The sequence below is a fragment of the Scardinius erythrophthalmus genome, assembly GCF_964197995.2.
Source record: "Scardinius erythrophthalmus genome assembly, chromosome: 16".
NCBI classification, from domain to species: Eukaryota; Metazoa; Chordata; class Actinopteri; order Cypriniformes; family Leuciscidae; genus Scardinius; species Scardinius erythrophthalmus.
The window spans coordinates 34498275-34786632 of record NC_138236.1 but is presented as its reverse complement, the minus strand read 5'-3'; the positions used below and the strand labels follow the sequence as shown (position 1 = coordinate 34786632).

At 39.4% G+C, this 288358-nt stretch overlaps 4 protein-coding genes across 7 annotated transcripts; all 4 read right to left on the bottom strand.

The window, feature by feature from the left end:
* Positions 1-2159: 2159 nt before the first annotated feature.
* Positions 2160-71630, bottom strand: adamtsl4 (ADAMTS-like 4). 2 transcript variants are annotated; one of them, XM_081389165.1, is made up of 17 exons: positions 71257-71630; positions 68000-68069; positions 64651-65156; positions 62963-63608; positions 48527-48629; positions 24136-24275; positions 23259-23463; positions 16523-16710; positions 14895-15021; positions 12737-12997; positions 10515-10644; positions 9545-9749; positions 8000-8173; positions 7694-7873; positions 6332-6511; positions 6099-6243; positions 2160-5061 (listed from the first exon to the last, which is right to left on the bottom strand). In XM_081389165.1, exons 1-17 carry the CDS (start codon positions 71277-71279, stop codon positions 4931-4933), a joined length of 3414 nt encoding a protein of 1137 aa, XP_081245291.1. In that variant the 5' UTR covers positions 71280-71630; the 3' UTR covers positions 2160-4930. The 2 variants fall into 2 exon arrangements, with proteins under 2 accessions (XP_081245291.1, XP_081245290.1); XM_081389164.1 differs by having other exon boundaries at positions 64612-65156; positions 71257-71467.
* An 18143-nt stretch (positions 71631-89773) lies between these two features.
* tars2 (threonyl-tRNA synthetase 2, mitochondrial) lies at positions 89774-115821 on the bottom strand. Of its 3 annotated transcripts, none has more exons than XM_081389360.1 (18): positions 115683-115821; positions 111232-111410; positions 109620-109734; positions 108926-109047; positions 108716-108824; positions 105614-105678; positions 105455-105533; positions 104206-104352; positions 102014-102112; positions 99186-99352; positions 98359-98521; positions 96052-96189; positions 93958-94035; positions 93027-93127; positions 91628-91729; positions 91480-91552; positions 91271-91385; positions 89774-90067 (listed from the first exon to the last, which is right to left on the bottom strand). In XM_081389360.1, exons 1-18 carry the CDS (start codon positions 115689-115691, stop codon positions 89925-89927), a joined length of 2004 nt encoding a protein of 667 aa, XP_081245486.1. In that variant the 5' UTR covers positions 115692-115821; the 3' UTR covers positions 89774-89924. The 3 variants fall into 3 exon arrangements, with proteins under 3 accessions (XP_081245486.1, XP_081245485.1, XP_081245487.1); XM_081389359.1 differs by lacking the exon at positions 115683-115821 and adding an exon at positions 112392-112565; XM_081389361.1 differs by lacking the exons at positions 93958-94035; positions 115683-115821 and adding an exon at positions 112392-112581.
* rprd2b (regulation of nuclear pre-mRNA domain containing 2b) lies at positions 115114-151626 on the bottom strand. Its single transcript, XM_081389358.1, has 10 exons — positions 151411-151626; positions 125195-125324; positions 124933-125114; positions 121599-121651; positions 121370-121496; positions 121115-121290; positions 118721-119003; positions 118321-118620; positions 117994-118197; positions 115114-117874 (listed from the first exon to the last, which is right to left on the bottom strand). Exons 1-10 carry the CDS (start codon positions 151610-151612, stop codon positions 115914-115916), a joined length of 3618 nt encoding a protein of 1205 aa, XP_081245484.1. The 5' UTR covers positions 151613-151626; the 3' UTR covers positions 115114-115913.
* A 16206-nt stretch (positions 151627-167832) lies between these two features.
* adamts16 (ADAM metallopeptidase with thrombospondin type 1 motif, 16) lies at positions 167833-260741 on the bottom strand. The gene is made up of 23 exons (XM_081388156.1): positions 260440-260741; positions 260263-260353; positions 257798-258126; positions 246418-246766; positions 245722-245924; positions 244586-244669; positions 241033-241192; positions 237555-237660; positions 237329-237466; positions 232506-232659; positions 225692-225787; positions 218958-219106; positions 215619-215791; positions 213008-213138; positions 192808-192931; positions 191510-191754; positions 190119-190257; positions 188251-188377; positions 177093-177297; positions 173097-173291; positions 171777-171986; positions 171538-171685; positions 167833-169510 (listed from the first exon to the last, which is right to left on the bottom strand). The coding sequence occupies exons 1-23, from the start codon at positions 260533-260535 to the stop codon at positions 169395-169397; spliced, it is 3768 nt and encodes a 1255-aa protein (XP_081244282.1). The 5' UTR covers positions 260536-260741; the 3' UTR covers positions 167833-169394.
* Positions 260742-288358: the final 27617 nt, after the last annotated feature.

Sequence of the window (288358 nt, the reverse complement as noted above, 5' to 3'; positions counted from 1 at the left end):
AAAAAAAAAAAAAAAAAAAGGTGGCTTTAGAAGTCAATGTTGTATGTGTTAATTCTATTCATATCACTTGTCATAAGCCTCAGTCATCAATCCATTTTAAGCAATTTAGCTTACAGTCTTTCAGAGGCAGATTTGGGGGTTGTTAACTCAACACACATTCTGTATTCTGTCTGGAATACATGTACCCTCTGCATCAGATCTCACTGTTTAATTAAAGTGTTTTTGTGTTCCAATGTGCTGCTTTTTAATTGTTGTTCTATATACATACAAATGTATTTACATTCCTTCCTCATCAATCCATACAATTTGCACAGAGAAAATGAGATTCAAAATAAACAAAGAAACTTCAGTCATTTTTATTTTTGCTAAATTACTTCTAGTTTTTTAATACTTAAGTCCAATTTAAAATTGTACCTTTTACTTTCACTCAAGTATATTTTTTACTAGATACTTGGAAAATCTTTACTCAGTATCAATACTGCAAGGCCTTCAGAAGGCCTTCATTAACCCCCTGGAGCCGTATGGATTACTTTTATGATAGATGGATGTGCTTTTTTTGGGCTTCAAAATCTCATTGTTCACTCCCATAAAGCTTGGAAGAGAAGGATTTAAAACAATATATATTACTCAGACTGTGTTTAGCTGAAAGAAGAAAGTCATATACCTTGAGGGTGAGTAAATCATGGGATCATTTTCATTTTTGGTGAACTATCCCTTTAAGGTGGATGAATTGTTTGTTCTTAATATTATTAACAACAAATCAAACAATGTAATAATTAGTTTTTCACATTGCTTTTACTGCAGAAACAGGACATTTTAACCCTTGAGTCTCGCTTGGAGCCCCGTGACCTACATGTGCTGGGTGGGATGAGACAGGTTTCAGAGTGATTTACTGTGAAAAGGTCACCATCTGCCTCTAGTGCCCCCAGATCCAGATCCCCGACCCCTCCTCTTCACACATGCTGTATAGGCATAAAGCCTACATTATCTCAGACAGGACTGTGATTTAGATGGTCTTGGGAAAGATTTACCTTAATAATACTTGATAATAAGTTGTTGTTGCTCACACGTATGAGCAGAGAACGGCATCACTGAACCCTGCTGGTGAGACTGGATCATTGCTGTCGAGTATAAAGGTTCTTAAAATCCCCCTGGTCAATAATTGTATCCCTTAAAACTCATCTTTAATCACCAAAATGAAAAATCCTTGAAAAAAAAAAAACGTTCTTCATGCCTTAAAATAGCTTGAATGTAACTCTACACCCTTTAGTATACGCGGTTCTATGAATATGCCAATGAGCCCCGCCTCCACTCACTCACTCAGCTCAGAAATCCACTCGTTGACGATCACACGTTGATCTGATTGGTTACAAGGTAGTTTGTGACGTCAGAAACACCAGCGATTTCAAAGCGTGTTTTTGAAACTGTCTTTGGTTCACTGCAGTTTTAAGGAGAAAATACTCAGCAATGGTGTCGACTTATGAATTTACACATGGTTTGTCTTAAAGTCGCCATGAAAATAAATGAAGTGCACAGATAAATCATTTATAATAAACACTACAATATTACATATACAAGTACGAATTGTAAAATTGACTTTAAAGTACTGTATATTAAAAACACAACATTATAACAACATTAAAAACTTAATTTTAATTGGGATCTATGTTTCCATGAAGAACCTTCAGATAATCTTTCCATTGCAAGGTTCCTTATATATTTCTTTAAAATGTTCTTCTTGCCATTGAAGAACCATTTTGGTTCCCAATGAACCATTCAGTAAACAGTTCTTAAAAGACGTGACTATAGAAAAGGTTTTTGTCTAATGGGCTCTATAAGTAATAACTTTCAATAACATTGATTTACATTACGTATATCACCATATAGTATTCTATTAGTTAATCTACATGAACGTTTTATTCATATATATTTTTTTTTTCACATACAAGTGACCACAAAAGCTATTTGATGTGTGATTTTTCACTGCATTAGACACAAAATATTAAACCACGTCATCGGCAAAGCAATTATGCTTGACTTTTTCCTCAGGAGTAACTTTACTTATTGTGCAACCTGTATGTAATTAAAATATTTATATTAACATTTATTTCTATGAGATCAGCATAGTTTCAGCACTGATGAGAAAACAGTAGTACGGTTTTAGGTTTGTTTATTATGAATAATAATTGTGGTAAAATCTGCACACACTGTTTATTCCATATCAAAGCAACATAAATGTATAACAATGACAAGTTGATCTTGAATTTCCAAAGACAGTAAGTGATCCATTTAAGAAAAAAATAAATTATATGTATTTTATCATAGATAAATAACTATGTCTCCTGTTTCGTATATAAAAGCATATTTTTATTCATCTAAAGAGTCTCTGCTACCAGTCTAAACGCATGTGATAATATACATACAAAATATGTACATAAACTCACACACACACACACACACACACACACACACACACACACACACACACACACACACACACACACACAAACACGCGCACACACACGATGGGTTTCCATGTTTTATGGGGACTTTCCATAGACATAATGATTTTTATACTGTACAAACTGTATATTCTCTCCCCTTACACTAACTCTACCCCTAAACCTACTCACTCACACAGACTCGCTCACTCACTCACTCACTCACTCACTCACTCACTCACTCACTCACACAGACTCGCTCACTCACTCACTCACTCACTCACTCACTCACTCACTCACTCAGACTCACTCACTCACTCACTCACTCACTCACTCAGACTCGCTCACTCGCTCACTCGCTCACTCACTCACTCACTCACTCACTCAGACTCACTCTCGCTCGCTCACTCACTCACTCAGACTCACTCACTCACTCACTCACTCACTCACTCACTCACTCACTCACTCACTCACTCACTCAGACTCACTCACTCCCTCACTCACTCACTCACTCACTCACTCACTCACTCAGACTCACTCTCGCTCGCTCACTCAGACTCACTCAGACTCACTCACTCACTCACTCACTCACTCACTCACTCACTCAGACTCACTCACTCCCTCACTCCCTCACTCACTCACTCACTCACTCTCACTCACTCACTCAGACTCCCATGCTCACTCACTCACTCAGACTCGCCTACTCACTCGCTCGCTCACACACTCAGACTCACTCGCTCACAGACTCGCTCACTTGTAGACTCGCTCACTCGTAGACTCGCTCACTCGTAGACTCGCTCACTCGTTCACTCGCTCACACACTCACTCGCTCACACACTCATTTGCTCACTCACTCACTCACTCACTCAGACTCACTCACTCACTCTCACTCACTCTCACTCAGACTCACTCACACTCACTCGCACTCACTCGCACTCGCACTCACTCAGACTCACTCACACTCACTCACACTCACTCACTCAGACTCACTCAGACTTACTCACTCACTCTCACTCACTCACTCACTCACACACACACTCACTCACACACACACTCACTCACACACTCCCTCACACACTCACTCAGACTCACTCACTCACTCACTCACTCACTCACTGACTGACTGTATTTTTACACTAAATTAGAGGGATTATTTGCAATCAGTGAGGTTATGTCAGCCTTGTAGTTATAGCTATGGGCTGGTAACAGAAAGTTCACATTTGATCTCTGATACTAGAAACCCTTGAGTATTTTAACCACAGGGCAATGGTCTTACATTGTACATCGCTTTGGCTAAATGACTATACTATTTGCATATTTAATACTTATGCAATGAATAAACTGCACAAGCGATGCTGTCCTAAATGTATTCTGCATGTACACATATCTATAGCAACCATTAATCAGAGGCCTTATATTACACAAAATGAAAAGCACAAAATGATTTGTGCTTTATAATTATGATGTTAAAACTGGTAGTGCTTCTGAAATCTATGTTGATTCTGTAATGGCCATATTTTAATTTATATTGTGGGCAACCAATAAAAACAACCAGACATAAACAAACAAACCAACAAATAAAAAACAAAAACATGTCACAAAAAAATGAAATCACTAAAACATGGAACACTGAACGACAAAACTGACCTAAAGAATGAAGACTAAATCAAATACCGCTCATCTTCTATTTGTATCCCAGAAATGATTCATAGTAGATTTCTGTTCACACTGCAATCAATTCTGTTCAGCTATCTTACAATTTAGGGGACTGACACAAAGCCAGAGGGGAGAATTGATGCTTGTATAATAATCTATTGCTGCTTCTGTCATTTTTAGGCAATAATTACAGGTATGCAATCATGTGCATGAAAACAAATGGATGCATTCTGTCTCTCCTTTTTTCACTTTCTTACAAAAACCTCAATGAGGAGTGAAGGATGCACATTATGTGTGTAACTGATGTTTTATCTGTGTTTTGTCACAGTTTGGTCACACAACTCTGTCTCCTCATAAAGCGGCTAAATAAGACGTGGTTAAAATACTAGTGATTCTGATTGACTTGCAATTAAAAGAAACAGCCATGAAACACTTCATGTGTGACAAAAGCACAAAAGCAACTTATAGAATTGTTCTCACTTAACAATATCTTCATATATATGTCCATAACGAGGACTTGTGACATCAGTGCACTTGTTTAAGGAATGGTTAAGTATTTGACAGTATAGTGTACTGAACAGTCCAAGCACTGCCGCCGACTCTTCAACAATAGGGAAAGAGCTACTGTCAATCATTTGAGCCCATATGTGGCAACATTTTAAAACTTTCACTTTAAAGGGATCCTGATCTCAGCTCAGTTCAAGGTGGAATTCCATTTGAACGTGTCTGGCCTCTGATTGGCTGTCTCCGGTGATAGAACTATAATGCGATCACTGATTGGCTGAGTTTTGGCTCTGGTTGGCTCGTAGCGAATCTCTGTGACTTGTCTAGGGTTAATGTCTCTTGGCCCGCTGAGCACTCTGGGTACAGGACGCACAGCAGGCGGTCTTGTAATAGGAGTAGACGCAGAGTCGAGCCTGGACCACCATTACACAGTTATGTCGTCTGTCTTTACAGTTCTCATCTACAAAGAGAGAGATAGGAAGAGAGAGGGATTATAATCTAAACCAGGGCTTTTCAATCTGTTAGATGCCATGGACCCCCAAATATGATCATCCTCATACGAGGGACCCCCATCCTAAAATTTAAAGGCAAAGAAAGAAAAAGATCCAATTAATACTGTGACAAAATAAATGTTTAAATAGTTTCTATTACATTACATCATTGCGTTTTTTTTTCTACTCAATATACTGTATTTTGTAAGTTAGATATATTTGATTTATTTCTTTTATCAAATTATTTTAATCAAATGTTTTTATTTAGTCACTTAGTTTAATATTATTAATATTTTACATTTTTACACTATATTTTTATTTAAATACATTTTTATTTAATTATGTAGTATTCTGAAATTCATTATTTTAATCAAATTGTATTTATTTGAATTATTTTATTTATTTATTTTAATCAAATGTTTTTATTTATGTACTGTGGTTATTTATTTTTTATTTAAATCAAATGTTATTTATTATTTTATTTTAATACAATGTATTACTTTATATATATTTATATTTACAAATAAATATATTTATTTGTATCTAATGTGTTAATGTATTATATATTTATTTAAATACAATTTATAATTGTTTTCATTTTAATAAAATGTATTTATTTATTTAGCTAGTTTAATTTTCTTTTACATTTTTACACTATCTTTTTATTTAAGTTAAGTTTTATTTATTTATTTACTTTTATTAAATGTATAATTTTAATCAAATTATATTTATTTGAATTATATATTATTTATTTATTTTAATTAAATGTTTTTATTTATGTACCTATTTATTTTTTATTTAAATCAAATGTATCAACATATTATTTTTAAACAAATGTTTATTTATTTACAATAATATTTTTTTTGTCTAATGTATACATTTATTATTTATTTATTTAAATAACATCTTATTTTAATCAAATTTATATATCGCTGCTTTTCTCTAAACTTTTCCCGGACCCCGGTTTGAAAATCCTGGCACGATACATGAACACACTGACACACACCTTCAAAGGGGCTGCAGGGAATGGTGTTGCAGGACTGCTCATGCGCAGGTTTGGTGTCGAGCTGGCAGGCTGCACTGTACTGTTTGTCTGCTGTGAGACACCGGACCTCCCGCGTCTGCACCCCTTCGCCACAGGAGCGAGAGCACTACACCGGGACAGAGGAACACTTAATAACAGCAGAATAAGGAAAGACCCTGAAGGACAGATTGATTGACAGATGATGTCATCCTCACCGTGCTCCATTCGGTGGTGAACCACTGTGGTTTACAGGGCTCCAGTTCACACGACTGTACTGGGAACGGTTTCTCCAGGTGGGAGCACTCACTGGTGCCGCTCACGGTGAAGTCACTTCCTGTCTTCCTCACACAGATGATGTCCCTGCGCTGGGTGCCGTTCCCACACACTGCGTTACACTGTTGACAGAGAGTGAACATACACTCAAAGACAGTTCACTAATCTGTTCTATTCTATTCTATTCTATTCTATTCTATTCTATTCTATTCTATTCTATTCTATTCTATTCTATTCTGTTTAATTTTGTTATATTCTACAGTTCTACATTTAACTTTGTTCTACTCCTTTCATCTTTATTCTATGCAGCTTTATTCTATTCTACATGGTTTTATTCTATTTTAGTTTTTAATTTGTAATTTAATGAGGCTTCTTTTATGTAATTCTACATTATTCTTTTTAATTTTTAGAATGCTCTAATTGATTTATTTTAACTTTATTGTAATTGAATTGTATTCTGTTATTGTGTTCTACATTGTTCTACATTTATTCTATTTTTCCAACTTTATTCTATGCAATTTCATTCTGTTCTATTCTTCATGGTTCTATAATATTTTATTTTGTTCCATTTAATTGTATTAAGTTTCTTTAGTGTTATTCTATTCTACATTATTTGATTTTATTTTAGAATGTTCTAATTATAATTATTTTAACTAGTCTTATTGGCTAGTTCTGTTCAACATTTAACTTTGTTCAATTCTATCCATCTTTATTCTATGCAACTTTATTCTGCTCTAATGAACAATATTCCATTCTATTTTTTTTGTTCCATTTCCTTTTATTAGGTTTCTTTGACGTCATTCTGTTCTACATTATTCTATTCTTTTTTAAAATGATCTAATTGAATTATTTTTACTTTATTGTTATTCTATTCTATAATATTTTATTTTGTTCAATTTAATTTTATTGGCTTTTCTTTGATGTTGTTCTACTCTACATTCTATTCTATTTCTGAATTGAAATATTTTAACTTTATTCTAATTGGCTTCTAATTGTTCTGTACAAGTCTGTTACTCCATTCCACATTGTTTTTAACTTTATTCTATGCATATTCATTCTGTTCTATTCATTGTTCTTCTATTTTACATTGATCTATTATATTTTGTTCTATTTCATTGTATTCATATTATTTATTTAGTTTTCTTTGATGTTGTTCTTTTATTCATATTTCTATTTTATTCTATTCTATTATTCCACTTCATTCAATGACGTGTTCTTCTATTCTATAATATATTCTATTCTTACATAGACCTTGACATTGGAACATAATTGATCGATTTTTGCAGTAGACACACGGGCCTCACCTGTCCCCAGGGTCCAGTGTACCACAGGTGTGTGGGTGTACAGGGACCCCCGTTACAGGCCTTCATATCAGCCGGTTTCTCTGCCACACATTCCACTCCACCGTCTCCTTCTCTCCTGCCTCCACCGGTCAAACACACCACCTCTCTCCGCTGGACACCCGGCCCGCACGTCGCAGAACACTGAGAGAGAAAGAGAGAGAAACAATAGCCCATTTGATTAAATATCTCTATATGAATATATACATTTACAAAATGACCTTTTTTGCAAATCAAGTGCAAGCATGAGTCTCACGGGTCAATACTCACAGTGTTTGTCCAATCCGTGAAGTACCAATTAGTGACACAAGGACCCATGTGACAGTCCTCGGTGCGCTGTGGGCGGAGCCTGTCATTGCACTCCCTGTCACTCATAGTGCTACCATGGTTACTGACACAGCGCACACTCCTGGTTCTCTTTCCCACTCCACAATCCACTGAACACTGTGGGAAAAGATGCATCATCACACATGCAGACAGCTCAAACACGTCTGTGTCTCTGGAGATAAACAGAAGACTAGAGCAAAACAACAGATTTTCCAAATCAACTAGTCAGTTGGTTGCCTGAACATGTTTCATTAGCACAAGACACATTTTTGCCTATAAAAACAGCTAGACAGAAAGCAATATGGAACAATACAGGGGTCTCAGTTCACAAGACACAAATTTAAAAGACTTAAAAATGCAATGCTTGTGGCGGGACAAGAAACAGCACAAGATGCAGTGACCAAAAATATCCATCTGCATATGTGTAGCTGCACGGGAGGCTTAAAGGAAAGGAATTTAAAGGCACCTATTATATGCCCCTCTGTAAGATGTAATATTAGCCGCTAGTGTCCACAGTATGTGTATGTGAAGAGTCAGCTCAAAGTACCCCACATATCACTTATTAGCCTATAATTAGTCAAATTTGCCCCTATTTGAGTTTGAGCAAAAACAAGCCATTTTTGTGTGTGTCCCTTTAAATGCAAATGAGCTTTCCAGAAGAGGGCGGAGTCTTTACAGCTCGTGCTTCAGATACTCCAGCAACAACAATACTGGAGAGTGTCACGCAGCCAAAATGTCAGAAATTGTCAGTAGCCTTACATGTTAGTACCGGAGTCGGACAATGATGGAGAGACTCTACTTTTAGAATGCAACAGGACGTTTCTGAATGATTGTATGGATAAATGTATGTAGTTGTTGTGGAGTTAAGTTGATTCAACTCATCGACTAGCATGTACCATCATGTTAATCTAAAAATCTTTCAGAAACAACTTTTGTGCAAATCCAGCATTGAACTGACCCTTGTTTGTAAAGCAGTCCAGCATAAAAGGATATGTAACACTTTAACGACTTTCTTCGGCACATTTCCTTCATAAATGAAATTCAACTACGGTGTCCTTAGTGGCTCAGATGCTGGGAGTCTATGGATACTCTTATGTTTATGGTACATCCAATAACAGAACATTTTTAATGTTTTTTTTGGCGCAGACGTTGGCCGATCGTCACCAGTCACGGGCGGGGCTTACACAAGAGTAGGGGGAAATCTGGAACCGCTCGTTTGGAGAAACTGTTTCTGATTTATGGGGATTCTAAAAAAGGAGTGGGTGGATTTTTACCATTATAGGCTAGTTGTTTACACACATCTGTGTTCAAACACCTTATAAAAGAGAATTTAGCATAATAGGTCCCCTTTAAAGATGCAACAAGAACAGAAAAAACACAGGTGCTGAAAATATGCAAAAACATTTTACTACACATACTATTTACAAAATATACTGAATAATGCTAAAAGAAAAAATAGCAAGTCCACCTGACGCACACATGTCTTACCGTGCTCCAGTTGGTGCTGATCTCCCAGTGGGAGCACACGCGCGGGTGGCAGGGCTGAGTGGCATTGGGGCGCGAGAGACTGGAGCAGCGCTGAGGGTGAACCATCGTTGAACGGTTCCCAAAACTCTGCCTGCACTGTATGTGACGCTGCTGCACACCCCGACCGCAGGAAACACTGCACTCCGACCACACCCCTGTATCCCAGCTGCACACACACACAAGTTAACTGAGATATACATATTAACCCAAAACAACAATCTATATTCATTTAATGTAATGCCTGCCACAGTCTGTGCAATTTCAGCAATCATATAAGATCAGTGCAAAATAACACTGTACAATATGGATCTAATAAACTTGGGTCTACAAGTTGGGTCTTCTCTAGACTGTACGATAATGACACCTATTGAATCATAGGCTACGACCAAGTTAGTATAGAAGAATAAAGCGTCATCGGTATACGCTAGTGGTGAACAAATAGAGCAAGATGAATCGACCTTTGGCAATTGTGTTTTTTATGTGCGCTAAAAAGTGAGCAAAAGAGGAGAATATGGACGCGGTCATGGCTTGGGAAAAGAGGCCAACTTGGCATGCCAATCTTGCAAATGAAGCTCAGGGTGAGTATTCATGATGCACTTTTATTGGCTAGTCAGTAGAAGTAGGTCATCAGACTGGCATTGATCTTGATTCATGTAGTCAAATTAAATTACACTCATTAATGATATCCGCAATACATTTATGTTGGTTCTGTTCTGTTTACCCTAAGGGGATTTATCACTGCGCTCCCTGCTCTTATAGGGAGATGAATAGATTAATAGAAAGTTCAAAATAGAAATATTTTGCAACATTATAAATGTCTTTACCATCACTTTGATCAATCAAATGCATCCTTTCTCATTAAAAATGAAATTTCTTTCTGAACCCACATTTTTGAACAGTATTGTATGTACTGTACATGCACAATACTCACAATGGTGGACAAGGATGAACATTACAGGGTTCCTCCTCTGCCACGGGTTTGGTTGCAGAGTCGCACCTCCTCTCATGGACTTCCTGTTCTGTGTGTCTATTCACACACACAATCTCTCTGTAGTGAGAGCCTGAATATACACAAACACATACATACACGTCAAATAACAAATATACACACATAACACGCCATTTTTTAGTGGTGAGTGGTGTAAAATTTGATGGCAAGGTGTTCTGGGTGGTTGTCTACACCCTCAAATCTCTGTGATCTTCTGATCTCTAGACATTGCTTTGGTTCTTTTCTGTTTAAAATCACTAAATAATGAGTGATGTTTCGCCACTCGCTCTTTAAACATACCAGAAGGAGGCAGCAGATAGCAAACTAACACTGGGTAAATCAGCTTAATAAAAAACAGTGGCAAGCGAGCTGAGAAACCCCCTCGAACACACTCATAGCCCTATAGAGAAACTCCCTAACAGTTTGGCACATGTGCGTTCTGTTCCACAATGCTTGGCTTTCTTCATATGTCAGTAGGCAGTGGGTTCATGTTCTCTGAGTGTTTCCAGCTCGCCTATTACAAATAAACACAACATTAATCCACCGCGTCCGCTCTGGATCACAGGTTATAGAAGAGCCACTCAAAAGCAATAGTGTGCGGTGTCAACCGGTGCAAAGTCGTAAGAGGAGATTCATGTAAATGTCATGTGACTGATCACTCAATAGCAGAAGTGCTTGTAAAAGATGGGGAAAATATACACTGTAAAAAATTTGCTGTAGTTTTGCAGCTGTTTGCCAGTAACTTACTGTAGATTTAAATTTATGTTATTTACTGGCAACAGTTTGTTCAAAGTTAAATGAACATTAAACATTAACAAGTCTTTGTCTTTAAAGAATAAAATTATAAAATAACAATCTAATGCAAAGCATTCTGGGAACCAGAAATCTTCATCAACCTTTTTCTGTTTTTTTCCTTCAGATTTTGGTTCCCAGAATGCTTTGCATGAGGATGTTATTTTAGTTTTATTCTATAAAGATAAAGACTTGTTAATGTTTAATGTTCATTTAATTTTGAACAAATTGTTGCCAGTAAATAACATAAATTTAAATCTACAGTAAGTTACTGGCAAGTAGCTGCCAGTAATACTGTAATTTCTACAGATTTTTCTAACAGTGTAGGCATATGCAAACACTACAGTTAAAAAATGTGGGGTCAGTAAAATAGTATTTTTTTAATAAATGAATGCTTTTTTTTTACAGGATAATTGCTGTTGTTTTGAATGGTCTATTCATCAAAAAATATGAAGCAGCACAACTGTTTTCAACATTTATAATAAGAAGAAATAGTGACATCATGTGACACTGAAGACTGGAGTAATGATGCTGAAAATTTAGCAAAACAATATATATTTTTGCCTAGCTAATGTATGTTCATAAAAAAAACTCCACTGTAACAACCTCATTTTTATAGGGTAAATAGTATTTGAATCATGTTAACCACAGGTACAGCCATGCATTGCACTTCACTACCATGGTAAAAAACAACTATAGTTTTTTTTTTTAGCCTAAAAACATTTAGTATGATATAAATGCACAAAAAATGCTATAGCTTAACAAAAAATACTGTAATTATATTTCATTACTCCTTGCACAAATCTACATTAATAATTTAATAAAATTCGATTCTGCCACAATCCGATGGTTTCAGTAAGTGTTTGATTTGTGTTTTGTATGCACCAAACTCGGAAGCATTTCACTCAAGACGGTCAGCAAGTAAACACCTCCGCTCTAGGCTCTCGCTGTGCTGCTGTGTTTTGAGCCGAGCTGATAAATGTGTAGTGCGTGGTTCAAACGAGCAGCCCTGTCTCGTTCCGCTTTTGGCCAGTTTGCTGTTTAATGTTTATCATAGGCACCAGAAATAGCAGTGCTTATCAGTCATTGGCACCAGTGTGTCTGCAACAGACATGTGCAGCATAATTTGCATAATGCATAAACATTATATTGAACACTTATCGAGTGTTCTTAACGTTTTATCGCCCAGCCATAATTCATATGCTGCAATCATTTAATTTAGTCTGAATAGTTACTTTTGAATGGTCGTCCATTGAGAAACATGTATTTTCATTGCATAAAGGTGTAATTATGGCATCTACCAGAAAATGCATACCGGCAAAACATTGACCCCTTGATTACAACTCATTTACATAGCTATGGTGACCTCTGACCTTTGCCGCAGGTAGCAGTGCATTCTGTCAGCGCGCCTCTTTGCCACATGAATGCAGGCTGATTGTCCAGTGGGAGGTCCGTTCTTGGAGGGATCCGAGCGTTACGATTGGGTCCCAAGCCCTGTGGGCGGGGCCTCTCTAGTGGCCGTCGATCAGATGCAGAGGAAGATGCGGAGGAAGGGAAGGAAAATGGAGGCGAGGAGGCAGAAGACAAAACAGGAGGAGGAGGAACAGGGTTCTCGACTGCCATTGAGACAGAACCTGAAACACAGAGATAAGCATGATGAGTCCTAGTGTGCTGCCTACCTAGAGCTAAACACTAAACAAATAAGATTGGCTGAAATACTTACTAAGGAGTACTTGTTAAGGAAATAATAAACAATATTATATATGGTGCAATGCGGCACCAGGCGCGACGCAAGTGTTTTTAGCTAGTTTCAGCCCGACGCAGTTATCATTACCATGTCCTGCACCACGTTGTTTAAATAGCAAATGCATTTGCGCCCATCTGTGCACCCAAGGGCATGCTGGTCTGAAAATGAGGTGTGTTCAGGCGCATTGTTGGCGTGTTGCTATTTTGAGGCAACTGAAATAGACTGAGCTATTGACCAACTGAAACCTGGTCTAAAGTCAATGGCGCAATATTTATTTTGTTATTTAAAGAGTGCATTAGTAATATGCACCTATAGGCGGGTCCACGACACACGTACACTCTGCTTATTACACACACAGGGACGCGCAGCAGCACACAAACATGCCAAATATTTACAATTAAAGGATTACAATGTAAAATATTATTATTGTATACATAAAGATACGGTGGAATCCGGCTTGTCCCTTAGCTGCTTTAACCTCGTGCACGAGCAAATCCGTTTCCTCACTAGAGAAGCGTTCAGTTTTTCCGCTTGCAAATTCCAGCATGTAAATATTGCATCCGCTACGGCGCGAGCGCAACTGGCTTTTAAAGGGAATGGGAGATGAGACTCTGATTGTTTTTTTGCACGTTACGCCCAAAACACACCCATTACTCATTAAGAGAATAGGGACAACCCTTTTAGACCATGCGCCGGGAGCGCCGACCATTTTTCCCGTCGTTAAACTAGCAAAAGTGGATTCGGACACGCCCTCAGTGCACTTGCGCCCTGCTCTTTAGACCATGCGCTTAGATCGTTAAAATAGGGCCCAAAGTGTGACTGACTGTAATGCTTTTGAACACTTAATTTTATTTTTTACTTCATTAATATTATCTGCAAAGTAGAGTTTTTAAAAATATACTTTTAGGATTTGAAGTAAACTACTGCACATTCAATACAATTAAATACACTTCTTTTGCACAAGGGAAAGTTGCAACTAACTGAAAAGGCATCTGTGCAAATTTGAAAAGGTAGTTAAGAACAGTATTTGCTTTACACCTGTTCATTTGCTTTGCAACAGTTCCTGTTTCTCTTGTTATCAGAAATCATCAAACTCTTATTAAAAGTCTTGCTGCAAGTTGCATGTGTGATCATCCTTTAGAATATTCTGTAGTTAGCTTAGCACCATGCAACGCCAGACTGCTCAAATTATGGGTAGAGTAAAACCAGTCAGGAAGCCGTCTCAGAAGGTAGACGGCAAGGCAGCTCACCAGGTTTTAATTCCCAGCTGAAAAGACCAGCTTAAACCAGCCTGTGGTGTGCTGGTATTAGCTGGTTTAAGCTGATTTAAATGGTCTAGTCTGTTCCCAACTTGCCAAAATAGATTTTAGCAGAGTGTTGGCACAGAACTAAAGCCTGATTCATGCTTTTTGGTTCATGTCACACACTCTCACAGTGACCCCATTCTCATAAAAACTCTGTTTAACATCACCTGATGTTACACACACACAATCATAGGCCCATTCTCCTATAATGACCTTAAAAGGTTTCAACAGTGGCCAATAAGTGATGAGAGAAAAAAGAGAAGACTACTCAAGTGAAATATATCTGTGTGGCACAGACATATAAACACTATAAATTTAGACTGACATAGCAGATCATCAGGAGAGAAAAATAGAAACTGAGATGGAGAGAGAGAGAGAGAGAGAGAGAGAGAGAGAGAGAGAGAGAGAGAGAGAGAGAGAGAGAGAGAGAGAGAGAGAGAGAGAGACTCTGTGTGACAAGAAGACTGTAGGAAAACTCACTGATTTCTCGGAGTGCTGCCCGTCCTCGTTCCCTCTCTCTGTGTACTTCTCTCTCTCCGTCCCTCTGTTTCTCCACTGGGATGTAATATTCATAGTCTATGCCTGGATTCTGCCTGTGGAAAATAATCTACAGCGAGAGAGAGAGAAAGTAAAAACAGGTTCATAAACTCCAGCATATGGTAACGTCTCACTCCATGACTGCATTCCAGTTAGTAACGGCCGTATATCACTGATGAAAACACACTCGAACACACTCCTACACACTCAGAACTAAGTGGACGCTCTTTCAAAGCTAAAGCATATGAATATGAACTATTATTCATTACATTCTTCCAAGACCAAATGATCAGAGCTGTGCTATTCATGATACGCTGTCACTGTATGTCAACAAGAGACTCTTACTGACACCTAAACTAAACCAATACTGATACTTAAACTAGTATCACTACTTAAAATACGGATAATTAAAGTAGTGTGCTACCCCAGACAGCAACATAGTGTCGGCCCAGATCCGGCCCACATCTGGTACATGTGGATTCCACGCATACCAGATGTAGACCGGATCTGGGCCGACGCTGTTAATGTCTGGGACCAAAACTACTGAAACCTAAACCAGACCAATATTAATACTTGAACTAGTAAAATTAAACTACTCATACCTAAACTAGACCAATACTGACAAATATACCAGTATACTTAGTATACTTACTATAAAATAAATGTATTTGTATTAGACAAACACTGATATATATGACTACCAAAATTACTGACAACTAAACCAGACCAATTTTGATACTTAAACTAGTATCATTAAACTAGTAATACATAAACTAGTTCAATACTGATATTTATAACTAACCAAACACTGATAACTTAACCACCCAAAGATTTAGACTACCTAACTACTGACACCCAAACTAGACAAATACCGATACTTAAACCTGTATCACTACTTAAATACTGATAATTAAACTAGTCAAACAATGATAACTACAGTATGACTACCAAAACTACTGACAACTATACTCCAATACTGATTCTTAAACTAGTATCATTAAACTAGTGATACCCAATCTAGACAACTACAGATACCTAAACTAAACAAACTACTGACACTGAAACCAATACTGGTACTTAAACTAGTATCAGTACTTAAATACTGATATTGTGTGTATTTTTATAATGTTAAAATACTTTCTTGTATGCCAGTCTAATATGCAGAGAATCTATAAGTAAGACATTACGATTCTCCAGTGACTCTGTGATGAAAAAAAAACTACAGCATTTTCATTTTTGGTTCTACTTTCAATCTAAATGAAGGCTTGTGTTTGATAGCAAATATATTTTTTAGTGGCTAGTTGTAATTATAACAACCCTAGAGCAAGAAAAATCCTGTTTCCTGAGCCCTTTGAGGAGAACAATAGAGCTCCTAACATGAGTTCAGAAGTGTTATGCTCATTTAATATCATCATTAATAAACACAATAGAGCTACAGCTCATTCCTTCCATCCACTCCTGCAGCAAAACCTCCCAGATTCGAGTTTGTGCTCCGTCACACTCCAGCCAGACCTGTCTGCCTCTTTCCACATTACTGTAATATACTACATGAACACATGTGTGTGCATTACGTATAGCTGCAGCTGGGCAGTGGTGGGTCCAGGCGCTGTGAGGGTCTCTCCTCTCTCCTCTCCCTGCTCCTGTGGTCCAGCTTTGGGTCGGCTGTAGAGGAAGGTGGTTCCCCCTGCCTGATACTCTCCCGGCGGGTCGACCGCCCAGCGTCCGTTCACCACAGACTGACCTGTCCCACTGCGCAGGGCTGCACACACAAACACAGCAGGACACAAGCTGCGGTCACACATTTACACATGCAGTAATGATATACAGCATGAGGTACTCACATTCACTCAAAAAAATGATTCTAGCTGTTCGCTCAGTTTATTTAAATAAAATAAGCTGAAACAACACACATCTTTAGGTTTTTACTAAATTGTCATTTGCACTAAATTTTATTACGTTAAATGAAATGAAATTTGTAAAATGTTAAGTTAACTTAAACCATTTGTGTTGGGACTACATGAATCATTTGTGTTGCATTGACTGAAACTGGACAGTGGATTTCTAGTTCCCAGCATGCTTTGCATAGGGATAGATCAGGAGAGTAAATGTTGAAATTAAGTGCTTTTCAATGTGTTTTTTTTCAGTAAAGTGAAAGACCTGTTAAAGTTTGATGTTCAGGTAAATTTGAAATTTAAAAAAGTTGATGTTATTTCGATTTTTGAGGTTACCATTTTGCTTTTTGCATTTTGCATAAAGCATTGTTGTTCTCAATGAGCTGTAACTGTGCTAATGCCAGTGATGAGAAACATTTTACTTGATCATAACTTGCATGTTACAAAAGTTACACTTAGCATATGAACAAAATAAACGATCAAGCCCATCATTTACATCAGTTCTACCCCTCTCTATTAAACAATCATGAACATGTATGTGTGCATGACAGATACTCACAACCTCCTAAGCACAAGCTCACCTCTTCACCACAATGGTAATTTTTTATTACTATTTCATGTTCTATAAAATCTTTTAAATGTTCAGAATAACTAAACATAAACACTTAAACTCTTAACAAGTCTTTCCATTTTCTTAAAAACAGAAAACTCATGCAACTCTGCACAAGGGCACAAGTCTGGGGTGCGTTTCCCGAACAACGTCGTAACTTGCTGCTTCACTACCATAGTACGATGCATCGTTGAAGAAATCAACTAGCTAGTCATGACTGTTTCCCAAAACTGTATCGCAACTTCTTTTAATGAATCTGTTTGAGATCTAATTAATGCTAGATGTTTTGCTATAAATTAGGACATGTCATCTCAGGACTATCTCATATTTTTCTCAGTTATTTTGCTTTATTTCCAGATTCAATCATAGGCTCATTCTTATGCACTAGAGCACATTTGCACATGCGCACTCTTCAAAAACGGTGCTTTAAAGGTAGGATTTTTATAAAAAACTTTTTTTCAAATTTGTTTAAACTGTCTTTATATACCAATACATAATTAAAATGTAAGTGCTCTGAAAAAGAGAGTATAAAAATCGAGTGACTGTAGACCTTTTAATCTGCAATAAACACAGCTCATTATTTCCATTCGGGACGAAACAATTGATTGGTTTGGGCGACTGTCACTCACTCTCGCAACCATGGCTACCACCCCTGTTGCTAGATCTGCCCATATGCGCGCGCACCCGTTTGATTTGAGAGGCGCGGAACCTACGAAGAGTAAAATTATGGCAGAGAAAGAGCATTCAAAATTCAAAGCACCTGCATATTCAGTCAGCGAAGGCAAACAAGGCAAAAACTACTTCCTCGGACCCTGGTTGCCCGCACTCTTGAATGACCTCCTCTGCTTCACCCTCGACCCCGGATCTGTCCTCGAACCGACGATGCGGTACTTGTCTCCGGAGTGTAGTCCGTCCTCATTAAAGTCAACAATGTTTTCATCATGGAAACTCTTACATGCAAAACACCGTATATGTTATGAATCTTACACGAAATTCATCTTCATCACAGTGTAACTGATGGTAATGGAAAAACGTGTATCAATGCAACCTGTTTTTAGCTTTGCCTTATAAATATAGCTCGTTACTGAATCAAACAAAGTATATTTTAAACTTTACCAGTATCGATATGCTAGCTTGATAGTGAGTACTAAAAGAAATCTTATGTTTATATTTATAGTGATAAAGTTAGGTATTTTATTACATGTGATTCTGACATGATGTCACTGCCTGCACTGCGCTCCTTCCTCTCCGCTCGTCTCAGGTAAATAAATGTGTCTTCCAGCTGAGCCTGAGCGTTTGGCGTCGCGCGTTTATGTGTTTTGGGGGCGTGGCTTTGGAAGGAGCCCAGAAGGGAGGGGGTGGAGTGAATGGAAATAATGAGCTGTGTTTACAACAGTCGTGAGAGGTCTACAGACACTCGATTTTTATACTCTCTTTTACAGAGTACTTACATTTTAATTATGTATTGGTATATAAAGACAGTTTATAACAAATTTGGAATGTTTTTTTTTTAGAAAAATCCTACCAACCCTGCCTTTAAATCTGTTGAAAAAACAAAAAGACGTAAAGGACATTTATATGCCTTCTAAATAAAATATACTGATTGTACTGAATGTCAGCTTGCTTATTTTGCTCAAGATAAGGATTTATTAAGCCCACATGTTTTAAAAACAAGAAACTCTGCTTCTAAACACAGGTCGTGAGCTGTCATTCCAACCACACAACTTTGCGATGCTGTTTGCGAATGTTCGTTATGGTTTCGGGAAACACTGACTCGTTGAACTATGCTGATAACGACAGAACTTGTGAACATAGTTGACTAACGATGCTTTTGGGAAACGCACCCCTGGTTGGCTCAACAAGAGTGAATTATGTTCATGAAACATTCACAGAATACATCAAATGAAATTGCTGTGATCTCATTCACTTAGGATGAATTTTACTCATAAGTGCAATTAACCTAGTTTAAGTTCAAATAAATGAGTTCAACTGTGTGGAAATAGGTGTCATAAATTAATTGTATTAAGTTAGACCAACGAGCTATTGTTTTTGAGTGCTGCTTCATTTTCTTTATTTTATTTTCAATTTTGTTTTTGTACATGTTCTTGGATGTTTTTTTAAAAGATTCATCTGACAGTCATTATTTGTTTGTGAAGCGTGTGGAAGTCTGTTTTTAGCGGTGTGTAATTACAGATCTGCAGATCTGCTTGTGATGATCGTTTTATGGGTTTCCTACCATAATCACACATCACATGCAACTAGGAATTCTCCTCCATGAGAAGTTCATAGCAAAAGTGTCAAAGACAGAGGAATGAAAAGGAGAGGATGTAGCACAGATATCAGAAAACTAAAATTACTAAGCAAATGTGTATGGCACCCATGAGACATATATCTAATAATGAGTTATCTTTCATGTCTTTTGCTTTGCGAGTAAAAGTCGATCTACAGTCTCAAAATGTGCACAATATTGCCAAGAAACTGCCCATGGCATCACATAAACTCCTCATTATTCATCAAAATCTTTCAAGACCAAATAATTAGAGCTGTGCTATCCATGATACACTGTTACTGTGGGTCAACAATTGATTACTATTGACACCTAAACTAGACAAATACTGATACTTAATGTAGTATGACTACTCAAACCACTCTAAACTTGACCAATACTGATCCTTAAACTAGTACCACTAGTTAATAATGATAATTAAAGCATTATGACTACCAAAACTAATGACACCTAAACTAGACCAATACTGATACTTAATAAACTATTATCACTACTTTTACTGAACATTAAACCAGACAAAGACGTATAAGTTGTATGGCTACCTAAAATGCAACATTTAAACCAGTCCAAAACTGCTTAAACTAGTTTCATTAAACTACTGACACCAAAACTAGATAGAGTGAAACTTAAAGCAAATAATCAGAGCTGTGCTATCCATGATACGCTGTTACTGTGTGTCAACAATTGACTCCTATTGACACCTAAACAAGACTGATACCGATACTTAAACTAGTATGAGTTTAAAACCAAACCAGATCTTAAAATACTAACCAGACAAACACTGATAAAGTAGTTAGAAAACAAAAATATTGACACCTAAACTAGACAAATACTGATACTTAAACTAGTATGACTACTCAAACCACTCTAAACTTGACCAATACTGATCCTTAAACTAGTAACACTAGTTAAAATACTGATTATTAAACCAGACTAGCACTGATAACTAAAGCGTTATGACTACCAAAACTATTGACACCTAAACTAGACCAATACTGATACTTAAACTAGGATCATTAAACTAGAGATAGCTAAACTAGACAAATGCTAATACTTAAACTATGGCTACTCAAAACTAATGACACCTAAACTAGACCAATACTGTGCCTTAATAAACTATTTCCACTACTTATACTGAAAATTAAACCAGACTACAGCCTCTAAACCAGTCCAATACTAATGCTTAAACTAGTTTCACCAAAACTAGACAAATAGTGAAACTTAAAGTAGTCTAACTGGTTAAAATACTGGTAATTAAACCAGACAAACACTCAGAACGAAAGTAGTCTGACAAAACTACTGACACCTAAACAAGTCTCTGCAGTGATGCTGGAGAGTAGGAGGTGGTTTCCAGGGAATTGCTGAACACATGTCTGGATCACAAACACTATAGGACAACCCACACACTGAACTTTAATACACAGTGTTAGAGGAAATATAAACAATAATAACCGTGATAGTTAACACCTCCTCAACCTCTAAACAATAAAACTGGGGCAGACGGAATCACAGACAGACACAGGAGAAAGAAAAGCAAAAGCCAAAAAAAAGGATGTCAGCAAGAGAGAAAAAAGATGATTTCTCACGTAACCCTGTAAGTGTTTTGTCTACTACAGAAGTCTGCCTTCAGGGCACAGTCACAGAAGCCAAACAAACACAGACATGTCCATGACTGTGACTCAGGGTCATATTCTTTTAAGAAAACATGCCTGTATTACCTAACACATCCCAGAGAGATCCCGCACATTAAAAAAACCCATAATCTGTGAATCCAGGCATTCCTGAGTCATGTCCCGGCTAATATTAAGATGAACAGCATATCAGCATCCCTCTCAGGACAATGACTCATTTCTGCCCCAAAACGCACCACGTGCTAAAACAATGGGACATTATCATTCCACTGAATTTAGACTTACACGCTCTAGTCTAGATCTCTAAAGCGATCAACTGCAGCTGTATCTCTCTGCTAATGATCTGTTGTTTAGAAGCCGAACGTTTGGCTGGAGGTCTGAGCTTAGCTTGGGTCACTAAACCAAGGAACAAAGATCAATTCATGCTAATCTCACACCAGCAGGTGGAAACATACACTGACATGTTATGTGTAAGCAAGCACATGCATTCACAGTCACACACACATGCACACGCTCATGAATGTGATGTTTTATGTCAGGACGAACTCCCATCATACTACAAAAAATGCTTTTCTTACTTAGTATTTTTGTCTTGTTTCCAGTCCAAATATATATTAAAAAATCTTAAGTCAAGATGCATTTACTAAAGTAGTAAAATGGCTGAAGATATTATGTCTTGTCTTTTGAAAAAAAAAAAAAAAAATCTACATGCAAAATGATCTGCCAATGGGGTAAGAAAAATAATCTTGTTTCTGTTTAAATTAAGATTATTTTTAAGTAAGAAAAGCATTCTGGGTGAACTATTCTGCCCTGCAAATGCAAAATGCAGTAACTACAAATCATGACACATGCGTTTGGTTTAGCTCTACTCAGAACGGATTCTAAAATTCAAATCAAATCAGTCCAAACTCTTTAAAATCAGTTCCTGCATTTTTCTTTGTAGGGGAATATTTCATAACATTTCATAACAAGTTATTTCCTTTATGAAGCTGTTTTCCACTACGTAGGTTCGCACAATGAAAGTTTTTCAGGTTTTATTATTGTAGGGTCATTCGGTCACCATAAGGAAAGACAAACAGAATATAAATGCCCACACACACACACACACACACACACGCACATGACACGCACACACGCTTGTATTATGGTAGGGACTTTCCATTTTATAAGGAGCTAATGGCATTTTCTGACCCATAAACCTGAACCCTCACACGATGCATTATGTAGTTTTACATTTATGTTTCATCAAAGGGGACCTATTATGCCCATTTACAAAGACTTGATTTCATTTTTGGGCTCTACTAGAATAGATTTTAGAATAGGCTTGAATGTTCAAACTATTATACATTATTTTTCACATATTTGACATTGTTGCAGCACCTCTCTTCCCAGTCTGCCAGTAACACTCTGTTTAGTTCCTGTCTCTATGAAGCCCCTCCTTCAAAACAGGGCAATGTGATTGGTCAGCTGGACCAGTGTGTTGTGATTGGTCAACCACTCAGAGCATGTTTGGGATATGTCCCGCCCCTTATCATAACCACGAGTGTCACACACTACTAACTCAACTCAACCAGGCCCGGCCCAATTTTTTTGTATGCCTTAAATGAGGAATATTGTGATGTTTCAGGGAGTTCAGAAACAGTGACACTGAAATAGAGAAAATCACCCTTTGGAGAGCTTCATGCTCAAACAGCAACATTACACACTAAAGAAAGCTGAAAATATAAAAAAGCATAAAAGTAACCCTTTAAGACATTATAAGCAACTTCCTCATGGGGATTTTTCAGGGTCTGTTTCCCACAGTTTAGCTGATTTTAGGTTTTTACTATCCTTAGAGCAGATATTTGGTCCAAACTTGACCCACACACAGAGTTAGATAGTTCGTACCCAGATAGTTTGGACTGGCTCGTCTCTCCGTGATGTTGATAGCTGTGGCTCCGGGAGGGATGTCCAGGATTTTGTGGTAACCCAGAGGAAAGCTCGTGTTCAGGAAACTTCCTGTGATTCTCTCGCAGGTGCCGTCTTCACCGCCACACACACCACAGCGATCCCGAACCAAGCCTGAGCCCAACACACCGTCACAGCCCTCACTCTGACAGAGGAAAGAGGCTTTTCATTAATAATAACGTAAGATATGAATACATGAAGATGACAAGATCAGACAACATCAGATTTTATCCTTGCGAAAAAGAAGGATAGAATTAAGGATGTGCTTTATTGTACTGAATGTGCACTTGTATTGTCCTTCAAATCTTAAAAATATAGTTTAAAAAAAAATTAATTACAGAAAATTATTATAACTTCACCATTATAAATGTGTAATTGTAAATATAGGCAAATAATTAAATACATGAAATACAAGCTCCAATAGAAATGACAAACTGTATTTTAGTTGATCATAAATGCTTGTCAGTGTATTCAGCAGTACACGTTAACCATATTTCAAAATAAATATGATATAACATATAAAGATGTACTTAAATGGGACAAAAAAGCACTATAAATTTAAGCTATAACACATTTTCATGTAATTGTAAATTACATGCAATTAAGTTTCCGAAAATATTACATTCAACATGCTTTCTTTTAAAGTATACTGTTTCTTTTTAAAACTATGCTAAAGTGTAATTCTTTTTCACAAGGTTAGATCTACATATCTCACAATTCCAAGATTTGGCAGATTTAGACTTTGAATTGAATCTCTGAGGAGACTGATCTCTGACCGGTGATGATGTTACTATCATTTCTGTGCATGTTTTCTCACCAGACAGCGTCCTCCCACACACACATCATTGGGTGTGTTGTTTGCGCACGGCGTTCCATCTCGTACCCTCTCCGCCTGCCGCACGTAGAAGCGGTACCCGACCGGCCGACAGGTCAACTCGCACTGCTGCTCGAGACCCACTACAGAGGAAAACACAGACAAAAACGTTACTTCACATTAGATTTATTACGTTATAACAGTTTTTCCTTATACTTCACATAGCTATTGTACTTTATTAGGTGTCAGTCTTTGTATAAGACAATGATGTTTATGACATTAATATTTATGACATTAATAACTCACAGCTCCAAAGCCAAAACAATCCATTTATTGAACATAAGCTGCAAAAATAAGCCATTCAGCCACAGTATTGGAGCCACAACCACAAGCTTATTTACATATGAATGTGTACATACAGTGCTATGCATAAGTTTAGACACCCATGCTAAAGTTGACTAAAAAGAGGAATAAAAAATAATCTTTTGGAAATTGAACTTAATGCCTTAATTAAAAAAATTAGGAAAAATCCAACCTTTAAGGACACCAATTTTCTTTGTGAATGAATAATGTATAGTAAATAAATAAATGTTCTTCCTTGAAATACAGGGTGCATAAGTTTGGACACCCCTATGTTAAATTCCCATAGAGGCAGGCAGATTTTTATTTTTAAAGGCCAGTTACTTCATGGATCCAGGATACTATGCATCCTGATAAAGTTCTCTTGGCCTTTGGAATTAAAATAGCCCCACATCATCACATAGCCTTCACCATACCTAGAGATTGGCATGGGGTACTTTCCATAAGATCATCTCTCAATGCAAATCAAACCAGCTATTAGGCTAACTGAAATAAAACCATGCCAATCTCTAGGTATGGTGAAGGCTATGTGATGATGTGGGGCTATTTTAATTCCAAAGGCCAAGAGAACTTTATCAGGATGCATAGTATCCTGGATCCATGAAGTAACTGGCCTTTAAAAATAAAAATCTGCCTGTCTCTATGGGAATTTAACATAGTGGTGTCCAAACTTATGCACCCTGTATTTTAAGGAAGAACATTTATTTATTTTACGATACATTATTCATTCACAAAGAAAATTGGTGTCCTTAAAGGTTGGATTTTTCCTAATTTTTTAAATGAAGGCATTAAGTTCAATTTCCAAAAGATGATTTTTTATTGCTCTTTTTAGTCAACTTTAGCATGGGTGTATAAACTTATGCATTTAGACACATGAGTCACATGAGTGGATGTCAGTGTTGTAATTGTTAACTAAAACTATTAAAAATGGTTAATTATTTAATTGAAATTAAGCTGAAATAAAACAAAAAAACAAATATTCGATTAACAAACTTCAACAGAAATTAGAAATGTTGCATATGTTGAAGTCCTAAAATTACTATAAATAACACTGAACTAAACAGAAATATATATATATATATAAAAGTGAGAAAAGCACATAACTGCTATTTCAAAATATGAATAACCGACTATAATCATATAAATGATATAAAAATAACGCTGATGGACGTAAACAGTTAATAAACCGTTCCATGAAAAAGTACAATATGGCTACTTTCATAAATGCTTAATCATCATGGATCCTTCTGCCCTCATGAATGAAACCCTTTCTGAAAACTGCTTGTTTTTTTCCGTTGTATCTGTCCTCTTTATGAACCTAGTTAAATCCCTCGGGTGCGGATGCAAGATGCTTCAGTCTCTCTCTTTCACAAACACAACGCAGTCCTGAACTATTAATTACAGCCAATCAATGCCATGATCAAAACCTCCATCACAAACACAGGAAACAGTCATTATTACTGGTGTTTACTAACACAAATATAACACATACTTGAAACTTGACAATTAAGGATTGTATCTGTTTATCACAATTATAACATGTCCTGATACCTCCTGGCTTTGTGACTGTGGGAACCCTGTGAATATCATACAGACTTCAGCTCCATTGATTTGGACAAGTAACCACCAAGTAAAACGCCAGTGCATGCAAGCATAGTTAGAAACTACAACTTCAGCATCAGCTGAACAAAACAGGCACAAGCTTATCAGTCCATCCTTAAAGGTCATTGATCTGTTTTTTGCCCTCAAATCTCCTTTTCTATTTTCCGTCTCAGCTGGCTGACGGTCCGTTCACTTGATGCACACAAAGAGCACTTTCATTATCTGGCTAAATCAAATCAGATTGGCTGATGTTTGCCAGTAATAACACACAGGGTTTTTGTCAATCTGCACCGTAATAAAGATAAATAAATAAAATCAGTAAAAGAAAAATGTACTAGAAGTATTCTGCCAGGACATTATTCGTTAAACAAAATCAAGTCCCACCCTACATTTATACCAGAACAGCCGTTTTACTCAGATATACATTACAATAGGAAAAAAAAAAAAGAATATCGCAACTTTCAACCTAAAACACAATACAATTCAATGTGTCATTCAAAATATATGGGGGAAACACCTGTGAAAAATGCATATGGAAAATTCCTCCGTATTAACACAGACTTTTCCTATAACAAAGTTGTGTTTACTTGGCTGGAGTTGATTCAATGAATAACTATAGACTTGACAAAGTTTAGTAAGTTACATCAAGGGCCAGATTAACTAACAGCTTGCTCTTTTGGCATTAAAAACTATTTCAGGTTATGACTATAACCATTGCTTCCTATCAAGGGAACTCATGCTGAAGTGGAAGTAGTGATGCTATGTCAGGGCAAAGCAGCGTCTCGTTCCCTCGAAAGGGGACGTCTCAGGTTACGACTGTGACCATTGTTCCCTGAGAAGGGAATGAGACGCTGCGTAGCCCTGACATAGCGTCACTACTTCCAACGCAGCGCAAGTTCCCTTGAAAGTGAACCAGTGGCGATTCTAGGGGGTGGCCTGGGGTGGCCGGGGCCACCCCTGAAAGCTCATTGGCCACCCCTGTGGCCACCCCAGATCTGATAGGTAGTTGGTCAAGTTCGTCAACACAAGAAATGAGAAATGTTGTCAATCAATGATGACAGCTGATCAACTGATTTAGGGCCAGTTTACATTTTTTAACTAACACAGTAACGGTCAAACTGAGACTTTGAGAGCTGATTTCTGCTCAGCAGACGTTTGGCCATGCAGGTCAGGTGACTTATGAGATGAAAGTACGTGCGCTGCACGGTGCACCTGCTGCTGCTAGTCCGTGAAACAAGAGGACGGTGACGGTCACACAGTTGCAACAATACAACAACAATAAAATCGCTGGAATCAGTCGATTGAGAGGTATGGTCGGGACCCAACGCAGCAGAGTGCGGCTCGGGAATATAGATCTGATGGCCGAGTGCGGGCACGGGCGGTAATGCACTCGTGTGTGTGCTGGTTGCGGGAGAGTAAAACGATTCGCGGGACTCCCGCAAAATAGAATTATCTATAAATTGAACATCTAAAAACAAATAAATTGTCATTCATCTGTTGCACAAAAGCAACAAGAACAACTAAAACAAAATAGAAACGATTTACAGGCCAGAGTCTCTATGTATAACATGTTTGCATTTGCAACAATGTAGCCAATCACAGACATATGTGTTGATTTCTTGAACGCAGTGGCCAATCAGAGACATTTAAGATAGAATCCCCTCACCGCTCAAAATGGACTTTTTGTTCAGTGCTGATTTCTGCATAGGCTACTGGCAAATCATCTGATTATAGCAAACAAAGTGTATATATTATGAAAGATTCATTATGCAGCCAGTTTCATTGATAATAACAGAGATTTGTGAGATCACGATGAACTGAGATGTCAGCTTTTTAGGAATTATTAAGGGAGAAATCCGTCCTGCGCAGGTCTCTAATGTAGACTTTAAAAAGTAAGTAAGAATCTAAGTAAGAATCTTTATTGTCAATGTATATCAAGTATACAATGAAATTGCAATGCTCTACGGCCAGTGCATAATACATATAAAAATTGTTAAAACAATAAATAAATATATAAAAAATATAAGACAGAATTTAAGAATATATAAGACAGAGACTACAGCTCACTCCATATTGTCCACATGTGTTATGAATTGAAAAACAAACGACTAACATTATATTTACATTAAAAGTAGCCTAGGCTGCAATCTAGTGTATGTGAACCTTTTTGCAGATAAACACAAGTGCATTTTCAGACAAGTTAATGGACAAGTTAATTGAGTAGCCTAAATCCTATTCCCACTACGGTAATTAATAACAGACTATAGTAAACACATTTCCTAAATAGGCCTGTGACTATATCTTACATTTTATGAAATAGTACCATTATTTAAAAATAAAGTTTGCACTTTGTTACTATTATTAAAATCCTCTATTGTTCATAAGAGTTTGAAGGTTTACATAACATTACTTTATAGTAGGCTATATATGGCCACCCCACTCTAGTTTTGTGTCCCATCTTGGCCACCCCAGTAAAAATGTCCTGGATACGCCACTGAAGTGAACTACTGTCAGGATTTACTAAAGACAAGTTGCTCTTGGTAGACTGTTTAGGTCATAATGGAAATCATCTGGCTGCGTCAGTTATTTAATTTGCCCATTATCAATAGATCCATCTGCACTTTTATGAACTGCCCAAGCAAACGCTCAACTCATGTACCGCTCACACTCACTGGGAAAACAAAGTCGCTCAAATCCCACTCCAACATGAAATTTATCTTTCTGTTTGTTATAACATCTAGAATAAGTGTCTCCGGAGGAAATATTACAGCTTCTCTCCCACTCTCACGCCTTTTTTAGTAAATCTGGCTCCAAATCTACGAAAGCGTTTTGCATGCAAATAAACTTCTTCAAAAAAAATCTTCACAAGCAGAATCATATATTTCACGGCATTTTCTCTGAGGAAGTTATTTTTGGTCGTTACACATTTTCTGCTCATAAAGATGTGACATTATTGAAATACATTTATGCCGGTCTATTATTGTGCCATGATCTGATTTCAGATAACCCTGCCCCTAAACAGCACGTAAACACAAAACAAACTGTGGTTGGTTCCTTTACATGTCTGTCAGATTAGTCCTCTTCCAGTCTAAGTGGGAGGTTCTTATCCATAAAAGACTGGAATGTGGACCAGACTTTATGCTGATAGTCAAAGGTCGGGTTACGTGAGACTCTCGCTGTCTGTCTGTCTATCTGAATCAGCTGACACTGACAAAAGAGCGAGAGATTCCAAGCCCGTCTTTTCCCATTCCGTCACAGTTATCTTTGAGAGATTATGGTGGAGACAATGGGAGAGAGAGAGAAACAGAGACAGACAGAGAGAAAAATGCACAAGAAATAAAAGTAAAAAAAAAAAGCTATAAAAAGTGGACAAAAAGGTAAATTTTAAAGAGGGGCAAAAGCTAAAGTGTAGAAGATTTATCTTCATCTCACTCTTTTTCTTGCTCTGTCTCTCTCTCACTCTCTCTCTCTCTCTCTCTCTGGTGTGCAGACAGTGGAGTCTATTCAGACTAAATATACTTCCCCACTATCTCTGTCTCTAAACAAACTCAGAGAGAGAACCAGTGCACGAGACAGGAAGACAAGAGAAAGAAAGAACAGCACAGGATGAGAGAGGAATCTGTTCAGGGAAAGAGGGATATACAGAAAGACCAAAAGAAAGAAATGGAATGCCAGAAGAAGAGTGTGTGCGCGAGACACAGTGACCCTGAAAACGGGACATTTAAGCCTCACTCACACTGAAAAAAATAGCAACATCTAAATTAACAAGCTTTATTCAAGTCAAAAATATTATTTAACATCACAGAATCAACCTAAATACATTAATTTATGCAAACAAAATTAATTTTATTGGTTTAAATCAGGTAGAAATGGGTAGAAGGTAGAATTTATGTCAACTAACTCTGATTCATTTGCAACTACATGTCACACGTCGTGGCCTAATGGTTGCAGAGTCGGACTTGTAATCCAAAGGTAATGGGTTCGATTCTCAACACCAGCAGGAAACGACTGAGGTGCAATTGAGCAATGCAGCTAATCCCCCAATCACTCTCCGGGCGCCGCAGTTAATGGCTGCTCTGGGTGTGTGTGTACTTGTAGTGTGTGTGTGTGTGTGTTCACTACTCACTGCTCCTAATGTGTGTGGACTAACTTAAATACAGAGGACAAATTCTGAGTATGGGTTGCCATGCTTGGCCTTCACTTCACTTAAAGTAGGGTAGGGTTCAGGTTAGTAGAATAAGTTTATATGTACTTGCAAAGTTACTGATAGTCAGAAATGTCTGTTGAAAAAGAAGAAAAATGTCTGTTGACATTTTCTAGAATATCTGTTGTGGAGCATCAAAATAAAGAGTTAGCAGATATTAAGCAGAGAGTCTACTAATACTCTATTACTGACAAGTTGACGTAGTTGCAAAATTACTTCTAGTTAATAGAATGTCTAAAGTGGACTATCGAAATAAAGGGCCCTATCATACACCCGGCGCAATGCGGTGCAATGCAAATGCGTTTGCATTTTGTTCCTTTTGTTCGCACATGGGCTGCTGGTCTGAAAACGAGATGTGTTCAGGCGGATTGTTGCTATTTTAAGGCAACTGAAATAGACTGAGCCATTGAACAAACAAAAACCTGGTCTAAAGTCAATGGTGCAATATTTTTTTTGTTATTTAAAGAGCATGTTATTAATATGCGCCTATAGGCGGGTCCACAACGTGCATACACTTTGTCCCGTAGATGTTCTGCTTGTGCTTTAACCTCGCGCACGAGCAGATCTGTTTCCTCGCTAGAGAAGCGTTCAGTTTTTCTGCTTGCAAATTCCAGCATGTAAATAGCGAATGCGCCATGGCGCGACGCAACTGGCTTTTAAGGGGAATGGGAGATGAGACTCTGATTGGTTTATTGCACGTTACGCCCAAAACACACCTATTACTCATTAAGAGAATAGGGACAACCCTTTTAGACCATGCGCCGGGAGCGCCGACCATTTTTCCCGTTGTTAAACCAGCAAAAGTGGATTCAGACACGCCCTCAGTGCACTTGTGCTGTGCGCTTTAGACCATGTGCTTTGATCGTTAAAATAGGGCCCATAGTGTTACCAAAACAATAAAATGCTACATTGAAATTGAAGAAAAAAACGTATTGTGCAATTGTAACGGAGGCCAGCTAGTAAGAGGTGTGCGAGTAAACCTCACTCCCCTGGCCTCAAGAGACGCACTGACGCTAGAGGCAGTGGTCTTCAGCGTCCTTGTTAGCGTACCTGCTTCCCATGTCAGAAACGCTAGTTTTGAATCCTGCTCGGAGCAGTGTAAGTAGAACCGAAGGGATGACGTTGGTGCCGTGACCCGGATGGGAGTGAGGTTTAGGGAGGTGAGTGTAATCCTGGGAGGAGGCCAGCTGGTAAGAGCTGTGCGAGTAAACCTCACTTCCCTAGCCTCAAGAGGTACACTAGAGTCTGTGGTCTTCAGTGGCATTGTTAGCGCACCCGTCTCCCATGCCTGAAACTTTGCTTCCGGTTGGAGCATTATGAGTAGAACGGAGTGGTTACACAATGTTGTGTTTGTGAATGAATTATAGATGTAAAACTTAGAAGTGCAATGTTTAGAAGTCCTAATAAACATTTAACAATTTATTTACTTTTCACTTAAAGTATGACAATTTGTACTGTATCAATTCTGAGATTTTATAAATCTCTGTACAAGTATTTATTGTTGTTAATACAGATATTTTACCAACAACTGCACATGTTTAGACAGTAAGAGTATGTTAACTGTGTTTAGGCATATTCATGTAAAATGTCTTTCTAATATTTTGCAAGCTTGTTTTTGCTCAAATAAAGGTAAATTAAAATAAAGTAAATGTAAGAATGTGTTGCGATTGGCTAAGCAAGAGTTGGTGGTGTGTGTTATACAATGAACCCTGGCCTATTCCTTACTGAAAAACCAAAAGAGACACATTTTCAGACATTTTGGATGTAAAAGCCGACAGAGTGGGCAGAGGTTATGCAAAGACGAGCCCAGATTTACTGATCAAAGGCAATTTGATCAAAAACACACACTCCTCATCCTACACAGACTTCTTGCGGTACGCAGCTATTAAAGGTTGTGTGCTCTTTACAGAAGGAAGACTCAGAGAGTCAGCATTAAGATTTCAGATAGATGACAGACTCCAGTGCAGTTCAGAATGAAATACTAGCTTACTACTTACAGAAAACTGACAAAGCACTAATTGAACCCATAGACATTTGCAAACTTTTCAAACAGTAGTATTCACTTGTGAAAAAGAAGCACACTTCGGCACACTAAAAAAGAGTAAAGCACTAACACATTTTTTGCTGTGCTTAAAACAAGCTGTTTTTCATAATATGTTAATCCAACAAGGGATCTGTGCCTCCAAATACAGAAAAAGAAAACTAATGGGACACAAAAGTGCACTATATTCCTGGCAAGCATCTACTGCAAATGTTTTATGTTATTGTATGCATACAGACATTTGCGTATATAAACTATGTGCTGTAAAAAGTAGTGAGTGTAGGAGGACCTTCAGGTGTAAGTGTGGTCGCAGAGAAAGAGCGTGTTAGTATGTTATTCTGATCATAGCCCACATGTCTCTCTCACTAACACAGCTGTTTCGCCATCTCCGTCTCTGCCATCCCTTCCTCGCTCTCTCTCTCTCTCTGGCCAGTCAAATGGCTGTCCTTCTCAACTCCCCTAAAACCTTGTTTACAATTTTCTCTCTGTGTCCCCACCCCCTGTCCCCTATCACACAGTTGTCACTTCTCACTAAACTCGTTTATTCAACACATCCAGCTCTCTAATAATCTCTGAGTTGGGTGGAGAGATTTTGGCAGCGGACAAATAAGACAGTGAGGGATTTGGAACAACGCAAGGAAAACGAAAGGAGGGAATGTTTAGTGAGAACTAAACGAGCGAGAGAACGAGAGAGTTTGGTTTCATGCACGCTCTCTTTCTCCTCGTTCACTTGGATCTTCCTCCATCTCTCCTTCAAGCTCTTACAGGGATAGGTCATCCAACATTTTCACCTTCCATCTTTCCAAACCCACATAACTTGTTTTCTTTCATAACAAAAACGAAGAAATTCTGAAGACTTTTACTGGTCATTTTTTTTACCTGGTGACATTATAACCCCACATTATATAACACATCTGATTGATATTTTATAAATTTTTTGGCAAATAAAAAGTATTTTAGTATAATTGTAAAAACGCCCAACTTCAGGTCGTGGTTCACGTGACTTTTTACTGTGAACGTAAGAATAACTTTTATATTCTTAGTAGTATTTCAAAATGAAGACTTAATGGACTGAAACAACTTAGGTTTGCATGATAATTTTTAGTAAAATCATATAAAATGTGAGTATCAAATATGATCCATCAGCCTTTTGAGGAATGTTTATTTGTTCATATCTCAATCATCATTGTATTGCATTGCATTATATGTTTTAAAACTGCAGAGTTTTTATCATAAAACGAAGCATTTAAATAACATCTTACTAAGACATACGTATTACTGGGAGATATAGAGTGACGACGATTGATATTTGTATGATTTTATCTAAGTACTGTATCTGCTATACTGTTATAAAGATTTAATTGATTTACATTACAATATATCAGAATTTCATCTTACTTTTTGGCCATATAAATATCAGCAAATGCAACAAATTGCATATTTTATAATAAAATTAATGTTTTTTTCTTTCTTGAGTATGAGCTCCATATTCTCATTATATCATACTATATATGAACCAATATTGTATTTTGTCTAATGATCAAAGAAACGGATCCATTTATTAAAGAAAACTTTTTTTTTCATATGTCAGGCTTTACAGCAGGGTTTCTCAAACTCGGTCCTGGGGGGCCACTGTCCTGCACAGTTTAGCTCCAACCCTGATCAAACACACCTGAGCAAGCTATTCAATGTCTTCAGGATCACTAGAAACTCACAGCTAGGTGTGCTTGATCAGGGTTGGAGCTAAACTGTGCAGGACAGTGGCCCTCCAGGACCGAGTTTGAGAAACCCTGCTTTACAGGGTTAAATTAAATAATAAATAATTAGAAGTTCCCTATCAGTCGGTCACTCTCTACGTACGTCATGACCGACGAATAGAAATCTCACTAGAGAGGCCAATCTACTTCGAGTGAAACTAAATGAGCCAATGCACATTGGCGTGCAATCATTTGCATCAGCTGTTCAGTGATGCAGCACGGGTATATAATGAGCAGCAGGTGTGATTGATTGCACTTCTGCTTTTTTGCGTCGGAGCTGAACACAATGCTGTTTTCTCTACTAAGAATGTTACGAGCATGCTTTCAACAGGACCTCTCCAGTCTGGTGCGGGCGATACAGCGCGGCAGTGTGGGCGATCTCTCTCTCTCTCTCTCTCTCTCTCTCTCTCTCTCTCTCTCTCTCTCTCTCTCTCTCTCTCTCTCTTTCTGTCTTTTTTGTTTTCAAATTTGAGCAAAACAAAAAAGCTGTTTTTACAGCTGGTAAGGTGCACCGTGAGAGCGCTGAAAGGCTGTTCTTCCGGCTGGTAAGATCGCCAGCGAGAGAGACAGCGCATGACAGGTGCACATTCCTGTCTGTGTTTGCTGTGATCGTTCCCCTGCGTGCTTCAGCACCAAGGAGAGCAGTCCCTAAAAGAGCTTACACGGGAAGATCGCGTCTTTTTAAAGATGTCACTCTACCTGTGTGTTTCTGGATGCAGTCGTTACCTGGGATCACAGGATGGTCACAAGCGCTGTATCGCGTGTCTGGGCCTCGAACATGCTGAGGCAGCGTTCGTGGATGAGTCACCCATTGTGGGAAGATGATCATCTCGGAGATTCAGTCAAGACTCTCATTCCTGCAAAGGGGTGGAGTCCCTGCTCCACTGCCGCGATCTAACCCTCCACAGAGGGTTACTTCAGGCAGTGGTGCAGGTCACCTGAGGGTTACGGTGAGTGCGCTTCCTTCGGGGAACCAACCCCCAGGAACCCTGCTGGACCATCCACGAGGTGTGTACCAGTCGTTTCCTTCTGTGCTCCCCATGATGAACAGATGTCAATCGCTGCATCGGAGGGTGGGTCAGACTTCTCTGAAAATGACGATTCGGCGCCACTGCCCCCTTTGGGAGTGACAGCGGTGCCCGAGTCGGACTCGGAGATGATGGCCATGCTTTCCCGGGCCGCCAACAGGATCGGGCTTGTGTGGAACCCTCTACCGTGTCCCGAGCCCTCGAGGCTGGACGATTGGTATCTCGGGGTGGCACACGCTGGTTCTCAGAAACCCACTCCGGTGCCTTTCTTCCCGGAGGTGCATGAGGAGCTTACTGGAGCATGGACGGCACCTTCTACTGCCAGAAGCCGTCCCGGTGGCTCCTTCTCCCTCACCACCCTCGATGCCGGGGCGGCTAAGGGTTACATGCGTATCCCACCAGTGGAGCGGGCCATTGCTAAGCAACTGTGCCCTAACTCCACTTGGCGCGGAGAACCGTGTCTCCCTTCCCGGGCCTGTAAGTACTCGTCAGACTTAACCGGCAAGGTTATGCATCCTCATGTTCGCATCCTCAACTATCTCGACGACTAGCTCATTACTGGCTCACACTCTCGAGATCAGTTATGCGAACACAGGGACCTCGTGCTCAGGCACCTCAGCCAGTTGGGTCTGCAGGTCAACTGGGAAAAGAGCAAACTCTCCCCCGTACAGAGGATCTCTTTTCTCGGTATGGAGTTAGATTCGGTCGCACAGACAGCGCGCCTCACAGAGTCGGTGCTGAACTGCTTAAATACGTTCAAAGGCTGAAATATTTTCAGAGGCTCCTGGGGCATATGGCAGCAGCGGTAACTCAGCTCAGGCTGCTACATATGAGACCGCTTCAGCACTGGCTGGAGTCCTGCGATCGGCGTGGCATCACGGCACTCATCGGGTGACAATCACACCGCCGTGCCGCCAGACCTTCAGCTCGTGGTCAGACCCCTCATTGCTGCGGACAGGAATGCCCTTGGAACAGGTGTCCAGGCATGCTGTGGTGTTCACAGATGCCTCTGCCACCGGCTGGGGTGCCACGTACAACGGGCATGCAATGTCAGGGGTGTGGACGGCCCCCAACTGCATTGGCACATCAACTGCCTCGAGTTGCTAGCAGTACGTCTCGCTCTGAGCCGCTTAAAAAGGCCGCTACAAGGCAGGGATGTGCTGGTCTGTACGGACAACACTGCGACCGTTGCGTACATCAACCGACAAGGTGGTCTACGCTGCCGTTGCACGTCGCAAGGGCCTTACCCCCTTGCCTTACCCCCGTGCTTTGATAGGGAACGTCTCGGTTACTTATGGTAACCCTCGTTCCCTGAAGGAGGGAAGGAAAATCGTACGTCCCGCTGCCACATCTGCCAGCAGCCATATCACCCTGTAGCCCAAGACTGGTTGCCCACTGAAGCTAAGCAGGGCTGAGCCTGGTTAGTACCTGGATGGGAGACCTCCTGAGAAAAATCAGGTTGCTGCTGGAAGAGGTGTTAGTGAGGCCAGCAGGGGGGGCTCACCCTGTGGTCTGTGTGGGTTCTAACGCCCCAGTGTAGTGACGGGAACACTATAATGTCAAAGAGCACCGTCCTTCGGATGAGACGTTAAACTGAGGTCCTGACTCTCTGTGGTCATTAAAAATCCCAGGATGTCCTTCGAAAAAGAGTAGGGGTGTAACCCCGGCATCCTGGCCAAATTTGCCCATTGGCCCCTGTCCATCATGGCCTCCTAATCATCCCCATATACTGATTGGCTTCATCACTGTCTCCTCTCTACCGATAAGCTGGTGTCCAAGTGGATGCATTACATTGGTGGTGGTTGAGCAGACTCCCCCCTTCCATATGTGAAGTGCTTTGAGGACCCAGAAAAGCGCTACATAAAGTAACGAATTATCATTATTATTATCTGCTGCGACCCACCGGGGCAGCCAGCTCATTGGTTCAGCTCCTCAGCAAAAAACTAAAGTGCAATCGCACCTTCTGCTCATTATATACCCGCACTCCGTGGCTGAACAGCTGATGCAAATCATTGCAAGCCAATGTGCATTGGCTCGTTTAGTTTCACTCGAAGGAGATTCACCTCTCTACTGAGATTCCTATTAGTCGGTCACAACGTACGTCTCCATTCCCTCCTTCAGGGAAAGAGAGTTACCATACGTAACCGAGACGTTTCAGAAAGTCACTGAGCCTCAATCATGAAACTTCTGTAAATATATCAGTAATTTGTATTCTGAGTATTCTGAGTAAGTATAGTCATTTGCAAGTAAAAGGGACCTTCCCGAAAACTCTCCCTCGGATTCACAAATGCTTTGTAAACATCAGATTTGTTAGTTAAATGTGTATGTTAATGAATTCCAATCATTCATAAATAGGTCTTATGACATGCAACCTCAATAGTTTAAGATCGCCTAGGTATACAAACAAACTCATGAAATATTATTATGTTGCATAGCGTTATCAAAATGCAGTCATCAGTTTGCCTAAAAGAACTTTCGGAGGTTTTATGCACCATTTACGTGTGGAAGGGGAACAGGGTTCGTGAAAATACGAAGACTTTCATAAATCCGAAAATTTACATCACACGGCTTTATGAACGATAAACACAGAATTTGTTCTGTTCGTGTTTCATGAATGAGGCCAAATAAGTCTGTACCATAAACAGTTGTAATTTGCATGCTTTTTGTGAGGAACAAACCAAAACGCAAGTAATTATTCACTAAAAATCTTCCCCTCCCGTGAAGCAGATCAGTCCGATTTGTTAAAAGACTAATTTCAAATGGATTTGTGAACTGATTAATAGAAAATATCCAACTATAGAGGAAAATTTGTTCCTGTATGGGACATTGCTGTTTCTCTCATGAATGCACCAAGGAAAACTAGAATGAGTGCCAATATTTTAAGTAAATTACTTTTTGTAATGACAGAATTACATTTTTCAATGAATATTTTTCTTAAGAATGTCCCTTAAAAACCCTGGGCACACTGAGAACAAGCCAAATCATACGCAGAACTGAACAGCAGCACCATGCAGTAACAATTACTGCACACACACACACACACACACACACACACACACACACACACACACACACACACACACACACACACACACACACACACACACACACACACACACACACACACACACACACACACACACACACACACACACACACACACACACACACACACACACACACACAATATCACAATCACATAATGATCTTTAGAGTTGAGCTGGCCAAAAAAATGATCTCCAAGGGACAACAAAACAAAAGCATGTGCACGCACACACACACCATACAGCCAAACCCCCAATGTCCTGTCCAACAATAGCTCACATAACTGCTGGAACCTACAAGAGTTTTACTTCTAATAAATCGGAGCACATTCTTGTACCTCCTAACCCACAGCACACATACACACACACACACACACACACACACACACACACACACACACACACACACACACACACACACACACAGTCCCAGTGTCGCCTCTTTCACAACAGCTCATGGCCTGAATACCCCTGAGTGCGTTTGTTTTGATTTCATTTCTACATAAAAGCAGTTTCAGAACACATTATAAACAGAGGGGTTGATGTCTGTCATTTCAGTGTAACTGAATTCTTACACAGAACTCTTCCTGATACCGAACCCTGTGGGATAATCAGCACTGTCTCGACTGGACTCAACTTTGTCCAGTATTGAACCATGTCTGATGCTGAGCTCTGCATGCTGCTTAGCCCTGTCCCATACTGAACTGTGTCTGATACTGGACCCTGTTCAATAGTGAACTTTCTACAATACTGAACTCTGTCTGATAAAGATTTTGTAGAAATCTCATCATCATAAAAATTCAAATCTGTGCTTTCACCTTCCTTTAATCCCTCCCTATTCTAGATTATGATACTCTAAGCAATGTCTGAAACCTTGTATTTTAAGCACTTGTGGTTTTTTGCCTCTTCACGATGAATCGCTTGCTGTATTCCTCATTTGTAAGTCGCTTTGGATAAAAGCGTCTGCAAAATGAATAAATGTAAATGTAAGTGTAGAAAAGTGAACTACATCTGATACTGAATTCCATCCATACGTCCTACGTCTGCTCTGTGCTGCCACACTTTTCAATCTTAAGCTTCCAGCTCTATCTTCGGCTATGTCTACACTAAGCCAGATACATTTGCAAACGCATCCTTTTATCTATGTTTTGGTCTTCCATCCACACTGAGACAATGTTTTTGCTCTGCTATTTCCAATCGCTGTCCAATTGCGTTTTGTGGGCCGTTTCCACAACACTGTTTTCAACTATGCAAACTTTTGAAAGTCTCTGTGTAAACTACAAAACGTGAATTTATGAAAACGGTGACGTAATGTGCATATTTTTTCTTGAAGTTGAAAATCAAGTTTTTAATGTTGTTTATATGTCTATGTGGTGTTTTTAATATGCTTTAAGACATAAGTCAACACCATTGCTGAGTATTTTCTCCTTAAAACTGCAGTTTGAAATCGCTGGTGTTTCTGACGTCACAAACTACCTTGTAACCAATCAGATCAACGTGCCGGCAGGCTTTAGCAGGGCTGGATTTCCCGAAACCTTCTTAAGGCTACGTCATTTTTAAGTTGTACCTTAAGCTGTGCCTTATCGTTAATACATGTTTCCCGAAACGTTCTTAGTTAAGTATACCTTCTGTAAGTCAAACCTTCGGAAGGTTGGTCTGGACTACTCTTAGCTTTACCTTATCACTGTTGACCGTCTATACGAATATAATTCTGAAGTTGTAATACACCCAGTGTTCAATTACACAAATTCAAGTGTTTTCATGCAAAGAATAAAATTGTCATTGCACTGATATGGAAGTAAAATAATGTCAAATGTTTTTGAAACAAAAAGCCTGTTGAATTGCACTACTTGAAAAAAATAGGCATTGCATTAACCATGCTTGCATTTTAATGCATTGTATTTTTAGGGCTTGCATTTTTATGGGCTGAAATTCAACATGGTTGAATATTTAAGCTGTGAATATTTCAATTAAAAACATTTCAAACACATTTTCATTATTAAAAATTCAATAATCCATATTCACCTTTCATATTTCACTTCCAAAATATTCAAACTGTTTAAAAATACAACCTATAATATTCAACAGGCAATTTTCGGTCCATTTTATTTCGCTTTGCAAAATTCGCTTCCACAAATTCAGTGGTTCAAATTCGACAGTAAATTCAACGGAACTGCAGGAAAAGCAATAGATTACCGAAATACTCTCCATCTGCTGTTAGTCAACCTCACCAGCAGGGGGTGCAAAAGCGCTTGTTGTTGACGAAGACAGAGCAACTATATATATATATATATATACTGTAGAGAGAGAGAGAGAGAAAAGAGAAGAGAAAGTGTTAGTATTGATCAAGTGTTGATTTTATGCCAGTATATCACGAAATGCTCAGCATGAAACTTTGCGCATTACGTTCATATTATTAGTCCATCTAGCCTATATAGTAGCCTACAGCCTACATCCCCAATAAGGTGCGAGTTTGGTCTTTTATATCACTGTATTAGTCCATAAACTACGTTAAGCGTTTTGTCCCGACAGAAGGGGAATCCTCGAGTGTGAGGTATTGAGGGAAACCGATTATAATCCTGTTCATGTAGAGAAAGCTGATGACATGTAGGCTACACAGGGAAAGTAACAATGAAGTTATTGAATGAAACATAAACACAGCTTTTGTGTCTTTATCATCTTTTCCGCATATATACTGACACAGCTCATTTTCATTTTATGAATGAATGGCTTGCTCTAACTGTTGCTCTGTCTTCGTCAACAACAAGCGCTTTTGCACCCCCTGCTGGTGAGGTTGACTAACAGCAGATGGAGAGTATCTCGGTAATCTATTGCTTTTCCTGCAGTTCCGTTGAATTTACTGTCGAATTTGAACCACTGAATTTGTGGAAGCGAATTTTGCAAAGCGAAATAAAATGGACCGAAAATTGCCTGTTGAATATTATAGGTTGTATTTTTAAACAGTTTGAATATTTTGGAAGTGAAATATGAAAGGTGAATATGGATTATTGAATTTTTAATAATGAAAATGTGTTTGAAATGTTTTTAATTGAAATATTCACAGCTTAAATATTCAACCATGTTGAATTTCAGCCCATAAAAATGCAAGCCCTAAAAATACAATGCATTAAAATGCAAGCATGGTTAATGCAATGCCTATTTTTTTTCAAGTAGTGCAATTCAACAGGCTTTTTGTTTCAAAAACATTTGACATTATTTTACTTCCATACACTGATTGCTGTTAGCTTTTTAATTATATTATCCAAAGGTACATCAGCTGGCAAACCATTAGGCAGTAAAGGCTTAGGAGTCTATTTAAAAGGAATGATTGAGGTGGGGAGTTTGCTCAAACTATAGCAGCGATACAGCGATTAGTTGTGCTAAAAGACGCCGCCGTCCACGGACTCCTTTCAAAGGCCAGTGAAAGCGTACGCAGTTAAGCCCTATTCGGATGGTAATTGTTTCTCATGGGGTCGTACGGTATTTTCAACATTTAGGTTAGTCTGTGATTTTATTGCCGTACGAATCCAGAATGTCAGTGTTTTTCTTCCACCACCCGCGTAAAAATCCCCGGCCAAATTACCTACTGTTTTTTGACAAACACCATGGTCGTGTAATTTAATTGTCATCCGAATCCACATCTCTAAGTGTACAAGAAGAGATCGCTTCAATTTCACTGTTTAAATCTTTTTTGGTCACTGCCGAGCACCTTACATGTCATAACTGTTGCGCTTCACTGTAATTTGCATGCATTTTAAAGATGAACACTTTTATTACTGAAATGCTGGAAAGTTTTTACAAGAACAATATTTCATCACAGCTCCACCTCAGTATACAAAAAATAGAAAGAAAAAATAACATAAACAGTTGTAATGGGCCGTTATTGTGGCAGCAATATATGATACAATTTTTAAATATGTGCTAGGCTATTATAGTTTGAAATATTTTTTATAATATCACATTAATCCTAATAAATGCAATTTCCACTATTTCTGAAGTGCTTCATTTATAAAGTTCTCACATAACGCAGTGAAGCAGCCCCTGCATGAGTGAATAATTGATTCTCGAGCCATCGATATCAACAAATTCACCACCATCACCCCGGACAGCACCTGGTAACGTCGCAAGTAAGAAGGTATATCTTAAGCAGCTTCCTAAGGTATGGTTCGGGGAACACACCTAGAAATGGTATACCTTTAGTTAAGTCGTCGTAGCGCGGTGAGAGACAATGTTATCGGAAAATCCAGCCCTCTTAGCATGCTACGAAGACGCTCCCCGGACGGCACCGTCTTTTAGAACAACTATTCGCTGTATCGCTGCCATAGTTTGAGCAAACTCCCCACCACAATCATTCCCTTTAAATAGACTATTAAGCCTTTCATGGTTCGGCAGCTGATGTACCTTTGAATAATATAATTAAAGATCTAACAACAATCCGTATAATGACCATTTTATCCTTTGCATGAAAACACTTGAATTAGCCTAATTGAACACTGTCTGGATGTATTAAAACTTCAGAATTATATTCGTATAGACCTGCAACAGTGATAAGGTAAAGCTAAGAGTTTGACTTACAGAAGAACGTTTCGGGAAACACGTATTAACGATAAGGCACAGCTTAAGGTGTAACTTAAGAACGACGTAGCGCTAAGAAGGTTTCGGGAAACCCAGCCCAGATCATTAACAGCGAACTAGCAGGGGTGTCTCGAGAGAAGCCAGGTTATCCCGGTATATTTTTCTGTTGATATGAAAAATCGGGTCGATTTAGCAATATAGCGGGTGTATGGTGTATATTACGATGCTATGAGGAACTCTATGCCTTTCTCCACTGATGATTGTTAGAAGGCAGCTGCCTGATTCTGAGATGGCAAACGGGAACATGGTTTGTGTAACATTAGCAACACACCATTAGCTGTTTGATAATGTAGTCAAGAAAAGGCTAATCATATTAATTACCATTCTGCAGCGTTTACCTCAGTGAGTTGGCCGAGTGAATCTCTGAGCTGGTGTGAGTGAGTGGAGGCGGGGCTTATTAGCATATGTTACATGTGCATGTATTCTTGATTGATTTGTTTTATTTGTGTAATGATTTGTCTGTCCTCTAGGGGGCGGAAGTGTTCTTGTTATGTGTGTTCTTGTTTTATTAGGAACTGATTTCCTGCACATGTGAACCGTGTGAGTGAGGGATATAAGAAGCCTCGTTGCCATGTCTGGGCGGCGGGATTTTGGCGGCAGTCCTGCTCTCTTTTGTTGTTGTTTTGTTATTGCTAATTGTTTTTCCTATTTTATGTCATGGCTGTGGCGGTAACAGCATATTCACGGATCCACGTATACTAAATGAGGAAGGGGTGTAGAGTTACATTCAAAATATTTTAAGGCATGTAGAATTTATTTTTCACAGGAAAAAAACATTTAAATATGTCATTTTAGTGATCAAAGATGAGTTTTAAGAGATACAATTATTGACAACAGGGGGACTTTAACAAAGTGACTTTGCCAACTACTGGTCTGACAGCAGAATACAGTTTTTTAATCATTTTAGCGGATCTGTTTGAACGGGGATCGTTTTGACAACACTAGCGTCTGTAAGCGAAAACGCAAAGGAAAAACGTTTCAGTTTTTAGTACATCGTTGTCGTGTAAACGTACCCTGGAAATCGAGAGTTATCGCGAGAGCACAAGTTGAATTTGCTCAGCGAGTTACTCTGGCGTCGACTAATGATGCTCATTAAATATGCCCTTGTATCCGAGCTGCACCAATCACATCGGGTTATCTGATATAGGCGGGCAGATGACAACAGCGCTGTGACGTCGAAGTCATTAGTAAACATTGCAAGATGGCTATGGATGAACACCAGTTGTTTGAAAAGACTTTGGCCGCTACAATGAACAAATTAGACTTGGCTTTTTATCTAAAAGAGGAACAGAAGACGGCGCTCGAATCCTTCCTTTGCAAGAACGTTTTTGCTCTAATCTACCAGTTAGCTCTGCTGGTAGCTAAGCGTATGGGGCTATATTGTTGTGATTGGTCGTCGTGTTATCCAATTGCGTGCAGTGAGATTTTCAAATGCATGCTTGGTGCCGCCCCTCGAGCTGGCCGATTTTCATTACTCGATGCCAGACCATTAATCTTTCAGATTTGGGTCTGGATTTCCAGGCTAGTGTAAACGTACCCTTTCCATACAATAAATGGTAATGGAACCTGTATGTATTGTGCCAGGAGAATAGTGTAAGCACTTCACTATTTCTGGTCTCTCAGTATCATCATGAGCTTTTATTACATTTTACACTTGCATATGATTTTAGTGTTTTACTGATGTTTCAGTGTGGACAAGAAACTTCGGGAAAATGTGCGTGTGTGAAAATGCTAATGTAGAGGCAGAGCGTTTTTGAAACATATCCAGATTAATGTAGCATTCAAGAAATGCATTTGACTCACCCTTACCCTTAAACCACAAAGCACTATTTTACAGTGTCACACCTACATCTCTGTTCTAGCTTGTACTTTTCCAAGTCATTTAGGAAGTGTGTATTGGCCCAATTCATGTTACATAATCTCCTCGGGATGAATCACTTGTTCTGAGGCAATCCTTTTATAAGTCACTTTGGATAAAAGCATTTGCTAGACGAATACATCAATATCAGTTGAATTACCCTTAAACAAACATTAGACTGAATTGATCTGTAGTTCAAAGCAAACAATCTACAGCAATCTATCCAAAAATAAAATGTGCCAAACATCATATCTGCATTGTATTGTATATGATTTAAATTAGTTGATTATTTATTGTAATAGGATTAAAGCTGGCGCCCTACTTAGGTTTGGAGTAAATATCATGTAATCTCCTTTCTCCTTGTATAAAACTATTCCTTTAATGTCACACAAGCTTTTCCTCATCTATAAATGATTTACTGAATATGACTGAAAGCAGCTGCGAGATAAAGACTCTCCGAATCACGATAAGAAAAAGCTCAGTCATAAAAGATTCACAGATACAAACAAAACAGCAGCTGCAACAATTCATTAGCAGCACTTCATCAACAAATAACTTCAATGTTCAATGATCTAAATACAAGACTCAAGTTTCCAACTGAAGAATCTACCCGAACACAAAATTAAGGGTTCTTATCTCAAGATTTAACATTCTAAACTCAAGATTCAATACTTTAACTCAAGACTGTAAGATAGAAGTATCTAAACTCAGAATTCACAATTCTAAATTCAAGGCTCTTGAGGTTCTAAACTCAAGTTTGCAGGTAATAAACGAAAGATTCTAACTGAAGGTTTGGCCACACTTTAGTTTAGGGTCCAATTTTCACTATTAACTATTGCCTCAATAAACTCCTAATTGCTGCTTATTAATAGTTAGTAGGGTTGTTAAGTTTGGTTTTGGGTGGGATGTACAGGGTGGGCCATTTATATGGATACACCGTAATAACATGGGAATGGTTGGTGATATTAAAGTCCTGTTTGTGGCACATTAGTATATGTCATGGTCACCACCCATCTTGAGGAGTTCGCCCCCTCACATATACTAATGTGCCACAAACAGGACTTTAATATCACCAACCATTCCCATGTTATTACGGTGTATCCATATAAATGGCCCACCCTGTAGAATATGGTCATGCAGAATAAGGCATTAATATGTGCTTTATAAGTACTAATAAACAGCCAATATCCTAGTAATATGCAATATGTAATATGCATGCTAATAAGCAACTAGCTAATAGTGAGAATCGGACCCCAATCTAAAGTGTTGACCAAGATCTTAAGATCAAAAGTATAAATTCAAGATTCTAAACAATATTCAGGGTTCTAAACTCATTATTAAAGATTCTATATTCCGTATTTAAGATTCTAAATTCAAGGCTCTAAACTCAAGAATCAAGATTCTAAACTCAAGATTTAGTATTCTACACTCTGTATTCAAAATGGAAGATTCTAAACTCAAGATGAAGATTCTAAACTCATGATTGTAATTCAAAATTCTAGTATCTACACTCAAGATTGCAAACTCAAGTTTCAAAGTTATAAACTCAAGACTAGAGATTCTATCTGTAGATTCTAAACTCAGTAGTACGCATGATTCTAAAGTCAATTTCAAGGTTCTACACTAAAGATTCAAGATTCTAAACTCAAGATAATAGATTCTAAACTGAAGATTCAGGGTTCTAAACTCAAGAATCAAGATTCTATACTCAATATTTAAGACTGCACGGATCTAAACTGAAGATTTAAGGTTCAGTCCTAAATATTTGTGGTCATCTGTCAGAGAGGGCGTCCCGCACACCATAGTGGGCCAGACGGCTCTCTCTCCTCAGCAGTAGATTGAATGTCACTTCAGTAATGTCTGTCCTCACTTCCCCCTTTTTCAAGCCTCTCACTTACTATTCAGGCCTTTCTTCCTCCATTCAGGTCTTTCTCCTCTCATTCACAGACCCTTTCATCCCATCCATCCATCCATCCCGAACAGCAGCATTTTTCATTCGGTTGCTATGACTCCCTAACCTCTGTCCTCTCTGACTCCTCCTCCCTCATCCGATTTCCCCACTATAAGTCCCTCTTTTTCTTTCTCTCCTCTTTCTGTATTGTTGATTTATAGTCGTGGTCCGGTACGTGCACTCTGTCTCGGTGACTTTTATAAGGGTCCGTCACACATTCCTCTGTTTTTAACTCTGTGTTTCTCTTTAACTTCTCTTTCTCTATCCTTCTCTCTCACAAAGAAGCTTTGCTTGTACAGTAATACCCATGACCCCTGTGGTCACACCCCTCCTCCTTCCTTCATTCATTCTACATCTACTTTGTCTTCTTAAGGCTCAGGTCATTTACAGCCTCTCAAAAACGCCTTTATTCTTGCTTATCTGCTAGTTCTGAGCTTTCTGAGAATCACTGACTGTTTAAGGCCATGCCAGTCTAAACTGAATCTGTGCACATTTTTCACATTTTCTACGCTGATTGTGAAGAAAAATCGGCAGAATTAGTTTAGAAATGGCAAAACTTGTTGAACAGAACCGAAAATACTCCACCATGTTGATTTGGTAGATAAAACAGAAGTGTAATCAAAAACCAAAATTTTCTTTTTTCTTTTTTTGTAATTTGCAATCAGAATTTAGTTAATATTTTCAGTATAGAGTTATCAACATTTTTTCTCAACTTCTAAGCCATCTTCAAAAAACTTTCAAAAAAAATTAATTGCAAGATTGCCTTTGTGAAGCATTCATTGGTGCTTTATATTTTGGCAAAAAGGCTTAAGAAGGCAGCATTTGGGAACACGTTTTGTGTCTAAAGTGCAGCTAAATTGCCGTTCAATAGTTCAGTACTTTTTTTTTTTTGTTGAAAGAAATTGATACTTTTATTCAGCCAGGACACATCAAATTGCTGAAAAGTAACAGTAAAGTAATTTATAATGTTACAAAAGATGTCAGTAACATTTTATAATAAGTATACATTAATAAAGTATTTACAAATAATTTGCAAACTAAATAGTTTATAAACTGTAGTTAATACATTAATAGACTATATACTATATTCAGTTCATTCATTGTCGCTGTAATTAACAAATTAGTATTGTTTAATTAGCTCATAGAAAGAGTTAGATAATCTTTTGTTAAAAACTTATTAACTAAATAATTAAATAAATGCAGCCTTGATGAACATATGACCCTTCTTTGACAAAAAAAAAAAAAACGTAATGACCCCAAACTTTTGAACGGTAGTGCCTTAAAATCTTTTCTATGTAGCCAGCACACTAGGTTTTGGAACAGAGCTCATTTGTGACCCTAGGCTGAATAAATAAGCTTTCGATTGATGTATGGTTTGTTAGGATAGGACAACATTTGGCCGAGATACAACTATTAGAAAATCTGGAATCTGAGGGTGCAAGAAAATCTAAATATTGAGAAAATCGCCTTTAAAATTGTCCATTTCTGTTGGCGATTTTGCAGCATCCACTCACAAAAATGCATTTTTGATATATTTAAGGTAGGAAATTTACAACATATCTTCATGGATCATAATCTTTACTTATATCCTAATGATTTTTGGCATAAAAGAAAAATCCATCATTTTGACCCATACAATGTATTGTTGGCTATTGCCACAAATATACCCGTGAGACTTGTGACTGGTTTTGTGGTCCATGGTCACATTTGTACCTAACAACTTAACAGCAGAAGAACATGGTCTGATAGTGAGGTAAATGGAAAATGTGGTGTGAGTAGATGTCCAGTAAACTTGATAATTAAACAATAAACTCCAAATGCTGCTCCACAAGGTACGAAGCAGGGTAATATTCCACCACACCTCTGTTATTGCTTCTTTTTTCCCTTTATACCCCTTCAATTTCCGTTTCTAACCTTCTGTGAAAGGCTCCCAGTCATACACGCGTCCCATAAACTCTTGACTGTTGAACGCTGCACACTGCTCAGCCCTGGAGTTTACTGGAGCACCTGGACATGCCTGGAGGGAGAGAGAGAGACTTAAGTTATAGTGTCTCACTTCGACAAGCATGACAATGTGTGTGTGTGTGTGTGTGTGTGTGTGTGCATGCTTTGGGTAAAACTGTGACAGAGAGTGATACATTGGCTACCATATGGAAATAATGGTGAACCTGGAAACATTCCCATAAATCTCTAGAGAGGGAGAGACAGACGGAGGCCAATGTTTATGGAGTCAGAGAAAGCCAAGAGCCCTGAAGAAGACAACGCGAAATGACACACATTTTAAGGAATGAAAAACTGACAAAACTAATTGAGAATTAAAAAAACCTTTTTGAAAAATAAAGTTTGTCAAAACAAGAATTAAAAACTTTGTCTGAAAGATTAAAAATAAGCACTGAATTCCAATCTTCCAAATTATTAACAGAACCATTAACCCTATAAAGCCCATTGTATCATTTTTGATACACTAATTTCTAAGGCCTCAGCCAAAACTTTGCTGAAAAACCTGTTGCACACAATCTACTACATGCCTTCTGTCGTCTGATTGATAGTTTATACTTTTTTTTTGAAGTAAAAGGCTTTTTTGTATAATTGTAAAAACGCCCACCTTTAGGTCGTGATTTTTGCTGTGAAATCTTTACTGTTTTTATAAAGTAAACATAAGGAATCGGATAACCTTAAGTAACTTAGGTTTACTTGATTATCCATAAATATTTTTTTTATTTTAGAAAAATCATGTTAAAATTTCAATTCTTCTTAATTTGTATTAAATATTATCATCTTACTTTTTGGCCACATAATTATCACCATCTGCAACAAATTGTATATTTTGCTTTGGACAAAATTGAGGTGTTTTTTCCTCCTTGACTATGAGAGTCGTATATATTAGGCCCTGTTTTAACGATTTATGCGCATGGTCTAGTTTAACGACGGGAAAAATGGTCGGCGCTCCCGGCGCATGGTCTAAAAGGGTTGTCCCTATTCTCTTAATGAGTAATGGGTGTGTTTTAGACGTAACGTGCAATAAACCAATCAGAGTTTCATCTCCCATTCTCTTTAAAAGCCAGTTGGGCTCGCTCCATGGCAGATTCGCTATTTACATGCTGGAAGTTGCAAACAGAAAAACTGAACGCTTCTCTAGCGTGGAAACGGATCAGCGCGTGCGCGAGGCTAAAGCGCAAGCAGAACATCTACGGGACAAAGTGTACGCGCGTTGTGGACCTGCAGGCGCATATTACTAACGCACTCTTTAAATGACAAAAATAAATAAATACTGCACCATTGACTTTAGACCAGGTTCTTGTTGGTCAATGGCTCAGTCTATTTCAGCAACGCACCAACAATGCGCCTGAACACACCTCGTTTTCAGACCAGCAGCCCATGGGCGAACAGATGGGCACAAATGTATTTGCTATTTAAACAATGTGGCGCAGGACATGAAAATGATAACCGCGTCAGGCTGAAACCAGCAAACAACACTTGCGTCGCGCATGACTTTGCATTGCACTGGGTACAGGGGCCTATATCAAACTATTTGAGCCATAAAAGCTTGATGTATCAAATATGGTAATAAAAAAATAAAAATAAAAAATATTTTAGAGTTTGCATGAAGGATTAATAAAGCGTTCCATTTAAAAAATGAATTTATTTTTTTTGTTTTACAATTTACAAGGTTAAGGAACTAGAATTGTTAAGTGGAAACTGACCCAGAATCGATAAATTCCTTGCAATTCCCAAACCACAACCATCAGGATAAAAACATATGGCATCATAAATCAAACCCATATCAGCATTGAGAGTGCTAGAGCACAGTCTGGTTTGGACCAGATGCTCCTCTCAAGATCCACGTGTTCGTTCACGATGCCAATGACATCAGGAAACACAGCTTATTTTCTGTTGCCTTTTTCCTCTTCCTGTCTTTCCCTGTCCCTCTTGAACACGACAGGAACCACCCACAGTGGGAGAGATTAAGAGGAGGGATGTTGCAGGACACTAAAGCAGGAGGCGGGACAGGCAGAGGCAGCTGCGCGCCGAAACAAGGGTGAAATTAAGCAGTCGCAGGGTCACTGAGGTGTCAGACCACAGCAAACATGGCCATTAATGACCGAACACTGTCCCATTAATGCACACCAAACACACTGCGGCTATCCACAAACCTTCCCTAAATATTTACAACACGTCTGCAACATCTGAGTGTGTTTGCTCTGGAAAACTTGAGCTCCGTTTATTCAAGGGGTTTAGTGCTCATAGTCTTGAATGTTGATTTACTTTAATTAATCTGTGGTTTGGGTGCTTGCGGCATAATTTACAACATGCATATGTACATACATACATACATTTAATTAGGCTACACCAATGCTGACGAATATTTATAAACATTCAGAATATTGGGTAAGGTATGAAGTGTTTGAAACCCCAGAACACATGATTGTTATGAAAAAAGATATACAATGACAAATAATAAAAATTCATTTATTTACCCTCATTTTGCTCTAAACCCAACTTTCATGTTTTCCTTAGTTTCCTAGTTAATCTCCTTGGTTTATTAAATAAGTTTCCTAATTCCACACACCTGTTCAGTTTCCTAATCCACACAACCCCACTCGACGAATAAGTGTCTTCCCTAGCGAAAGTTTTTCCTCCAAAAGCTTTATTTCTATTCTGCTGAAGAAAGAAAGTCATATATATAGCCTAGGGGTGAGTAAATAATCAGGAAATTTTGGGGTGAAATAAGTTAAAGTATATTTTTTAGTAAGAATACTAAAATCTATGCAAGCTTGTTTCCGCCATGGAATAAAAAATCAAAAAGGTAATTGCGACTTTTTATCTCACAATTGCGGGTTGACATCTCGCAATTCTGTGAGTTTATGGGCCCTATCATACACCCGGTACAATGCGGCACCAGGCACTAAGCAAGTGTTGTTTGCTGGTTTCAGCCTGACGCGGTTATCATTTTCACGCCCTGCGCCACATTGTTAAAATAGCAAATACATTTGCGCCCATCTGTGCACCCATGGGCTGCTGGTCTGAAAATGAGGTGTGTTCTGGCACATTGTTGGCGTGTTGCTATTTTGAGGCAACTGAAATAGACTGAGCCATTGACCAACTGAAACCTGGTCTAAAATCAATGGTGAATTATTTTATTTTGTTATTTAAAGAGTGCATTAGTAATGTGCGCCTATAGGCGAGTCCACAACGCACATACACTCTTCTTATTACACACACAGGGACGCGCAGCAGCACACAAACATTTTTAAATATTAAAAATAAAAGGATAACAATGTAAAAGATTATTATTGTGTACATAAAGATATGGTGAATCCGGCTTGTCCCGTAGATGGTCTGCTTGCGCGCGGGTATTAATATTACTGGGATATTGGCTGTTTATTAGTACTTATAAAGCACATATGAATGCCTTATTCTGCATGACCATATTCTACATCCCTTAATCCCACCCAATACCTAAACTTACAACTACCTTACTAACTATTAATGAGCAGTAAATTAGGAGTTTATTGAGACAAACGTCGTAGTTAATAGAGAATTGTGTTCTTCAAACTAAAGTGTGGCCAGTGGTTTTATATCCTTTTAAAGAATTATACAAGAAAACACAAAGCTAAGCATGCCAAATGAAAACAGGCAAAGCATTTGTGAGAACCGACCCAAAGGACACGTTTACTTGCTAAGAGTGCAGAAGGACGACACAGAGCTGATATATAGAGGATATTTACCAGTCAGAGAGTTCAGAGGAGCTCCTGTAATGAAGCAAAACTAAAACTCAAGCTGAGAGAAAGAGAGAGAGAGAGAGAGAGAGAGAGAGAGCTAATGCTTTACTGCCTTTCCTTAGGCCACATTCACTTCCTCGTTAATAGGGCCACTGTCAAACAGGGGCACACACGGGTCAGACTGCATCTGCGCGCGCACACACACACACACACACACACACACACACACACACACACACACACACACACACAAAATAGCAGCTCAATCGGATCTTATTACCAGGGGAAGCCAAGCGCTTACAAGCTCAGTGGGAAATCATGGTGTAGCGTTCACACACACACACACACACACACACACACACACACACACACACACACACACACACACACACACACACACACACACACACACACACACACACACACACACACACACACACACACACACACACACACACACACACACACACTGAATGTATGGCTGGCTCAGATGCATCCATGGCGGATAAATGTGGTGGGAGCTCAAGATTTTTCTCACACATGTTGTGAACACTAATGACACAACAGCTGTCACTCACTCACACACACACTTTCTCCACACACATCTTTCCTCTTTGTCCCTGAATACCTCATTCTTTTGTTTTTCTCAGTGTCCAGCTGACAAAAGCAGTTGGTCAGTGTAAACACACTTAACAAAGCAGAATGCTGAAACATGCACAAACACACTTCAAGAAAACAAGAAACTAAAAACACCTGAATAGACACAAATGAAATGATGTTTCTACGTGCTGTTCCATGTGCACATATTCTATGTGCCAAAACTTGCTGATATTGCAGATGCTGATATTTATGTGGTCAGAAAGTAAGATTAAATTCTGGTAGCTTGTAATGTAAATCAATGAGATCTTTTTAACAGTATAGCGGACTGATGGCCAAAAGTGATGCCCAGAGTATTTGGTTTTAATGATGTGGCATTGTGGTTGGCAGGACGTTTCTGTGTGGTTGCTGAGGTGTTCTGAGTGATCGCTCAATGGTTACTTACTGGCCCAAGTCAAAAGAGTCCACCCACTAAATCTGATGTACAAACGGAGCAGGATGAGTTACTCAAAGTTGAATTCTTAGAGCAAGAGCCTTGAGCGAGAGTAGAAATAAGAGTAATATAAATAGTAATAGTGATGCTTGACTAATCAAACGCCACAAACTAGATTACATAGAAGCTCTCAGTGTATGTGAGAGTGTGTGAACATGTGGGGCTCATTTGTGCAGCACATAAAGAATGTGGGCTATACACTTCTTTCTTTGTGTCCACGTGTGTGTGTATGTCTGTGATGAAGTAACATACACGTGTTTTTAATATGTGGGTAATGACATACGTCTGTAAGTTTGTGTCTGTTTGTTTAAAACTAATGCAGAGTAAATCCAGCACGGATATGTATGTGTGTTAAACAAGGTTAGTCCTAAAAAGTGCAAAAATGATTTTGTGCTTCCTCTGTATTTTAGTCTTGATTTCCAATACAAATATCTATAATATAGCAAGTCGTGTTTTCTGAAAAATGTGTCAAAATTAAGTGACTTTTCACTTATTACAAAAAATATCTGCCAGTGGGGTGCAAACAATAAACTTGTTTTCCCTTTGAAATAAGTTTACTTTTCTTAACCCAATGGCAAATGTTCTTGTTTTAAGCATGAAGAATTCATTTGGATCAATTTTCAAGTCTTGATTTTTTTTTTCTAGTTTTTTTCTAGACGAGGTCTAGTAAAATAGGTTTTAATGCTTGAATGTTTTTTTTTTTCCCACATATTTCACATTGTTGCAGCACCTCTCTTCCCAGTCTGTCAGTAACTCTTCCCAAAGCCAACTATGGTCGCAAGTTCTGTCGTTACCAACACAATTCATCAGAACTTGCGACCATAGTTGGCTAACAGTGCTTTTTGGAAACGCACCCCGGTTTAGCTCCTTTATCTATGAGGAACATTGTGCTCTGATTGGTCGACTGGACCAGTGTGTTGTGATTGGTCGACTGCTTTGAGGGTGTTTGGGAAATGTCACGCCCCTTACCAGTTTCACACACTACTAACTAACTCAACCAGGCCACGCCCCTTTAATTTGCGTATGACTTGGGGAGGAATTATTCAAATGAGGAATATTGTGACGTGTTCGTTCCCACAAGTAAACTCAAGACTACAGTGGAGGATATTTAGATATTTTTACTGGAAAACAAGACAAAAACTTTTTTTTTTTGCAGTGTAAAAAAAAGAGAGAAGAATCAGAAAAAGAAAAGAGAAGATGAGGGAAGGTCAGGGGAGGAGAACAGCTGTAAAACAGTGGGCCTTTACAAACCCAACCTGAAGACAATAAACATGAACGTTTTAGGCCTCCCACGAGAACAACTGAAGAAAAAGGCAGAAGGAGAAAGAGAATATCAAAGGGAAACTAAATAAACTTATTCTGAAACACAAGTTTAGCTAATTTAATATTAAAGTAAATAATTTGGATAAACTGTTTGTGAAATACAATGCAAACAAAAGATTACAAAACCCCACATGAGTCATTTGTGACGACGGGTCGTTTGCACAGGTGACGGACAGCTGTCCGAACAAGTCCCAGCTGAGATTTGAGCTCATTTCCTGACAAATTCCTGATATATTGTCCCATATCAGCATTATGGCCTAAATTCTTTAAATCCCCACAAAGGAAACTCTCTCCAACTCTTTAAAGCACAGGAATTCAGCAGCATCTGTAAAGTATTTAAATTTGAAAACATCCCTTCAGCATGAGGACAATGATTGGACAGGGACACGTCACATGATGTGCATTTGATAAAACGGACCCTCTGGTCATATTTAAAACGTTGTTAAAGGACTAGTTCTCCCAAAAATGTGAATTCTGTCATCATTTACTCATCCTCATGTCATGTCACTTCAAACCTGTATGACTGTATGAAAGAGACTTTTAGCAGAATGTTGATGTTGCTCTTTTCCAGTTAATTTATTTTGGAAAATCGATTTTTCCCCCTCACACAATGAATATAGTGGAATATAGTGTTATGATGCTTTTCAGTGGATCGTTTTTAGAGCATTACAGCCCCAGTATCCATTGAAATTAATAAATGGTGAGTAAATGATGACAGAATTAGCATTTTTGCACAAACTACTGCTTTAGTTTAACATCGGAATAATGACATTGATATGTCCAAGTTTTTGTTTTTGCAGGATAACCATCACATATTTTCAGATCACGTCTTCAAATCCCTGAGTTTTCTCAGACAGCATTTGAATCATATGGTAAATTTGAGATGAGTTCTCTCTTTTGTTTCTGAAAAGCCATTGTGAAGAGATTTAGCCTTTGACACAGCAATGTAAATGTTTATTTAGCAAGTGCTGAGCCCACCCTTAGCTCAGTGACTTCACACTGAAAGACCTTTCTCTTTCTTTCTTTACATCTTCTTTCTCTTTTACACATTCCATTCCTCTTTTCTCTTTTTCTTTCCTTTCCCTCTTTCAGAAAAACTCATCTTTTTTTCCTCATTTCTGCTTCACTCCAGGCTCTCTTTCCCTCTATCTGTTTTTCTGCCCACTCTATTTCTGGAGAGAGTGTGTGTGTGTGTGTGTTTTAAACAGTGCCGTCTTTCACTGCGTTACAGTGTAACTGTGTCACACCCCCCAAAAGCCCCTTCGCTCCACTCCTCTATTTCACTTCCTCTCCTCCTCTACTCTCAGTTCCCCACTGCTCACACACACAAAGTACACACACATGGATGATAAAGTACATATAATTATAATTTAGTATTCCTCCAAATAGAATGTAGTACACCCAATAACATTCCTGAGATATCTAACCCATAATAAAAACACACAGACACACACACACACACACACACACACACACACACACACACACACACACACACGCACACACACACACACACACACACAGAGAGAGAGAGAGAGAACAAGCTATTGCACAGTGTAGCACTAATTACGAAGAAAATTTCAGATTCAGATTCAGATACTGAAATATAAATATTGACTAATATATCATTCACATTTGATTAATGAAGGAATTCAGCATTCAGGATGGAGCCAAATTGACCTTATATTGAAGAAAATCTTGAGGTTGACAAAATATAAGATTTTAAATAGCTTTTCTGGTATTGCTCTGTAGCTAAAATACCTACTTGAGGGAAATGACCAAAAACCTTAAACAATATCTTTAGATTTTGTATGACAGTATTAAAATATCATAGTTATGACATAAATATAAGTGAAATAACCTAAACAACAACAATAACAACAAAATTATTGAACACCAAATAGTTTTTTTTACATAGCATGGAAAGACCTTGAAGATGAAGACTGACTTTAATTTGGCATGATTTTAATATTTTTTTCATAAATATCAGACTGTGCTGTCAAAAAACACAGCCGTCAAACCAGATAATAGAGGTTTGTATTTTTAAAACAAACCTATTCCTTCTTTCAGGACATAACTTAAATATGTATTTAATATAATATTAAGGAAAGTAAAGTGAGAGTGTGATAGATAGATAGATAGATAGATAGAGAGAGAGAGAGAGAGAGAGAGAGAGAGAGAGAGAGAGAGAGAGAGAGAGAGAGAGAGAGAGAGAGAGAGAGAGAGAGAGAGAGAGAGAGAGAGAGAGAGAGAGAGAGAGAGAGAGCACAGATGGTCATCAAGTTCTCTTAAGTGTTCAGAAGCTCCACATCCAGTCAAAGCATGTGAGTTTGTCTTTCTATGACCAGTAATCTTACAGTTCCTTCAACACACTTCAGACTGAGATAAACACACACACACACACACACACACTGCTATGTATAGCCAAACAGCCCTCAGAGCGGCCAATAGAGAACTTTTCCTGGGTTCCACCTCCATGTGGAGTTCCAGTGCCCAGTTACAACCCAAGTGTTCAGTTGTTAAAAAGTTCTTAGCAACCATTTCACTGAAAAAAAAAATTAAGAGGCCTCACTGCTGACAGAATGGGCTTTCAATAGAACTTGGCTGCCGATGCAGTAGAAAGGTGAAAACTTTTTTTTTAAATCGGTGCTACCTGACTAGAGAAAACAGAGAAAAAAGGCTGTTGTCTTCCCTTTTGTCAAATAGGTAGAAAACTTCAACACCCATAATGCACTGGGCATGTTGCCGTCCATGGCATCCAAACACCACACTCCGTACATGTACAACAAGGGTTGCCAGGTTTGTGTAACAAAACCAGCCCATTTGCAATTGCCAAAACTAGCCCAGTCGTGTTCCGGGGGTTACCCAGTAACAATCTCATTCTGGGGGATAAAAGTCGAGTTCCAGGGCAGGGGGCAGTGTTCGCTTTAACAACACACGGAAACAGTGTAAAACTAGCCCAATTCCTCAGAAAAACCACAGACTTGGCAACACTGCAAACGTATCACGCAGACAAAAGCGCGTACGGCCCGAGCGAACTCGGAACAGCAAGCTCACAACGACAAGACTGTGCTGTTACCAAACAAGAACAAACTAGAGCGAAGTGACAGAACCCTGACAACGTGTTGTAGGCAGTAGCTAAAGGCCGCAAAGAATCGTAAATATGGAAATCTGAAAAACATCCTTGTTTGTAGTCAACTTTTAGAACTGGATGACAACGAACAGAGGGAGAAAAAATGGAAAGAAAGTGCCGGCCCGTCAGTTCTGCCCAACTCCCTGAAGCAAAACGCCCTCGCGAACAGGAAAGAAAGCTGTTGCCATAGTGTTCCGTTTTTACCATAAAGCTGTTTAATGAGCAGACAAAGTACGATACAGTTTTCAGAGATAAACATGAATAATACATTTTGTTAATAACCTTCTGTCGATCTGTGGGCGGAAATATAAAAATGAGGAAGCTATCTGTAGTTTTCACGAAAGCCTTGGAGCTGTCAAAAGACTTTTGCTGACAAATAAATGTGAATTTCTCTGTCAAGATAACACAGAGAAAGAGTAAACAACATTGTTCATTAACATTTACTACCGACATTGTAACAATACAAAGCGGGTTGAAAATCTGAGAAGGAATTAGTACAATTCTAAGAAAATGGCTGACTGAGCAGCACTGTAGATCCTTATGACTGATCACATGTGATTTATACTGCTGGCAAAAAAAACCCAAAAAAACATAGCTACCTAAACCCTGACCCTGCAGGCACAACTCTTCAAATCTAGTTTTATGGAGTTGCATTGCAGTGAACACAAGGAGTGGGAGATGTTGTAACTATTACAATAACAAATATCTAATTCTGTGCTGTGACAGAAACTATTGTGAAATATTTCGCATAAACGCTTAGGTAAGTGCAATAGATAAGATGTTGTAATGTCTCTGAAGGAATCCCTTGCCTCAGGAATTTTAGGCCCTCACGTCCAACTACTTAAAGACATGAATCCCTTGTGAAATTAAATGCATGTTGATTGCAATTAATTAAAAATATCCTATAATTTATGTTATATGCAATTAGGTGAACTTTAGAGTGCTATTTTGATCACCTGAAGTAGGACTTATGTACATCTTTATATGTAGTAAAAAAAGAGTACTTATTTGAAGCACGACAAATGATTGTTGAAACATACTGATTTAAAATGTACTTTAAAGTATATTTTTTTACTTTTACATTTTTAAAAAAGGACACTTAAATGTGTTAAGAAACAGTCATGAAAGTGTACTCTCTTTAAGTACACTTAAATGTGCTTTTATTTCAATAATATTATATTATCTGCAAGTTCAGTTCATACTTTTAAGATTTGAAGTACACTAAAAGTGCACGTTAAAAACAATTAAGAAATTTTCTTTCCTCCAGTCTGTCTTTCCTCCATGAAACACAAGAGAAGATGCTGAGCAGAATGTCAGAGCTGCTCTTTTCCATACAGTGAAAGTGAGGAATAGTAATTTATACTGAAAGCAGCTCATATGACTTATGCGCATTTGAAAATAATAGTGGCTGACATGAGGGTGAGAAAATGACGACAAAGATGTCATATCTGGGTGAATTCAAACATGACAAACACGCAAAACAATGCAGCTGAAGCAAACCTGCTCCCAGAGATCTTGTTCAGATTTCAGCCCAAAAGAGAGACGTGTCCCGGTAACACAAACATTGTTTGGATGTATCTGAAGTAATCCTTCTAAAAGTGTGTCACTCATGTTTGGTGTGTGTATCATGCCACCAACAGCAGGAAACTGCTTTACCACATCAACTTGACTACAGTTCAAAAATGACTAACTCTGGTTTTGAGAGCTGACATGCTGCCCTGGGCCGCTGGAATGGCTCAGAGATGTATAATATAACCACCACCCAGGCTGATCCTGGAAAGTTGGATTAAAGGGAACTGGGTGATTTATGATTTGCAAAAGAATCTGGCTCAAGTGAGTGTTCGACAGGGGAGTGAGAACGAGACTCAGCTCAAATGAACCAGGTCAATCTGGAAGGAAAGTTGAAGAAAAAGGTTCTGAGAGATGAAGAGATAGATGGAGAAGCGGCTCCTGGAAGAGGGGAAACCCAACCCTTTGACGTGATGAACGCACTTTGGGTTAAAAGTGTTTGATGAAATCTTTCAGAAAAACAGCGGTAATTACTAGTGGCTTCATTTATGTCAGATGACGAACTTTCACCAAACTGTGGTTAAATCAGGGAGGTTGATGTCGAGCAAAACGGCGTTTTGAGTGATAGCATGGGACTTTCCAATGGGAACATTTTAATTGCACATTAGTGCAAGTGAAACAGTGTCACACTAGACCAACCAGCATATTTAAAGCTGTTATATAACCAAACAGAATGGCAAAGATCAAGAGTCTCCTCAACTACCACTGGTCAGTTAGCTCTGCTCCAATATAACACCATTGGTTGAGCCAACGTTGCTGGCTGAGCGGATAGTCTGACATCATTCATAAACACATGCAAACTCCATTTCAGCAGATGAAGTCATTATATGAATGGTAAATATTTGGTATTAGAAAGCCTGAACCATATTAAACTCAGATTAGCCCATTTATAAAGCCAGTTAAATGACCCATACTTTTGTAGGATTTCATTTTTTGCCATTAGCAATATTATTTGGAGTTTCCTGCACCAAAACAGACACAATTTATTTATTTATTTTTAAATTCGAGAACTTCCCAAGCTCCTTCTGACCCATAAAATTAATCATGCTGTTTTTGTTGCATTTGACAAATGACCGCTCTTACGACTGGCTAACGTCCGTGTCCCAATAAAGTTCCAACGTCAGCCAAGAGAGCCAAGTGTATAAATAAATAAATACTGAATAGACACTTATTTGTAATTATGACTGTCATATGTTAATCAGGACATTGCAATCATAATGAGCCATTTTTGTAGCTTATAGTTTCAACAGAGTTTGTGGGAGCTTTGAGTTCTGAAAGTTAGGGTTAGGTTTTTTTATATATATATATATATATATATATATATTTTTTTTTTTACATCAAACAGTTTTTTCCTTATGGAAAAGAAGTGCACTTAATTATAATGATGGTCCACTTGTAGTGTGTATGTACTGTATATATACACATACAGTTGAAAAGTTGAAATCATGTTTTTATAATCATCTGTAGTGTTTTGAAGAAGTACTTGCTTATATTTTTAACTGTAGTGTGTAGTTCGATATTACATGTAAAGTTAATATAAAGTTAATATTGCAACTTCATTACAACTGTGTAATCAAAAGTTTCAAGAGAAATGTTAATAATGTTCATTTTAGTTAAAAAAAATGCTTGTCAGTATTCGGCAATACACTTTTCATATTTCAATGACAATAGAAGTAATCATGAAATTACAAGTAAAGATGTACTTAAGTCCTACTCAAAACAATCACCATAAATTTCAGTTAATTGCATTTAAAGGTAGATTACTATAGGCAATATACTGGTTAAAACTCTTTTTCACATCCTGATAGCAATCAATAAGAAGAGTCTAAATATTAAATAATGTACATATACTGTATCTGTCATGTTTATGGACTTTCAGTTTGTTTTCATCAGTTTTTAGTTTGTAGTCTTGACCTAGTTTCTCAGTTTGTTTGATTAGTCATTTCGCACGCCTGTTGTTATTTAATTAGCTAATTTCCCTGGTGTATGCATATTTAATATTTCTTAATCTTAATATTTAAGTAATAAGTACTCTTTTTAAAAGTATGCTAAAGTGTACTTCTTTTTCACAAGTGTTCAAAAGAGAACATTTTCCATGATCTGGTCCCTTTAAAGTCCAACTGAAATCAAAATTGACCCTATTTACTTTGTTAGTGCATATTACTAGTCTTGTGGTGAAAAATTAATCCGTGCAAGTTAATACACAGAAAAAAATTGTTTGCCGTCGTAATCTTTAATCAAAGTCTGAAAAGTTACTTTATGAATTACTTTACTTTAAGAATGGCGTTCCTTCTCTGATGATGTAAGTTTGACGGCTTGGGTTGGGAAACGCTTAACCACTCCCCTCAAACCGTTAGTCTGTTATGAGCGAGAGATGGAGAGGAGGAGCGCTAGAGTAAAACCCTGCCCTCTGTCAGAGAATGTCTAATAAGGGGAGAACTTCCACTCTCAGTAAACTTCTGGCTTCTGAACTGGTTGCAGTTCCACTCTGATTCCAAATGAGGGCGCTCACAGGACGAGTGCAGAATGAATGGAGGTCTATGGCGCTATACACATCAAAATCCACTTTTCAAAGGATATCATTTTTTGTCTAGTAATTTGAATGTTGTATTCGAAAGGAGATGCAAAGAAATTACACATTGCGGGGTATTAGATTTTTTAGAGTCACTTATTTGCTTTAAAGGGTCTTTTAAAGTGTCAATGACGTCATACACATCGTACAACCAGAGATACTGCTTAACGGCAATCCTTCACTCACTCTGGTGCGTTCGCGCTCTGCACTTTCTTTTCTCTCGAGGCATCGACAACACAGCTGACACAGGTAAATACACGTGCTAGAAGAGTTTTTGTTTTGTTTGTTTCTGGTCCCGCTTCGGATGCCACGATGCCATCAAGCGGCATCTCTGGTCGTAATCAGTCCTTCACTGACCAATCAGCATTCATTAGCAGAATGCTAGCGTGTTATGGGCAACAACAACTCAACCTGTAAGAAATCGAAAGGACATAAGTACTCGTTCATTCAACTTTCGACCTATAACCCATGTTGAACTTGCAAAACCTACAATCAAATCTGAGATTTCTCAACGGCAATCGGGTGAAAGAGACAGATTTAGCCGTCTAGCCCCATAGACTCCCATTCATTTTGCACTCATGGGCGATCGCCCCCAGTGGAACTCTGGTGGAACTACAACCAAAATTCGGTACAATAGGACAATAGGGAGTGGCCAGGCTCTCCGTAGACAGGCTCTGCCTCTGTTCAATATTCCTTTCCACTGGGAAATACGTCACAACACTGGAGAAAAGCTGTTTGCAACTTCCGGTTCACGTGGACTTTAAAGTTTTTAAATCTAAAAAAGAAACACCTACCCTGGTAATCCAGAGTTCTCGCGAGAGCACAAGTTGAATTTAATTGAAATCTTTTAGATTTAGGTCTGGATTTCCAGGCTAAGAAACACCAACAACAGAAATCAAAATCCCATGTATTACATATGTCCAGTTTGTGGCGGTCTCACCTGTAGACTGCACCTGCGATACTCTCTGTCCCCGCCAGAGCATCTGTAGTTGCGGGCCGATGCTGGAGGCCTCCAGTCCCTCTCGGCTTCGTTTCTGGAGGGCTGGGCAGCGTTCTGCAGGAGCCAGGGCTCAGGGTTTGGGTTTGCGGGTGTCTGGACGCCGTAGGGAGGAGGGTCTCTGGGAGTGTGCGCTCGGTGGATAGTGTGCGTGTAGGAGTGTGGGACTTGGCGAGAAGCGCGGCCGTCGATGCGTCTGTCACGGGCAGCGTGCCTCTGTGACAGGGGACGTGGATGTGCGATTCGATCACGTTCCCGCACTCTCTCGGCTCGTCTGTGCGGCTCTCCATCGGCTGCAGCTTCACTCTCCACTTCTACTGTTGTGGAAACCGCCTCCGTCTTCTTTTCAGCCTGGTCTTTCTCTTTTCGTTCTCTGTTAACATTGGTCACATCTGTAATAGCTTTTTCTACTTCTCCCTGTGTTTTGTCCACATGTGAGCTGGAGTTCACACCGAGAGCATCGAGACTTTCTGCGGTGGTGGTGTTGTGGTGATGCGTGTGGCGCGCATGCCGATTTTGTCTATGTAGAGGAAGAGAGAATGGCACTCTGCCGTACCCAAACTGTCCAGGGCGAATAGAAGAACTAGACCTGGTGTGACAGGGACAGACAAAACATGCCGTGAGTATGCTAGAAACAGGTCTGCATGACAAATATAGCATTAAGGATTTTAAATGGGCTAAGAAAAACATGTTAGACATGAAGAGATCAAAGCTAAAAGAATAAAATGTCATGTGACACTGAAAACTGGAGTAACAATGCTGAAAATTCAGCTTTGTATAACAGGAATACATTTTATTATTTATTATCTTATTTCTATACATTTTCTAATAGGAAACAGTTATTTTTAATTGTAATAATCTTTCCCAATTTCACAAATTGGAATTGTGTGAATTTGAACTGGCCACTGAAAGCCCTGTATCATGAGCTTCACATGCACTTGAGTATAGGTGTAGTAAACGACAAAGCTTCGTCCATTCCTTGACTCAAAAGCATGCAGCAGATTCAGCCTATGGACCAGATTTACTAAATGGCAAATTAGCGTGAGAGCGTAAAATCCACAAAATTGCAGACGGGAGTGGAAAGTTCTGTGCTTGATCTACTGACGACGCGCAAATGAAAGAACACAGACGCAGCCGGATCATTTCCATAATGACCAACACAATCTAGAGAAGAGAAGCGCAAGTTAGCATATGGTTTAAGCTTTTTTTGGGGGCGGTAAATAATGGTGCAAAGACCAGTTAATTGACTAGCGCAAAACTTAGTAAATCACCTAGCAAGAATAATTTAAATAAATTTCTCTCATTCATTTTGCATCTTAAAGCAAAACTCCTAAAAATGCTTGTGCAATAATGTCAGCCGCAAAAATAACTGTGCCGCGCCTTTTTAACGCAATTTTTTTTTAACGCCAAAAAAGAGTTTGCGCTGGCACAAGCTGTTAGTAAATCTGGCCCTATATTTTTTATTTAAATCACAACCTTTGGTTGGTCACATAGCAATTTTTATTTTATTTTAATTGTGGAGCCCTATCTAGGAATGAGCTATGTTCATGTAAACAGGAAGGTCCCCACTAATGACGACCAAACCTGCTCACCTTCTTACAGACGCTGGATCCCTATTGGTGGAAACTGACCTCCTGCTCCCACTGCCTACAGCTCTTCCGTGACTGGACGACCGTCCGGGAACTCTCCCGTAGAGAAGAGAAGAGGATGAGGAAGGCGATCGGTAGACTGAAACCGGCTCCTGATTGGGAGGGCCGAACTGCACTGGCCCAGCGCCGCCGGCTTCATTTCGGTAGAGCGGTATCCCAGGATTCTGATTGGCTGGGAGAGGTGGGGAAAAGAACGGAGGCCTCTCAGCGCCCCCTGCTCCATATGGAGGTGGCTCGTTGATGGGATACAAGGAGTTGTAGTAGGGTCTGACTGCAGAGATCACAGGAGTGTTATTCGGGACACCCGGTGGAAGATAAGCTGGTCTGTTCCACACAAGAGGCGGGGTTTGGGGTGGCGGCATGCACTGTCTCCTCCTCTCAGACACACCCACTCCACAGCTCTGAGAACACTCCTCCCACTTACTCCATGGGCCCCACACCCCTTCAAGCCCCTCCTCCTCTGCCTGACGAGACTGTCGTCCTGGCGCCTGTCAAAAGAAGGACTCATAATTATATAAGCTGTTGATCTGTGCAAAATATGCAACATGCAGGATATGCAAAATATACAGTAGGGTACAAATGTCTGAAACCACACAGGGCCCTATCATACACCTGGCGCAATGCCATTGCAATGCAATGTTTTTTGCTAGTTTCAGCCCGACGCAGTTATCATTTTCACGTCCTGTGCCACGTTGTTTAAATAGCAAATGCATTCACGCCCATTTGTGCGCCCATGGGCTGCTGGTCTGAAAACGAGGTGTGTTCAGGCGCATTGTTTGTGCGTTGCTATTTTGAGGCAACTGAAATAGACTGAGCCATTGACCAACTGAAACCTGGTCTAAAGTCAATGGCGCAGTATTTTTTTTGTTATTTAAAAAGCGCATTAGTAATGTGCGCCTATAGGCGGTTCCACAACGTGTACGCATAATAAACATGCGTACACTCTGCTTATTAAACACACAGGGCAGCAGCACACAAACATGCCAAATATGAACAATAAAAGGATTACAATGTAAAAATACATAAAGATGTACATAAAGATATGGTGGAATCCGGCTTGTCCTGTAGATGGTCTGCTGCTTTAACCTCGCGCACAAGCAGATCTATTTCCTCTCTAGAGAATCGTTCAGTCTTTCTGCTTGCAAATTCCACCATGTAAATAGCGAATCTGCCATGGAGCGAGCCCAACTGGCTTTTAAAGGGAATGAGAGATGAGACTCTGATTGGTTTATTGCACGTTCCGCCCAAAACACACCCATTACTCATTAAGAGAATAGGGACAACCCTTTTAGACCATGTGTCGGGAGCACCGACCATTTTTCCAGTCGTTACACTAGCAAAAGTGGATTCGGATATGCCCTAAGTGCACTTGCGCCCTGCTCTTTAGACCATGCGCTTAGATCATTAAAATAGGGCCCACTGAATGCAAAATCTCATTTCATTTGAAACTTAAGCTTTTTGGAGATTCTCTCTCAAATCATGCTGAAAAACATGATCATCGGGTTTTGTTAATGTAGCTCCAGTGCTTCTGTCATTACAATAAAATAATTAAAAAATTGTATCCAATAATAAAAAAAAATATTTTCATGTGTGGTATCAGACCCTATTGTGCACATACGTATATACACACACACATTACATTACACCCTGGGAGCTAGAAATGAAATCTAATAACCAGCTGTAATTAGAATAATTTAAGGAGTCTGATCAATATCAAATTACATAGTGTAATTCAATTCAAACACAAGATTTAACAAGAAAGGCATGAACACTTGAAAAAGACATAATAATTCCCACAAACCACACCCAAACAAAAAGCAAGTTGAAGCATATGTCCTGTTCCATAGCACTCAGTCATGACATTATGACTAAGAAAAGAGGCATAATTAAACTAGTGGCGTGTGCTGCATGAAGAAAGAGGCTGGACTCTGGAGTTCAGCCCAGTGCAGTGACATTCTTTACAATGCTGGACGCAGATTCGATCTAATTCCAGTTACTTACATAACCTTGTTTCATCAATCAGGAGCGAAGAATTTGAGCGTCTGCAGGGCAGGCAGAGGTAGAAGGGAAGAGTCCAACAAACAAAAGAATCCATTGAGTTCACAAAAATAGGGGGGAAAACAAGCGAACAAGGCCTGTAATGCACCTCTGATCCTGTTCAAACTGCAATCAAGGGCACACAACGCCAAGCCTGTATCTGCATTCGTGTGTGTGTGTGTGTGTGTGTGTTTGTAGTAGACTAACAGACAAACATGTAGATAGATAGATAGATAGATAGATAGATAGATAGATAGATAGATAGATAGATAGATAGATAGATAGATAGATAGATAGATAGATAGATAGATACTATAGATAGATAGATAGATAGATAGATAGATAGATAGATAGATAGATAGATAGATAGATAGATAGATAGATAGATAGATAGATAGATAGATAGATAGATAGATAGATAGATAGATAGATAGATAGATAGATAGATAGATAGATAGATAGATAGATAGTTAGTTAGTTTTTGGAGCTGTATTTCTCTGCAGTAGCCAGTGTAATCTGTGTGTGTGTGTGTGATTTCCTGCCTGTTATAACATCTAGCATGCAGCGCTGTTTGAAATGCAAGGAAAAACAACAAACTCATTTCTAGTTTTCTATGGCATTTGTCTTTCTGCAATAAACCGTTGTTGTTCTAACTGAAATAGAGCATAACAGTGTGCTGTACAAACAACACACACACATCAACTCCCAGCGGGAGTCTGCCACTGCATCACTGCTGTAACTCTGGTGGGCCTTATCCTGTGTGTATGTGTGTGTGTGTGTGTGTGTGTGTGTGTGTGTGTACCTGAACACGTGCATTAATGCTCACTTGTTTACATGTGAGTGTGATTTTGTCACACCAACGCCCATCTCACATGTTCCCAAAGGACAATCCCACATCAAGGCCAGATGACCAAACAATGGAAAGATCATCTCATAATTTAATGGGCAGATGCAGCACTGACCGCAGGGGCAGATAGAGTTTATCTGCGCTTCTCTCAGAGCCACAGAAGACTCATTCAGCTTCAGCTGGACAGATGAGAGACCTCCACAAACATATTGTGCAAATCTTTTCCCCTCTACCAACGACAGAAGAAAAAAAAACAGACTTGCACTAAAGGACACCAAAATAAAACTGGACTCAGTAAACCCTAGTAACACCTTAACAACTGTATAGCAACACCCTGTCAACCACTTCTCTGTAAAAGCCAAGCATGCAAATGATGCAAAATTTCTTTAGACATGTTCTCTCAGTTCTCCTGTCAAATATAAAATCATCATCATCTTCATCACTCACCGGCTTTTCTGCTTCATCAGCTGTTGTTAAGGGCAGCAGAGTCAGTACACAACACCAAAATGCACACAATCTGTGAGGAAGAGGAGACGTGTTACACATATGAAAATTAGTATTTAGAAGTAGAAGAGTAATAATATTTCACTTAATTCATGTTGTGATGTTAAATGAAACTGTGATAAGACACTATAATAACACATGATTAGCACAGAATATGAAAGTGTTTAGGGTTAACAAGAAGCTGATTAATCGCTGGACAATTAAGAAAATGTGTAAACAAGCCGATGAGTTCCAATACTTCTCAAAGGCTTTCCCAGAATTCCTTCTGACAGACATTTCTCCACCCTGTTTGGCTCCTATTGGCAGTCTCCTCTGGATATTACTTATCCTCAAAACATTCTCACATCAACCACATTCATGCTGCCGTTTCATAACAACACGCCTTCAGCTCACATGCAAAAGGTTCTGGTTGGGGTTCTGGTTAAAATACTTTGATACCAAAAACTTGATTTATTTGACTAATTTTATGAAAACTGATTATAAACAAAATTGCAAGTGGTTTCAAAAATAACAATGACTGTTTCGAATGTCCTTCAAGAAAAACGATAACTGAAAATGATAGATTACTTCTTTTCGAGACCCCTGTTATAAAACCCAGTGTTTTTAACCCTGCGGGCACAAGTAATCGTAAGGGTTTTTCACACTTGAAACCCTGTAAATGGAATCCTGGGTAATATTGCTTAATGTTTCACATTGCTCATAATTTACAAGAGTTAACAATTAATCCTGGGTATTCATAAGATGCCGTTTCACACTGCACATTCCAAAATTCCTAGAGTGGGTTAACGTCCATATTTGCATATTAGCGGTGTCAGTGTCTGATTGGATGAATGCAGCACACGACTTGTTTACATTACGCATCCTCATATTATACACTGCTGACTGTACTATCAATTTTATCCTGAATGGACTTTTCGGACTATAAAGGTAAGAATGAAATGGCCTCTTTTTCACTCCAGTTGTTGCATTGTGAGTCACCATTTGACGTTGACAGCAAAAGCAGTGCTAACCCTGCTTCCATAACCCCGGGTAAAAAGCAGTGCTAACCCTCCTTCTAAATTACAAGACAAAACATTCCTTTACCTGGGGTTAAAAGAGGGGTTTTGAATGACGATAGCCCAGGGTTAAACCCTGTAGATTATCTTCTTTGCCCTGTATTAGCAATTAATCCTGAGTAGGTTTCAAGATTTCACGTTGTATATTCTAGAAACTTTACTTAATTTGGGGTATGGACCACTTTTCACACTAAAAGTGCAGCTTTTAACCCTGGTTAATGAAGCAAGGTGAAGCAGTGGTAACCCTGAATTGTGGTGCCAAAGATATACAGTGTGAAACAATGTGGTGTCAGTATGTTACAGCGAGCTCTTGCAAGACGACTAATTATAAATACCCCGTTAGTGGATAGGATCAACATACGAGGGATGCTCGAACAGTGACAGCAAACGCATTGATCATGGTTTATGACAAGACAATGTTATTTATTATGGGATTAATGTGATGACATTGGACAAGCAGTTAATGGCCTTTTTCAAATGCACATCATTTTCCAATTATTCTGTTTAAAATTTGATTGGACATGTGCAGATATAAATGAATGTTCACTTATGGATACTTAACTACATATTGCAGCTGTTTTATTAAGATTTCCATCAAATCAGAATATTGGTTCAATCTGATTATAGCAACTATGACATTTAGGTACACAGTCAGAATATTTAAATACAAAATATCAAGTGTGTTTGTATTTTTCTTGTGATGAAATCAACCCAGAAACCATGTTACTCTCTTAATAGCAATCAAGTCTGAAAGTGCATGAGAACTTGTGGTACAACAGTGGCTAAAAGCTTAAAGCTATAGCTATCCGCCTGTATAGGCTATAGGAATTAGATAGGAGGGAAATTGTTTAGGCTAATAGATTAATTTCAAGAATTCCTGCTATTACACTCTAAAAAAATGCTGAGTTGTTTCAATCCATGTTTGGGTCAAATATGGACAAACCCAACCATTGGATTCCATTTTTAACCATTGGATTCCATTTTTAACCATTGGATTCAATTTTTAACCATTGGATTCAATTTTTAAACCCAAGCTACGATTGAGTTTGTCCATATTTGACCCAAACATGGGTTGAAACAACATTTTTTAGAACACACAGTAGCCTACAGCACAGCGTCTGGGACACAAATCACTTGGCAATTTGTCTCAAGAGAACATGAGGGTTGTTTTTGTACCAATAATGTTTATCTGCTTAATACATTTTCACATAATCTGAGGTTTACTATTAGTATTTCAGAACAGTGTAAAATGATGCATGACATCTTGAGTGCAGCCGCAGACCCGTAATCATAGATGTGGGTTAAAGCGGCGCACCACGGAAACCTCAGGGACCATCGGGCCAGAACTACAGAGACCCAGCGCGCGGAACAGGGTCACTCAAGCCGCAGTAACGACCCCCCGCCTCCGGCCACGTTTCTCACCACACCGCTGGAGTCTATGTATAGGAGAAACCCGCCACAATGCCTGCGTACTTAGAACTACACAAGTGCACTGCTTCAACTAGCTCTTTAAACGCGCCAAATAATCCGAAAGGAATGTTTGTGGATCAGACTGCATCCTTCTTAAACTGAAAGAGTTTAATTGATTCTTCTTTAAGCCCATTAGGATCTGTTCCATTCTTTAAAAAGGTTCTTTATTGGCATCTGGTTCCATAAAGAACCTTCAACATCCATTCCACAAAATGTTCTTTATAGTGAAACAAAAAGTTCATTGGATTTTTAAAAATGTTCTCCACGTTAAGACAAATGGTTCTGTTAAGAACTGTTAATTGAAAGATTCTTTGGGAAACAAAAAAAATAATTTATTTTATAGCATCGCTGCGAAACGATTCAGTTATTTATTTGTAGGCTATTTATGAAATGCCGTCCATGCAACCTACTATTACATTTATATAGGCTACAGTGCCGCCCAGTCCAGTCGTCTGATCTGGCCGAGAACAGTCGTAATTCTTGCGGTTGTGATCGAGCCCGACTCGAACCCTGGACAGAATTCCTCCCCCGTCCCCTTGCGCCTGGAGCCAGTGGACACTTGACTGTCTCTCCATCTGATACTAAAGTCCCAAACCCGCGCGTCAGTGTGGCGTGCTGTCATTCCGCGTGATGTTGAGTGCATGTGTGTGTGTGTGTGTGTGTGTGTTAGCCTACCTGTTCACAGATCCAGTCCTCATGCTCTCCTCCTGCGCGTGAACTCCTCACACTGGCGTCCGTCGCGCGTACTGATCCGTTCTGCGTCAAGTTTGAGAAAGGGCGACAGGGACAAACACAAGATCCACGAAGTTGCTTGGCGAACTTTGCCTCGTTTCTTCAGACTCGTTCTCTATTCTGTTACACACTCTCTCACACACTCCCCTCGGGTAAGAGAGGGAGGGGTGTAGTTTTTTCTTTTTTCTTTCTGTCGTTCACCCTACAACTTTTTTTTGTCCTTGTGTAAAGCTGGTGTGACGCTGGACAGCTCGGGGGCCTGTAGGGGCCACACTGACAATATGCCTCTCTCTCTCTCTCTCTCTCTCTCTCTCTCTCTCTCTCTCTCTCTCTCTCTCTCTCTCTCTCTCTCTCTCTCTCTCTCTCTCTCTCTCTCTCTCTCTCTCTCTCTCTCTCTCTCTCTCTCTCTCTCTCTCTCTCTCTCTCATCTGTTTTTCTCTTTCCCTCTCATAGAACATTCCTCTCACTGGTTTCTCTTTATTTCATTTGTTCACTCCGACACACCTGTACCCGTGTCATCACTTTTCACATCAGTATCACACAGATAACACAGCACAATTAATAGAGCATAATGTTTACTTTTAATATCACCACATAGCGGATACTAGGGTTAGATGTTGCCCTTTTTTTTTACCCTATTTCTCAGGCTGGGTTTATTACTGAAAATCCATTTTTGTACACACACTGACTTTTGACCAATAATGGGGCATGCTGTCACTCCATATGATGGAATAGTGGAAACATGGAAACATTTAAACAGTAAAATAATAACAGGAACAAATATTAATATTTAAAGTAATGTTAATGAAACTAGTGAAATATGAAATAATTAATAAACAATATAAAACAATTATGATAAAATAAACAAAAATATATAGCCTATTTTATATGTTAATTAACATAAAATTTTTGAATTGTTTCAGAATTGTTTACTATTTAAATTTAGCCGAAATTCTATAATAGACTTTTTAATGGCAGGCTCCATTGTGACAACTTCCCCTTGCCGCACTGTTTATAACTGTTATTACTAAATGATGATGATATTGTGATTGTAGTTTAAACCCTGCTGCTGCTTTCCATTATTGCTTCTGCTGCAGAGCAAGTATGGACTTTCTAATGCTAATAGTTACACAGACACACTGCTGTGAGTGAGCATGATATGCTGCATAAATATACATAAATCCCATAGCAGATCTAGGCAGGTGGAGCTGGGGGAGGTGGAGGAGTCCAGAGGAACTCTGATATGAGGACTATAGCTTACAGCAAACACTGAACCAGACTACACTGAGCAAGAAATCTCAGAGGCCAATCAGCTTCTGCCATGTAAAGGACCTATATCGGCCTATTTCATGACTGAAATATAGTGGATTTTACTCAAAATCTTGCAGTTACTGAGAACATATTTGCATTATTAAAAGCGTTCTTGTCTATAATAGTGAAAGAAACAGTGGTGTGGAAACATTCCACAATACTTGTTTTAATATTTGCTAAATCTTTATATCCAGATTTTCTATGTGGTTTTATACTTTTCACCCTACTTTATAGAAATGAAAGTTTGAGACCACATTAATATTTTAAGACTGAAAATCAAATCTATACTAATGTCAATGAATGCTTAAAACAACACTCTCAATAAAGCTCAAGAAAGATCAACATAATGATTCCTAATGACTGGATATTTTTATTCAGACCTCAAAATGATCAGATATTTATCAACGTGATTCCAATGAGAATGAAAGTTGTAAGAAAAAAGACTTGGTCAGGCTGAGTGGTCTCTGCTGCACAGAAGTCTTTAAAAGAGGATAAAAATCTTGGTGGCATGAAACTGACAGCGTTTGTTTATTGTTAAGGGAGGGGTGGACAGATCCTAAAACACTGAGAACAGGGCCAGTCAAGCCTGTCATGCATGAGTGCCACATGAGATCAGAGGAAAACTATAGATGTTTATAAGTCACTGAATGCATGATCCCGTCTGTGAGGACGTACTGTATGTGAGAGGCGAAAGGAAACTACATAAGAACCGTTCAAAGCCTGTAATTATACCAATATAGCAGAGCAAAGATAACTTGTGTATCTAACAAACAAGATACGGTAATCGGGCTGAGAGAAATGTTGGGTGACCGCTGCGCTTCAGTGCTTGTACACTGGATAAAGTTCATGTCTGTTTCTGTGGGTGTATTCTGACCTAAGATTAAATCATATCCTCGAGATATAATGGCAAATCTGAGGAAAGCAGAGAGGAAAGTAGCTAAAGGCACAAAAAGGATTAATGAGAAGAATAAAAGCTGAAAAGAAAGACACAATTCATGTTAAAACTTTATGCAAAGGATCTAAAAACTCTTCCTATCGGCAAAAACGTTTTTGAATCTCTTCTGCTAACTAAGGCTGCATTAATTTAATCAAAATACATTAAACACAGTAATAGTATGAAATATTATTATCACTATTTAAAATATCATCAATTTGTATATGTTAAAATGTAATTTATTCCTGTGAGCAAAGCTGCATTTTCAGCATCATTACTCCAATCTTCAGTGTCACATGATCCTTCAGAAATCATTCAAATATGATGATTTGCTGCTCAATAAAAATGTCTTATTATTACTCATCTTAATAAAAACAGTTGTGCTGCTTCATATTTTTACAGAAACGGTGATCATTTTTTCCATGATTGTTTAATAAATCTTTTAAACATTATACATGTATTTTATTGTCACTTCAATTTAATACATCCTTTCTAAAAAAAAAATAAAAACAGTAATGTACTTATAAAGAAATAATGTTTTTGTGTGTGATTGAGAGCCTTAATAGTCAAATGTATTGACTTTAATGCTGTGGGCTGTTATGTTTCAACATGCATTATTGACGAACATGCATACTTGTGTGTTAGTATCTGTAACTTAATCTTAAATTAGTGTTATCTCACCCTAGCACAGCGAGACCCGACACCATGTTCTAAATGACCCATCCGCCAGAGGGTTTAACTACTGACATTAACCCCGTCTCATGTTACAGCAGACAAAACATTTGAAATATTTGCTTTTTAAAAGCCCATGAGATCAGAATTAAAGTGTTATCCACATTGAACGCACAAGTGCTAGTGCAATCCTGAATGTTGACAAAATTAACTAGCTAAAGGTGTAACGTGTATGTATTGTTTCATTGGCATGGTGTTTTGATTTCCCTGTTGTCTGCCTGCCTGTGTAGTTCCCTTAGTTACTATTAACATTCGCCTGTCGGTCATTTCTTCCCGTATTATTCCCTGTGTTTTGAAGCCCTTAGTTTCCTCAGTTCTATGTTCAGTCTCGTCAAAGTTGTATGGTTATATGGTGTTCTTCTGCATATTCTCCATTGTTATAATTATTAAATTCAGTTTCTTTCACAGAATATCTTGTGTCCCTGCAGCCTAACGAGACAAAAGGTTTGTGAAAAAGCACACTTTAGCATAAGAGTAAACTTTAAAAAGAGTACTTATTACAGGAAAACATACTTTAAAAGAATATGCTTACAGAACTGCCTTGAAATGGTCCAATTTATTTAATGTGTTGACGTAATTTCCACTGAAACAGGAAGATGGGGGGGGGGGGGGCATATTGAACAGCTCCTCCCCTTTTTTAAAATAGCCATTTCTCCTCTTAATCTCCTCCATATCACTTTAAAATATTTTTTTTGTATGCTCCGACTCTGCACACGACTCAGGCAGTTCGTGTGACGCTAACATGAAACTAGACTTACTTCGCCCCAATGGAAAGCATTTACACTGCCTGAATCGTTCCCTTTCCCCTATATAGTGCACTATGTGCCATTAACCATGTAGAAAATATTAAATGTGTGAACAAGTGACCGATTTCAGCCGCAGCTTCAGCGTTTATAATGTAGGGGGCGGAGCTTCGGATTCTAGAGAGCATTTGATTGGACAGAAAATCTGATGAGAAGCTGAAGTGCAGAGTGATGTCATCAAAATCGTTGATCCATATTGGTGGAAGATTTGAATGCTTATGTCTTCTAGATGTGAATTTTGGCATTGTTTTAGAGCACACTAGCTTTTAACAATAAGACTAAAATATTCATTATAAAATCCAAAAAACGCTTTTGATTTCATGGGGACTTTAAGTGTGAACCAAAGGTAGGTTTTCGGGCACTGAAATACATGTTAATGAATAATGAAAATGTTTAATGAAAACATATTATAGTTCATGCCTTTTATTTAATTAAGATTATATTATCTGCAGTTTTTTATTTAAATATACTTTTAAGAAAAGTTTAAGAAAGTGCACTACAAGTGCACATTCAGTTAATTATGCACTTTTTAAAAAAGAAGGGCAACCACACTGATATGTCATACCTGAGTTATGTGATTCACATCTCTAACACTAAGCATGCTGTTCCTAATACTAATAGCTTAATAATAATAATAATAGCTCTAAACCACTGATAAGCGGAGGGGATAAAATGTGTTTGGTTTGGGACACTGGCTAAAAAAGACTCAAGGGAGGAAAGAAGGCAAAGAGAGAGAAGAAAAGACACATGCCTACTAAGAAAACACTTTTCAGAAGCTAAGAAAACCTTTGCAGTAAAAATAATCTACATTCAGCAAACAGAAAAAGTAAGCGAGAGGGAGAGACTGAGACAGGGATGATTGGTTTGGGTCAGTTGGAGTCAATATTTGCCTCATTCCAGTGATATTATGGCCTTGGAGATCAAAGAAAAGACTGTGTGCTCTTGTAAAAAGAGAGAAAGAAAGAAGGAAACAGCCAGTCCACTAATTTATATCCTTGAAGCAAGGAGACAAGATGCACAAGGGGCCTGTTAAGGGGACACCCACCGGGACGGGCGGTCACTGAGGCCAGGAGGAATGGGCGACTTCGAATGGATGTTAATTGGCTGACAAAGACGTCCAGTGATGTTATTCCAATTATCAGCACAAAAAGAGGGTCACCGTCTGCTATTCAGCTGCACATGGACACATTAAAACAACAAACAGACGGGACAGAACATGTCTGACCACACAGCATAAAGCGGATCAAATCTAGAGCAAAGACCCGATTCTGCTGTTGACCATTGAGTCCCATAATTGAGTTAGCATGTGAGTGTCATTCTGAAATCTCTTTTTTTTCTCCATCTGATGCCAGTATTTTGCTTGAAAGACTAGTGAACTCTGACGGAGCAAAGAATTTATAATGCGTAAGAATCATTTAAATGATGTGGATAGAAATGTGAACAGGAATGGAGTTGGAACTCAAATCTTTAGTATATATTTAAAAACAAACTGTACTTGCAGATAACATAATAATAATGAAATAAATAAAAGACCACTTAAGTCACACACTTATACAGTATGACCGTTTCTTAATACAATTTAGTCTGCACTTTGTAATGTCAAATTAAAAGTTACATTTTAAATCCTTGTATTTTTTATGCTTTAAATAAGTGCACTTATTTTGATGTACTGTGTTATTCAATATTACATTTAAAGTTCATATCTTTCAAATGTTCTAAATTGCAACTTCATCATTACAAACATATTTAAATATATGACATACAAGTTTCAATAGAAGTGCAATTAAAGTTTACCCTGCTTGTCAGTTTCAGCACCATATTTCAAAGACAACAGAAGTTATTATAACATTATATGTAAAGATGAACTCAAATCCTATTTAAGTGGGCCAAAAAAGCTCTCTAAAGTTCAGATAACTGCATTTAATGTTAATACTCGAAACTATAATACATTTTCATTCAGTTGCAATTAGCATTCAATTAAGTTTCTGAAATCATTACATTTAATTCACACTTATATTTAGTCCGTAAGTATATTATCCCCATAATAAGTATTTCCAACTCTTTTTAAAAGAGTGCTACAACATAATTCTTTTTCACAAGGGTCAGGGGTGAAATATCCTTAACTTTAGTTTGTATTTTCAGAAACCTTTGCTTTTTCCTTCAACATTCTTGCACATGCCCCATTGTAATAGTGTGTAGTCACACTCTAAAAAATGGGCCAAACTCTAACTTTGGGCCAAATATGGACAAACCCAGCCGCTGGGTTAATTTTTTTAATTACATTTTTAACCCAACGTTTGGGTTTGTCCATATTTTACCAAAAGTTGGGTTAAAACAACCCAACATTTTTTTAGAGTGCACCTTAAAACAGACTTCACATGGACTCAACAGATATGGCACATTTCCAGATCCATTATTTCATACAGTACCTCTACTGATCTTAATCTCTTGGTCTTAAAACACTGATACATGCTTTGCGTTGTGGAAACAACAGTGAAGTGTGACAGTGCTCGACAGTGTGCGCAAACATGACACTCATCAAGGCGGGTCACGTCAGTTCATGACAGATGGTTTTATACTGCCAGTCCAAATGCCTCATGCTGGTGTAATGGGTTTAACAGGATGCTCAGAGTCTTCATTCATCCTGACGGCGATTGGGTCTGCAACAGGAAATGCTTAGCACACATCCATACACCAAAATATTTCTGGGAAAGGTTTAAGACAGAAACTAACAGCAATTGAAATGGCAATAAAGACCTCATAAGAGCTTCAGTGCATAATCGTAAGACAGAAAGCGCTCCATCACCCATGACAGCTTAATGCCATTGAAATTCTGGTTATTTGTCATTTTGAAGATGCTTTTCTTTTAATGTGAAGTAATGCACATTTAGAGCTGTGGCCTATAGGGATTAGTGCACATGATCCAACACACTGAGCCATGGAGCACATGTGGACGACGCAACTCAAATATTGCTTACATTTCCTGATCATTTCCACCATCACTTCCTGTCCTCTAGTCTAGACTATGAATGAAATGGCCAAAAAACTAAATTGAAAACAGTCAGGCTACGTTGGGAATGGAATATTAACATATTGCTTAATGCATTCTGCCTTATATTTAAAAAAATAAACAGTAGCTATGCATATGTGAAATATTACCCTGCAACAAGATTTCAAATAGGCTACATTGTTATCATATGACCTCATAATATTTCCATTCTTAATTCAGTGAGAGGAGAGTGGCCTTTACTTTGAGTTATTTGCTAAAAAAATATGTAGCCTAATGAAAGAAACTGTGGTTGATATCACGTCCACCCTTGCTGAAAAGACAAGTGCTCTTAATTGTATTGAATGTGCACTTATAGGGCCCTATCATACACCTGGCACAATGCCGCAAATGCATTTGCGCCCATTTGTGCACCCATGGGCTGTTGGTCTGAAAACGAGGTGTGTTCAGGCGCATTGTTGGCACGTTGCTATTTTGAGGAACTGAAATAGACTGAGCCATTGACCAACTGAAACCTGGTCTAAAGTCAATGACGCAAAATTATTATTTTTTGGTTATTTAAAGAGTGCGTTAGTAATGTGCGGGTCCACAACGCGCGTACACTTTGTCCCGTATGGTCTGCTGCTTTAACCTCGCGCACGAGCAGATCCGTTTCCTCTCTGGAGAAGTGTTCAGTTTTTCCGCTTGCAAATTCCGTCATGTAAATATTGAATCCGCCATGGCGCGAGCGCAACTGGCTTTTAAAGGGAATGAGAGATGAGACTCTGATTGGTTTATTGCACGTTACTACCAAAACACACCCATTACTCATTAAGAGAATAGGGACAACCCTTTTAGACCATGCGCCGGGAGCGCCGACCATTTTTCCCGTCGTTAAACTAGCAAAAGTGGATGCGGTCACACGCTAAATGCACGTGCGCTGTGCTTTAGACCATGCGCTTAGATCGTTAAAATAGAGCCCAACGAGTTCTTATATGTTTCTTAACACACTTAAGTACAATGTTTTGTGTGTGTGTGTTTAAGTGCTTTTAAATGTGCACTTTAATGTCAGATGAAATGTTTTAAGTTAAAGGGGTGGTTTACTGCCTTTTTTCTTTGCTTGATTGTGTTTATGGGCTGCAATATAACATGTCTTCGTGTTTCGTTTGTTAAAAAACGCCTTATTTTTCATAAATTTCACCTTTATTGTAAGCCGCTTCCTCCTCTGTCATTTGAACGACCGGTTGACTTCCTGAGTCTATGAAAACACTCCCTCAGAAACAGGCAATGGGCTCAGATTGGTTAGTTCGGCCGGTGTTTTGTAATTGGCTAAACTGCGTCCGGAATCTTCACGCCCATTACCTTTACGGGCGACAGTTACATGTGCTCGGACCCGGTCAAATGTAATGGTGTCAATATTGCCTCATCAGTTTGAGCCAGAATCAGACCCAGAGAGCGGTGATGAAGAGAGTCAAGCAGAACCTCCGCAAACACGGCTCTTACTAAACGTTTCTGAATGGTAATTTTTTTTAATTATTATTATTTTCTCAAAGAATTTCCACACGCTGTTACTTGAAAATGCTACTGCTGTTTGTTAGCTTTTGAGATATGCTTTCCCCCTGATTAAACATTTAATATAACTGAATACATGACTGAGTAATACCGTTTTTTAAAGAAATTGTTTTATTGATAGAATGAACAACCGTTTAACTATTCACAAAACTTACCGGTAGTTTACTCAGTTTGTCGTTTTCTTTAGGTGTATATGTGATAACAGCAGCTGAAGTTTGCTGTTGCGATAATTTTTTGAAGTTTGTACACGTTTCTTATGCACACAAAATAACATCGAACTAACTAGCTACTATAACCAAACAGCTTTGGCATTGGTTTGCGTTCTTGATCAAATAAAAAAAATTACGTCATAAAGTATACATGGAAAATACGTTTACAAAATTTGTACATATTACAAATTCGGGTCCAAAATGTTTATACGCATCTGTCATATACTAAAGCCAGCGCTGGCATTTTTTACATCCTTGATAAAACTAAAACATTACGTCTTAAATTATACAGGCAATACATTTAAAATGATTAAATCTTACTTGCAGGTTGTGGCCTCTGGTTTTAAAGCTGTAACTGCTTCATGTTGGAGTAATAGTTTCTTGTTGAATCCGACATTGAACTCGTGTAGATTCTGGAAGCTGTCTTCCGTAAAATGCGCAGCACAGAGCGCTAAACTACGATTGTAATTGTCAGGAACATAATCAAACTTAAATTTGAACCATTGTTGACGAACTACAGCGTCTGTAGGAAGCCTGAACACAGAAGACCTGACAGCTACAGCTCTCCACTATAACTCCTCCTCTTCGACAGCAGAACATGTTCCGGAGGGAGGGTTGATGTAAATGTATGGGTTAGTTACGTATAAAACCCGGGAAGTATCTCGTTGTAGTCCCATTCGAGTCGTTTTTGTAGGCATTAAACTTCCTGATTTTTAAAAGACAATATCTCCGCTTACGTTGAACTTTCAGCGCAGCAACTTTGCAGATACTGTTCATGCACCAACAGCAACATTACACAGTATTTAAAATGAAAAAAGTGAAATAGCAATCAACCACCCCTTTAAGTACTATTTGATGTGTTGACTAACATAACATGTAAACCACTTGATTATAATTTTAACTGTATTGTGTTATCCAATATTACATTTAAATTTAGTACATTTTAAATGTACTAAATTGCAGCTTCATCTTAACAAATGTGTAATTACAAATATATTTAAATACATGACAAATATATACAAGTTACCCTCTGTTGCAAATTTTTGATTGAAAAAATTTGATTAAATTATTATTATTATTATTATTAAATTATTATTTTAAAAAAATCATGGACATGATTCGAAAAGGTTCAATGGTCCTGAAAAAAATAGGCACACTTGTATAGTTCACGGTCAAAAATGAGCGCATTGGAAATTAATGGGAAACTAATTTGATTTATTGGAAACTTTTGGTACTGCGCACAAACAAATTCTTACTGAAAACCTTTTTTTGGAGATACAGTATCAACCTCAAATTTCGAACACAGCTTGTTTTGATTTATGGCTTGGATTTTCTCCGTTTTAGAGTCAAACGTGTTTTGGAAAATATATATTTCATATAAAAATTGAAAATGGTATTTTTCTGTAACTTTATAACTTTTTTTTTAAGTTCACTTAAACACACTTAAGTTTGACCTCCAAAGAATGAAAGATTTATAACCGTTTAAGTTGGAAATTTCATTTTTAGGTCTATGCTCGAAGAAGTGAATAAATGGATTATAACTACTGCATAAATATAATTTAGTACAGTTCAGCAAATTGCATTTTAAATTAGCTGTACTACACATACAGCAGAAGTAGTACAGTATGAGGACTATGGAAGTGGCTATTCTAAACGTAGCCAGAGTGTTCTCTGAGTAAAGCACTTAAAGTGCACCAGAGGGACCATCTTGGATCTGTACAAAAAGCGTCAGCTGAATGATGTATATCTGTGTCATTTTACAGACACAGGCTGCATCACATATCAAACATTTTTGGCTTCAGAATGAGCCAACTGTTAATCTCACTGTCCTAATCCTACAGCTGTTCCTCATCACCTCACAACGCTCTCTGCCGAATCCCGTACGTTCTGAGACTGCGCTCACATGAGGGGGAGGGCAGCGTCTGATCTGTGGGAGCTCTTCTAAGACTTTGCATGACAGTTTCAGAAACTGCGGTCACAATCGATGCGATAGCTGCGCCATCACGCTTTTTACTGAAGCCTTCAGCGTAGCTGTATCTAATTGTGATCATACAGACCTTAATACGATGGGTCAAGAGCGGTCATTTGCAGTGACTAAGTATTGCTTGTGTGAAGAACGTTCTCACGGGTAAGAATATGAACTGAGCTCTACTGTACCCATGGCACTCAATGCTTCTGCTCTACTGATTGTAATTGGGAGATGATTCCATGACAGCACTCGTGGCTTTAGGCCTATTCCTCGAGCACACAGAGATGAAGTAATCCAGCACTAGAAACGTGTTTTCTCTTCCAGTGCTGTGGAATCAGAGCATGGCACTGTTATAAACGTGGACCGTAAGACCAACAGCAGGAGGTCTGTGAACATTTTGAAACAGTAAGAAGCAATTTCTGAGCAAAACATTCATGCCGCTCCCCTGCTTTTTTAAAATAACCTAGAAATGATTTAAGTTCTCTAAGATGAGCCTGAAGCAGAAGAAACTCTCAAACCCACAAACATTTCTTTTCCATCATACACACGTTTTTTAGTTATCGCTTGACTACGTCAGTACTTAACAGGATCTAAACAAAGACTATCTGTTATGCGCTAAATATAAATAATTGTACCATTTTCATGACATCAAGGATGTTATGGTGATACAACAAACTCTGTAGTTCATGATTGTTTGGTGTGTTTAATGCACTTATAAACAGTTAAACGTACTATCAACAGTTTATGAGCACATACTTTTAAATCTTTTGAATCTCTTAACACTGTTAAAGTTCAGTCTGTGCGTGTTCATAAACCGGGCCATAAAACAGATGAAAAATCCCAAAGACACATTGAAGGTGGGACTCGAGCCATGTCTAGAGACCAGATCACAAAGACTTGAGGGCAGTGTTTGAAGGGCCAGAACTTCTAAATTTTAAAATACAGGTGTGATTTCAACCGAGGGACACACACGCATCACATCCAACCCTAACACATACACTCCCCAACCTACCAACCAGGGGTACCGCCACTTTCCCCCCACTTCAAGCACTACCTGAGAGTGCAAGACACTTTTCAGTCAGACAGGAAGAAAACACTTAGCAGTCCAGTAGAATACCATAACAACCACCTTGCGACATCCATGGAAACTATTAGTATTGTGCTTGAGCTGATACATATATGTAAAACTGTATATGTTTTATAGGTTTGTTGTTTTGATTTGTAACTTAGTTGTTTTGCTGATATTTTCGAGCTTTTCTTATGTCCCACTGTACACCCAAAAAGCTTTACAGTTATGTCAGGTTCTCTCCTCCTCAACCAAGTCAAGTCAAGTCATCTTCATTTATATAGCGCTTTTAACAATGTAGATTGTTTCAAAGCAGCTTTACAGAGATAAACGTATAATTTATGGTAACAGAGATTGATTTGGCTTTATAGCGGTTCTTTAATAAAGTTATTTTCGAGCTAAGGTTAGTTATGATTGATTCGCTTCCGTCGCAACGATCATTTGTTATTAAATTAGGGGCCGCTAAGACGACACCATTCTCTCTACACAGACTTTAAACACGAACCTGTGAGAAACGCTGATGGCGTTCACATGCGCATTAAGAATTGGTTCTATAGTTATGTGCGTTTGAATATATGTGCGCAGGTTTGGAATTCCCTACAAGCCAAGCCTAAACAAAGTACTGGTGTTTCCTTATAATTTTTGATACAGAATTTTATTATATTTTATCAATTCTGGGTAGATACGCGAAATTCGGTGTAGAACCAGCACCAGAGTACAGCATCCACCTGAATGATGCGACGGCAGCCACAGTACAACGGAGCCAATGCGCTCATGCTCACCACACACCAGCTATAGCTGGAGAGGAGAGAGAGAGTGATAGAACCAATTCAATGGATGGGGATTATTAGAAGGTCATGATTTAAAGGGCCAATGGTGGGAATTTGGCCAGAACACCGGGGATACACCCTTACTCTTTACAAGAAGTACCATGGAGCCTTGTTTACACCTGGTATTAAAATGCTTTTTCGATCGCATCACAAGTGGACGACACTAAATACAGGTGTAAACGGAGTCTAAAACGTTTTGAGCTTGTCCACTTTCGACCACTTCCAAGGGTTGTCGAAAACTCATTTGACCGGATTGCTTTCCTAGTGTAATCGCTCATGACAATCTTGTCGGCTGAAGCCCCAAGTTTGGTTTGAAGACGAAAAACGTGCCAAGCACAATGTTCTCTCACCATTAGTGATGTTTAACACACACTTACAGCATTCGGCGTGATCTTGCGGCTCTCAAAGCAGAAACGAAAGCTGCTGCTCTCTGTATGGTTTTCCGTCGTCTACGGGCGCATTCATATGTGAATTGCGAGAGCTTATTTTGTCCATTAGATCGAAAGAAAAAAAGAAAAAAGAAAAAGAAAAAAAAACATACATTTACCCCCCCATAGACCCTCCCCTCGAAGAAATCAGGACAGAAGTGGTTGAAAGTGGGCAAAAGAGACGCATTAAAACACCAGGTGTAAACAGGTATGCGTCTCCCTCGTCTACTCATGATCCGATCGACCAAAATGCATCTTGATACCAGGTGTAAACAGACCACATACTGTAGAGTCAGGATCCAGGGGGTGTCCACACATAGGGGGCCTGCTGGCCTCCCTAACACCTCCTCCAGCAGCAACCTAGCTTTCCCAGGAGGTCTCCCATCCAGATACTAACCAGGCTCAACCCTGCTTAGCTTCAGTGGGCAACCAGTCTTGGACTACAGGGTGATATGGCTGTGAAAGTGAATCAGCGCACTGGCAGTGTTAACAAACTAAATCGAAAGTGTTTACTAGGACAGTATAAAATTTGAAAACTGACACCTCAAACAGGGTATAGTGAGTGTTTTCTATCTTAGTATATCTCATCTGTCGGGAGAGAACATTAAACTGTCTCAGCATCTTTTGATTGGCAAGAAATGAAAGCTCAGCGTTTTCCCAATGTTTGACGGTCTGTGTTTGTACCTGTTCATGCGGAGTTAATATTTGTCTGGAAGTCTCTCTGTGATGAAACATAAACGATGCAGTGCCAGCCTCGACTGTGTAGAAATGAAAATGGTTTGGATTGAGGTCATCTTATGTGAGCGGAGTTGCATGAATGGTTTACAGTGGACGACCGCCAGGAGCTGAACTGAGCCACTCTGTTAGGGCCTGTTATGCATTACGGAGCACCGAAGGGTCAGCATCGATGTCGTCCGGGCAAGAGCTGTAATTGTCCTGCAAATATATCCTGAAAATGACAGGGACTCTCTGAGGAGGCTCTGAATGCGGTTCAAATGGAAAGTTCTAGGTAAAGGAGGATGTTGAGTCTACTGGCACTTACAAGCCAAGCGATTAAGCTGATTCCTGCCTGGTCTCTTTATTACTGTTTATCTCTCCTTCCTCCACATCAACATGAATGAACTTTATTGAGCCCAAGGCTGAGAAAACAGTCTTCTAAGCTGTGGAGTATGGGGATGCTACCCAAACACGTCAGAGCGTATTCCAGAGAAATATACTACATGTTTTCACCTCTCTCTAAAAATACAAGTTTTTGTTTTTTTTGGGTCATAAGCCAGTCTAAAAAGGCTTCAAATTTGTCAGACTATAAACATAAAATCTGGTCCACAGCCTATTCCAAGGGTGTCCAATCTTGGGTCAATGTCCTGCAGATTTTAGCTCCAACTTGCCCCAACACACCTGCCTGGAATCTTCCGATCCAGTGATCCTGAAGACCTTAGCTGACTCAGGTGTGTTTGACTAGGATTGGAGCTAAACTTGATGCCCCTGGCCTTTTTTTTCAACAAATGCCTCACCAAGGACAATAACTGTAATGGTAAAGATATAGTTTTAAAAATGGTTCTAAATGTAAAAGAACAGCAGAGTCCACACTTCAACTATAACGATAATGACACAGAGGAATTTAAAGCAACAGAGGACAAAACTGCAGCACATGTTTATAATAATCAGAACAATATGGTGTGTTGATGTGATGTGATACATCAGGCTTTTTGGCTCATATTTGATATAGTGAGACTATGGAGCTCAAACTTGAGAAAAAAAACAAAAACATCAATTTTATTTAGAGGCTCAAACTGAGAAAAAATATGCAATTTGGTGCAGATTATATTTACATGACAAAATGTAAATGTATGTTGAAATTCTGATAGCTTGTCATGTAAATCAATAAGATTTGTTTAACAGTATATCAGACCCCTTACATATAATACATACACATATCAGCCAGCACTCTGTATCTCCCAATAATATTAGCACTCTCTAATGGTTTAAGTCTTACCTCTCAGGTAGGTCTTCAGGGTGTCAACATCTGGTTACTGGGGTGCATCAGGGCTCAGTACTTGGACCACTTCTCTTCTCCATCAACATGTCATTACTAGGATCTGTCATTCATAAACATGGCTTAGCCTTTTCCTATCACTGCTATGCTGACGACACACAACTCTACCCCTCATTCCAGCCAGATGATCCGATGGAAGCTGCTCGCGTCTCTGCCGGTCTAACAGACATTTCTTGCACAACCCAACACTTCATTACAACTTCTCCATTCAGCTAGATTTGTCAACCATAACTCAATCCAGGACAGCCAGGAACCTTGGAGTTGTGATTAATGATCAGCTCTTGTTCTATCCAGACTGGATTATTGTAATGTTCTCTTGGAAGGCCTTCCAGCATCAAATTCAAGGCACTGATGTTTGCCAACAGAACAAACACTGGGCTCTGCACCCTTATACCTAACTCACTATACAAACCTATGTGCCCTCCAGAAGCTGCAAGTGAACGGCGCCTTGTGGAGCCATCCTAAAGAGGTACAAAATCACTTTCACAGACCTTTACCTGGACCGTTCCCTGATGGTGGAATGACCTGCCTAACTCAACCTGAGCTGCTGAGTCTTTAGCCATTTTCAAGCAGTGGCTGATGATGCATCTTTTTCATCAGCACTTGACCCTTTAATACTAACACTTACTATTCTATATGTCTATAAACAATTTGAATAAAAAACTGAACTGTGCTAGACTACTGGGACTAATCACAGCATTTGCAAATTGTTGCCCTATTGTTGGTTTGGTTGCTTCTATTGTTCTCATTTGTAAGTCGCTTTGGATAAAAGCATCTGCTTAATGATTAAATGTAAATGCTTAGTTTTATGATCAAAGCTCTGTAGTTTCAAAACATATAATGCGATGCAATACAATGATGATTAAGAGATGAACAAATAAACATTCCTCAAAAGCCTGATGGATCATATTTAATAATCACATTTTAACGTGATTTTTCTAAAAACCTGTATGGATAATCAAGTAAAGCTAAGTTGCTTCAGTCCAGTAAGTGTTCATCTTAAAATATTACTAACAATATCAAATCTATTCTTACTTTTACTTTAAAAATCAGTAAAGATATCACAGCAAGAGGACAAGTGAACAACGACTTTCACAATTGTACAAAAATGCCTTTTACTTGCTAGAAAATTCTGAACTATCAATCAGACAAAAGGATGTTGATTCATTACTGATCTCAACCTCCTATGGTGTAGTGGTCTAGAGGTTAAAGCTCTGGGCTGCTAACCAAAAGGATGTAGGTTCAAACCGAGGTATGATCCATGAATCACGTTCATTGTGATCGGGACACTTATCGTAAGGTTACTGTAGGAGGATGGAACTTGTTGCAAGTGTACTGTAAGTCACGTCGAATCGTGAATGACAAATTAGGAAATTACCTCCTGTTTTTGTTTCAGTGGCCGTGAACCGTACAGGTTTATTTTCATCAGAGGGAGGGAGCAGAGCTCCCGATTGGTTATTTTTATCATGTCCCTTAATCATTCCTGCTTGACATATACCCACTGATAGAACAACTTATCAGAACGGCGCAGGAAGGCCTCCCGTTTCCCTCCGTTCATGTCAGTGTCACCGCACTTTCTAAGGAGGGTTTTACATGTCTATATGCAGCCCTGACACTATTATCAAACCTGTGCTCGTACTCATATACGATCAAACACGGGCCGGCTCATGCACACACAGCTATAAACGCTCCTATAGCACTGAGGCCTAAAATAACTCCTGCAACGCTGCCCACTGAATGAAGAACGACCTTGTCCAGCAGTGTTTGGGTGTGGGACAACAGAGGAACATATGACATCTCTAGCATGATGTAGATTTATAAAATTCCTTTTTTTATTATTAATCTACATGTACATCATGCTAGATATGCCATATTACTTTGTTGCATTATAATAAGTTTCTTTTTTTTTTCTCTCATACTCACAGGAAGAACATTATTTTAAAGATTAGACATTTGTATGCAAGAAAGGAGATTTTGCAAACTTCTGTGTAACAGTTCTTAATCATGAACTTGCGTTCAAACGTATGGGGTCAGCATGATTTTTTTTCTTGAACGAAATTAATACTTTTGTTGAGCAAGGACACATTCAATTGGTTGAAAGTGACAGTAGAGACATTTATAATGTAAAATAATTTAAATAAATGCTGAACTTTCTAATCATCAAAGAATCCCAAAAGAAATGTATAGTTTACACACACGTATGAAGCAGCACAACTGTTTTCAACATTGATGATAATAAATGTTTCTTGAGCAGCGAACCAGCAAATTAGAATTATTTCTGAAGGATCATGTGACACTGAAGACTGGAGTAATGATGCTGAAAATGATGCTGATTTGCATAAAATTATATTTGAAAATATATTCAGAAGAATTGGTGAGCATAAAATATATATATATATATTTTTACATTAACAAATCTTATTGACCCCAAACTTTTGTACAGTTGTGTACGTCTTCTCTCAGGTCCAGTGGAAGTTTAAACGCTGTGGTAAGAGTTCCCATGAGCACCACTTTGAGTCCTCAAGCAGAACCAAACCATGAGCCAAACCCTTTTCACGTCTTTACGTGTCTTTCTCTCTTGCTTGGTTTCAGTCTGCTGGGAGCCAAAGTCCCATAACCCCCTGCGCATGTCACACTCTTTCATACGTGGATCAGATAAAATATCTGGAAAGTCTTTTTTGGTGCCCTTTCTGGATCCGGTATACATTTTTGTTGACGTGTGTGATTCAGCCATGACCTCCGCCCACACGAGTCAACGTCCCCTCCATTCTGACGCCCTTTCTTCTAATAAGGCAAAAACACGCGCGGGTCTCGGTCGTCCCTGACCTGTGCTGCTTTATCCTGTTTCATCATCAACACACCCCTTTCCATGAATTCCTATTTTAGTCCAACTCTCCTGCTTGAAACACATCAGTCCTTTTCACACACTGATGATGCAGGTGCTATTTATACATGGACACAAATGGAAAACTGTTCGAAAACTTTGTTATAGTTGCAGTGGCGGAACTAGAGTTTTAGACGTGTGGTGGCCATGGCTACTTTAGGGGGTCCATAGACCATCAAAGAAAAGCATAAATCTGGCATCAGAAAAGCATAAATCATATTGCGGACTACTTTACATAACCCCACATTAGCTAAACATTCCTATACTGAAACTTAAGACACTGTGACTGCATTGCATGTATTACTAGCACAGATGTAAACAATGTGTGTAGGGCTAAATTTAGAATTCTCCCATTTGTTTGATCTGATTAACTGTGTTTGGCATTTATGTTATTCTCATACTAAAGCCAAAATACATTGATTATTATAAATGAAAAATAATGATCCAAAATGATTTTTCACAATACATATTATTTAGGTCAAAGCATTTTAAAACTTTTTTCTATGAAATTTCCAACAAACCCGTTTGAAAATCCCTGATTTATGCACTTTAATAGGCATTTATGAATTACTGATCTGTTAAGCATTTATGGCCAAATGAAAGTTATTAGTTTTCCCTATTTGATGAAAATATCCTACACACCATAAATATTAATTAAATCTTAATTAAGAAACAGAGACTGAATATTAAAAGTAATTTATTATCTTATAATAAATAAAAAACAAAATAAAAAATAGAGAGATCCACTGGTGAAATCTAATAGAGTCTCCCAGCGTCTGGTCTGTTAGACTACATGCAGCGCTCTGCTTCTGTCGTATCTCTCGCTCACATTTACAGCTCCTCCTGACCGCTGCGTCTCTGTCCGAGTTCAGTCAGTGACCTCATCACATCCTCCAGTGGTTTCTGCCCGAGCTGCTTCCCTCCTCTCGTCCGCACGCTCACGCTCCCGCTTTCACGCTCTTTCTCTCCGACCACTGCGTGACAAACAGAGCAAGGTTTGCTTTATCTGACCTTTTCTTAATAGGCCCCAGAACACTCATTCATTACACATGTGTTTTCTGGATGGGAACAATTAAACCATTAAAACACTTAAAGGAGAACTCCGGTCAATTTTAACATTGAGCTCATTTTTTTGTACGTTTGGAGTGCTGTCAATACAGAGAACGACGACAAAAATCGGTGTTACCTACACCAAGTTATTCTATTTTTAAAATTTGCACCCTGTTGACTTCAATAGGGCAAGTACTAAACCTGCTTTTAGCCTCTTAACATCCTTGATGTGTCATTACAAGTGCACAGAAAATGTGAGTGATTCCTTCTGAGTGAACACGAGTGGATCTGACTGCAGTAGATGTGAAAGATATTAATAAATATGATGTTATTTAAGCCAGCGCAAATACCTGTTTACATCCTGTTTTTCGGTTGAAGTCCAAAGTAGTCGATTGCCGAGTTCACGCGCGTGATCATAGGTAACTAAACCTATGCGGGTGAACTCGGCAATCGACTACTTTGGACTTCAACTGAAAAACAGGATGTAAACACAGGTATTTGCGCTGGCTTAAATAACATCATTTTTATACATATCTTTCACATCTACTGCAGTCAGATTCACTCGTGTTCACTCTGAAGGAATCACTCACATTAGCTGTGCACTTGTAATGACACTTAAAAGATGTTAAGAGGCTAAAAGCAGGTTTAGTACTTGCCCCATTGAAGTCAACAGGGTGCAAATTTTAAAAAGAGGATAACACGGTGTAGGTAACACCGATTTTTGTCGTTGTTCTCTGTATTGACAGCACTCCAAATTTACAAAAAAATGAGCTCAATGTTAAAATTGACCGGAGTTCTCCTTTAAAGCTGAAGCGTGTCATTTCTGCACTACACAGAACTGCAGAAATCATGGGATAAGAGAAAGCATTTCTGTGTTTAAAAAAACACTTAATATACAGTAATATTACTGAATTAATGAACTTTTGCAACATCAACACTGCTACTGAACCGAATTGAATCGACACTGAACTAAATTGAGCTGAATAGTCTTTTTAGAGCTGTTTATAGCAGAATTTGTCTTATATTTTTAATGAAGTTTGATTCATTGAATCTGTGTTGTATAAAGCTCTATAGAAATGAAGGTGACTTGATTTAAAATATGGCAACATCCCAGAATAAATCCTTACCGAATATATAATTGTACTGTGCGAGCTGTGCAGAGCGGATTTTCTTATTTAAGGTGTTGCCACGATCATCATCAATATCAGCCATGAACCCAGCTTCCCTCAGTCTGCAGACCACCTTAAACCCAGAGCACAATGCATCAAACACCCATTACTATCCATAACATGTTTTTATATAAATGAAGTTTGTCCAGAGAGTTGTTTCTTCTGACCTCTCGCCCATATGTCTCACTGTCACCCCCTACTGGCACAACCATCACCTGTGCTGGAGACAGCCAGAAAGGCCTGAGAAAGAAAGAAACATGAGAACTTTACCAATTCCAAACATCACTGAACTCACACACAAACATGCACACACACCATTTCCCCCCAAAGTTTTCGGCCAGGATAGCGATCATCCTCTCCAAGGACCCCAGCACTGCCCGGTGTATCATGATCGGCCTGTGCATCTGTCCATCAGCCCTGAAAAACACAATCACATGACATCAACTTACAGACTCTGAAATAGAATATGGAGAACAAGGTGTTTAACATATTCTAAGGATTAGAACCATTTAACGTGATATTCAGACAGTATTTATTGTACCGCCTTTGATTTTCCATATTTTTCAGAATATAAACCACATTTTTTATCATCTGAAATATGCTGTGACAAAATCCAATTCGACTCATACAACGCAATTAAGGTGAAGCACATAACGTGCACACATTTGGATTCATGCCGAATGAGAGCGGTGCGTGAGCACAACATACTTGAAATAAAAGTAAACCAAAAAAATAATAAAAATATTTACACTTTATTTTAAGGTTTCTTAGTTACAGTGTGATTATACATTTAAGTACTGAGTAATATTAATTAACTACATGTACTTACTATAAGGTTAGGGCTTGGTTTATGGTTAATTGGTTGTAAATATGCATAATTTATAGTTATTACTATACTTACTACATGTAACGTGTAACAAGGAAAAAAATATTTACCCAACAAACTTATTTCATCTATTCTTATCTAATCTTATTTCATTTCTCATTTTCATTTAGTTTAGCATGATAAAAAAATAAAAATAAACTTAATTAAAATTAATTTGATGCACTAAAATAGCAAACTAAAACTAAAATAAATAAATAAAAACTATTTGGACATTTAAAAAACAATGACTAATAAAAATGATAAAAACAACAAAAGTACTAAACATTTTAAATAAAATAACTTGATGCACTAAAATAGCAAACTAAAACAAAAATAAATAAAAACTATTTAGACATTTAAAAAAATATGATAAAAAACAAAATGACTAAATATTAGAATTAAATTAACTTGAGGCACTAAAATAAACAAACTAAAATAAATTAATAAAAACTATTTGGACATTTAAAAAACAATAACTAATAAAAATGATAAAAACAAAATTAACTTTAAAATGAAAAATTAACTTGAGGCACTTAAATAGCAAACTAAAACAAATCTAAATGAATAAAAATTATATAGACAATTAAAAACAAACAACTAAAAAATAACAAAAATTACTAAAACTTCAAAATTAAAATGAAAACTGAAAATAACATAATGAGACACATAATGAGAATTGTGGGGGAAATGTGCTTAGTGTTTATGAAGATAATTTCACATTGTAGAACATCTTAATGGTCTTAAAACAGGCTTCATTTTCTTCATAATTGTTCATATTTTATTCAGATTTAGGGTTAAAAAGCGACCTAAACATCTATATGTGACCGTATCAGTCAGGAGAGACCGTACCCGATATACTGCAGGTTAAATCTGATGGGCAGCTGGAAGTCCAGCTGAATTGTGGCGCACTGGTGCTGTCGGCCCAGGGCGTCCCGTATCTGGATGTCGATCTGAACAGATTGTAAAAGAACTACGGTAAATTAAGTGCCAAGCTGAACACCAAATTTCTCTTTAGCGTCTAACAAGGGACGAACTACTGAGCTACAAGCTTCACTGCTCAGAAACCGATGACAGATGAAGTCAAGAACATTTATATATAAGAGCTGCAGCAGAGCGAATGAATCTGATGTGTGTTTAAAAACAATCGACCCTCCAGCCAGGAAAACTGCATACTTTTATGCAGCAAGGATACATTAAACACATTTATATTGTTACAAAAGTTTTCTATTTCAAATAAATGCTGTTCTTTTGAACTGTGATTTTTTTTATTTTTTTTTAAGATCCGTTGATGAGAAGTTTCCACAAAAATATGAAGCAGCATAACTGTTTTCAACACTGATAATAATAAGTAATATTTATTGAGCTCAAATCCTCATATTAGAATGATTTCTGAAGGATCATGTGACACTGAAGACTGGAGTAATGATGCTGGAAATTCAGCTTTGATCACAGGAATAATTTCATTAAGATATATTACAACAGAAAACAGTCATTTTAAATTGTAATCTTTAACAATATTACCATTTTTAATGTATTTTGATCAAATAAATAGAGCCTTGCTGAACAAAAAATAGCTCAAAAACATAAAATTTGGGGGTTAGTAAGATATTTTTTGTATAGATGTATAACTGATGCATAACTTATTAATATACTTCAAAAGGTTAAAAATGTATGAGGGAAAGTGAATATCCCTTTTTCACCATTTTGTTTCACTAGTACTTTTTTTTTTTTTTTTTTTTCATGCAGTATCCAGCAGTGTCTCTCTTCCTGCCGGCTTCACCTTGGGTCCATAAAACGCCCCATCTCCGGGGTTTAACTCCCAGTGCTCCTCAAACTGCTTGAGACTGCTCTCCAACTGCTGCTCCGGGACAAATACAAGAGAGAGAGAGAGAGAGAGAGAGAGAAGAGAGAGAGAGAGAGAGAGAGAGAGAGAGAGAGAGAGAGAGAGAGAGAGAGAGAGAGAGAGAGAGAGAGAGAGAGAGAGAGAGAGAGAGAGTCATTTCAGAGGGAAATCTGGAATGTGTCAGTGTACAAGTTTGGCCCTGGAAGCAGTAATAAAAGAACCTTCTGTAAACATCTAATTCAATAATCTCAAAACATGCGGAGCTGAAAACAGCATTAGTTTGAGGAAGAGAGCGCTAGGAGAGATTTTAGTTTCCTTGTTTAACCCCCCCAAATCAGACAACCCTGCCTGGAAACCACATCCATTCTTATAAAAGCAAAGGCCTTGAGCAGTGCGTTTAACAATATAACACCTTATATACGGCATACTCGGCTCTGATTGGCTCACTGATTCTCTTCACACATTGGCTGTATGTTTCCCTCCTCTGACACTCATGACCTGCTCGCCTCATGCCACACTGTGACCCAGATGATCAACCTGAATGAATCCCTGTCATGTATGCCGTCTGTTTGGACCTGCCCTACACTTACTCCGCATGTTTCCTATATTATCTCACCGCATATGTTAGTACATGTACAGACAGGATCTTATAATCCTGACACCAGATGCAGGAACACAAACAGCCTTCTGCGTCACGCACCACTGTTGTTAACTAAAACTACTAAAAATTGCTCAGCAATTGAAAAAAAAAGTTGCAATGAAATCTAAATATTAAATAATTTTAAATTAGAAACACTGCCTAGGCAACTACCTGATATGATATGACTAAATAGATATGATTAAGCTGAAGTACTAAAATGACTAAAAACTTAAAATCATAAATTAACGGCAAATAGAAAATAGAAAATGACAAAAGCACATAAACTACAAATATTAGATTATTTTTTATTATAAATGATGCCTTGGTAACTAACAGAAATACTTGAAGTACTAAAATGACAAACTTATAAATGAATGCAAAACAGGAATATTTTTAAGTCAAATAAAAATGACAAGCTCATAAAATTACTACAACTTAAAATAAAAAAATGAAAATCAAATTGAAATAAAATGAGATATAAATATTAGATTTTAAAATTAGAAATGTTGCCTTGATTAAGCTGAAGTACTATTATTACTAAAACTGAAATAAAAATAATTGAATGAATAATTTATTAAAATTAATAAAAATGACAAAAGCACATGACAAAATTACTAAAAACCTTAATTAAAAGTAAACAATGCTAAAATAGAGTAAAGTTTTAAAGTAAAGTAGCGTTGATAAAAGCTAAAAAAATTACTAAAACTTAATGAAGTGAAAGTTGAAATAAAATTAAAAATAAATCTTAGATTATTTTAAATTAAAAATGATGCCGTATCAATATAAATATTAGATTATTTTAAATTAAAAGTATGTCTTAGCAACTAACAGAAATAAAAAAAGTTGAAGTTGAAGTACTAAAATTACGAAAACTGAAACAAAATTTCTTTTTAAGTTGAAATAATTTTTTTTTTATTTTGAATTAGAAATGTTGCCTTGGCAACTTACAGAAATAAATACGATTAAGCTGAAGTACCAATATAACTAAAACTGAAGTATAAAAATAAATTAACACTAAATAGAAATATCTATAAAAAACTAATAAAAATGAAAAAAGCACAAATTACTAAAACGTAAATTAAAAGTAAATATAATATTGAAATAAAATATAAATATTAGATTATTTTAAATTAGGAATGTTGCCTTAGCAAAAAACATAAATAAAAAAAGGTTGAAGTTAAAGTACTAAAATTACTAAAACAAATAAATTAATGCTAAATAGAAACCTTAAAAAAAGACAAAAAGCACATCACTAATTAAAATTAAAGGTGAAAATATAAAAATAAGCTCATTCAAAATATTAAGAAGTACTATAATAGTATATGAATAATACTAAAATAACACTGTGGTGGGTGGCGCTCAACAGGTGAGCGAGTGATTGACAGGCGTACCTGTTCGGCACAGTCCCAGAGGGCGGGCTCTCCCAGACAGGGTGTGGGTCGTGTGGAGAGGAGACAGTGAAAGGAGAAACCGAAGACGCGATATACGCTCCTCACGAAGTCCAAACACGCCGTGATCTCCTCCTCCAGCTGAAGAGAGAAAAGAGACGCAGCAACGAATAAACAAGTGCAGGGTGTGTATGAGAGACAGTATAAACACTGACATTATAAAACATAAATCATACGTCAGTCCAAATACAAACGAGTGAGACGCATTCCTTACACAGAAGACCAAAGCAAGAGCTGCACAAACATACAGACACAAAAACACTATTATATGACGAATAATGTGCTACATAACTGTTGGGCTTCCTCAAGAGAGAGAAAAATACATGCTTTACTTTCAGAAATACAGATGGAAAACAAGAAAAGTCAAATAAATAGGGTAACAAATCTAAGGTTTTGTTAATGGATTAAGACACACAGCTTTTGTTTAGAAGACCATTTATATGGGGTCACTGCCGATCTGTGATTTGAAGCATTCATTATCTTAAAACTCCTTAAAAAGCACCATGTGGTAATTAAGTTTAGCTAACTATAATAACTTCAACCGTAAGGAAGCCAATTATAGACTTTAATCAGGGTAGCACCATATTTCATTTTTGGCAGGAGTGAAAACGCAGATAGTGCATTCAATGGATTGTACTGTTGTTTGACAACATACCGATTGTTCAGATGAAGAGACCTCTTTCAGAAAAACAACTACTTTCCGTAGACCTACAGTATGACCACCGTCTCTATACTGGCGAGATGAATCCAATCTTCAAGCAAAAGGAACTGGATGAATTTTTGAATGCTATCGATCCACAAATCGTTCGAAATGACTAATTTGAAACTAATTTGCAAAAACTGGTAAGACATTGAGCCTCACGATGTGCACATGAATAATGTACTGCCACCTCTTTTGAGCAGTCCCCTGCTGAATCTGCTTGACAGATGCTTCTGCTTGGTCTAAAGTCCTCTACAGGCAGGCAGCTACAATTTATATACATGTAAAAATTATAAAAAAAATAACTCCTTAAAATGTACTATATTGTTAAAAGTTTTACACATGCACATGAACTTTAATGACATCCCATTCCTGATCCGTAGGGTTTAATATGGAGTTGGCCCACTCTTTGCAGCTATAACAGCTTCAGCTCTTCTGGGAAGGCTTTCCACAAGGTTAAGGAGTGTGTTAACGGGAATTTTTGACCATTCTTCTAGAAGCGCATTTGTGAGGTCAGAAAGCTTGGGTCGCAGTCTCCGCTCTAATTCATCCCAAAGCTGTTCTATCGGGTTGAGGTCAGGACTCTGTGCGGGCCAGTCAAGTTCCTTCACACCAAACTCGCTCATCCATGTCTTCATGGATCTTGCTTTGTTCACTGGTGCGCAGTTAGAACAGGAAGGGGCCATCTCCAAACTGTTCCCACAAAGTTGGGAGCATGAAATTGTCCAAAATGTTTTGGTATGCTGAAGCATTAAGAGTTCCTTTCACTGGAACTGAAAAACAACCCCACACCATAATCCCCCCTCCACCAAACTTTACACTTGTAGTCAGGAAAGTACCGTTCTCCTGGCACCCGCCAAACCCATACTCGTCCATCGGATTTGCTCTACACCACAGCATCCGACGCTTTGCATTGCACTTGGTGATGTAAGGCTTAGATGAAGCTCCTCGTCCATGTAAACCCATTCCCCGAAGCTCTACGCACCGTACTTGAGCTAATCTGAAGGCCACACGAAGTTTGGAGGTCTGTAGCTGTTGACTCTGCAGAAAGTTGGCGACTTCTGTGCACTGCGAGCCACAGCATGTGGTAACCCACTCTGTGATTTTACGTGGCCTAGCACTTCATGGCAGAGTTGCTGTTGTTCTCAATCGCTTCCACTTTGTTATAATATCACTAAGAGTTGACTGGTGAAATTTCCTCGCTACTAAATATTCAACTATGGACTTATTGCACAGGTGGCAATCTATCACAGTACCACACTTGAATTCACTGAGCTCCTGAGAGCGACCCATTCTTTCACAGATGTTTGTAGAAGCAGTCTGCATGCGATTGCATGCAAGTGATTGGAACATCTGAATTCAATGATTTGGAGGGGTGTCCCAATACTTTTGCCAATATAGTGTATAATGATTATCTCCCAAAACATTGGGGACAAACTTGGAGAGACACACATCCTCTTAAAATGGTTGCTACACCCCTGTCTAGGACCCATTTTTTTATATAATTGATGCTTTTGCAACAATAAATAAAAAACACATTGAACTTGTACCTGTTCTGGGGTGCAGAAGATGTGCGCGTCGTCCTGGCAGAAGCGTCGGACTCTGGTCAAACCCCCCAGCGCCCCTGAGTGTTCATTACGGTGCAACGCTCCAAAATCTGCCCAGCGTATGGGAAGCTCACGCCAAGAACGCACCCTCTGCTCGTACATCAAACTGCACGGAGGACACAGTTACTGGACTCAACGGGTGGAGGATTCTTCATTCAATTCAAAGAGAGATGACATAATGCAAAATCTTTCTTATAATTTAAACAAAATTAATGTAAATTAAAATGACATACTTTCTAACATACACTACCGATAAAAAGTGTGGGGTTGGTAAGATTTTTTTTTATTGTTTATTAAAGAAGTCTCTACTGCTCACCAAAGCAGCCTTTATTTGATTAAAAAAAGTTTTTAAAAAAGTAATAGTGAAATATTTCAATTTAAAATAACTATCTGTCTATTTTTAAATGTAATTTATTTCTGTGATGCAAAGTGATTTTCAGCATCCTTGCTCCAGTTTTCATTGTCAAATGATCCTTCAGAAATCATTACAAAAACAGAATTAATTTGAAAGAGTAATCTTTTGTAACATTATAAATGTCTTTACTGTCACTTTTGATCAATTTAATGAATCCTTGCTGACTTAATTTTCATTTCTTAAAAACAAAAACAACCTTTTGACCGGTAGAGTGTATGAATTAGATGAGCAAAACTATTCATACCATGATCAAAAACATGGACGTTTTCGACATTTTTAATCACTTGGATGTTTCGGTATGAATAGTTTAGGTGCCAAAAACTGAAGACTCAGATTTCAGCGGTGGCGGACTCACCAGTGAGCGGGGCAGTTCATGGGTTTGAGAGCGAAGGTGTGCGGCTCACAGGTCACTGTGAACATGTTCTCACTGTAATGCTCCCAGTGACCTGATCGCTCCCACAGAGACGTGCTGTACAGGGTTGGGGTCACGACCTCACTGAAGCCCCGCCTCCTGTACTCACTCTGACAGGAAGAGGAACTAGTTACATTAGCATTACATATGAAATAATAATAAATGTATTATTATTATTATTGGAACAGTTTATTGAACCTTTAGACAAAATATAAAAGAAAAAAGGTTTGTACAACCCCAAATCAGAAAAAGTTGGTACAAATTGTGAGTAAAAAAGGAATGGAATAATTTACAAATCTCATAAACTTATATTTTATTCACTATAGAATATAGATAACATATCAAATGTTGAAAGTGAGACATTTTGAAATGTCATGCCAAATATTGACTCATTTTGGATTTCATGAGAGCTACACATTCCAAAAACGTTGGGACAGGTAGCAATAAGAGGCCAGAAAAGTTAAATGTACATATAAGGAACAGCTGGAGGACCAATTTGCAACTTATTAGGTCAATTGGCAACATGATTGGGTATAAAAAGAGCCTCTCAGAGTGGCAGTGTCTCTCTGTGTCAAGATGGGCAGAGGATCACCAATTCCCCCAATGCTGCAGCGAAAAATAGTGGAGCAATATCAGAAAGGAGTTTCTCAGAGAAAAATTGCAAAGAGTTTGAAGTTATCATCATCTACAGTGCATAATATCATCCAAAGATTCAGAGAATCTGGAACAATCTCTGTGCGTAAGGGTCAAGGCTGGAAAACCATACTGGATGCCCGTGATCTTCGGGTCCTTAGACAGCACTGCATCACATACAGGAATGCTACTGTAATGGAAATCACAACATGGGCTCAGGAATGCTTACAGAAAACATTGTCGGTGAACACAATCCACCGTGCCATTCGCCGTTGCCAGCTAAAACTCTATAGGTCAAAAAAGAAGCCATATCTAAACAGGATCCAGAAGCTCAGGCGTTTTCTCTGGGCCAAGGCTCATTAAAAATGGACTGTGGCAAAGTGGAAAACTGTTCTGTGGTCAGACGAATCAAAATTTGAAGTTCTTTTTGGAAAACTGGGACACCATGTCATCCAGACTAAAGAGGACAAGGACAACCCAAGTTGTTATCAGCGCTCAGTTCAGAAGCCTGCATCTCTGATGGTATGGGGTTGCAAGAGTGCGTGTGGCGTGGGCAGCTTACACATCTGGAAAGGCACCATCAATGCTGAAAGGTATATCCAAGTTCTAGAACAACATATGCTCCCATCCAGACATCGTCTCTTTCAGGGAAGACCTTGCATTTTCCAACATGACAATGCCAAACCATATACTGCATCAATTACAATATCATGGCTGCGTAGAAGGATCCGGGTACTGAAATGGCCAGTCTGCAGTCCAGATCTTTCACCCATAGAAACATTTGGTGCATCATAAAGAGGAAGATGCGGCAAAGAAGACCTAAGACAGTTGAGCAACTAGAAGCCTGTATTAAGACAAGAATGGGACAACATTCCTATTCCTAAACTTGAGCAACTTGTCTCCTCAGTCCCTAGACGTTTGCAGACTGTTATAAAAAGAAGAGGGGATGCCACACTGTGGTAAACATGGCCTTGTCCCAACTTTTTCCCAAATGTGTTGATGCCATGAAATTTAACTTATTTTCCCCTTTAAATTATACATTTTCTCAGTTTAAACATTTGAATGTTTCTATGAATCTATTTTGTATTCTGAATAAAATATTTTAATTTGAAACTTCCACATCATTGAATTCTGTTTTTATTCACAATTTGTACAGTGTCCCAACTTTTTCTGATTTGGGGTTGAATATGTTTTTTGTTGAGTATCATATTTGATACATCAGGCTTGTATGCCTCATATAGTATGATATAGTGAAGATATGGAGCTCATACTCAGAGGAAAAACAAACACCTCAATTTTGCTCAGTTTGGGCCTCTGAATAAAATTATGAAATATGTTGCAGATGCTGATATTTATATGGCCAAGAAGTAAGATGAAATTATGATAGCTTGTAATGTAAATCAATGAGATCTTTAGAACAGTATAGCAAATACTTACAATCATATAAATATCAGTTGTCACTCTATATCTCCCAATAATGTGTCTTAGTAAGATGATTATTCAATACATAGTTTTATGATCAAAACTTTGTAGTTTCAAAACATATAATGCAATGCAAAACAATGATGATTGAGAGATGAACAAATAAACCTTCTTCAAAAGCCTGATGGATCATATTTGACACATTGTAGCTTTTCTAAAGTTTTCTAAAAAATGATGTATGAATCAAATAAACCAAAGTTGCTTCAGTCCAGTAAGTGTTCACTTTGACATATTGTTTTAAGTTATTCAGCAAAAAGACATGTGAAGCAGGACCTAAAGGTGAACGTTTTTACAATTATACTAAAAGGTGATCATTTAGTGGCCTTAGACATTTGTGTATCAAATATATCAAATACTGTAGCTTTATGGGGTTAAGATTATGAGAAACAATGTAAAGCAAGTGTGTCCAACTTTTAAGTGGTGCAGTGTGTCTTTGGCCACTGTATAATGACCTACACTTCTGCTCACTTCAACTGCCCTACAATGAGTAGGACATACTGTAGTCCTATTAGTACATCCACTCAATAATGTACATAATATGTGTGCTTATTCTCTTACAGAGTAATGCACCATGTTATAATATTGCTGAATGTGAGAAATGTATGTTGCAAGCATATGCAAGGGTGAAACCGTGCTGACGTGGAACGAGTTTGTACCTTTATAAAGTCAGTGAGCGTATTGTATATATGAGCTCCTTTAGGCATGAAGAAACAGCTGCCAGGACTGACATCATGAAAGAAGAACAACTCCTGCGCCTGTGACACGTCAAAAACAGAACATCAGAGCCAGCTGGAAAACGTACAAATAAACAAAACATTGTTTGAGATTACATTGCTCTGGCTGATATTCCACTCGTCTCGGGCTTATTCTGACACCTAGTGACATGAACAAAGCTTCATGCAAAAGCAAAGGCTTGAATGGTATGACATTGTAGAAATGCTCTACTAGCAGTCATGGCTTGGCATTTCATCAATCCCAAATTCAGATTCACCAAATAATACATACACAGCAAAACAAAACAAAACAAAACAAAACAAAAAAACACACTTGTTTCTTAGGGCTGGGCTGAGACACAAATTTCACAATTCGATATCAATTAATTTGAACAAATAAATATCAGGTACAGAACGTGTTAATTTTTCTAAAGGAAAAAAAAAAAATTGTAAATTAATGCTGTAAACTATATAGGGAAGCCTGTCTATAGGGAACCCTGTCAGTTGGTACTTTTAACATTATTTTCACATTAAAGGTAAAAATTAACTGATTTGTAGGCAAACATTTAAATTGCACATAAGGCAGTTTTTTATAACAATATTGTTATAATAACTTTTCAATGACAATTATGTTTCTACTCCAATTTTTTTTATTTAGACTAAAATCTAAGCAGCAGTGGTCAAAAACTTGTTTTCATGACAGATTTATTCAAACATATATTAAATATTGAAAAACAGGCAAAGAAAAAAATATAATGACTATGTTATATAGTGAATATATTAAACAAATTGCTCCTCTCTAGTGTTATTTTTTTCTAGCTGACTGACAGGTGATCTGACCAATCATAACCAATTCGTCCGAAAAACAAACCAGACAGTATTAACGTCGGTGGACTTTAACTTGAAGAAATGGTGTATAAACGTCTTTCTGCAGTTGAAACAACATACTTAGGAAGTTCATTCATGTTTATTTCATGCTATAACTAGTAGTAAAGATGAAGAGATGATCGGTTCACATGTTGCATGAACTGAAGTGCTACAGGGATCTTAAACAAGAGCCACAAAAAGGTATTTGGGTCATTGAGAAAAAAAGCTTCAGTTTTTTTTTTTAAAAGAAAAATCTTTTCAAGATTGATGTAATGCATATTTTATAGTCATTAACAATGCGTTAAAAAAAAAAAGTTTCAGTTGTTAAATAACATTTCAAAGTGTTAAATACTGTTGTGTTTAAAGTGTTAAAAACATTTTTTTTTACTGTTTTTATGTCAGGTGGTACAACCAAATAGTTACATGCACTGTAGTTGTACCACCTGACATGAAGTGTACAAACCTACCCATACTTGAAATTAACAGTATTTACCAGTATTTGAGAGAGATCTACAAACACTTTAACTCTGCCACAAAGATTGGGATCCTCTGGATGATGCATTACCATGTTTACAGTAATTACCTTGTCAGTTTATAATAAAATTGTGTTTGCTGTTGTGCCACACTGACATACAAATTGCGGTACAAAAGTTTGTACAAAACTATCTCAACAGCTTAAAATCTGCTGATACTTATAATATTTGTTTATATGAAAGGTTTCAAACCTAAAATGAAGCCACAGTATTTCGTTTTTTTTTATTATTAAGACACCATTTTAAATAGTTTCTGTTAATTTGTTCGGACAGTTGCACCACCTGACATTTTAGGGGTTTAGGATAACAAAACATAAAATAATATGCATTTAAATGTACTCAAATTAATTCAAATTTGGAAGCTTTTAAATTTGTAAGACTTTGGCGTGTTGTCGTCCACTAAGACACACTATACAAGATAAAATTAAAGATTTTTGTTCACGAATCACCACAACACCCTGTCAAACAGACTGCGCCAAAATCCGGCTGATATCATGTAGTCTGAACCTGGCATAAAAGATCAATTCTTGGAATTTAAGAAACGCTATCAGTTCATCAAAATGAGAATTGATTAAAACTGAGAAATAAATGTTTCCAACCCAGCCCTACTCTTTATAAATCAAGACTATTTTGACTCCATATAATCATCCTAATGAAGCTGTTGTGAGCCTCTTCATACCAGAATAAGGAATCATTCAGAGTTACTACTGTAGCGGCACGACTAACAACACTCACCTTCCCGATTCTCCTGTGGTCTCTCTTTCTGGCCTCCTCCTGTTCTCTCTCCCATTCCTCTCGTTCTCTTTCTCCTGGAAAAGCAACCCCGATCATCCTGAGGATACCTGAAGCCTCTGTTGATCCGGACAAAGTTACAGGAGACACCTGAGAGAGCAAAAGGTACGAGTAAGAAAATCAAGAGTCTAAAGGCATATTTTTAAATGAGATGTGGACACAATCTGAGCTTCAGTAGATGAAGAGACTATTACATGTCTTCATAACACTACTTACACTACTATTAAAACATTTTTGGGTCAGAATTTATTTGTATTCAGCAAGAATGCAATAAACTGATATAAAGAGACAGTACATACATTTATAATGTTACAAAAGATTTCAATATCATATGCTGTTCTTTTGAACTCTTTTGAATCCTGAAAAATCTATAATTTTCCATAAAAATATGAAGCAGCACAACTGTTCTTAACATTGATAATAATCAGAAATATTTCTTGAGCAGGAAATCAGCATATTAGATTTCTGAAGGATCACGTGACACTGAAGACTGGAGTAATAATGCTAAAAATTCAGCTCTACATCACAGGAATAAATAACTTTTTAAAATATATTACATTAGAAAATTATTTGAAGTGTAAAAATATTTGACAATATTACAGTTTTTACTGTATTTTTCATCTAATAAATGCAGCCACATCGAGCAGAAGAGACTTTTTTTAAAAAACAAAACAAAAACTTTTGAACCCGAGTGTATTTTTTAAACATTTATGGTATTTTTTTGTCCATTTTGGAGCGTGAGAGTCGAAGTCACAGCACAATGTCATTATAGAAAAAGAAGCTGCATGAAGATTCTTCATTCTAGTTTACAAACTAAATGAAGAATGCCATTGTTTATCAAAAGCATGATGTAAATTTTAAATCACATCAATGTACGAATGCATCAACATCAAGACTGGACTAAAGTCTCATTTAAACAAACCCAAAAATGTGGAAGAAAAACAAAATGTTCCATTAATGAAACTGAACTAAGTGCCATGTCATGACCCTAAAGAGAGAACGACAACCTGGGAAAAGGGAAGGGAGACTGTGAAACAGGAAGTGCCACAGATATTAATGCAATAAACAGGAAGTTAACCATACAACAACAATGTAAACACTATGACAACAGCAAGTCAAGTAGCAACATCACAACAAACACATTCAGTCAAACACACTAACAGAGGAGGACTGTCAGCAAAAACTGAGTTACCTGGAGCATCTTGAAGGCCTTCAGGAAGCCTGTGTGTGGCAGAAGAACACCTGAACACACACCCACACTGTCTCCACACCTGACAAAGAGACACAAAGACATCAGACGCCACACACACACACACTCTGCTCCAGCAGGACAGTGAGAGTGACTTCAGACCTGTAGACGCTGACTGTGTTTCCCATTATCTGCTCTTCAGCCAGCTGCAGTCTGACAGCATCATCCTACACAAACACATCGGGTTTTCATGTTTTATGTAGACATTCCATAGATATGACTAGTGAGGACTAGTAAAACAGTCAACTCACTAGTCAGTTGTCATATTTCACAATATTAATAATCTGATCTGCCCTCACAAATACACACGTCAACCGATGAATCACTGTGAATTACTCATTTTGATGCATCAAATTGACCACAAATTTTAAATGACCATTTCTGTTTTTTTAACTTTTCACTTCTAGAAATCCTCCATGGACAGCTTCAGCATCTGTTTGAAGACCACGTCTGTAAACTAGTTTAGTCTTCTTCATTTCATTAAGTGTCATTTCACTAAAGAGTTAAGGGCTTGCTGTGGTTTTCCATAAAAAATAAGCAATTAAGACAGCCATAAATATAAGTTTTGAACTTTTACAGTTGTAATATAAAATACAATTATACTTAAATACTCATTTTATTTTACAGTGAAATATTGCAACAGCAATATTTCTTATTTTGTTTTTATGTAGTCATTTTAGATTTTTTTGTTTAGTGATAACAACACAAAATCAAATTGTGTTATTATCAGCCCTAAAAAAAAAAAAAAAAAAAAAAAAAGCACAGCAAACCTGGATTTAAAAACAAAAAAACAAAAATCACATTTGAAATCACTTTGATCAGAAAAATATTTTTTTCCCCCAAATCATGCAGCCCGAGATTACAGTGGGACTCATTCATGAAACACGAGAAGAACAAATTGTGTAAATCATTCATAAAGCCGTTCTGAAGAAAATTCTCGGATTCATGAAAGTGTCCATATTTTCACAATGTTGGTCAGTACGAAGGAAATATGCATGTTCCCGTAAATGTTACTTAAAACCTCTGACTGTTTTGTGTTCTTTTAGGTAAACTGATGACAACTCAGGCACTGTGTAACAATAATATTTCACAAGTTTGTTTACCCATGTACTGTAGCTAGGCAATCTTAAACCACTGAGGTTGCTGTCCGCAGCGGAGGGACTCGAGGAAGCGGCTTCAACTCTAGTTCTGATGTTTATCCAAGGACTGCTAGTGCTTGGAAGATATGGATGGGTGCTTGTCATTTTTCCGGGTTACCGAGAGTTGAACAATGTTGAAATTTCAATAAAACACAGCGCTTATCACTTCAGTTTTTTACCCGGCAGTTCAATCCTGGGGGGGTGTGGGGGGGACGCAACATATTGCAGGTAATATTGCAGGTATTATTGCATTTTTAGATGCGCTAATTGTTGATAAAACAAATCTGCGAAATCACATCATAGTAACGCATTACTTCCACTGATATTCCATATCAGTGCAACCAAAGCATCTCAGCTGAAGATGTGATCTCTGATCTCTACAGATCTACAGTATAATAACAGAGCCCGTCTACAGAGAGCCTTGGCACTCCCTATTAAGTCCTATTGTACCGAATTTTGGTTGTAGTTCCACCAGAGTTCCACTGGGGGCGATCGCCCATGAGTGCAAAATGAATGGGAGTCTATGGGGCTAGACGGCTAAATCTGTCTCTTTCACCCGATTGCCGTTGAGAAATCTCAGATTTGATTGTAGGTTGCAAGTTCAACATGGGTTATAGGTCGAAAGTTGTACGAATGAACGAGTACTTATGTCCTTTCGATTTCTTACAGGTTGAGTTGTTGTTGCCCATAACACGCTAGCATTCTGCTAATGAACGCTGAATGGTCAGTGAAGGACTGATTACGACCAGAGATGCCGCTTGATGGCATCGTGGCATCCGAAGCGGGACCAGAAACAAACAAAACAAAAGCTCGTCTAGCACGTGCATTTCCCTGTGTTGTCGATGCCTCGAGAGAAAAGAAAGTGCAGAGCGCGAAAGCACCAAAGCGACTGAAGGATTGCCGTAAAGCAGTATCTCTGGTCGTACGATGTGTATGACGTCATTGACACTTTAAAAGACCCTTTAAAGCAAATAAGTGACTCAAAAAAATCTAACACCCAGCAATGTGTAATTTTTTTGCATCTCCTTTCGAATACAACATTCAAATTACTAGACAAAAAATTATATCCTTTGAAAAGTGGATTTTGATGTGTATAGCGCCATAGACCTCCATTCATTCTGCACTCGTCCTGTGAGCGCCCCCGCATGGACAGAGACGTGTTACTGCAGCCAGTCCAGAAACCGGAAGTAACCAGAGAGTGCCAATTCTCTTCATATTAGACATTCTCTGATAATAATAGGAACATTGAATCATTTTGGAGAGTTTCATCATGTTGACTGTCGTAACCGAACGCGACGTGCTGTTTGTGTTTGATGCTGAATGGAGAATGACTGACAGACGCTTACGTGAACTTGAATTTAACGATATTCATCTGTGCCTCACATTAAACAATGTTTTTGTGCCTGTTGTCTTGTATAACAATATCATACGCACAATATCAGATTTGGATCGGTCTCATCTGGTTGAAATGGGCAAAGATAGGCAGTATTGGAGCAATACCGATACTGAGTATCGGATCGGCGCACCCCTAAATTACATCAGAAGTAACTGTAATTGTAAGAGAAAAAAAAGAGTAATACCTTACTTTTTAAAGTGAAAAGTAACGGAATTACAGTAATTAATTAATTAGTAATTAGTTACACCCAACACTGGTTAAAAGTGATTGAATCTGCTCGGAAGAATGTCGGGGGCCTCAACGATTTCAAATCATAAACATTCAACATGTTGAATCGGAAGTCTGAAACACCTGTTGTGTGGGGGAAATCCCGAGGACAAACGCGCACTGTTAAATCTATGATTTTTTTACCGTCATGTTTGTTGTCTGCATTTTCTTTTTAGTGTGAGCCAGCCTTTACAAATCTGATGTGATAAAATCCACAGGAGAGTTTTTAGAAAGGCCCGTTTTACATGCAAATTACTCATTTATTTACGAACGTTTTAATGAATGAGACCCAGTGAGTTTTTTGTCAAAACATTTTCACATCTAAACGAGTAAGAGTAAACTTAAGGAAAACATCCATCCACAGGCACAAGAACAGTGTAAAGCTCAAGAGGTGATGCTGACCTGGAAGAGCTCTTTCAGTTCCTGTACAGTGATCTCAAGCTTGATGATGGGCATCTTCCCAGCTGCCGTCTGCTTACACCTCTGCTCCACCTCCAGCAGAGAGAGAGAGCTATGACATACACAGACAGACACACACAGTTTAATTTTTAGTTTAATTCAATGCGTTAAAAAAAAACTTCTATCAGGAGCTGGAAAGAGAACAGAGTTTACTTGTTTTGTAGCTGATAATCGCAGTACAGGCCCGTGTCTGACACTCCCTCTCGACACACAAGAGCACTGAAGTGATTCTCCATCACACTCCCTAACACACACGCTCCTGTGCGCCACACCACCTACAGCAGAGAAAATTCATTTTTAAAATAAAATACATAATACAAAGAAATCATATTTCTTTGTTTTTGACCCTCAATAAATATTTTTTTCTGTTTGTTCATTTGATTCCCTATTTCAGTTTCTATAAAAGATAAATCAATAAAATATATATAAAAAACAACAATTATACAAAAATATTGCTAATTTTGTGACTTAAAGTGATTCAAATTAATACATTAATATTAATACAAAGAATAAATTATATTTAACATAAAAATACATTATTTAAATACATAATTAAAAGAAATATTTGTTTTTGTTTTTGACCCTCAATAAATATTTTTTTCCGTTTGTTCATTTGTTTCCTCATTTCAGTTTCTATAAAATAAATCAATAAAATAAAATATATAAAAAATAACAATTATACAATCAAAATCAGCATCAATTAAAGGTGGTACGATAATTAAAATGGATTTTATTCTTTTGATTTTAAGGTTAATTGTATTACACAAACAATTTATTTGTATTTTTTTTTTTTTAGTGAGTTTCACCATTTAAGACAAACGTCTTGAATGCACTAAAGCTTGAATACCTGTTTCCCCTCCACTGAGTCAAACCCCAGCAGCTGCAGTTCACAGTCCTCCACAAGAGGGCGACGTAGATCCCACAAATCCCCATTTACTCTGCTCACCACTGCACCTTTAAAACTGTCCACACACACACACACACACACACACACACACACACACACTGGGTTTCTGCATTTTATGAGGAGTATCCATAGACTAGTTTTATGCTGTACAAACTTTACATTCCCCTAAACAGAGCACTAAAAAACATTGTTTTTGTACATTTAAAATAACATTCACTTCCAACATTGACAACATCAATCAGCATATCAACAATGCATGCTGTGGAAGTAAAGAAACCGGTTTGACCTTCTCAGTCTATAAGGGAAAGTTACAGCTGAGAAATATGCTTCATACCAAAAGCCTTAGACAACAATTAGGCGGCTATCCGTCAACACAATTAATATAGCAGATCAGCGAAGAGTGGCAAAATATAGGGGCAATAAGGACAAGGTTAAAAAGCTGAGTGCGAGCTCCAATGCAAAGCTAGGAAGAACAAGGAAAGACAGTCGGACGAACAATGTCAACATCTGGAAGAGGCAAATAGGAAGGGTTACACCTCATCCATGTTTGCTGCAATGAAGATGATGCAATCTAGTTTTTCTGCCCGAAAAGTAACGGTTCGGGATGGAAATGAACTGATTGACCAATGGGAGATCAAGAGCAAGTGGAGAGAATATACAGAAGAGCTGTACGCCAGTCAGACTGAAAACCAAGAAGAACATGAAAATGGCCAGATAGACGGGTAACCCAACATTTTGGAAGACGACACTGCATGGGCTATGAGAACTGCCAAATGAGAAAGCCCCAGGAATCAATGGGATCCCTGCAGAACTTTTAAAACCAGTGCCAATCAGTGTCATCAAAGCTGTGTGCCAAGAGGTGTGGCCTAAATGGCCAAAGGCCCGGACAAGACCTGTGTTTATCCCATTACCAAAAACGGGAATGCCCAAGATGGTTCCAATTATGGCACAATAGCACGGATTACTCATGCCAGTCAGATCCTATTGAAGGTTTTCCAACAGCGGGTCATTGATTAGGAGCTGTCCAAGCTGGCTTCAGGAAGGGTAGAGATACTAGGTTATATTTCCAATATCAGATGGATGAAGACTCAACGTTCCTTCGTTGCTAGTTCTAAAGTAATTAGTAATGTAGGCTTGGGCTCAACTGTTAGCCTAAACTATCAGCTTGAGATTTGAATCCGTGGCAGACGGTAGTAGTTCGCACAAAAGAGGGTTTTTAAAGACACTCTGTTGTTGTTTCTTATTTACACACTTGTGCCGCCGAACCGTTGTATGTGTATGTGCTGTGATTCGGCCACAGGCACACGGCCAGAGCGATATCGCACAGATATTAGTGAGATATTGCTCATATAGACATGAAAATAGCAATGACATTACACATACAAAGTTTTCCAGGTTTGAAATATTTTGTCCAGATCAGTAATTAATGAAGGTCACTGGATATGATGAAGACAGTGTTTCACAGATATATATCAGCAGTGTTTAGTAACTTGCATCTCAATCATGGTAAACATTTAGACGACATGACACACAGTCTGTGGCATATATTTACCGTTCATTCTGGGCGATCTGTAACGGTGCGGTCACACCAGCAGAACCGTTCAGTGTTCTGCCATCAGCCAATCGGATGGTCAGATTTTGTCCTGATGCATCTCCAGTCACCTGGACATGCCGATCACGCAGAGACTCAAATATCCGCAAGCGCTCGGCCTGACTGGCAGACGGCTGAAGCTGAAACAGAGAAGAGTGTGTGAGTCTATACTGAGATGACTCATTAGTCACTGTGCAAAAATAACAGAGACTATCAATAAATTACACTATGGGGAAGGTTTAATATCAGAAGTAAATATGAGGGAGTGGCATAATTTGAAGATGAAATATAATAAAAGAACAACAACTTAAAAATCTGCATGAAAGTAAAACTTCAAGGTCATCAGAGTGAATTACTTGGCATCAAGGACATACCGTAATTATATCAGGCTAACCATATATACAGTTATTACATAACATTTATAACAATATACAATGAGGCACAAAATTCTGAGACCAGTGACCACTAACGAAAATGTGTATTTTTTTTTCCATTACAAATTACATACGAGCATTATAATTGAAATGAGAAGTTTAATTAAAAATATTTACATGAATGTCACAATATCTCAGTATTTGGTGCATCTTTTGCTTTAATGACTGGATCATTGAACATGAACTAAACCTGATGATATTCTTCAGCATGATTTGAGATGATCTAAAGAATTCTGTTTATCTGTACAAAAATTCACATGGCCAATGTTACCTATGTTTAAGAAAAAGCTGAATATTTTCTTTTTCATCATAACATTTATATTAAGTATTTTTTTTCTAACATATTTATTAAATAAAGCAATTTTAGTGTGGTCTCATAATTTTGGTCCCCATTGTAGTACTGCTATCTATGTTATGTTACAGTAATCTTCATTTATATATACCTTTTCATAATAGTAGTTTTAACTGAACGTTAATTTTAATATATTCATATATTTAAAAGTGCATAAATAAAATTTAGCACATTTAAAAAGTGTCTGAATCCAAACCTTTCATTATTACTTTACACATAAACACACATTCACGCTATTCTAATTCCACTTCAAACAGGTCTACTAAGAACAATGTGTCACTACATGACATGTCTGTCAGATCCTCATCAGTCACATCACAAAGAATCCTGCACACCTTCCCGTAGTATCTGCTGCTCCGGACCGCTGCTCTCACTGCCGCCTGACAGACGGGCCACCTCGAGAACACGGCTACAAGCATTTTACACTCAAAACTCAAAGCTACGGCTCCATCATTTCCCCTATAAGCATCAAATGTTGCCCTCTCTCAGCGGGCCGCCATTTTACAGGAACTACTACATCGTCACAGAGCAAGACACCCGATTCGCCGAGAACAATCGAATGAAGGCGGGATCTGTGTGAGAAACAACCAATGAGAAGCGAAACCAGAGGTGCGTCATGAGCGTCCACTCAGTGCGCAAGTAAACACAATCACTGACAGCTAAACGCTCCGGATTCTCCTGTATATAAACACAACACATTCAAATAAACGGATTTTACGGAGGACTGAAGAGACAACAGTGACGGTTTATGAACTGAACACTAAAATTATATCGAACCAAAGTAAGACAATATATTTAGAGAAACAAGCTCAAGTTAATGCTCCATCACTTCTGCCTCCTATAGCCTGATCTTACATTATACGGGGTAAAAAAAAATCCACATGCACTCAAAACACCCTGTTATTTCGACAGGATCCTAGAGACGAAATCCAAAATCATAAGACTTAAGCATTCATTTATAAATGTCTTACAATGACAACAAACTGGTGCACTTTACTAGTGAGTGCAGCTGTCTTCTAAGGGAGCCTATGTAAGGACATTGTTCCACAGCGTTTATATAAGCATTACCTATAGATAAGCAATCAGACTTGTTACTACAGCTTTACGGGCAAGTCAAAAAGAAAACGAAAAAAAAAGAAAAGCAGATTACTGCAAATTTTAACTAATCTGCCTATATTAAACAGTTAAAGAACATTATGAATGCGTTTCAGACACAGCTCCATCTTAGTTTCAAGTAAGCAGTGTGTAAATCTGATTCTGCCTGGTCTGATTGCAGTAAATTAAACCACACTCCCTCACCATTAGCTTTCAAGTACTGGAGTTCAGAGCAAACACAGTATAAACTTCAAGGTACTGTGAGTGTTTATTTGCATGATCTATTGGTCACGGAGAAGGGTAACATGAAAGGGAAAGTGTGTCATCCCTTACTGCAAAATGATTGGCAAGTTTACAAAACTAAACCAGATTCAACAAGTTTACAAGTGTGCAATGTTTCAGATATGAAGAATGCCATCAAGTAATCACTGATTTTCTTTCATCATATGGTGACAATGTTTGGTTGCACAAGATCAGTGACCATCAGGGTTGTCAATGTGAGAAATGGGGGTGTGCTCCAATTGACACTTTACATCAAGATCAAAGATGTTTAGTTGGATATATGTGTGCAGATGTTGTTTTTGTGTCTGACACATTCCCTTTAAATAAGAATCCACAATAACCACCACATGGATCAAATGGTGTGAAGATATTAGTAGTCTATTCTGTTGTCCCAAATCTCTGTAAGTATGTGTCATGAATATAAATGCAAAAAAAATAAAATAAAATAAAATGTAGAACTTGGGAGGTTAACAGTTGTTTAAATTTGCTGTTTGTTCAGTGTCTTAACACTGCTTACCATCAGTCATCAGTGTCATTACTGCAAGGCGACAGAATTCAAGTCTGCAGTTATCAATAGAACAAATAGTATTGCAAACAAAATTTGATTTAAATCACGAGAGGAGTCATGATGGCGTTGGGCGTTTAGATAGTTGCAGAACAATGATGCAGGTTTTGCTGTTGTTTTCTGATAACAGTACTGCATATCAGTTTAATTAACTAGACCACTCAGACAGCTATCTGTACATTTGACATGACTGAAAGGATCCACATTTTAGTCTTTGACAGAATTGAGCAGTAAACCTGTGGTGCAGCTGGTACAAAATGTATAGATGTGGTTCCAACTGAAGGAATGACTCGCATTTCACCCACAACTGAATACTCATTACATTAAAGCATCTGGCAGATTCTTAATTTCATTCTGTTTGTACATAGCATGCTGATGTGCAACAAAGCTGCTATTACAAATATTTTTAAATAAGTCTGTGGGTTCTCTGAAATGCTCCTCGTGGAAAACACTCTACACTGAATTCAAATGTTGTCCAAAAGAAGACACTAAAACATGCCCCTCAAATAATCAACTTTTCAGCACTTAAAAAAAAGAAAAAAAAAAAAAAAAAAGGAAAAAGATTACAACTTTTTTTCTAACACAATGGACGAAAAACTCCATCAATGTACAGGTTACATTCACATTTAAGTTGTCAAACATCATTTTGTTGAAAAGCAGTGTATCAACATTGTTGTGAAACAATGTACTATTTTGCTTTAGTTTTACGAACATGTGAGACATTTTGAAAATGCAATGCATGGAAGTGTGGTTCGTAATGAACACAGACAAACAGATTTCAGTCATGTGTACATAATAAAGGGTTAAACTAAGTGTCATAATCTTTAAATTCTAGAGACAAAGAACTGACATTTCAGATACAATGGGAAATTGGAAATAATTAAACCAAACTAATTATTTCGTCAACTTTCATTTGAACCTAATGTTCAGAGCTGTGTATTTTAGCTCTGCACATTTCTGAAAACATGTTGGACATTACATTACGGTATAAGACTTACAGGACAACAGAATTGCTGTTAAGTAAAAAATAAAAAGGCAGAAAATAATCCAGGTACATTTGTTCTTGAACAAAGTATGAGACCACCTGTAAAGAAAAGTCTCCTTCCTTTCAATAATATTTCTCATCACAATGCTTTTATTTAGCAGAATACATGTAAGATCTATTGAAACTGAAGGGGAAAAAAGCAACAAAAATTGCAAGGGAACTCTTGAAAAGCACTCAAAAACTACAGAGTAGTTATGCCTTGAACACTTGGTTAGCTTATACTGTATGTAGTGTCAGCCAAAATCTTCACATCTTGGTGAAGGTTGATAAAGTGGCTGTATTTTAGCATTATGAAGCTTAAAGACCACTACAAGCAATCATGGTTGCCCAGCATTATGTCTATGACAATAATTTAATCACTCAGAAATAAAGCAAAGTTGAAATCCACTGGCTCTATGCTTGAAGTGGGAGAGTAACAGAGGTTAACAGACAGAAAACAGTTCTCTGTAACCTGTAAACAGCAGAAACAAGTATTTTACATGAGAAACAATAGAAAAACAAGTGTTATAGGGTGGGAAAGTGAAGGAAGTTAATTGAAGGAAAGAGATAGTCAGCGTATCCACTAGTCATCCATAATACACACTCATACACTCTCCACAATCACTCTCTTACATTACACAAACTGAACAGGATAACCACCTTTTGCATTCCTTCATATGGATGTTTCTGAATCTCCACATTCTCCTCATTTGAAAACTTCTCTTCCTCTATGAAGAGTAGTGCTGTAACATGGCTGCTCTAGGGCAGGGCGTGTCAGTGCATGTGTATTTACATGCAGTATAAGTCTCACGCTGTGATTCACAGGTGATGCTAGCTTGCTACACTGCCCATTTCAGGTTGTGCAGAGCCTTTAGCACTCATTCTAAGATGCTAATATCGAGGGGGCAAGAATGGTCTTTTGGGTTGGTTGAAAGGGCCACTACTGAAACTGCCAGCGGGACGTTTTGTCCCAGGCAGGAGGGGCTCACGGTTAAGGGAGGGGGGCAGGGAACCTCTGGGAAACTGTGGAGAACGGAGAGCATGATGCTGGTTTGGTAAGTGGAGGAGGGACAGAGGGGAGGAAGGGCGGCGGGGTCTCTTATTTGGGGAGTTGAAGGGTAGGCGGTTGGGGATGGACATGTGAGTACGAGGTTCACCTACTGGGGATGGAGGTGTGGTTGGGGTAGAGGGTGATGGTGGTGTGGGACTAGGGCCCTCTCGAATTCTGCCCAGGAGGGGTGGGGGAACTCCAGGGGTGCCAGGGCGATGAAGAGGTGGGGCGTGGCGCAAGGCAAACTGCTCTTTCACAGTGCCTGGCCGTGGGGGTTCACCTAACAAGGAAGGGAGTTGGGGTTTGCCGCCTCTTGGAGGTGCGCCACCACCGCTACCAAGTCCCGTTCCATCGGGACGGAGATTGACAGGTGGGAAGGGTAGGACTCGATCTATGGATACAAGGACACCACCAACCATAACAGAGGAGGTTGGGGAAAGGTGGTCTCTAGGAGGGGGTGGGGTTTGAGGCATGGGTGGAAGTGGTGGTGGGACACGAGGAATAGAAGAGGGAAAAAAAGGAGGGGGATGATGGTGCTGAGGAATGCAATGAGAAGGCCGTGTATGGTCCTCATTTGAGTAGGGTGGAGGTGGGTACTGCAAAGGGGGCGGAGGATGAGCAGGGAGAGGAGGAGGAAGAGAAGGGACCAATCCCAATTCTTCAGAATTCTCATGGCCGTGACTACGAGGGCGATGTGGGGGTGGGGATTCCATAAACTCCTCCTCTTCATACCAGGCCCCACCAACTCTAGAACTAGCATTGCTTCCCCTTCTTGGGCCTCTTCCAACCAAGCGGATGCTTTCCACCGTCTGAATGCGGTTGCCATAATCGAGGGTTTCGATTGCAACTCCCTCATTGGAGGATGAAGAAACAAGAGTCTCAATGCGATGGTAGTGGTCTCCATTGTCGGCCGAAGCTTTCCTCTCCTTGTCTTTCATCCCATCTTCAGATCCTCCACTTGACTTGCGAGAGGCTGCACTTTTCTTTATCTCTCCGTCCATCTTTGATTTTATTCTCTGATCCTGCAGCATGGCCGCTGATGGAACGTTCAAACCCACTCCTTTTCTTTTCAGCCCTTCTTCATCATTGGTTTTGGTCAAAGCCTTGACCGATTTAGTCGCATTTGGGCTAAAGGCAGCAAGCCTCGAGGGTGGTGGGGTGCGGTAATCCCGATCTTTCCGCTCATTTTCTCCCAGAGCCTCTCGTGGAGTGATCACTGCATCCCAGGGGTCACTGTGATAGGCTGTAGGTGAAAGGTTATGCCCTCCAGACATACCTGCACTCTGGGGGTCATTGAGGACATGGGGTGAGTCCATGATTTCGTCTTGAGTGGGTGTGCTACCGCTTTCATCTCGGACAGGGGTGCCATCCAGATTTTCCCCAACAACTAGGAGAGGGCTATTGCTGCCCACGTCGTCCAGGCCAAGTCCGAGAGCGCTGAAACCAGGATTCCCTTGAAGGAAACTGTTGATCTTAGACTCCAAGCTGGGCAATGCCACAGCCTCACTTTCACTTTCTACGTCTTTCTCCTTCTTTTTTTCTCGTTCTCGTTCCCTTTCTTTTTCTTTTTCTTTTTCCCTTTCCTTCACCTTCTCCCACTCTTTCCCTTTCTCTTGCTCGGACTCTTGCTTGAAACTGTTGCCTGTGGGCTTTAGGGTCTTCGGTGTTGTTGGGGTGGTTGTGGTGGAGGTCGCTGCAGCTTTGGTGACAGCTGAAGAGGATGTAGAGGCAGATGAAGATGGACCAGGGTCTGGAGTGGTGAGAGTGCCCGAACGAGCTGATGAAAGGAGAGATGACAAACCTGCAAGATAGAGATTTAATAAATATCAAAATAGTTACTGGTTTCCCAAACACTTCCACTTTCCCAAATTGTCTTCCACTGACAAACAGATTAGAAATCAAAGGTGTAATGTGTCCTACCCTGCAGGTTGGGGCTGTGAGTCTGTGTTTTGGTGAGTACATTCAGGATGCTCTCAGGGGAGAAATCTACTTTGGACAGGATGTTGGCCAGAGGATTGGATGAGGGAATGCTGCCAGGGGTTAAAGGAGGGGCTTTGGAGGAGGAGGCGTGGCTGGATGGTGTGGTAGGTGTGCCAGGGGAAGGACGGGACACAGGACTGACACCTGGGTGTTGAGAAAGAAGAAAACACTGTCGTGAAATGAGATATAATGAACAAAGTCTTCTCAAACTCTTACAGTTTTATTAATTTTTACTTCTTGAGCCTGTCCTGCAAAAGGAAAACTCACCAGAGGTTTTCATTGCATTAGAGAGAGAGCTCAGAATGGAGCTGATCTTGCCCAGATCCACATTTGCCAAGTTCACCGGCAGGGGGGAGGGGCTAACGATAGGGGCTGCTACAGGTGTGGTGGTCAAGGGTGAGGTGTTTGCAGGAGGTGTTTGATTGGTTGATGACCCAGACACTGTCTTTGTGGGAGTTGGTAATATCTGGGATGGTTTAGAAGCAGTGATCTGGGAGCTTTTTGTTGCTGAGGCATTTGCCATCTTGGACACAGATGGAAGACTTGACTTTTCTTTCCTCTCATCAACTAGAGGACAAAGGACAACTATGTCAGTTAAACAGTACATTTGTGATGTTACATAGCATACTAACATTACTGTGTTCCCCTCATCTCTGCTTTCTCTCACCAACGATTCCAGAATTTGCTGGCGTTTCCTCTTCCTCAGACATGTCCATGTCCTCAATATCTCTGTTGTCCTTCTGTTGTTCCAATCCTCTCCCCCCATTTCCATCCCCAGTGCCCGTATTCTTCCTGGAACTCAAGGCATGGAAGGGCGACTCTGAGCCAGTGGGGGACGGGGCATCCTCAGAGGGGGACGGGATGGGAGAGTCCAGACTGGGCAGTGTGGCCTTCAGAGCATCCAGCTTCCGCTTCAGGCTACACACGCGATTGGCAAAAGCTTTATAAGCCTATAAGAAGTGGTGAGGGGTTTGAGAGACACAACAATATGAGGATACATGATATAAAGTGATTGTTGGCACATCAATAGGCCAATATTTGGCATTTTGTCACTGGCATCAGGCACTAACCGTGCCCCCTTGGTTGATGAACAGAAGTTTAACCTCAGAGAGCACATTCAATTCTTCTCAAATATATTTGGGTAATAAATAGGGTTGGGAACCAAGAATCGGTTCTTATCCAGAACCGGTAGTGTTTTTTGAGAAATACTGGAACCGATTGAAATTCCCAAGTTTCGGTTTCCGAAAACGGTTCTGGTGTGATTTGTGCACTGAAAAGCCCTGGCCTACTCATATATGCTTTGTGTCAGATATCACAGCCCGTTCTCATCCTAGGGCGTCATATATTGACGCGTTTGACATTTCGTCGACATCGAACGCACATGGCACCCTTTAGCGTCAATATGAGACGCAGATAGAAATGGGCCAGAAGGCGCCTCCTAGCGGTCTAACCCTAACCCTACACCAGACCTAAACCTACCCATAACCGAACAAAGCTCTGTGCGTGTCATATTGACGCTAAAGGGTGCTATGTGCGTTCGATGTCGACGAAATGTCAAAAGTGTCAGTAATATGACGCCCAAGGATGAGAATGCGTTGGATATCAATGCAGAGAGAGAGTATAAAGCCCTATTCGGACGAGACTAGTTTTCCAAACGACGTTTGAGTTACAATTCTTATCAACCTACGTCTGTGATTTCATGTACGGACTCGGACGGGACTAACATCTCCGTGTTTATTACTGAGGTATGAGTGTCTGTGTTTTACATGTGGGCATTGCAGAAGATCACGTGTTCAGGAATATAACTTAAAAACTGCCATTGAACACAATTTATGAAATTTGATCAAATGCATTTTGAAATTAAGTACTTTTAAAATTAACCACTTTGAAATATAAAGTAAAACGTCCTAACGTATTTAGTGTTTTGTAAACATTTGATAAAAATTGTAGAATAAAAAAGTTAAACATACATTTATCATCATGATTTTATAGAACTGGGTTCTTATAATAAACCCATTGGAATAAAAAGTTTAAACTTATATAATTTACACGTTATGTAATTAAGTGCAGAAATTAAAGTAATCTTACCTGAAACTGATATTACAGTAGCCAGTCTTAACAGTTTACGTGATTTGGCTCTTCTTGTCGATTTAATTTTTTTATTTCTTCGCAGTGTACCGAACACATCTACATCCATTATCGGTGCGCAAAAAGCAGAAAAACATGTTTTGGAAAAAAACATTTTCGGCAATCACAGACATTCGCATTCGGACGGGATTAGATTTCTCTGAGGACCGCCGAGTTTGACGAAAAACAGTCGTGTGAGAAAAAGACAGATCTGGCAGATTCGGACAGGATTAAAATCTCAAAGTACATCTGTGAAACAGAAATTTCTCTAACGTCCCCCTGTGAAACTGTTTGAATCGAGATCGAGATTTTTTTAAAAATGGGGCCCGTCCGAATAGGGCTTAAGACAGTAGAGCTGCACGATTAATCTTTAAAAAAAAAATCTCGATCTCGATTCAAACACCAACTTGATCTTATTCCTAAATGGCAAAAACTTTGAAAACAATCACACCACAATATTCAAATCTGTTTGCGCTGTCGCTGATCCAGAGAGAGCAGCTGTCAATATAAAGGTATGAAAGAGCTTCACTTTCAGTCTTTTCAACCACACAGTATCAATATTTCTGTGGGTTCTCCACTGCTGGAGATGCAATAAGGCCTCCTGCCAAATTCTCCCAGTGAATTCAGAAATGTTGATTTTTCCTTCAGAAAAATTTACTATTTTTGCAAAAATTGCTGAATAATATTATATAATATATTACAAGTCTGTTAAACCCATTTGACAAGTATAAGAAATAAATACAAAAAAAGGATTGTTTGAGTTGAGCATTGTGCATTTTTTCCTTACTACTATTACTATAGTTGTTTAATAATTTGAATAGAATCGGAACCGGATAAATTATTACGATTCCCAACCCTAGTAATAAGTGGTGTTTGCCAAAGCAAGTGTGTTCACAAGAATGTAAACAAATCTAGTACAGAGTTGTCGACTCACATTGGCAACAATTTTGACCTCTTTGTACTGCATCTCATAAAAAATGTCTGCGTTTCCCAGAGCCTCCAGCAGCGGGGGTCCTGCCTTCATCTGGCCCTCCAGGAATGTCACAAATTCCTGCAGCTTTGTACCTCCCTCCTCAAAGTCCTTTGAGAATTTATTCCCTCCTGCTTTATCTGTGGATGTAAAGAGAGAGATCATTAAAAGCCTATTTCTCCAGTTATATAGTGCGGTTTTTGGGAAGTATTTCATTACCTTTTAACCTCTTGAGGGCCTCAGTGCTGCAGACGTCCACTCTGAGAGCGGTTAACTGCTTCTCTCTCAAATCACTCTCGTCCAGAGAGTGCTTGTATGACATTAACCGCTCTACAAAATCATGCGGCTGACAAAGACAAAAATACATTAATTATTAGTTATAATAATTAAACAGAAATAAAGAGGCAGAAAAAAGTTCTACTAATCTAAAAGACAGATAATGACTTACTACAAACTCTGCAACAATTTTAGATTTCAGAGCAGTTTTGGGGTTGACTGGGGCTGCAGAGAGGGGGGGAAAACACATGGTCAAGTTATTTTAAAATAATAAAATAAAATATTTAAAAAAAAATTCATTGTGAATCATTGGAAAGCTATTTGTTAATATATGCACTCTTCATTTATATTCAGCCACAAAGTTTTCTCCACAAACATATTACAATTAGTGTTTGAGAATATTGCAGTAAGTACATTTGTTCAATTAAATTCCATTTCAAAAATTTTTAAATGTCAAATACTGAAGGTAATTTTAGCAATTTATGGGTTTAGTACAATGATAATACAGACCAATTATAAAAAAATTGTTTATAAAATGTTTTATTTTTTGATTATTAACTTTAAAGTCCATGCAAGCAAAAAGTCTATTTATATAGCAAACACAAGGTAAACAATACAAGATATACAATTTACAGAACTATACAAGAAAATTCAACTTAATACAAGACAGAAATTTCAAAAACATTTTATATATAAGGCTGTCAACGTTAGTGAGGATACATGATATAATGTGCAATGATTGTAATGTGCAATGATTTTAACATTGATGTTGAAAATGCCAGTAACTCATTTACAAGGGATTACATTTCTTGTCTGGACAGTTTTGGTCTCCAGCAATATGGTAACTTTCCAACTCACTCTAAAGGCCACAAAAATAAAAATAAAGCATATAGGCTTTATATCGGTCATCGGCCACCCTGCTCTCTAAGATATCAACCATCAAAAAACGCTAACATCAATAGCAAAACCAGGTCTTGTTATTTTCATCTTTGTAATATTGCTCGTCCATTTCTCACCCCGCATTCTCTTTTATTTGGTTTACCACACAAATCTCTTCATAAACTCCAGCTGACTGAGAATTCTGCAGCTTGTATCATAACACGGACTTCATCTATACAACATATTATCCCATCACTTCAACAGCTTCATTGGCTTCCTATCAAATTCCGCATTGAATTCAAAATTCTTTCGTGATTTGGGAAAAGCCCGCAAAAGTCCTGGCAGAAAGCGATGCATTTTATTTATTATTTTTTCCAGAGTGTTGACAACTTAGTGTTAACTAATAATTGTTGCAAACTGGTACTACCAACAAAATATTAGTGCATTCCTAGAACTGGGCGTCGTTACACTACATCCTTATGCAGAGCCGGTTCTAGACATTAGGAGGCCCTAGGCAAAATTCATGTTGGAGGCCCCCCACCCCCAATAAAAAAAACACTTGAAACAAATATGATTCCTAACCTTTTTATTTATACAACATTTAATTTTAAAAGCAGTATATTTTTACTTACACAGTACATAAGTTTGGACACATTACTATTAATGTTTTTGAAAGAAGTCTCTTATGCTCATCAAGCCTGGATTTATTTGATCAAAAATACAGAAAAATAATATAGTGAAATATTATTAAAATTTAAAATAAGGGTTTTCTATTTTACTATACTTTATATTTATGTGATGCAAAGGCAGCTGAATTTAGTGTCAAGTGATCATTCTGATTTATTATCAAATGTTAGAAAGGGTGCTTCATATTTATTTTATAATCTGTGATGCTTTTTTTCAGGATTTTTGATTATTAAAAAGTTGTTTTAAAAAAGTATTCACTATCATTTTTTATATATTTAACACATCCTTGCTGAATATTCCTGTTTTTTTTCTGTATTTTTGATCAAATAAATGCAGGCTTGTAGAGCATAATAATAAACTTCTTTCAAAAAACATTAAAAATAGTAATGGGTCCAGACTTTTACCGGTACTGTATGTACATATTAATCAAACTTTATCTAAGGTAATCTCTTTTTTGTTTAATGAAGATGTTATTGTTGTTATTTTGCTGTTTTATTCAATTTATTCACAGTTCCAGAATCCCACTTCAGTAAATGAGCATTAGTGCTTTTATATTGCATTGCTACTTTATATATGCTATACACAAATCAAGTGGAAGAGAAAGACACGATCGCTACTGAGCAGAAAAAAATGGATAAAGTGATATTATTGGCGTATATGTCAGGGTATAATCTAATCATCAGCAGAATTTAGAAGATAGACCCATGAGATCCTTTATTTGAAACATTTAAAAATGTTGTAGTGTGTTGGCTTTTTAACTTAGAATACAGACGTCTTGTCTTTTAATTTTGTAGCTTTTTTACTAGTCAGCTCCCGACGCGATGTTATTCATTGTACGCGCAAATTCAAAGCGTCGCGTCTGGGCACGTTAATGACGCTCGCGCTCTTTTAAACTCGTAATAAAGCGGTGAATGATTTTTCCAGAAATGACGCTGATCTACAGTACAAGTTTATATTTAGAATACATTGCAATCACTCAAAAATAGATGACGACAACTCACACACCTGCATTTTGAGCTGTGCTTCTTTGTGTGCTTAGGCTTTTGCCTCGCAGCACCTGATGGATGCGTTCGTTACACATACTTTTAGAAGCCGGCACCCGTTTTGTAACGGACACATTAATTGGTTTAACTGCAGTAATGTAACAGTCTATGGTGAAGATAAACATCGTCACTATTTTTAGTTAATTGATAAATATTGAAATAAATTGTAGATAGGACATTTGTACATTATTATTTTTATTTTTATTTGTCCCTCTATCTGGGCCCCATCCCGCCAATCGGGCCCTAGGCACGTGCCTAGTTTGCCTTTGCGTTAATCCGGCTCTGTCCTTATGAATCACTTTCTGCCAGGACTTTTACGGGCTTTTCCCAAATCACGGAAGTGACCTCAACGTCCGGGTTAGCGGTAGCATTAGCCATCAGGCAAGTGTTATTTAAATAAACTCCTGATGTACTTACAAACTTTCCAATGCCTCGTTTTATGAGTACAGAACCTATTTGCACTACTGTAGAAGTTTGGTGCCATTCTGGGCATTATTAGTTGGGTAATTTACGAGATACAACCTGGGATCCTTTAGCACCTGCACTAAGCCATTCGGCTGACATCTCTAAATAAGCTCTAACTTTAATAAGTTTCAACCAAGGGAAAAAAGGCTTCTGGGGGGGTGTTTGGCTCAAGGTCATGGTACAAAGGACCCTAGGTTGAAATTACTCCGAACCATCCCTTAGTAAGTGTGCGATTAATCGCGATTACATTTTTTTATCTATTGACAACCCTAATTTTATACAAAAATTAAGTTGTCTTTATTCTTTTTAGAAAGAGGGTCCCCTTCAAGAGGATCATTATATTTGGTGTCTCTGGCATAAATAAGTTTAAAAACCTCTGAACTAGACTTAAGTCCAGCATTGAACCTTGAAGCAAACAACTCAAAAACTTACCAGGAGGAGGGGGTTGCTCTTTCACTTTCTCTTTTTCCTTTTCTTTCTCTTTTTCCTTTTCCTTTTCTTTCTCTTTCTTCTGTAGACTGGCTTTCAGCTCAGTGATCAGCTCCTCAGGATAAACGTTCCTCTCTTGCCAAATAGTGAAGATCCTGTCCACTGACTTACACACTTTAGCGTCCCTACAAGCACACAGAGAGTCAGCAGAGAACGTGCTTCTGTACGAATCACACTCAAACACACACACACACGATTTACTAACTTGACCAGCAGGGCAGCGTCTGGCAGCACGTCAGCGAAAGAGGTTCGGTAAATGATAGCGTTCTTCCTTTTGCAGTTCTGAATGACATCGTTAGCCACGTAGAAGAGATTTAGCCTGTGACTGGCATCCGCTGCATAAAGAACAAAAGGAAAATGGGGAAAAGATTTGTTAATAGTCTGCAACACTAACATAATGGAAAGAGAAAGGAGGAGTATACATAAGAAATGAACAAAACATTTGGTAACACTTTATAAGTATTCAGTAATAAAATACACCTAAATCATTTGCAAATTATTAGTTTGTAGTTAATTAGTTTATATATTGTAGTCTCTACATTAATATATTTCTAGCCTATAACAAATAGTGAGTTCTTCATTCGTCACTGTAATTAACAAAATTATTATTGTTTAATTAGCTCATATAAAGAGTTAGATAATGTTTTACGCTTTATTAAATAGATAGTTGAAATTGAAAACTCTTTAATTAATTACTCAAGCTTTATGACGTTCCAAACCAGTAAAACTTTCGTTTATCTTCAGAAATAAAAATGAAAATCTTTTTTAATGAAATCTGAGCGTTCTGTCCCTCCGTTGACAGCTACGCAACAGCCACTGAAGTGTAAACACTTTAGATCGTAAAATTAATCCATATGAATTGAGCAGTTTGATCCAAATTTTCAGATGAGACTTAACTATAAACTAATAGTTTGCAAATTATTTTTACAAAGTGCTACCAAAATTTCAACAAAAAGATCTCTACAGCAATATTTATCCTGTTTCTGTGTATGGTGCCGAAAGAGAGCAGCTGAAGGGAAACTGCCCTGAATAAGACAAATGCATCAGAGTCACACAGAGCCCGAGCTGCTCTCTCAAAGAACATTGTTACTCCAAGTAACTATGTCGTATGCCTGGATCCAAACAGATTCACAATTTAGCAATTCATCCGTTTTATATGGAGTTGCATATCGTGAGTCTTCGTGACTGCTAAACAATAAGTTTCATAGTTTCACAAGTGCTGAGAATTAGAGATTACAAGCGATGTTGAAGTAGTCTTGCATTTTATGCGCCATCAAATTAGACAGATATGGGTTTTGGTAAATGGATAAGTTACACAATCCACAAATGACAAAAATATGCTTAATAAAACAACACTGCATGATATCAATGAACTAAATGCTTTTTGTAGAAGAAAGTTTAGAAATAATGATTGTTTCATATAATCATAGTCAATCTAAAATAGTTAGTCAGAACTGAACCACTTGAGCTACATGAACAGAAACTGAGCAGTGAATGAACCAGTAAAATAACATGCTTTGTTCAACCAAAAGCATATACATATGAGATTAATCACAAATACACAGCATAAACATAACATCTGCGCAAAAATTACACGTTAACCTGACCTAAGTTACATGCTAGTCAGAATGTAAGAAAGTCATGTTGTGATGCTCTTTCCATAACACACTAGACGGAGTGTGTGTGTTAGACAAAACATTTTCAGTGAGTAAAATTAGATGTCATTTTAAGTCCGAGAAAAATTGACGATATATTTATTAAATTTACAGAATAATTCTACGATGACTAAAACAAAAAGTTATTAACAAAAGATAAAAGACTCACACTGGAAATGGCCTGAGGGCCTAGGAGAAATCTTTTGATTTAATAATTTTGAGCATTTCATTTCATTAACTAAAGTGCATCTACAATCTACTTAGGCCAACATTGCCTCCTAACCAGACACAATGAGATACGATTCCAATGACAATTTGTATGTCCACACCTGACGCAACAACTATGAGATGTGACAAAAACAATCAAAAATTTCAGCCAATTCTATGACAAGATACATTTGCTGTCATAGAATACACTTGTTTGTTCACAGTTTGAAAGCTCTCGTTTCCTTTAATTTATTTTCAGGATCTGAGGTGAATAATCCATTGTCGCTTTCCTTATGATTCAGGACTCTTAACATGATATTCAAACACAAATTCAATTAATTTAGCATTATCAGCATTTTTTGCATCATCAGTACCTGAGATTATCATTGTCACACTTTGTATGTTGTTGTTTAAGGCTGCACGTCGCAAAGGCTTGCAATATCTGAATGATTTTAATGTGATATTTCCAAAAGCTTTGAATAGTCTAAGTTTGAGGTTGACGTGTATAGCAGAGAATAGACTGGGCACGCGACTGATCCTTATGTATAATCAGTCGTATATTATTATTAAATAATAATAATCAAAAGTAAAATAACACTGTCTTCACTGTATAAATTAAATATAGTTGGCATAATACTGGCAGCTGGCCAGTACGGATCACAGAACAACTACGATCCCTATAATTGACATCGCACATCCTGTTAAAATGCTAAAACGATATATCGTGCAGCCCTAATTGTTAATGAAAATGAAAACTAGCAGTGAATCCAACACAAAATTCAATTTTTCACAACAAAAATCTAAATACAGTGGGAATAAAATGTCTATACACCACTTTTACAACTTTCTGAGATGTAAAAATAAAGAAAATCATGTATACTGAAACCAACAAAAATAATGCAACAAACAGACTTAAGAAAAAAATTAAATAAAACCCCCAAATTACCTGGTTGCATAAATGTGCACACCCTTTTATAACTAGATATTTCCAAACAGATTACCATGACTTATCGCATTCAAACCCCTACTGAAAAGAAATTATATTCCTCTGCTCACCATTTAAAATAAGTGATGCTGATTAACCCTGAATAAAAGTCAGCTGTTTCTACAGGATGTTCTTTGTAAGATCTTTGTTGGCCATGGCTTCAGCTATAAGATGTGATCAAGGATGCATGTAATCTTATTTAGAGTACTAATCAGGAGAAGGGTACAAAAGTATTTCTAAAACTAAATCTGCCATGGAAAACCACGAAGGCCAACAACGAGACAATGAGGCATCACAATGACAATACACAGAACAAGGCACCTGTCAAGAATTAATGTAACAAAAAACATTTTTAAAAAAATTATCAGAGAGGATGCCAAGAGACTTACAGCAACATTAAAGGAGCTGCCGAAATATCTGGCAAGTACTGGTTACTTGCTGCATCTGACACAATTATCCTGTATTCTTCATGTGTCTGGACTAAAGGACAGTAGTGAAGATAGAAGTAATCATGGATAGTGCCAAATGCCAGACCATTATGGCACAAAACCTGTGGCTATGGCTTCGGTTTCATGCCTAAACAGTCAAATACACATAATTGTGTCAAAATACCCAGTAGCAATTGGATATACTGAATATAAACAGTAGGGAAATAAATCGAATGTGTATCAGTACAGTGGATCTGTGCATTAGGCCTAGATCAAATAACGTGCACAATTACACCATAGCATTTACGAGAAGTAGAAAACCCACAATACTAAGAGATTAGGAAAATTATCAAAGTTTGATCAAATGTTTGATTTTCCAATAAAAACATGATTTGTTACATTTAATTAGCAGATTTTGACTCTTATACATAAATACGATGTGACTTGACTGGAGTTCAAACTTCTTTTTACCCCCAATCGAAGAACGAAAAAGAACTTTGCTGTGAGTATATCGGGGCCTTAAAGGGATACTCCACTTTAAAATGAAAATTCTGTCATCATTTACTCACCCTCATGTTGTTTCAAAGCTGTATGAATTTCTTTCTTCTGCTGAACAGAAAGGAAGATATTTAGAAGAATGTCAGTAACCAGACAGTTTCTGGTACCACTGACGTATATTTTTTTTCCTACTATGGAAGCCAATGGTACCAGAAACTGTCTGGTTACTGACATTCTTCTAAATATCTTCCTTTCTGTTCAGCAGAAGAAAGAAATTCATACAGATTTGAAACAACATGAGGGTGAGTAAATGATGACAGAATTTTCATTTTAAAGTGGAGTATCCCTATTTTTTTATCAACCATTAAGGGAAGAAACAAAATGCAGTTAAACTTTACAAAGAGTCAGTGTTCTAGCTCTGTCCTGAGAGTCTGGCACTGCAGAAGCCCATGCTATTTGTGGAAAGCTGAGCACTCATTAGAAAAGTCTTACACTTTATGATAAAGGACAAACAGTTAGTTGTGAAGGGTGAAGTCATCTGACACTAATGAAGCCTTAGTGTAAAAGACATACTATTTTATAACTCATGCTGTGTGTAATCTGATTACTAAAATGTCCTTCTGTAAAATAGGCTCACTGTCTGAGGAGCTTGTGCTCACTGGTTGTGGTATCACTATAGTTCTGGGCCATTTTTTTTTGACTTCACTCGAAGGGAAGATTAATTTTGAATGAATGAACACCAGTACTGATGTGCTACAACCCAGAAAACTAAACACAAAGTATTCCAGTAGGGATGCGCCGATCTTTGTGTACACAGATGTGACGTAATGACGCAAAGACATACTCGAATTTCCCGTGGAAATCCACCAGTACCACTGGAATTAAAAACATTATTACAAGCTTACCGTTTTGAATCGAGCTACGGCAAGCAGATAGTTTTGAAGTTACTTGCTTAATTTATTTTGGGTAATGTTTAACCCAAAAAAGTTACGGACTGCAGCTTTAACGTTAACTGACGGTAAAGAGAGAGAGAGAGAGCGCACTTCTGTTGCATGCTCTTGGTTGCTGATCGTTCACTCAGCAAATGTCATCTGGATTAAAACTAAATAGTATATGCAAGTAAGAACTGTTACGTGATTTATATAATGAGTGGTTCCCTGCATTATTACAGGACGTTTGCAAGGCAAGAACGCAAACATCCGAAGCGCAAGCCCCGAAAAGGGCGTCTCAGTGTTTGCTAATGTCTCAGACAGCGAGCGGATAATGTCTTTCATTTTCTATCACGTCTTGCACTTAAACGGACTAATTCACACAAAATTATGTAAAAACATCGTCTTGGCGAGTCTCCCAGTAAACACAGTTGGTTATATCTCAAGTGAACGTAGACAGTATATTCATATGGCATCCGTGCATTTGGTCTTAAAGGGCCAGCAGCCTAATACATATGCTGCTGTGTTTTAATGTTAATCAAACAAAGGACATATAAAATGCTCTTGACTGAATAACTTAGACCTACCTGAAAAAACCCAAAACACTTTTATTACTGACTGCTTACTTGTCTTTAATAATGTTTTAAATTTACATTAATTAGGCTAGTAGTTTTTATAGTATCAAAATTGGAATAGAGAATTGTGATATTTCACTGGTATCTATTTGAACCACTGACACAATCCTTAGCACTGAACCCTGCTGGAGCAGCTCTAAATATGCAGTGTTCTAGTAAATGAAAGATAAAATATGATTCTCATGAAACTTATACAATTAAGCAGGCTTAAAGGCACAATATGTAACTTTTTTGCTTTAAAAATTGCAAAAATCACTATATCTATGTTATATATTTTTTTTAGTTGTGTACTTACATTATCCCGACTGTTTCCAACAACTTTCAAACCAGGAGAAATTTGTCATTTAATTCGAGAAACATCCCGTTTCTTTATTTCTGTTTTGTTGCCGCCAATGGCGTCATATCCGCGTTGTCTCTGGTTTCCGCTCTTGCTGCCATGGCAACCAGAGCTATGAGCAGAGCCCTCTGATTAACCAAAGCGACTGACGCAAACAACTTTGTAGTTCGCAATGTCTATCTGCACGCTGTTGTTGTTTCGTTCAAACATTATGGACCATGGCAAGCAGACTTTGGATAAAAAAAGGAGAATTAAAACAAGAATCAATATCAGCGCGGTGTTTTCGAGATGCCGAGAGCTCCCATAGACAGTATATAAACGAGAGCTCCACGTCCGAGACTTCGACCGCTCCTACATGTACTTTATTAAACAGGTGAGCACATTTACATAAAACTAATCAATGTTTTATAGTTCAACAATGATAAAATGTCAGAATATAATCTGTATGTTATTCTAATGTTGATCTAGTTTACTGCTAGTCTCATTCAGACAGACTAACACATACATTTCAACACATTCAAATGCAGTTTAGTGTGCTAGTGTAATGTTAGACCAAGTGAAACAGCGCTGCGTTACCTCACAAGTTTAATTTGTCTAATAAACTGACCTGTGAGTAGTAATTCTGCGTGTAGTTCGGTAGAATGAAATGTCCGTATTCCTTTTATATCCGCGGGACTGGGTGCTAGAGTTTGGAGCTGATAGCTGTCTCTTAGCAATCCCGACCTGCTTCATATCACAGTCATGATAAAAGCATCGATGTATTCAGTCATCCATAAACATTATTAGATCGGTCGGATTGACGTTGACGACAAGATCCATAATTCTTAGCAAATGTTGCGTCATCAATCTACGCCTTTGTTATTGTAAATAGGTTAGGGACCCCTAGTGGCGAAAAATGCCATACTGTACGTTTAAATAAGCATGAAAATAACTGAAGGAAATATATTTGCTAAACAAATTAAGCCAACTAATATGATTCATATTCTTTTGGTCTCTCTACTTATCTTCTCAGTTCTCGCGCATGCGTCGTGGCGCTCTCGTAAACTCACGTCAGAGGCCCACACGGAAGAAAATGAATAGTTGAATAAAGTCGTTATTTTTGGGGGTTTTTCTCGTCGCTTGATAAACTTAAGGTTGAGCCACTGTAGTCACTTGGACTATTTTAACGATGTCTTTTACTTTTCTGGGCCAGCAGATGAAATTGCCTAGCAGCCTATGAAGGCAGCTCTCAGATTTCATCAAAAAAATATCTTAATTTTTGTTCCGAAGATGAACGAACGTCTTACGGGGTTAGAACAACATGAGGGTGAGTAATTACTGACAGAATTTTCATTTTTGAGTGAACAAACCTTTTAAGATGTTGTTCACATATCACAAGTAAACCTTTTCACTCCCGTTTGATGTAATTTCCATTATTCTGGTTATTTTTACCACCATTAAATCACATACCCTAAGTAGATGTACCGCATCGCGGTACAAAATATGACCGCCGCTCAGGCCTGCACTGGCTTTCCACAAAAATAAATGACGTGGAGTAATTTGGCTGTATTGCGTGTTTATGTATATACCTAAAAAAAGTAATAGTATGTGCATGTCTGTCTGTGTGTGTGTGTGTTTGTGTGTGTGTGTCTGTGTGTGTGTGTGTGTGTGTGTGTGTGTGTCTGTGCGTGTGTGTGTGTGTGTGTGTGTGTGTGTCTGTGCGTGTGTGTGTGTGTGTGTCTGTGCGTGTATGTATGTGTGCGTACATGTGTGCGCGTGTGTGTTTGTGTGTGTGTGTCTGTGCATGTGGATTTGTATGTGTGTGTATGGGTGTGTGTCTGTGCGTGTGGATGTCAGTGTGTGTGCATGCTTGCGTTTGTTTGTATTCCTGCATGTGTGTGTGTGACAGTATCATCCTAAACCAGCAACCCTTCGCTCAACAGCACCATCTACAGGCCGATGAGTGTACAGTCACTAAATGTGCACATAAATGAATTTATTTTATACCCCCCCATGGATGAAATTCTACAAAACTTAGCAGAGGATACCCCCAGAGGATGTCAAGTTAATCATACACATGAAATATGGTGCAGTTCTGAACATCTCCACTGAAGATAGGGGCGATTAAAGCAGAATAATATTGCATTTTCATTTTTTATGGGAGGGGCGCAAATCACAAATGAGTGATTATGGGCTAGGTTGATGTGGGCCCTTAAGAGCAACATACCATAATTTTTCCGTATAAGTCTAGTAGACCAACATACCATAAAAATTTCTTCATCCTCGGTGCCACGGTTCAGGTAGTTATTTAGGAAAAACTGCATTTTTTTGGTTTTGGGGGGGCCCAGCGCGGGGGGGGAGTGGCCCCCGGGGACCAAACGAAATTTTTCCGTAGAAGTGTAGTGGGGCTACATGCCCACCAAATTTAAGGTTCCCCGGTGCTTCGGTGTCCCTGGTATCGTTGACGAAAAATTCAGTAAGGTGACAAAAAAAAAAAAAAAAAAAAAACTTTGACAATCCCTATATGACCGCTTTCGCTAGCGGCGGTCATAATGAACAGCACAAAAGATGAACTCATATATAGTAGGTGAGGTACTGGCCACATTACGTCAAATGCAAAATACAAAAAATTTGAGCAAAAAATTAAATGCGCATGTGCGATCTGCATGCAGGGGTTCTCAACTCTTCAGGAAAGTGGACCTCGAGGGCCAGAGTTTAGTTCCACATAGGGTTTACCAAAATTTCAGTAGTCGGTACCAATTCCAGTAATGTTTTGCAGTTCTCTGTACAAGAGCAAAAACTGTTGAATAAAGTTATCTAAAAAATGTTTTATGTTTTGTCTCATCCATTGGTTATCACTAGGCATGTGCCGGTATCAACTTTTCATGCTGCGATTAATTGATTGAGTTTTTACCACGGTATACGGTATTATCACGATATTTTAATTGCTCAAGAGAAATGAATGGATTGGTGGGGGGGATGTAGAAAAAAAACTACTAATAGTTTTTTAATAAAAACATTACAATAGTGATTGTCAAAACATTTGGTAACTAAATAGAATTTTACACAATTTTCACGCTTTCAATTCTTGGGATTTGATTTCAATCTTGATTCAGTATTGACTTTTTGGATAAATATTAGGTAGGCTACAGTAGATAGACGTTAATTTTTCTCAAGAAAAAATATATCTCACATAATGCTTTAAACATACAGAGAGCCCTGTCAGCTGGTATTATTAAAGGTTAAAAATTAACTAATTAAATTAAATATAATTTGGTTTTCATTGTAATAACAATTATGACACAAGTAAAAATATAATACAAATGTAATATAGTGCACATATTGTGCAAAATACTCCTCTCTATAGCTATTTTTTTCTAGTCAACTAACGTGTTGGTCATTAAATGGCTTTCCTGAGGTAAATGTAACGTTCTGTGACATAATTGTTCACCTGCAGTTTTATTAACCTCTTTCCGTGGTTGAAAAACACTGAATGATCGATATTATGTATGAGGCATACCTTTCGGTAAGTTGTAGCCTACTGTAACTTTAAATAAAAAGTAACAGATGATCGCTTGAACTGAGGCGCTACAGTGATCTGTCAAGTCACATTTACAAGCACCAAAACAGTATTTATTGTCTGAATTTCGTAATAAAATGGACAGAACATGAGAGCTGAGAATTGTTTTCATACCATAATAACCTGCTCTGTCTAGTCTGTCGGTCTCCGTGTCCTCTTTGCTCCGCGATTTTTCTCTGCGTGAGAAACTGCATGTGGCGCGAGAGCGTTTGAAAAGTGTAAATTGCGTGAGTCTCACGCTGAATGCGTATTGACAGCTCTGCTTTTAGAAGGGGGATAAATCGTCGGCAGCGTGCCTCCTTCCGCCATGCTTCTTCTCCATGTGAGGGTTGTTTACATTAGACTAGAGTGCGCACTGCGCCGCATGCACACAGTGCTAATACATGTGGGGATTGTTTACATCAGAGCGCGCACGTGTTTCGCGCAGCATACGCAGTGTTTGTTTAAGCGGTTGATGGAAAATAAGCTAATACGCGTTCTATAAATATAAATTCTGATCTATTGTTTTTCACGGTATTTTGAAGTGCCCACGATAACAATATCGTGCATTTTCATTACCGCGATTTATCGCATTACCGAATACCGGCACATGCCTAGTTATCACTGACAATCATTGCAGTTTCAGATTCAATCGAGCATTGAAATACTGTTGTTAATCCAGAAACTTTGCAGTGTACCTAGCAGCATGAAAAATTTGTACACGGACTAAAAAGTAAGGTATACTTTGGGCTTTAGGCACATTATCCTAAATGGACCTAGTCTATGTCTGAAAGTTATGGAGGGTTTCTGCCTGGAAATCTACAGAAGAGAGATACGCACTATAACAACACTGTGTCAAACTATACCACCTGACCAGTGCTACTATCAACGCACTTTAAAGACACAAGTGGATTTCACTCAAATAATTGTGGACAGAAGTTTAACCGTAAAAAAAAAAAAAACAGAATCAAGGACAAAAATAAAACCAGGGTAACATGAATACGATATCCCACAATACATTACTCCCAAATTATGTGCAGCATCACAAATGTACTGGAAGGTATATCAGTCTTATTTAATGCAACTACCAAGAACACCAAGGATGATTACTATGATAATGATAAAGAAATAGTTCACACATCATAACTATAATGATAATGACAGAGTGAACAATATTGTTGGAATCAATTTCAAAATGATTATTTCCTGCTGATGAACGATAAAACCAAAAGCCAATCAGAATCAATCCTGCTGATAGAGTCCAAGCATTTAACGCAGCAGACGACAAAACTGCAGATCACACTTATAATAAACATTGTGGGTTGATGTGGATGCTAATGTACTTATCGTTAATTGTGAATGGGCCTTTAAAGATGTTTTTACTACTACTATCAATCAAATTTCTATTACAAATGTAATTGAATTACATGCTAAGCCGATTAATTCAGTGCAATAAAGCATGTCAATATTGGCTGAGAAAAATGTATATGAAAATAAGTTAAGTTAAAAGACATCACAATAATGCGGGAGATGAAATCAGTGGATCCTTCACTTATCACTTATCCTTCACATGCGTAAAAATGTGTTTGGCACAACACCACGCTGAACGCCACAGATTTTACTATTTAAATTGAGCAGTGCAACCTTTTTACACCACAGACTGAACAAAATTAAGCATTGCTTGGTAATTGGATGACCTAAATTGGCATTATCTAAATGTGTAGTTAAATTTAACAGCTGACAGCTATTCAACCTAATTCATTTGTGAGACAGTCTAACAGAAGGATGGCCAAAACCTGTGAAATTTCAACTGATTTGAGTTACCATTTTCTAAACTATAGCGAATAAACTGAAACTGTGAGACACGTTGAAGGTGTCTGAATACATTTTACTTTGACTGTATACAGTTTTTCATTCACAGAAACACTGCAGGTGTGTGATGTGATGATTTGTGAATTATGCTGCTATTTGCACATGTCAAACAATTTATTTTTTATTTTTGATGGGTCTCAGACACTTCTAATTTAAATGTAATTTAATTTAACAATCTTGTCAATAAACGGTTAATGATAGTGTGCTGGATTTTTTTATTAATAAAATAGTAAACTGTATCAAACTAATCATTATTCTAACATCTAACCTTTCTTCTCCTTTAGGCCTAACATTCTAACACTTGAACAAAATGTACTCTGAAGATTGTGTCGAAACCAGTGGACAATTCTGAGATGCTGGCTAGACGATATCAAACATATAACAGTCTAGAATAGTCTCATCACATATTGAGTAATCAACTGAACTTCTAACCGTTTCCATTTTTTTTTTTTTTTTTATGATTTGAGATCTAAGTTGCTTCCAGCTACCTAGTAACAGAAGGGTTTGCATATGAAGAACCAATCAAATTGTAGGGAAATAATGTAATGTATCATGTCATTTTTGCTCCTATTCTATAAAAACTGTTTTATTCTGATGGTGGGATTCTCCCTGAGATTTGTCTGAGATCCTCTGGCCGCGATTAAAGCATATTCGAAGGTAGGGATGGGACGGTATGAAAATTTCATATCACGATTATAGTGACCAAAATTATCGTGATTATCAATATTATCACGGTTTTGTTAAAACGAGATGAGTGTTCAAAAAGAACTGATGCTCACACTAAAAACAGTTCAATATTTGAAAATCAACAAACAACAAATAAAACAAGTAGCTCTATGCACTTTAAGCAAGATTATATTCTGTGGCATGACGTCGTCAAGAGCAATGCATTAGGCTATAACACAGCGCACATCCATGCATCACAACGGAAGCGCGCTCTCGTTTCATTCAAATACAACTTGCCGCCTTGCATCTCCGTTTTTGATTGTATTGAAAATGAAATCAGAGTTGATTTATTGTTTAGAGTTTGATAATATTTTTGTGATCATCTTGTCTGGACGATTGTTTTGTACTAGGCATGTGCCGGTATTCGGTAATGCGATAAATCGCGGTAATGAATATGCACGATATTGTTATCGCGGGCACTTCAAAATACCGTGAAAAATAATAGATCTGAATTTAGATTTTTAGAACACGCATTATAGCTTATTTTCCATCAACCGCTTAAACAAACACTGCGTATATGCTGCGCGAAACACGTGCGCACTCTGATGTAAACAATCGCCACGTGTATAAGCATGCGGCCGGTGCGCACTTCTAGTCCAATGTAAACAGTCCTCACATGGAGAAGCAGCATGGTGGAAGGAGGAAAGCCGCCGCCTACAGTCTATGGCCGCCGCCGATCTATCCGGATCCATCCCGCTTCTAAAAGCAGAGCTGCCAACTCGACGCATTCAGTGCGAGACTCTTCACACGCTCACGCCACACAACCGTTTTCTCACGCAGAGAAAAATCGCGGAGCAAAGAGGACACGAAGACCGTCAAACAAGACAGAGCAGGTTACTTTTGATATGAAACAGGAGAACAATTGTGTCACAGAACGTTACATTTAAACCATTTAATGACCAGCAGCATGTTAGATGACTAAAACAAATAGATGAAGAGGAGTATTTTGCTGAATATGTGCACTTTTTTACATATTTATTATATTTTTACTTGTGTCATTACATAATTGTTATTATAATGAAAACCACATTATATTTGATTTAATTAGTTATTTGTAACCTTTAATAATACCAGCTGATAGGGCTCTATAAGGTTACATAGCATTATGTGCAATATTTTTTTTCATGAGAAAAAAATAACATGTGGGCTATCTACTGTAGCCTTCCTAATATGTATCCAAAATTAGTCAATACTGAATCGAGATTTAAATCAAATCCCAAGTATTGAATTGAAATCGTTAAATTTGTGTTAAGCAATACAAACAGTAGCCTACCAGTCATTGTACCATGTAATCATTGTAACATGTTGTCACTAAACTTAATAAAATTCAGTTTAGTTACCAAATGTTTTGACAATCACAATTACACCTTGTGATGCAAGTTTTATTTTATTTTTACATCCCCCCCCCCCCAATCCATCTGTTTCTCATGTGCAATTCACTAGTTCACACTTACAAATAAGTCAGATAGAAATAGATGCGTATTTGGCGTGCTGTCCGAGGAGAGGGCTCCGGGCTCGGTATTCGGCCCGAACCCAGAGTACTCCCCCCGTATTCCTGGCTGTAAAAGATTGAGCCAAGAGTGAGGAGTCGGGGTGGTGGAGGGATGCTGGAAAACTGTCACGGAGTATTAGGTGAGTTGACAGAGTGGATATATATATACTTCTTGTCATGCTGATTAGGGTAGACATAATTGTTTGATGACGAGTAGATTGGATTGATTATTTGAATGTGCTCCTCCCGAACTTTGTTTATAAAACATCATTTAAAATATCGTGATAATACCGTATACCGTGATAAAAGCTCACTCAATTAATCGCAGCATGAAAATGTGATACCGGCACATGCCTATTTTGTACGATGTACAAAATGGATTTATAAACAGGTAAGATTTAAAACATTAATCTCAATTCAATATGTCCCCGTAATTATGTGGTAAAAAAAAAAAAAAAAATCGGTGTAATAAATTATATACATTATTATTCCTTAAATGTCACTCTTAACAGTGTTTGAACTTGTTCGTTCATCTTTGGCAAAGCCACTTGCTGCAAACTTTTCTTCGCGGAAGCTTCACGTTTATTTCAAGTGAGTGAGATCAAATATTTCAACTCAAAACAACATTTTGTGCCCAATTATTTCCCAGACGCAGTTTTGGTATTGAGGTCAAAGTTAACTTGCCTTGCGTTCGCTATAAACAGTGGGTGATGGTCACACAAGACGACTCCCAGATTTGAATGTTTCCCCCCTATTGTAATGACCATCCTAGATTAAAGGAGAACGCAAATACCTGTGTTTACATCCTGTTTTCGATTGAAGTCCAAAGTAATCGATTGCCGAGTTCACGTGCGTGATCATAGGTAACTAAACCTATGTGCGTGAACTCGGCAATCGATTACTGTGGACTTCGACCGAAAACAGGATGTAAACAGGTATTTGCGCTGGCTTAAATAACATCATTTTTATACATATCTTTCACATCTACTGCAGTCAGATTCACTCGTGTTCACTCAGAAGGAATCACTCACATTTTCTGTGCACTTGTAATGACACATCAAGGATGTTAAGAGCCTAAAAGCAGGTTTAGTACTTGCCCCATTGAAGTCAACAGGGTGCAAATTTTAAAAATAGAATAACTCGGTGTAGGCAACACCGATTTTTGTCGTTGTTCTCTGTATTGACAGCACTCCAAATGTACAAAAAAATGAGCTCAATGTTAAAATTGACCGGACTTCTCCTTTAAGTTTCACTCACGACTTTTGTAAAAGCCAAAATATGTCCACACCTCAGATTTGGTCCTCTTAAAATGCTGAAAAATACCCCGAGCACGGTCACTGCCTTCCGACATTCCTTCTCGAATAAAAAAAAAAAAAACATTGCGCACTGCGTCAGACTGTAGCTAGACTTTTACCAGACATGAGAAATATTTATAAATAGAAAGCTTGAAATTTCTACTTTTCAACAAAACAACTCAAAACGAAAAGAAACAGACAAGTCTCTGCTTATGTCATCCGTATGAAATGTGCATTTCTCTCTATAGGCGCGTTCACTACTGTGAAGATGGTGAGTCAGCAGCATCGTCAACTTCATCTTTGCAGCCGAAACTGACACAGAAAACATTTAGTTTTTTAATAAACAATTAAAATGTCTCCTTGCTATATCTGACACTAGGGCTGTCAAAATTGCTCAAAAATTACGTTCGAATATTCCCTCTAAAAAACACACGAATATTCGAACTATTCGAACATCTGGTTGCGCATTTTGTCAATGACGTACATTACGTCAATAACAGGACAAATTAATACAAAGAGACATAACTACTTGTATAGGTAGTTTATTTAAGTTTAAACATATTTGACAACGTATTACATACACAAAAACAAACAAGTAAATCCCCTAATGGCCAAGACCGCAGACCTCACTCACTCTTGCTCGCTCACTCGCAAGCACTCTTTCTCTCTCTCGCCCTCACCCGCTGCGTTCACACACCAAACGCGAATAGAGCGTCTGGCGCGAGTGATTTCAATGTTAAGTCAATGTAAAGACGCGTTTACGCGCGTCTGGAGGTCTTGTGGCGCGAATGAGGCGTCACGCTCTCCGAGCATCAAACTTTTGCTTTTGACGCGCAAATTCAAAATGTTTAGGAGTCCAACTAGACGCGAATCCGACATTGAACGCTCCGAGCGAGCTGTGCTGTGGTAAAATTTTTACTTTTCCTTGACATGAAACGGTAAATAATCAAACCAGTGGAAGCCTGCAGTGCATGAAACTGCTGTATCTAACCTACCTTATTCATGCTGCGCAATATCTATTTAGTCAGTAGCTCAGTACTCTTTAGTAATGTTTCTGTTTACCGTTAACGTTTCTTCCTGTTACCTGTCCCTGACCTCTCAGGCAGCGCGCCCACTCGCAAAGCTGACAGCCGCGCCTCTGCTACCGCGGGCGTTTTTCCACATTCGAATATTAATTTTCACATTCGAATTTCTGTTTTTTAAAACTATTCGAATATATATTCGAATTTAGAATATTCGTTGACAGCCCTATCTGACACATTCATAATCATTAGCCTACTTTTACCGTTTTTTCGTGGCAAGCTTTATGCATGCGCTTGAGTGAGGAAATGGCTATATATATATATATATATTACATAACCGTAATTAAGTAATTAAATTAATATAAATATGTGATAAGTCGACTAATAATGGCTTAAATGAACAACTACTAGTTGACTAGAAAAAACTTTAGTCGGGGGCAGCCCCTTATTTCATGTATTTTTGAAATAGTGTGTCACAAAGGGCATTCTGGGTTGAGCGAGCGAAGCGGAATCTTCAGAAAGACGCTCTCGAGGAAATATTACCACTCCGCTCACATGGTATGAGAAAATATGTTCTTCTGTCTGAGTTTATTGACAGCTTTTAGGTGCGTTACTGGCATTGTCACTCTCTGGTAACATGGACGCATCACCACCAAAAACATGGGGATTTTCTTTCTTTAGACAATAATCAATCTACCCATTCGATATTTTATAATTAAATCAACTAATCGAATATTTGAAAATCGTGACTCATCCCTAATAAATATCAGCTGTCACTCTATATATCCCAATAATATGTCTTAGTAAGATGTTATTTAATTGCTTACAATGATGATTGAGAGATGAATAAATGTTCCACAGAAGCCTGATGGATTATATTTGATGGTCACATTTCAACATTGTTTATTCCAAAAAATAATGTATGGATAAATCAACAATTTTTTTTTTTTTTTTGCTTCAGTGTTCAATATTACTAACAATATAAAAGTTATTCTTAGATTTACTTTATAAAAATCAGTAAAGATTTCACAGCAAAAAGACACGCAAACCACAACCTGAAGGGGGATGTTCTTACAATGAAACTAAAAAACTTTTACTTCCTATAAAAAAGTATCATTTATACAGTACCAGTCAAAAGTTTGGAAACATTACTATTTTTAATGTTTAACGTTTTACTCAATGAATCCTGAAAAAGTATTCCAAAAAAATATATTAAACAGCACAAATGTTTCCATCATTGATAATAACTGAGTATCAAATCATCATATTAGAATGATTTCTGAAGGATCATAAGACACCAAAGACTGGAGTACTTGCTGATGAAAATTCAGCTTTGCATCACAAAAATAAATTACATTTTAAAATATATTAAAAAAGAGAACCATTATTTTAAATTGTAATAATATTTCATAATATTACTGTTTTTTTTTTTTTTTTTTTTTTTTACTGCAGGCTTGATGAGCATAAGAGACTTCTTTCAAAAACATTAAAAATAGTAATGTTTCCAAACTTTTGACTGGTACTGTACATATTTTGTCTAAGCCTACTTGTTGGACTCTTGAAAAATGTTTTTAAATTGAAAATGCTATTATATTTCTTTGCTTATATATTTGATTATCAGGTTTATTATGTAACTGTGACTGTGAGAAAAGAACTGTGCAGTTTCAATTTCCATCACATCTTTCCATCCAAATATGAGAAATGTAAGCACTTAAAAAAATGCCAGCAAATGAGTGTCATGTCTCCTTGTCTGGTGTGGAGAGAGTCAGAAATTGTCTGGAAGTAAAGAATATAAATAAGTAGGCTACTGTTCTGAAGCACACAAAAATAGTCAAAGGTCCCCCTTCATCCAAAATGAAGGTTTGTGGGTTTAATCAGACCGTACTGTATTGTATTGAAATTAAATTATATTATATTCTAAGTAATTATATAAGTATTACTTTTCACAGCAATAAAGGTGAGTTTTTCCTGGGTCAAAAATGGTCTTTGGTTGTGGCGGACAAACACGGTTATCCACACACACAGTACAAAGTTGTGACAGCATGTGAACTGCAAGCCCATTACTGACAACAAATCCAAAATAAATGCAAAGAAACAGTTTGTAATATTAACTTTAAATTCACTGTTAGGACAGATCATAAAAAAAGTGTAACTTAGAAAAATCCGTAAAATGAAAGTTAGTAATAACAAAAAGTAACATTACATAGAAAAAGTGGCAGGTCTATTATTTTACATTTACACTCCAAGACTTAATGCACAGATCATTTGACAAACAATATCATATTGTTTTGTTCCGTCCATCCAAATTCATTTGCATATTTGAATACGGTTGTCAATCCAGAAACTTTGCAATGTGTTGTTAGCAGCATGCAAATATATGAACAGAAAGTGAGCAAAGATTGCTGCCAGTATAAACACTGAAGCTGTCAATTACTTGAGTTCAACACGAGATGCACAAAGATGCAAAGACATTTCCAACATCAAATAATCACAATTTGTTTTAAACTCCGCAGAAAATTCAACATTAGTCACAGCACTTAAGACTCCTTGACCAGCAAATGGAGTCACATACAAGTACAGGTTGGATGGCAGTAGAAGTCTTAAAAATGATAGGCATGTGGTCAGAAAAAATTTGCTCAAACTTTTGTATCATCATTTTGCAGATTATGAGTTAAGACATGTGGCCCAGTTTATGGCTAGGCTGTTCAACCTTAAACATTGTTTTAAATCAAACAAGTTAAAAAAAAAATTACATTACCACAGCAAATGTGCATATTAAAATAACCAAAAAGTACAAAGCATTCATATTTTGTAGACATTTCACTCAAAAGATCAGAAAAGTCCTGGACCTCTTTGTTTGGTTTCAGGGGGTCGATTCACTTAAGCGACTGCAACAGGGTTTATAGCTTCAATTTCGAAACAGTTGAACATTGAAAATTCTTCTTGTAGATATAAATTAATCCACCAAACGGCAGAGGAGAGTTCACACAAGACTAACCTTCAGGCAAAAGCTCAGAAAGCGGAGAAGTGACTCCTACCTTTAGACAGGTTTCCGCTATAAGAAATGTCACGTAGCCTGTTGTTGTTGTTACATTTACCTCAGAAAAACCATTCAATTAGTTTGGTAACAGTTTACAATAAACTTTCATTTGTTGGCATGAACATACAAAAGTCAACAAACATTTATTTAAAACAAACATTTAAATGTAATAATGTTTTGTTGTATCATAATTCACAAAACACATTAAGCCAAATTTAGTTAAATGTAGTCAATTTTTTTTGAGAATGAGAGCATGTCACACAATTTGATTAGATCACCAGACACCACAAGTCATCCTGTTTGTTTTCCTCAGTTTTTAAAGTATTTCAATTATGAAACTAGACAGTAAATTTGAATTTTGTGGAAGGGGAAGGGTTAGGGTAAGGTTTAGTTTTTTAGCTATAATTACCATGAGTCTGTATTAATTTGATTGTATAATATATTTTTATGTAGCCTAATACCAATAGCTGTTATTTCCTACTTCGCAAGATTCGAAAGCAATGAAAGTTAGCCTTATGACAAACCTTTCATACATATAACAAAATTATTTCAGTTATTGATATTTATTTACACTTGTTTTTTCACAGGAGGCATAACTTGTACTAGGCGTAGTAGTTTGTAGTAATGCGGGATGTAGAAAGAGCCCTCTCTTTTCAAGAGATCCTGAAGAGCTTGATCGGCTGGTTTAGGTGTGTTTGATTAGGGTTTGAACTAAACTCTGCAGGACAGTGGGTGTCCGCATTGTTTGTGTGTCAAATACACGTTTAAGCGTTTCATATGACTGTTGATGGGTATAGCAAACCAGACACATCCTTCTGTACTCGCATTCACAAGCTTAAGCAAAGGCGCAAATCCAAAATAGTGAATTAATCACCATACATGAAAAAGTTCAAGAATGACCACACTGCTGACGTGATCTTATCGCTAGCACTCCTTGCACACGCGAGTCATCGCAGGCGCATTATCAACACGTCATCTTATCAGCAAGGCATATCAGGTTAATTTTTCATATCGAGCCGATGCCAATGGAGCATTTTAAGCCTTTATTGGGCTAATGCCGATGACATTCTGATAATATTGTGCATCCCTAATATTCTTGAAAGTTATGACATTTTGATTTAAGATTACATGCGTCATAGGATTAGGGTTACAATGTTCACTTGTCACAATTCTATTAACAACATATTTATTCAGAAGTCAGCTCAGCTTTATATATCCATCACCAGTGGAAATAATGGAAATACAGTACATCTGCATAATTTAATCATGTCCTTACATAGCATTTCACTTAAAAGACTCAATGTCCTTTTACTCAAAGTTCCCCATGCAGATTTCACCCATGTTCAAGTTGGTCTCGCAAACACACATGTGATCCAAAAAAAAGAAGAAGCTAGGTTTGAAAGGGACTTTCATGCATCACTAATATAGACAATGGACCTTTTTTGCTCATGAAGTTTCGCCAAATAATGTAACGGCATATTAACAGCATCCTAGAACAGTGATGCAGCAAATAGAAAACACCAGAGCCATAGAGAGAAAGAGTTGCGACACTCTCATAGACCTCCGTTGTAAAAAATGGCGGCGCTTTTAACCGCCTACTTCCGGGATTTGAAGATCGGATTAGTTCCAAACACTGCCATTTGGGTGTTGGACCCCATTCATTTACATTGCTGCGTGTCAAGTTGTTCCAGAGGTAAGTTGCTGAAATATCGACCTCTTTTGAATTGTCAACTGTCTATATTGTATCAGAGGCCCTTTGCAATGCTTATACTGGTCTTCATTTGTATATGCACAGCGTAATTATTTATATTTGATCTTGGTTGTTTCAGCCAATTTTCTAGCATTGCCTGCTTGCTAGTTAGCTAGCGCGACTTCGCCAGCTGTGAAGGTAGCATCTAATTAGTTCGGTAATGAATCGCTACCACCTTTATAGCAACTTTTTACAATATAGACAGTTGACAATTTAAAAGAGGTCGATATTTCAGAAACTTGCGCTACCTCTGGAACAACTCGACGCGCAGCATTCACCACTCAGCCAACAGGTCACATAATGAAAAGTTAGTATATCCCAAAAATTCAATTAAATAAAAGTTGCTACCCATGTGAACATGAACACTAAGCTTTTCCCTCCAAAAATATAGCCTAAAACTTATCTAAGTAATTAGTAATATACAGTATTTCGTTGTCACCCTGCCTCTCCAAATGCAAAACTGTCATTAACAAAATGCAATAATGCAATAAAAGCTGAAAAAGTACTTGGGTGTGTGTTTTATTTTATATTTACCGTTCAATAATGCCATCGCTGCTGTCTGTCCCATAGAAGAACATGACAGCCAGCGTATGTTTTGGAACTATTGGGGCTTACATGAACCACGTGACAGCCATAGCGGCGACATCAAAAAGTGTCGCAACTCTTTCTCTCTATGGCTCAGGAAAGTATACTCATTCAAGGATGTTCATTTATGGCATGGACAAAGCAATACGCCCTGTAAGAGTCTAAAATTCATGCACACAGTTCAGTTAAATGATAAACTTTGCCCTCTTTAACTTAATGTTGTTATGAATGAAGCAATTTTTTTGCTGAAATAACCACACCATTAACAACATAAGCGTCCAGTTTATCTGTCAATCAGATGCACGTGAAAGTTCATTATAGTGCTGGGTGAATATTGTAGAAAAAAATCCACATTAGTATTAATACAGGTTTGCAAGGCTGTTTACAAAGAGCTGCCAGCAGGAGGCGCTTTAGGAGCGGCAGAAACAGCGGTTTCCCCGGTAACGGCTGTACACAAAGCAGAGCTCATAAACGCCGCTTTATCAGGAAAGATAAAGAAAGATTCAATCGAAATAACATCGACACTTTTCTAAACACTGTCAGTTCACTTCAGATACGATCATATAAAAATACCAGCGCCGCGTCTTGACTTTGACACGTGCGGTGCTCATGTTTATTCAATGATGTCAATGCCAACCACAAACAGATTTTCCAAAAGGCTGTGTTGATATTGTGAACCAATGTATGGGAAACACTAGGGATGCACGATATATCAGCATAAATATCGATATCGGCCGATGTTCGTCATTTTTAACCTATCGGCATCGGTTCGATGAGTAAAATTGGGCCGATAACCACAACCGATGTGTATCCATCTAGTTGCTGTGTCGGGAGAGGGGGATTTGGTCGTGTGTATTTGTTTGTGCACGTGATACGCGGCAGTGTCAGTGTCAAAGGCAGCACATGATTGTGGGATGTTAAACTGAAGAGGAGAAAAAATGTCAGCGGTGTGGGCGTTTTTCACGGTGTCGAAAGAAGACACTCGAAAAGCAGTTTGCAACACCTGCAAAGTCGAGGTAATGCGAGGAGGGTGCCGCGTCAAGTCATTCAACACCACAAATTTAATATGTCATTTGAAAAACCGCCACCCAGACCTACACAAACAATTGCAGGAAAAAAATGCTGCTAACATTAGCCAGCAGGCAAACACGAAAGCAGCTGCAGCTGGGAGTCCGATACAGCAGGTACTCGACAAGACCGAGAAATTTGCCAAGGACAGCGCAAAAGCCAGATCAATAACCGACAAGGTAATGGAAATGATTGCTCTTGACGACCAGCCTTTTTCCATAGTGGAGGACCGGGGATTTCGGCGGTTGATAGAGCATATTGAACCCCGCTACAGTCGGCGCTACTTTTCCGACGTCTCCCTCCCTGCTTTGTACGAAGTCGTGGCCACGCATATCCCCAAATTGTTGGACAATGTGACTGACATTAGCTTCACGACGGATATATGGAGCTCGGATATAAGTCAGATGAGTATGTTGAGCCTTACTGCTCAGTGGATTAATGAAAACTTTGAAATGAAGAGAGCTGTTTTACATGCGCACGAGTTTGCAGGATCGCATACGGGAGTCGCCATCGCTGGCGCATTTGACTGCATGTTTGCTACGTGGAAAATTAAAAAAGACAATGTACATGTTGTGCTTCGTGACAATGCGCGGAATATGCAGAAGGCAATGGAGGAGTGCGGCGTTAAAAGCCTGGGCTGCATGGCTCACATGCTGCAGCTAGCAGTGATGACGGAGTGCTAAGCCAGCGGAGCATTTCTGACTGTGTGGCGATCGGGAGGAAAATTGTCAGACATTTTCGCCACTCTCAGCTCGCTACCTCTCGGCTGAGAGACATACAGCAAGAGTTAGGCACGAAAACCATGATGCTACAACAAGATGTGGCGACTAGATGGAATAGTATAGTATTAGTAATAGTAATAGTATTATCAGACTCAGTCTTTAATTCAAATAATGAAGTCTTTTGTGCAGTTCTTTTTTATTATTAACGTGCTGTGAATTCTATAGAGTTACTAAAATAAATTTACTTAAATAAAAAAGCTAATTGTTATACAACATGTCTCGCTTTCCTGCCCTGGCTAAAGCAGCACGCAAGTACCTTTCAGCTCCATGTACAAGTGTGGACAGCGAACGTCTCTTCTCTGCTGCATCACATATTGTTGATGAAAAGAGAAACAGGATCCAGTGTGAGAAAGCAGAAATGCTTCTCTCTGTAAAAAAAAAAAACCTGCCTTTGGTGATGAAGTAGGCCTGGACTATAACTTACTGCACAGTGTTTAGGTGGAAACCCTGTTTGTTTGGGACATTTACTTTTGAGTAAATTGTTGCTGCTTTAAGTTGGAGAATGTACAAAGACCACCATGTCTTTTGAATTACGGTGAATTATGTCACAGTTCTCATTTTTGTTTGAACATTTTTATAGATGGGTCTTAAAATTGACTTGTTTTTTTTATGTTTGCTTGGTAGAAACCTTGTTTCAGGGTTTGGACATTTACACATAAAAATGTGCACAAACAGTCAGGATATGTGTTGGATATTTTGATTTAGCTTTTTTCTCAAATTTGAGTTTAACTGGAGTGCACAGAGCTGAAAACATGTTGCCATGAATACTGGCATGCTTGATAAGTGGTAAAAGTTGGTTACTTATGTTTTATGGTAGCCCTGTAACCTTGTTATTTGGAAATAAAATACATTCTGAAAATAAAGGAAGAAATTCAGTATGTACAAACTTTTATCATCTCAGAAACATTTTTTAAAAACACATATTGATATCGGTAAATATCGGTCATCGGCCACAACAGAAAAATTTATATCGGATATCGATATCGGCCAAAATTTTCATATCGGTGCATCCCTAGGAAACAATGTACAATAATTTGACAGCTATCAATTCAAGTTTAACCTATCCATCTTCACCGTCATGCTTAGTAACAGCTGTGCATCACCGGTGTAACAGTGAAAAGAGACCCTCTCAAACAGTGTCACGCCCACTGACCTATACAGAATGACATTGAGACGCTGAGACGGGTCTGCTGCCATTACACAATACGAGAGCGGCCTCTAGAGGCCAACTAAAAAACTATCACAGACGCCTCACGGTGTTTGTTTTGACACGAGGCTGTGCACAGCATAGAGCGCGACGCTTCAGATGTGGACATTAGACAACAAAATGGTAGCCTATGTTATAAAGTACACTACCGTACATGCTTTTTATAGCATTACAAAGTAATACATTTGTTGACAGATGCTGCAATATTGAAGAACAGCAGTAGGTTTGCCATCGAGGCTGCTAACATTAGTAGTACCTCAAGCAGTTAAAATAAACAAATGTGACAAAAACACAAAAAAGTCAGACCCAAATGTTTACTGTCACGATTGTTACCATCTATTTGCATTAGTTTATATCCAGCTGGTTGCTTTTATGCATTCGTTATGCAGCGAAGTTGCACATTTAAAGCTAGTGTCATGAGAAAGCAAACTGTATCGTCATGCAGCCGACAGAAACATATAAAAAATTCAGAAATGTATTGTAATTTCAGTAATTTTTTTATCGTCACATATATATAAATGCATATTTTGATTAGATAGCCTAATCATGTGTTCTAAAATAGAAGCAAATAAAGTGTGAGAGTAGGCCTATACATACAACATAGGCTACATGTGTACACATGGCTTTATGTAAATATTTAAATATGGCCAACTTTAAGCATGACTGTTTGGATTTATTTGAAATGGTTACAATTTACAATAAAATCCCATTTGTAACTTTAACTAAGGTTAACAAAAGTATTGTTCATTGGTAATTGCAACATTTACTAATACATTTTTACATTTTAAAGTTGTGTCTCTTAACGTTAGTTAATACACAATGAACTAACATGAATGACCAAGGTATAATTAATAGATTCATATATATATTTTAAAAGGCCTACAGTATATTTTCATAGTTCAGTAATGTTATTCAATTTTTACAATAAAGTTCAGCACCGTTTTATGTTATGTTTGTTTTAATTCAGTATCTATCTTAAAAACGTATCGGCCAGAGAGGGCTAATGTAGCTATCGTTATCGGTAAAAAAAAACAACACTATCGGTGGACCATTTACCAATTCATTTTTATGATGAAATAAAAGTGGTGTAACACCATTAGGAAAGAACTAACATGATCTAACAATGGATAAAAGTATGTTTATTTAAGTTAACATTAACAAAGATGAACAACTGTGTGAAAAAAGATATTCATAAAGTCACGATACAGAATTTAGTGTGACGTAGGCAAGTGCGTGTTAAATGTGCAAATAATGCATGCAACCTTGTTATAAAGCGTTTGGAATCACAAAATCATAATCTCACTTCAAAAGCATAACATTTTGGAGTGCTCTGGGTCAACTTATAAAATATAACTTCAGGATTATTTAAACTGAAGTTCTGTGCAAACACTGACTGCAGGACTGTGAACTATAGCTAGTGATTTAAATCAAATATGACATCTTGTTATTTGAAAAAGGTTGTAACCTTCAGATGAGTCAATGACAAGTATGCAACAGTAGGAAGAATCGCACGGGTATGGAAATCCTAAGCAGACAAAATGATACATAAATAAAGGAAAAAATGATTTTTTTTAAATAAATACATAGGCTATATATATATATATATATATATATATATATATATATATATATATATATGAGTAATTATATATAAATTAAAAATAAATGAGTATTACAACTTTTATTTCCTTATTTATATAATGTACTTTTCCCCACATTTATTTGTGTATATATGTATTTGTCTTCATTTATTTATTTCAGCATTTTTTTTGTCTGTATACTAATGATCTACATGTTACATCAATAAGGATTTTTTTTTTACATTTCTTTGTATATTTATTTAGACTATGTATTTATTTATTTTACATTTCGTCGTCTATTTATTTATTCATTATTTTGTCAGCTTTGGAGTTCTATACAAGGGAAGTTGATACGACCAGTCACTAGATATTCACACTCCCATCACAATACACTCCCAAAACAAACTGACATCTTGATTGCCTATCTGAACTGCACACTGACCAGCGCTTGTTTATCTGTGTGGGGCTCACGCATCTGTTACTCTAATGAGTTTGCACCACATATGTTCATGCACAATGCTTCTAAAGACTCTTTAAACCTGCTGAAGTGTGTCCAACTTTCTGTTTCAAATGCCCAGGCCTGCAGAGCGACCCTGCACTGAGCTTTAGTGTAAAATCAACATTCATCTCAGCGTGCACGCGAGACACACCAGCGCGTTCACATCAAACTGACATTTCTCAAACGCTGTGCATCGAAACACAAAATGCACTGTCATCGGGACAAGGTTTGCATTCAGATCCCGTTAGTGTTGTGCGTTGTGTGCGTTTATTAGCAACATTAGCAACTCACATCTCTTCAGCCACTTCATCCAGCAGCGCACGACGAGGCTGTGGTGTTTCTTATTCTCGATGCACCACGAGGACAATCCCTGGATGGACTCCATCGTATTGGTGACTCCTTGAAATCGCCGGTCCAGCGATGACTCTAACGCGCCAGACGAGCCACGGCCACCGCTGTGACCAGTACTGGCCGCTCCGGGTCCAGCCGCCATCTTCCCTTCACTGCCAGTGCAAACAGAGCCGCATGGAGGATTTAATCACCATTTATCCCGCTGTACCAGCAGAGGGCGCCGCTGCACATTTACAAACCACCAGCAGAGGGCAACATTGTTAAATAGCATTATATCTTAAATTCTGTTTTTTTGTTTAACTGACCTCAAGTAGCATACTTCAGTAATCATGCTCATGTTTCCGTGTTGATACAGCATTTAAAAGTAAGAATAAAAAACAAAGGGAATGAGAGTCTTATTCTAACATAAACAAGTCCAGCAGAAAGAAGTTTCATGGCATTTCTGTCTGCCATACATTGAAGAGATTTTGCAAATAGCTTCAAATCATTCTTCCATCCGTTGAAATGGGGTTTAATCTATTAGTGCTTACATCTGTGGATAAAGTGTTTTTTACATTAGCCTGCAACTTTAATTGAGATTACATTCAAAGGATGTAGCGATATATCTTTAGAATTGTATCCAACTCTGAAATGAAAGCCAAAATTCATGTACAAATTCGCATCGGATAAAAACATGTTCTGCCGTTTCAATTTCTTTCTCACAAAATCCATATGAATTGTTTTCCCAATGAAATCTCTCATGTAAAAAGCAATTTGATGGATACATTTCATTCAAGATTTTAAATGTCTTTGGCCTAAGGAAAGATTGGGTAAGCTAAATATTGCTTCCTTATTATTATTTTGTATTATTTTTTGCCAAGTTGCATGGTCCTGCAACAGACCTTATTCACAGAACCATCTTTGATTTTTAATGGGAATGAAAGCGAGGCTGTGAGGGATAGACTAGACATACAGTTCATCTTTTTAGTGGGTTGTACTGTTATTTAACGTGTTTTTGGATTATTCTGTTGATGAAACACTGCAAAAATATCTTTCCAAGAAATTGCAGTGGACAAACAAAACTCAAGACAACATCAGCTGTGGAAAATTATAAGTGATCTGCATGTCAATATCCATGGATCACTGAATCTTTGGTAAGTTGTAAGGAACTGAGTCCAGCTTCAAATAATTGTTCATTTTACTCGCGTTTTCGCAGTTTCCCATATTAAATGCAGTCACGCAGCAGCTCTTCTGCCACACAGTCCGGCTGAGAGAGTGTGTTCTGGCAGGAAGGTGACGTCAGTGCATTCTCCCTATTTTGCTATTGACAAGTGTTCCGAAAACATCTCGGATAACCATGGTTCCCTGAGAGGAGCGAATGAGACATTGCATTGATAGCTGACGCGTTGGGCCAATGGCACTCAGGCATGGGAAGGTCCGGATCTTTCGACTGAGCGATAGCATACAACAAACACTTGGAAGGTTTTTACACTGCAGCCTACGCAATGTCTCGTTGTCTCCTCTCAGGGAACCATGGTTTCTTGAGTAACCCGAGACATTCCCTTTCGAGATCGGCCTCTCGACATTACGCCGATAGCTGACACACTGGGCAACGTATAAAACGTAGCCGGCATGGTTCGCGGAACGTATCAAAAGAAAGTATGGGCCTAATTTTAACCCTTTGCACTTGGCATTATACATGCATGAGAATCATCTTTCAGCTGATGCTGTTGTGACAGGAATTGTGAAAAACAGTTTCAGTAGTTTGTGCACTTCTGATAGAAATGTTTTTGAACCAGCGACAGTATTCAAAGCCATAACTGAAATTCCAGACTTATCTTGAATGCCGGACACCTTGATAATGTCTGGCAACATGCTCAACTGTGCACATAAATTCTCAAAGTCAGAATCTGCCGCATACAAAGACATTATAGAGGGCTGGAGAGTCACCTCTTCTCCAGAGGCAGTTGTGAAAACGAGTTTCTCCAATTCCACCACTACCTTAAAGTCTTTCTGGTCAAAATGACGACCAAGATCGCAAATCATTAAGTCAAAGACCTCAAAATACTGTTGTCTGTAATATTCTGAAGGACTTTGAAATTCATGCTCATTGTTGCTTCCGCCAAGTTTTAGGAGTAGTTTCTGCTGCCTTGGCAACCTGGGAGCGTCTGTCAAGTCCTTGGAGGCCTCTGTTACTGATGTAAAAAGCTTGAAATGCATCATGAGACCTTTGCCATTGAATAAAACTTCGTGTGATTGCAACTGCAGTTGAAGCATCTTGTAGTGTCGTGTCAGTTGTTTGTAATGCCTTGGATAACTGTTCGGTTCAAGAGAAAATCATGTAAGCAAGACGCAGACTGAAATACGTGGTAAATCTTTGTAGGTTGACCAAAACGCCCATAGATTTCCTACCGCATTCATCATGTGATTCTTCTGTGATTTCTGTCATTAGGGTTACCAGAACAGAATAGTTGTCGATGATTGATTTCACTGCAGCGGTGCATACAGTCCATCGCGTTGGACAGAGGGTTCTTAGGTTTTAAGCGTTTTTTAAGCTCATTTAATTTTTTAATGCTTCGAATGCATGGTTTCGTTTTTTGAGTCACTTCTTGCACAATATCCAATGCATCTCGTATCAGCTTACATTTTTTCCCAGCATCTTGAAGGCATAAGTTCAAGCAATGTGCTAAACAGTGCACATTGACAGCCGTAGGATTGTGCTCTTTAAAACATGCATCGACGCCTGCCAAGTGACCGGACATGTTCGCTGCGCCGTCGTATGCCTGTCTTCTGCACAAATCACACATTATATTGCAGCGGATCAAAATGTCATTTATTGCACTGAAAATTGTGTGAGCATCGATTTCTGGCAAATCAAAAAGTCCTATGAAATCCTCTTGAATTTTGTATGTCGTCCACCCACTAAAGCAAAGTCACAAGTTGTTCTTTGTTGGAAATGTCTTTAGCTTCATCTACGAGTATTGCATAAAAGCCTTCACGAATGGGAGACAAAACCGTTCAAAGTACATCGAGTAAAATTATATTCATCATCTCATTGTTTGCCATGGGACATGTGCTGTATTCTTCTCACTGAACCAGTGTTTAATATCTGAGCAGTCATCAGACCTTACCAACATTAACTTGTAAAATTTATTGGTTTCCTGACCATCTATAGTGATGTCTTGGCCATGTCTTGGCTTTTAACTGGGAGTCTGTACTGCCACACTAGGTTGAAAAACCTGAAACTGAGTCAGACATTCTCTTTGATTTTTGCTTTTTTTATGTTCCCTGAATGACATTAAAGCATATCTCCAATTATGGAAACCTTGCACGGCAAATGCAGGTTAAATTGTATTATTTAGTGCCAGTCCAATGATTGCGCAAAAAAAGACACTGCATGCAGAAAAGTTTTCCCCACTTTTCACATAAGGTTAGCCAAAGGAAATCTTTGAACCATTGTGGTTGATCTGACCTTTTTTTTTTTTTTTTTTTTGAGGAGCCGGTTCCCTGTGTCTTTGTAGTTTGACACAGTACAGCAGGATTCATAGATTGATTAGATCTGGTAAGATCCCTGCAGGACTCACTTGAACAGTGGATTTCGGCTGTGCTGGTTGTAGGAATAGACGATAGACTGGGAGACAGCTGGGGGAAATCAGCTGGGCTAGATGTGGCATCCAGATGAAGTGCATCATCAGAAGTCAAAGGGTTAGCAGAGTTGTCATTTGTAGGATGAGTGTCCCTGGTCTGCTTACTTATAAACCCCATTGGCCTATGTTTCTTCATATTTCAGCGCAATTATAATTTACACAACGGGGATAACTGAAATAGTACGTAAATGGCTTTACACACTCTAGACAAAACATACACGCTGATTAGTGGCTGTTAAATAAGCGTGGGCTGAATGAACAAATGGCGATTTACCTGTTTTTTTTTGTATATTCGTTAGCATACCTTTTAACATTAAAAATACTACTAATAAGAGTTCATGGTTGATGCAAGATATATTTTATGAATTCAAAAGTAATCCAAAATTTTGAGATGAATCTAGCAAAAGTATTCTGTGAGGACATCCCGCTGCTATGCAAATGTCCTAAATAGACATACCCCTTTGACCAAGCCCAAGATGAAGCCAAACTCCAAGTGGAGTGGGCGTGAACACTTATAGGTCAGTCTGCCTACTGACAAGCGTAAGCTAAGCAGATGGCTTCCACTATCCAGTGCAAAAAGCCTTTGCTTTGACACCAGATACCCTTTTTTTCCTCCCCGTAGCAGATGAATAGCTGCTCCGACAAGCGAAAGGAGTTAGTTCTGTCCTCATAAGTAACGGGCGTTCATGCGATTCTCCCTCCGGGGCTGGGTCAGGAAAATCAAATGCCTAAAGTGTTATAACCTGTGCCCTGAGCACTTTGGCATCAGACGAGGGCGGGGAGGACTCAATCACCTCACGCCCGGCAGACAACTCGTTATTACTCATGCTTGCCAACTGAGCATCCCTCAATGGTGGTATGAAAGGCAGCTATACGGCCGCATATACTTTCAATTTAGTGGGCGAGTGTGGCGAGGGAAGCGTGGTTCAGCGAGGTCTGGAGTGGGAGAGAGAGAAAGGAGATGAGCGGTGTATAAGAAGGTCAAGTGCAAATGACAAACACCTGTGTCTTGTTGCAGTAATTGGCGTGGAAAGACCTGATATAAGCCACTGTGGAAAGAGAATGAGGAGAGAGAGAAGGACTGAGGACGAACTGGTGGAAAGAGTATCTGTGAGACTTGGTGTAAAGAGAGGCAGAACCCGTCTGTGAACTACTGTCTGTGCTGTAGCGAGGCTACTGTGAATGCGCTGTGTGCGCGACTTTTGTTTGTTGTTATTTTGAAGTTATACCAATAAAATCATATAAGTCCCAGTCACGCCGACCCTGTCTTCTTCCTTCCAACCTTTGAACCTTATCACACTTGTGCCGAAACCCGGGAAGGAAGAAGAACAAGAGCCACAAGACGATCCAGAGGCCTTCATTGACCTGTTTGAGAGGTCCACTGAAACCTGTGGGTGGGCACCCGCGGAGTGCGGCTCATACCTCTGCTGTCCGGAGAGGCACAACAACTGCCAGTCCAGAACCTCCTGGTCTATAGAGACCTGAAATGCGACCTGGACCTCGGAGAAAGCGACAGACCCTTTGTAATGGCGCAACTCCCGTTCCTCCGCTCTCTCCACGCCAATTCCTTGACCCACTTCCCGCCACTAGGGCAGCGGCGAGGCCTGGGTCGGCCTGTTAGCGTTGCGGGGACCCTGGTCATTTTATTGATCGGTGTCCGGTGATGGAGGTGGGGACACTGATCCAGGTCCCAGATGCTCCACAGGCCGCCCCTGATCAAGCTGGCCTGTATCAGATACCTGTGAGTATTAAGAGAGGTACGTATCAGGCTTTGGTGGATTCAGGATAACCAAACCTCCATTCAGACTGATTCAACCAGAGGCACTGGATAAGAGCCGCATGGTTAAAGTACGGTGCATGCACGGGGAGGTGGTGAACTACCCCTTAATGTCAGTGGCTATTCAATTTCAGGGACAAAAGCATAATGTAGAGGTTGTGGTTAGCCCGCACCTCTGACATCCGCTAATTTTGGGGACAAATTGGCCAGATTTTAGTGTATTATTTGGGTATTTATGTGCAGAAGTCTCTTGGAAGAAAGGGGAGCGGGAAGGGGGGTGGTCGCTCAGGTAGGAGAAGCTGAGCCAGGACCAATGGGAGATGAGCCAGGGGAACGGAGCACTCTTGAAAGGAGATTCCTCACAGAGAGTGATGATTTTTCCCTGGAACTGTCCCAGGATGAAACGCTCAAAAATGCTTTTGAACAGGTCTGTACTATCGACGGGCAGCTTCTCCAACCAAATTGACCGTTCTCATATCATTATTTTGCTATTTTAAAAGAGAAGTTGTATCGAGTGACCCAAAACACTCAGTCAAAACAAGATACAACTCAATTGTTGATACCAAAATGCCGTCAGAAAATGCTTTTACAGGCGGCTCATTCTAATCTGATGGCCGGGCATTTGGGACAATCAGCAACACTTATTTGCTGACCCGATTTTTCTGGCCGGGCATTCACGAGAACGTGTGCAGGTGGTGCACGTCTTGTCGGAAATGCCATTTGGCGAATCCACCTGCCAATCCAAAAGCACCATTGTGCCCACTTCATCTTATGCAGGTCCCCTTCGAACGAATTGGAATGGACCTCATCGGGCCATTAGAACGATCTGCATGGGGGCATCGCTTTGCATTATTTGTGGTGGATTAGGCAATACAATACCTAGAGGCAGTGCCGCTACGCAATATTTCCGCAAAAAGCGTAGTGGGCGTGCTGTTTCAGTTAATCTCCCTGGTAGGAATCCCGAAAGAGATTCTCACCGATCAAGGCACTGCGTTTATGTCACAGACTATTTGTGAACTTTACGAATTATTGAGCATTAAATCGATTTGCACCAGCGTTTATCACCCACAAACAGATGGTCTAAACATGATTCGGAAGTTTGTTCAGGAAGACGCCAAAAATTAAGACAAGTGGCTGGAACCCCTCTTTTTTGCTGTGCGCAAGGTCTCACAAGCCTTCATGGCCAATTTGCAAACAGAATTTGCTCATGTGTTCTCGTCCCTGCCTGGTTGAACAGACCTTATCCAACACCACATTGAGACTGAGCCTGGCGTGGTAGTGTGCAGCCGACCTTTTTGCTTGCCTGAACACAAAAAAAGGTAGTTCAGAATGAATTAGAGGCGATGCTGGAGATGGGAGTAGGAATCCAGCAGTGATTAGGCGAGCACGATAGTTTTAGTGCCTAAAACAGACGGCTCGGTTCAGGGCTACCAGGGGCGTCAGGCTGCGGTGACTTGTCAGCGTCACGCATGTCAGTCAAGGTGAGCCAAAGATGAAGATTTATAGCACCACTAGACTGCCCATGCTCCGTCCAACTCCTTTTGCGACATTCTTAGCAGCGAGAAGGCCGAGGTCTGCCACCAGATGCAGCTTACACAAGGACTCCAAGTCCAGGCCCTCCTATTCAGGGAATTCAGCAGTTCGGCCTGGAACACCTGCACGACGGTGAAAGTGTGCAGGGCCGACACAGCGTGTCCCACCGCCATGTAGTCCTTCTCCGCCATGTGGGCTGTAGTGCAACAAGGCTCAGAGGGCAGGGACAGATTGGATTTTCATCCACGCAACGGTGGGCCACGATGGACTTTTCGACGGGATGAGATCAGGCATACCCACATTCATCTGCCCCGTCGACCACGGGAGGTGAGTTCCCAGGGCATGGGCTTGGGTTGAATGAGGGAAGCACCATGCCTAGGTTGACTCCTCATGCAGCTCGGGGAAAAATGGTGGCGGTCTCTGAGGAGGCTGCCGACTGGGGCTGACCATTTCAGGCCAATCTCAGCCACCACTTCAGTGAGGATATTCATGAGGTCCTCATCCACTGGGGTCACAGGGAAGCGTACTCATCCAAGACAGCCTCTGACCAAGCACCTCGGTCAGAGGCGTTCGTCGACATCGCATCATCCTCCATGGATCCGAGGGAGACCAGGTTCCGTGCTTCAGGGGAAGGGCAACAGCTTTCCTCCGAATATGAAATTGGGGGCTGTGGAGGACAAAAAGCACACGGGCACTGGGCCAGTGTCAGCTGATCGAGAGAGCCTCCCAGATGAGGCTGGGTTGCTGAAAATTGCAGCAAGACTTGCGCAGAGACTCTTGTTTGGCAGATCTTCACAGAACTGGCAATCTGTCCTCTCCATGACTGCCTTGACATGAGCACGGCCCAGACACAGCAGGCACTCATCATGCAAGTCTGGCAACTCTTTGGGCCCGCCGCATATGCGGCATCCTTATAGTGACATCTTCTTCTTCGCTGGATCACAGGAGGGGAACTTCTTTCAGCGTTGTCCGCTCGGTGTGAATATCCATGGCAAAAACAAAAGACTTTGTTTTAATTTATATTTTGGTAATTTTTGGCTCAAAAACATTTCCCCCGAGTGGAGAGTAAATTTCATTTCATATCGTTTATTTGGTTTATCACTAACAAATATACAATAACAAATATTCAACTCATCATATACATAACTTTTGATTAAACCAAAGGGTATAGGCTGAAGCTCAAGGCTTATTAACACCTATCCCTCTCAATATTCACAAACAGTGCTCAATTCTCTTCTTGCAAACACTTGAAACAACAAAGTCATAGAAATTAATTACCCAAATCTTATCTATATGAAAGTATCATCTTGTTTCTTAGGAGCCTTTTAAATCCACTTATTGTTTGTGTCAAAAAATAAAATTGTATATAAATTATTCCTTAATGTCTTATGTATTAATTATATTCTATTGCAATTACTGTCTTCCCCTTCCCTTCAGTTTAACACTCTGAGTAAATGTAAATGCAGTTAAAATAAAATCTAGTACATAATATACAGCCAGAATATATATATATATATATATATATATATATATATATATATATATATATATATATATATATATATATATATATATATAGTAACAAAAGCTATCATGTCTTTAAGAATCCCCTAACAAACAAAGGAACTTGTCAGATATTGAAAACACACTGACCAGAAATGGATCATTTTGAGGTTTTCTTCAAATAATTCAAATGTTTTAAATGCATTTATATTGGAAATGTTTTAGAGATTGCAAAAATTGCAGTCTCTAAAAAATTGCAATATACATATATATACATTGCAATTTTTTCGAGATTGACCTTACCAGTAGTACGTACTATATATATATATACTGCAATTTTTAGAGATTGACCTGCCCAGTAGTACTTTGCTGCGTTTTCCTCTGACAGTCACATGAGGGCAGCAGACGTCTTGTGCTATCAGTGAAACAAACAAGCAGTTCTCAAGGACTTACAAAAATATTATTGGTCTGTACTGGCACCCAGAATTCTATTATAATTCTGTGTATAAAATTGTTAACTGCATGTTTTTACATGTTTAAACTAATGCAAGCCATGGCTCAGTTAGTATTCTAACCTTACCAACATTTCAGTAGTGAATACCAATACCAATGATGTGCCATGATTCTAAAAAAAAAATATTGATATTGGATATTGGACACAATACTTTATTTAAAAAAGTAGTCTTTCATTATAGTTTTTTTCATGTAATTATTCATGCACAGTCTGAATCAAAGAAATAAATGAACATCTGTGAGTGGTTTCCTCTCTTTGCTGTTAGTATGTGTCTGATTAATATTAATATCATCTTCACAGAGCATGTGCACATGTTAACCTCCAATGGCAGGCTTTGCAGCTCTCAGAGCGCGCATTACCTGGATAAATCTTTCCATATGTAATGATTGTCTCTGTGTGTGAGTAAGCTAAGTGTGTGTCTGGGATTTAGGTACGTTATGGGACAGAATGTCCCCACAAAGATGGCGATATTCGAAATCAGCTTATAAGTCTAAGTGATGTTTTTTGAAAATGTAAAAATGCAGAAAGTTTTCTGTGGAGGGTAGGGTTAGAATTACAGTTTGTACTGTAAAAAAAAACTATTATGTCAATGGAATATCTCCATAAAACATGCAAACCAAACATTAGAACAGAATTAAATTCACTGTGATGTTGTGATAGAGAATCACTCCACGATCAAAACCGAAATGGAAGGGTGTTAATGTTAATTAAAAGTGTAAAATAAAAACAGAACATGCATAACATAAGGTTGATCAATAGGATAGTCTTTCCATCACAGATGAAGAAAGAAGATGTGCCAGTTATTTTTAGTTGTTAAAGTAAATCTTTTTCACCAACCAAAATTGAAAAAAAGAGAGGAAATTTTATCAAGAAAAACTTTCATGTGGGCTTTAGAAATTGCCTTTATATAAAAAGAGTAACATTACACAATAAGGTTTCATTAGTTAACATGATCTAACGGTGAATAATACTTCTACAGCATTTATTAATCTTAGTTAAAGTTAATCTCATCATTTACTAAACATTTTTAAGATCAAACATTGTATCTGTTAACATTAATGCACTGTGAACTAACATGAACATGAACGTTTGTATTAACTAACATTAACAAAGGTTAATAAACGCTGTAAAATACATTCCTCATTGCTAGTTCATGTTAGTTAATACATAAACTAATGTTAACAAATGAGACCTTATTGTAAAGTATAACCTTAAATTGTTTTAAATAGTATAATGCTAGTTAGTTGATAGAGAGCAATGGCTCAATAACACATTGAGTACTGAGTAGTATAGTGTATTCAGGGAATTCTGGATGTGTTATTTTCTTAATAAGATGTGGTTCACGGTTCCCAACCAGTAAGTTAATGACGAGAGTTTTAGTAGGGTTAACTATTTAATATCCTATCAGGTTTGGTTGCCAAGATGCCAATTTGTGTGTGTGTCTGAATGGTGGTAGACGGTGGGAAGCAGAGGGGCTGGGTGAACTAACCCTGACCCTAACCACTAACTAACCATAAAATCACAGGGAAATGACAGGTTGATAAGAACTTTATTCAAGCTTCAACCTTTACCTTAACCTTTCAATCTAATTGATAAAAATGTTGTTCCTAGACTGACAAAAGATACTGATCCAATTTTGATATGATATTTCACCTGCATGGCAAAACCAAATATCAGAACTGGTTAGTGCCGTCTGAGGTTAACGGTTAGGGATAGCCACTATGTTTGTCTAAAAGGAATGTTCGGTCCCACTTTATATTAAGTGGCCCTAATACCTGTGAACTTACATGGTAACTGGTGTGTACATGGTATGTAACTACAGTGTAAGTACACATTGGTACATACAGTAGTATCTACAGCTGTAATATTTGTCTAACTACACAAACAGTATGTCACAACCCACAGAATGGACAGTTCTTGAGGAACCAGTACGGTAACACTTTATTTTACGGTGTACGTGTTACAGAGTAATTACTTAATTAATTACTGAGTAGTAGACGTTGTAATAACATGTAACAAAATGTAATTAACATGTAACTAAGTTATGGAACAGCCTGTACTTACAGATTGTAATTACGCACATGTAATAGGCAGCTACTGTTACACATATGTAATAAGCCGAGATGGATAAGGTTTATAGATACACATGAAGTACACTTAAGTACAATCTTGATACACTTTATTTTACGTAGCTTATACCTGTGTAACATTCTGTAATTTTAATGTATTTAGGAAGCTACTGCATGTATTCAAGCTGTGAACTAGTGAGTTTAAATCAAACTAAGGCAGAGATGGACAAGGTATGTATACACAAAGTACACTTAAGTACAATCTTAATACACTTTATTTTAAGTATAGCTTATACCTGTGTAACATTCTGTAATTTTAATGTAATTAAGAAGCTACTGCACGTATTTAAGCTGTAAACTAGTGGGTTAATTAAGATGGATAAATATGTAGATACACATGAAGTGCACTTAAGTACAATCTTGATACACTTTATTTTATGTTACATATGTGTAATGCTACAGAACGTACAAAATTACCATGTGTAACTGAAGGCTTTTCCCGACCTTAGTAGCCTAAGTACTTGTGTTACATTGTGTAGTACTAAGTACTTATATAATTACACTGTACCAAGTCTGTAACATGCATGTAACCGACTCGGCTTATTACATATGTGTAACAGTAGCTGCCTGTTACATGTGCATAATTACAATCTGTAAGTACAGGCTGTTCCATAACTTAGTTACATGTTAATTACATTTTGTTACATGTTATTACAACGTCTACTACTAAGTAATTAATTAAGTAATTACTCTGTAACACGGACACCGTAAAATAAAGTGTTACCGTTGTTACCAATAACCTGTTACACATTTGTACTTACACATACCATTCTGTGGGTTATTACATATGTGTAGTTACATAAATATTACAGCTGTAGATACTGTGTACCAATGTGTACTTACACTGTAGTTACATACTATGTACACATCTAGTTACCATGTAAGTTCACAGGTATTAAGGCCACAATATAAAGTGGGACTGAATGTTCTTGCCAATCCATATGTTGTTGTTTAGTTCCATGCTAAACGTATGCATGGTGGAAACACATCCACAGGGTTTAACTAATTTGACATTGTCCGTGTCTGATGAGGGATTCAAAAAGGTTGGTGAGATCATCTTCACCAGGACCAAGAACACATGCAGAACCAAATGAGCACATCACACTGCCACAGCTGACCAGCCGTAAATCAGCTCTCGGTTTCTCATTCATTTCCTCCCATGTCACTCTTGCTGAACTGGTGTGTTGTTTGTGAGATTGTCATGTAACCATGTTCATTTCTACTTCTGGATTTGATTCTCATGGATGAACTGTTATCTGAGCTCTAATTTCTCTTGAGTAAGTGCATATATGGTATGCATTTTAGGTTGGACAGTGCGGTTCAAATTAGCCATATCTGCCTACCGGTGCAGCCTTCAGCTCAATTGTCCTCCTTTGAAGATCATCACTATTTTATACTTGTTCCCATGGAACATAATTAATAGATAAATTAATGTAAAAAAAAAAAAAATAGGCTAATATATTTTAGACACAATATTATCAATATCGACTGTTTTTGTTCTATTCCACCACTGAAAATAGTTCTAAACAGAGTCACAGCAGAACCGTTGTATTCCTGATCAACACTGCGTTTTTTAACGAATTGGGTCAATGATTCAATGACTGATCCATAAAGACTGTTGCTTGATTCCTTCCTGACTAAATCTGACGTTTGAATGAATCATTTAAATGAATGACTCAATGTCTCACTCATTGGTATGTCCCAATTAGCATACTATCCGTCTTAAATAGTATTCGAAATTAGAATTAGTTTGTCCCAAATCACAGTATGTTGAAATGAGTATTCCAAAGATACTCGGATGGTCTACTTTTTCTGGTTAGAATCCGAAGTGCAGATCCAAGCGCACTCTAACAGCTAATATTGCCCACAACCCATTGCGCGCTGGACGAGGATTTGATTAATTCGAAAAAACTATAAACATAGCGGATGTGCGAGTCGGATGTGCAAGTAGGTTTAAAATAATTCGTATCTAACCTGACGAAAAGATATTCATTAAGTGTTATCCACATCAACAACAGCATTGTGAACTTTTGTAAAGATAGGTTTGGTCATTAACTTTTAAATGCATCATTATGCTAATTGCAAACACATGAGGAGAGTCTCCGCATGAAAGACCCACGACTGGCAGATCAACGTGCGACTACATTTCTCTCCGAAATAGTAGGAAATTAAATTAAATTGAATGGGAGGATTTTAACTGTGACAGATGATTGGAAGGGCAGTTTAAATAGTGACAGGATGCACATAACTAAGCAACAAAGCAATTTGTTAAAGACGCAATTATGATGAAGTATGTCAAAGCTTGCCTACTTTTCTGCTACACACTCAAAGTATGTACTTTTTCTTCACAAAAACAGTACATACTTTTAGGGTATAGTATAAGTAGGGGAATTGGGACGCAGCAAGTGACTTGCCCCCACCTCCTGCTGGTTTTACTTTCACAATACAGATAGTTTCAAACATTGATACATTGATACAAACAGAATTCAATTCTGTTTTATTCAATTTAGTTCAGTTCAATAACTGTGTAAAGTTCATCAATTATGGAATGAATTAAATTAATCTATAAAGAAACTCTGGAGAAAACAGTGATGTCCTCATCCAGCTCATTCCAGTTTTCATCCAATAGTGTCAGTGCGTTTAAATCAATAATATTGCTGAATATTAAGTGTCCACAACTAAGAAAGCCAAAAGGTTATAATGGCAAGTAACCCAAACTCCATCGTATGACAAAAAAAAAGGAGACAAAAACCTTGGGAGAAATCAGGCTATAGTCGGTGGACCACTTCTCCTCTGGCCAGACGAACGAGCATGGTGTGGATTAATTCCAGGCTGCATCACAAGTCAGATTGTGTATTGATATCATTCAGGATATTTCATCCAGTTCCTTGAGGATTGTGAGACATCACACGGGCATATGGAGGGAGGAGAAGTTGAAGCTAGCCATAGGGTCAGAGGACTTCTCATGATTTCTAGTTGACAAGTTCTTCACAGGCTGTTTGTCTCTAAGGATAATCTAGTTGTCATGGTCTCTGCTGACATTCAGGGCTGTTGTGGTTGTCTCTGGGTGCACATTCACCATCTGGTCTGGATACGGACCGGATCCGTCTGACTGCGGTAACCTCAGGATAAGAATGACACAGATAGACTAATGTTAGCGTAGATGTCATTCTTCTTACGATGTAACAAGTACATCAAATGTAATGGGAAGTGTTCCTGGTTCCTATTGACCTAATTTATGCAGCATAACAATCCTTTAAGGGATTTGAAATGATTGAAATGTAAAAGTGTGTTGTGTATGCCAGGTAAAGGAGATGGGTTGTAAATCTAGATTAAACTGACAGAGTGTGTCTGCCTCCCATACAACACTAGGAAGACTGTTCCAGAGTTTGTGGGCTAAATAGGAAGAGGATCTAATGCTCACAGTCGATTTTGAAATTGTAGGTATTATCAACCGGCCAGAATTTTTAAATCACGGTGGGCGTGAAGGACTATAATGCTATAAGTGCTGAGGAGTTAAACCATTCAGGGCTTTATAAGCAATTAGCAAGATTTTAAAATGTATGCATGTAAAATGTTCAATAGGGAGCCAATGCAGTGTTGACAGAATGGGGCTAATATGGTCATACTTCCTGGTTCTAGTAAGAACTCGAGCTGCTGCGTTTTGGACCAGCTGGAGTTTGTTTATTAAGCGTGCAGGGCAACCACCCAGTAGAGCATTTAAATAATCTAGCCTTGAACGCATTATCTGTTTCGCATTTGTCAATGAAAGCACGTCATAATTTAGATATATTTGTAAGATGGAAAAATGTGATTTTCCAAATGTTAGAAATGTAGATTTCAAATGAAAGACTGCTATCAAAGATCACACCCTCCTCACTGACGACGAAGACTTGAAAGAGCAGCCATCAAGAGTTAAGGACAGTATACTAGGTTATTTCATGCAGAGGTTTTTGTTCCAATAATTAAAACCTTGTTTGTCAGAATTTTTATATCAACTATGCTTTCCGTTAGTTTTGTCAATTGGTATGTTTCATCAGACCGCAACGAAATCTAGAGCTGAGTATCATCAGCATAACAGTGAAAACGAATGCCATGCTTCCTAATGATATCTCCCAAGGGTAGCATGCAACAGTCCTAGTTCTAAGCCTTGTGGTACTCCATTCTGAACTTGTGATCGATATAGGCCTACCTCTTTTAACTCATTTACTGCTACAAATTGATGACCGTCAGATAAGTACTGTACCAAAAATAGCCACTGGGTGACCCCATACTCCATTAAAATGTGTTTTGATGTGTTCTTTTCTTCTTTGTAATAATAATAAACAATAACTACATTTTAAATTCACAGAAGAAACTGTGAACATGATTGCGCATGCAGAACCTGCAACCACAATGATAGGGTGTTGCTATGCTGTTGCTATAGTGTGTTTAACACGTGGTATGACACTCCCAGTTTCTGTAAATGGAAAAACAATTACAATCAAACATACAATAATTTCATTTAAAGATTCCACAAGTTTTAAGAACTGAATATTTATTTATTTATTTATTTATTTATTTATTTATGGGGTTTTTTTTCAGTGATCCTGTCAAGAATTAAGACCCCCTAACCACTGAGATAGGGGGTTTTGAGTGCTTGATTTCTGGAAATGAGCATGCTCTCCTGCTACACAGTATGCAAAAAGCAGTGAAAGCTTTCTGATTTTTTTAAATTCTGAGTTTTAAATTGTACTTATTTAACAACACTTAAGTAAGTTTTGCAAAGACTTTCCATCATTTTCCATCATCAACACTTTAATAGTTCAGAATGCTTTAAAAAGTAACAGCACACCTCATGTCTGCAGCACGAACGGTGTGGTTTAATAGGTCCGATAGGTAGCGTTAATGGTTTGTGCCGATCACTAACCCTGTTCTTGAGTGATAGCAGCAGTTGTTCTTGCCTCAGCAGCTCCATATTCTGAACATTCATCTAAACTTTCAAAAGACTAAAACATGGTTTAAGTCTTACCGAATGTCTTGAGACATTAATAACATGAAGTGATGTATGTGTTTTCTGCTAAAGTCTTCACAGAGCTGTGCGTTAAAAGTCGGTGAAAAGCTCACAAGTCATATTAGTTCCTGAACGCGCTCCAGTGGCCTCGTCTGACTCCATCTGGAAACAATAGCGCATATGAAGAACAAGAAAAAGCTCTGACTCAGCGTTAGCGAAGCCGGATCACGAGCGATCTACATATCTGCTTCCTACGGCCAAGAGAGAAAGACAACACAGCCTCTAATGTGATGGCAATATGACACGTGCCACGTTTAATAAGGACTGCCATTTATAACAAATCCTCCGTCCACTCTTCAGAATAACATTCATTGTGGATGAGCGATTACATTCATCTACTGCTGTTGTACAACAAATGCAGATATTGTAAATGATGGAAGTAATTTGTGCGATGCAAAAACCCATATGTGAAATGCCGGAGCCGTTCATGTGCATTTCTCTTCATCAGACCAAGGACAGATTTAGAGTTCTTGGCAGTCGTGTGGTTGCTAAAAACATCCCACGAAGAGAGCTGACTTCGTTAAATGCGACACTTCTTACAGTTCATTAAATTCATGCCCATTAGTTTCATTTCCATTTTGTTTTCCTCGAAAATAATAAACCCCAAATACGAAACAGTACTGTGAAAGCACGATAAAACATTTTTAAAACAATTGTGCAACTATACCCAAAGTTAAACAGGAAAATAAAAGCAATATAAGACAATATTACAGCAGAATATCATTCCGGTATATTTCAGTATTGTTAATAAATAAGAAAATTAATATCAATCATACAAAAGCACTAATTCATTTTCATGTTAATTTAACACCTCTGTTATGTATCAGCTGCTCGGCTGCCATTAATATCAACATATAGCACCAAAAATGAATGTAGCTCTACTACATGACGCCATATGTGACCCTGGATCACAAAACCAGTCTTATGTTGCACGGGTATATTTGTGGCAATAGCCAACAAAACATTGTATGGGTCAAAATGATAGATTTTTCTTTTATGCCAAAAATCATTAGGATATTAAGTAAAGATCATGTTCCATGAAGATATTTTGTAAATTTCCCACCTTAAATATATAAAACGTTTATTTTTGTGAATGGATGCAGCACTATCGCCAATAGAAATGGACAACTTTAAAGGAGATTTTCTCAATGTTTCGATTTTTCTGCACCCTCAGATTCCAGATTTACAAAAGTTGTATCTCGGCCAATTATTGTCCTATCCTAATAAACCACACATCAATGGAAATATTATTTATTCAGCTTTCAGATGATGCATATATCTCAATTTAAAAAAAAAATACACATAAGACTGGTTTTGTGGTCCAGGGTCACATATTCTTTCTGCTGCCACCATAAAACGCATTAAGCCAGTTTATGTGTTTCATATGAGATTATGAAGCATGTTCCTGAAAAAAACATATCACATGTCCATGTATTTTGCCACACGGAATCAGTCTAGTCTATATCTGGACGCAAAGCATTCTGATATGTTTTGTTCCTGATCATTTGAAGTTGTGTGAAACACAATGAAAGGGGTCCTCACACCCTCACTGACACGGTATCTCCTCCATAGGGCTTTGTCGATGATGTAATTTCCTGCAGACACACTTGCAGTCTCGCTGTCATCAGCAGGCCGTGTCATTCTCCACTGAAGTCCCAGACAAACAAGCCACTTTGAGTCCTTAATAATGTCTTTGTTCAGTACATGTTCAACACAGCACTAGAGCGGGCATCACTCTGCTCCTGCGAGGGCTCAGAAGGTCACGGTCAAACATCTAGAGCAGAAGTTCTCACGGGTTTGTGTGTGAGCAGGACTTGCAGCATTGCTTCCCATAGAACTTGTGATTGCAAACGCCGTGCTGAGGCACCAGATAACACCAGTTGAAATGATCTTTACAGATCACATCTGCACAGGGAGACATTGATGTTACAATGTAGCAAGATAAATGTCTTATTCAGCCTAATAATGAATAAAAAAAACAAAAATAAAAAAAAAAACAGAATAGCCAATTCCAGCAAGGTTTGTGTACATTTTGACTATTTCATTTTCTATTTGAAAAGGACTAACGAAAAAGGAAAGGACGTTCCGACCAATCAGATGAAAGGGGTTGCCCACATGTGTAAAAAGGATATATCGAGCCAAACTTTGTTTTTGCTCATATATAAAGGTGAGTTCACCCAAAAATTGTCATCAATTACCCACCCTCATGTTGTTTCAAACCCTTAAGACTTTAGTCCAGAGCAGTTAACCCTCTGGGGTCTGGGGTGTTTTTGGGGTCCTTGAGATGTTCTGACAAGCCCTGACATTTGTATATAAGATAAAAATTAATAAATTTAAAAAAAATTTTTTTTGCACTCATACGGAAAAAAACGAGCCTATCGCGCCGACCCCAGGGGGTTAAAAAACTAATCCATGTGAATTGAGCAGTTCAGTCCAAATCTTCTGAAGAGACACGATCACTTTATATGATGAACAGATTTAATTTAGGCTTTTATTTACATATAAACATTCATCAATGCACAGATCAGATATGATAAACTAAGGCTCAAGCATGTTCGCTTGACGTTCGAGAACCAATGAGGTTCATTCTCATGCGTTACGCATCACGTTTGAGCTTCAGCGAGAATGTTTATGGTCACTTATTAATGTTTATATGTGAATAAAAGCCTAAATTAAATATTTTCATATAAAGTGAACGAGTCTCTTCACAAAATTTGGACTTAAAGCGTCAAAGTGGTAGTTGTGTAGCTGTCAATGGAGGGACAGAAAGCTCTCAGATTTCATCAAAAAGATCTTCATTAGTGTTTTGAAGATGAAAAGTGATGAAAGTCTTATAACGACATGAGGGCGAGTAAATGATGACAAAACTTTCATTTTTGGGTAAACTAAACAAAGCGACAGAAAAAAAAGTTGGGTTACACTTTATTTTGTAACACTTTATTTTACAGTGTCCTTGTTACATGTACTTACACTAGTATTAACAGTTAATTATGCATAATTACATGCAACTAACCCTAAACCAAACCAAACCAAACCCTAATCCTACCCTAACTCTATAGTAAGTACATGTAGTTAATTAATATTACTCAGTACTTAAATATATAAACAATGACACCGTAAAATAAAGTGTAACCCTTTATTTTAAGGTGACGTAGTTACATTGTACTTAATCAAATTATTACAGAGTAATATTTATTAACTACATACTGTATACTTACAGTACTATAGAGTTGTGGTTAGGGTTTGGTTTAGGGTTAGTTACATGTAATTATGCATACCTTGCTGTTATTACTATAGTAAATACATGTAGTAATTTATAATTACGTCACCTTAAAATAAAGTTACAAGTTGTCTTTTTCTTTCAGGTTCTTACTTTCCAAATAGGAAATGAAATGGTCAAAACGTACACAAACCCAGCATAAAGGGTTTTGGACACTATTATATTCCTTTAATTAATATAATTAATTAATTTATCAACAAATAAGACAACAAATATGTGCAAACGTGTCATTTGTATACTATTATATATACACTATTTATTAATATTGTAAATCAGCTTTTATTTGTATATTTTTAGTTTTAAGTTTAGTAATTATATGTGCGTTTGTAATTTTTGTTTTTTTAGATTTAATTTATTTTAATTTTAGTAATTTTAGTACTTAAATACTACTATATATATACACACACACACACACACACACACACACACACACACACACACATATATATATATATATATATATATATATATATATAATCATCAGTAAATTAAACATTTTAATCACATTAACTACAAAAATATCCTGATATTAATCAATTATTATTATAATTTACTGACATGCATAATAATAAAAATATTAAAATTTTAACAACTTTTTGCTCAAAAGAATTTTTATTGCATAACTCAACTAATATCATAGCTCATGACAGACCTTTCTTCTCTGGCTGGGGGCAGAATGCAGTGTTACAGGCCTGGGACATCACTGGCTTCATCTGCAGGACACACCCAGAGGAGGGACGCCCATGAACAAGACACTGCACTGAGCGCACCTGAACCCCTCCACCACACGACACCGTACACTGCAGACAAACACAAAACACGGCATGCCAAGATCAAAATCAAGCATCCTACTCTTCCTGCTGAGCTCATGATGTGTGGCTGGAGACCTGCCTGGGACCACGGTGAAGAGTACCAGTCTGGTCTGCTGTGAGGAGAGAGGACGGGACAGTCTGGCAGGACGCAGGATCTCTGGAGCTCCATGGAGGGTTTGGGCACATTCTGACACTTTTTGGGTGACAGTTCTCTATATTTTCCTGCCACATCCTTCTCTGCGCACTTCACGACACGCAGCTGAAGCCCCTTTCCACATGACACCGAACACTGCGGAGAGAAAGAGAGAATATCACAGACCTCATTCAACCCAAAAACATGTGCTTAATTGTACAGCATGTGCACTTGTAGTGTACTTCAAATCTTACAAATATATATATATATATATTTAAAAAAAGGGTCCTTGTTACACGTTATATTTATTTACTATAGTAATAACCATAAATTAGGCATAATTACATTCAACTAAGCCTAAACCAAACCCTAATCCTACCCTAACCCGATAGTAAGTACATGCAGTTAATTAATATTACTCAGTACTTAAATGTATAATTACACTGTATCAGAGAAGGTGCCTTAGTTACAGTGTGATTATACATTTATGTACTGAGTAATATCAATTAACATGTACACTGTAAAAAAATCTCAAATCAATATTTAGTTAATTTTTTTCACAGGCTTTTTGAGTTTTATTTTTTGTCATTTCATATACATTGGACAAATCAATTTGATAAAAACAGTAAATAAATTTTAGTTAACTAAAATCAAAAAATTATTTTTTACAGTGTACTGATTATAGGGTTAGGGTTTGGTTTAAGGTTAGTAAAATTACTAAGTACATGTGATGTGTAACAAAGACACTGTAAAATAGTTGAATATAAATTTAATATACATTTTCAACAATAAACATTAATTTGATTGCAATAAATATTCATTTAAGTGTCCGAAAACATTACATTCAGTTAACACTTAAGTATAATCCTTTAAAGTACATTGTTTCGTATAAGTACCTTTCTTCTTTTTTTTTTCACAAGGGTTATCAGATGCTTTTACCCAAAGGGACTTAAAGTACTCATATTACAAGGTCAATATATCTGGAGCAGAGCAGGGTTAAAGGAGCAGTTCACCCCAAAACTGTATTATGTCTTAATCAATTAATATGTCAGAAAACCAGACATGAGGGTGAGTAAATAATGAAAATGTCACTCTGAGTGAACTATTCCTTTAAATGTCTGCATCATAATGGTAAAAGTTCATGCATCACCCATGGGGTTTGAACTCAAAACCATTTTGTTAATACATTAAATATTGGCTTTATCACTACTCCACATCACCCCACTCTATCACAATGTAGTGCAAGTCTCCTGCTGAGGGTTTTACCGTTTGCCAGGTGGAGACGAACCACTGGGCCTTGCGTTGTTTGTGGCAGCGTTTGATCATGCAGGTTTCTTGGCTGCTGGGTTTGGGCAGAGCGGCACATGAAGCGTCCGGCAGCACGCGGGTGTAAGAACTAGAGTCACTGCTAACACACGCCACCGCTCTCTTCATCACTCCCTTGCCACATTTACGAGAACACTGGGAAAAAGATTCACCCGTAATGTCAGACAATGTTCCTTAGTGAAGATTTAACTGTAGAATTAAAGGTGTTTTTTAATGTTCTGCTGGCTGGAAATGCAGCATTGCACAAAGTTAAAGTGTTCAGTTTCGGATGTATGACTATGTATGAAAATGTACTATTCACAGCAAGCCATGTTGACCCTTACGAGGTAACCCATTTTTATGTTTATAAATAGGCTACTCATAGTCTTTCATTTAAAACTCTGAAAAGGTGTTAAATTATTAATTTTTAAAAATTTTAAATGAGGGAAAATCAACAACTTCTTGAAGCTCAAATAGAGCATGGGGCTAGCAATGCCAAGATCATGGGTCGGATTCTCAGCAAAATTCACATGCATGATCTTAAAAAAAAACATTTCTTCTAATAAAAGCATCTGCAAAATGCAAAAATGTTTATACCTTCTGAGTGTCAGGGGTTGTGTGTATAGAAAAATCCAAAGAATAAATGATAATATAAGACTTTATTAAGAGACTAATAAAAACCAAGATGAGTCCCCAAGAAAGCGCATCCTTGCGCTGTAACCATGGTCCAGCCTAATAGGGAGAGAGGGGGCTCTGTAGGAGGATGAGTAGCAGGGCAGAGGAAGACACCAAGGAGACGACGGCCAGAGAGGAGACGGTGGTGGGAGGAGCCAGGGCGAAGACAGAAGAAACAAGACAGGAGGAGCAGGAGGATGACCCAGAGCCATGACAGGATGAAGGTCCATGGAGGGGCCGATGGAGGGAGGAGCCATAGTTGAGCCTTGATAGATAGGCTGGGTGGAACCAGGGAGATTAATGAATGAATGAGGTGGAGACTGTGAAGGTGGAGACCCAGGCAGAGCCGAAGACCCAGGATGACACATGGCCACGGTGGAGCTGCAGGCGGGCGTGACCGATGTGGAGGCCTGGGCTTGACAGACCTAGGGTTGCGCGATATGCTCCATTTTCATATCGTCCTATCGTCAGCCTGTGTGATCGGCGATACACGATATTATCGTGAGGGGGGCGGGGCTTACTTATTTGATTATTAACTTGCTTATTTACTCATCAATTTGCTTGTTTTATTACTTCGTTTTAAATGAGAATCTTTTTCTATTTTGCTAGCAAAGGTGGAGTGTTTATTAATAGGCTAAATCAGGTTATTTCCTGGTATAGTGAGGTAAAAAAAAAAAAAGATCCTAATCATTCTTGTATCTGACCATTCTTGTATATTTCAACATGTCAGCGGGAAATTTACGGACACACATTATCCTCTCATGCCGTTACAGATGCAGCATTTTGACTGTAGGCTGCTTCTGCACGAGATCATGAGAACACGTTTTAATTTATTGGGTCAAGAAAGAGTCGGAGTCTGCGATATGTCCTCCTCTGTCTGGATGCACTTCACTTATGCGCACCGCACTTCAATAAGCCCAAATAACGCGGGTTTTAAATGCCGGGAGAAATCAGAGGCAAAAATCTAAAAGTCGATCGGTACTTACTTATGACTTGACTCTGATAAAGGAAAATGGGTTAATCCGTTTACATGACCACATGCATTGTCAGTTTATTCAGCATAATCGAGTTAATAACGTGCATGTAAACGCGCTCATTCCCTGAAAGTGAAAGCAGAAACGGACTGCGCTTTCACTGCATTAACGGCGCGTTCTCTCAGAGACGACGGTGGATATAACGGTAGGCTACAGCATCTTAATTTACTGGCTTAATATTTCTCTTGTGGACTTACATTATTGACAGTGAAAAAAATAGAAGAATATTTCTTGTTAAACAAGTTTGAAGTTGCTTGTGATTTTCACAGGCAGAGTTCAACAGATGCTTCGTGTAACTTTATTAGGCCTAGGCGGCCTATATAATTTTATTGATATTATTATTATAATTAATATTTTGTAATTGTACTGTTTTTAGTGTTTTTACTGTCATTAAATATTTTGTTAATGTGCTATGGAAACAAAATACTGACGAACAACGATGCCGCGTCTTCATCTTGGCTCTGTATAAGAATAATGCGTCTGTTAAAACAAGCACTCTTGGCAATTTGTGAATGGATCACCTTGCAATTAAATTTCGTTGTGGGATGTAGTTTTTTTTTGTCTGTTTTAAAAATATTTTCTTTGAGGAGTCAACTCATACGCGCGCGTCGGTGACGTCGCATGTGTGGTTATGTGATGTCGCAAGTGTGGTTATTGTTATGAATTTAGGCAAGGCAAATATAATTGTAACTATACTAGCTTCATAATAATAATAATGATTTAATACATTAATAGGAAAACGAGCCAATTATCGTATTGATATCGTCAAAGGCATCTGCCATCGGCGATATCTCTGTCTATCGTCGATACACGATACTATCGTCTATCGGCACAACCCTAGACAGACCAGGGCAGAAACAGTGGGAGTGATGACAATGGTGGAACTGGAGGGAAGGAGGACCCCGCCGGAGCCAGAGAGGTGGAGGGTCGAGGTGCAACTGCTGACTTGGAAGTCTGAGGCGGAGCCAGAGTGACATGGACCAAGGTGGAGCCAGAGGGACGAGGGAGCCCGGCGTTGCCTGACGGAAGGCAGTTGACAATGGAGCCGGGGGAGCGTCGAAACCAAGGGGAAGCGTCGAAACCAAGGCAAAGCCGACAGGCCGGAGGGCCGAGGTGGAGTCTGGGGCCCAAAGGTTAGAGGTGGAGATGAGGGATCCACAGGCCAAGGTGGAGCTGATGACCGAGAAGCCCCGGACGACGAAGACTTGGTGTTGGACAAATAAAACAACTTGGAGCTAGGCCCAACCAACGATTACTTGGAGCTGGGCTCAACCAGTGACAACTTGGAACTGGCCATATCCAGCAATGAGTGAGATGACTTGGAACTGGATGGGAACAGTTGTGACTGAAGACCAGAGATTACCTCATCTAGCTCACTAAATAACAGTTCTGTTGAGACCCAGCATTGTGTACGCACCTAAGCCTTGGGAGTGTGGGTGGGGCTCCAATTAATTCCCTTCAAACTCCATTAAAATGCCCTCTGTGATGCACGTTGTCGCCGGCTTGCACACCTGTACAGACTTCGTGTTGGGCTCGGGTTCTGGGACAAAAACAGCTGGCTCGATCTTCGTGGTGGGCTCAGCTTCAATTCAGTGGTGGGCTCTGGCTCCATTGCAAATGGGTCTAGCGTTTTCCTTGTCAGCGAGGCTAATGGGAAAAGGTGAGTCACACTGCACCAGCACCTACTCAACATACTCAGTCCTCCACAATCCTTGAGGGAGTGATCCCTCTGTTCCACCAGGAGGAGGTGGACATCGGGGATATCCATGTTAATATTTGCCAATAAATCTTTGTCTTTTGGGTCTTGTGTCTGTCAGAGGTTGCATGTATAGTAAAATCCAAAAATGATGTGTGACGCAGATCGAGATTATCGAGAACAATAATACAAGACTGTAATAAATACACCGTACACACATTCCACATCACAGAGCATCGGAACTTTGCAGGCATGCTCATGAACCTAAATGAGAAATAGTCACACAACTACAAGAAACAAGTTAACCAGTATTTCTGACAACTCAAAAATGTCTTCGGGTCAAACTGACCCTGAAAATAATAGCTTTTATTTGAAGAAAATTCTTTAATATTTCACACAATAAGCTTAGCTTAGCTTTTTAGCTACCATTACCAGTAGCTTAGCAAGTATTTGTTATGTAGAGCATTTGTCACTTTAAATAGAAAGGTTGTTGCCTATGTAGACATATGATGCATTGTTGATTGTCACAGAGTTGTGTGAGTGATCACTAACCTGAGACCAGGGTCCAGTGCTCCAGACCGGTGGGCAGGTGTGTGTGTTGCAGGTCTGTCTGCGAGACGGCGGTGGTTGTGCACACTGGCCATCAGTCACTGTGTCCACCAGATCAGGGCCTGTTTTCTGAAGACAGCGCACCTGTCTGATCTGCTCTCCAGATCCACAGCTGCGACTGCACACACCCCAGTCCTCCACACTCCAGCTGTGGTACACAACAGCACGCACAAGATATTTTTATAAGTTATTTACATCTAGAAAGAGTTCTTTGTCGATACAAAGAATCACTAATACTTATCACATGTGCTCAGTTCAACCCAAGCTTTCCCAGAGCATTCCTTTTCCACTGAGGCAAAGGCAATGAAGTACTAGTGTACTGCATACTACATGCTGCTCAGTTATACTGAATATTGTATATGGCTTACTATAAAAAAAATTAAAAAAAGCCAAATCAAACACATTATGATAAGCATTTAAACAGTAATCTGGGTCATATTTGCTATGCAATACATTTTTATGTCTCCATCATACAAACTTGTATATATAAATATATATAAATATATGAAGAGTTCAGATGCATAAGCCTCTAAATGCCATCTGACATTTTATTCTAGAACGATCATTTTTATCAAGCTTGTATATTTAAGTTCAGTAATTTCACTTAATGGCAATGAAAATTGCCTATTAATTGTCATTAAATTACTGAACTTAAATATACAAGCTTGATAAAAATGACCATTCTAGAAGAAATTTTCAGATGGCACTTAGAGGCTTTCAAAAGTTCTTCTAACCCTAATTGATGGAGTGTGTAGCTTTTCATTTCTTAAACAACCATGTAGGAAGACACATCATGGCCATATTCCAGGATGACAATGTCAAGATTCATCAGGCTCAGATTGTGAAAGAATGGTTGTGAGGGAGCATGAAGAATCATTTTCACGCATGAATGGGAACCTATGAGTCCAGACCTTACATTCATTGAAAGTCTTTGGGATGTGCTGGAGGAGACTTCACAGAGTGCTGGACTCTTGCATTGCCAATACAAGATCTTGACCAAAAATGAATGCCCCTCTTGATGGAAATAACATCACAACATTTATTTCCATTAAGAGGTGATAATGCAAGAGTCAAGCACTCTGTAAAGTCTACTCCAGCACATCCCGAATTTTTTATCCCTAGCTATATTATAGTTAATTATAGTTTAGGTTTAATTCACAATAACAGAACTGGCCAAAAAGGAGATGATAAAAACTGTGGTTCATCCGTTACATTGAAAATAAAAGGTTGAGTGCATTGCATTGTGGGATACAGTATTCTGTACATAGAGAAATATAGAGTGGTAGTATGCTATTCTGAATGTACTCATAGAATGTGGCTACAGTGTCCTTTCCCACAAGCCTCAGCTCTGGTTAGGCGAGTTGTAACACTGAGACACCTTGATTATCAAGAGCGGATGGTTTGTTGACTTTCAGCAAAACCAACCAGTCAAAACATCAGCTCATCAGTTGTCCCCGAATTCCCCAAACAACCTCAAATCCCCCGTCCTAAACGTTATTTCTCATAGCAGAGCACATCATCTGACTGGAATGCTGCAACAGCTCTGATGAATGTAATTGCTGCAGTGACCCGATCTGCTTTCATCTTAAAAGAGCACTGGAGATGTTCAACACGGTATGACATCCTCAGTTTCTGCTCTTTAAAATACATATGATATTTATATGGTGGAATCAGACATTTGACCTTCTTTAAAAGGTAAATTTGGCAATGCCTCGGCTGGACGGTTGTAGTAATTAAAGGAACTTAATAATAAATCATAGGGAATATGTGGTCTTGTGCCTCTGTTGCCATAAACCTGCTTGTGTGAATTTATTAATTATGAGCTGGATTAAACATTCACACAGCTATGATTTCACCAGGGTTCAGCTTTCACCGTTTGCGATTTGAGCCGTAATGCACACGGTCCAGCTGGCACTATTTGGGGGAAGTCGTCTGGCAAAGGAGACTTTAGTTATATGTCCCATAAATATGACTGAACAGGGACATTATATTATATTATTGCATTATATATCTAGCAGTTTTATTCCATGTAAATACAAATGTTAAAAATGAACAACGTTATTTCAAAACATCACAGAAGAACAGATGCTCTCTGTGGAAGAAGACGACATTAACCTTCTACCTCGAATGATGTCAGGCTCTAAATGTGAACCTCCACCTATTTCCATGATGTAATGGCTTCTCCATGACACTTCTGGCACTGAGGACATAAGATCAAATAATGTAGCACCCTAAAATACTTCATAAGTGTGTCTGTGCATGCTGTCTACATAAAGGTGATGACATACAACTGACTACTTATGTAATAGCAGTGTAACTATCTGAAGTCAGTGAGACAAACATTTATATCACAATATTCTCAAATTTTTGGTTGATTATGAGAACGTGACCATATCGATTTCTGGACGCTTAAAGGGATAGCTCACCCAAAAATGAAAATTCTGTCATCATTTATTCACCCTCAAGTTGTTCCAAACCTGTATGATTTTTTTCCTCCTCTGTTGAACACAAAGGAAGATTTTGAAGAATATAGGTAGGCAAACAGTTGATTGGCCCCACCGACATTTCTGGATGAACTATCCCTATAAATCAGGGAATGTTATTCATTAGATACAAAAGTTAATTTAACTTAAAGGGGTGTTTCCTAACTTTAGTTAGTGTGTAATGTTGCTGTTTGAGCATAAACAACATCTGCAAAGTTACAACGCACAAAGTTTAAAGCAAAGGAAGATATTTGCTTTTAAAGAAATCACTTTTTTAAGGACTACAACAAACGGCTGGAAGGGAATACACGACATGTGCCGGGAGCAGCAGCTCATTTGCATTTAAAGGGACAGACACAAAAATGGTATGTTAACCCTCAAAAAGTGACAATTTTAACATGCTATATAAAAATATCTGTGGGGTATTTTGAGCTAAAACTTCACATACACACATCTGGGGACATCAAAAACTTATTTTACATCTTGTGAAAAGGGCATTATACCACCCCTTAAGTGAAGTTAAAATATACAGTATACTTTATGTGTTATGTATACTAAAATCAAAGTTCTAGTAGCCTATACTTGTATGCGAACTATTTAAATATTATTGGGGCAAAATTTGCCATATTTTTTGTTTAAAAAACAAAACATTTTGTACTACTGTACAAAAAATAAGTTTAACAATAGAAAACAGTACTAAATGAGTTTACATCGAGTTTTAAACTTACAAGTTGTCTCAACCTTTCATGTTTCTGTTTTGTTCCTGTTTAGCTTGTAGTCAGTTTGTAGTTTTCTCTGTTTATTAGCTTCATTGATTGTATCCCAGGTGTATCTTGTCATGGTTGTTTGCCCTTTTATCCCTGTCTGTATTTAAGTTCATGTGTTACCCTTGTTCAGGGTCTAGTGCCATCCCGTTTAGGCAGTTTCTTGGCAGTTTTCTGTTCTGTTCCAGGTTTATAGGTTTCCCTGTTTTGAACATTTTACCTGTTCCTTGTGTTTTGTTCTTTACACCATAAATTAAATGCATAGTAATCTACATCTCTGGCTAAATTGACAGCCTCAGTTCTAGCCCCCAGGTTGTGTTTAATGTGTAGCCTGTATGCGTGTCCTTCATGTCAACAGAGCGATTATGTGCTGAGTCTGCAAGGTTTTTAACCTTGGCCTCTCGTAAACCCAAAGAGTTCAAGCCAAACAAACAGGACATCAGATAAACGTGAGGCAATAAATGGTGTTTACAGAGGCCAGTTAATGAGGTAGAAAAACACTGACACAGAGAAGACCCCCAGTAAAACATAATTTTAACAGTACTGCTCAATCTTGCCTGAAACACCTGTTAGAGTGACATCATGATGGAATAGACAGCAAATATTGGCAGCGCTGTATCCTTGGACAGCCAAGTGTCTCCCAACCCCCAGAACCTACTCTGTGAGAGTATGTGAGCGCAAATGTTTTTAGCTACACACCAGTCACTATACACTGAAATAGTAACCTAAAAATGATAACATCTAAATTAACTAGTTTTATTCAAGTAAAAATGATTTAACATCACTGTATAAACCTAAATACATTAATATGTACCAACAAAATTCATTTTTTCAATTGGTTAAATCAGGTAAATGGCTCTTTATGGTGACAATTGCAGGTTTTAATTCAAATGTATTAGACAGTCATATTGGTTTTGGATGTCTTCACTTAAAGGTTGTCTAAGCGATCCCGGGAGACGTTTCTTCTTGTTGACATTCGAATTATTGTCAAACAAATCGGAGGCTAGCTAGACCCTCCCTCCTCCTCATCCGCGCACTAACCCCCGAACCCCACCCCCACATCATTCTTGTCGGTTATTGGCTGGAACAGTTTGTTGTGTTTCGTGCTGCGGGTCGCTCTGTTTTTTGCTCAGTTTGTTTTTGTTGCAGTTTGTGGAGCCTGTGGTGTCTACAGAGACCGCGTTTTTTTACAGTGTGTTCAGGGGACAGGCAGCTAGCAGATAGTGAGGAGATGTTTGCGGTATGTGACAAAAAATGTTTTGGCCTAAAAAACGCGTGACATGACTTAGAGCACCTTTAATGTTCTCTCACTAAGGGCAAAATGCCCAGGAAGACTCAATGTTTGGACGGATTGATTTACAGAACCAAGTCAGCACTTTCTGGGAAGACTGACATAAGAGGACACTAGAGCTCTGACTAGAAGAACACCTCTGTGCAGGGCAACCGGTTTTATCAGATGCATCCAGAGATAGACCAGTCGACTTAATTGGCTCAAGCACAAAGCACATCTTACAAACACCCAACACCGCTTTCTATGGAAGCACTAAGAAGCCAAGCATTATCATTTTTTTTCTTTCTCGTTTTCTTGTGATCTTGACATAACAAAAGCTTTTTTCTTGTGATCTCAATATAATAAATAGCTGTTTTATCATGATCTTGAGTATAGACATAAACACCTGACCCCGTTGACAGATGAATAAAGTTCTCAACAAAGTTTAATAGCATGCATATATACTCAGCAACAGAAGCCAACAAACACCACTAAATGTGAACATGACTAGACAAAAACAGAACACAGGTGTACAACTATAGCGAACTAAACAAGGTAATTAATAGAACACAGCTGGAACAAATGAACTAATAATGACGTGACCATAGCAACTAAAGAGTGGTGGGAAATCAAACAAAGGAAGACATGAACTGAAGAAATACAAACTAAAAGTCATTGAATGAATAAAACATAATGGTGACAATTAGGAGCACTGCACTTTGGCTATAGATTAATAACGATTTAATGAAAAGTAAAATACAAAAACAGAGAATAAATAAAGCTTTTATTTATGTCATCAAATCATGTCGAAAATGACATAATTTATGAACATATTCATAAAATAACAAAATATAAAGTTTTACAAAACAAAATGAAAAATAATTTGTTATTATTATTATTCATTATTTTATTATTATATAAAAATTATTTTGTTTATTATATAGAAAACTATTTTGTTATGTTGAGATCATGAGAAAAAAAAAGAAAAAAAAAATGCATGGTCCCTTAGCCCTTCCGTAGTTCTCTGATGAACCAACACTGAAGAAATGAGAAAGATGCTTGATTATGCACTGCCAGGATGCTATAGGGCAGGGTACTCAAGTTCAGAGGCCATAAAATGCAAAGGACCACAAATTACAGCTTGATGTAACATATATACTGTTATGTTCTGTTTTGGTTTTGTTTTCACTCTGTTTGCTCTGTTCCAGTTTGCCTGTGATCATAATTAGTTCACTTGGTTACTCATTCACTCTCTAGCTTGTTTCTATGGTTAATCACTGATTATTAGATTCTGTTCACCTGTGTACATCTAGTTGCCTTTGTTTGTTCCTGGTGTCAGTTCTCGTTAACGTGTTAGTCAGGTTTGTGTTATCTCCTATGTATTCCTGTATTCGGAGTGATTTTTGATCGTCTAATAAAGACTATTTGAGTATTTCTCCTACATTGTGCACGACAGTATAAATGTGACAGAAGAACCGACCTTACAGAAATGGACTTTACCGACCATCCTGCACACACAAGGACCACACGAGAGACTTACATTTGGCATGCCTTACGAACTTTACACCAGACGCAGCAAGCAATCCAAGGCATGCCTGCCCGGTGTTGGTCCTCGAGAGACATTTGCCGAGTTTGTGGAGTGGGTGCTGGTAAACTGCGGGTCTGCATTCACCATCTGTATCGAGAAGGACGTCACACATTCCCTGTCCACATTCCCGCCATTGAGGGTGAGCTGCAGCTGGCCTCTGCAAATATTTATGAGGAAATGGAAGAGGATGTTTCCTTGGTTCTCCCGTCCCTGCTATCTTTCCAGAAATCCCCCTCCCTCTCCCGCCTACTCTTCCAAAGCCAGCCAGTCTCCGCTGGTTCCCATCAGGTCCTCAGCTCCTCCCTGGTTTGCTCCACTATGCTGCGTGGATGCGACTCAGGTCTTCCGGTCACCAGTTCCTTCTAGTCAAGAGGATCTCTTGACTCTGCCTCCAGCCTCCGAGCACATCACTCCACCTCGGCTTGTCGACCTGTCAGCTCCACCTTGGCTTCTCCCCCTCTTTGGCTCCACCTGGGACTATCGTCCTTACGGCTCCACTAAGCTTCCTAGTCCCTCTGGCTATGCTATTGAATATTTCTCTTCACAATTTAAATAAAAGTTTTGTTTTTCATTCTGCTAAGGGGACCATGGACCACTTAAACACTGCAAAGCAGAGTCCTGCATGGGCCCTGTTTGGTAAACCCTCACCAGCAGTACTTAACAGAACATCCGACCCATTATCCCACATTAAAACAAGTTTATTTCCGTACGCGACCCAAACTACACCCGCATTAAAATGCAGATCTCTCTCTCCTGAAACTCTGCAGTCTATAGGTGACTGTTGGTCCTCTTAACAGTGCAAAAAATAAAACTTTTATTCAAATTGTGAATAGATTACGTATATACAGGCACTGAGCAAAGAGCGATCCCGATAAAAAAATCAGTAATCACTGAAGCTTTCACTTATATTGCTCAATGCTGCAAAATGCTGTAAATAGAAAACTTTGACATCTTCAGAGCGTGAACACAAATATGCACAGGACTGTTGTAAGCAGCTGCCTATCAGTGTGTACCGAATTGAGTCGAAATAGTCTTAGCTATTGTCCCAGCAGTCAACCCATGTCAATTGATTCAATATTAACGGTTCGCCCAGGTGCAGGACTCTGCCTCAAAGTGTCAGGAGTGTCAACTGCATTTAAATGATGCAAACATAAAGTCACTCTAAATACTTTTGAGTGAAAATAATAATACAAATACATTCATATTTAGCATGACGCTGGCCACAAAATGGATGGCGACAGGCTGGCTGTTGATTACCCCATGCTATAGGGTATTATGGGTGTTGCCAGTTGCTAGAGATGGTGGTTGCCAACTGGAGATTGCACTTTTCATCCTTTGTCAATGATTTCATAAATTGGAGGAGCTGTCTGAGAGCAAGGTCTGTCTCTAAAGCCATCAACACTTGCTGATATGTTGTTCGATACGTTTGCTGACAGTAGAGCAGTGCGTCCATCATCACCAACGAGTTATTGAAAACACGGGCAGGACAGATCCGTTCTCCAGCTGCCGTAGACAAGTGCATGTAGATCTGTAATGTGTGTGTGTGTAACGCAGCAAAACAGGTCGCTAGTCTAAACACATTTAATATCTAAGACGATCCAAAACTCAGAGGTCTTGACTTTCTTGACTGCATACAATTAAATTTAGGATACCTTTTTGAAACACAACTTTTGTAACCCAGTGACTCATTTAAGTCATCAAAAAGATTGATGCAAACTAAATGTTAATTTATTGTTGAGTCAAAATATTAGTTTTTTGGGTGTAGCCCTAGTATTTTTATGCTCAAAAGGTTCATAACAAGTATGTAAAAATGGCAAACCTCATAAAAAATGAATAGGAAAAATAAATGTTTGATTATCAACATTTTCCGAAGGTTCGCTGACTATTTGATGAAAAACACCTATTCATGTAATAAGCTCAAAACACGCAGGATGACATGTGATTACACGTCCTGCATTAGCCAGTTTCCTCTGAGCTTTAATGTGTCACTCTTCCACTGGCTTAAAGCTGGTCCAGTCTGGTTCTCATCATTCCCAGGAGACCAAAACCCTCACAGTAATCCTGCAGAAAGCGCTCTCATCCTTCGAAACCCCTCGTTTTTCAGCAGTAGGTTAAGCATGAACGTCACCCTCAGCATGAGAGTGTTTCTCCAGCGTCTCCTGAAGACCTATGAGCTCACTGCATATTCAATATCCTCCATCATAAATCAGTGCATTAGCCATATTACTGTGCATGTCGAGACAGAGATGGATATTTCTAATTTGCATTGTGTCAGCTCAAATTATTCTGTCACAATCAGACAAGTTGTTGCACAATCATGTGGAATAAATAATAACAGTTCTGACATCTGAATATCAAACATCACGAAAAGCCATAGAAGCAACAATAACAAACATAAACAAACCTACAGAATGCAACACAGTCTCTCATGTGTCTCTGGTGATCAGCATCACAGTCTTGTTTCAGAGCTGTTTCTTGGATCTGCCTGTCACGAATTGTCATATCCAATGACCTTCTTGTGTTAGACTATGATTGTCCAGATTTGGTCCTGATTGGGGTCAGGGTTATGAGGTCAGCTTTGTCACTGTCCCAGGAATAGATGAACGGTGATGCCAACATCTGAGTAATGTATGGTACACCCTGGACAGGAACCCATACATGCCAGTTGTTCAATGTGACCCTTCACCCCGTGGCTCAAACGTCCTACCACACCCAGACCAAGCTGCCAGACACCCATCAGTGGACCAATTCATCTGAACAATGTTTACAAGGCAATGCCTTTCTTTGTCAGGCATCAAATCAGCTTTGAGTTCAAGCAAATGATGGATGAAGTGTGTTCTCTGGGGAACTGGGGAAATGACCTGTTTGTTTCAATCACTAAACTCAAGTCTAGAGCTCGAGAGACTCGTAGGTTCATGGGATGCAGGGTCTGCTCTAGGTGAATGTGTTAAAGTGCAGCTTTACGACTAATGTTTTCCACTGGATACAATTATTGATTACAGGGGGACTTTAAAATATATTCACGTAGAAAACTGTTAATTTAAAGGGATAGTTCACCCAAACATGAAAATTGTGTCATCATTTTCTCACCCTCAAGTTGTTCCAAACCTCTATGAGCTTCTTTCTTCTGCTAAACACAAAAGAAGATATTTTGAAGATTGTTGGGAACCAGACAGTTGACAGTAGCCATTGACTTCTGAATACTATGGTAGTCAGTGGCTACTGTCAACTGTCAAAAGTGCAGGATAATTATGTTCTTAAAGAGATAAATATCTTCTTTTGTGTTCAACTAAAGAAGAAACACATTTATACAGGTTTGGGACATAATTAAAATTCTTAGGTGAACTATCCCTTAACAATAATTCACAATATTACTGTTTTAACTGTATTTTTGATCAAATAAATGCAGCCTTGCTGAGCATAAGAGACATGTACAGATCTTATTAACTTATTTTTGAATAGTATACATAAATTATATATTTTATTCCTTAGTGTAAATCTAAATCCTTGTTTTTATGTATTTAATGCTGTATAAATAAAATGTATTATTATTATTATTATTATTTTATTTTATTTACAGATGCACAGGACATAAGATGGGATAAACGGGAGAAGCAAACCAGTGTTTTTCCATCAGTTTAAACAGCTGTAGATGCTTAGCAGGATTATAGCACGTGATCTGCTTCTTACACTGAAGATACGGGAGAATGGGAGAGAAACTGAGAAGATGAGCAATAATAAGAGACGGGGGAGTAAGACCCGGATCTCACTGCCAAAGAAAACACTGCTAGTTTTTACAGGAGTTTCAGACACTTTAATACTTTAAGAGCAGCTCTCAGTCGTTAGGTGTCTCTTAGAGGAAGCTAAACTGTAAAGATGCCTTTGCTGTAACCAGCTCTCTGAACTGGAGGCAGTTTTGGCAGACCTGGTGTGAGTGTCATTCTGTTTGTCTACCTTTCCAAGCCTTCGGACATTATTGGGAATTACTTGTGAGACACAGTGGATCGCTCTGCCCTGGAGTCTAGGTGGACTCGGCATGCGAAAGAAAAACTTACTCTGCATGACGCTGCCATGGAGACACTTCTAAAACATCTGAAGAGGGACACAAGAAACACACACACGCGCGCGCGCACTCACACACACACACACACACACACACACACACTAGGCTGTTCTGTGATCTGCTGCAATGACCAGATCAGACAACATCTGTGTCTTGTTTCAAATACATGCAGCCAGTCATAACCATGTGGTAATTATCATATGAATAAAAATAACTTTCCAGAAAGCATAAAAAACATATGCAATTTTAACTTTGAATGATTGGTTTGAGGCGTGAAAGGCATTTGTTGAGCAAAATTCCATCTAACAAAAATATGTTCTAACGTGCTAACGATGTTATGAAAATGTTATTTGTAGAATTTTTTTTTTCTTGGTTAAGTGAATGTTAAGGGAACATTCAATTTTTTAAATCATTTTTCAAACATTATGTTCTTTGAACATTCTTAAACTATTAGTAACATTAGTAACACAAATGTTAGACAAATGTCCAACGAAAATGTTTCAGGAAAAAATGTTTGATGAACAATGTATAAATGTTTTCATATTAACAATTTGAAAACATTATTAAATACCAGATAACTTTGAACGAGTGTTCTATTAACGTTACTTTATAAAAAATAAGAACGTTTGTTCAGAACTTTGAAAGAACCTTGTCAGAACGTTCCCTCTTAGCTGGGATAACACAAGCATATAGTTTATATATAGTTTGTTGGTTGAACAATTTCATTTGAAGTTGTCATAACTCATTTATGCAAACAATTTATCATTTTTAGAGTGTACAACAACTTGAACTAAAATTAAAATCAAAACCTAACTCAAAACACAATAGTATTTAAATAATACTAAAATAGCACTGTTTCCTTTCTCTAGAAGCATCTTCAAATCACAGCCCTCAGTGTGTAAAAAGACGAGAGGAGATGAGTGGTGAAGTTACCTTGCGGGGCAGGGCTGTGTGTTACAGGACACCACACCGGTGGATGGCCGAGTTCGAGAGCTGCAGTAAGACGTGTTCACCTGAACTCTCAGATCCTTGTAACAGGCTGATTTAGTGACCATCTGACCTGAGGAGTGAACACAAACAACACATGTCAATTCATCACGTAAATGTAGTTTTGTATAAGTTGAAAATCTGTGCTAACAACAGACAAGACATGTGTATATATATATATATGTGTATAAAAACATGAATCCACAGCTGATATGAACATAATAACTCAAGGAAAGTTGAAGGTATTTGAGCTGAAGACAGCTTCCCAGAGGTCGTCCGGAGGGAGTTTGACCTCTGGGTTAAAGGACGTCCTAAAGCAGTTATTGACCCTTCAGCTGCCCTCACCTCAGGCTCTCTACACACCATCCCAGAGGCTAATGTCAGGTCTGGTGTGGAAGAGCAGGAGGGTACGGCCCGTGTCAGCACTAATAATGGGAACTATAGAGTTACACCTGCCACAGGCCATCAGATATGCTTGAGGAAAGACTGAGCAAGTGTTCAATAAAGGAAACAGAAGATTTCACCAAGATCATTTGGACTGATTATGAATGCATTCACATATGTATTTAATGAAAAAGTGCTACAGGTTTTGCAGAAGCCCTTAGAAAGAAGTACACTGTAGCACACTGTTATGGTTATGTTCTGTTTTATTATCATTGATATTTGGTTTTCCATATTTGCCTGTGCTCTGTGTTCCTAGTTAGTTTGCTTGGTTGTTAATTAACCCCAAAACTTTTCCTTGTTCTGTTAATTATAACTGTGTATTTAAACCCCAAGTTCTCTCTGTTCATTGTTCCGTGCTGTCTTTAGTAATGTGGTTGTTTTCTATTACTCCGTGTGATCTCCTGTGTGTTCCAGTTTGGATTTATTAAAGACTGATTTTGATTTATTCCTCGTCTTCGTGCAATCATTACAACCACCAACTGTGATACATAACTTTATTATGAAAATGATATATTTTTAAAGAACATACTCTGTTTCCGATTCTGTATTCCATAACAATCTCTTAATTTGACATTATTATAAAGCACACTTTTTAAAAGTGTACTTTAGTGTGTTAGGAAACATGAAAGTCCCTTTAAGTACCTGTAAGTAGCATTTTATTTCATTATATTATCATTATATTAAGATTATTATAATCTTATATGCAAGCACAGATTTAAAAAAATACTTTTAAGATTTGAAGTACACTACAAGTGCACATTAAACACAATAAAGTATACTTCTTACAGGGTGGATTTTATTCATTACTTAAAAATGGTCTGTTTCATGAAAAAATATCATTGCTTTTGTGAACTGAATCAATGGATTCATGCTTCTGTCATAAACTCTTATGAATGTGCCAAGTAGAGCTAGGACGGATGTCTAGATTTTCAGTGAATAATGATAATGAAAACAGTAGAGCAACGCCCAGGTCATGGGTTTGATTTTCAGAGAATGCATGAACCTACAAAATGCACTACTTTGAATGCAATGCAAGTTAAATGTATCTGCAAAATGCATAAATGTAAATGTAATTCCTCATGTTTCAATAAATTAAAGATTCAAATCAGATTTGTTTTCTGTGCATATTCATTTTATAATGAACATGTAAATTTAATCAGCACATATTAATGATGTTTGGTTTATTGCAATAACCAAGGCATCATCATGAGCTTGAGCTGGACCAGAATTGCAGACTCACAGAAGCTCTAAAGGATTGGTGTGGTTTAAGTGTTTCACAGATTAACATGTGGCTGTAGTATAAGGCCTGGCCTAAACATCTGGTCATTAGTTTCTACTAGGATCATGTTCTGTTCAGGCTGATGCAGTACCTCCTGCACAGGTGGCAGAGCACTGTGTGCGAATGATGGCCCACGTGTAGTTGTGTTTCGGCTGGCTCCGTCTCTCTGTATGGTCTTTGGTCAGAGTGTACTCCCACTGAATGCCTGGGTTCCAGCCCTGCAAGAGAACCTGTGCAAGGAGAAACATACAAGACCTAATGAACACAATAGGAAATCACACAAGCATTCTTATTTAATTTCTTGAGGACAATGAGTACACCGACTCCTTTGTTTTATGACAAAACGCCTCCCACATGCTGTGTCGCTGAACAATGTCTCCTGCTATCAGAACGTTTCACGGTCAGATGTGTTAAATGCAGGTCGTTTTTAACCATAATTCCATTTTTGTATGGTAACAAGGACATCTGCATGATTTAGGAGTCAAAAAGTCCACAAAATAAAACATATACAGGAATATATTTTATGTTGGTAGTTCATGTTGATTTTATGGGAATTTCGAGGAAAAAAACAAACGTTTAAAGTGTAACTTCGCCGATTTTAAACCCGCTTTGTATTGTTACAATGTCGGTAGTATATGTAAATGAACAACGTTTACTCGTTCTCTGTGTTACCTGGACCTATTCCTGCTACCTATTCCTCTTTATTTGTCAGCAAATCTTTTGACAGCTCCTGGTCTTTTGTGAAAACTACAGATTGCACTTCCGTATATTTGTATCCCCATCCATGGACAGTCAGATCAACAGAGAATTATTAACAGAACAGTTGTACCAAGGGTAGGTTTATCTTGCTCACTTTAGCAACACACTGGATCCCTCAAGGAAACCGAAAGTAACTCCCGCAAAATATTTACTCTTGAATTCTTGCACCTAGGAGCAAAATAAGTTGACACCATCATGACTATAAGTTTGCTAAGAAGTCATTTCTACTAAAGCAAGGCGGTATTTGACTCTGTTAATAAGGCTGGGCCACAATAAAAGATTCATAAAATCATTATGGGTGTTGAAGTTTTGAGGACAACAGCCTTTTTCTCTGTTTTCTCTAATCAGGTAGCACCCATAAAAAAAAAAAAAAACACCTTTCTACTATAGGCAGCCAAGTTTTGTTGAAAGCCCATTTTGGTGAAGTACCCCTTTAAGTTAGAATTGAACAATTCTAACAATGTCATGTGGTACATCAAGACTAAACATAAATGTTAGATATTTCAGTGCAGATGAGATACATGCTTTACACTTTAACACAGACTTTGGCAAGCAGCAGTATGACACACCAGACCAGCGCTCTTATTAGATACAGTGAGTGCCAATGAAGCAGACTTATTACAGAGAAAAAAATAAAACTGAATACAAAGAAACATGTGTTGTCAATGTAAAGAATGTAATTGCCCAGTTTAAAAATAATGGAAGATAAAAAAGTACTACTACCTCAACCACTAGCGTCTCATTAGTGGGTCCGGTGGAGGTGAGGCTCTCTGGACGGTTGTAGGGTCTCCTGTAGTCAAACACAGCCCCAGCAATGGAGTGTTGTCCGGGCCAGTCCACTGTCCAGCGTCCATTCAGGTAATACTTCCTCTGCAGGTTCCTCAGGGCCAGATAAGAGCTGGAGGAGTTGAGCTCCGTCACACGGATACTGCGCGCTCCAGCCGGTATGGTCACCACACGGGAGTAATCTACACAAGAGACATTGCAGAAATCATAAAATTATATTAGATTATAACAGTATTTTTAAATGTAATTAATGTTTTACTTATTGTTATATTTTAAATGACATACATGCTATTATTTCACAACGAATATCTAAATTATTGTGAAAATAACAAGAAACTATTTAAATATAAATGTTTAAATATAAATAAATATTTTATATTTTAAATATGTTTTAGGAAATATATTGTTTTTTGTTTTGTTCGGTTAACAGGGATAAAGTAAGTAATTAGCCATTCAACATTACAGTATAACAAATCCAGGCCTAAACTGTAAATGATCAGACATTTAAAAGACATTAGCATAGCTACATCAGGAAGGGAAAAAGAAAAACTTTTTCTTAATAAAGTTAATTATTTTAATGGGGACATATTATGCCCTTTTTCAAAGTCTTGATTTTGGTTTTGCGGTCTAATAGAATAGGTTATCATGCTTGAATGTTCAAAATCACCTTATTTTTCACATATTTTATATTTTTGCTGCACCTCTCTTCCCAGTCTTTCAGTAGCGCTCAGTTTAGTTTCTGTCTCTGTGAAGCCCCTCCTTCCGAAAAAGCGCAATTTGCTCTGATTGGTCGACTCGACCAGTGTGTTGTGATTGGTCAACTGCTTAGAGGGTGTTTGGGAAATGTCACACCCCTTACATAACAGAGAGTTTCACACATTACTAACTAACTCAACCAGGAGGAATTATTTAAATGAGTAATGTTGTGATGTGTTCGTTCCCGGAAAAAAACCTCAAGACTAATGGAGGCGTTTCAGAGAGCTCAGAAACAGTGACACTAATAATGAGAATAACTACCGCTGGAGTGGACTTTGTGCTTTGTAACTTTGCAGAACTTTTTCATGCTCAGACAGCAACATTACACACTAAAGAAAGTTGAAAATGTAAAAAAAATTTTTTTAAATGCATTACACAGCAATTATTAATCACATAAATTGACGTTATTTTTCCCAGCCCTATTTAGAATGCTGTTCAGACATAGATTGTACATACGTTCAGAGAATAAAGACACGTACGGCTCATAAAATGTTGTTTGGTATATTGTCCTTTGTAGATCTTGCAGGTGGAGTTGTTGCCCTTACAGATGCCACACAAATCCGGCACGGCATTGGATCCCAGCACCCTGTCACAGCCCACTCTCTAGAAAACACAAATCATGACCTCTCAGCAAGCACAGAAAATGAAATACAGCACTTAAGTTACAACATTTTAGTGTAACCAGGTGAAACGTCACGGGAGAGGGGGAAGTGCCTCCATGACAATGTGATTGGCTGTTTATACTGTATGATAATTTCCACAAATAGTCTAAAAATCAGCCTGGGGTGCATTTCCCAAAAGTATTGTTAGCCAGTTATAGTGGAAAGTTTTGTTGTTGCCAACAGTTCAACAATATGATGTTTTATTAACAAACTTCGGAAGGAACGCGTTCAGATAATTAACACGGGAGGAGCACATTCAGTTAATCAACTAAATTAACAAGATAAGAGGTATATATACAACAGACTTACATCTGTTCCATGACAGTTTTCCAGCATCACTCCACCACCCCATCTCCTCACTTCTAACTATTCCTATCCCAACCTGGGATACAAGGAATACTCTGGGTTCAGGCCAAACTCCGAGCTCAGAGCCCTCCTCTCAGACAGCACGCATAACCTTTACTCTATTTAGTTATATGTAAGTGTGAACTCATGAATCTGTGTTTCCCAAAACGTCTCGGTTACGTATGTAACCCTAGTTCCCTGAAGAGGGAACGAGACGCTAATACTAATATATTAGCTCTAATACCCGCGCCACCATAAGAGCAAGTGTCGGTCTGTGTTAAAATCAATGCGCACATCTAGGCAAAAGCACCTGCGCACCTGGATTGGTGCAGCCATACTCCTAGAGGAGTGGGCCCGTACAGCCAAAGGTGAAGGCTGACTGGCCGATTCATAAGCAAGTGAGATGACCTCGACCACCCACTTGCTCATCCTCTGCTTAGATACCAGGCACCCCTTTATGGGTACCCCAAAGCAAGCGAACAGTGTTTAGACTTTCTCCACAGTTCTGTGGACGTAAACATCTAAGGTCCTAACTGGGGAGAGCATATAAAGCTTCTCTAGGTCTGATGTCCGTAGGAAGACAGAAAGCTTGCAGTACTCTAGGTCTTACAGTTTTAGTAGGAACCTTGGTCTTAGGGTGAAGAAAACCCTTTCCCATACCAGGAGCAAATTCCATGCACGAGGGAGATACCGAAAGTGTTTGAATGTCTCCAATTCTCTTGAGAGACAAAATAGCGAGGAGAAAGACAATCTTTAGAGAGATATTCTCAGAAACGTCCTCAATGGGTTCAAATGAAGCTAGGAAGAGGCCTTCTAGTACAACAGCCAAGTCCTATGTCGGCACCCTCGTGCAGACTGCTGGCCTCAGCCTCAAAGTGCCACAAAGGAAACAAATTATTAGTGGGTGTCTCCCCAAAGATACTCCACTCAAAGGGGCGTGGTAAGCAGCTAGTGCCGGCACGTACACCTTCAGTGTGAAGGAGGATAACCCTGCAGAGAAGCGCTCCTGCAGGACCTCCAGCACTGCACCAACTGGGCAGTTAACCGGGTCCAACTGGTGCTCTCCACACCAGGAAGTGAAAAGTCTCCACTTCAAGGCATACAGTTTCCTTGTGGATGGAGCTCTGGAGTGGAGAATGGTCTCAAAAACCTCAGTTGAGAGACCAGAACTTATGAGCTGGGCCCCCTCAGAGGTCAAGCCCACAGTTTCCACAGTTCTGGGCGGGGGGTGAAGGATCGACCCACTCGCCTGAAAGAGTAGGTCCCTCCTGATCGGAATCTCCAGAGGAGAGCCGTTAAGGAGAGACACTAGGTCCACAAACAATACTCGGGCCGGCCAGAATGGGGCTACTAGCAGTAGACTGACCCCATCCTGGCGAACCCTTTCCAGAACTCCTTGGAGCAGAACAATCGGGGGAAATGCGTACAGACACCATAGAGTCCAACCCCAGAGGGGTTGGATAGCTGAGTGAGAACCACAGTGGACAGACAATGTGTGGTCTCTTGGGATGCGAACAGGTCGGCCTCGGCTCGACCGAAGTTCTCTCCAAACTCACCGGGTCTGCCCCCTGATTTAAGTACCCTGGGATATATATCGCTCTCAACGAAAGTAGCTTCCCCTGGGCCCACAGGAGGATCTGGTGAGCCAGCTTGTATAAGGGGCGCGATCGCAGATCCCCCGATGGTTTATATAGGAGACCACCGATGTGTTGTCTGACCGAACAAGCACATGATGGCCCCTCAGGTCTGGGAGGAAGTGTTCCAGAGGCTGGAACACTGCCAACATTTCTAGACAGTTGATATACCATGAGAGATGATGGTCCTGCCACAGACTCGTGAGGGAAGTATCCGCCGTTAGCGAGACGTGACGACAAGGAGCTCCCAGCACGGGCCCTTGGGACAGGAACCAAGGTTCTTTCCACATAACTAAGGCACGAAGGCATCTCCCTCGGGCAGAAACCCTTAGTCCTGAGCCACCACTGCCACGGTCTCATGTACAGCAGGCCGCAAGGTATAATGTAACGTATAACCATCAGACCTAATAGTTTTTGAAACTGCTTTTCAGTAGCTGGCCGACGTACGGAAGAACACAATATTGCTACGCTTCGCCCCCGAAAGTGAACCTCAGGAACTTCCTGTGCTGTGGAAGGATGGATATGTGGAAATATGTTTCCTTTAGATCTAACGTGACAACTCAGTCCTCGGACCTGATTTGTGACACAACTTGTTTAAGAGTAAGCATCCTGATTTTTTTATTGAGCTTCCCTACAGCACAGATCTAAAATCAGTTTCCTCCGCATTATAAATATATCGCGGACTCAAGATCCGAGCTGAGCTAAAACTTCCTTTATAGTGCGTGCATTTTTCTACACATATGGAACATTTTATGAATGAAACTGTCAGCCCACACTGACGTGCATGCACCACGGCCAAACAAACACTTTAACCGCGTACATACCTGTTCGTACAGATGTGGCCTTTAAAAATGCGCGTCTCAGAGAAAAGAATGCCACGAGCACTTCCGACATTCCGCGGGATCGTGCAGAAGGGGGATTAGGTGTTGGACGCAGGAAATACTAAAACCTGTAGATGGCAGTCGTGTTTCATGTGGCCATACTGAGTTGACGAAGTATGACGAATACAATGTTTTCTTTTGCCAGTTACATAAACAGTCACATATTCTTCATAAAAATCCGACTCAAACGCGCATCATTTGTCTTATTTTTTTTTTCTGTGTACTTACAGAAGGCTAGAAGAGACGTGATGTAGGCTATGATAACTGAGTCTTATAACACAATAATTTGCGAAGACCTTTAAAGAGACCGAGATCATTTGCGCAATATCATTATCTAATTTTACATTTAGTTCATTTTTGCATCTTAACGTTTTAAATAGTTTTAACATGGTTGTAATGCGCTTTTCTGCATTACACACAGTACTTTTTATACTATCATGTTTCCCTTATAGGCGTCGATTTCGGTGGGGACGGTGGGTACGCACCCACCAGATTTCGTCATGAGTCATTTTGTACCCACCACTTTTAATTTCAGTCCATATTAATTTGACTTTTGGTTCGATTTTTTTTTACCGTTTTCAGTGGTTATGAGGAGCTTAATTAATTTAACCTGAGATGTGCGTTATATCGCTTTTTGATCATTCTTTGTGTTGTCGAATTTTGACACAGTTTCATTATTTGTTCATAATAATTTGATTCATAATTATGTCATTTTTTTTCTAAAATTAAAAAAAAAACAAAGTTTTTTCTAAAAGCAATATTCTAAAGAGATACAAAGACATTGTACGTGTACCCACCACTTTTAACTTCCGTTGACCGTTTTCAGTGGTTATGAGGAGCAATATGAGAGAACAATTTTGTAATCATTGTCTGACACAACAAAAAAATATATAATATTCATTTTATTTTAATTTTCGTGTTCGCATTTATGAGGGAAAAAACAACGTGTCAGTTTACGGTTATGGACGTGAGCACTCTGAAAGCGGCAATAAAAGTCTGCTTTAAAACTTTCAAAGAGACCTCAAACAGAACAGCTGTCACGATCCGCTCAAGAAGACAGCGAGGAGGATCCAAGTGCAGTTGAGGTGAGGTTTATTAAAAGGGTAATCCAAAGAATGGTCAAAACAGGCAGGGTTCAAAATCCAGTGAAGCAATCCAAAACAGTAAACAATAAAACAGGCTCAGGGAACACGGGAAACCAAATGCGGTGTGACAACCACAACGATACCACACAGAACATGGGACAAACAGGGCTTTAAATACATGAACAGACGAGATGACAACGAGAGACAGCTGGGTAACAGATTACAAACACCTGGGTGCAATAACAGACTGGAATTGTGGGAAAGGTAGTTCCTAGTGCAAGACACCGTGGGGGTAAGGAGGACATCTAGTGGGTACCCGGGGAAACACAACCAGACACTGTGACATGACCCCCTCTCTACGGAGTGGCTCCCAGACACTCCAAGACCAGACACGGAACAAAACAAAAACTCAGGAGGGAGGTGGCAAGGTGGAGGATCAGGGGGAGGGACGGGGGGCCAGGTCCATGAAGGGAAACAGAAACAGGGGGTAACAGACTCAAAGGAAGCCAGGGTGACACAGACAGTACATTGGGGAAACAGTGCGAAGCAAACAGTTCATCCGGTGGCCGGGGAGAAGCGAACAGTCCCTCGGGCGGCCGGGACGGAGACGACAGTCCCTCGGGCGGCCGGGACGGAGACGACAGTCCATTGGGCGGCCACGGCGGTGAAGACCCCTCGGGCGGCCAGGGCGGTGAAGACCCCTCGGGCGGCCAGGGCGGTGAAGACCCCTCGGGCGGCCAGGGCGGAGAAGACCCCTCGGGCGGCCAGGGCGGAGAAGACCCCTCGGGCGGCCAGGGCGGAGAAGACCCCTCGGGCGGCCAGGGCGGAGAAGACCCCTCGGGCGGCCAGGGCGGTGAAGACCCCTCGGGCGGCCAGGGCGGAGAAGACCCCTCGGGCGGCCAGGGCGGAGAAGACCCCTCGGGCGGCCAGGGCGGAGAAGACCCCTCGGGCGGCCAGGGCGGAGACGACCCCTCGGGCGGCCAAGGCAGAGACGACCACTCGGGCGGCCAGGGCACAGAAACAGACACCGGCTCAGGAACTGGAACAGACACCACTGGCTCGGGCACTGGAACTGGCACCACCGGCTCGGGCACTGGAACTGGCACCACCGGCTCGGGCACTGGAACCACCGGCTCGGGCACTGGAACCACCGGCTCGGGCACTGGGACTGACACCACCGGCTCGGGCACTGGAACTGGCACCACCGGCTCGGGCACTGGAACTGGCACCACCGGCTCGGGCACTGGAACTGGCACCACCGGCTCGGGCACTGGAACTGGCACCACCGGCTCGGGCACTGGAACTGGCACCACCGGCTCGGGCACTGGAACCACCGGCTCGGGCACTGGAACTGGCACCAACGGCTCGGGCACTGGAACTGACACCACCGGCTCGGGCACTGGAACTGGCACCACCGGCTCGGGCACTGGAACTGGCACCACCGGCTCGGGCACTGGAACTGGCACCACCGGCTCGGGCACTGGAACTGGCACCACCGGCTCGGGCACTGGAACTGGCACCACAGGCTCGGGCACTGGAACTGGCACCACCGGCTCAGGTTCAGGAACAGACACAGACACAGACACAGACACAGACACAGACACAGACACAGACACAGACACAGACACAGACACTGGCTCAGGTTCAGGAACAGACACAGACACAGACACTGGCTCAGGTTCAGGAACAGACACAGACACAGACACTGGCTCCGGCTCAGGAACAGACACTGGCTCCGGCTCAGGAACAGACACTGGCTCCGGCTCAGGAACAGACACTGGCTCCGGCTCAGGAACAGACACTGGCTCCGGCTCAGGAACAGACACTGGCTCCGGCTCAGGAACAGACACTGGCTCCGGCTCAGGAACAGAAACAGACATCACCGGCTCAGGAACAGACACCACCGGCCCAGGAACAGACACCACCGGCTCAGGAACAGACACCACCGGCTCAGGAACAGACACCACCGGCCCAGGAACAGACACCACCGGCCCAGGAACAGACACCACCGGCTCAAGTGTGTGTGTAGCCCACACACACCACATGGCTGTGGCCATAATGGCCAGTGTCGCGGTCACTGAGGGCTCAGGAATAGATGTCACCGGTTCTGGCTCAGGAACAGGAACAGACACCGGCTCCAGCTCAGGAACAGAGACTGGCTCCAGCCCAGAGACTGGAACAGAACCCACCGACTCAGAAACATACACTGCCGGCTCAGGGACTGGAACAGACACCACCGACTCTGGAACAGACACCACCGGCTCAGACACAGACTGTACGGCCATCTTGTCCATGGACACCGGCTCGGTAAACGTGACGGGAACACTTTCGGCGGCGGCCATCTTGTCCGAAGACACAGACTCGGCAGGTGTGGGCGGGGGCGGTAGGACGAGCAGCTCGGGGACAACGGCGGCCTGCTCGGTGACGACCTCCGGGACGATGACGGACTGCTTGGGGACAGCCTCCAGGTCATTGGAGAGGCCCGAGGTTTTCCTCCCCCTCCGCCGTCTTCGATGGTGAGATGCTTGTTCAGGTCTGGACAGAATTAATGACTGATGGAGCTCTGGGCTGGGCAGCGGTGATGCATTCTCTGGGCTGGGCAGCGGCGATGCATTCTCTCGGCTGGGCAGCGGCGATGCATTCTCTCGCCTGGGCAGCGGCGATGCATTCTCTCGGCTGGGCAGCGGCGATGCATTCTCTCGGCTGGGCAGCGGCGATGCATTCTCTCGGCTGGGCAGCGGCGATGCATTCTCTCGGCTGGGCAGCGGCGATGCATTCTCTCGGCTGGGCAGCGGCGATGCATTCTCTCGGCTGGGCAGCGGCGATGCATTCTCTCGGCTGGGCAGCGGCGATGCATTCTCTCGGCTGGGCAGCGGCGATGCATTCTCTCGGCTGGGCAGCGGCGATGCATTCTCTCGGCTGGGCAGCGGCGATGCATTCTCTCGGCTGGGCAGCGGCGATGCATTCTCTCGGCTGGGCAGCGGCGATGCATTCTCTCGCCTGGGCAGCGGCGATGCATTCTCTCGCCTGGGCAGCGGCGATGCATTCTCTCGCCTGGGCAGCGGCGATGCATTCTCTCGGCTGGGCAGCGGCGATGCATTCTCTCGGCTGGGCAGCGGTGATGCATTCTCTGGGCTGGGCAGCGGCGATGCATTCTCTCGGCTGGGCAGCGGCGATGCATTCTCTCGGCTGGGCAGCGGCGATGCATTCTCTCGCCTGGGCAGCGGCGATGCATTCTCTCGGCTGGGCAGCGGCGATGCATTCTCTCGGCTGAGAAGCGGCGAAGCATTCTCTCGGCTGGGCAGCGGCGATGCATTGTCTCGGCTGGGTAGCGGTGATGCATTGTCTCGGCTGGGCAGCGGTGAAGCATTGTCTCGGCTGGGCAGCGGTGAAGCATTCTCACGGCCGGCAGACTTGCATCTCCTATCCCCTCTCTGTCCACGACGGCGAGATGGGGGCTCCGACCCGTCCCTCAGCAACCCGAATTCGAAGAGGGGGCACGGTGGAGGGTAGTGTTGGATTCCCTCTCGACCCACCATTCCTCTGCGAGCTCCCCGGGTCCCACGGAAAATGACCAGACGGGTACCCTCGAAACACTCTCTCCTCTCCCGCTCAGTGGTAGGAGGAGGGATACGAAACCCCAAATTGCTAGATCCATACATCGGTGGTATCGTTCTGTCACGATCCGCTCAAGAAGACAGCGAGGAGGATCCAAGTGCAGTTGAGGTGAGGTTTATTAAAAGGGTAATCCAAAGAATGGTCAAAACAGGCAGGGTTCAAAATCCAGTGAAGCAATCCAAAACAGTAAACAATAAAACAGGCTCAGGGAACACGGGAAACCAAATGCGGTGTGACAACCACAACGATACCACACAGAACATGGGACAAACAGGGCTTTAAATACATGAACAGACGAGATGACAACGAGAGACAGCTGGGTAACAGATTACAAACACCTGGGTGCAATAACAGACTGGAATTGTGGGAAAGGTAGTTCCTAGTGCAAGACACCGTGGGGGTAAGGAGGACATCTAGTGGGTACCCGGGGAAACACAACCAGACACTGTGACAACAGCTGCCTTTCTTTAAATCGAATTTCGTTTTGTATTAATTATATCTTAATTTTAATCAATGTTTCGTGAACCAATGAATTGCCTGGATTTAAGAAGTAAATATAGCAGACAATCACGACATTGGAGGCGCCGGCGATATCTCATAAATGAACCGAAACTCAGCGTGTAATGCACATTCACATTTACAGTGTATTTAGACACATTTAGACGCATTCATAATCATTACTTTTACCGGTTCTTTGTGGCAAGCTTTATGCGTGCGGTCGTGCGCTTGAGTGCGGCTATATTACGTAAACGCTCATGATCATGATATAAGTAGGCTAATTAAATTAATATAAAGGGGCGATTTGTCCACGAATTACTTAAATGAACAACTAGCCTAGTATACTAGTCGACTAGAAAAAAAAACTTTTAGTCGAAAGCAGCCCGTATTCCACATATTTTCGAACCAGGCAACAGGACATCTGTGTTGAGCGAGGCCGAGGACCCTGAGCGGAATGAACGAGCGGAGCGGAATATTCAGAAATGCGCTCTCCACTCACGAGCTCTGATCGGAACAAACCCGATCACTGTCTGCTGAACTTGCAGAATCATCAAAATATAATATTTTCTAAAGAAGAATTTTAAAACGTTATTGGTGGTAGTTGAGAAGAATTCCTCTTTCCATATCTAAATCATTTCGAGTGCAATATAAATGTATCATATTGTTATTCTTATTATATAAGAATAATACGTATTTTTTACAACATTTTTAACATAATAGAGAATATAAGTTTAGCGTGTTGTGTGTATTTCCTAATTATAAGCTTTTGGTGAAATTGCAACAAAACTAAAAGAGTAAAACACAAAAACATGGCGTCGTCTCAAGAAATATCTGCGTACACACTAAACCACTGAAACCGACTCAAAACGATGTAGCCTAGTATACATACCAGACCAGGCACTGTAATTCTGCCACAGACAAAACGGAGAAGACTTAAAGCATGCGCATAAACCTTGCGCGCTATACAACAATAATATTAGGCACAGTAGCTTCTTTTTTTTCTTTTCTTTTTTTATCAAGAACTTTGTTGAACAATATGAACAACCATAAATGGTCTGGTACAAAATATGAGTCACGATATTCGATAGTTAACGGATGCATAAAGCTTGCCACAAAGAACTGGCAAAAGTAATCATGTGTCAAATATAGCAAGGAGACATTTTAATTGTTTACTAATCAACTAGTGTTTTATGTGTCAGTCAAAGATGTTGAAAATGCTGACTTGTCATCTTCGCAGATATTGTGAACGTGCCTAGAGAGAAATGCACACTAATACTTACATAAGAGAGTTATCTGTTTCTTTTCGTTTTGAATTGTTTTGTTTAAAAGTGGACATTTCAAGCTTTCTAGATACATTTCTGAGTTTCGGTTCATTTATGAGACGAGCTCAGTTCACGAGCAATGCAAGTTATATCGCGCCGGTGCCTCCATTTCCTGATTAAATCGTCTTAAATGCGTCTCCGTGTGGACAGAAACCAATGTAATCTTCCTAATTTAATCACGTAAAACACAAGTCTAAACACAAGCACCACTCTTCTGAATGATGGTAACCACAAACCTCCAAGAGTTTGTAAACCAATTGTTTGTAAAACATAGCCTATTTAATATTTACAAATTAAAAAAAAATAATAATAATGTTTTACAGTGTATAAATAAAACGACATGAAGAAAGTTATTTCCAAAATGTAGGCTAATTAATTGCACAGTCTTTGTTTTAGCTGCTTGTTTTAGCTGCTACCAATTGCACAGAGTCAAGAAATTACAACCACCCACCCCCCAGGTCTGCCGATTCAACCCCCAATGCTAATCGATCTCCTCTCAGGGAATCAAAAGAAAACCGGTTTTTCCAGTTTTCACCAGCGTGTGGGCAGAGTTTTAATCCCTTGCAGTTCCTTTGTTTAAATGCTATTTAAGCAAATATACTATACGTACGCTTTAAGTTATTTCAAATTAATGTTTATAGCTTAATTTGTTGATATCGCGTAACTTAATTTGACATATGTTGATATAACCAACTGACATTGTAGATTCCATTGCATGCCAGGAAGAGGCTTATGCTTTGTTTTAAATAATGAGCATTTACGATAATATAGCCGCACTCAAGCGCACGACCGCACGCATAAAGCTTGCCACAAAGAACCGGTAAAAGTAATGATTATGAATGCGTCTAAATGTGTCTAAATACACTGTAAATGTGAATGTGCATTACACGCTGAGTTTCGGTTCATTTATGAGATATCGCCGGCGCCTCCAATGTCGTGATTGTCTGCTATATTTACTTCTTAAATCCAGGCAATTGGTTCACGAAACATTGATTAAAATTAAGACATAATTAATACAAAACGAAATTCGATTTAAAGAAAGGCAGCTGTTCTGTTTGAGGTCTCTGTGAAAGTTTTAAAGCAGACTTTTAGTGCCGCTTTTAGAGCGCTCACGTCCATAACCGTAAACTGACACGTTGTTTTTTCCCTCATAAATGCGAACACGAAAATTAAAATAAAATTAATATTATAATTTTTTTTGTTGTGTCAGACAATGATTACAAAAATTTTCTCTCATATTGCTCCTCATAACCACTGAAAACGGTCAACGGAAGTTAAAAGTGGTGGGTACAAAATGACTCATGACGAAATCTGGTGGTTACACGTACACTGTCTTTGTATCTCTTTAGATTAATGCTTTTAGAAAAACTTTTAGTTTTTTTACTTTTACTTTTAGAAAAAAACGACATAATTATGAATCAAATTATTATGAACAAGTAATGAAACTGTGTCAAAATTCGACAACACAAATAATGATCAAAAAGCGATATAACGCACATCTCAGGTTAAATTAATTATATAAAAAACAGGGAACATTTTGTAAAAGCAAAACTGAACAAAACGCATACTTAAAATAATTGTATTAGGCTATGTGTTACCGAATATTTAATACCACTTCCCCATAATGTTGTAATTATTTTTTTAAAACAACATCTGTCAAACTGTCAATCAGATACCTCTTATCTGGTCATTTTTATTTTATTTTAGAAGTCATAACTGTTGATCACCCTTTGTATGGAATTTGTGAATATGAATATTTAGAAGATTTACAAACTGTCTGCAAGACCTCAAACCAACCCCGGACATTCTGAGACTAACGTGGAAAAATCTTTATGCTTAATGCATTAAGACAGTTCAATTAAAATATTTATTAATAATGTAATGGCAAATCAGATGCGCCCAAAATATAAATGCTATGCGTTGTGCTGCAACATTACCTCACAAGAAATATCTGCACAAGAACAATCACACAAGAAATATCTGCACGAATTAAGAATCTGGGTAAGTCGCATTATTTAATTGCTTTATGTTAGGATGATTTTGTGTATATTTATATAAAAAATACTGCTGGGTTTTTACAGGCAGAGTCACGTGTATTATGCTCACACTAAATTCTCTGTTGCACTTATATAAATGCGCATTGCATGCACAATCATCTTAATAGTTGTACAAAAAAGTTATGCGCTGGCAAGAACGTCACTTTGCTGTTTTAATAAAAGCAATGTTACATATTCTGCATGCACTCATCTCCTGGAAACCACAGCAATGACAAAGCATATAAAAATTCATAAACGTTGTCCAATACCCCTTCTTGTCTTAATTAACCTTTTGCATTTACAAATATTTTCAAATGTCTGTATAATACAGTAGCCTACTGTAAATATTTGTGTCTATTACTATTTATAATTTATATTTTATTGTGGATGTTTTCTCACAATCATGACGTAATGTGAAGTAAAAGAAAAAATCTAATGTAAAGTTGTTTTTTATGCGCCACCTGGTGGATATTCTGTGAAGCAAAACACATTGAGGGATTTTTTAAGTAGGCCCCCCCGAAAGCACTTGCAGAATTCTGCGAGACTCTACGAGACGAATTGCCGAATGCCGCGGGAGAAAACGCGCGTTTTTAAAGGCCAGATCTGTAATGTAGTTAGGGCAGGAAGGGACAAGATTAAAAAAAAAGACTTGGACTCGAATACTGGGGGCTCGAGACTTGACTCGGACTTGAACTCAGGTAATTACCATCAATGGTGACTCGACTCAGACTCTTCTTTGGTGACTCGGACTTGAACACTGGGGACCCGAGACTCGACTCGGACTCAAACTCAGGTAATGGTGACTCGACTCGGACACGACTCTGACTCTTCTTTGGTGACTCGGACTTGGACTCGGACTCGGACTCGAACACTGGGGACTCGAGACTCGACTCGGACTCGACAGTTGGTGACTCGACAACAACACTGACATAAGGTATTATATCTCCAGCGTGATAGGTGTGGGAGCTAATAAGGACGCTAAAGACCGCAGCCGCTAGCATGCCTCTTGAGGCCAGGTAAGTGAGGTTTACACACACAGCTCTTATTGGTCTACGTCCGTTAGACTCACTCCCCTACACCTCTCTCCCATCCGGGTCATGGCACCAAATGTAACTCGACCCTACTTGACCCGCTCCGAGTGGGATTTCGAACCGGGTTCTCGTGCGCGCTAACAAGGACGCTAAAGACCACAGCCGCTAGTGTCAGTTGCTAGCAAGCCTCTTGAGCCCAGGGGAGTGAGGTTTACATGCACAGCTCTTACTGGCCTACGTTTCCTCCATCTGTCGCATGATGTCATTTTCGACAGTCCTTTATTGTTGAATGTCATAGGTGCGATCATGTTACTACGGCTTCGGACTAGTTGGTTAGTTTCTCCAGAGGATGCATTGTACTATGGTAGTTTATCAGCAAGTTCGTTGATCGGGAAACACCCCTGAATGGGTCAAACTGGTGGAAAAGTGTGGATTAATTATAAAAAAACAACTCACCAATTCAGATATCAGCCCTATCTGTCATGTCCAAATCATATCGAACTTATAATAATTACACAGTGGGTGAGAATAAACCTGCACCTGTGCATGCGACCATCAGGTAAATACAGGTTTATCAGACACATGCTCAAATATAAACATGTTGTATTAAGAAAGAAGTACAAGATGCTTCAAACTGCAAAGATAATATAAAGAATCATAAAAGGATGATTAGTTTATCATGTATGAAATACACAGAGATCAAATGCTCTCAGCGAAAGTTATTTTGTATGTTCATGTGTAAAAATATTCTTTCTGTAATGTTTTCAGTGCAAACTAATTATGTCATTGACTCATGTATAATCTAAAACATGAAATGACAAATGACTCAGATTATTCATCATTATTGCTTGTTTAAACTAAATCCGCTGAACTACAATTGTTCTGGTCCACTGCAATGTGTCGCTATTTCAAACTACCACAATTGCTCTTTTAATATAACAGTGGATCTGAAATGTTGTCAGTGAAATGCAGATGCTGAAGTCAAATGTAATGGAACAGAATTGTAGCTGGCTCTCTCGCTGCAAACATCCAAACACGAAATATGAAACTGATGTGTGTTCATGAGCAGAGACTCTCCAGAAAGACCTTTTTTTTTCTTCAGTTCTCTGAACTAAAGTGGAATGAAATGCATTTGGTCGATCTGCCTCAACAGGGATTTCCACAGCAGAAGAAAACATAAAACTAAGCACTGTGAGAATTCACTACAGATGATCCCTCTTAAAAATCTCTGGCTCTAATGGTAATGCACAACTGTGTCAGTAGTCCCCCCAGCTAAAGCACAACTGAGGGATGCTTTTATTATAGTAGCCATGTGTTACAACTCACAAACAAACCACTGGATAGAGAATAGAACAAGCCTGAGTGAAGAATGTTTTCCATTCAACACAGCTGAGATTACTCAACTATTACAGTACATTACTCAGTTATTTGCAAGTAACTAGATAAAGGCCAGACAGTATCTATAGTTCCCTTACGAGAACGTTCTCTCGTACTGCGTTGAAAACGCTGTGGGAAAACTCCTTTTCTCGAGAATATTGAAGCCTTTATTTTAAAACGCATTGCTGCAGCACATGCGAGAGCTAGAAGCTCGCGTGAGCGTGCTGATTGGCTTGTGCAAAGCAACTGCACGAACCAATGGCGGAACAGCAGAGGAGCGCGAGCCAATCGGGGCGCTTGGCACTCTGCCAGAGTCAAGCGCGCGAAACTGCACGTGACAGAAGAGTATAAATACACAGAGAATCCGCCATTTGACAGATTTTATCTCCTTCAGCTTTCGACTCACCTCGTCGCTGATTCTCTCCGAGTGAAGCCGCTCGTCGTCGAACAGCCTTCCAGCGGAACTGCTTCGCATCCCGGCGTCTGCCAAGCTGAGCGTTTCCCTGTGGCATCCGACGAGTATCCTTTTTCTAACTCAAAAAGAGCATTCTAAGAGAGCAAATCGCTGTTTTCACAGCGCTCGCCGTTGTTTCAAATGCCGCTCACCGTGTGTGACTCATGCGGGGTCTCCCTGCACGCCTCTGACACACACTCTCTGTGTGTTGCCTGCCTCGGCCCTGAGCACGCTGAGGCAGCGCTCACTAAAGGCGGCTGCCTCCACTGTGACGGAATGCCTGTTGCCACGCTCCGTGCCAGATCTTCCGCCTCCTCGCTGAGTGTTCCCGCCCACCTTCCATCTTCGGCGCCCCGTGAGCCCCGTAGGAAGAAGCGGCGCGACCAGAGGCCTCCTGAACGCGCTCATCTGGATGAATGCACGCCGGGTCTCTCCCTGCACGCTTCGCCCGCGCCTTCATCTCCAGTCCTGTTCTCACAGAGCGACCAACGCCCCTCTTCTGAAGCGGCAGGTCTCGTCTCTTTCGGTTTGTCCGAAGAACTGGACGACGCTGTTTCTATGGCGGCATCTGAAAGTGAGGAATGGTCGGGCTCCGCGGACCCCGCCCCCCTCTCTCAGCTGGATCCCATTGACACTCGAGCGAGCATCGACGCCGAACTCGCCGAACTGGGACTCGACTGGCTTTCCCCAGCTGAGCCTACCAAAAGCCGCCTCGACGAATGGTACCTGCCGGGGCGCCAACAGGCCCCTCGTCAATGTGCCGCCCCCTTCATGCCTGAAGTTCATGATGAGCTCACTAAAAGCTGGCGCGCGCCCTTTTCAGGCTCTCCTCTGTCGACGGCGCTGAAGAGAAAGGGTATGTTTCTCTACCTCCATTAGAGGAAGCGGTCGCTGCACACTTATGCCCTCCCACTGCTGGGAGTTGGAGGGCTAAAACCGTGCACCCCTCTAAGCCGTGCAGGACCACTTCGGCTCTCGCCAGCCGCACTTATGCTGCCGCCGGCCAAGCCGCCTCTGCACTCCACGCTATGGCGACCCTGCAGGTGTTTCAAGCTAAGCTCCTCCGCACTATGGACGAGTCTGGCCCGGACCCAGACACCTTCAAAGACCTCAGGAGTGCTACAGATTTGGCGCTGAGGGCCACAAAGACCACCGCGCAAGCACTGGGCCGCAACATGTCTAGCCTGGTTGTCTTAGAGCGCCACTTGTGGCTTACTTTAACAGAGATCAGGGACGCTGACAAAACCGCCTTCCTCGACTCTCCAGTCTCTCCATCCGGTCTCTTCGGCCCTTCTGTAAATGGCTTCGCTGATCGCTTCACGGAGGCTCAGAAAGCTTCAAGTGCTATGAGGCACTTCCTGCCCAAGCGCTCTAGCTCGGTCCAACGGCGCCCCAAGAGCACGCCGCGACCGGAAAAGCCCGCGTCTCAGGTTCTCCAGCCCCTCCCCGCAGCTGACACCACTCGACGCCTGAAGCCTGCAAAACGATTCCCTTTTCCCAGGCGCCAGGGCGCTCGACCGAAGCTGACGCTCGACCATGAGCCCAAGAAGCCGTCCTAACCGGCAGGAAAAGGGGTCGATGTCCCGCCGCGGCCGGACCAGCCCCGAAGATCGCTCGAGTGCTTCTCACAGCTCCCTCTTCAGTTCAGGCGGCTGGAGCAGTTGTGTATGCAGACAATGGGCCCGTCACGTGTTACGCACCCCTGCACCCAAACGCTGTTTTAACAGCGACCCACACAGAGCACAAAACGAGCAAAATTTCTCCCCTGACTTCATATCAGTTCGAGCCCCCGTCTCCGGGCGTTCCAGATATAATGATGCCTCTGGCTCTTCGGGCTCTAGCCTGGCAGGCTATCCCAGGAGTTTCAGAATGGGTGATAAACATCATAAAGCACGGCTACTCGCTTCAGTTTGCACGCAGACCCCCGCGCTTTCGCGCTGTGGTTCAAACCTCGGTCAGCAGCACATTACGTCATGTCCTCCGCACCGAAGTATTAAGTCTGCTAGCAAAAGGGGCTATTGAGAGGGTTTCCCCTTCTCTAAGCGAGTCAGGCTTTTACAGCCGTTACTTTCTCATTCCGAAGAAAGACGGCGGCCTGAGGCCCATTTTAGATCTCAGACATCTGAACAAGGCTCTCATGTCACGGCCGTTCAGGATGCTCACGACCAGACATATACTGGCACAAATTCGCCCAGGCGACTGGTTTTTCTCAGTAGATCTGAAAGACGCTTACTTTCACATTCAAGTGAATCCCCAGGCCATTCTTGAGATTCGCCTTCGAGGGACAGACATACCAGTACACGGTTCTACCGTTTGGACTGGCTCTGGCACCTCGTACATTCACGAAGTGCATGGATGCAGCTCTCTCCCCCCTGAGACAGCGGGGAATGCGCATTCTAAACTACCTCGACGACTGGCTCATTCTGACTCAGTCAGAGGCGGAGTCACATACTCACAAAGCCTGGCTCCTCAGCCATCTAGAATGTCTAGGGCTCAGGGTGAATTTTTCAAAGAGTATTCTGTCACCCAGCCAACGTATCATGTTCCTGGGGACAGTATTCGACTCCGTTCTTATGAGAGCATGGCCCTCCCCGGCCCGTGCTCTATCGATTCAGCGGCTCGCCGCATCGTTCACGGAGGGCTCTCATGCACCCCTCAGAACGTTTCAGAGGATCCTTGGCCTTATGGCCTCAGCATCATCAGTACTCCAACTAGGCCTACTGCGCATGCGTCCTATTCAGCTATGGCTAGCACCTCGGGTGCCACCCCGCGCCTGGCACTCAGGCCGATTGACTATCAAGGTGGATCAGCGCTGTGTTCAAGCCCTGGCCCCTTGGACGAACGCCAGCTGGTTTCAGCAGGGCGTGAGTATGGGGGTGGTCTCCAAGAGGAGGATGATTTCAACAGACGCTTCCAGCTTAGGTTGGGGAGCCCTGTACGAGGGCAGGCCTGCCTCCGGCCTCTGGTCGAGCTCGGAGAAACGCCTACACATCAACTGCCTCGAAATGAGGGCAGTTTTTCTGGCCCTGAAAACCTTCCTCCCATACCTGGCTGGACACCACGTATTGGTCCGGACGGACAACATGTCAGTGGTATCTTACATAAATCGCCAGGGCGGCCTCAGGTCCCGCAACCTGCTTGCCATAGCCACCCAGCTACTGTTATGGGCTCACACCAATCTGCGCTCGCTCAGGGCAGCTCACGTGCCGGGCACGTTGAACACGGGAGCAGACATGCTCTCTCGGGGCAGGGTTCCCCCAGAGGAATGGTCTCTCCACCCTCAGACGATTCTCCTACTTTGGGAGGTCTTCGGGAAGGCAGAAGTAGATCTCTTCGCCTCAGAAGACAATCGTCACTGCCCAATCTTCTTTCAAAGAGCAGGGATGCGTTGGCCCACGACTGGCCCAGCCTTCCCCTCTATGCTTTTCCTCCGGTCTCGATGCTCCCTCAGGTCATCGAACGGATCAGAGACACGAAATGCGCAGTGCTTCTGATAGCTCCTCTATGGCGAACCCAGTCTTGGTTTCCGGAGCTGATACGGCTGTCTGTGACAGACCCTTGGCCAATCCCTGTGAGGCGCGACCTTCTGGCTCAGGCCAGCAGGACTATATGGCATCCCCGTCCCGATTTGTGGGCCCTACACGCTTGGCCACTCAACGGGTACCCCAGGACCTCCCAGAGGGCGTCCTGAACACGATCAGGGAAGCTAGAGCTCCGTCTACCAGACGCCTCTACCACCATAAATGGTCAGTGTTTTCCAGCTGGTGTTTAGCTCGAAACCTCGACCCACACACTTGTGAAATTCCAAGAGTGCTATCCTTTCTCCAGGAGATGCTGGATGCGGGTCGATCCCCCTCCACTCTCAAGGTATACGTAGCAGCCATTGCTGCACAGCATGTTTTGGAAGCCGGAGCCTCCTTAGGAAAATGCGACCTTATAGTTCGCTTCCTTAAGGGCGCCAGAAGGCTTAACCCGCCTCGGCCGCCATCTGTCCCAGCATGGGACCTTTCTTTGGTTCTGCGGGCTCTTAAGGGACCTCCCTTTGAACCACTTCGGTCAGCCGACCTAAAACCTCTCTCCCTGAAAACCGCCCTGCTGTTGGCACTGGCGTCAGTCAAGAGAGTGAGTGACTTACAGGCGCTCTCTACTAGCGCTTCCTGTCTGGAATTTGGCCCCAATGACTCTAAGGTCATCCTTAGGCCAAGACATGGATATATTCCTAAGGTGCTCTCAACTCCGTTCAGAGCCCAGGTTATTTCTCTGTCAGCTCTTCCCACCTCAGAAGAGTTCAGTGATGTTCTCACACTCTGCCCTGTCAGAGCTTTGAGAATTTATTTAGAGCGTTCAGCCTCTTTCAGACAGTCTGAACAGCTTTTTGTTTGCTTCGGGGGCCGAACCAAAGGTCTTCCTGTCACGAAGCTCACGCTGTCCAGGTGGATAGTGGATGCCATTGCTCTGGCCTACACCTCACTGGGCCTTACATGTCCCATAGGTGTTAGAGCTCACTCCACGAGAGGCGTCGCCTCTTCGTGGGCCTGGTCAAGTGGTGTTCCTATCGAAGACATTTGTGCGGCGGCCGGATGGTCCGTCCCGTCCACATTTGTGAGATTTTACAACCTGGAAGTTCCTGCTCTGCAGGCACGAGTTCTCTCTATCTAAGCTCTGGCTCTGCGGACCCAGGCTGGTTTTGACATTCTTTCTGTCACACTTGTGCGACGACCGGCTAGTCTGTTTCGTCCACATTTGTGAAACGTTACAACCCAAAAGTCCCTGCTCCGCAGGTACGAATTCTCTCTAGCTAGGCCCTGGCTCTATGGATCCAGACTAGTTATGAAAATGTCTATGCAGGACGTTATGCGCTATATAACGTATGCGGCGGCCGGCTGGTCCGTTCCGTCCACATCTTAGACCTCTATGGTACCTGCCTTATAGGCATGAGTAGTCTCTATCTAACGCTGGCTCTGTGGACCCAGACTAGTTTTTGACTCAGACACTGGTTGTCATCTCGTGTTGTGGGATTCTTAAGACTGGCCCTTGGCCCAGCTTTATCTGTTTGGATATCTGTTTGGGCCCGAAGATTCGGTCTCTTTATCCTAGGCTATTCTCTACTTCCTGGAGCTCTCGGTGAGTCAGATTGGCCAAAGACGACAAGCACGGCGTTTTAAATAGTGTTCCCACAGCGTTTTCAACGCAGTACGAGAGAACGTTCTCGTAAGGGAACGTACTTGGTTACTTACGTAACCTCGGTTCCCTTAGAGATAAGGGAACGAGTACTGCGTTGCCTTGCCGTGCTATTGTCTCTTATGGCAGGTGTCTTTTCGCTTCAGTCGATTTAAACCTGTCAAATGGCGGATTCTCTGTGTATTTATAGTCTTCTGTCACGTGCAGTTTCGCGCGCTTGACTCTGGCAGAGTGCCAAGCGCCCCGATTGGCTCGCGCTCCTCTGCTGTTCCGCCATTGGTTCGTGCAGTTGCTTTGCACAAGCCAATCAGCACGCTCACGCGAGCTTCTAGCTCTCGCATGTGCTGCAGCAATGCGTTTTAAAATAAAGGCTTCAATATTCTCGAGAAAAGGAGTTTTCCCACAGCGTTTTCAACGCAGTACTCGTTCCCTTATCTCTAAGGGAACCGAGGTTACGTAAGTAATCAAGTACGTTATAATATCAACAAAGACAATTACTAAAGACCTCAGGTTATACAGTGTCAGAAATTCAAAATTGTGAATATTGTACATTACCTCACAAATGCCGTCAATGCAGACATCGCCGCTGTCCTGTGTGCAGAGCGTCCCATCCCTGACTTTACTGGAGAGGGCGAAGAAGAAGTCGTAACCTTCAGCGAAGCAGTACAGCTTACAAACATCTTGATCTGGAACAACACACACACACACACACTTGTTTTTATATCTTAACGGAGAATTTTCATAGAAATTATGTTTTTTATACTTTACAAACTGTATATTCTATCCCCTTACACTATCCCTACCCCTAAACCTACCCATCACAGTAAGTTTTCTGCATTTTACATAAAAAAAAAACATCACATAGAATGATTTACACGCACGCACGCACGCATGCACACACACACACACACACACACACACCCACACACACACACACACACACACACACACACACACACAAACAAACACACAGACACACAGGAATATCAGACATACAGTAGGTCATTGAAAAAAAAAATTCCGAGCTCTGAGATCTCAGCAAATCTCATGTGCATTTACACCATCAGCTTCATTTTCAGAAAATTCTGCTCTCACCAACATTTACTGTGACTGAAGTCATAAGCCACGCAGTGATCCAAACAATGAAAGCCACTAATGAAACTATAATCTGTGGGCAGTGGATTCAAAGTACACCCCCCCCCCATAGAATATCTATCTTAATTTATAATATTTCACCCTGCTTGGTTTGAAAAGCCTAACTATTCAATCACACTAGAAATTTAACTCTAAAATCACACAAAGTACATTAACCAGCTACAACTGGGTTGGTTTCAAATCCATCTGTGTTCAGTTGTCTGATAGCACACCAAATATCACTGACTCGGGAGAGTCTCAACTAATGAAGCCCAAGGAACTTTGAGATTAAGTTGGAAAACATCTGGAGATGATCATAGAAAGACTGACAAAGCTCTGAATCTGAATGCTATGAATGCTGTCATAATAACCCAATCCCCCACCATTAACTTACTTTAAAATCAGAGGGAAATACCTGGTCAGTAAGAAGCCCCATTCCCAGTCTAAACTCTAACATTAATCCTAACCCACTATCTAAAATCTAGAACCAATAAAAATGTTTAACCAGCAACATTTTCTAAGCGGCAAAGTCATCAAGAATGGAATTAGACAGCAGCATCATGCATTGGGGTTTCTTTTTTAGGAGGAACTGAAAAGCTTGTTGGCATTAAGGAAAACATGGATGGAGCCAAATACAGGAAGACCCTTAATGAGAACTTGCTCATTCACCCAACAATCTGCAATAAGTGTGAAGATCTTTTCAGCACAACAATGACCCAAAGCACATGGAAAAACTATGAAATGGCTTGAAATACATCTGATCGGTGGCAGAATCTGAACCAACTTTCTCCATCTCAAGATACTTTGTGCTAAAGATTAGAATAGAGATTCCAGTGATACTTGCAAGAAGATGCATGACTGTAATAATTTCTAAAGGACTATGTAGAACGTCATGACTTTGAGCGGTGAAAACATCTTTCACTCCAGAGACATCAATGTTCTTTTTGGTGCGTAAATGTGTAAAATTGATTGTGTGGTGGAAGGAAGACACATCTAGTTACATGTTGGAGGAGTAACAGAAACAAAATGTGAAAGAATATCATGTGAATATCTGAACATACTTCACTTCAGTCTAACTTCATAAATAATGTTTTTATCCAGAATTGTGTCTAATGCACCGGCTCATTTCTTTTATGCATCGCCTAGTGAAGAAAATGCATTTATTTCATACTAAGTATACTACAAATTTATTAACATATTTACTGACAAATCGCTTGAGACTTTTTGATAAATATTATAATTAAACTTTATTTGGAGTACTTCCTTATTGCACAGTGCACATTTCTTAATATTAAGCCAAAATTGGGTTTTAATGTCACTACTAATAAGGATAGTATGTTTGGTGAGCAGGACGAGGCCGAGGGCCGTGAGAGAGCGGCACAAGACCGGTGGCATGATTTCTAATGAGCGACACGGTTTCGTATCTCTCACAGAGGTGCGAAAGCATAAAAAGAAGGAGCGACGACAGTGAAGAACGAGAGAGGCCAGGCCTGGACTATTTTACTTGATGTTTATGTTTTATTTTATGTGGCCGCAGTCGTCCGTGAGGGGCTGCTGTCTTTTACTTTCGCTTTGTATTCGTTTTATTTTTGGTATTAATGTTTGTTGAATGTTCGCCGGTTCCCGCCTCCTTCTCCCCACAACATCTAACCTTGTTACAGTATGTAACTTGTAACAACTGCATTGTTATATCTCTGTATAATATACTTCTTTAAGTACAAGATATTTAAAGTGTACCTAAAGTATACTTGCAATAGTTCCTCTTTAACACAATCAAGTATACTTAAGTACATCTTCAGTTGGACCTCAGCACTACTTCTGGATACTTAAAGTGTATTACGTACAAAATTAGTTTCCAATTAGGCAGACTTTAATTATACCAATATAATATACTAAAAGTACAATTGCAGAGTATGTAAATATATTTGTAGTATACTTAGCATAAAATAAATGTATTTCAAATACATTTTAGAATATTTATTTTGTACTAGTATCCCCTCAACCAAAAATAAAAATACATGTTTATACCAACCGTCCACACGTGTGTAGGGTTTCCACTTGTAGTACCATCCGCGGAAGGGCTTGCTATTGAACTCGGCACACTGAGCAGCTCTGAAGTCGATGGCGTTCTGAGGACAGTCAGCAGTGTTACACAGTTTATAAGAGCGAGAAGAGCCCTCGCAAAACCTGCCGCCATACATTGGCCTGAGAGAGAAGAAAAGACAGGGAAGAAAACTGATCATGAGACAGAACTAGGATGAGACACATCATGATTTACGTGATGGGTTGTTAGAGCTGACAGCAACTTCATCACTCATGGTTGCCAAGTGGCTGTAATGTTTGTTGTAGTAATGCGATGCATTGCCAATAAAATTAAGATGTCATTCTACATTGACAAGGAATCAGTTTTCTTGACGCTTAAAATTACATTTCTGTGGAGGAAAGTTTTTGTATATAAAGTGAAGCAGTGCATAAAGCAACATATCACAAACAAGATGAACAATTATCAGTGCAAGCAATTTTCCTGTTCCTGCTTGTGGGAAATGAAAAATCATGTAGAACTTATTTCACAAGAGATGGATCCAAAGTATCCCACTGTCTCCGATTCTGTTGAAACTCTGTTTCTGAGTTTCATGAAATCTAAGGCTCAGATGAAAGATAAGAGAAATTAAAGCTAGTACTTCTGAAGAGTTCTGCGATTGCCATGAGAATTACAGAGTATATATGTGTATTACTCAATGTGTATATATGTATATATGTGTATTACTCAATGTGTATATATGTATATATGTGTATTACTCAATGTGTATATATGTACAGTATGTGTATATATGTGTATATATGTGTATTACTCAAATATACACTACTATTCTGAAATCTCAAATCTGTAAGATTTTATACTCACTCTAGCTTTCACTGTTATGCTGATGATACTCAGCTGTATATTTCTTCAAAACCTAACGAAACTTACCAATTCACAAAATTAACGGAATGCATAGCGGATATAAAAAATTGGATGACTCGTAATTTCCTACTACTTAATTCTGAAAAAACAGAGATTCTAATTATTGGACAAAAAACTTCCTCATGTAATAACCTAGAATACCGTCTAACACTTGATGGCTGCTCTGTCGAGTCTTCGTCGTCGGTTAGGAACCTGGGTGTGCTCTTTGATACCAATCTTTCATTTGAAAGTCACGTGTCTAGTATCTGTAAAACCGCATTTTTCTATCTTAAAAATATATCTAAATTACGCCATATGCTCTCATTGACAAATGCGGAACAATTAGTTCATGCGTTCATGACCTCAAGGCTAGATTATTGTAATGCTCTACTGGGTGGTTGCCCTGCACGCTTAATAAACAAACTACAGCTAGTTCAAAACGCAGCAGCTCGAGTTCTTACCAGAACCAGGAAGTATGACCATATTAGCCCGGTTCTGTCAAAACTGCACTGGCTGCCTATTAAACATTGCATCAATTTTAAAATATTGCTGATCACTTACAAAGCACTAAATGGTTTAGCTCCGCAGTACTTGAGCGAGCTCTTGACGCATTATAGTCCTTCACGTCTATTGCGATCTCAAAATTCCGGCCAGTTGATAATACCTAGAATATCAAAATCGACTGCTGGCGGTAGATCCTTCTCCTATTTAGCACCAAAACTTTGGAATAGTCTTCCTAACATTGTCCGGGAAGCAGACACACTCTGTCAGTTCAAAGCTAGACTAAAGACACATCTCTTTGACCTATCATTCACATAATACATTAAAGACTTCTATAATTCAATGTTAGGCTGCATAGATTAGGTCAGCTGGAACCGGGAACATCCCATAAATCCTGATGTACTCGTTACATCATAAGAAGAATGGCATCTACGCTAATTTTAGTGTCTTTGTTTAACCCGAGGTTTTCCCGCAGCCTGCCGGATCCAGGTCGTATCCAGATCTGATGAAGCCTGGACCCGATCCAGCGCAGTGCTGAAGTGCCAACTAGTCTCTCCCAATGGAGGATCCCTTTACCACTCTACAGATAAAGCGTTGTCGGGAAACTCAATTTGCGTATCTACCCCGAATTGATAAAATAAAATAAAATTCTGTATCAAAAATTATAACGAAACGCCAATACTTTGTTTAGGCTTGGTTTGTAGGGAATTCCAAACCTGCGCACATATATTCAAACCCACATAACTATAGAACCAATTCTTAATGAGCATGTGAACGTCATCAGCGTTTCTCACAGGTTCACGTTTAAAGTCTGTGTAGAGAGAATGGTGTCGTCTTAGCGGCCCCTAATTTAATAACAAATGATCGTTGCGACGGAAGCGAATCAATCAAAACTAACTTTAGCTGGAAAATAACTTAATTAAAGAACCGCTATAAAGCCAAAACAATCTCTGTTACCTTAAATTATATGTTTATCTCTGTAAAGCTGCTTTGAAACAATCTACATTGTTAAAAGCGCTATATACTGTAAATGAAGATGACTTGACTTGACTTGACTCACTGAGGCTGTATTTATTTAATAAAAAAAATACAGTAAAAACAGCAATATTGTGACATATTATTATAATTTTAAATAGCTGTTTTCCATTTGAATATATTTTACAATTTTATTTATTCCTATGATGGCAAAACTTTTCAGGATCATTCTTCCAGTCTTCAGTGTCACATTTTTTCACAATATGTTTTGTAACATCATAAATGCCTTTACTTTACTTGAGTCGAAAGGAACAAATTGTCACTTCCTGATAAACTGGTGCTAAATATCACAAATAAAAGTAGGAGACGCTACTGTGTAAAATAATTTTCGTATATAATACATTGCTTGCGTCTTAGAGCGAGCACATGAACAATGTTTGGAGCGCAGTCGTGTGAGACAGCTCTAAAAAATTGGTAATTATACCGAACCACTTTGATAAAAGACTTTGATCAAGGATTTCAGAACAACCAAAACAGCATTTCAGATGCTGTGCAAAAAGAACACTGGTTAGTCCACTTATGCTGTCCCATTCGCGCAAAGTCACATATATTTTTTTAATGCAAATCTAGGAATTTATGCATATGTTTTCTTATTAGATAACTGAAAAAAGTCTAACTAAAAAAAGTGCATCCGATTTTATGCGTATTTTTAGAATTTATGTAGGGTTTCCATCAAGCAGATTTGTATGTGCTATGCAAAAATGTGAATAAAAATAGGTGGAAGGAAACAAAGCTACTGTGAAATAATGAATTGTGCATTGTTTTGTTTAGTTTAAAATCCTGTTGTGCATGTTTTTCATGCCAAAATTGTTATGAACAAGCCTTTAGTGGAGACCCTCTCACTCGACATTTATTGGCTGATCCTTCACACATCTGCAGGTCTGAATGTACCTGGGGCTGCTGCAGTGTCTCTCTCTGTAGGTCACTCCACTCTCACAGGTTCTCGAGCAGCTGGACCACCCAGACCAGGATGACCACTGACCGTTCACTGGCTTGGGACCTTCATCGCCTTGCTTTACACACTGACCACGACGGCACCACTGCAAACAACACACGGAAACACACACATCAGTCTGTGCGATAATGGTCTTTAAATTTAAAGGGATAGTTCACCCAAAAATAAAGATTCCGTCATCATTTCTCATACTTATGCTGTTCAAAACATGTGTGTGTCACGTAGAGTTGCAGAGGAAGATGAAGTAGGTGAGGAAATAGATTGCTTGCTTCTTCATGATACTTTATTTAACTCAATAAATAAAAAGGGTAATCCAAACAAGAGAAAATCCAAACAGTAATGCAACAGCTTACACACATATCGTAAGAAAGAGACAAAGAAAACCATGACTAAAACTTAAATAGAAGACAATGAAACTAAACATAATCCTGACGTTACACCCCCCTCCCGGAAGGTGTGTCCTCACGCCATAACAAGAAACAATATCCAACAGAGGAGGGAGGGTTGGGGCTCTGGAGGAGGGTGCAGAGCTCCAGACGGGACAACCAAGGATGAGGGAGGAGCCAGGGAGGAGATGACGGTGGGAGGAGCTAGGGAGTGACCCAAAACAGTTCTAGCAGTCTGAAGTCCCATAGTGGAGCTGATGGAGGGAGGAGCCATGCTGGAGCCTTGGTGTAAAGGCCAGGCAGAACCAGGGAGACAACTGACAGAGGCAGAGCCAGTGGAGGTGGAGACCCAGGCATAGACAAAAAGCTGCAGAGACTGGAGATCAAGGTGGATCCACGGGGACGAGCAGCTGAGGTGGAGCTAGGGTGCTGGATGACTGAGACGGAGCGACTGAGGACTGAGGTGGAGCCAGAGGGATGAAGGGACGAGGCACAGCCAAAGGCCCAGAAGTCCGTGGAGTAGACAGAGCGACGACTGACCAAGGCAGAGCCAGAGGGACGAGGGAGCCCAGTGGAGCTGAGAGGACTGCGGTCTCAGGTGGGGCCAAAGGGGCAATGAGCAAAGGTGGAGCCAACTGGTCAACAGGCTGAGGTGGAGTTACGGGATCAGCTGCCCAAGGTGGAGCCAGGGAATACACTTGCCAAGGTGGATATGGTGATCGGAAAACCCAAGGCTGATCAGAGCAGCAGAGCGGAGCCAACAGAGGACGAGCCGAGGAACCGAATGGAGCAAGCAGAGGCGGGGCCGAGGGACTGGAAGGATTAAGCAGAGGAGGCGGAAGAGGGAGACTGGGCGCGCCTATCTGCGGCTAAAGAGACCTGGAGCTGGCCGACAAAGTAGACTTGGAGCTGAACGGCGAAGAGGACTTTGAGCTAGGCGGGACCAGCTGCGACGAAGGATATTGGAGGTTGGAAGGAACCATTGGGGCCGGAAAGGTTAGGGAATCGACTTGGACTGGTGAGTCTAATAATCCATATGGGACTGACAGCAACAATCACAGCTTACACACAAGACAGAGACAAAGAAAACCATGACTTGAACTTAAACAGAAGACACTAAAACTAAACATTCTGAAATGTTTCTGACAGTATGAACACAAAAGGGGATTTATTAAAACATATAATTTCTGCTCTTTTCCATCTAATAATTATAAACCTTCAAAATGACTAAACATGCACGATAAAACTATCATAAAAATGGTTCATATGAAGCATACGGTATATTTAACAGTATTGTGAGGAATGGTCTAAAATTTAAATCATTAATGACTGATAATTGACTACAACTACATTGTAGTGTCCTATTGGTGTCACATGTCTGCTTGACTGCTTTAATATATATTTGGTAATGCAACATGCATCAACCATCTTCACATACTTATAACGAGTAACAAAAGAGAATTAAGAAATTTATTATTATACATATTTTTTTTATTTTACAGTATCACAGAAGTAATATTTCTTATTTTGTTTTTTATTTCGTAATTTTTATATTTTCTTTAATAATTTCTTTCATGCATTCATTCATTGGTTGCAATACTGATAAATAATCATAATATTTTTGGACAAATTGTGCATCCTTGCAAACAAGAACAGCAAGCCTGGATTTGTTTTATTGCATTGTAAAATCACATTTTTATCAGAAAAACGGCAAATTATTGTTTTTCATGTTTAATTCCCATCAGACACCATTCCATCCAATTCAACTTTGTATGAGAGGTTAAGGACTGAATGAATGATAGTCCCAGTCCAGTGCTTTTCACACCCTCTGTGTAACTGAAACTCATGGGATGGGGCTGATATTTCCTGAAAGCGGATTGTCAAGATTCCTAGAGAAGACTGTCATCATTAGTGCTGCGTACCGTCACTGGTTCTCTCTCAGATTAAACTGTCGTTTTTAATATATCACAAACCGAACACCTCCAAGTGTCTCGAAGAACACATGTGAAAGACATCTCAGACCACCAGCGCTCGAGATGACACGCGCTGGAACAGGAGAGTGTGTTTGTAAGAGAAGTGCTCTTGTTCCTGCACCTCAGGATGGGTCTGTAATTACCCTAATGCCCCAAACATACTTCAGTAACGTGAGTTAGTAAAGAAACGGCCCAGGAGGTCAGCCCCGGCCAGCATGAGCTCATTAAACCCAATCTGCTGTGAAGGGCCTGAATCAGTGGAAAGGCATCCTAAGGGACGAAGAGAAAGGGAGGAGAGCAATGACGAGTACTGTAACAGCTAACACTGATGAACACAGCAGTGATCTGTCTGTCTGTCTATTTGTGTGGTTAGTGTATCTGATACGTTTTTGTAGCCTGAACAGCAAAAGTTCCATTGTAAAATCTGATCCACACCACACACGTCTTTAGCTTGAAATCCGATTAAAGCGTTTTGATGAGTTAAGATGACCTGAGACGACGGACAGACCCTAAGGAATAAAAAACACCTATGCTGACGTGGTGTCAAACTGCCTGCAACTGCATACATTCATTCATTTGAGCTCATGTTTCATGTAAAAAAAGAAGTGCACATTAGCATACTTTTATAAAAGAGTACTTACTACGGAAATAATACACCTTCAAAGAATATACTTAAGTGGAAACTACTTGTAATGTTTTCGGGTACTTAACTGCATGTAACTGAAATCAATCGAACATGTATAATAGCTTAAAATTTATATAAAATGCAATTAGATGAGCTTTAGAGTGCTTTCTGACTTAAACTTTGGATGCACAGTAATTTCATAATTACTTCTATTGTCTTTGAAATATGGTTAAAGTGTACTGACAAGCATTTATGGTAAACTAAAATATACTTTAATGTTATTTCTATTGAAACTTGTCTGTCATGTATGTGAACATATTTGTAATGGCACACTTATAATGATGGTTATAATTTAGTACAGTGATTCTCAACCGGTGGGCCGCGGCCCTCTGGTGGGCCTCGGAGCGTCATCTGGTGGGCCGTGTATAGGCAGTGGTAGACTACCCCCAAAATAATTTTTATTTATTTTTTTAATTTACAAATCTTGTTATTTTCTAATTATCTAATTGTTCTTATGAATTTATATGATCAAAAACACTCAAGTCAAGTCAAAATGCATTATCTAAAAGCAAATTTAGGTTTAAATATCACAAAACCAATCATGTCAGATTGAACGTTTGTTCGATCAGACGCAGTAACATTACGTTACTGTTATATTATTAATCGTTTTCTGAAAAGAAAAGCAGATGTGGGAGACAGACCTGTGCAGGGAAAAGCTTTGAAGTGTGTGGTGAGAAAATACGACGCTGAATACATTAAATTTGGTTTTATAAGGGCAGGTACTGAGGGAGTCGCACACGGACGAGAAGCGCAGCGCGCGCTGCGTCTACAACTCGAGGTATCGAACACGCGCACTTTCTCAGTTTATGGCCAGCAATATTGTTATGTTTAAGGACATTACGAAATTAAGATAATGTCTGTACTATGTTATGATTGCAATTCAATTTTCAATTACAATTAAATACAATCGTTGCTGAGTCTGCAGTCTGAACACTTTACCTCAGGACGTACATTAACTGAATTAATTGAGAATCTCACCTGAAAATCCGGTCATTTTCATCCACGCAGCTGATTTCTGTAAATTTGAATATAAAACTAAATGTATCTTGCAGCACAGGGTGAAGTCAGTATATAGGCTACATTAATGACGCTTTGATACAAATGTAATGTAGTAAATTTAATATAAAACTATGTAAATGGCGCTCTGTGGCGCGACAGGTTTTTGAACAGAATCTTGAGCCATAGCTGGTGCTGAGGACAGATGCCGCCGGTGTGTGTAGGCTACACACACTCATAGAAAATAATGGGTTCGAATTTTAAAGATGTGCCGCTGCGCTTCTCATCTGGTGTGCGACGCCCTTAAGCCGAAGGCGCATGTGGAGAAATGTTTTTGAATGTGGATTCAGGTGTTGAATGTGGAGAAATGTTGTCATATGAGGCACTAAAACCATCAAAGCTGCAGAGACATTTGAACAAAACTGGGCTGTTTAATATTGTTTTAAACAGTCAAGTTCATATCACTAACTGTATTTGATAAATTACACTTACAGTATAGGTTATGTAAATTGGGGTGAATGAACTTTGTTGAACATTTCGTATCTATACCACAAATGTTATTTCTCGTGCCATTTATACGGCAAACATTTTTTGGCGTGCATATGATACGCACTGTATGGCGTGTAATACGCACGCACTCCCCACCCCTAATCCTACGCATATGCACGCAAAAAACATTTTTGCCATATAAATGGCACGAGAAATAACATTCGTGTTATAGAGATCGTGTTGCAGCGAATAGAGAGAATCCCCTCTTGTGTGTCTGACCTGTTGTTACAGGTGTGTTAGCCTGTTATTGTTACAGGAATGGTTACTGAGTAAACCTGCAAAGTCTTTTTGATACAAGGACAGTTTTCATCTATATAGCTGACTCTGCTACAGTGGCATAACAGATTAACAGCAGAGTATATCATTGTACTTTTAGAATTTTCTGTTATTCTGTGTTCATACTATCATATGTGGAAAGGTGGTCCTCAGAATGTTTTTAAACACTCATTGGTGGGCCATGAGTTGCAAAAGGTTGAGAACCCCTGATTTAGTACATTTAAAATATATGAACGTAATATTGAATAATACACTACAGTTAAAATTATAATCAAGTACTGTTTTAGTATGTTAATCAACACATCAAAATAAGTGCACTTCTTTAAAGCATGAATAAAATTATTATAACAAAGGTTAATTTAGAGTGTATTCTAAATTCTTAAGTAAACATAGTCATGAAAGTGTAAAGTTGTCCATTTATGTTCGCGATTGTGCTGCATTCACTCACAAAAATAAATGTTTTATATATTTACGGTAGGAAATGTACAAAATATCTTAATGAAACATGATGTTTACTTAATATCCTAATGATTTTCGATAATTATGACCCATACAATGTATTGTTAGCTATTGCCACAAATATACCTGTGCTACTTGTGACTGGTTTTGTGATCCAGGGTCACATATCTTAAAATATGTCAGTGCCATTGTTTTGTCTCAAGATGCACACCAGTAAAGTTGTTTTCTAAGTTTTCTGTCTTCACATTTATAAAAGTTGCTTAAATGTCCAAAGTGAACTGAGGCCTAATATTGGCTTTAAGTGCACTTACATTTTATTACAGAATGTTGCAGTGCTTATAAATGATTTACCCTCACACACCATTATAAAAAATAAATAAAAAAATTCTGTTGAAAAAAGAAGAAGATATTTTAAAGAATGATGGTAATCAAACAGTTGACGGTAGCCATTGACTTCCATAGTAGGAAAAAAAAAAATACAATGGAAGTCAGTGTCTACTATCAACTGTCTGGTTACCAACATTCTTTCAAATATCTTCTTTTGTGTTCAACAGAAAAAAGAAACTCATACAGGTTTGTAACAATATGAGGGTGAGTAAATGATGACAACATTTTAATTTGTGTGTGAACTACCGGTTATATCAAAAACATTAAACTCCTCTCGCCCTCGAAATGACATCTGTTCTCTTCATGACGTATGTCTTCGCAGAGGGTGGGACTAAATATCCTCCACAACTGACTGCAAACTGGGCAAAATCAAGTCCCATCCTACATTTTCTTCCAGAAGCCATTTCACATCACAATAGGGAAGAAAAGACTATCGGAACTTTCGTTTTGTCCGACTTTTCGTCCGTCCAAGTACGAGTGCACACGTTCAAGTACGAGTGCACATTCAATACAATAAAGCGCACTTCTTTTTCACAAGGGTTTCCACTGTCGACCTGAACCTTTTCTAGTACACTGAGTTCTCAGCTTGTCTTGTGAACATCACTGTCACTATTCTGTTTTCGTGACTCTCAACACGAATTGTTCACTCATTATATCCGCTGGCATTTACAACAGCCTCTCTCTGCTCGGCCTCCCTGGAAACACTCATTTAAGACACTTGACATCTGTTAAAAACCCATCTGAAAGAACAACATAACCCCCCAGAATGCTTTCTCCCCGCCGGGTTAATGTCACAGGCTGAATAACCATGAGAGGATGTAAATGATTAAACTCTTTCAATGACAAGAAACAGACCATTTGGCTATTTCCTTTGTGCCACTTGAGCTGAAAGGGACGGGTATAACTTGACTTCTTTTTAAGGTGAGACGCTTCTGAACACATCTGTGGTTGTGACTCACCATCTCGGGACCGCAGGAAGAGCCCTCGGCGGCTGGCATGAACTTGGTCTCACATTTTCTTCCAACCCGATGGCACCACAGGGCTTTGCAGATGTCCTGTATGACACACATCAGACAGACGTGTTGATATGAATGCATTAAATAACCTGCCATTTTGACAGAAGTCTGAGTGATATTTATACTGAACAAATTAAGTATTATAACACATTACGCAATGGATAGATGTTCTTCACAAGCTGTATGAGTCCAAAAGGCAGTTGTACAGAATAATGACACACTGTTTATGGTCTCTGGATATAATAATGACCTGTCTGGTTTGTTTTAAGCTTCAGCATCATAAGCCAAACATTCTGTATGTTGGTGATTCTGCAACTAACTGAACTTTTTTTAGGTTACACTTTATTTCGAAAGCCCACTTTTGACTTTGCAACTTTGAAGTAACTTTGAAACTACATGTCGACTAACTATCATTAGAGTATAAGTAGACTGTTTGGTTAGGGTTAGTAGTTAGTAGTTTTTACTTCCCTTTTAACATAATAATATTTAATACATTTCAATTTACATTAAAATTTTGTAATGATTTTAAAACAAATATTGCTATTCTCAATCCTGCTGTTATTACCAACACACCAAACATTTAGAGAACAATTGAGTTTATACTTGGTTATTATCACAGAGATGAGAAGTGACAGGCGGTCACATTTCTGCCAGATGTTGAACAGAACTCTTCAAACAGAAATGTTTTTATTTTACACCATGATATGAGAATATGTTTATTAAAACTGGGAAGTATTGGAAAATGATTCAGAACAGTAAAAAACTGTTTTTTTTACCAACTGAAAAATATATATAGAATTATTTTTGCATGTCTAATAATCTACAAACATTCACACCTTATATACCAAACTAGAAGAATGACCAAGCTCATTATCAGACATTTATTCAAGCAAATGTCATAAATGTTTAAAAATAAATGCAGTAGGCTATTGCATGAACAATATTTCAAGTAATCAAAAATGTCCCTCACTGAAGAATAATTTATGAAATCTTCAGACACCCTAAGGCTCTGTTTACACCTTATATTAAGATGCATTTCGGTCGATCGGATCACAAGTGGACGACACTAAATACAAGTGTAAACGAGGTCTAAAACGTTTTGAGTTTGTCCACTTTCGACCACTTCCAGAGGTAGTCAAAAACGCATTTGACCGGATTGCTTTGTTAGAGTAGATGCTCATGTGGTCGAATGTGTTCGAACAGCCACAAAAGACCGTCTACTCTCCGTCTACTGACCTGATGCATAAACATTATGAGAAGAGATGTAGCCAGACATGATTTAAACTTTGTCATTAGACCCAAGTTTGGTTTGAAGAAGAAAACTTCCCAAGCACAATGTTCTCTCACTATTCCTGATTTCTAACATACACTCACAGCATTCGGCGTGATCTTGCGGCTGTCAGAGCAGAAACTAAAGCTGATGCGCTTCGTATGTTTTTCCGTCGTCTCCGGGCACGTTCATATGTAAATTGCGCGATTTTATTTTGTCCATTAGATCGAAAGATCTAAAAAACACATACATTTATCCGCCCATAGACCCTCCCCTCGAAAAAATCAGGACAGAAGTGTTTGAAAGTGGACAAAAGAGACACATTAAAACACCAGGTGTAAATGGGAATGTGTCTCCCTCGTCTTGTGATCCGATTGACCAAAACACACCTTAATACCAGGTGTAAACAGGGCCTAAATATTTTTTTTTACTGTCCCAGATATCTACGTCTTCCTCTCATTCACTTTCTCTCTATGAAACAAGAGCAAGAAGAGCAAGAAACGGCTGCACGTTTTATATGTCCATATATAATTCACATCTGGATTATTGAATCATATTTTGACAATGGGAGCACAGATGGGAGGAATAGAAGGCAGTTTGCCAGAGTGATCACAGAAATCCCAGCACAAGTTCTGCAGCTGTGTGTTAAAGCGAGACCTCCTCGAATCCGTCCCTGTTGTTCCTGCTGAGCTTGAACATCTCAGTCCTATCACAGCTCTGACTGCCAGAGAATATGAAGATGCTAATTCATGGTGAAAGCAGTGAGAGCTCAGGATGACAGAACAGCTTTGCTTGAAGATCATCTACAGAACAATTTCTATCCCGTTCAGTGACATGAAATGAGCAGGCCCCTCTTTGTGCTTTGTTTTTATAGTCCAATGTAAATTCATGTTCCATTTCCATTTGAAGCTTCAGATTCTGGGTTGTTGGTACACTTTACTACCCAACAATACATATTTTTTTGTTGGTATGGCTATATTTACATTGTGTTTATTAACACAAAATAAGAAACCTTGAATGAGTTTTTCTTCTGTTGAACAAAAAAATAAAGATATTTTGAAGAATGTTGGTAACCAGACAGTTGACGGCAGTCATTGACTTCCATAGTAGGTAAAAAAAAAAACTGTTAGGTGAGATCAGGACAATACGAGCCCAGCAAACAGAGCTTCCCACTGGCGTCCCTCCAAAGTATATTTAGCTCTGCCTTTGCTTCACGAGACCGTGCAGGCCTGGAGCGAAGTCTGTCGGAGCTGCACTCTATCAGATTTCTCTACGGGGAGGTCCAATTTTAGATGCATAGACTAGACTACATTGGAAAAATTATTTTAACAAATCTCTATTGAGTTCAGACGACCTGAATTCCTGGCGTTACAACAGATTTACAGATTTCAGCAATAGAAAAATAGAGAAAGTGCTCTCCTCTCAGTTTTGAACATGCAGTGATGTTTTGAATAATCGGACCGTCTGAGCTATCCGGGCATCAGAATCCCTGGACTAAAGAATGCAGGTCAAATGTGATCACAGGTCAAATGTTCACAGAAAGCACCCAAGTCTGCTTTAACCCATTTCACACAAGAACAGGATTACCGGTACGAGTACGTACTGTAGAAGGTCAGAACGTGCTGATGGAAGAAGTCTGCTTTGGGACAATCATAAAGCTCTGTTGGAACTGTTTCTGCTGTAAACATGCGTTAGACAGACATCTAAACTTAGTGTTGCATCTCGTGTTCGCCTTCTTTTCCATTTATCAGCGTTGCGGGTCTGCAGTGCTTGTGTACTAACTGTAATACTATAGTAACTATTATGCGTCTTGTGTTTTAAAGACCAAAAGAACATTCTGTGAGATCATCCTCCTATGCCTGTGTCTCAGAAGTAAATGTAGTCAAATTGGACAGACTGTGAAAGTAAAGCGCTTCTTCTTATCCAGGTGGATGAACAAAATGGCTCAGTATATCCTAGATAATTTCTGATGACTGGCATCACAGAGTTTATAATGGTACGGTATTTTGGTACTGATGTGGGAATGGTATCTTACTGGTAAAGGTAAGTTGGCAACTGGTAAGTTGTGTATTTACTACAAAAGTCATAATTTTACAGTAATTTACCGGGATGCTGTGTGAAAGGGGCTATTGTCTTTTGTTAGGGTTAGGGAAAACTTTACACCAGTACCTTTTCAAGTCTGATCCATTTTAAAGGTGCAGAATGTAGTATTGACAGTTAAAGATTGGGTACTGCAATCCCAATTCAAAATATTGAAGAGTCACGCGGGTTGCCAGATTGAGGACTCACAACAGGAGTGAGCGCATTTGACATAGTTAGGTGACAAGCCTTACACTATAAGCTGATGAGTTGATTTGTCCGCGTTTTAATATGGTCCTGTTCATAGAGATTTTTAAATGGATGCTGAAGCTTTTTAGGTCGGGTAGACTCTTTGATCTCTGACTCAGTTCGTTTGCTGGCTTCCATGACTGCAATACTCTGTGTTTTCTGCAAAACTGGCAACCCGGGGTGTGAAAATACTGTTGGGTAAATTGGCAACATGCGGTATCGCACAGACCAAAACAAAAACAGACATTCCAACACATAACACACATTTTAAAGTAAAATAACTGGCTGTAACATTGTTTTTCGGAGAAAATGTGTGAGCTTAAAATGTTTCCAAAATATCTGTAAACATATTATGGTATTTTTATGCTGCCAGTGAGTGTGCCTTACAAAGTTGGTATGTTGTTACGTCTTGTGTTGTAAATGTGTTATTAAAAAAAAGAAGAAGAAAAAGATGCATTCCATTTTAAGCATCACATTTGTGTCCAAACATCTGATATACTTATTTATTCACATAGTCAGGGTTTGAAATGAACTTTTTCACTCACCAGAAAATTTGGCTGCTAAATTTTGAAGTTATCGGCCATTCAAAACTTCTACTAGCCAAAACAAAATGATCAGAAACATACCAGAGTATCAATGTCACATGCTTAGATTTAAATCTGATTCTGAATCATTGTATTGCTTTCAGCTTTACGACAGTCAATCACTGTTTAAGGGTACCATTCAAATAAAATACAAAATTCTCTGTGATTCTTTTATAACTGTCTTGATTTTGCCTGCACGTAGCAATAAAGACGCTAGGTAGCTTTTCCCCCAAAAGTCTTGTACATGTGGCATTTATTAGAACAGGTTGGGAAAAGTGGCCTCTTAATTGTCTCCTAGGGCTCCGGCGGAGCACACCAGACTGGAAGCACTGTGCCTCGGACATCTCGATAGACGCCGAGTGATGCCGCCGCTATGCGTATGGTATGGTACCAAATATATACAGTATAAGTATGGTAGAAAACAAGGTTTTCAAATTTTAAAGACGTGGCACTCCGCAGCGTTTTTCTCAGTGCGCGACCCTCTTTATTCTTTGTTTTGCTAATGTTTGAGGATCTTTTTAAGGGAAGGGCTTTGGTAATGATGCCATAACCCGCCAAATTGGCTAGCGTGTTGATATGCGTTACCCGCCACTGTGGATTTTCACCCCTATTTGGCAGGTTGGCGGGTGATAATGTCAAACCCTGCATACAATGACTATAAAAAGTCTATAAAAATGGCAGGTTTGAGATATGAATCCAAGACAAATCGTGTCTTTTTCCAAATTTAATGTGATGTTGAAACCAACAAAATTAATGTAACAAACAAATATATATTTTTGGCCATTGTACATTCTAAATCATGAACAGTGGAGCTTGCCGAACAGCCATGCGTGTGTTTTGTCAGGGCCATATCCTAAAAAAACATGATTATATAGAAAATGTGGCACATGTGTGCTGTGGTGCAGCGTGACAGATCTCTCCAGGCCTCAGTGAAGTGACCGCGAGCGCTGGTTTCTGTCTCAGGTGAGGCATTCCTCTCAATCACACTGTCACGCTTGATCCCTGCTCTCCTTGTGAACCTGGATCAGCTTCCTCTTTCCAAATGATGACCATAAACTCCATGATAAGAACCACACAAATGGATTCTTATCAGTTTGAAATAACTTTAACCGTAACGCAGCTCAGGCTGGATCAAATGTATCAGTCTCATTTTTCCGTTGAGAAGACATTTGAAGCTGCATACGTACCCTAGTGAAAAATAAATATACTAAGAGCTCAAACTCACTTAAATTTGAAAACAAGACTTAACCCTAGCGAAAAATAAATACCAAAATGTATTTGAAATACATTTATTTTATGCTAAGTCTACTACAAATACGTTTAATAATAAATTAGTAATAATTAATAAATTCAAATTTATATCAGTAAGTCTAAAGCTATATGAATGCAAATGTACATACAGTATGTATAGTATACTTAGTATAAAATAAATGTATTTTAAATACATTTTTTCCATAGTTATTTTTTCACTAGGGCTACCAGATAAAAAAATTGGGGTCAGTAAGATTTTTTTCTTTTTAAATAAATTAATATTTTTATTCAGCAAGGATGTATTAAATTGATCAAAAGTGGCACTAAAGGGACTTATAATGTTGAAAAATATTTATATTTCAACATTTTAATCAATAATAAATATCATTCTTTCAAACGTTCTATTCATCAAATAATCCTTAAAAATCTTGGTTCCCATAAAAATGTTAATCCGCACAAGTATTTTAAAAATTGATCATAATCAGAAACGTTTCTTAAGCAGCAAACCAGCAAACTAGAATGATTTCTGAAGGATCATGTGACACTGAAGACTGGAGTAATGATGCTGAAAATTCAGCTTCGCATCACAGGAATAATACTCACATTGAACACCGTTGTAATAATATTTTATATTGATATTATAATTATTTTTGATCAAATAACTTCAGTTTTGGTAAGCATAAGGTGCTTCTTTCAAAACCATCAACAAATCTTACTGACTCCAAACTTTTGAACAGAAGTGTATGTTTGGAAGTTGGTGCACTAGTTACAACCAGTGTTCTTAACTAGCTTAATCAACAAGATTTCCTTGACCAACTAGCTTCACAAGAACAAGCTTGCTTGAGCAGAAAGTTTGGTTGGAGACCAGTATGTCTAAGCAGACCAACACTAAACCAGCACTAACCTAGTTAAGCATTTATCAGCATGGAAACTCAAGTGCTCATAGAAACGTCCAAATTGGAAGTAATAACTAAGGCTGTTCCTCTGATTTTGGTCAAAGTAAAATGCATATGCCGGGCAATTTCATACATATTTTATCATTCATGTGTAGTTGTTTCGTAGCATAAATATTCGCATCCTTAACAGGCTAAATGAGCAGTGTTTCCTGTCAAGATTAAATAGCTTATCTTACAGTATTTACACAATGGTCTTTACAAAAAAATTAGCAAGAATGTGTCATGTGGTGCCATTCATGCCATTCAAGAATGTGTCATGGTGCCATTCATGCAACTCATGAATGTGATATTTCTGATATGACCAGAACTTTTTTCAGAAGTGATTTCATTGATAAAACAATATGAAATATTGATATTAATGGCCTTGCCTTCTTGAAGTCCAGAGTGCACAGTTTAGCTTTCTCTCCAAACTGCCACTTGCACTGCGTGTCGGCGTCATACAGCTCTCCAGGAAGTTTCTCGGGGTATTTGTACTCCTGTATGGCGTTGGGCTCATCAGACAGACAGGTGGCCTGGGCGGTACTGAGACAGAAACACAACTGTAAAACAGCTTGACTCTTGTACAGTAGAGATGGACACCATGACAACATAACAACAGTAGTTCCCCTGGCTACATTTAGAGATTTCTACATTTAGACTTTATCATGACGTATGTTATTCAATGCTGCCGTTATTATACAGGCCGACAGAGAGGCTCCGCTTGTAAACGATATCATGAGAGACAAGGATCATGAGAAAGAATTTTACATTGTTTAATACCGTGTGTTTTACACAATCAGACATACAGTGAAACCCTGAATGAGCTCTGAGTAGTTTAGCAGACTCTCCGGGCCGCTCGCCCGCGCAATGACGAGAGTGTGTCAGTATGTGAGTGTGTGTGGGATGTATATTTGTAATGGGGGTCACATCAACTGGTCTATTAGTTCTATACTATATAACAAGCATGGTAAAAACATACTAATAGAGGTGATCAACCAAAATAAGGAAAGTCAAAGTCAAGTAAAGTCAAGTCACCTTTATTAATATAGCACTTTTTACAATACTGATTGTTTTAAAGCAGCACTGATTGAACAGAAAGTCGGCACACTGCTGCTCCCAAACAATACTTGAGTTTAGGGATGCATGATTTGGAGGAAGTTTTTACTTTAGTAAAGATGAGTAGTCAACTGAACGGTTTGTATCTGTACATACAGATACAGTTGCTGCAGAACACTGCAATATAAAGTTGAAGTCTACTACATCCAGCTATCCCAGAATCCCTCTGTGTTTCAGTGGATCCTGTGAAGGGAAACCCTGTCCTTTTCCGCTCCTGCTTCCAATTATCTGGAGAAGGATCAATGAAGCAGCATCTGGCCCACAGAGGCAGGAATGTCAGAGTCAGATGAATCTGATTCAGTTCCTCATCACCACTCAGTTTTCCCAGTGTCACCTCTTTAAGTTTCCCCCCAGATTAAGGCGACCGGCAGCTTTAAGACAGACCTGCACAAACCAGACCCAGCCAGACTCCCTTTCGAGCTCTGTTTTATTAGTGAGGGGAGTGATAAAAGCGGAAGGCTGTGAAGAGGAACGAGAGAGGGTCTGAAAGCAGATCAGGCTTTAGCTACTTGAAGGTCTTGTGATCTGCTGGCTGAATGTCGATAGGCACATGGTGACGTAGGTGAGGCTGCTCATGAGGAATGAGAAACAGATGGGAGGACAGCTGACGGAGAGAGCATTGCCGTATTTATCGGCAGCACACTGGGGTGCCGTGGGTGTGGAAAGAGAAATGAGGGAGGATCATTCTGCAGTTTGTCGCCTTCAGATGCCCTGTAAGAGCTGTGGCTCACAGGCAGACTCTGGTAACACTAATGCCACTGTCACACTAAAGGTTTCGGTACATATGAATTTGATTAACCATGCAGTCTGACTGGATTGACTGGTTGGTTCCTTACGTCAATTTGCAACACTTACGGCTTCAGGATGCTAAATGAGGAACTAAATGAGATGGAGAAACTCAAACCACAAACTTTGGGGAGTCAGCAATAAAGCATCATGATCCCAATCACTTTTAATGGAGAACTGAACTGACACGACGTAAAGGCCAAGTATGGTAACTCTGTCCTTGTCCTTTAACCCAACCAAATTAGTGCACACACATTAGGAGCAGTGAGTAGTGAACACACACACTGCAAAGCGTGGACACGCACACCTGGAGCAACCCCATTTCCTGCCAGTATTGCGAATCAAACCTGTGATCTTTGGGTTATTAGTCTGATTCTCTGTCCATTAGGCCACAACTGCTCTATGAGGTCTGCAGTCTTCCATTCTGGTGACATGAGAGACAGTGACCATTATCGACCAGATGTAGGCATGTCCAATTTGAGAAAGTTGAGAAAAGTTTTAATATTATGCAAATAAAGGGCAACTACCAATGCGAGTGAAGTCAGTGGAGCTCATATGCTTAGTTCCCTGCCAGGTAATGTGTCGTAAAGAGAGTCAGAGTATCAGTCAGCGTATGTTATTGGGGAAATAGAGTGCTGCAGTGAAGTGGTATTTTTGTAGGCCAACCCGGAAGTTAGCATCACTCTGGTTCCCTTGACAAAAACCCAATAGGATTTTTTCCCCCCATTGACACACACTATTAAGTGCATGATTCTTAAGGATGTAGTCTTTGAGGTTTGCTCAGGCACAACTTTTAACAACACAGCTGTCTTTCATCGTCGCTAGTTATTTGATTTTGTTTTGGAATTTGAAAATATCTTGAGCTTCTCTTAACCACAGAGCTTTTTTAGGCATTTGACCAAAAGCCCATTAAAAAAACAAAAAAAAAACTTTGACTTCAGGATAATGGAACTGTAAGTGCTAAAACTCGTTTACGGGGTTTGGCCTATAAAAATGTGTCATCCCTGCAGCACTCTATGGCAGAGTGCATATTTTTTGCCTTTGCAATATAATGGAGTTCTCTCCGACAGTTCAGCGGAAAATGGACCTTGTCCGACTGCAGCTCCCGCACAAGCTAGCGGCCTTTACTGAGTTTGCGAGTTCCATGAACTCAGAACATGCAATGACATCCGAGAATGCTCTACTGAACTTAAGGACTTTACATTTATGCATTTGTCAGACGCTTTGCATTCAAGGTATACATTTGATCAGTTCATACATTCCCTAGGAATCTAACCCACGATGTTGACATGGCTAGCACCATGTTCTATGGTTTGAGCTACAGAGAGCATACTTTATGGAACTTTATTTTTATTTTTTTACATTTACTAAATCTCAAGACTGACAGGAATCCAACTGCAACTCTGCTGTGCAAAGGCAAAAGACCGTAACTTCGCTTTTGGTCGAAAATGAGTTATTGAGATTTTTGGCACATTCAAGACGTCCTTTATCACGTGGATAAGTATCTTGAATCAATTCCGTTGTTTTTTCGAGAAAATAATGGGTTGTCTTAACAGTAACTTCCAAAAGCCCATGAGAAACCAAGGCAGAACACCGTAACACCATTTACCACTCTTTGGCTTTGTTTTGGAACGCTCAAATTGAGTTACGGTACTCTGCCTTTTTTTATCCGCGCGTCAATATTAAGTTACTGTGCTGGTGTTCTATCAAATAATGATACCAATCAAATTGTACGGTGTTCTGCCTTTGTTTCACTGTCCATTAAAATTCATTGACATTAGGCTAGGTTGTAGCCTGTGTACTTTGTACAGCTTCCATCAGTCCCTGTAAGTTGATGTCCCCAGAGCTTGGTCCTGCACAAACACGGTCAGAACATAATGGTCTGAACTAGAGTTCTCAATGGGTCGGGTCGGCCCGACAAACCCGACGGGACCCGCGGGTTCGGGCCGGAAATATAATCAAATGACTCGGGTCGGACCTCGGGCTTAATCTTTTCCGCTCAGTACAAAAAAAAACACATTTATTAATCTTCGCTGCTGTTCACCGTAAAGAAAGTCTTGCTGCTGCGTGTAACGTGCATCATGGAGAGGGGCGGGGGCAGACCTGACGCCGCTGCGTGCACGCCTTTAGTCTGGAGAAGAAGATGGAGTTGGTGAGAAGTAAACTTGCCGCAGGTGAATTCACCGTCGCTACTACAGCCTATTTATATATTTAAAGTTTATTGTTTCAGTTGTTTGTATTGTTAAAAGGCATGAACATTAAAGGTTGATTTGAATTCCCATCTGCTGGTCATGATAATACGTGTATAAGAGAAAAAAAAAATCCGACGCGGCGTCGGGCCGCGGGCCGGGTTCGGGCAGATAATTCATGTTTATGTGTCGGGTTACATCGGGTCCGGGCTTTAAAAGCCACGGGCCGGGTCGGGTCGGGTTGTAATTTTCAGGCCCGTTGAGAACTCTAGTCTGAACACGCTCCATCGGCAAACGTGCGAAATCGATTGCGAAGGATATATGCAGAGTTGACAGAAAAGAACTAAAGCCCCGCCTCACCCGGGTACCGGACCTGGTTGAAACACTCATGCATCTAGCTGGCAGAGTGCCAAAACTTCGCCGGCGCCATCAGCACCGCCCTAAACATGGTCGAGCCGAGGCGGGAATAATATATCACAGGGAGTGTTAATAATGAAGCGGGTATATTAGTGCATACAACATAATGAAGCAACAAGTGTACTGGTGCATACAACATCAGACCAGCTGTTACAAGCGGTTTACCTACAATCACATTGCCTGGCAAAGAAACCCCTACTCTCTCCTGCTGAGGCCTAGAACTACTGGATCTTCGCCCAGATGAGCTCATCACGATAACGGAGCACGAGGCCGGTTCATTTGACACCTTGGTTAATTTAAGGGCAAAAGGTCAAGCTGATCCACTTTCACGAGCACAGACGTGGCTCTCAGACAGAAAGTGACATTTAAAACCTGCTGGAGCTGCTTGCTTTTACATATCACAACCAAAACAGCACTACAAATACTACTTTTAAAAGATGAGGTTGGTGTCTAGACTCTCACTGGGCTCAGGCTGGGTGATTCTGCATGGATGACTAATGGACAGGAGATGCTTAGTAAAGGGCATGTTGTTAATCTTTGCACTGTTTTTCGAATGCCACTTTGTGCTGCCAATGGGTAAAGCATTTGATTTTGGCATAGTCTCTCCACGTGACTGAAAGTTTATTATAGTTTACACAACACTGTAATTGTATTGATGCATTGAAAACATCAGATCCTAGATGTCAAAACAAGTCTTTACTCACCTTAGAAATCTGTTTAGATATTGTCGACTACAGGATGACCAGGAGAATAAACCATTATGCCCAGCCAAGGTGGGAGACATAATGTTTCCAACCGACTTCTTACACACATTGCCTTCGCCATCGTGGACCATACCAAAGCTGTGGAAAACAAGGCTTTCATTGATCCAGTACAGGCAACTGGATATGAGGGAATCTAATAGAGGTTAATTATAAATTTGACTCTTACTTGTGGCCAGATTCATGGGCAATTGTGAAGGCCAGACCAAGACCCGTGTCTTCATTGATCGTGCAGCTGCGGTACTTACTGCACATTCCACTGATTGGAGCAAAACCTGAAATTGAAACAATGAATGGAAGGATGAATGAATTGATGATGGCTATATAAGTCAAGCCAAAAAGGGGCCAAAGAGCCTGCAAAAATAAACATATACCTGATCATCTCATATCGTCAAACTGTGCAACGCAGTTCAAAAGTTTGGGTTTGGTAAGATTGTTTAATGTTTCTTAAGTCTCTTATGCTCTCCAAGGCCGCATTTATTTGACAAAAATACAGTAAAACAGTAATATTGTGAAATATTATTACAATTTAAAAGAACTTGTTTCTATGTGAATATATTTTAAAATGTAATTTATTCCTGTGATGGCAAAACTGTATTTTCAGCATAATTACTCCAGTCTTCAGTGTCACATGATCCTTCAGAAATCACTCTAATATGCTGATTTGCTTATTATTATTATTATTATATCAACGTTCTTTGATGAATATTAATTTGAAAAGAACAGCACTTATCTGAAATATAAATCTTTTTAAACGTTATAAATGTCTTTAATGTGACTTTCATAAGAATGCTAACTGCAAACTTTTGAACAGTAGTGTCCATCATCTAAAAAAGTGAAATGGCAATAAACATAAGAGTGTGAGATGGCAAGTGATGGACTGATGTAATCAGATCAAGATTTTGAGAGTATTTGTTTCACAACTGCCTGTTCAAAATAAAGATCAAATCCAGTTGTTTTGAGTCAGTTGCAGGAAATCTGAACAGATATATGAGTTACTTCAACCAGTATGAATCTGAAACACATTATATGCTATGTCTTCTACAACTAGGAGTAGTATATTAACTGTAGAAGGCATAAAAAATAATAGAAAGGCAACCTCACAAAATGCTTTGAACAATTCTATATGTGTTGCAATACTGGTCTGAGATCTAAGAGAACTGTATTTTATGACAAATTCTGACTTTGTAACTCTTTAATACAAAACCTATGGAGATGAAGCCCAGTGTACGTTGGAACAAAGTCAAACCCCAAAAGGACCAAAGGAGTCTGATTTATTTTCCTTAGATTTAATCGCTTAAAATATGTGCTGTTTTTTGACACATACGCACCAAGTGATAAAATACTTGCATGTATTGCACAAATGTGTTGTACCAGATTATGTTGTGATTTATTTGTCTTCCAGCCTTATTGAAAATCGTATTTGGGACAAAAAAAAAAAAAAAAAAAAAATATATATATATATATATATATATATATATATATATATATATATATATATATATATATATATATATATATATATATATATATATATAAATAAATAAATCACATACTTTACTAAAAATGCCTTCAGGGCCCATTACAATTGATTTGTTTCTAAAAGGTCAAAAAAAAAAAATCATCATATGTAATGTTATATCTTTCAATATTTCTTGCTCTCAAGAAACTGTCATATGCAGAAATGATGCATGAGGGTAATTCATTTTGTATTCTGTGGTTTTCTCAGACTAGCGGTACGGTTGTATCAAAGGTTCGGCGTAGCTCTTTAATCATCCAGTCCATGACCTGTGAGGGACGTGAAATCTCCCATGACCCCCTGACCCCTTCACCTCCAAGCGTGAGCTGTGCGAGCCGCAGTCTGCGCTCAAGTGTTAATCATTGACACTCCACAAATGTTGTGTTCTCAGCACCCTTTGAACTGCGGCCTTGCATTTGAGGGGTATGGCTAGCTTTGCTAATGGGGTTAGGGGTTAGCAGGGAGAGATTCTTTTATGTGGCACAGGGTGGAGAACACAGCTCGAGCTCTCATAGGAAACAGGTTATTAGAGAAAAATGTTGTTACTGTACCTCTAATGATTTGGCAATTTAGCAGTAGCTTAAGTGATGACTAAGCGCAGTCATCACCAGACAAACAGTATAGTTTTAGGTCATTAATCTTAAATGTCACACCACACCTATGTTTTCTTACTCTTTTGTACAGGTTTACAATAAAACCTGACATCAGCTTAAAAGTTTTTGTCTTGTTCTGTCACATAGTGGTGTAAATAAAGCATAAGTGAAGGCTTTCAGTAACTTATGCCTAATGTATACAGTAAATGTGATATTCATTATCAGCCACTATTAATTTAAACACTAGGCAAAAGTGTCCAATAATAGGCCAGTTACTTACAAGACTAGTATTGGTTAGGGCTGGGAGTTGCCATTGACCTCCTAGTTCAATATTACAACAATATTTAGATGCTTTTTGGTTTTTCAATGTCCAATATATTGATGTCTGTTTAAATACTTTAAATAATTAATTATATATTTTCAAAAAAATCATTATAATACTGTAGTACTGTTTAAACCAGTGGTTCTCAACTCCAGTCCTCGGGGCCCGCTGCTCTGCACATTTTGTTTGTCTCCCTTATTTAACACACCTGAACCAGATCATCAGCTCATTAGGAGAGACTCCATGAACTGAACTGAGTGTGTCAGATAAGAGAGACATACAAAATGTGCAGAGCAACGGGTCCCGAGGACTGGAGTCGAGAACCACTGGTTTAAACTAATTAAAAAAATAATAAGAAATTAAAACAATGATGTGTAGCCAGCTATTTTTCAGCTAATCTTAAGAAACATTACAAGCAATAAAACAAAGAGTGCTTTCAACGTGTAACTGCAGAGGGCTTTAAAGCCACTAAAGTTTGTCAGACATGAACAGTGAGCAGCGTTTCTTTATTTCTCAACGTTAATGCAGTTTGATTATTAGTAATGGCATCATAAACAGTGCAAGTCTCTTTGAGTTGCATTTACGCTGACTTTCAGATTTACATTTAAGCATTTGGCACAACTTACAGTGCATTCAAGATATCCATATCACCCTGCGTTCCCTGGGAATCGAACCCATGACCCTGGCGTTGCTAGTATCATGCACTACCATTTGAACTACAGGAACGCTGTGTTTTACAATCTGTTAAAGGAATGGTTGACTTCAAAATGAAAATTTTGTCATCATTTACTCACCCTCAAGTTGTTTCAAACCTTTGTAAATTTCTTTCTTCTGCTGAACACAAAGGAAGATATTTTGAAGAATGTGGGTGACCCCATTGACTTCCATAGTAGGAAAAAAAAATACTATGGAAGTCAATGGGGTCCATCAACTGTTTGGTCACCGACATTCTTCAAAATATCTTCTTTTGTATTCAGCAGAAAAAAGAAAATTCATACAGGTTTGAAACAACTTGAGGGTGTAAATGATAATTTTGAAGTGAACTAATCCTTTAAGAAGGAACTGACAAATTTTAGAAAGGTGAACACTTAGAGCATGTATCTCAAGACGCGTTTAAAACTTGAACTTTTTTTAACATGGCGTCTTTAAAACAAAAGACATGGCTGTCAAAGACGTCCTTCAAGCACGTCAAATCAGCAGATGTCGTCCTTACCCAGAGTGTCACATGGTTCATTCTTCCAGGAGCAGATATCCAGACCGGTTAGCAGGATGGCATGATCATGACGGCGACCTCCTCGCCCGGCTAAACCTGACTGCCACTGGCAGAAACTGTTCAGAGTGTGGTCAGCATGATGGTTAATCACTAGTCCATCCTGAGGAAGTAAAGAGTTAAGAGTTAAGAGTAGATGTAATTGCATTAAATACTGTGTAGACTAGAACAATTCTAAATCAATAGTGGATTTAACATCAAAATATAACGTCTACTGATAAAATGTATGTTTTTAATGTAACCTTCTTCCTTTAAATAGGGAGAAAAATAATTAAAAGAGCAGTTTCATGCCTATCCTTGGATTGTTGAACTGTTCGAGGATAGTAATGCAGTACATTTTAGAGAGAGTAATTAGTTCAGTAATCTAATTACACTGTTGAAGATGTAATTAGTAACTTAACTCTAGCTGCAAGTGACTAGTGTTGGGAGACTAAGACTACATCTAAATTAATCCAGATGCATTTCAAAATGCTCCCCATCCACACGTTTTCAAGTATTTTCCAAAAATGTCTCTTCCACACTGAAACGCTAAAATCATCTTACAGCGCATGCTTAATAGGCTATATCATAAAATCTCACGAGATGATAGAGATAGACTAGACATAATAAAGTTTTCATGCTATTCTTCTGGCAAGATAATTTTATAGAGAATGAGGAGTTACATCATGATCTTTTCACGAAGCGTTGCATTCCGGGAAGGTGCCACCATATTAGGTGGTAGCGCTATCTGTTGCCATGGTTACTTCAACAGTGAGACCGAGAGAAATAGCGAAAGAGAGAGAGCCCAGCTTAGTATTTGTTTACATTTTAGCGATACGCCGCAGTTTCTTGGGAAGATATGGAGAAGGAGGAAGTGAAAGGAATCGGGCTCTATCGGGAGAGACAAAATAACAACGCTAGGCAGTGTTATTTAGACACTGCGTGTCACTAAACTGACAGCAGCGACAACGAGCACTCAGCATGATTTCAAAAGCAACGTATTTCAGCGCCAGATGATCTCTTTTTATTTAACACAAATGAACAAAAGTAATGCTCTGTTAGTCAACTAGAGTTGTTTAATTTGTAATAGATATATCTGTACCGCGAACTGTTTCAAAAAGACACTTTTTTTTCAATGACTCGCATTGACAGGTGAATGTCCGATCTGTCTGCTTACACGGCAGGTCCAAATGCACATCCGATTCATATCAGATTTATTTCCACACATAAATGACGCCTGAAAGCTCAAGTATGACTGAGCTCTCGCAGTTAACAGGTTTGTGGGTTTGTAAGTTGCACCCAGCCGCATCAGAAATGTTCATAAGCTTCTAATGACGTAAAGCTTATAAACTCTTGCATTGTGTAGGCACTGATACCATAAACCAGGTAATTGACTATGTCAGGGTGTGTGAAAGGTGGTAGTGCTTCTGGGTCTTTCATCCATTCTGTAGCTGCAGGTCGTTCGGGTCCATGTTGTTGATGCTAAGCAGTTTCTCTAAGGCTACGTTTACACGTGGCCGGTTATTTTCATAAAAGGACATTTCACCCTCTCCGTTTTCAGAAAAGTGTTCGTTTACACAAACCTGTGTTTATGCTGTCAAGAACATGCCAAACCTGTAGGTGGCAGTGTAACGAGAAGCTCAAGCCCATGTTAGCCCATGTCAGAATCCCGAAAATATAGGTCGCACCTTTGACGCAGTGTCAATACTGGGTAATGGGTCATGGGTTCTGTCGCATACTGTACTGTGACGTCGACTGCCTAAAACTCATTTTTTCTCAGTTTACATGCAAACGTGCAAACAGAGTTTTCCAAAATCTCTGAATCGTTTTCAGAGGCGAATTCTCCATTTGCGTGTAAACGAGGGGCACAAACGTGTCCGTTTTTCAAAATAACCATGTACGTGTAAACGGGGCCTAAATAACACTGCCTGGCGTTGTTATTGTCTCTCCCGATAGAGCCCCTTTCCTTTCGCTTCCTATTTCTCCATTTATTCAACCGTATCGTTTTTCAACCGTATTCTCTCTCTAAGCACAGCCTTCCCAAAGTTTTGAGGTGAAAATGTCTCAGAATGTGTATTTATTCTGAGTGGAACTACCGTGCTCTTCCCCGAATGGTCCGGATCTGCGAAACGCGAGTCTGAGCGCATAGATTAGAGACGGGGAGGCAAATACATAGCCGGAGAATTGTGCCTCCGTTGGTAAAAATAATCAGCCAATCAATATCGAGTATTTCACTTTCAGCGATTAGGAGTGTTGAGAAAAGTAACATGGCAGAGGAGGTTAGCCTCCCTTGGTATGTCAACCAATCATCGCAAATACGTAAATTACGTGATATATTAGTTTGTACTTCTACCGCTGATGTATTAACTACGTATGGAGAGTAGAAAATAGTGAATTTTTGATCACAACAGCTACAAATAAAAAAATAAGGAAGATCCCATGCCTATAGGCTAAGCTAAAATATGGGCTACAGCAATCAGCTTCATAAATGGCCGAACATGCTCTTTTAACACGGACAAGGATAAAAGGGACACGGACAAGGATAAAAGGGACACGGACAAGGATTTGAATCAGGTGATAGGCTAGGTGAGTGAAAGTGTATTTATATTCTTATATTTAATATTCTTATACATATATATTCTTTTATTTAAAGTATGAATGTGTCATTTTCTGTAAATTTTCTGACTAAAAGTGTCCCAAAAAAATAAAATAAAATAAATCAACAGTCTACTATACAACGCGAAAACAGCATTTTCAAACATAGCCACTTGGGAAACATCTTCCAAAAATTATGTTTTCAAAGGACAAAACCAATGCCTCAATGTGGACAGAAGGCCAGAATAAAGAGAAAAATGTACCCAGATTAGTGTATATGTAGCCCAATTCAAACTGCTTATCAAGCTCTGGGCAGAACAATTACTGGCTGCCTCTGCTGACCCCACCTCAGTAAATGAGTCTATACTGTAGGTAATTAGCCCCTCATCACTGATCCTGAGTGACTGTTGCTAATTACCCCAATCAAAAGGGGGATGAGGGTAATTTTCTGCATTCCTCGACTGGTGGCTAACGTGAACTTCATTAACATTAGCACAGGTGTATCAGTAACAGAGCCCTTCAGCCGTATGCTGGCCCGCTTTCCCACAGACATGTCCCTCATCTGGCTGGAATCCAACGGAATGCTGTGTATCCAATTAAACTGTCATCATAAAAACGAGACCTGTTCAGATGGAGCGTCTCAAAAAGAGTGAAAGAGACAAGCCTCTCAAGGACAATAAAATCCACCTTTTGAAGCAATGTTTCATTCGGCTTCAAAGCCCTGTGTTATCTAAACCTCTCATGGTCCATGACGTCAATCGCCTCCAGAGGGCTTTAACTCTCATTCATTTTACAAATATGCACTTGGTGTTGGTGTAAGATATTCATTTGAACACACATTATCAATGCCATAGAGCCAAGATCTTTTACTCTGTTTTCAAAAATCTCCACTGCAATAAAATTCATAGCACCTTAAACTCACCTGGTCTTCATCCAGCAGTATTAGTCCAACAATTACAACATTGATGTCACCTCCAATCGTGCCATCTTTGAAAAGCGTTGAGACCTTTTTGGAGATGCAGAAAAATCAGCATTAGACTACAGGATTGTGCATAGACATGGAGGCATCTAAACTCAGTTTGACTTTCTTGAATAGAGCAATAAGAAGCTTCTGTTTGGAAAAATGAGAAGTGTGTGGCTGTTCTTCAAAGTGTCATGTCTCTGGAGGCATACCACATGTACTTAAGGGAATCCCTAATCCCACATTTCACTGGCCTTTGAAACAGAACTGAAGACAAAGTCCCTGAGATGGTTTAAAGTGCTCAGGGAACATAAATACAAGCACTTAGTTCCCAATACAAGGCCTTTTAGTTCTGCTATTTTGTCTTTCTTTTCGTTGACACCAACACAAGAGGCTTCCAGTTTGGTTTCATGTGTCAGTATTTCACTGATCCTTTGTAAAACACTTTTAACACACCTTCAAAAATCCTGGGTTTGATGGTTATGTTCACAGCATGTAACATGATCCTATTTTGATTACTCAACAACAATGTTTTCATGTGTGCTCAAGTTTTTTTTCAGTGTGCTCACCCCAAAGAGACTCACTTTGACTTTTAGCAATCATTAACTAGTCCGATTGGTCAACCAGATGCTTTGACCTCAACTAGACATACTTTTCCATGCAATCAAAACATACATGAACACAGAAAACTGGGAACTGAATGGATGGATGCATGGATCAATGTAATGGATAGATGGATGTATGGATGGATGGGTGAGTGGGTGGATACATGTATGGGTAAATGGATGCATAGAAGGAGGGATGGATGTATGCATGGGATGGATGCATGGAGGGACTGATGCATGGAGGGATGGATGAATGGAGGGACGGATTGATGGATACATGGATGATGGATGGATGCATGCATGTGTGCAATGAATGGCTGGATGGATGGATGCATGGATGGATGGATAGATGCATGGATGATTGATTAATGGATGGATGGATAGATGCATGGATAGACAGACAGATGGATAGATGGATGCATGGATGCATGCATGGATGGATAAATGGACGGATGGACAAATAGATGCCCGGATTCATTACATGCATCTTACCATGTTAAGAACAGTAAGGACATATGTGGTTATATTCTCATGGCCATGATTGTCCATCATGTTGCGGTCGACCACCACCAGCGTCTCCACATTCAGCCTCTGGCGTGGATGAGGTTTAAACGTAATGGCTCGCTTCCCTCTGGGCATTAACTTATATTCATCCGGGAAAATATAGATATCTTCCTCAGGAGGTTTAGGCATATCTGAAACACAGGACCAAGACAATATCAACACTGGGTCACAGAGTCAATGCTGGTTCCCCAAAGAAAGTGCATTACTAGTTCAGAAAAAAGCTGAATCTGTGTCTGGAAAGCTCAGGCCCATACGAGACATTAATGCACGCCATGTGTGTCAAAATGTATTAGCTGTTACCTCACATCCCACATAAGATTTGGTTACTCGGTTTGCAAAATATTACTCAGGGTTCAAATGCGGTGTGAGGATGTGGTGTTTGTTTAGAGTAGGTGAAGATAATTCATCCCAGACCAAACACAATACAAGATGATGTCATGAAAACATGTTCAAGCTGACCCTTGAACAGCTGTGACCTTTTTACATATGATGACTGTTGTCTAAAATACACCCCCTCCTCTCCTAATGAATGTCTTTGACAGTCCAGCTACTATAGACCTGAACCATGTAATGGAAAGCAACTCTGTTTGAAGGTGCGGTTGGAGAGAGAATGTCCTTACATACATTTCTTCCGTCGTCCACAGAAGTGCTGTCTCTGCCGTGTAGTGTAGTTGAAGTTGTCATGACTGTGTGGGGTACGCTGGGTCTCCTCTGGATCCGTCTGTGTGTGTGTGGTTCTCTCATCTTGTCTGCTGGTTCTCCACAGATATGGGACTGCTGAATCTTTTCTGCTGACCGTCTTTAGCTCAGAAGACCTCCTGGTTCTGCCTTTGCTTGTCTGTGGTGGCATGAATCTCTTGTAGAGAATGTGGGGATGGTGGTCAGATGGTGCTGAGAAGTTCTCCAGAAGTGCCTGATGTGGATGCAGTGGCTTCAGGAAGTAATCCATATCCTGAGTTCTAATCAAACCTGACTAGAGGGAAAACACACTGGTCAATGCCTTGCAGTCTTCATATCCACAACATTAAAGAGGTTCTATTACTGTATGCTCATTTACAAGTTCATAATTTTGTTTAGGGTCTACTAGAATACGTTTACATCATGTAATAAAAAAAACTCATTATTCTTTTATTTTTTATAATTTACATTGTAGCAGCACCTGTTTTCAACCTCTATCTGAACACTGTTTTAGTTTTGATTTCTTTAAAACCTGCCTTCTAAAAAGAGCAGTCTGCTCTGATTGGTCAGCTGGCCCCACTCTGTTGCGATTGCTCTACCACTAAGAGCAGGGGTTGGCAACAGGCAGTAATACCTGGCCCATGTCTGCAGCCAGATTATTTTGATATCGGCTGGTTCTGAAATAGATCTGTCATGACAGCGATAGTTACTCACAATCACTTTGTCTTCAAAACATTATGCCGTCATACTTACATTTTGCCTTCAGAATAAAAGTACGAGACTGTTTTGCAGCAATGTTTTATTTTGAGATGAATTGAGAGCTTTTAATTTGAAAAGTTCTGAAAGACATTCAAAAGAGATCGCTTCGTTGCAGATAAGACACCAGCTTTGCAAAACTAGGTAGGATGAACGCATAGTTGTCTTTCCATTCTTCTTTGTAGGCTATGCCCTATTTTCGCTGTCAACTTTCCTCTTTAGACTCTTTGATAGTGCCATTTTCTCTCACCAGCTAGCTTAAATGTTAACATCACTCTGCACACGACATAATAGCGTACCTCCAGCACGAAAAAAAAAAATTAGTTTAGTACGTGAAGATACCATAATTCTGGAATAATTCTGAGTGTAAAAATAGGCTACGTCAAATAATTATTACAAAAAGTTAGGCTCCATTATGTAACAAAGCAAATTAAAATGATACACATTTATTATTCACAATATGGAAAGAGGAAATAAAACATAGTTCGTTAAGAGCATGACTCAAGCACGCCATTAATGGACTTATTCAAGTCCTCTTTTATTTTTTGAGTTCCGCATCTCCCACATATGTGTGTTTTAGCAAGGCAGTCTGTGTTGCAAGTTGGTAAATGAAGATACTTGCCAAGGTTACGTGTCACTACTGCTTTATTAATTTATCCAGTGTAAAACCCGGACACCGCCACACAAATGTGGGTTTTGCCATATTGGTTCAGTCAGGAAGAACAAGCTAATGTCCGAACCACATTTGCAAGCACGACTTATGCACAAGTGGAAAAAACAGCGTCTCTTGATCATCGTGACAACACATTACTTACACAACTCAACGAGACCACACCATTTTGTTTAGTTTTTGTGCTGCACATGAATCCCAACTCTGTTGACTCCGCATTACAGGAATATTGTGATTTGTACGTTCCGGAAAGAAAACTCAAGACTACAATGGAGGCATTTCAGGGAGTTAAGAAACAATGACACTGATATAGAGAATAACTCCCTTTGGAGTGACTTTGTGCTTTTTAACTTTGCAGACTTGTTTCATGCTCAAACAGCAACATTACACACTATAGAAAGTTGAAAATGTAAAAAAGCACAATAGGTGCTTAACACTAGATGTCCATTTCCTGAAGGAAACAACAGTGCTTGCAAGGCAGCAAAAGGAAATCAGGAATGCCAGCTCATCCAGAGAAATTACATCTAGAGCGGCACAATATATCCAAATTAAGTCAATATTGTTATATGGCTTAATGTCAAATCACGAAGGCTGCAATTTAATTGAATACATATATGTGCACTGCAAGTTTCAGAGATACAGTGTTTCAGCATCTTGGTTCATTTACTGTGAAACGAGCAGCTGAGACGCTGAAACATTATATCATGATTTGCACATGTGTAAAACAAACACAGTAATCTTCACTCTAAAACCGCCAAAATAAAAGCTTGATGGTTTAACATTTGAAAATGTAGACATTAATATGTAAATATTTGTATTGTAATTTTACCACTGCACTATAAAATAAAATATTTTTTATTAAATACTATTTGAAATATATATATTTATAATAAATGATCTACAAAGTCTGAATGCAGTTTATACATTAAGGATGAACAAACCATGAATAAAATGAATGAGGAAGACCAGTACAGTGTTTTGCAAGCACTGTCATAATGTTAATGTGTTAATGTGCTTTGGAACATAAAACAGACCCTTTGCTAATGTTCTCAAAAGCAAAAAAAACATCTGTATTCAAGATTTATTTTGAGTCTGATTTCCAAACTGTTCAAGAATCGGTACCGATCACATATGAGGTGCAGAACGTGCATGTCAAGCCGACTCGTTTATGACACAAACGCCCAAATTACACTTCTTTGGAAAGCTGTGCTGTCATTAACACTAACAAGCTTCACGTCCCTCGCAATCTGGAGATCCCAAGGACTCTTCAAACCCTCATCCAAATGTCACGTCAGGTCAGAGCGAGAACTCATTTGTGCAGGCGCTTCAGCGCGGTCTGATAATTACCTTCAATTGGGCTCAGAGGATAAGCTCCTTTCCAAACAAACAGAAAAGCCCTTCTGAGAACCTGTTTGAACCCAATGTGCATCTGATTATCATTCGTCATTGCCAAAAACACTTAAGCTCATTGCAAGGCAATCGTACAGACAATAGGCTGTAAAACATGTTGAACTCTGGAAAGAGAAGACAAAGCGGGTTGCATTTAAGTTCAGGATTTGTGCATGAAGGCACATAAGAGAAACTGTCTGGAGGACACAAGTACATTAAAGGACTGAGGTTTCTAATGGGTTTGTGAGGTAAAATATGATGGCCCATAACTGAGAGAACCATTTACTGTATGTGAATTGAACAGAAGTAGGGGTGTAAAAATTCACTCGTTTTCCTGCATATGTATCGATCTTGAAACATGGATCACAATCGTCATCAATGTGGGAATGTAACTTTGAAGAGCGCATGTCCTGTTTACAAAGGTTCAAATTGATCTACCCAATAAAGACTGGTTTATGCTGGTAACTGCTGTTTTGATGCTATTTTTCCCCCACTTTTGTTAGCCTACACAGTTGAGCAGAGATCTGGTCTCGCTGGCTCAAGGAACGATGCCTCACTCCACGCTTAAGTAATCAACGAGCAAAGCCATACAGGTCTCGCCAGACTAAACAACCCCGATCCAAGATCACAGTGTGTGTAGAGGATACACATCTCATCACGTAATTAACGCCTGTATGGGAGGTAACTGCTGATAGATTTCAACACGCGCCTTTTCAAACAACACTTGAGTGATTCTGGAACTGGCCATGACGTGCAATGATAATTAGACATTTTAATTACCACATCACACATACTGTGTATTTACAACAAAGTATTAAAATGAAAGACACAACTGGCTCTTTAAGAGAACAGTTGCAGGTGTGGTGGATTTTTAATAGATAAAATAGTAAACTGTATATTAAACTAACCATGCCTCTAACATCTAACCTTACTTCCCTTTTTAGGCCTAACAAAACTAACACTTTGAAACACAATACTAAAACGTTCTGTCCTGTGTTTTTGAATGCTGTATGTTGTGTTGCCATATCCTTTTTACTTTGGTTGTGTGAGTGTATAAATAACAAATATGGGAACTGAAACTAGACAGATGGCTAAATTTGAACCTTGTGATTAACAATGAAGTAATCATTAAAAAAGTTTGCTTTACCTAGTAACAGAAGGGTTTGCATATGAAGAACCAATCAAATTCATATCATTTTGCCATACCTCCCTATTCTATAAAAACTGTTGTATTCGTGTTAGCTGGTGGGATTCTCAGTGGAATTTGTCTGAGATCCTCCGGCCTTGCTTCTTCTGAGATTCTCTGAGAACTGCTCGAGAGATCCTCCGGCCGTGATTAAAGAATTTAGAGGACATTTGCTGAAGTCTGTGTGTCGATTATTCCTGTGTTAGTTAGGGGAACAGGTATTAGCACCCAGCCGACATCGATGTGTAGACGCGCTAGGGTATAGGATTAGACTCAGCCGACGTCGATGTGTAGATGCGCTAGGGTATAGGATTAGACTCAGTCGACGTCGATGTGTAGAGGCGCTAGTATATAGGATTAGCACCCAGCTGACGTCGATGTGTAGACGCGCTAGGGTACAGGGTTATACTCACCCGACATCGATGTGTTGACGCGCTAGAGTATAAATATTATAGGCCCAGGTAGACTTAGGCCAGATGAGAAAGGACTTAGTTAGGTTTAGGGAAAAATCTATGACACAGGTTAAAACTTTTTACAGTGTGGATTATTGTAAAAAAATATCCTGTAACACTTTATTTTGATGGTCCATTTTGGCCATTCTGTTGACTATAAGTAACTTTGCAACTACATGTCAACTTATTCTAACCCTAACCCTACCAGTTTACTAATACTCTACTAACACTCTAATGAGAGTTAGTAGACATGTAGGTGCAACATTACTTATAGTCAACAGAATGTGTTAAAGGGACCATCAAAATAAAGTGAAACCAAATATCCGATAATTTATGACCATGAATGAGAATTGATGTCACTCCATATTTTATAGTACAGCAATAAAATTAATGTTGATGCCTAAAAATAACCAATCAGAAGAAACACAGCTAGATTTCAGTGTGAGAAGAAAGTCACATGTCAATAACCACTGGCTGTGGATCAGATTTTAGTTCGTTAGGATAGTTGATATCATTAGCAGCTGTAAACAGATTAATCCAGGCGCTTCCAGAGCAGTGATTTAAGACTCCATCAGGAGAACAACACCTGGGACTTAATCTCACCCCAAGACCAAAGGTCCTACAGTCAAGCATTTGATCCTTTATTGGACGCTGAGGATTTCAAAGAGCAAAATTACCCAGTTGTTTTGGTGTCAAGGCAGCAATCCTCATGAGATACGCTCGTCTTCTGTCACCAGATCACAGGGTTTAGTCAACAGAAGCGACCTCTGCCAGTGCCAAAGCTTTCAGGCTAGATGTAGGATGAAGTTCAGGCATGACTGGTCACTCCGCATGACTCCGGCCTGCTGTTCTCATGTTGGGAGTTTTAGCAGTTGTCAAGACTAATTCACAAAGTCGACTCGATTTATGGTGATTACGCTTTCATGCTGTCTACACGCTTACTGCATGTCTTCCAATCGGTCATTCCTATTCATCCAAAGTTTAGTCAATAGAATCCCGCAGGATTGCAATTATGGCTTCTGGTTAGTTGAGGGAGACAGTTCGGGATCTCATTGACATAATTCAGACAGACAGAGAGCGACCTTGCAGTGACCTGTGTCATGTTTTTCATGTGATTAAATGCACATGGTATCTTTCTAATATTATGCACTACACTTAGTGTTCATCCTCTGTGACATCACTTCCAGTTACTGAGCCCTATTTACCTCAGACTATCGCAGAAGTTTAATTTGCTGATGACCTTTGCTTTAAAGACTCACTGGAAATTGTTTCCAGAGCCACTATGACAGAGAAACTGCTAACCTGTATTCAGAGTTTTAGTTCATGTGATCAGATTAAATAAAGGCAACATATATTTACATATTCTTCACCATCACATAGAGAGGTCTGCCATCTGACAAAGCAAACAAATCTGGCAAGTGACATTTCTTTGAAATTGAATTTTAATCCAGAGAAGAGAAAATTGCAAATGAGATATATTCATTTGTATTTTTATTTTTGCCAAGGAATTTTAAGAGAAACATCTATAAATGAGCAAGTCATAAGCAATACAATTCCCTTTGGTGCTGTTCTTTTTGCCATTCTCTGCTGGGAGAATAAATGAATTCTGCCGTTCTGAAAGCTGGAAGATGTGTCAACAAAGATTTGCACTGCAAAACTGAAAATCGCTGTTTTTTGAGCTTGAATTATGTTGTTCGAGAAATGCTGGGTGATGTAATGGGTAAACAAATCAAATTTCAGTTAAATTTATATCAAATTTGGTCTAAAGCAACTGCCAAAGAGGAAATAGGGGAGTCATGAAGGAAACCATAAATTTGTTGATCTATCCAGGGAAATCTGTACCTTTCCATTTCTGCGCTCAAGCACACAGTTTAGCATAAGTAAACAGTGGAAATCCATGCTGTCAATCGGGAGTGGTGCTGCTGACATTCCTGCATAAGTAACACGTAAGAATCATCTGCCACAAATCTGAGCCTCAGTCTCCCTGGTCCAAGACAAGCTTAACTAAAAACAAATGTCTGCGCTGCCTCCTTAAATACCTCTCATGAAATTACACACTGAGAGCTACAAGGTGCAAATAGCAGTCATAAAGCTCCAGAAGACGGGCTGAGACGCTACCTGGGAGAAAAATAACAGCTGCACTCCCGCACTCAGGGAAATGGGCAGATCCAGGCACGACCCTACAGGAACTCTAATCAAAGGAGCTGAGCGGATATGAGCGATGCACCTGACGCTGTTCCTATTTCCATGAGAGAGAGGCTTGTACTTGCCTTGCTGATTTAAGAAGCTGAAACCGGACCTCTTCAGAGCTGCTATAAGAGTTTATATGCCAGCTGAAACTATTTGGGAAGGGTGTCGATGATTCGTTTTTTAAATTCTCTTACATCATCTCAGTGACTAACTGTTGCTGTTCTTGTTGTGAAGAGGCAGATTCAGAGTCTTAACCCCTTCCTTGACATTTCATTGCATGAATGCTGACTATATATATCTAGACTAAATCAACTTGAGCTCCTCAGAAACACCATATCCAGCAGGATCGCATGTATCCTTGCACATTGCCAACAACCTCCCGCCAACAATTAGTCATCCATGGCGCCTCTTTCTGCTCTGTACAGGGCAAATTATGCTACGCTCCATTTCTGTTCATTATAAATAAATATGTTAGTCTTTAATTCTGTCAGTCCATCAAAGCTACATTAAAAGCCTGGAGAGTGAAACTTGGGATTGTTTTATGAGGGATAAAAATGTATATATTTTGGACAAGAGATCTGAGGAGTTGCTGGGGGTTGCATGGTTTGGTTTAGCCAAATGATGAATGCTAAATCATAAGCATTGTGGGAAATTAGGTGAAAGAGAAAGAACCTATGCACCAGGTCCTGCTTCGAAAACAGCTTGGGATCAGAAATCAAACAATTTCTTTGGGATTGAATGTTTGTTCTTGGTTTTAATTGAGAGTGAACAAAATCAGTTCAATATAAAAGGACCCATACCAACAAAAGCAGCTGTGACATGCTACAAACTCTCAGTTTAGACCAGTGTCGGACTGTCAGTGTCTTTAGGGGGCCGTTTACACGATACCGCTTTCAACTTAAAATGGCAAACTTTGTATGCGTTTTGGGGGCCCGAAAGCACAAACTACAAAAACGTGTAAACTACAAAAATGCGAATTTGTAAAAACTGTGAGGTCATGCGCATTATGCGTTTAGTCTATTGGTGTGTAGTATTTCTAGACTACTGGCCTGGCATGAATAATACAGCGGTTTTAATGGTTTTCGCGGATCCCTGTGGACCGGTATTGTTTTGAAAATGCTGTCGTCTGTAAGCGAATAGCGCAAAGGAATATCTTTTCCGTTTTTAGTACATCGTTGTTGTGTAAACGTACCTTTAATGTGCCTGTGACACAGCTCTTAAATTTCATATCTTTAAGTATTTCCTCTTTAAAGCCTTAAAGTAAACATTAAACTGCATTCACAACGTATTTAACTCTTTCCCCACCTGCATTTTTGAAAATGGTTGCCATTTTTGATCATTTTCATAAAAGTTTCATGGCCGCAGAATATTTTGTTGTATAAATATCTGAACATGCAGTATATCAAAAGAAAGAAGCTTTATGCATTCTTTTTTAACATTTGAACGTGGGTGAGTTTAATAAAAAAAAAAGGAAAATTTTGAGCAAAAAGCTGAGAAAATCACGTTTTTTTGTCAAAGACTAGGTCTGGATCAGAATCAGAACGATGATCAAAACATAGATGGAGTAGAGTGAGTCCATCAACACCCCCAAAGCTTGCACAATCATATACCTCGTCCTGGGTCGACATTTCATTCAGTAACGTTATAAGCAGTTTTGATTTATATGCTATTTAATGTTCATGACATTATTTTACATATTTTACATGATTATACATATTACCTATATCACTTGTTTCTGCTTCTTCTTCACATGTCTTTTGATGAGGAGATTCAGTACTCTTTCAAAAGATGTGTCATAGCGCCCACTACAGTATAACACTGAAAACACGGAAAGCCGGAAATTTTCGTCAATGGCAGGGAAGTGTTGTCTCATAAATGTTGGAAAATTCCATTGGGGGAAGACTTAAGTTACATAATGTAACATAAAATGAATATACAGTAAGGAGGGATTTTTCTCATTAGAAACTGACTGGAAAAGTGGACATTCCATACCCAGATTGAGTTGTATGAGTTACTTTTACACAACTTTCATGTCTTTTTTTGTGCTTGAAAGTTTTGAGTTCTGCACAAGAAAGCAGAAAGAGTTTTGAACAACATGAGGATGGGTAAATTATGACATAATGTGTGGGTTCGTTTAACAAGACCCGGAACATGTACAGTAAATTTTGTTTTGATGTAGACTTTAAGCATTTTTTTTAATTTATTTCTCTCATGTAAGTAATAATGTTAATCAGTTTAAATTCGGTGATATCCACAGTACAGCGTTGGGGTTGGGTGTCCAAATGTAGATTTATGGCTTCAGTTTATGGCTGACATCACTCACAATTAGCCTGTTATTGTAGACTGGCGACACTTCAGAAAGACTTTCAGTGTGGAGTTTCCAAGGCACGGCACTCGTCTCAACCCAGACTGCCATTTCCAATGACCCTCCTAATTGGCATCCCATGTGCCACCATTAAAGTCAACTATTGTACCCTTTTGTATAAAGCCGTCAGCTTGAAATCATTGAGGCCTATTCGCCTAGTCCTCAGGCCTTTAAACTTACAGTTAGGACATTTTATGACAAACTCAGACTGTCATCAAAGCCCTTCCAACCTCTTGTGGTGATCTGCCAACCTGGTCTCAGCTACTCAAAGGGAATTTATACATGGGCTTAACAGGACAAGTAAGGAGAGGCAGAGTTAACTAATGACTCTGCACCACTGCTAATCACATCCAGCTGGGGACAGTGTGATAGTCTACACCATTACACTGCCAAAACATATTTCAACAGTAGACCTAGTACATTTTCAATGACAGTAAGATTTGATCTGCCTCCATTTAAAGGCTGACGATCACACAGAGGTTAAAAGTCATAAGGAAATTAACTAACAGAGATTATCTCAGAGTGAAAAATCAGATCATACTCAGAGCAAGTAGTTTCATCATTCACCGCTTTTTCGCAATAATTGTTGTACTTAGATTTAAATCATTCACACCAGTCATGATGTAGTTCTGTTAATGCTATGAATCTCCATTTGACATAATGTTGTGACTTGGGCCAGTGCGAACCATGGGATCAAGGTTTGGATTTTTTTTTTTTCTCGATTAGTCCCACACCATAATGCTGGCACCAATGGCTCAGGCAATTCGTGAAAAGATCACCATGAGCAAATATGGCAAATAGATAGCAAATTGATAGACATGTAGTCCTTGGCTTTAACCCATCCAGACAGCCAGCGCTTAGTGAAAATCAATGAAAATGATTGATGCAAGGTTTGTAGTTAACCGCATGAATATAGATTTATGGTGTGTTCGAACACTTGCCATGTTTGTTTCAATTAAAACGATCCCTGGTCCGATTGCTCTGTTAGTGTGGTTAATTTGAATAAGTGTGAATGGTGCCATCCGAACCCTGTCACACACCAAACAAGCGGACCGAGACCCACTGAAAAGATGGGTCTTGGTTTGCTTTCAAACAAACTCTGGTGTGGTTTGACTGAAATATGAACACAACAATGTGAGTACAACAATGTACTGTAATGCAGTGATACACCGAAATTTGGGCAACTGAAAATATTTGGGTAAATTTTTCGGTCTTGGCCATTATAGTTTTGGAGGGCCAAAATCATTGACCGAGGGCTTCTCGATGACGTGTTTTGACTGTTTCAGGGTCTATTTCATGCACACGTTGATAAGTAGCAATATGTAAAATTTGTTTGGCTGAAATATCAAGAGGTGGCTCGTTGCCGAAAAACTTTACTACAACTGATCCAATTTCTCAAATTTAATTCAAAATGAATAGACGTATTGTGTGTTTTGTTAAAAACATCAATGCAACTGAATGGAAAACTGAGTATTTGTGGAATCTTGAAGAGCTCCTTTTAATTTTTCAGTGTTGCTGTGGAACCTCCTTTCCAAAACAAACTATGTACAATTAAAACGTCCTCATGTATTAATGCTTATGTGACAACAATATGTGTTTGTTTCCACTGAGGACGAGTATAGATCCTCAAAATGACTAATAAAAGGAGGCTCTATTCTCTAGTGAAACCTCCCCTGACCCAAATTTATGTGTTATTGAGTCACTGGTTTTAGGGGATTTGAATACTGTGATTTAAGACGGGCTCTATTGATGGGACAGGGCAGTCTATGTCAGTCCAGTCAGGGTAAAGTCATGAGAACTGCGGCACAGTCACTTTGCTCTTCCGGCGTCTACTGGGAGCCAAATCTTGTGCGGCCTGGGAGCCAAAATAACAAAAGCACTTTGAGGTTTCTCTGCACACCAAACATTAATCCACGGAGAATACAAGCAGATGGGATGATGGGTAGACTAGTCTGATGAATACAGCAGTTTTGCACTCAAAGGCCAACATGATTCAATGCATTGATGATGACACAGTCATCGCTCTACTGTTCATGCCAAAAATGTTTGAGGTTGTGGGTCTTATTCTCTCCAAGGAGAAAATAAATTCTTTCTGGTCTATTTTCATCACCATCATTATCAACTATTTGAACGGCATATCATAAATCAGTTGGGGTTAGTATTCATTTTCCACATTTCAGACGGAATATAATAGAGAAACCCTAATATATATTTTTTTTTATGCAAAGATAAATTCTTAAGACTTGATTTGCAATCTGAAAATGACTACTTCCACCATTATATAAACAATCAGCTCTGAAACAGGATAACCCACTCACCATCCCTGCGCATGTAGACAGGGCCACATATGAGGTGACCTTTGATCTCAGCACCCCCTGGTAGAAGCAGAGGTCATCTTGTGGAAAAGTCTGCAGGCTCTTGGTGCCGCTCCTGCCCAGGGTTTGTACAGTGAAGCTGGGTGCCATCAGGTCATGTGACGGCTGCAGGTCCAGGTGGAAGTCCTGCCCTAATCCATGGAACCTAAAGTGAACAGTGGGGTCGTGACCTTGACCATCCGTGGAGCGTTTCCTTCGGTGCTGGTGGGCCACGGCATGGGAAATGTAACGTCCTTGATGGTCCACCTCATATGGGGCCACAATCTCATATTCTACATAGGAAGGAAGTTAGGTTATTACATGCTAGAGTTCAATGTGTTATTTCTGTTCAGGCATGAAAAAGATTAATCTGAAATATCTGCAAAAGTGTCATTTATACACCACTAGTTTCCTGAACACTTTTTGTCTTTCATTGTTCAGCAAACAGACAGTCTCACTCTGTTGTAATTTTGGTTTTGATGAGCATCTATTCAAAACATTTTCCTGAATAGAAGCATATTTATGTGTGATGTTAAATGCAAGTAAGAATAATTCATCGCTAGTTTTGTTATGCATTATGTTTATTTTGAAAGCGTACAACCCACACTATACATTGTACGATTAATTCAATGTCTTACTTGCCATTTCTTTGAAATTAATTTTACAATTTACTAGCAATTTCTGAGTGAACATTTTTTCTACTCCATTTTGTTTTTTCAGTGCATAATGACATACTTTGAAGTGCTAAGTGGGTGATGTTCAGGTATTTTCTTTTTCTTTTGACATCCATGTAGCGTTCTCATCTTTTTGAAACGTTCAACAATGCTGCAAATTCGCATATTACACTGAAACAAACGGTGTAGTAGAAACAATGTTCACAAACTGCAAGTAAATTTCACAAACTGTTCCAAAGAAACGGCAAGTAACGCATTGAATTGAACAAAGACTTAAGTATTTTCTTGTAAATCCTTTGTGCAAACTAGTCAAAGCTGCTTAAGTTGGGAAGGACACAACTATTTAATAATGAAAAACAATACAAATACAAAAATAAAACAAACCTTTTTTAAGTCTAATTTTAAGACTAATATTTTGGTTTGCCAGATAAAGTATAAATGTCTGGCTGCAGTTTCTATAGTCCAAATACAGATTTTTTAAAGAACATTTAAACGCCGTTTATTATTTAATGATTCACATCAGGAAAAAAAAAAAAGATTGCTGTAGAAAAAAAAAAGAAATGATCCATACAAATGCAAGCAAATATGATTTATAGGAAGAACACGTCAAGATGCTGCTCATGGGGCGAAGGTCAGAAGTCGTGTTTTAATGTTGTGTGATTCTGACCTCTACACACACTCACGCTCCTCTCATCATCGCGGTGGTCTGGTGGCTCGAGTTATAAATGCTTTTACAGACATGAGCAGACAGATTTATGATCTCTGACCGTAGAGACACACACTGATGACACACACTCCTAACGCTCTGCTGTGATATGGAGACACACGCACTCATCGTCTCTTATTCTCTTTCTCTCACACAAACTTGCGCGCACACACACACACACACACACACACACACACACGCTATTATATCTGGCTACTCCAGTCTCTAAGCTCATGCCAAACAGTGCAGAGACTCTTCACAGGATAAAGGCAGTAAGTGCACACAGAGACTGTTTGTAAAGCTTGGCTGATTGATGGAGAGCTTCTTCAAGTGTCTGTCTTTGTTCATTGTTCACTAAGTCCCAGTGCATGCCAATCTTTATGCCACACACCCCCACTTTCTCTCTGTGTGTGTGTGCACGCACAAAATTGTCCACAGAATCGACACACAAAACTTACTTTCAGGGACATCTGGGGACACCCTTGTTTGGATTTATTTATTTATTTACATATGAGATAAACATGTTTTTATTTTCAATTCAAGAGGTTTTCATTTAGGAGAAGTCTGTATCCAAACCCTTGGATTATTATATATATATTTATATAAAAACTGCTATTGTGCTATTGTTTTTAGTATATCCTTAATTACAAAACGAATTAAATGTATGCGCATGTGTGTCAGGATCTGTCTGTCAGCCAAATGTCACCACAAGAACATTCAAACCTGACTTCGCCTATACAGTGCATTCTATTGTATTATATTAAATTTTAAAACGGCCTTATCATCTCATCACAACAGTTTATTACTTTTATTATAGAGTGCATTTGTCTCAGATCAATTAGGATATCTAGCGCCCCCTGGCGACGACATCCCATCTAGTCATTTTCCTTCAAAACCATGTTTCTTTCTTTTAATTTTAAACGAAAGTCTCATAAAAGTCTAAATTAATGATGTAATATTAATAAATTGCTCACACGCCCCAATGAAATGAAACAACAATAATAATGCGACTGACAGCTGTCAATCACATCGGACAGGTTTGCTCTCACCTGTGTTGTGAGGTAAACGCAGTGTTTCCAGCAGATGCTTATGCTTTACACCAGAACCAGCATGAAGGGTTGCAGATGCACAGGAAGTTCTCTACATGGATGATAAACAGTGAACATGCATCATTTGCATTGCAATAAACGCAATCACTTTGAAGAAACAGGCGCGTGTTTGCTCACCTGGTGGCATCCGAGTATGAAAAACAGAAAGAAGAGCACAGAACAGATTGATGCGGTATAATTCCTCACTGATGGCAAAGGGCGCAAGCAAGCCATGTCTCCTGCAGACTCTTATCCAAAATCTGCAGCGAACAGCCTCTGCGCCTCTCCAAATGCGCGCTCTCCGCTGAAACACTGCACGCTCTTGTGCACTTAAAATCTATTCATACAGCATCAGTGAAGTTCCTTGGACTCAAACGCGATCCCGAATCCATGATCTGTATCCTGCCAGTGTATTTCCAGATCCAACAGCATTTTGGAGAGGTTTATTTTCTTCCTGCGCATTAGTGGCGTATGATTGAGGATAACTGTGCCATTCTTAATGCAGATGTTCTCCGCTCAGTGCGCTTTGCGTGAATGTCTGGAGCGACTCAAACGCCGGTGTGATTCACACGCGCTTCCAAACAGCCAATCGCAGCTCGCACCTGTGCGCAAGAGCCCCTGGTCCCTGACGAGAGGAGGGTCGAAACATCTACACTGTAAAAAAAGTAATACCCACTAAAAGTAATTTCTGCCCTACAATTTTAATCAAATTAAAGGTGGTGTAAAGCTTGCAGTCACTAATTCAAAATGGGATATTCTTATTTTTTTATGCAATATTTCAGTATTTATTATGATTTATCCGTGCACATTATCATAATAATTATTATTTAAAAGTTCATGTTTTTATTTTACAATCTTTAACCAAAGAAGCCAGTCTCCCCCTCCCACTTGCAACAAAATCTATTCTCTTCTCTGATGACACGTGTACTGGCATGAGAGCAGGACAACCTGTCACTCACATGAAATAGCAAACCAAAACCATTCAACCATTCAATCAATTCCCCATGGACAAAATCAAATCTCATCCTACATTTTTATCTTGTTCCAGAAGAAGTTTCAGGGCTATATGTCACAATAGGAAAGAAAAGACTATCACAACTTCCATTTGACAATTTTCTGATGATCAGAGATACATATCTAGAGCCAATGTTTATTATTTTTATACCTTTTATTTTAAGTTGATTACTGTTGGAGTCAAATAGGCTACATAGAGGCTACGCACTTAAAAATAAAGATTCCAAAAGGTTTGTTGTTTTTTCTTCAGTGATGCCATATTTGGCAGTGAGAACCATTTTAAGTTCCCCAAAGAATCTTTCAGTAAACAATTTTCAAAACCATTTTTTCCTTAGTGTGAAGAACATTTTAATAATGTAAAAAATAAAGTCACCATAAATAACCTTTTTTTATGCATTGAAAAAGTTCCATATGTTAAAGGGGCTATATGTAGAATTCAGAAACGCTTGTTATTAGCGACACCGGTGGCCATTAAGTGAACTGTAGCCAGCAACTTATTGCTCATGCTTGCACTCGTGCACCTAAATGTGATTTGGCAGTTCCTTTTCGCTCTTCGCTTAGAAGTAAGAAGAATTTGGAAATATTTGCAGTGATATACTGTTAGTGGAAATGCATGTCGCCATCCGCGCTGCTGAGAGTGACGTTCAAATGATTATAAATACATGACGCACACTTTCCCCTTAATAAAAATAAACAACAAAAATGACAGTGGTGTGAAAACAGCTGTCATTTGTGCTGCCATTTCAGTGTAAAAACTGTTACAGTATTTCAGATACATCAAGGTACAATGAAAATACAGCATTTCAATTAGATAAAGATATAGCCTGCAAATGTGTGTAATATGCATATGTGCAGAAAATGTTTATGTATTCTGCTGGATTATGCTCTGTGGATGGTGGTGATGATTGGGCTTTGATTGATCTCAGTCTGACCCTGCTGTAATTTTTCATGCTTCCTTAAATTGTTCATTTTCACCTAGGACATTTTGAGTTCTGAAAAACATAGTATAGTTTTATAATACATCAAGAATTCAGGGAAAATTTGATTCCTCATGAAATCAAAGCATATTAGTGCACGTTTATTTGAAGTCCATACAAGTTGGGTTTTTAACCGGATTCATTTTTGATTGACATTCAGCTTAATGTATAATTAGGGCACATACAGTATAGAGATACACTTTTTTACACTATAGTTTTAGACAAATATATATTAGAGATATCTAGATATTAATTAATATCCTGTAGAAATTAGGCACTTTATAGTTACTTAGTTCAGCCACTACAGCATGTGGACGACAATCATTATATTCCCATGATGCCAGGGTGCTGCATGCAATATAACACAATCAGAAACAGAATATATTTTCCTATACAGTAAGACCTCCCAAATGTAGACAGCACACTTTACAGCCATTTTGTTAGCCATATCTCACTGTCTCACATAATAAAAAAGAGAGAAAAAAAATACACTTGGTTCTGAAACTGCTCCTCGTGTTTCAAAAGTTTCCTCAGCACACTATGATTTCTTGACGCTGCTCATGTCCTGTAGAATAATGGCCACTGCAGGCAGTAAACAACCTGTTTCTTGAGTCTGAGATTGCTGTGAAATACTATGGTTGCATCCTTTTTCTTACATATACAGTCAATGGCCATATATAATGTGTGTTTTCTATATGCTACGCTGCATGCATTTTCCGACATGAAGAAAAAATGCCTTGGTTGTCATAAAAACAATGTAATGAACAGAAAGTTGATCAAATATGGAACACTGATCACACTATAGAAGTAAGGTAATATTTCTCATGTTGGTTTTATATATATACTGTCACAGGATCAGCTACACATACAGCCACACCGTCAACACCAGATCACCCAGCTCTGCCCATCCAATCACTATCACCCAATGCGCCTGCATCCAATCCTAACTTGCACTATATCTGCAGTCACCATCCTCACTCCCATTGTCTGATCTGATCTGAACTATATACCTGATTCCTTACCTGTTATACTTAACTGCGTTTGTTATCGTCCAATTCCAGTCTTCAGTCTCCAGTACCAGTCACCTGTCTTCGGCCACACTCCTTCAGCTCGTCTGAGTCCAGTTCAGCCATCTATAAACACATCAAGAGTCCTGTTATCATACAGCTAAGTTACCTACAAACTATCTGACTGCAGTTATACTCACCCTTGTCACTCTCCTGCTTACGCTTTTGGTTCCTGCAAATAAAACATCTGTGCTCCGCTACTTGGGAACCCAATTCGTTCGCCAAACTCGTACAGGTTGTTTGTCAGTCACTGCTTCCCACAATATACTCTCTTTCAGCGTCTGCCTCTGCCAGTCCCATGGCCCATCCAGCAACATATACAGGTGAGGCAGGGGATTGCAGCGGGTTTCTTCTACAGTGCTCACTCTGTTTTGAGATGGAACCTCAGCTGTTCACCACAGATCACACCTAGAAAGCCTACATGATCACATTACTCTATGGTCGAGCTTTTCAGTGTGCGCAGTCGATTTGGAATACCAGTTGACCAGCTACCACCACGTTAGCAGCTTTCATCAGTCACTTCCAGGAAGTCTTCAGACAAACTGCATCTGCACTTTCAGTGCATGATCAACTCTTTTGATTACACCAGGGTAACACTTCTGTCAGCAATTATGCGTTAATATTTCATACCCTAGCAGCCACCAGCGGCTGGAAGAGACTGCACTGATCACATCGTTCCGTCAAGGACTGAATATTGAAGTGCGTCATCTGCGATGACGTCATCGGGCTGGAAAATTTAATTCAACGAGCCGTTCGCATCTCTCAGCGCCTCACTGCATGCTGTTTGGACCAACCCACTCCGATTCCTCCGTTCACCTCACTACCTGTCGCCTCATACCACCTGACTCAGGTGGAGTGTCAGAGGAGAACTGATTGCCAACTGTACCATTGGTGAGTAGTATTCAACTTCCGCTCATGATTGCACCTTTCACTCATGTCAGTGCTAGTAATAACCCCTAAACTCTCCATTTCAGCGCAAGCCCTCATCGACTCGGGTTCTGCGGGGAACTTCATATCTCACCAACTACTCCAAACCTCAACCTCAGGAGAAAGCTCTGCTTCCAGGAATTAAAGGTGAACACTATCCTCAAAAAAACGATGGGCTGTGGTCGTATCCGTCATTACTCCCCCACTGTGATGCTCTGTATTGGAAGTCTCCATCAGGAACAGATCTCGTTCATGGTGCTGGAAGGTTCCATTGTGGATATCATCCTGGGATGCGCGTGGATGTCACAACATACACCTCGAGTCAACTGGAATTCAGAAGAGATTCTTCTGTGGGGTGAGTCATGCCATGATTGCATTTCACAAGTTCTCAATCGACCATCAGTCCCCGCCAATCAGAGCCTTTCAGCATTTTCTTCCAGTCTCCCTTTGAATTACACGTCCATCGAAAGTCCCGAGACCGAGCGCAAGGCCGAAATCCCTTCTGATTACCAGATGTTCCTGGATGTCTTAAGTAAACAACTGGCAACCCAATTACCACCTCACCGGCAACAGGACTGTGCTATGGACCTGCAGCCTGGGGCTACACCACTCAAGGGTCGAGTATATCCCCTGTTCATCCTGGAGCAGAAGGCCATGGAGGACTACATCAAGGAAACACTTCGTCAAAAATTCATCCAACCATCTACATCCCCTGCCATTTCCAGCTTCTTCTTTGTGGCAAAAAAGGACAGAGGCTTGCAGCCATGCATTGACTATCGAGCCCTCAACACTCAAATGGTGAAGTACAGCTATCCTCTTCCTTTGGTCCCAGCCGCCTTTGGAGCAACTCTGTGGAGCTTGCATATTCATCAAACTGGATCTGCGGAACGCATACAATCTCATTCATATACATGAGGGTGACAAATGGAAGACTGTCTTCGTAACACCTTCAGGCCACTACGAATATCTTGTGATGCTGTATGGACTGTCCAACTCACCCTCTGTATTTCATTGTTACCTATCATCCTGGCCAAAAGAACCTCAAAGCTGATGCTTTTTCCCGTCTGTGTCAACTGGAACCAGATTCATCTCCTCCTGAGCCAGTTCTCCCTCCAGCTATGATCGTGAGTCCCATCCATCGATGATCACATCACCGAAAGCCACACGCTCTGAACCAGTTGCACCGGGAGGTCCTGAGGGACAGATCTATGTACCATATGCCTTGCACCTGTCCCTCATGGACTCAGCACACACCTCTCTGGGCTCTGGACACCCAGGCTGCCAGCGAACCCTCTTGCTCCTTCGCAATCGCTACTATTGGCCCACGATGAACCAAAATGTCTCCCGATATGTGAAGAGCTGCTCCGTCTGTGCCATCACCAACACCCCATGAAGGCTCCCAGAATGGAAATTGGTGCCTCTACCGATACCTCAGCGTCCCTGGTCCCACATAGGGATCAACTTCATGACACAATTCAACACCAGTGTCTTCATGACCATAGATCATACCCTGTAAACTCATAACCTTGAAAGTTTTACCCACGGCTCTAGAAGCCGCTGAACTATTATTTCGCCACGTGTCCCGTCACTTTGGACTCCCCGAGGACATAGTATCGGATAGAGGACCACATGTTAGTATTTCGAGTCTGGCGACTCTTTTCAGATTGTTGGAAGTTTCCGTAAGCTTTTTGTCAGGGTACCACCCTCAAACCAAAGGCCAGACGGAGCGTAAAATCCAGTAGATAGGGAGATACCTGTGGTCCTACTTCCACCAACACCATAACAGCTGGAGCAGTTTCTTTCCCTGGGCTGAGTATGCCCAGAACACCCTTCGTCAAACCACCACTGGATTAAAACCATTGCAGTGCATGCTCGGTTACCACCCTGTTCCAGCTGTTTACCACTGGTTCGAATAGAGCGAGAGGGACTGGAATTCAGCACATGTGCATCTCCAGCAAGCAGTGCGAAGACACATGATCCAGGCCGACTCACGACGATCTGCGATTCCTCAGTATTATCCAGGAGAGATGGTCTGGCTCTCGACCAAGGACATCCGTCTTTGCCTGCCCTGCCGTAAGCTGAGTCCCCGCTACATAGGCCCATTCACAGTGCAGGGGCAAATCAACAAGGTCACCTACAGGCTCAATCTTCCCTCTCAGTACCATATTTCACAATCCTTTCACACATCACTTCTCCAACCCTACTCTGACCCACTGTTCTCTTCTTCCCCAGAATCTGGTGTTGACGAGGTAACTCCACCTCCTCTGGATGTCGCTAATGAGGAGCTCGTCTACTGGCTCCAGAATATTCTCGACTCCCAACGAAGAGGGTGGCCGTCTAGAGTATCTGATTTAATAAAAAATTGGGTGTAAATGGTTGCAATGGCACAGCTGAATGTTTGCAAAAAAATAAAAATAAATAATAATTTCTGGACTCTTGATAGGTGGTTCCTTACTGGCCTAAGTTTCACCTATTGTAGGTCAGTCAAATCTGATTGAAAACTCATCTCCTTGATGTATCATTAATGCCTGTAGTATGGATGAGCTGCTCAAATTATGCTTTTATAAAGGGCTGTATGTATGAATTTTCATGTATTAATCACTTTTTTATTGCCAATGTGTGAACAGCTTGTAACAAAACTGAAAAACGAGATTCCCCAATTTCATTCAGAAGGTTGTCTGAAAGCCTGTAGACTAACTTTTATGTGAAGGACTCAGGATGTTTTTGCCTGGAAAATCAAAAGAATGTGACATTTACGCATGCTCTAGTCTATAGTCACAAATATACTTTATAATTAAACTACCATAACAGTGTAATTTTAATTGTACCTCATCTTTCAACATAATGCTGGTGAATTGCAGAGCTGGTGCAAATATATCCAAATCGCTATGATCATGCACTGTAAAAAATAAAATCTTAAAAAAAAGGTCACTGACTGTCAGCTACGGCTGCCAAACAAAAACCGTAAACATAAAGTAAAATATCCTAATTTAAATGAAGTGCAAAAAACTTTTACAGAAATTTTCCTTAAATGTTTTACAGAAAAACACTGTTATTTTACAGCTATTTCCTGAATTATTACGATCAAACACCTTCACTGTAAAAAATCCCATAAAAAAAAACAGTCAAATGACTGTCAGCAATGGCTGTCATACAAAAACCGTAAAATGAATGTAAAATATCCTAATTTAAATAAGTGCAAAATACTTTTACAGAAATCTTCATTAATGTTTTTTAACAGAATTTTCTTACCAAAAAATAAAAAAAAAATCTAGAATTTTAGAATCTTCTAAAATTTATTTTCTGAATTTTTGACTGAAAACATGCAGTTAATCACATGCATGATTTGCTGTGACTATACGTCACTGCATCAGCAACTACACAGTTATTGTCAGTTAAATAAAGCAACATGCAGAATATCATTAGTGTTTCTCTGCTCATCCTGAACTGAAGCACAGGCTTCAACACAATGGTGACACACAAAACACACCATACAGAAACACTTTAAACCCCATCAGAACACTACCAGATCTCTCAGGATCTCAGCATCTTCACTCAATCCAGACTTTATTTCTTTTATACTAACATTCTTATTGAGAATTACCAGTGGTTTAGAAGTTGAAGTTTTATTGAAAAGAATAAAGTTTGACGTCACCATGATGGAGATCAGTGTTTGCTTTAGTTGGGCTCTTGACCTTTTAGTTTTTAACATGAGTTTTTATTTGGCTGCTTTAACTGTGAGTCTCTGATGCATATTAGTTATGGAAGGAATCCAAGAGAAACTCAGATCAGATGATGTTGGTCACTGATTAGTGATAATAGTCATCATGTAGTGTCCTGCTTCTTTGATACCATCTGAAGTGTGATATCTGATTAAGTCGTTAAATATTAGTTGTTAATTTTGCATAACAAAACTGCTAGAGAAGATCCTGCAGTGCTGTGATACTCAGATTTTATGAAGTCATTATACAGAAAATGTTTTGACAGGATCATATAGACATCAAGATTCAGCGTATGAATCGCAACAATGGTGACAATGAAAAAGAAATCTGAACTACTATAAAGTCGCAAAAAGGCTTTGTTGGTTGTCACCATTGTTGAGATTCATATGTTGATTCTAGATGTCTCTATAGTACTAAAAAAAAAATGAACCAGCTCAAAACTTTTTCTGTATAATATATCTTTTTTTTTTATTTCAGATTGTTATAATACTGATGCCACAATATTTCAAGGGTCATGAGAAAAATTATGACATTAATTATAGACTTTGTATAAAGGTGAACTCCATCTACATATGATGTAATCTAAGCTATTATATTCAGAGATTTGACTGTCATATTTGTGAATCAGATCATCATATGATGACTATAACATCATCAATGAATGACCAAGATCATCTGATATTTTCTCCTGCATTTATTGCTATAACAAATGTGTATCAAATACACAGTTAAAGCAGCTAGAGGAAAAACAAAGAGTAATAAATTCAAGGGTCATGAGCCCAACTAAAGCAGACACTCTCTCAATCATGGTGACATCAAATTTATTTTAAAGTTTTTTACACTTTATTTAAATTAGCATATTTTACTTTAATTTTATGGATTTTGTTTGTCAGCCACAGCTGCCAGTCATTTGACCCTTTTTTTACGATTTTTTTTACAATGAAGGTATTTAATCATAATAATGCAGGAAATACCTGTGAAATAACAGTGTTTTTTCGGTTTATTTAAATTAGAATATTTGACTTTAATTTGATGGTTTTTGTTTGGCAGCCATAGCTGCCAGTCATTTTACCCTTTTTTACGATTTTCTTTACAATGAAGGTATATGATTGAGGTGGTACCATTTAAAGCGAGCCGTACCGTACCGTACCATGCAGTGGAAATGCACCTTAAGTGAGCCATACCGAACCGAGCCGTACTGACCATGCAGTGGAAAAGCGCGTACCGAACCGAGCCGTACCGTACCATGCGGTGGAAAAGTGCCAAATAATGTTTGTAAATTCTACATGTAGCACCTTTAAAGGGGTCATATAATGGTACATGCACTTTTACAAGTTGATTGTACTGAAATGTGTGTTGGCAGTGCCTGTACACAACCATCATAAAATGATAAAAATCCATCCAGTGTTTTTTTTTAAATCTTCTTATATGTTTCCCCCTCTCCTGAATCAAGCTGTTCGATTTTGTGACGTCACAAAATCGACGCCCCTCCCACAATGGTTGATTGACAGCAGCGTTTCAACACAGACCCGCCCTCACGCCCTCGTGAGCGAGCTGTCAATCATAGCCCGCGCCAACCGGCGCGTTCATTGCTGATAGCTGGAGCACTGAGTAGAATGGTGTCTTAGCGATTGTGGTGTTCTTGGGTGTAATGGTAATAACGAACACAGCAGTCATTCTGATGTTCCTAAATCCGTACAGCTGAAGATGCAGTGGCTGAGTTTGTTTTCGAAGGGAATATTCCCCACGATAATCGTCAATGCTTTCATGTTTGCGCGAATCATTTCACCAGACTGCTTTACAAACGAGGTCAGTATAAAGCTGGTTTTGCTAAGAAGCTGCTCCTGAAAAAAGGATCGGTACCAACTATCCGTGTTCCTGCTGAACCTCCAGAAGAAGAAGTGAGTGAGTGTGTAATGTTTTATTAACCTTTATATTAATCTTTATATTAATCTTTGCAAATCGCTTGCTGCACGCTTCACGATGAATGTGGCTATTTTTACACTCAGGGTACATTATGGCATGTTTTCTATGTATGACGTTCTCAATATAATTCATAATCCCATGTTTATAATAAACAACGCGTTATGGTTATTGTGTTAAATTGTGTTACAAACCATAATATGACCAACAACAAGTGGTTCTTGCCTTGCAAACATGAAAAACTAATGATCAGCATGACCAAAATGTAATTTTAATGTATGCAACAGTTTTCTATTTTGCTGCTGCAAAATTTCTTCCACAGAGTCAAGCTTACACACACACACACACACACACACACACACACACACACACACACACACACACACACACACACACACACACACACACACACACACACACACACATACACACACATATACATGTATCCGTGGGGAGTTTAATTCACTGGCCCAACAAAAACTCGCCCTTATACTCAGCTGTGGCGCTGGGCCATCTGAACCACTCTGACCTCACCGGTAATTTTCCTCTAGGTATCCAGCAGCCACTATTGGCCAGAGGACGGCCGAATCAACTGACTTCTCTCAAGGAGAGAGAGTGAGACATATAGAGGATGATTTAGTCTTTTGCTAAATGTGTGCAGGAGGAATTGTTCTAATGATTGCCTTTCATGTTTGTCTGCTCATTAGGGCAGAAAGAGCACTCTAGCAGAGCGGATGCAGTGGAGAACGTGATGTGTCCAGTCTTATGACACACCGTAGGGGTGCCGTTTCTGTGAAAAGGTCTTCACCCTCGTATTGTGTCCACAGACTGCTTAGAATAACAGCCTTTATCTTTCTCTGCGGAGGTGAGTGGCTGCTTAGAACAGAGATACAACATGAAAAAAAAATTCTAAAAACTCAATTTATGGTCCATTTTCATGCACTGATTATGTGTCTGCAGAAATGCTACTTATAGAGTACTAGCTAGTTTATATCTGCATTGTCAGTCCCTTGTGAAAAAGAAGTGCATTTGTATTGATTCTATTGAATGTGCACTTGTAGTGTACTTCATATATTAAAAAATATATTGGTAACACTTTATAGTGTAAAGTGTTATCCTTATGTGTATTTAAACTTGTTTCTTTACACACTTAAGTACACGTTAAAAAAATCATAATAAGTACTCGTTTTAAAAGTATGCTATAGTGTATTTCATCACTAGGGATGTTACCGTATATATGTTGCATTTAGAGTTAAATGCACTGAAAGTCACAGATGCACAGTGAAAGATAGAGTCTCTGACTGACTGTGATAGAGTCAATCACAGTCAGTCAGAGCAACATATCAGTAAAGCCGTGACATTTGGAGTGTGTCTGGCCCACAGAATAAAGGATAGTGGCCTCATAGTTTGCGGGCCAGGGCCTGGTGTACAGCACTGAATGAAAGACCCTTTGACAGTCATCCTTTTCCACAGGAAAAACTCCCGTTTTCTCCTCTTGTAGATTGCTGCATCTGCACCCCAGCCACAGTATGGAGAGCCAGAGCAAACTGACCAGCACATTTATAGAAAAAAAAGGCAGAGAGAATTTGGGCTGTCTAGCCTCATCTCAGACTCCCTTAGGAGTGAAAGTGAACATTGCAGACAAGCTTGGAGAGACCACCCAGACTAGCCAAACCATGATCACCTTCAAAAAAAAAAAAAAAAACATATTGACAAGATGCAGTGGCAAAACATTTCAATCGAATGCATGTGTAGGATATATATATATATATATATTTTTTTTTTACATTATTGTGTAAATAATGAGTTTCCCCTTAAAGTATCCCTTTAAGTTTAATGCAGTTTAATTGTTATTGCCCAGAAAAAAAAAAGAAAAAAAAAGATGCAGTTCATTTAAAAGCGGGGAAGGTGATTTGTTCCAGAAACTTTTTTTGTGATGCAGGTTGAAAGTTTCTACACATCCTCATAGCAGTCACTAAGTAAAGGGTTCTAAATGTATTTATATGTCTAAATCGGCTGTGGAAGGTGTAAGACAGTAAAATGTAAGTCTAATTATTGAATCGGTCCGAATGAATCCGAATGCGGTCCGACATTCATGTGTTTTGAAGGAGGCACAGCTTTGGAGACACTCTGAAGGGAGGGTGGGATCTTATGCTTTTAAAGGTCCCGTATTATGCCCCTTTTCACAAGATGTAAAATAAGATGTCCCCAGAGTGTGTATGTGAAGTTTCAGCTCAAAATACCCAACAGATCATTTTTTACAGCATGTTTAAATTGTCATTTTTTGGGGCTCAGAAAAACGCGCTGTTTTAGTGTGTGCCCTTTAAATGCAAATGAGCTGCTGCTGGACGGCACAGGGGGCGGAGCTTCATGAGCTCGCGCACAGTCTCTCAGGACAATTTCATCTCACGGAATGATGATAATATCATAAACTCTCAGTAACGGTGTTCAGTTCGAGTCGGACAATAATGCCTACAGAGTCAGAGTGCTGTATAGAGATGAAACAGGTATGGTTTAGTAGTTTAATTACGGTTATTATAACGTATTTGTCATCTGCTTGTATGTATCCATTATTTATTAATAGCCTACAAGTCTGCTGTCTGAATGATGATCAAACATATACTGATGAGTTTAATAAAGTTTATTGTACATCACACAAAAGATGAAGCGTCAGTTTTACTTCAGAAAATCCCCGTAAGAGCTGAGTAAACACAGTAAGTTATTAGAAGTGCGCAAGTACATAACGATTTTCGGTAGAGTTGAGGGAGCATTCCTGTGGGCGGAGGTTAGTCAAAAAACGGTTTTAATGACGTCATTAAAGAAGGAAGTAGAGGGATGTAGTCCAAACGGGCCGTTCGATGTAGTCAACTTCTGTTAAATAAAATATCTCGCTTGGCATTGAACTTTGAGCTTTATAATTTTACAGATATTATTTATACTCTAACAACAACATTACACACTACTAAAGTTTGAAACATGGGATCACGAAGAACGGGACCTTTAAAGCTAGCTCGCTATTGCTAGCCTCTCTGAAAATTGCCTACCCTACCTTTAACAGGCATTAAGACAATACTTTTATAGTGGGTCATGTAATCACACTTTATGGATTAAGTTGTTATAACAGGAATCAACCTTTAAATTTGCAATGATATGGAAGTAGTGACAAATCTTTCCAAATTGTGATGTACATCCGTGTGTAACGGATTATCAAAAAGCAAAAATGTAGGACAGGACATCAGATTTTGATTGGATGTTGAGATGTACACCAGGTATGAGGTACTTGAATATCATACACAAACTGGCCTGCGCAGCGCTGCTTTGAACACACCTAAAATCTTTAGATATACAAAGATGGTGCACTCATATTACCATGAAGGGGAAACATAAAATATGACATTGGGAATTGTAATAAATGACCCGATACGCATGTGCAGCAAATTGTCACAATTATCCAATTATGCACGTTCTTTGCTTTTCTTACATATGATATTTAGATTTATTTGACCACAGAGACATGGCATCCATCAATATGGCAGTGAATATTCTTGACCTACTTTCTTTGTATTCATACAGCAAAAATGTAAGTGAGAGCTCAGAATGAACAGGTAACCCTGCTGCTTGAGGCAGTGACATGCTGCGTGTAATTGAACATTCAACCTGACAGTAAACTGACCTGCTAGACGTGGACAATAGTTCTTCTATGAAAGGTGGATGTGAAGCATGAAGGAGGGAGATTAATAGTTGCTGAAGAAATACACATAACCATAACACATCCATCCAATCTCCTGTTACACAAGGTGCAGAATGCTGCAGTGGTTGTAAGTTTTTTGGGTGTGAGATTATAGATGCTCAACAGGTGGAGGCCGCTGGCTCTGTGTTTGAGGTCAAATCTCTTGTTTCTGACCTCACATGTCACGCTGAAGTGAGCTCATCTTCTCCATGATATCTGCATACTTTCTCACACTCGTAGCTGAGAGCAGGAATCATTTTAACGCTCCATAAATGTAACATCGGTAATAACTTACACTCACAGTGACCAACGCTAACATAATCCTCTTCAGACAACTGCTTCCTCCCATGGAAATGTAAAAAACAAATCTGTTTTGAGTTCTTTAAAAGAATAGAAGATATAATAGAGTAGAAGATGTGTGAAGAATATTTCAGATGCTCTGTCCATTCAATGAAAGTCAATGGTATCCAAAAGTTTCTAGCTCCAAAAAAGGATATAACGGTAATATAAAAGTAATCCATACAATTCCGGTGATCTTTTGAAGACATTTGATCACTTTGTATGATGAGAAGAGGAAAATCGAAATGGTTATTCACTCTCAAATCTCAAATATGGCAATGTGTCAGTAACATAGTAACACCATTGGTATCTGTGTCATGATGCCACAGAGATACACATGAACTAGTGAAGTTTGATTTTATTGATGTCATTCAACAGTGTGTCAAGACTGCACAGTACCTTCAGAAAAAAATATAATATGTTCCTGTGACTATTTATATATGTTTACATGATATACAGTATATATACCATTCAAAGGTTTCGGGTTGGTAAGATTTTTTGTTTTTGAAAGAAGTCTCTCATGCCCTCATGGTTTTATTTGCTCAAAAATTCAGTAAAATAAGTAATTGTGAAATATTATTACAATTTAAATAAATGCTTTCTGTCTGAATATATTTTAAAATAGTATTTATTCCTGTAATGGCAAAGCAGCATTTTCATCATCATTACACTGTTCAGTGTCACTAAAAAAATCATTCTAATATGCTGATTTGCTGCTCAAGAAACATTTCTTATTATTATCAGTGTTGAAAACAGTTGTGCTGCTTCATATCTTCAAAAAATGTTGAAATGATTCCTCTTTTTATTTCCATCCCTTTCCTAACTTTTTATTTCTCTCTGTCTTTCCTACTCTGCCCCGTCATCATGCTCTCAGTCGACTATGACTCATTTCCTGGTTTTATCGTACACATCCCCCATATCTGCTGCCTCTGTCTGATTTCCACATCCCATCATGCCATCCTCTCTTATTTAAAAGCTCTTAAACATCATATATTGGAGTCATGATTCTGATCAGCATTAAATAAAAATTTTCCAGCCAGTTTCTCAGGCAAAGATAAAAAGGGGACATGGGGAATGTATGACTGGAAATCAAAGTCACCACTGGGCCAGAGATATAACGCAGGGCATGACTGTCAGCTTCAGCAGGTGCATCACATTTCATGGTGTTTCTGAAATGTTTCTGTTGAGCGTTTGTCAAATGGTCCCATCAGAACATACTTTTCATCTGCGTCCAGGTGCTGTGCTTGATGTGGATGTGAAAGGAGAGAAATGTTTTGGTTTCTAACTTTGGTTGTCTTCCTGAAATAGACAAGTCAGAGACATTGCGTAATTTAGATGACGCTATGGGGAATAATGTACGATAATTTCAGAACTTTGTGACACTTCAAATGATGGTCATTGTAATCATAGGGCTTCTATACTCACTGATCTAGCTGTGGATCCTATGTCTACCGTCATGATTGTGAGGGGAAAGTGAACGTGGTGTTACGTATGTCTTCCATCTCGTCTCACGTTACGTCTTCTCGGCCAATCATCGTGGAGAATGACTCTCTTACGAGCACAAGTTAAAGTTCCTTTTGTATATTGTATACAAAGTTGTATATCATAAACATGACTTCATCTCTGAATGTTTTGCTAAAAAAAAAAAATAAGTGTACCTTCCTGCTGAGGTCGATAGTTTACCCATAAAGTAATTTGCAGGTCGTGTCAAAAAGTTTTTGGTCTAGATAAATAGCTGTATGCTGTACGTAATTTCCTTCCAAATCCAATAATTTTGAGTTTCTGGTACGATACTTGGACATTTCCAATCTGGCAACACTGATCACGCTGCACACACACAACATTTACAGAATCTTCTTGTCAGTGCTATCAACCTGATATTTATGAATAAAATAGCTTTAAAAGAAAAAAAGTTTCTTTGCAGCTTCATTATTATTAGAGAGATGTTGCACAGATGCAGATAATACTTATGCACAATCTCTCTCTTTCCATCGCTAATTCATTTTAGTGGGTTAAATGTTATTTTTCCAAACTACTTCATCTTTGTGTCTGATTTAAAGCGTGCAGAATGTTAGATCAATTGCCAGAATAACACATCAGGTTGTTTCATGCGACCACACTGTTCAGTCAAATTGCAAAATCTGTTTTCTGGGAAAATGAGCAGCCCTCTCCTCTCTCTTGTCTTCAATGTCTTCATAATTCTTCCGATATTCCAAAGCAACTGACAATGATAGAAAAATTCAGAAGAGCAATCTTATTTTCTGCAAGAGCAAGGCATTTATATTTGATGATGCATTGCCCGGGAAAATTAAACTGAATTCCGTGTGTGAAATATAGGGATATACAAATGTCACGGGGTGACAAATAAGCCCGGGACGATCCCCGCTAGAGAAACGTCCTTGTGGAGATTTGGGAAGTGAAACACCGTCCCAAAGCCGAGTGAGTGCCTGTCGCCATGGTAATGAGTGGCGGATTGACAACAGGTGTGGGTAATTTGCGCTGAGCGTTTGAATGAGGCCACGCTGGCCCATGAGAGTATAAAAAGTCAGAGGAAGAGAAAGTTGGGGTGGTTCCTCTCCTGCTTGTGGTGCTTTTGTTCCCGTTTGGAAGTGGCTGGCTCCTGTTGGGAAGTGTTCTCTGAAGTGTGTCGTTGAGGGCTCGTTGCGAGGAAAAAGGAACGTTGTGTGTATGAGGAATTGAAGACGGAGGGAGAGAGGATTTAAAGAGGGAAGTGCATCGTCTGGATGGAAGAGCGAAGATAAGTAACCGATTATTGAATCTCCTACCACATGTTTGATGCCGAGATAGATGTGGGCTGAAGTGTTTGGAGTGTACCGTGTGAATATCACTGAGTGAATTAAACTGATTCTCTGCCATTCTTATCTTCTCTTCCTGTTCGGATGGTGAAGCAAAACCAGTCTATGTCTATGAAGAAGTGTTTAAAATCTCCTTCCTCTCACTGCCGATCCTTCGCTTTTTGAACCGAGACCCAGGGTGAGTGCTGGCCTTAAGTACACTTGATGAGTGGATTTGCAGTGTTTGAATTGCCGTTCCTTCTCTTCCCTCGTGCTGTATATTAGAGTGGAATTCCTGTGAGTGTGTGAAAGTTTGTTTTTAACTGCCGTGCGCTCGCCTAAGAGGCAGGCTGGTATATTGTACATCTTCAGAGCTTGGAGAGATCGAGTACGTCCAACTGAGGGAAGGTTTGGGAAGGACAGCTGGCGTGAAATCCTGTTTTCTCCACGACATACGTAAGAACATTATATTGCTGTGTGAAGCATTGACTCTGTCTGCCCTAGAGAAAGCCCAGCCCAGTCTGTGACTGTGAGTTCGCTGCAGCCCAAAGCCCACCTGTATGGAGTGAAGTTTCTGTCTTCCACGACACATGTAAGAACATTATATTGCTGTGTGAAGCATTGACTCTGTCTGCCCTAGAGAAAGCCCAGCCCAGTCTGTGACTGTGAGTTCGCTGCAGCCCAAAGCCCACCTGTATGGAGTGAAGTTTCTGCCTTCTTCCACGACACATGTAAGAACATTATATTGCTGTGTGAAGTATTGACTCTGTCTGCCCTAGAGAAAGCCCAGCCCAGTCTGTGACTGTGAGTTCGCTGCAGCCCAAAGCCCACCTGTATGGAGTGAAGTTTCTGTCTTCTTCCACGACACATGTAAGAACATTATATTGCTGTGTGAAGCATTGACTCTGTCTGCCCTAGAGAAAGCCCAGCCCAGTCTGTGACTGTGAGTTCGCTGCAGCCTAAAGCCCACCTGTATGGAGTGAAGTTTCTGTCTTCTCCCACGACACATGTAAGAACATTATATTGCTGTGTGAAGCATTGACTCTGTCTGCCCTAGAGAAAGCCCAGCCCAGTCTGTGACTGTGAGTTCGCTGCAGCCTAAAGCCCACCTGTATGGAGTGAAGTTTCTGTCTTCTTCCACGACACATGTAAGAACATTATATTGCTGTGTGAAGCATTGACTCTGTCTGCCCTAGAGAAAGCCCAGCCCAGTCTGTGACTGTGAGTTCGCTGCAGCCCAAAGCCCACCTGTATGGAGTGAAGTTTCTGTCTTCTCCACGACACATGTGAGAACGTTATATTGCTGTGTGAAGTGTTGACTCCGTCTGCCCTAGAGAAAGCCCAGCCCAGTCTGTGAGTTCGCTGCAGCCCCAAAGTCCACCTGTAGGAGGAAGCTGTGGTCGTCCCTCCACTGGAGAACTCACCTGTCCGTCACCTCCCACTGTGTACCTGATACCAGCGTGGAGAAAGGAACCCAGTTAACCTACTTACCGTAAGACACCCACCTGAATCCTATCGACTGCTGTGAACGGTCCCCTACTTCAAGAGAAGAGGAAGCTGTGGTCATCTACGCACTGGAGAACTCACCTGTCCGTCACCTCCCACTGTGTACCTGATACCAGCGTGGAGAAGGGAACCCAGTTAACCTACTTACCGTAAGACACCCACCTGAATCCTATCGACTGCTGTGAACGGTCCCCTACTTCAAAGAGAAGAGGAAGCTGTGGTCATTTACGCACTGGAGAACTCACCTGCCCGTCACCTCCCACGGCGTACCTGATATCAGCGTGGAGAAAGGAATCCAGTTAACCTACATACCGTAAGATACCTACTTGTATCCTATCAACTGCTGTGAACTGTCCCCTACTAGAAAGAGGAGAGGAAGCTGTGGCTGTCCACTCACCTGAGAACTCACCTGTTCATCACCTTCCATTGTGTACCTGATACCTGCTTGGAGAAAGGAACTCTGTTAACCTGCATACCGTGAGATACTTACCTGTCTGGTACTCCTTACTGGGAATCGCCGTCTGTGGGGAAGACTGTGTCCTCTTGCCGTCTTGGACTCCTCCCTGGACGAGGGAGAGAAGAAGACTTTTAGATTAGGATTACCAATTGTTTTATCTTTAATAAAATTTGTTACTCTTTATTCCTTGACTCTGGTCTCGTCTCTGGCACGCTCCTCAAAGTGTTCTGGGTTTAGGGGTGGGCATAGTCCGGTTCGGCCCATCCCGACCTGTGACACAAATATACTCGAGTTCCTTACCTTGCCTAATCAATACAAACTGTGTTAAAATCAAATACAAGGAGAGATGAAGACTGAAAAACAAGAGAAGTTATCACGCCCATCGGCATATAGCTGTGCCGATAGCCCTAGAAATTCCTTTCTCCTAAAATACTGAAGCCTGATTGAGTTGTGCATGTTCAACTGTACAGACCAATGGCGTCTCAGCACGCCCAAATGGACAGGCTTTTTTGCCTATTTAAGCCACCGCTGAGTGCCATTTTATCATAATCTTTCGACTGAGGAATCGGGCAAGGGACTGCTAACAGTGCAAGGATAATAACACAGCAAGCTTATGCAATGTCTCGAGTAACAAAAACGCTCCTTTTTGATGATGGTTCACTCAACATTGCCTCATTTAACCTCAAGGGAAGCAGCCCGGAAATCTTGGCTAGGGCCAACGGGAGCCAGAACTGACATAGATAAGCACCACCGATCAGGGGGGTGTGATGGTCATAAACAGACTTGGTGGTGTCCAGCACACCATAGTCTAGCCCTCAAACAGACAGGATCCGTGCATGAAGTCCGAGCACATTATAGAACCTGGCAAACATTGAGGGTGATGACTAGCCGGCCGCTGCACAGATGTCATTAATACACACCCCACTCGACCAGTCCCAGGAGGAGGCCATTCCCCTGATGCAGTGGGTCTTCACTTCAATAGGACATTGTAGGCCTAACGATGTGTAGGCCAGCGCAATTGCATTCACTATCCAATGGGACAGTCTTTGGTTCGTCACTGGCAGCCTTTTGGTGTGGCCTCCAAATCACACAAGTTTCATCCTAGTCATCTTCCTCAGACCCGCCAAACAAGACTAGGCCGCTCGCACCGGGTGATGGGCACTGGTCTTTGTGTGTGGAGAGGAACTTCTCTCTCCTACTCTTGAGAGGGAAGGGGGAAGAAAACGGGGGAGCGCAAGGGGTGGGATCGCTTTCTTTAAAGAAGATCAGGCGAGGCAAGACTCATTCTCTCGCAATGAGAGCAGTCTGTCTCGAAGAGCATAGCTTCAGCATGGCCGCAGCCAAGCAATGCCCTTAGAGTGTTTGTCCCAGGGCTGCAGGGGTGCCCTGAAATTACCACATTTATGCTGTGACAATTTGCAAAAAATGTTGCAGGAACTTGATCTTTGAAGTACGATCAGGGATAAGTTAAAGGGATACTCCACTTTTTTTGGAAATAGGCTCATTTTACAACTCCCCCAGAGTTAAACAGTTGAGTTTTACCGTTTTCGAATCCATTCAGCCGAACTCCGGGTCTGGCGGTTCCACTTTTAGCATAGCTTAGCATAGATCATTGAATCGGACAAGACCATTAGCATCTCTCTAAAAAAAATGACCAAAGAGTTTCGATATTTTTCCTATTTAAAACTTGACTCTTCTGTAGTTACATCGTGTACTAAGACCGACAGAAAATGAAAAGTTGCGATTTTCTAGGCTGATATGGCTAGGAACTATACTCTCATTCCTACGTAATAATCAAGAAACTTTGCTGCCGTACCATGGGTCCAGCAGGCATAATGATATGACGCAGCGCCTGAAAATAGTCGACCCTATAGTCTACCGAGCTGGGGACTATTTTCAGGCGCTGCGGATAGCCGCAGGGTATCCGCAGGGGAGAGGTGGAGAGGTGTCGAGATCGCTGCAATTTTAACATTGAGCTCATTTTTTTGTAAATTTGGAGTGCTGTCAATACAGAGAACAACGACAAAAATCGGTGTTGCCTACACCGTGTTATCCTCTTTGTAAAATTTGCACCCTGTTGACTTCAATGGGGCAATGTTTTAAACCTGCTTTTAGCCTCTTAACATCCTTGATGTGTCATTACAAGTGCACAGAAAATGTGAGTGATTCCTTCTGAGTGATCACGGGTGAATCTGACTGCAGTAGATGTGAAAGATATGAATAAAAATTATGTTATTTCAGCCAGCGCACATACCTGTATTTTCTTCCTGTTTTCGGTCGAAGTCCATAGTAATCGATTGTCGAGTTCACGCGCGTGATCATAGGTAACTAAACCTATGCGTGTGAACTCGACAATTGATTACTATGGACTTCGACCGAAAACAGGATGTAAATACAGGTATGTGTGCTGGCTGAAATAACATCATTTTTATACATATCTTTCACATCTACTGCAGTCAGATTCACCCGTGATCACTCTGAAGGAATCACTCACATTTTCTGTGCACTTGTAACAGTGGCGTAGCCACGAGGGGGCCTGGGTGGGCCTAGGCCCCCTCATTTACATGTCCGGCCCCCTCAGATTTCTGATTGCTTAAAATAATAAAAATAAGAAATTGTTGATGTGTTAGTCTAATTGATAGATTGACCAATCAAAATACTGCGCGGTAAAATGCGACTGTTTTCAAACTTAATTTGACGTGTTGTGCGTAACCTACGCTGTCATCTTCGCGTGAGAGTTCATGCGGTGAATGGCAGCGTTGTGCAAAGTACAATATTACGCACGAAAAGATGAGCGAGAAGGAGAAAATAAGCCATCTACATCTGAGTTTGTTTCAGCTTACTACAAGACGACAGCGAGTGAAGCGGCTAGGAGACAGAAACGCACATATTTCAGGAATAGCGGTGAGACTTCGACTCAGATCGGCACAATGCGCAATGACTTGTTTGCAATTGATGAACCGCCTTCACAACCAGAGATGACCACATTTCCTGTATAGCCTATATCTGTTGTATATGAAGAGTTTGGTTTCAAAACGCGATAAATCCATTATGATTAATTTGAGTAATAATGTGTTTTCTTTACCAAGAGAGTGGAAAGATGAAAACCACTATTTTTTGTTTCAAACTTTCACATAGCATATTTAGGTTATAATAACATAAAAAAAATTTAAAACCAGATTTTGATTTTCAAATATTTATTATAAAAAAGGATTAGTTTCCCCCCAAAATGCAAAAGGCTAAATTCATGACACTTTTTTTTCCAAAATGCAATTAATCCATTGAATCAATATAAAAGTTATTTTTCATATTTTAACTGTTGAAAATACACAACAAAGTAAGTTGATCCACATATGACAGCCTCTGAACTTGGCCAATACTAATCTTATATAACTTACAGGCACTGGACTAAAAATAGCCGACATTAAATCACCATCGCTAAGAAATACCTCCTGAACTTTTTTGACGGCGATCAGCTGTAAAATGGCTTGGTCCTGCTCGGTTTTCGTTGACTTTGAGTAAAACAATTGAAAGTTTTTCAAAAGATCCCCTGGGGTCAAAGTGTCAGCGTGACAGAAGTTTGATGCTGTCGTGTGTCGTGTATATATATATATATATATATTAGTTGCCCCCTCATTTTAAGATGGGCCCCCCCAAAAATAAAATTCTGGCTACGCCCCTGACTTGTAATGACACATCAAGGATGTTAAGAGGCTAAAAGCAGGTTTAATACTTGCCCCATTGAAGTCAACAGGGTGCACATTTTAAAAAGAGGATAACACGGTGTAGGCAACACCGATTTTTGTCGTTGTTCTCTGTATTGACAGCACTCCAAATTTACAAAAAAAAAATGAGCACAATGTTAAAATTGACCGGAGTTCTCCTTTAACATCGTTCCTCGTTATTTTCAACTGAAGAATACAAAATCGCTCCACAACGCGATTTGATCGAATCACTTTTTTGAACAGATTCTTTTCGATGACACTGTTGAATCGGTTCATAAATCACCCTGAAATATTCATTTGCGAAATTGACAGCTATACTTTGTTTTCCAGTTAACAACTCAATTATTAATAGGTAACTACTGACCAAAAATGAGATGAGAACAACAAGATTGAGTGATGGTGCAAAAAGTAAGTTACTAATAATGAGACTAGACTGGATATAGACTTGGTCTATATTTTTGTATCACTGTCTGCAAGTACTAGGCCTAATAATAATTGTAAATAACGTTAAAAGTTCACCCACTAACCTTACATTATGTTGTTTTAATTGACATAACATTAACTTAAAGTTTTTCTGCCCCATTTGTATGCTAATACTATGTTGTCACCAGATTTACACTTTGTCCCCCCGATTATTTAATACAGTATGGTAGCTTGTTTTGATTTGTTTGCACATCCACTTTTTATCTGTAAACTAGGGTATGACATTTTTGTTAATAAAATTAAACATTTGACGATCAATACATATTTAATGCCTTCCTAACTAGTGGTGGCTTGCTGACGACTCTTTATTGATAACAATAAATAGTGTTAGACTCCATGCCAATAAACACACTAGTAGCCTACTCATTGATAAATAAGGAAAGTAATCTCAAGAAACTACTCATCAGAATGACTCGGTATGTTCACCCTGAATTGATGACTACTGAACAGAATAAGCCTGTTAATGTTGACAGGTTAATGTCAGATGTCTTCTTTTGTTTTCAGGCAGGTTCTCCTCTCCACCGTCCTGCTATTGTTGCACTGCAGCCAGTCTCACATGCCAAAAGGTGGCAAGCTAAACAAACATGACCTTTTCCCAGTGGCAACCAAAGAGAGGTTCTACTTCCAGGTCAGTACTCACATCACTGCAGGAAGGCTGTTGAGAGGGAGGTTTTGTGTGTGGATCTAACGATTCTTTTTCAACGCAACAGTAATAGGTAGTGTGAATCCAGACAATTAATTGAATGATCTTCAAGAAACTATTTTCAGTATTTTCAGTGAAGTGTTTTCACATTGCCCCATAAGTATCCCACATTTAGATCATTTCATATCTTGAGGATCATCTTCCTCCTCACATAATGCTTCATTCTCAGAGATAATACTCTCCCTTATTGTATCAAGAGGAATGTTTTCTGCTATGACATCATGCTATCCTCGTCACTCATTGGTCAGAACGGTCTGTGCATTCATCTTGTTTTCTGCCGGGTTGTTCTACACAAAACCTACACAAGCCCGATGCTAAAAAAAGGGAGCACTCTCACACACTGCTTGAGAATACTAATGAGGACATTACTTACTAAATTCCACTCAGAGGCTTTTGTCGAATGAGTGTTGATCTCATTATGGTTCAGTGTGAAGTGTTAAAGTGTGAGTCTCAGAACGGACTGTAAATGAATGCAGCACAAATTTTGTGGATTGTATAATTGTTTAAATGTGAACTGGTTTGCATACAGTAAGTGCAAAAGTGTTGCATGTTTATCCAGCATCTTGTAGCCTTCTGTGGCCTGTTGCAGCCTATCTAAGTGAAAGGCATTCTTGTGTGGGCAGCCCCATGCCACTGACACACTGTGGAAAGGGCTGCAGCAACTAAAACCCCATTATCTGGAATGGCAGAGAATTACTCAGTGGCATTAAAGCTCACTGGAGCTCCAAACAAAAGGCCCCTGCAGACTCAGCAATGCAAGAATGGGGGGAAAAATGAGACCTTTCACATTGGAAACAACAGAACAGTAACAATCCCACCCAGTGTGGCGTTCAGTTACAATTTGGGAATGATGAATTTCTCATTTGAGATAGAGACTGCAGCTCAGGGATACTTAAAAATAGAATCTGCCTATCAGAAGCTCTTATTATTACATGCTAATTTATTTTGGCATAAAACTGTTTAAAAATACATTGAACAACTAATAGAGATTATAATAAATCATTATGAAGGTACTCATATGTTGTAATATTTCATATTTTAAGCTATTATTTTAGCCATTTTTCGGACAGTAACTTCCTTAGTTTATTTTAAAATTGATTCTTTTTCAATTAAGACTGGAAATCTCTTAATCGGTTAAATCACAGATTAGTTTAAGTGCTTAGTTGTCTGAAAGAATAGAAATCATGGAGAACACTTGGTTCATTCTCACCTGTTTCTTAGGGAAATCTTATCAAAGCCAAAATGTATTGAAGATATTTCATTTTGATTAAAATGTAACGTCTCATTTGTTGATAACCATAAAAACGTTAACCACACTATCTAGAGTTTTGGTCAAATACATGTTTTCCGCTGGTGTCACACCTGGTGTCACACCTCGTTATCTCCACTACTTAAGTTCAGTTCTGTTTGAGTTTCTTTGTGGGGTCTCCTCAGTGTGTACGTTGTGTTGGATTGCCAAGCTGTGTTGGAACTTGCCTTGTGGATTATTAAAGCTTGTTTAACTTCATCTTCTTCGTCGTGCATTTATCTTGCACCACACAACCCATGACTGAAGACCTAAAAGGATATGGATATGCATTAACCATGGATTACCTTTGCCTACTGTCTCAGTGGACTTCTCTCCTCCTCGACCTGTCGCCCTCGCTCCTCCCGCCCTCGATTTCAGCATCGACCATTGGCCATTCGGCCTCGCCGGGCTTCCTCGGTCAGTCAACTCCACCTGGGTCAGACCTCGCCACGCCTTCACTTGCGGACCTTCCACTGCTCTTCGGCCCTCCACCCCTTTGACTATGGCCCGCTCAACCCGCCTTCAAGCTCCCCCTCCACCCTCGGTCACTCCAGCTCTCCCTCTGGCCTCAGGATCCATACTTTCACTTTCTCTGTGGTTCCGCCGCGGCCGCCTGGGTCATCGACGGTGCTTCATCACCTCGGCCCTTCGGCTACACGGTGGGCTCCAACTCCATCGTCATCGCTTCTGGCCGTCCCCATGGTGACGTCAGGACTGTGGCCTGGGTTTCCACCATCACGCCTCTGCTCAAGGCTCCTCCCTGGCTCTCACCACCTTCAGCACCACCCTGGACTTTTCTGTTCCGCCTCCTCCCAGTCAGCCTTCCCCCTCCAGAGCCACCTATGTATCCTCTACCTATTTTGAAAACCCTTCACCAGCCCCTTCACCATCTACTCATCCTCCTGGCCTTCTCTCTACGGCGCAAGGATGCGGCTTCCGGGAGGGGGAGTTCTGTCACACCGCATGGACTCTGCTTGTGTTTTGCACCGTTCCTGCCTTAGTTGTCATGGTTATTTATTTGATTTCATCATTATTTTCAGGTATGTGTGTGTGTGTGTGTGGTTATCTCTACTACTTAAGTTCACTTCTGTTTAAGTATATATATATATATATATATATATATATATATATATATATATATATATATATATATATATATTTTTTTTTTTTTTTTTTTTTTTTTATTGTATTTTCACTGTGTATAAAACATACTATATGCTTCAAATGGTTATTCATATATGTAAGTATGCACTACTTTAACGCCAAGACAAGGCAATGTAGCTGTTGTGGAAAATCTAATACAGAATACAATTCACAGCTGCAATCATTCTCTCCTCTGCCATGGTTAAAGTTTATGAGTCTTTCCTTCACTGTTCACTGGGGATATTTTTTTTTTTTTTACCAGGTTTGCATTAAGTGCTAATGTAATAAGCCAGTGATAATAAAAGACCAAATTCAGAATACAACTTATTGATGATGCATACTATGTATAGGCAAGCAGAATAAGTTATACATTAAGCATTTTCCTTGAAAACCATGATAAAGAAGTGCAGTGTGTTGCATTCATATTCTGGGCTCATCTTATTGGCCACTGATGTAACAGCAACCAATCACCTGCATTATGTAGATGACGAATCGATTGCTAACACATGAGTTAAGAACCTATCAGCCTATCCAACCTATCAAGAGTTTCATGTCAGAGCTAGGTATGAAGATCAATATAGACACCTTCAAAGGGAAATGTTTGCTCTGAACATTATTTCTGTGTGAAAATATCAGTTTGTCTCTGTGGGCCGACAGCTCTTCATGTGCAGATTAAAGTCTTGAGCAAAGAAACACCCGTGTTGACATATCCAGATTAAGCATCATTGTTCTGAACCCTCTGAAGATAATCTGAATGTTTGCGGCAGGGTCAGAAGTCATCTCTGTGGGTTTGAGACAGGAGCTGCCTGTGGTAATCCACATAGATCATGAGATCCTGACTGCAGCAGCTGCTCGGAATCCGATTGCAGAAGACGGAACGGTGCAGGGATACGTGGAAACACTCTTTCTCGTTCTCACACACCCCTTCATACCGTGCCAGCTTTAATCGTCCCCACGCCTAGCTACCCTCAAACAGAAAAAGCTATCAATGATTCCCTGATGTCTCTATGATTAGACTATTCCAAAGAGAAAAGCACACAGCCAGCCGCTCTAGAGACCGATAACTTGAGGGGTAGGGCAATAAACCCGTGAGAAACATCGAAAAATGAGGGGTGCCACCCAAAGATCTCCTCAATTACATGGGAACAGCTTCCATGGTTTTCAGTTGTGGAAATCACCCTCTCAACCTCCGGTTTATATTCTACATTAAACAGTTTTTAAATTGGATGTAACCCTGTATAAATGTCTTTTTAACTGTGGACTGTGGCCTCTTTTAACCCTAGGTTAAGCAGTGGTTTCGACTGCTCACATGCACTGGGTTATAAAATTAAAAACTGTTTTTAACATTGAGAATAATAAGAAATGTTTCTTAACCAAACCAGCATATTATAAAGATTTTTGAAGGATCATGTGACTCTGAAAACTGGAGTATTGGCTTCTGAAAAGTCAGATTTACCATCACTTTTTTTTTTTTTTACTCATTTACTCACTCCAAGCAACTACCTAGAACACCCAAGAAACTGCATAGCAAAACACCTAGCAAGTGAAAGATTGCTTTATGCTGCACAGTTTGATGGATTAGTGTGAAGAATAGATTTGTGGCTGCACAAATGGATGTATTGCACATATAAACAGTTTACTGATATTTTTCTGCCCAGCTTGAAATCGCATTATACGCAATAGTAAAGTCTAATATTGGTACGCTCTAAATCAGAGTACATAGTGGGTATTAATTTGCAAACAATATGCTGAATGCAATCTCTCACAAGGAATTTGGACAAGTGTGTCTGACACGACGGTGTTTCGTGTAGGAAATATGGACTGATTTTGTGACAAAAGGGAGATGGATAGATCCTAACCCAGAAGTCACTGCAGAACTCATAATAGGTGAAATCGACACCGGAGAGAAACCAGGTCAAGGTGGATCCTTTGCCAACTGCAATTTCTCATAGCGTTCAGTTTCCACATACTCTAGCCGTGCAATAAATGTTCACTTCACAATGCAAACAAGATTTCCCATACATCACTGCCACTGAGAGTAAGTTGTCCGGAATGAGACTTTAATGCTGAGTGAGCGTTTTCCCTCTCCGAGCCCAGGGAAAATCATTTGAGCCAGGGAAATCCCAGACGATACCAGTGTCGGGGTCAGTCTCGGGGTCACGTAGTGAAAATCCTCTGGCGCATGCTTTCCGTTTCTCCGCACACCCACTCAACAGCTGATTCTAGGTCTGTTTATACGAAAAGTCTCTCAGGATTCC

Coding starts and splice junctions, on each gene's coding strand:
- adamtsl4 (XM_081389164.1), bottom strand. CDS start 71,279: ATGAGGACTGGATCTGTGAACAG. Junction 68,070..71,256: donor AGGACTGGATCTGTGAACAG/GTAGGCTAACAC, acceptor TCTTCCTCACAG/ATTGTGTGCATTTTGGTGTT. Junction 16,711..23,258: donor AGCCAGTCCAAACTATCTGG/GTACGAACTATC, acceptor TTGTGTGTGCAG/CCCTGCGCAGTGGGACAGGT.
- rprd2b (XM_081389358.1), bottom strand. CDS start 151,612: ATGGCGGCTGGACCCGGAGCGGCCAGTACTGGTCACAGCGGTGGCCGT. Junction 121,291..121,369: donor GGCCCTCAAGAGGTTAAAAG/GTAATGAAATAC, acceptor TTACATCCACAG/ATAAAGCAGGAGGGAATAAA. Junction 118,198..118,320: donor TAATGCAATGAAAACCTCTG/GTGAGTTTTCCT, acceptor CTCAACACCCAG/GTGTCAGTCCTGTGTCCCGT.
- adamts16 (XM_081388156.1), bottom strand. CDS start 260,535: ATGGCTTGCTTGCGCCCTTTGCCATCAGTGAGGAATTATACCGCATCA. Junction 237,467..237,554: donor GCCCATGAATCTGGCCACAA/GTAAGAGTCAAA, acceptor TGTTTTCCACAG/CTTTGGTATGGTCCACGATG. Junction 225,788..232,505: donor GCACTCTGGACTTCAAGAAG/GCAAGGCCATTA, acceptor TGTGTCATACAG/GACATCTGCAAAGCCCTGTG.
- tars2 (XM_081389359.1), bottom strand. CDS start 112,475: ATGCTTGTAGCCGTGTTCTCGAGGTGGCCCGTCTGTCAGGCGGCAGTG. Junction 109,048..109,619: donor ACTCAGTGGAGGGGAAACAG/GTATTCAAGCTT, acceptor TCTCTGCTGTAG/GTGGTGTGGCGCACAGGAGC. Junction 96,190..98,358: donor TCTTCTGCACCCCAGAACAG/GTACAAGTTCAA, acceptor TTCTCTCTTCAG/CTGGAGGAGGAGATCACGGC.